General features: G+C 43.3%; 1 protein-coding gene across 3 annotated transcripts; it reads left to right on the forward strand.

The window, feature by feature from the left end:
- The first annotated feature begins 92,853 nt into the window (after positions 1-92,853).
- On the forward strand, positions 92,854-224,863 carry NCK2 (NCK adaptor protein 2). 3 transcript variants are annotated; one of them, XM_090021107.1, is made up of 6 exons: positions 92,854-93,070; positions 131,234-131,356; positions 144,592-144,664; positions 183,868-184,114; positions 209,076-209,797; positions 223,824-224,863. In XM_090021107.1, exons 4-6 carry the CDS (start codon positions 183,889-183,891, stop codon positions 224,016-224,018), a joined length of 1,143 nt encoding a protein of 380 aa, XP_089877233.1. In that variant the 5' UTR covers positions 92,854-93,070; positions 131,234-131,356; positions 144,592-144,664; positions 183,868-183,888; the 3' UTR covers positions 224,019-224,863. The 3 variants fall into 3 exon arrangements, with proteins under 3 accessions (XP_089877233.1, XP_089877225.1, XP_089877242.1); XM_090021099.1 differs by lacking the exon at positions 131,234-131,356 and having other exon boundaries at positions 92,855-93,070; XM_090021116.1 differs by lacking the exons at positions 92,854-93,070; positions 131,234-131,356 and adding an exon at positions 97,725-97,764.
- The last annotated feature ends 63,495 nt before the right edge of the window (positions 224,864-288,358 follow it).

A 288,358-nucleotide genomic window follows, 5' to 3' on the forward strand; every position in this document is an offset into this window, starting at 1 on the left:
AACCAACCTAAACAAGTCCTTCTCTAACTTACTACTAAAACTACACAAATCACCATTGTCACACAATGACAAGGCATAGCACTCTACCCAGCCCAGGTAAAGCAGAGGAACAACAGTGATCAGTGTCCTGCTGCTGCAAGCGTTGTTAAAAGATGTTTGAGAGATCCAAGAAAGAGGGCCTCACCCCCTGCTACACAGAAAGGCAACCCCCACAGTTGTCCTAGATCAACTACAGTTTTCTTATTTAAAACTGGCGCGGCTCTATGAGCACTCGTGGTGCTCTGGCGAGGTGCCGGAGGACTGGAAGAGGGCCAATGTGGTCCCTATCTTCAAAAAGGGAAAAAAAGAGGACCCGGGAAATTACAGGCCAGTTAGTCTTACCTCAATCCCGGGTAAGCTCGTTGAAAAAATTATCCTGGCACACATCCAGGAGGGCCTTGCGGGGGAATGCATGCTCAGGGGCAACCAACATTGGTTCATCAGTGGCAGGTCTTGTCAGACCAACCTGGTGGCCTTTTACGATCAGGTCACCAAATCATTAGACGCAGGGGTTGCTGTGGATGTAGTCTTTCTGGACTTCTGGAAGGCTTTCGACACTGTCTCTCACCCTGTCCTCATCAAAAAGCTGGGAGACTGTGGTGTCGATGCCCACACGGTCAAATGGGTCGCCAACTGGTTGGAGGGCCGCACCCAGAGGGTGGTAGTGGATGGGTTCTTCTCGACCTGGAAGGACGTGGGCAGTGGGGTTCCGCAGGGCTCGGTCCTCGGGCCCGCACTGTTCAACATCTTCATCAGTGACTTGGATGACGGGGTAGAAAGCACCCTGTTCAAGTTTGCTGATGACACTAAGATGTGGGGGGATGTGGGTGCACTAGAAGGGTGCAATAGGCTACAAGCTGACCTTGACAGGTTGCAACGGTGGGCGGATGAGAATAGGATGGGGTTTAACACTGATAAGTGCAAGGTGTTGCACATGGGGAGGAAGAACCGGCACCACACTTACAGGTTGGGGAACTCCCCTCTTGCCAGCACGGAGACGGAAAAGGATCTTGGAGTCGTCATTGACTCCACGATGAACATGGGCCGGCAGTGTGGGGAGGCAGTCAAGAAGGCCAACCGTACCCTGTCATGCATCCACAGATGCATCTCGAGCAGGTCCAGGGAGGTGATCCTCCCCCTCTATGCGGCACTGGTCAGGCCGCAGCTGGAGTACTGCGTCCAGTTCTGGGCGCCACACTTCAAGAGGGACGTGGACGATATGGAAAGAGTTCAGAGGAGGGCCACTCGTATGATCAAGGGTCAGCAGGGCAGGCCTTATGAGGAGAGGCTACGGGACCTGAACCTGTTTAGCCTCCACAAGAGAAGGTTAAGGGGGGACCTTGTGGCCTGCTACAAACTGGTCAGGGGGGATCAGCAGGTATTGGGGGAGTCCCTGTTCCCCCGTGCGCTGCCAGGAGTGACCAGGAATAATGGTCACAAGCTGGCGGAGGGTAAGTTTAGATTAGATATTAGGAGGCGCTACTTCACAGTCAGGGCGGCTAGGGCCTGGAACCAGCTTCCAGGGGAAGTGGTGCAGGCTCCTAGCCTGGGGATTTTTAAAAGGAAGTTAGATGAGCACCTTGCCGGGGTCATCTGACCCCGGTGCTCTTTCCTGCCAGGGCAGGGGGTCGGACTAGATGATCTACCTAGGTCCCTTCCGACTCTAGCTACTATGAAACTATGAAACAGTCTGCAATCTGGCCATGTAGTAAAATTCCTTCCTGACCCCAAATGTGGTGAATGGGCTGATCCTGAGCAGAGGAGAAAGATCCTTTAGCCAGGAACCTCTGGTTTTTAGTCCAGAAGAAGGAGCATTGGACATTCCAGTCAAAATCCCCAGCCTTGGCTATAACGAATACTCACTGCTTCTGATGAAGGTGACACTCCTCCCTGGCCCCCCCCCCGATACAACAGGAGGAGGAAAAAATCCTCCTCAGACCCAGGTAGTAACCAGCAAAGCCCAAAAACATGGGAAATATGCATAGGCAAACTACTCCTAGAAGATCCCTAACCAATGCAAGGTAGGTGCTAGCTGATAGCTTTCAGAGAGAAAGGCCATTTCCACTTACTGTGCTCGATCTAACATCTACTCCACCTATGCCATGTAAACAGTCTGTAAGCTTTTGATTATGTCCACACTGCTTCCCCACCACTCCTAGGAGTGCTACTTTTAAGCACAGCCCACTCACCTGAGGGAGACCTACAAAATGCCCAGTTCCTTGGTAGCCAGGGCACCTTAGGAAGTGCAAGTTGTGGGTTCAAATTCCATCAAGCAGTGGAGAGAAATGAGCTGAGGTCTTTCACACTTCTTGGGGGTGGGCTTTAATAACTTGGCAAAGTAAGTCATTACCATCTCTACCTTCTTGGCTTTCTGAGTAGTGCTTATATCAAGTACTTCACTTCAGTTGTTTGCTTTTCTTCAAGGTGCCTCAACTGGGATTTAATTTATCTTTTATTTCTGCAACAGAAAACAAAAATAAAATCATTTTGTTTGAGAATGATCCAATTTCTTTTCTAAATTTTGATTTGGGGGCCAAACTAAAAAACAACAACAGCCCATTTATACAGCTTTAATTTCATAGAATCAGAGAATCAGAGAACTGGAAGGGATCTGTAAGGTCATCAAGTCTGGTCTCCTGCCATGGGCATGAAGTTATTGGGCTCAGACAAGCTCAACAAGATGCCTGTCCAGCCTCCTCTTAAACATCTCCAAGGATGTTGCCAGATTCTGGCAACCCTTACAGAGACCCTTTTAGAGCCTTAATTTATTTTTCTGTCCAATATAACATCTACTGTTAATTTCCTGAAACCTTGTCAGATTTGTCAAACAATGTCCTTGCAAGATTAGATTCAATAAAAACACTTAACAGGGCCTTCAGTGTTCAAAACCAGGATAGTTTGATCAGTTCAATTAACTGGTGATATCTTCAGATAATCCTGCTGTACAAATTCACAGCACTCATTATTTCAAAGCTACTAAAGAAGAGTTATTGAACCTAATCTTTGTTCTTTAAGTCAGAAAGAGAAACAACCGAACAAAACATCAGTAGCTAAAACCACAATTGACGCTTGTTTAAAGGATTTGTCTTACACTGCTGAAAAGCAAAACAGACAACAGCATGTGGGTCTGAGATCATGTCAGCACAAAAGGTACAAATGGAAATATAATCAAGCACCTACATCCAGACATTTTGGCCTTTCACTTATATACAATTGCTTCATATTGGGTTTCTACTGTATTAGGATAAAAGCTAATTCCTTCCACTCATGGGAATCCATCCACATGAGGGATTATGGTGGAAAAATCTAAGACGATAATTTCATAAACTTCAAGGAACTTCTTCACTCTCATAGGAGAATGTTGAACAGGTATAGATTTTATAGCTATACTCCTATCCAATATAATGAATGCCTGGCTGTTTTCGTGAAAAGAGAATCCTTCCTTAGGGAAACAGGCACTCATTGGAGGGAAAGCCCTTCACTTGGTTTACTATCTCTGGCAAAACAGATATAGTATAATTGGTTGTGTTTGGATCTTCTCCTGAAAGTGGGCAGTGGGACAACAGAGAGATGACCTAGCTCCAAGCTTATTTTACCTGTTTCACACATTTCTATGAAAAATCCTGATCTTGGCACAGAAAAGTGGTGTGGAATACAGCACGTATCCTATTGTTCCTCCTCTTGCATCCATCCTGCTCCTCTGTTCCACACAAATCCATGTGCATGGAGCTCCAACAGGCCATCTGTGCACAGTTGCAGGGAGCCAGGACAGTGATGGCATGATAAGGTACTGCCTACTTATTGCACAGGTTGGGGGAAATTATGAAGGATAATTGTAAGATAGATGACTAAATAACTCTGACTTGGACCTTATAATAATCACTGGTTTCAATAAACATACACAATAAATACAATAAATGAAAAGAAGTAAACAGCAAACTCTATTGCGGGGAAGCAAGGCAACCTCTGCAGAACCTTTGTCTTCTACAACTAACTTCCGTAGCTGAAGGATCATCTCCCAGTTCCTAATATGACAGAAGATAGAGAGCTGATGTGCACTGAGATTACTACCCAAAGGAAGAAAGAGAAAGGAAGCATTGAAAACTCAACTTATTATGAGGCAAAGGAAGCTAATAGAGAACAACAAGATAAGGGGCTCAACTAAAATAACGACTGTAAAATTAAAAACAACTGCTATTTGGAAAATAAATCTTATTAAGGTAACCTGGTATATTACAAAGAGCATGGGGCAAGAAACATCATTTTATACACTAAAATTCTGTAGAAGTTACAGACTTATTAACAATACAAGTATTAAATAATATTGGGCTAGATAAAATTGCATGTGTACAGAATTGTGGAAAAATGAAAAACCAGATCAGTTTATTATCCTTTGTCTAGCAAACGCCTTGCTCTGTGGAATTTACAATTTAGTCCTCATACCAACAGTACTGTTGTGAATCTATATTAAATATCAAATACAGGCTGATGAAGAAGAATGAAGATTGTGTACTTGTCTTAGTCCTTTTGAGGTTATAGAAAGTGGGAATATTAATGAACACAGGACAAGAGCATGACAACCAATAAGTCCAGGAGGAGATTTGATATAAATATTAGATAGGAATAAACAGGAGGAAAAGAATGATTACAATAGATGAGTAGGAAGTTTATATAATATAAAGCTAGCTTGTGTTCATTATACTTTGGGTTATTTTCAATAGAAAATTTGAAATTTGAATATAGGAACTGAAAACATATTCATGAATGACAGCAAATGAATTCCAGGTTCACTTAATGGTAGAATCTGAATGTGAGCCAAATGAGAATTACATCTCTCAAATATTTCTTTTTAAGGCCCATCCATTGATTTAGTCACTGTAATATCTGTGATACATGGATTTTACAAAGCACAGGAGACTTTTAATTAACTCTAAAAATGCTACTAATGTTATACAGTAGAACCAGAGAGAGAGAGAGAGAGCGAGCGAGCAAGATGGCTTACTTGTGTATGTGGCCAACTGTCTGATCTTACTTGCTGCTTTTTCCTATCCTTTCCTACCATCTACTCTGGGTAACTGGTATATTCCAAAGTTCCTACTATCCCTTTTTTTTCTTTAGCTCTGTTTTGTATTCTTAGGCCCACATCCTATTTTTAGGTCACAAACTAGCACTTAGCTGCCTAAAGGTAGAATTGTATTTGAGTCATAAATGTCTAAGTACCATTTATATACCTAAGAGGTATAATAGGATCTGACCTTTAATATCTGTATCTATCAGGTTTTCTTTTTCCTCTACATTTAGGGATGGTGATAGGAGTATCAGTATCAACATTTTCCTTTGTATTTTAACTGGCTGTTTAAGAATCAATAGGTTCAGTATAGGTTCAATCAATTCAATTTGGTATTTTTTATATTTCTCATTTGGATATTGACACAGGTCCACTTTGTTCCTTCTCTTCATTTCTCCCTTGTACAATTCTCTAAATGCTCATGAGATCTTTTCTGTTTTTTCCGCAAACATTTCTTAGCTCCACAGTGTTGGAAGAGTGTGGGGGCAAATTACTTGTTCACAATTCAATGTCCTTGTCGCGGGGCACTCCCGCGCCCCGCTCCTAAGGAGATGCCCCAGGAAGAGGAGAGGCCTGGAGCAACACAGATGGGGGTTGCTAGGGCAACCAGGCAGGTCATGTGGCCAGGAGGGGGCAGGGCCAGGCCCTTATAAACAGCTAGGCCAAAGCCTAGCTAGCAGTACCCTTCTGGATGCCACAGGAGCAGGAGCTTTGTGGCTGAGCTGAGCGGCCAGAGTCGGGGGTTGCAGCCTTATCCTACTGACCGGCTGCAATGATGCTAGGGACGAGGACACCCTGATAAGAGGTAGGGCTGAGGGCCCGAGAGGGGCTGAGAGTTGGCTTTACAAGCGGGTAGGCTCTTTGTTGGTTTTGTTACAGCCGTTCGGGCTTGGCTTTGAGTTACGGTTTACACTGGAGGACCGGGTGAGGCTGTAGGGGAGCGAGGAGGCCTCAGCGGGGCTCCCCAGCAGTTTGGGGGCTCCGGGTGCCCAGTAGGGGCACAGTGCCAGGGGGGCACAACGGTTTGTGCCGGAGTGGCACGGAGCACGGGGTTGGGCCCCGGCCCGGAAGGGCGGCACTTTGCCCAGTGGGGCAAAAGACCCAAGAAAGGGTCAAGGGGGCCAGGCACGGCTACGGCCACCTGAGCCCCAAGCGCGGAGAGCGCGGTACAGGCCCCGGAGAGGGCGCAGCGCGGAGAGCGCGGTACAGGCCCCGGAGAGGGCGCAGCGCGGAGAGCGCGGTACAGGCCCCGGAGAGGGCGCAGCGCGGAGAGGGCGCAGCGCCGAGAGCGCGATACAAGCCCAGAGAGGGCAAGGCCCAGAGAGGGCGCAGAACAGAAACGACCCAGGAAAGGGTCAAGGGGGCCAGGCACGGCTACGGCCACCTGAGCCCCAAACACGGGAAATCCGCAAGCGCGGAGGACGCAGCGGAGACCCCGAGAGGGGTGAGAGGAGCTAGGGAGACCCAAGGGCGTCAGGAATAGGCCGGTGGGTGAGAGCCCGGCCCAGGGGCGCCAGGTGGGTGACGAGCCCAGGGCGCCAGAGGGAGAGCACCCAAGGGGCAGGGGACCAGACAACGTCCCCCGGGACAGCTGCGAGGCTTGGGGCGTGCTAAAGGGGAGGTTTTGGAGGCACGCATTTGCCCATAAGGCTGGGGTGAGAGTACCCCACTTTGGAATGGAGGGGATACCATCGAGGTGCCGTTAGGCGTAAGTAGGCAGCCTCCCATTCTGAACCTTAACAGCAAAGACGTGGCGGGCGAGTAGAGGGTGTCAGACCACCCTAATTGGCACGGCGAGGGGGCGCTCGCGGGCTCACGGCCGCTCGCGGGGCCATCCGTGACAGTCCTTTTGTGACGAACACAGTTTCTCTAGTCTCCAGGTGAGATAATGATTTTGCATACTTGTCAAAGAAAATAATTTTGCTTTGTTTGTTTCCATTTTAGGCTAATTTGTCTCCTTATATTGTTGAAATAGCTGTTTAACCTGTTTTTTAGACATCTTCCCATGACCAGTGGAGCAAGTGACTTTGTGTCTTGTAAGTGAGCTCTTACAATCCAACAAGCTATTTGCTGTCCAACCTAGATTTTTTTAAAGATTCCCTTTTACAGTTTGAACTCCTCTCGTCCATTCTATTTAATTGTGGGAAAACTGGACCTGATGTTTTATAAATAAAGCCCCATTGGTTTGCAAATACGTCAAAGTCTCTGGAACAAAATGGCAATCCATTGTCACTAAGGCTAAGGACAGACATAAACCAGTTTAAGAGCTCAGAAACTGGGTTAAACTCATAAAAGAACAGCTGTTCAGTGCACATAAGCCAGTTTCAAAACCTGTCCAAAACCTGTTTGAGATAAATGTGGTTGAATGTAGTATCAGACTTAACTGATTTGGCACAAACCAGTTTATGCAATGTTTGTCCCAGGCCCCTTCCTGGTTTAAGTTAAACCACACTCCCCCAGCATTTGGACATGCTCCCCAGGCTGGACTCTCTGCTCCAGTCCAGCTGGACGGGCCCCACCTCTCTGCTCCCCAGCCAGACCACTGGCAGGTAGGGGTGGGGGTCTGGGCAGGGAGGAGTTTAATTCCCCCCTCCCTGTCCCACCAGCAGAGACCCAAGCTGGGTCTGGCAGGTGCTTCCCCATTGCTGCTGCTGCAGCAGGGCACCATGGCTCCTGAGGCAGAGGGAGGTGGGGAGGGTGTTAGTTCCCCTTTACATCACTGGCAGCCAGCTCTGCCCACCATCTCTGCTGTGCTTGCTTCCTGCAGGGGAATAAGCCCCCCGCTGTCCCCTTCACTGGATGCTGGAAGGAGGGGAAAAAACTCCTGTCCCTGCTCCCCGCAAGGGGCCCTGTGGGCTGGTGTCTGGCTGTGCCCCAGCCCGGGAGCTGCAGTGGGAGGGGCAGGGTCCTTCGTGGGGCAGCAGCCCCTGTCATAATGTCGGGGAGCGCAAGCCCCTTCCTGGAGCGGGGGGCCCACTGCAGGGTTGGCAGAGCTTTGGCAGGCTGCACATGGCAGCACCAGGGTCCAGAGCAGGCCAGAGCCACCTCCCACGCGCACTGCCACTGCTGTGGCTCACAGCAGCTTTCCTCACTCTGCAGTGAGGTCCCCTGCTGCCAGAAAGAGGTTTGCACCCCTTGCCACTCCAGCAATTGGGCAGGAGGCACAGCCAGATGCTGCCAGCAGAGTGGATTTGGCCCACAGAAGAGCTTTGTCTGGTCCCTGGCAGATCCTTCAGTCCTGCCAGGCTGAGGTACCACTCCCTGAGCACGCAACTGGATTGGGGCTGCTCTGTGGTGGGACTGCCTTTCTTGGCAGCCTGGCTCCAGAAGGTCCTTTGCTGCTGCCACTGGCCCCAGCCTTGTGGTACAGGCAGGGACTAGCACGCACAGCCCTGACCCCACATGCCCCATGCTAGCTCCAGGCTCATCTGTCCAGGCTGAGCAGCAGCGGTGGGGGAGAGAAACTGCTGCTCAGCACAAGGCAAAAGCAGGCCCTCCCCTTCCTTCTGCTGGTGCTTCCAGGTGCAGCTGCCTGGAGCCTGCATCTCTGCAGCATCACCGCCTCTGGGAGAGGTCTGCCAGCATCTCTGGGCTACCCCACGGGGCAGCAATGATACAGCAGAGACACAGGGCAGCCTGGTGTTGGCTCCAGGCAGCTGCACCTGGAAACGCTGGCAGCAGGAGGGCCACTTTTGCCCCATGCTGAGCAGCAGTTTTTCTGTCCTGCCACTGCTCCTCAGCCTGGATGGGAGAGCTTGAAGCCAGCGCAGGGCATGCAGGGTCAGGGCTGCACGCACTGGTCCCTCCCTGTACCATGGGGCTGGGGCCAGCAGCAACAGAAAAGGAGCTACTGGGGCCAGGCTGCCGAGAAAGACAGTTCAGCCACAGAGCAGCCCCAGCCAAGCTGCGTGCCTGAGGAGTGGCGCCTCAGCCCAGCAGGACTGAGGGACCTGCTGGAGGCCAGACAGAAGCCCCTTTGCAGGCTGGATCCACCCAGCCGGTAGCGTCTGGCCATGCCTTTGCCCCACCACTGGAGTAGTGAAGGCAGAGTTTCCCTGAGTGTGAGCCTCTTCCCTCCGGGGGTGAGGGGTGAGGGACGTGCTGCGGGGCAAGGAAAGTGGCTAGTGTCCCCAGCTCCTGGCCTGAACAACTGCAGGCATGTGCCTGCATGTCTGTTCTGTTACTGACCGGTTCAACCTAGGCAGTTTAGACTAACCTGCAAAGGTTGAATTAATTTAGGCTCCAGCTTTTTGAATGTCTGTCCCCAGCCTAATACTTTCTTCAAGCATGCTATGCCTCACAAATATAGATTTTCAGAGTCTGCTGTCAGATGTGGTATCAGAAGCAAGCATACTTCTGTACATTTTGCAGAATAGTTAACCCAAACAAAATAAATTGCCCTTTGAAAATTCATATAGGTCTATGTCCAATTTCTGCCAATGTCTGCTAGAGGCTTCATGTGGTAGCACTGTTCTTTAGATTCTTTTTCTGTCGGCTTGACATGCCTTGCCAGATGGTATTGTGTTTGACTACATGTACCCAGCCAATAAACAGCAGCTCACGCTCTTCATTTATAAAACTCTATTCCCAGGGGACTCTCATGAATAATAGCTGAGATCTCTTTTCTAAGGCTTTCTGGTACCATCATTCTGTCACTTTTAAATACTGCTCATTTTCACATGCTTGGGTGGAATTCTATTCCCCACTGTGTACCTAAATGGCACTACCCAGCCAAAGTGCATCCTGTTACCTTTGTAGTGCTGACATGTAAGCATACATGTGCATACTGAGCATATGCAGTAGGGAAGTGTGTGTGCATGTGTGTATGTGCACATGCATGAGCACATATACATAGCTTTGTACAAGAGCAAAGGTCCTGGAAAAAGAGCCCTCCCATATCTTAGCCCTAATAACTGAATGATTGGGCATATGCCTGGGAAGCTGATATTGCATAGAGATGGTTCAAACTGGCACTGGTCTGACTTTGTATTGTGCTCTAGCTACCAGACCAGAGTTTAGGCATTATCCTTCCCTAGAGCTTCTTTTGAAGCTGAGCCACTGCATCTTGTATTTAATAGTCAATGGATGTCACTTTTGTAGTTTAGTGGGAGCAGGGATTCCAGCTAAAACTCAGGGCTCTTTCCCTTCCAGGGTATAGCCTTCATTTTCACATACTCAGTATATGTTCATACATTTACATGTTTGGATGTTTGGTCAGCTTTTACCTACATGTAATTAGGGGACAAAGAAGAGCTCCCCCTTTAATTGATTTCTCCACCATTTCTATGAAAAAGTGCAGCTGGAAATCAAAGACTTTCCTGGTCTGCCTGTGTTGGTACAATGTGTTACCCTTTGAGTAGATTTCAGTTAGTTTTTAAAAAGGAAGACTCATGTCTGATCTCCTGGTTTGACAGTCTACTGCAGGGATATCAAAGAAACAGCTTTCAGGGCAGCTCCAGAATCTAGAGTTGTATCATCTGGCTCTTGAGACCAGATCTGGAGCACAGAACTGTATCAAATGACCCATGGGGTCAGAAATGTGCTGACAGGACTAGCACTGCCAAATTTCCAGCTCCATGGGCTACCGCGAGCCAGATGGCACAGCTCTTTACTCTGGATCTGACTCATGGACTAGCTTCACACTCCAGATTCAGCTTTGAAGCAGCCCTACAGAGGTATTCAGGTGTCAGTAACGCAATATAGGACTTCCACAAAATGGTACTGCACTTCATCATCACTTGGAGTGGCTGTGGGAAAGAGCAGTAGCCACCATTAAGTTAAATATTGATATAGGCTATGTAGAAAGGGGGAGGAAATCTACCACACCTTTCCGTTTTTCTATAAACAAAAAGGTCCTTTACCCTAGATCATTGAAATTGTTTTCCTTTCGTTAGAGCAGGTAACATGAGCTACCAGCTACTTTGACAGTCCTCCTTTGAATAAAATGCAAATTATAAAAAGGATTTATCTGTGCCATGTAGTAGGTGGATTTTGACTGGGTGGATTTTTGCATTTTACATTTGTAGAAAGAATAATTCAGTGTTGGAGGGAAAACCTACACCTGAAGCTCTAGCAAACTTCTGAAGAGTTTAATGCCTCACTTACCAAACACAGTACTAACCCTCCTATCAGATGTTCAACAGATTTTCATGCAGCATTTCTCTGGCTACTTAAATATGCCTTCTTCTTTCAGGTTGCTATGCTTCACTGATTCAATAACCTGATATTCTACCAGATTGTGGTGCTCTTGTAAACAGTAACATGAACTGTACTCTGAGGCTGATATTAATAATCATTTTGAATTGTGTACTGACCACAATATTTGGGTATAAATATTAATCAGGCCTGAATACATTGACTGTGGCATTTTTCTCTTCTAAAGAAATGGCTTTTGTTGACATTAAAAACAAACAGTAGGGATTAGAACAAACAAGTCTATTGTAGGAGTTCCAAAAATTAGGCTAAAGGGCTACTGACTCACTGTTAGGATATTAAACAGAGCAAGATAAATGTGTGTGCAAAGCAAGGGACATCTCGTATCTGATTGGGATACTGATTGATTTGGAATTAATTTAAGCAGAAGACAGGTGTTGATGGGGGTGAGAGCACAGTCAGAGGAAACACAGAGGACTCAGCTCAGCAGGTAGTGTTGATAAGCTAAAGAAGAATTGGTAAAATGTAGAAGAGGCAGTGCTGTAGCAGCTAAGTTTGGCCTGCAGCGGCAGCCTGCCCTTGCCTCACACACAGACCCAGGGGGCATGCTTGCCTGGGAGCGCATGCAGTGGCAGAAGCTGCCCTCCACCCATTCCTGTGCCTCCCCAAAACAAGCCACTTGCAGCTCCATCCCACACCCCACCCCGGCTGGGAAGCACCTGTTGGTACCCCTTCACTTCAGTACCCAGGGTGGTTGCCCACTGCCCTCCCTCCCCCCCCCTGCACTGAGAAGAGGAATGAAGAAGAGCAGCTTTGTGGAAGCCCTGGGCTAGCAGGTAAAGGAAACATGCAAACAAATGAGGCCAAGCTAGTCAGCATCTACCTCCATTCTAAGTATTATAAAAATGTCAAGACCAATGGGTGCCGTGTGATACAAGAGAACTAGAGTGCAGTGGTCAGGCAAGAACAGGCATCTATTTGCTATGGGCATATAGCTACTGAGAGAGGTTCTCCACATGGCTCTGATCAGACACTTAATGCCAGTAGTCTTGGTAATGCAAAGGTATTACAATAGTAGATGAGGCACATAAATACATAGATAGTATCATTTGCTGTTTTATATATGTACAGCAAATGATACTATCTGTACTATAAATATACAAATATAAATACTATACTATAAATACATAAATATATAAACAGCAAATGATACTATCTATACTATATACATGGCAAAAAATGTATAATTGGCATAATTACAATTAGCAGTGGGAAAGACTGACTTGCTTCACCATTGTCAGTTTTTGTAAAATTGCTACATACAATGCAGAAATACAGTAGAGGAGTACAAGGTTAAGATAATCCTGGTTATTTACCACACGTCTCCCAAATATTGATATAAGACCCGTTTATCAATGTAACTCTTATTTTTCACGCTACCAACTAGCTTTAATATTGGTTTGAAATATAGATAAATACACTGAGTATATAGATTTTTCTCTGTCCCTGTAATAGTACATGCATCTCCGGCCTGGATCTCTGGCTTTTCACACTAGTAGTACGTCTTGCATATTGATTTAGGAAGCAGATACATAGCACACACAATATGGATTTCTTTCTGACTTTGCAGAATCTCTGCTCTTATGGAATGTAGATAATTTGTAAGAGCTAATTTGTCTTATAAAAAGCTTTCTTAGAGCATGTGGAATGAAAAATATAATAAGTAATTTCCAATGTACTAATAATTTCTCTCTCCCTTTAACTCCTCCTCAGCCTCACAGCTCTACTGCTAACAGTGGCAGTAAATTAACATTACAGAACACTTTTCTATTGAGATATACTATCTGCCTTCCTTTCTCATGGTGTTTTAAATGCCCACTGATTTAAATAAGAAAGGCAAGGATTTTTGTGGGTGATATCTTTCATTGGATCAACTAGATGGCTGTGTTAAACTTAGACAAGATTTCACCTGCAAGGCAATCTTCATCTGGTCTCCTCATGCATCATTGCTTAAATACTAATATCTGAGGCTTCATATAGTTTCATAGTTTCATAGTAGCTAGAGTCGGAAGGGACCTAGGTAGATCATCTAGTCCGACTCCCTGCCTTAGCAGGAAAGAGCACCGGGGTCAGATGACCCCGGCAAGGTGCTCATCTAACTTCCTTTTAAAAATCCCCAGGCTAGGAGCCTGCACCACTTCCCCTGGAAGCTGGTTCCAGGCCCTAGCTGCCCTGACTGTGAAGTAGCGCCTCCTAATATCTAATCTAAACTTACCCTCCGCCAGCTTGTGACCGTTATTCCTGGTCACTCCTGGCAGCGCACGGGGGAACAGGGACTCCCCCAATACCTGCTGATCCCCCCTGACCAGTCTGTAGCAGGCCACAAGGTCCCCCCTTAACCTTCTCTTGTGGAGGCTAAACAGGTTCAGGTCCCGTAGCCTCTCCTCATAAGGCCTGCCCTGCTGACCCCTGATCATACGAGTGGCCCTCCTCTGAACTCTTTCCATGTTGTCCACGTCCCTCTTGAAGTGTGGCGCCCAGAACTGGACGCAGTACTCCAGCTGCGGCCTGACCAGTGCCGCATAGAGGGGGAGGATCACCTCCCTGGACCTGCTCGAGATGCATCTGTGGATGCATGACAGGGTACGGTTGGCCTTCTTGACTGCCTCCCCACACTGCCGGCCCATGTTCATCGTGGAGTCAATGACGACTCCAAGATCCTTTTCCGTCTCCGTGCTGGCAAGAGGGGAGTTCCCCAACCTGTAAGTGTGGTGCCGGTTCTTCCTCCCCATGTGCAACACCTTGCACTTATCAGTGTTAAACCCCATCCTATTCTCATCCGCCCACCGTTGCAACCTGTCAAGGTCAGCTTGTAGCCTATTGCACCCTTCTAGTGCACCCACATCCCCCCACATCTTAGTGTCATCAGCAAACTTGAACAGGGTGCTTTCTACCCCTGCGTCATCCAAGTCACTGATGAAGATGTTGAACAGTGCGGGCCCGAGGACCGAGCCCTGCGGAACCCCACTGCCCACATCCTTCCAGGTCGAGAAGAACCCATCCACTACCACCCTCTGGGTACGGCCCTCCAACCAGTTGGCGACCCATTTGACCGTGTGGGCATCGACACCACAGTCTCCCAGCTTTTTGATGAGGACAGGGTGAGAGACAGTGTCGAAAGCCTTCCGGAAGTCCAGAAAGACTACATCCACAGCAACCCCTGCGTCTAATGATTTGGTGACCTGATCGTAAAAGGCCACCAGGTTGGTCTGACAAGACCTGCCACTGATGAACCCATGTTGGTTGCCCCTGAGCATGCATTCCCCCGCAAGGCCCTCCTGGATGTGTGCCAGGATAATTTTCTCAAAGAGCTTACCCGAGGATGCTAAACTGAGGATGCTGAAAAACAACAGACTTCTAATTCCTTTGATGTTTTGGATTTTGCTTTTTACTTCAAGCATATGTTAACTGAGAAATTTTGAGGAGTATTGAGTTTCAAGCAACTACTGCAAATTATATGTTCCCTGAAAAACCTTAAAAGAGATTACTTGTTTTGCCATCATTGTAAAGCAATCTAAAGAAGTACACAAATGTGCAAAAACAGGCTGGGAATAAGTAACTAGGCTTCAGTACTGCAGAAAAAAACTGAGGGTTACAGTGGACTATCAACTGAATATGAGCCCACAGTGTGCTCTTGCTGCAAAAAAAGCCAGCAGTATACTGGGCTTTATTAATAGAAAACTCACTTGCAAATCAATCTATTTGGAAATGGTGAGACCTCCCCTGGAGCAATGTTGAACATTGAGCACCACAATTCAAGGAAGACATGGGTGAATTAGAGTCCAGCAGAGAGCATCAAAATGATGAGAAGTGTGAGAAACAGAACTTATGATGAGGAAAGCTAGGAAGAACTAATATCATTTAGTCTACAGAAGAAAGGACTCCGTGGTATTTGATAACAGTCTTTAAGTACCTGAAGGGAAGTTACAGAGGGGACAATGATAAACTTTTCTCTTTGGCTGCAGAGGACAGGATAAAAAGTAACGGTCTTAAATTGCAACCAAAATTAGGTTAGATAATAGGAAGAACTTTCTTACTATGAGGGACTTGTTACATGGTAATTTTGAGTGGTACCTGGAGCCCTTAACCCAGGGGCGGGGCAATTTTTTTGGACAGAGGGCCGCTTACCCAGTTTTGGCAGGCTGTTGAGGGCCGCATGGGTAGCCCCGCACCTTGACAGGAGCCCCGCCCCCTGGTCACCATCTTGGGACCAATGTCCCAATGTCTTGGGCCAGCACCGGAGGGGCCCAGAGCAGGGTTCAGGTTGTCAGAGGTCTGTGGAGCCAGGCTGGGGTGCACCAGCAGGGAGGGGGAAGCTGGCTCAGCTCCATAGAGCTCCTGCCAGCTGGGACCCTGCGCTCCAGCCACCCTGCTCTGGGCCCTGCTGGCACTGGCCCCAGGACACCAGTGCAAGCCCCGTGCTTCTGCTGACTGCCCACCCACTCACACCCAGTGCCCCCCAGCCCTGCGGTACAGGTGGGGGGCAGCACACAGCCCCAACCCCCTCCTCACCAGCAGGGAAGAGCTGGTGCTGAGCACAGGGAAAAGTGGCAACTTGCCCACTGCATGGCTGGCACTGCCTGCTGTAGCCACTCACAGCCCACATGGGGGTGCCTGGAGCAGGCACAGACAGCCCCATGCAGGCTGCAAGCAGCTACAGCACAGGGTACCGGCCATGGGGTGAGCAAGGGGCTGCTCTTCCCAGCTGGTAACCCACGCCGGAGCTGGGTTACAAGGTGGTGCTGAATGCAGGGGGAGAAAGCAGCCCCTCCCAGCCCCATGCCCAGTGCCGCATGCTGCAGCCGCAGGCGAGGGGTCACTTTCCTTGATGCCAGGAAGGAGCAGAGAAGGAGCCCAGGGAAAAGATGAGCACAGGGGGAAAAGAGGCCCCTCACCCACCCCGTGCCCAGCACCCCCTGCTGCAGGTGCTCGCAGCCTATGCTGGGCTGTCTGGAGCAGACACAGGCAGCCCCAGGCAGGCTGCAAGCAGCTGCAACATGAGGTGCTGGGCACGGGGCGGGGAAGGGGCTGCTTCCCCCCCCCCCCCCCCCCCCCCCCATGTTCCTTACCTGCCCGGGGTCTCCCCCTGCCCTTGTCCCCACCCCCCTTACCTGTGGTTCCAGTGCAGGGCAACCACGTGGTCCCAGGCCAGAAGCCCCAGCTGGGGTTTCCAGCTGGGCAGGCAGGGCTGGGTAGGTCCTGCTGTTGTGGGAGCCCGCTGGGCTTCCCTTGGGTCCTACTGGCCTTTGTTCCTGTCATTTTTGACAGGAACCAAAGGCAGAAAAATATTAATTTTCTACATTTTTAGGGGCCCTGTGGGCCAGATAGAATGGCCTTGTGGGCTGCATCCAGCCCACGGTATTTTGCCCACCCCGTCTTAACCACTTGACAGCCCACACATTCATATCTTAAAGTGGTTTTAAGCACTCATTATACTACTCAAAGTTACTCCACTCCAGGGCAGGATTATTTCTGATCCGTACTACCTAGCTGCTGTCCCATTAAGGTGTACCCACTCCCCATAGACATGCTGCCCAAGCTTAAGTCCTCCAGTATCCCAGGTTCTCTTACAGTCTCACCTGTAGAGCTGGGATGGAAGCCTGCCATAGCTCACCAGGCCTTTACCGGTGAGTCAGAGCTGTGCAGGTAGGGAACAGTCAGAGAAGGTTTCAAACTCCAAGTTAGCAATAACACCAATTGACATTTGTGCAGCTCACACCATAAGGTATAACAGGACCCCTGGGTGGTTAAGCATTGCACTTCATTACCTAGAAAAGTTGTAGTCTCTACCCCGGGATGTTTTTAAAAGCAGGTTAGACAAACCCTTGAGTGGAGTTGTTTAAACAGGGTTAACCCCGCCTTGAGCAGGGGGCTGAACTTCATGAGGCTCCTTTCAGTCCTGCTATTCATGATGACCTCTTGAGGCTCCTTCCAGCCCTATTATTCTATAATTCTAAGACAAGGGCCTTAAACCATCAGTGCTTAATTTTTAGACCCTTTTGACTTGCATGACTAAACTGCATTGCTAGATTGGATCCTAGGCCCTTAATCCTCCTGAGTTGCCACATTTGTAAAATAAAGCTAATCATTCTTTACTACAGAGGGACATTGTGAGCATTAATTAGTGAATGTGTGTGAAGTGCTTTGGAGCTATAAAGGCTATACAGATGTTAATTTATGCAGATATCCAAAGATGGTAAAGGGAAATAATTATTATCTCTTACCTGTGCATAATATTAGAAAAGCATTCATTCATTCACCCACTAAAGAACAGGAAACAGCACTGAGAGAAGCCCACACTTTAAGAGAGAGAGAGCACTCTTATCAGATTTACCACTCTTTTCCATTTAAGGGAATGCAATCAGCTCTGTTGTATTTCCCTTGCAAATGAGCTTAGCTAACTCCATCTAGTTAGCTTTGCAGTAGCTGCTTCTCATTTCTCAGTACCGCTTTCATCTACAGTGTATCTATATTTAATTATGAGTCTCTAATGTTGGTGATTAGTGGAGTCTCACATGTTCCTGTTTTAGAACATAGAATTTAGGCCACATGAGATTTGCCTCAAATGAATACTTATGCTTAGATCTATAGATAGATAAATGAAGTGCGTAAAAGGAATCGTTTAATCTCACTGCATTCTAAAATGCAATCTGTTAATGAAAGATTTGTGTTCTCACAAATACTATAAAATGGCTTGGATAAAGCCTATAATGTAATTGGCTTAAAAGGACTGAAATAGCAAAATAAATTTGTTTCAGAACTATAGAGCTTCAACATCAAGCAGACCATTGGCCCACATGACACAAAAATGGCACAATATAAATCAGTGGGTGAGATATCCATCCTGTTAGGGAAAATAGAAAGAGAAAACTTTCTGTACAGTTCTGTTTGTGAAATTTCCCTCAGATCACTCAGTGGGGGTTTTGTAACTTCTGCTTCTGTAGAATAAGCAAGAAGTTCAGTCCCTAATGATGCTGTGACCAAACAAATAGGAAGTCATATACTGAAGCCATAGAAACTGTTTCTTTCCCACAGCTCACCCTCTGACTTTACCCTTTTATAGTCCCAGAAACTGTCCTAAAAGGGGTTTTCATTGCATATAGAAAATCAGCTGAAAATGTGAGGTAATCAGATGCAGCACTTTTCTATGCATGTCCTCACAATGAGTTTCTCTATAGATCCAAGGAAAGCAGAAATGATTGTAAAGAGAAGGTAATGAAAGCCATAAGAACTTTAGACCTACCTACACTGAGCACCCCAGGTCATGCAGTCATATGAGATGAATATTAGTATTACTATTATTATTACTATTATTATTGTTATTATTAATTATGATAATGTTGTTATCATTAATGATAATAATAATAATGCATTCTGGTCCTTATACATGTAAAGAAAAGTTTGGACATTTATCTGTCTGTAAATGACTTGAAACAGGACATTTAGGAGATACGAACTGTCTTATTTCTTTTAAGTGAAAGTAGCTGCTATGGGGGTACCATATGAATTACAGTTTGGGTCCTGAAATGCCTGAATTCAACCATGGCTTTATGAGGGGCACTCGGGTACATACAGGCATTCAATGAGGTTAGTGAGAGGTTAGATCATGTTACAAATGACTACCCAATCTAACTTAGTTTGCCCAGGTGCAGACCTTACACTGATCCCTAGTTAGGTTGATCTAAGTGCAAACTGTACAGAAGGTCAGGAAAGTGAGATAAGTCTAAAAATAGCAGACACAATCTTAGTTAACTATACCTTGGAGGCAGTCTAACTTAGATCAGGTCCAGTGAGACTAATCAAACTGAACTTCTGAAGAAGTTCTCAATGCAGTCCCGGAGCTAGGAAAGCCCAGCGGCTGGCCCTAACCCTGCAGCTATACCTTTCCTACACACCCCCTCCACTCCCATCACCAGGTTATTTTTAGCCTCCTGACCCCTCACCCCATCCCCAAATGGACAACCCCACCTATGGACCAGCCAAGCCCTTCCCCCACCCTTCCCCTCACCCCATTCTGCAAGATGCCTTTGGTGCTGGTTTTACTGGCATTCACCAGTGGGAACCAAGGAAATAAGTTGGGGAGGGGAGGGTTGTTTCACTGGGTGGGAGGAGGATTGTTCAAGGGTCTAAAAACAGCTCCTGGTCCTGTGGGGGAGAGAGCCTCCAAACCTTCCCTCATGGATCCTGCTTGCTCCTCTGTTCCTGTCAAATCCTCCCAGACCCCATCAACCCCCACTGTGGACCATGCTTGCCCTCCAATCCCCAGTGCCCCTCACAGACCCTGCTTGGCCCCCCACTACCCTCCCCTCCCAACTTACCTTAGATCAGGTGGTCATTTTTAACTCAATCTAGCCTCCCCCTAACCTCTCTGAATGAATATATATAACTCACTCATCTCACAGGCACTGAGAGGTCAAATGTGTGGGAGAGTATTGGGTGGGAAACAGTCTGTAACTGTGAGTAACGCTGATAGATGGATGGGCAGCTTTGTGTATACCCATATGTTGCTATACTACTGCAGCTCTTTTAACCTTTTTCAATCAGAACTTTCTGGAACAAAAAAGTAATTGCCTGTCAAATGCTGCATCCTAAAGATAGTATGTAACATCTCTGCAACAGATATAATTATGCTTACCCTTTCTTTACATGTCTTTCTTGTCCTCATGAACTTTCATTAAAATAAAAATTATATTACTATTAAGTTGGATTAGCATCCAGATGGCAGGAAGCAAACTTTTCCGGTATACCATCTAGAATCTACTGGCAGTATGTTTTTGTACAGTTCTTCTAGGTGACCCAGATGCAGCTTTAATTTGTATTCATTCCTGAAGTGAATTGGAAGCCATCAGTGACTAGGATGAGGGGGTAAAAAGCACCCTGTTCAAATTTGCAGATGACACTAAGATGTGTGGGCATGTGGGCATGCTAGAAGGGAGGCATAAGCTGCAATCAGACCTAGACAGGTGTCAGGGGTGGGCGGATGAGAATAGGATGGGATTCAACACTGACAAGTGCAAGGTGCTACACCTGGGCAGGAAGAGCCAGCACCATACCTACAGGCTGGGGAACTCCCTTCTCGTCAGTGCAGAGGCAGAAAAGGATCTTGGAGTCATCATTGTTGCCAAAATGAACATGGGCCAGCAGTTTGGGGATGCAGTCAAGAAGGCCAACCGCACCTTGTCATGCATCCACAGATACACCTTGTGCAGGTCCAAGGGGGTGATCCTCCCCCTCTATGCGGCACTGGTCAGGCCACAGCTGGAGTACTGCATCCAGTTCTGGGCGCCGCACTTCAAGAGGGATGTGGACAGCACTGAGAGGGTCCAGAGGAGGGCCACTTGCACGATCAGGGGGCAGCAGGGCAGGCCCTATGAGGAGAGGCTACGGGACCTGAACCTGTTCAGCCTCCAAAAGAGAAGGCTGAGGAGGGATCTTGTGGCCTGTTATAAACTAGTCGGGGGGATCAGCAAGCATTGGGGGAGCCCCTGTTCCCCCGAGCACTACCAGGAATGACTAGGAATAACGGTCACAAGCTGGCAGAGGGTAGATTCAGACTGGACATCAGGAAGCGCTACTTCACTGTCAGGGCAGCTAGGATCTGGAACCAACTTCCAGGAGAAGTGGTGCTGGCTCCTACCCTGGGGGTCTTTAAGAGGAGGCTGGATGAACACCTTGCTGGGGTCGTTTGACCCCAGTAATCTTTCCTGCCATAGCAGGGGGTTGGACTTGATGATCTCCTCAGATCCCTTCGACCCCATCAACTATGAAACTATGAATTATGGTGCTCTAAAGAAAAGACTTTCAGTCCAAAAAGTGGGTCAATCCACTGATGGTCATGCCATTACTTTATAGAAAGTAGTTACTTGTCGATACAGAAAAATCAGTGTTGAGATAATTTAAGATTGGCTCATGGAGAAAACAGCCATGTGCCAATGATGACTGCTTGCACCAGAATTAAATTTACAGAACACTGTAATTACTGGGCACATTTACACATACACCCCACCACGCAGTTGGTCGTGCGTGCAGTAATTTCCCTGCTGGTACTGTGCAGTCCCAGCAGGGCACAGGTCGTTTTCAATCCTATTGCAGAGTAGGGCTGTGCAAAGCTTCAGTAGCTGATTTGATTCGGAGGAGACCCACTAATCTCTGAATCGATTCAGAGAGATTCAGAAAGATTCAGCGATTTGGCCATAGACTGTACTAGGTAGTGCCAGTGGGAGCAGCTGGGGGAGTAGCCGGATGAGCCTTGGCTTGAGCTGGCAGCCCCAGGAAAAGCCATAGCTCATCCATCTGCTCATCTGGCTGCCTCCCTGCTGAGGCAAGGCAAGCAGTGCTGGCAGCCGGGACCTGGGGAACTGAACTGGGAGCTAGAGGGAAGCCACTGTTTGTTCCCCCAGCCCTGGATCATTCCCACCATTTCCTGGTTCAATCCCGCAGCTCCTGTGGCTTCTCCCAGGGCTGCCAGTACTGTATAATCTATGGCCAAATAAGATTCAGGGCTGAATATCTTTGGATTTGGCCAAATCAAATTAGGACAGTGATTCAAATCACTGAATTGAATCACTGTCCCACCAAATCCGAAGTGAATACTTTCCGCTTTGCACAGGCATACTGTGCAATAGCAGTGCTGTCCCAGTGCCTGCTGATGCTACATGGCCATAGTGACAAGCTACATCACCATAACTCATCGCTATGGTGATGTAGCATCTTGTGTAGATGCACCCACTGTTAGCCAAACTGAGATTGCTGCAGCAGAGACTACAGTGATTTCACAGGGGACTACAAAGGAAGTCTGCAGAACTACACCATTAAAGGTTTGTAATATAAAATCAATACAGAAACTCACAGGGCTTTAGAAAAAAGGGAGGGATTGGTCCTGCCTATATTTAAAACACTGGTTCAAAAGAAACAACATATTTTTTACAAATCGGTGTTGAGCACAGCTAACCATCCCCTTTAGAAGATGGTTGTTGTACTGTAACTTCTTATGGTAACACCTAGAAACCATAAAAAACATTGTTCTCTCTGTACAATCATGTACAATCACATAAAATCATAGTTCATCCTCTAAAGAGTTTACAATATGAATAGATAAAATAGGCAAATAAAAAATAGAGAAAGAGGAACTAATACAAAATGGGATTCTGTTGTAAAACTAATGACCCCTGGTACAGAAAGATTGAGTGAATTTGGCCTAAGTTACAAAAATTTCAAACACATTGAGGAAGCAGGGCCATATCTCCATCTCAGTCCAAGACCTTAGCAAGGCAGTCCTTCCAACTTTTTGTATCCTCTTCCCTTTTTCATATTCAGAAAATAGTTTAGCTGTGTATCTGCTGGCCCACATAATCCCTCCCACTACTAACCAAGTTATAAACCTTAAGAATTCCCCTACCTCTGTATGGGCTCTATGAAACAAAGTGTAGCTATGTTAGAGAGATGGATGTTTGTTCTCCCTTGTGCTGCCATCTGTGAGCAAAATATTGGTTTTGTATCTAGGCAACACGAAGGCTGGTTTGATAATATGGCTATTCAGCTTCTGCCGAACCACAAGTGGAGCCACCTTGCCCACACTCAGTTGCCAGCAAGTTGGCTTGCAGGAGATCTGTCAGAAGGCAGGGTAGAGATACATCTTTACAGACTGACTAAATGAGATATAGATAGTAAAACACAAGCTTTCGTGACCCCAAGTCCAATGAAGTAGACTTTTAACTGTATAGCTAAATTAACTATAGAGGTGGTTTCTGCATCCACAGATAACAATTTAGACTGAAACACTGACAGTACATTATATTTTGCTAATGCACATATTCTATATTTCAGAATTGTTCTTTTACAAGTAAATTATGTGAGACTTATCAAACAAAACTTGTATCGATGCCAAGTTTCAAGCTCATGTTTAAGCCATTCGCTTTCTACCTGAAGGGTAACGTGTACAAAATTTTTCATGTGGGGAAAAGTGGTTTGTTTTGTTTTTTCACTCTGTTTTAGCTCAGAAACAGAATAATGATTTTTGTTCAAATTTTCAAAACCCAAATTCACCTTCAGATGAAATCTTTTAGGTCAGAGTAGAGAATTTTTCTGAAAGTGTATGCATGTCTAATGGGAATCATAATAGAAACTTTTGCAAGTTTGCTTATAGCATTCACTCATAAGCAAGGTTAAGTGAGATATATTTAGCAATAGCAATTGGGTTAGGAGTCCAAATTTTGATGGTGGTTGAACTGTAGCAGCAGGAGGCATCACAGTAGCACAATAATATGGCTGATGGAACTGGAAGCATACTTTTTCAATTTATTGTCCTTATGTCCTGGATAGTAATAATAAATGGGAGACCAGGAAGGGATTATCCTGACCTGACAAACTGGAAATTAAATGTTCTTCATGTTTAATGACATAATGATAGTGTTGAGTAAAGAGTATAATATATGCTCTAACCTCATTTTGTCTTGCCAGTAAACAAACTTTATGTTAATGCTTAAAAGGACAGACTTGAGAGAGCAGAGCTAGAAAAAAGGAAGAACATTGCTCTTTGTTTCCAGCACAGCAGGCTAGATTTTACACCTTCACAGTTTGGGGTATTAGATTGTAGGTTTTCCTTCTTTTTTCCGAGATGGAACAGAAACATTTAAAACAACTAAAAGACATGACCTGCCTTAAAAGAAAATATGATGAAAAAAAGGAGAGGAAATTCCCAAGGGAGAGAGCCTGTTGCCCTTGGGTTTGTTTTATTCTATAACTCCTTCAAGTATCAGTAGAGCAAATGTGTGTGGCGGGGGAAGGGGGGGGAATACTTTTTTAAGTGAATTGGGTCCAGCACTGTAGCCAAACTGACACAGGCCAGATTCTGTCACCTTGACTGGTGCTGAGTTAGTGTTTTACTGTGTGAGTAGCTTCATTAGCTATTTCTGATGTAACTTTAGCAACGGCATCAGATTCAGTGAGTGGAATCTTACTTCCCAGACCTTTGTTAGTGTGTTTAAACATAAGCTTTATAGTGTGACTGGAATTAAGGCTATGCCTTCTTTTGGAAAAGAAAAGTTGACAAAAACAGACACATTCATGAATGACTGGTACCTCTCAAGACTGAGGGGGCACAATGTCTGGGTGGTAGTGTCAGTGGCAGGGTGGTGAGCAGTGACTGCCTGAAGAAGCCAGCGGGGGCTGAGGGGGGGAAGGGTAGTGAGCGGTGACCACCTGCAGTGGCTAATCTCAGTGGGGTACATGCCCCCCCATGAGTTGCTTATGGACACATTCATAGCATTGGTTTTTCTATCATAACAAAAATTGATACTCTGATGCTAGAATATCCAGTTAGCATCAGTGATCATCACATGGAAGATCCCCAGTCTTCCATTGACTAGTATACAACATGCAACAGTCATCAGTGCATATAAGCTTACCCCTGATGCAGATAACAAAACAAAGGAAGAATTCCATTCTAAACTCAACCAAGTCCTCTCATATGTCCCCAAAGAAGATAAAATAATTCTTTTTGGCAATTTCAGTGCTATAGAGTGGGCAGGGACTCTGAGCCATAGAAAGGAGCACTTAGAAAGGATGTGGTAGAGAAAGTCAGTTGAAATGAAATTCTCCTCCTGAGCAAGTGTTCAGAACATGATCTCTTCAACTTCCCTATTCCATCAAAACAACAAATGGAAGACATCACTGGTGCACTCCCATTCAAAACACTGGCACCTGACTGACTAATCATAGTGTGTGCCTGGATCATTGTGATGTCCATTTCACCAGAGCTATGACTAGCGCTGATGATCTTGACACCCCGATCACTGGGAGAGCCTCAAGAAAGGATTCTGTGATGCTTCTCCACAAAGAAACATCGGAACTGGTTTGATAAGACTGATAAGGAAATTCAAGCTCTAATTGACAGAAAAAGAAGAGCCCTCAAAGTCTGGCAGAGTGACATCAACTCCAAACAGAAGCAAGATATTCATCACCACGTTAAAGCAAAGACGCAGAGGAAAATTTGAGAGCAAAGGAACAAGTGGTAGGAGGACAAAGCAAGAGATCCAAAAGTATCCTGATAGCCATGATATGTGTAGTTTCTTGAGTCCAACCAAAGCTATCTATCTCACCAACTACATGCCATTCTTCTGAATATCTGGAAACATGAACAGATTTCTAGTGACTTGAGAGGTGCCAGAATTGTAACCACATTCAAGAAATAAAACAGATTTCAGCAATTACTATGACATTTCTTAAAAGATCCTTGCCCACATTCTCTTCAGTTGACTCAATCCCCTTGCTGAGGAGATTCTACCTGTGTCCCAATGTGGTTTAACTCCATTCAGAGGTATAATACATACAATATTTTTTGCTAGACAGCTGCAGGAGAAGTTCCATGAGCAACACAGAGAGCTTTACATGGTCTTCAGTGATGTGACTAAGGCCTTTGATTAAATCAACAGAGAGGGCCTATTAATTATCTTAATAACATCTGGATGCCCGCCAAAATTTGTTACTATCATCAGACTTCTTCATGATGACATGACAGCAACTAAGTAATGGTTCAGAAACAGACCCCTTCAAAATTAGAACTAGAATCAAGCAAAGATGCATGATTATACCAACATTTTTTTCCCATCTGCATTACAGCTATTTTTCATCTCATGACTGATAGACTTCCATCTGGAATCAGCATCCAGTATTGCATGGACAGGAATCTCTTTAACATCAAACAATTATGTTCCAAATCCAAGATAACCAACACCTCCATTACTGGTCTTCAGTATACTGATGATTGTGTCATGTATTCCTGTTCAATAGAAGAGCTCCAGGACACTCTCAATTGCTTATGTGAAGCATATGAAATGCTTGGACTCACTGCCAGCTTCATGAAACCAAGATACTTTACCAGCCTACCACAAAGCAACCAGCTGCTCCTTTATATATTACAAGTAGAGGGCAGTCCTTGCAGAATGTTGAGTATTTCTTCTACCTGGGTAGTCATCTTTCCCAAAAAGGAAACATTGATGACTGTGGCAGAGCACGACTAGGGTGCTCACCACTTAAGGGCTGTTGCAGATTCTGAGTGCGTCTGCTTTGTGAGCAGCAGGGAAAAAGCCTCCCCTCAGGCACCAATTTTAAGGGGGAAGGTGGAAGGCAAACTGTCAGTATCCGTGTCTGCCACTTTAAAGAGGACAGCAGGCAGCAGACAGGTGCTAATTGCCCAGCCACCATTCAGATGAGGGTCACAGGAGAGGCCCAAAAGGCTGCACCAGGGCTGGTCAGGGAGTGCAGAGTCAAGCCTGATGGCCCTCCAGCGTTGCTCAAGGGAGCAGGGCGTGGTGAATGTGGCCCAGGCTGTGGTGCATGTGGCCAGGGGCATGAGCAAAAGAGGCCTGGTGAGAGAGGGTGGAGTGAGAGAGGCACCAGTGACAGGGGGGCGGTATGATTTGAGGCCCTCGAACAGGGCAGTATGAGAGAGGCCTAACACTGCACTGGGAGGCCTAATACTGCACTGAGTTGGGCCCAGCCTCAAGTTGGAGCATAGTGCAACGTACGGGAACATCAATGATGGGGCACAATAGGGGTAGGTAGGAGTTGTCTGTTTACAGCCTGGGAACAGCAGGGTGCTTAAAGGGCAGCCTCCTGCCTAATTAATATCTTAAGTATTTAACAACAAGGCATGGCAGGTGAGAAAGGCAGATGGCTTGCCCAAAGACAGGTGGGTGGGCTGGTACTTTGACCAAATTATATATATGCTTGTCAGAATGCTGATATTGAAGCAGAAGAGGAAGCAGAAAGCAGAGCAGCAGAGCAGCCCTGGACTGTAGAGCAGGAAGCAGAAAGCAGAGCAGTAGGCAGGGAGGGGAAGGTATCAGAGTGGCATTTTCCTGCCAAAAAGTTTGGCCCCTACCAAATAAATACATGTAGTGGCCACAAAAAGTTCTCTCACATGCTAAGGAATGTGTCAATGCTGGTGGCAATGTCCTTTTCTGTGGGGCTCAGGGACATGTAGTGCAGCCACAAGTAGCCCTCCAGGCAGCAGTGGAAGTTGCAGGGCAGCCCAGGTTTGCACCCCTCACTGTCGAACCTCAGGGTCCCATGCCAGGTGTTCAGGTTTATCTGGGGCACCATGGCAATCAGCAGCAGGGCATAGTGGATTGTGCACCTGTCAGTCCACACAAACAGCTCCTCGCGCAGTGCCCAGGACACACAGCAGGGGCATAGTCGAGGTGCACAGGGGGCCCAGGGGCACAGCCACCCATGGATCCCCCACCTTCCCCCATCCTCCCCAACAAACCAACCTCCCCTCCCATCTCCACCCAACAACAGAGCCCATCCACCACCCACCAACAATAAAACAACCTATTTCCCATGCAAACTATTTACAAGGTTGTGTATGTGCTGTCCCACGGTGGGGGGCCATGGGGTGGAGGCGCCTAGGGGGCAGAGCCCAGGGACAGGTGGCCAGCACCTCAGCCTCTGGCCATCCCTTTGTGGGTGTGTTTGCTGTGGTGAGCTGGGTGGAGGGGTAGGTGGGAGTAGAGCAGGGGCGATGGCAACTGATGATCCCCCCAGTGCAGGTGGCTCCTACTCTGGCAGCCAGCACCCAGGGGCAGCAGGGCCAGCATGCAGCCCTGGCCCCACTGCAGGCAGCTCCAGCTCTGTGCCCATGCTCAGAGACCATGTTAAGTCAGCTGGACAGGCCTGGGCCCAGGCCCAGGCAGATTCCAGTTGAGCCCCCCATCCCCACTCATTCAGCAGGGGCAGGTGGGCTGCTGGGTGCTGGCTGCAGGCAGCCTCCTTCCCCTGCCCCCTTCCCACACCAAGACAGGCCAGGCTGCTGCTGCCATGGATCCAGATCCTGCTGCCCCTCCCTTTTCTCCTGCAGTACAGCTGCTCTCCTGTGCTGCCATCAAGCCCATGGCACCTGGGATCAGAGGGTGCAGGGCTCCTGGACAACTGGGATGAGGAGCTGCCTGCGCCCCTGCCCTCCCTGCATGGGACCTCTCCAGGGAGGCACCCCAGGGCCAGTCCCCACCCCTGCACCAGCACCGCGCCCCAAGCATGTTCCTGCTGTGTGTGTCCTGGGTGCTGTGCGAGGAGCTGTTTGTGTGAACTGAGGGGTGCATAACCCACTATGCCCTGCTGCTGCTGATTGCCATGGTGCCCCAGATGAACCTGAACACTTGGCATGGGACCCTAAGCTTTGACAGTGAAGGGGGCAAGCCTGAGCTGCCCTGCAACTTCCATTGGTGCCTGGAGGACTACTTGTGGCTGCACTACATGTCTCTTCCCCCTGCAGCCAAGGAGGATATCACCGCTAGCATTGATGCATTCCTTAGCATATGAGAGGCCTGAGCCTGCCTAGCTGTGAGGCGTAGGCTGCTCAATAAAGTTTTTCACTGTCTCCCATCTGCCTGGATGCTGTGGGGGAGGGAACCCAGGGGGCAGAGGAGTGTGGCTGGATTGGGCAGGAGCAGGGGCTGGGGGCCAGTGGGGGCCCTCCCACCAGTGCAGGACTTACCATGTAGCTGGAGCTAGCATGTCTGGCAGCTATGCTCAGTCTTGGCTTGTGGAGATGGTGTGCAGCTCTGGGTGGACTCTTCAGACACTGGGGGCACAGCATGCAGGCACCCAGGTAGCAACCCCCTCAGGAGGAGCAGGTGCTGCTGGCAGCCAACAATGGTATGGCTGGCTGCACCTCATGGCTGGGGCTGAAGCTGCAGAGCTGTGGGAACAGATGTTGGCCTGGGCTCCCTGAGCTGTTGGTGGAGTCTAGGGGCAGGGAGCTCAATGGGACAAGCTGCTGCCACCCTGAGGGGCCACAGTGCCACAAAGTTGCTAATCTCACTGGACCATTTGGGGCCTGGGTGGTAGGCACTGGCATTGGTGAGGCCATCAGGGATCCCCCGCCAGCTCTCCGGGCCTCTGCACGGCTGTCCCTGTGCTGCCAGGCCTGGGCAGCTGCCCAGCACAGTGTGGGACTGGCAGCCACACAGCACCTGCAGACTCTGGGCAGATTGCTAGTGGTAGGCTGTGGGCAGCTGGAGCTGGTCCTGGTGGCCATGAGCTGCCTGCAGCTGGGGATAGGTGCTGGCAGGCCTGGCAGGAGCCTGCAGCACCCCACTGTGCCAGGCAGTGGCACTGGGGTGCAGGCAGGCTGGTGCAGCTGCTCTGTAGCCTGTACAGGGGGACACAAGGGCCTTGAGTGGCCTTAGACTGCCTGCTCATGCCCCAGAGCTCAAAATGCCTGCAGGATTTTAAGGGCCTGAGGCTGACATAGAGCCTTCCCAGCCCTGAGTCTAGCCTCAGGCTGGCTCCCTAGTGACAGGGCTGACTGGGAGCTAATTTGCCCAGTTTGCATCTACACGTACATTACTGCAGTTACTACTCACAAGTAAATTTGCTACTTGCATTTGCAGGTAGCAAATTTACTCATGAGTAGTATCATTTACTGCTTAGTAAGCATGTGCACATGTAGATGCGCACACTTACTACACAGTAAACTATGCTACTGCACAGGAAAGTATCTCATAAAAACATACTCGGCGTCAACCACTTTGAGCAAATTTGCCTCGCTATGGAGGTGAATAGGCAAGAGAAACAAAGGGAAAGAGCTGTGACCTGACTTCACCAGGAGCCACTGTTTCCTTCTGGAACTGTACGCCACATCTACAGTTGAATATGCAGATCTTGGATTGGCTTCTTCAGTCACCTCTGGGTTCACCTATCTACTCTAAGGCCATCATTCTCATATTGAGGAACTGCTGCTGCCACCACCCCTGGAAATACTACCCAATGTGAGCAGACTCCCTGTTTACAAGTATCCTTTTTGTTTTACTTTTAAGAGCTTGATATAGAGCCAAAATTTCTGTAGCTATGGAATTAATCAAATTTCATCCTGAGCAGGATTATTAATTTACAGAACTTTTCCCTGAGATGTAATTGGCCATTAAAATATAATGTCTCCTACTGTACTACTTCAGAGACCACACACACTTAAGAGCATATTATATTGGTCTTTAATTCACAGGTGTCTAGTATCAGTGACTTAGAGATAAATTAGTCTACTCATTGAGAATGTAATCCACTGTGGTTTCAACTGATAAACCTAGGGAAAAACCACAAGCCTTGATATTGTACACCTCCAGCCAAAACTTACTAAACTTCCAGTACCAGGGAAGCAGAGCTCTGGGCCAGGAGCCAAGAGCAAGTAGAAAAGCAAATAAATAGCACAGAATACTAACCTGCACCTTAACAAAAAGGAAATTTTAAAGGTGTGTCTGAGCCTAAGTGGCTGCACAGGTTAGTTTCTATAGCCGCCTGCATCATATTTGGCTGCCTTTGACACCCCATCCTGAAGGACCAAGTACCCATTTACATCTGGGTCAGCTGGGGCCAATCTTTCACCTCAAGTTCCTGGAGCTTTAGCACAGATGCTCTGAGTATTTTGCCACTCTGTTCCCTTCACCCTAACTCCAATTCTGAAACTTTCATCCCCTAGAAATGAAGTGACCAAACAAAACTGGTCAGGTGCTAGCAGTCAAGACAGAAGACAATCTAAATCATTTTAGAATATCACTCATCACTTCTTTTCCACCAAATGCAAAGATTTTGAGCATTAATTCTTGTCACATTAACCATTTCTCAGAATACTTCTATCACTTGTGTATACTGAAGCATTCTCTGGCAGTAAACTGATACAGTTCAACTAATGAATGCCAAATGAATAAGTTATTAACAGTATTAACATGCAGGGAAGAACTTAGACATACATTTAGACACTTTGTCATTACATAGTTTTCTTGTCAATTGATCTGTCTTGTGTAGTTTAGCCTTTTAGATCCATCAATTGCTAGTAACAAAGTGAGAGCAGGTCTTAATCAGGTAAGTGAGAAAGATTGCTTGACAGCTCCCTTTGGGGTGGCAGTCATCTGGGGCCTGACTACCGAGCAGGGATTAACAACATCAAGTACTAGAAAGTTGACTTTAAGCAAAGGTCAGTGGAAGATTACTGTAAGCAAGAGCAGCCTAAGGCTTCCTATGTTCCTCTTCTGTAGGTTGTATAAGCCATATTTCTCCTGTGATTTTCACTGAGCCTTCCAGCAGCTGGAGCATTTCCAAGTGCACAGCCTTTGCTCTTTATATTTATTTTGACTGTCACACATTTTGTGACTTGCACTGCTCAGCCCCCTTTTCCAAACATCACTAGCTGTTTTGGTTCTCTGTGTTGTGCAGCCACTGCCTTGCTTATCACCTCTTGAAGAAGCAGCTACACCTGGGTGTTTGCCATTAGTGCAGTGAGGTGGAAGCACATTATTTTCATGCGCTGAGATGAAATGATCCCTTTTCTGAGGAAAGATCGAACAGCTCCTGTGCAAGGCAGAGATGATGTTTCCAAAGTGTAAAAAATATGCTTTCATCTGGAGGTTCTGCCATCAGGCACCTGAGATACAATTGTAGCTTTAAAGTGTGTATACTTGAGGGTATGTTTGGCATAATGTGTATTTACCAGGAGTTTCTAGTCTATGTAACATGATCTGTGTGTTTTCTCTTCTCCCCAGCCTAAATCATTGGCTTTCACAATGTATAGATTTCCTCTTAGTCAGCTGTACCCCAGCCATGTTCTGGTCATCCTTTCTTCAAAAAACCCAACCTGGTGATCCCACAAATTATAATCCTCATATAGATTGCATCCAAGAGTAATGACGTCCTAGACCCACCATCTTCCTGCACAAGAGACCAGTGCAGCCAACACCACATCTGGCTCCATGTTGCAACACAGCTAAGAGACAGCCGGTAGGGCAAGTCTAAAGCAGAGCTTGAACTCATACCCCTGTGGCCCCAGCAAGACACTTTAAGGACTCTGCCATTTCAGAGCTCCAGCACCAGGCCCATCCAGGGACAAATCCAGGATTTGGCAGGGGTGGCTGCATTCCTGATCCCAGTGTCCTCCTTGGCAAACCACCTATGTGAGCAGACCTCATTGCAAGAACCTCTGGGGACATTTTTAAGTCCCCAAAGTAGGTAACAATCCTCTCTGTGCTCAAAGCCACATCCTCTCCTCGTCCCCTCTCTCCCCTTGTCTGCCCTGGCTGCTGTCACAGAGGGTTGGGCAAGCTTCAAAGCCATTTCTGCCCACTCCAGTCAGGCTGGATGGGGTCTGGACCCAGCAACAGTAGCAGCGGTGGTGATAGGTTCCCTCCATCCTGTACAGTCTCCTTGGAGTAGGTGTGGGTAGCAGAAACTAACCCTGCCCCACCATCACCACTCCCACTATTGCTGTTCCCATGCATCCTGGCTGTAGTGAGCAGGAGTGGCTTTGAAGATCCCTCCATCCCTGGAACAGCAGGGAAAGCAGCCAAGACAAGCAGGGAAGCAGGGGAAAGGGAAGGGATGTGCCTTTGAGCACAAAGGAGAAGTGGGGGAGATTCGTACCTGCTTTGGAGGCTTTTAAAAAAAGTCTCCAGAGGCTCCCAAAGGGCAGTCCAAGCTGCAAAGGGAGTACAGCTGTGCCACTGCTCCCCATCTGGATCTATCTCTGGGTTATAAGGGATAGCCAGCATGGGTTTGTTGCGGTTAGGTCTTGCTTGACCAATCTCGTTTCCTTCTACGACCAGGTGACCTATCACCTGGACAAGGGAGAAGAGATTGATGTCATATATCTTGACTTCAAAAAAGTCTTCAATCTGGTATCCCATGATCACCTCTTGGCGAAACTGGCCAATTGTGGCCTTGGGTCCACCACGATCTGCTGGCTGGGAAATCGGCTCCGTGATCGGACCCAGAGGGTAGTAATTGATGGAAGTCACTCATCATGGTGTCCTGTGACCAGTGGGGTCCCCCAAGGCTCTGTCCTTGGACCTATATTGTTCAACATCTTCATTAATGATGTGGACATTGGAGTCAGGAGTGGACTGGCCAAGTTTGCCGATGACACCAAACTTTGGGACAAAGGATCCACGCCAGAAGACAGGCGGGTGATCCAGGCTGACCTGATGGGCGGATGAAAACCTGATGGTGTTTAACGCTGAAAAATGCAAGGTTCTCCACCTTGGGAAGAAAAACCTGCAGCATCCTTATAGGCTTGGCAGTGCTACGCTGGCTGGCACTATGGAAGAAAGAGACTTGGGTGTCATCATTGACCACAAGATGAACATGAGCCTGCAATGCGATGCTGCGGCTACTAAAGCAAACAAAATGCTGGCTTGCATTTTTAGATGCTTCTCAAGCAAATCCCAGGACATCATTCTGCCCTTGTACTCGGCCTAGGTGAGGCCACAGTTGGAGTACTGCGTCCAGTTTTGGGCTCCACAATTCAAAGAGGATGTGGAGAAGCTTGAGAGAATCCAGAGAAGAGCCACGCGCATGATCAGAGGTCAGGAAAACAGACCTTACAATGACAGGCTGAGAGCCATGAGGCTTTTTAGCCTGGAAAAGCACAGGCTCAGGGGTGATCTGATGGCCACCTATAAGTTTATCAGGGGTGACCACCAGGATCTGGGGGAACGTTTGTTCACCAGAGCGCCCCAAGGGATGACGAGGTCGAATGGTCATAAACTGCTGCGAGACCGTTTCAGGCTGGACCTAAGGAAGAATTTCTTTACTGTCCGAGCCCCCAAGGTCTGGAACAGCCTGCCATCGGAGGTGGTTCAAGCACCTACATTGAACACCTTCAAGACTAAGTTGGATGCCTATCTTGCTGGGATCCTATGACCCCAGCAGAGTTCCTGCTGTTTGGGCGGGGGGCTGGACTCGATGATCTTCCAAGGTCCCTTCCAGCCCTAATGTCTATGAAATCTATGAAATCTTATTTTTACAGAACAACCAAACTCTTACCTGACTTTCATACCCTTTACGTATCTAACAAGTCATTTGGACTGTCAGCAACCCAGTTCCTAAATCAGGGTGATACCTTCTACCCTAGCAAATGATTTACAGCTAGGAGCACTAGGAGTTATGCTTCTGATTTCTGCTGATGACTGCTAATATTTCTGGACACTTCACAGTGCTTATTGATCAAGGTCACATGTCTGTACCCAAGAAAATAGGCCACTAGAATTTGCTCAATTTACAAATAAAGTGATTGGCGAGGTTGTGTGAATTAGAAAAGATTTACAGTCTCTTCCCTATTCTTGGCCAAGATTCTGGTTCAGCATGTCCCAGAAAGAGCACTTACATAATGATGCACGGGTGGCCAGGCAGCAGCAAGCATACTACAATTAGCACAGAAAGCTTCTGTGCATGGCATGCAGCAGATCAAGGTGGAGACAAGGAGCACAGTGACAGATATGGCAAGAAGCAGAAAGCAAAGTAGTAGTCAGCCAGGGAGTGTAGAGCAGGAAGAGAAAGCAGAGCAGTAAGCAAGGAAGGGAATGGATCAGAGTGGCATTTGCCTGCCAAAATTATTGGCCTCCACCAAATAAATATATGCACTGGCCACAAAAAACATGAAGTGCTATATACGTGTTAGTAGGGTGGTTAAATGCACAAATATGTGCAGTGACATAACTAACCCCACAGCTTCACAAAGATCAATAAATGTCATATATAAGGACACTGAATACTGAAAATGATTGCATTTCTTCAAAGGTAGGAATTGATGAAAAAAATCAGCTGGAGATCATAAATATTCTGACAGTGTAAGACTGGAAAGATATAATATGTGACCCCCACAATTAATTTTATCTTCAATCAAGCAACATAGAATGAGTTGAGTACTTATTCAAAAAAATCAATTTGGTGGCTAAAGTTCATTTGTCTAGCTTTCTTTTTCATATTTACAATATTATGATTAATTCACCAGGAAAATCAGAGATGTAGAAATTAGTATATAAATTAAGTGAGTTTTATTTAATGTAAAATTCTAGGAACCATAAATGTAATCAAACAACATAGAAAGCAAGTGCTGATGTGCAGATTATAAATTAGATGGGTTATAAAAGTTCCATTTTCTGATCTCTTCCATAAATGAAAGTACCATAAATCACGCAAGTAAATATTTTTGACCATTGATTAGAACATTTAACCAAGAAAGGCTTTGCTTTATAATGCAAAGTGTAGGTAGAGACGGAAAAAAATGTAAAGACTCACGTTGAAATAAACCAGTCAGGAATACAAAATATACTGTTGCAATCATCCCATTAAATCACTGTAAGTACTTCAGAATAGGAGGGGCAATCCTTTTGTGACATTTCTACAGTGACTAACACAATGGGGCTCTGATGCCTGGCCAGGGCATGATGCATAAATGTTCATGCTAACAATTCTGGTTATTGAAATGGATTCACCTCATGTGCACACCTTGGCTTGCTCCTGTAGCACATACGTGATCCTTTCCAGAACCTAGAAGAACTAGATGAGTATTTTGGAAATCCTCTCCTTTGTATTAGAAGGAACCAGAAGGAGTGCATCTATTCTTTGGGCACTAAATGGTAGTGATTTTGAATGATGTCCTTTAGTTTATTCAGTTTGTTTGGTGGTATTTTGTGTTTGAAAGCCAGGAAGCTTAACATCCAGTATTTTCCTCTACCATTTTATTTATGTGGACAGTGCCATTAACTCCGCTGTTTTAAAAAGACTGGCCATCTCTGAGTAGTGCTTGTGTTTTGTCTCCGACTAGGAGCAAACCCCAAAGTTTAGATACGCCCGTCCTGAGTACTTTTGTTGTGCTTTGCATGAAGGAACTGGGAAAAGATGTCTTCATTTTTAACTTCCACAATGTCCTGGAAGGGAGGATTTTCTTTTATTTATAAAATGTACATATGTTTATTATAAGGTAAAAATAAGACTTTTAGTATCTTTCATAAATAAGAGAGCAGGATTAGGGACACAGGTTTTTCAGATCTCCAAATTGTTTTAGTATTATACAATCACAATTGGAGTTTGTAAAGGGCATATAGATCTCAGAGGAGAATGGAGGGGGAAGGCACTTCAATGCAAGTTGTCCATGTGCTCATGTCTTGAGAAGACTGACATTAAGAAATTGACATCCTCAGTAGGGAGAAGTGATTGGAATGCATTTGCCTGGAAAAAACCCAAACCATTTGTACCACCATTTCTGCTTTGTTGGAATTAGAGTTTAGCATCTGAGTAAGGGACAAGTTGCTATATTTTCATGTATGGAAATAAATCTGTGCACAAAACAAGTCAAAATTCAACACCTTGTTAAGGAGAACCTTGATTGAAGCACAGTGTGCCTCAAAACAACAATAGGGGGATTATAAATACTATATTCTTGACAAAGGGCTCTGAGGTAGACTTAGTAAAAGAATCAGAAATGGAAATATTTCTGTCCTTCATTTCAATGTGAAATAATTGTCTGAATGCATACAAAGGAATCTCTGCATGTAATTGCATCAGTAGAGATATATAACAGAATCTGCTCTACTTTAGCCAGAGATGCAGTAACTTAACCTTCTTTTTGTTGTTTCCTGCAGTAAAAAGTCCTGATTTTTTTCCAAGATATAACAGTAGCGTATTTTAGGACATGATGAGCAAAGAAATTGGTTGTTTTTGCTTGAGCCTCTGTGGGACTTTTGCTAGCTGAAGAGTCTGTCAGCAATTTAAGTGACTTTATACCCACTCTGTTGTTGTTGCTGCAAGTCTGCATGTAAGACACTACTTTTAAAAACTGCATGTAAAGCAGAGCCTAGTCCTTTACACTTAGAAGAATTTGAAGATATACACTGCTTACAGAAATTGCAAAAAATGTTTCTGTAAGCAGTTTCTGTATGATGAGACCCCTGAAAGAGCTCTACAGCCGTAACATAACAAACATGCATGACTATATTGTATCTCAGAATTCTAGCTGAGATACAATATAGTGTGTCTAGATACCTGTGCATTCAAATTACTTTAACAAAAACATCTGTTAATCTTTGTTAAAAAGAGAACCCAAGATGTCAGTGTTTTCACTTCTTACTTTCCTTTTCCTTTTTTCTTGTTTTATTTTATTTAGCTTTCTTTTCTTTCTCCTTCCTCCTCTCATTTCTTTCCTTTCTCTTCCCTTCTTGTCTACATTTGTTGGAATATTAGATGGCTATTAAAATGACTTGTAAATTATTGTTATAAACCTTTTTATGTTTTTTATGTGGGCTTATTCTTGGAAATAAAAACATTCTGAATTGTAACTTTTAATGAATGTATCTGAAGCTGTATATTGTTTTACCATAGTAATATCAATAGTTTTAATGCCATAGCTGTGCAGTTCATTGCATGAAGATCAAAATTAATCTCCATAAAGCATCATGCTACTGTAGGCAGCTTTTTTAGATTTAGCTTGGGTATCTCTATATGGCATTAGGTAATGCATATACACCCTATACTGTATGCACTTACATATAAATATATGGTTAAAATACATATTCTAAAATCACCTAAAGCATTTATTAAATACACAATTACAATTATAATATAATAAAAGCCTTAGTCTGTCTGTATGTCTGTCCATAATGCTTTTTTCACACTCTGATTGATTGTCCCAGCAGCCAATCAAAATGCTGACTGAAACAACCAATCAGAGTGCTCCAAGAGCTTTCTAGACAGGAGGTGGCCATGCAGCAGAGTGCCTCCATGATGGTGGGGATGGAGCAGGGGGGTGAGGCCAGCTACACTGGTCCCCTCCCCTCCAGCCCTGCTCCCTGGTTGTGGCGGTGGCACAGGGTGCTGGCTGAGGGGGCGGAGGGGGCAGTGGGGTAAGCTTCCCCCCACCCTGCTCCTAGAGGTGGCAGTGGTGTGGGGTGGTGGGTGGCAGCACTCCGTCCCCACCTACCCCCTCCCCATCATTCCTGATGGGCAATTGGCTAGTTAGTTTATATAGAACATAGGTGTATATATACACGTTTTTGTGTGAATATGCACATACTCATATAAAACATATGCAACATATATGCCTGTGTGCATATGCAAGTATCCCTCTAAGAGTGTGTATGTGAAAATAGGGAATATGCATATGTATTTTAATAAAATGGATAGAGACTAAAGCTGAAAGCAGGGAGGCTATTATACAGTCTATTTTTAAAAAGTCACCATTAGTCCAAATGTTGCTTCATCAAGCTTTTATTACAGCTGATTAATTATGTAGAATGAATTATGATTATTCTTCCTCCTGTCTTCAGCTTCCACCAAGTATGAGAAATGTAGCCATTTTGCTCTGGGTCATTCCCAAATAAGTCTTTAAGCCAGGGGACAAAATAATAAATACCACAATATATGTTGTGCTCTGGCCACCTATTAAAAGCTACAGAGAGCTGCAGTATCTCTCCTTTCATATGAGATTATTGATCTCTGTGACACTGATGACAGATGAAAAGTGTAATTTTTAAGAGGGAACAGTAGGGATCCCCAGTTCTAACAACAATTCTTGTAGGTAATTTGTGCCTTGTCTTTTGAGACTCTCTCAACTCTCTTAAAGGGCAGTATTGATTTATCTGAGGAAACTCCTGCTTTCATATATTTTTAGTTTTTACAGTAGCTTCTGATCTTTCAGTACTTTGGGAGCAAACCACTCATAGCTTTGTTAGCACAGAAAACAAAGATGGGAAGGAAAATGGCTACTACTATGTACTAAACCAATGCAATGCAACTGAATAATAAAAAAAGCAACAGAAAAATGTGTGGGATGAGGATACTTTAAATAGGACAGACAAATGGTAAACTACAGAAGGCGTCTGTTACTGAGCCAAAAGACTGGCATGGAGTAAACCTGAAGAATTTGTAGGACTGAGCATGGAAGAGCTTGAAAGCAAAGAAATCATAAGGGAATTTACTAGGACATTTGTGGAACAAGATGTCTGTCACTATAACCAAGTTTCTGAGTTACAGACGTAACAACATTATGATCCATTATAATAAAAAAGCCAGTGTTGCCATTTCTCATGACTTTATTGTGAGTATCAATAAACTTAAAGACCCAGCTCCTGTAGTTAGACTATCACATGAAAAATTTCAGTTTTCATCCTTAGACCAGAGAAAAGCTTGAAAATACAACCCAGTGAGGGTTAAAAAAAAAAAGCCAGAAGGAAAATGAAATAGAACCAAAAAAAAAAAAATCCTTTCATTATAATCTGTTGGGTACTTTTTTTTAGAAAATACATATATATTCATGATTCACATGAATTTTGAATATTCAGTTTTGGTGATGCAAGAGATCATTCTGAGAAGATGTTATCCTTGAGGTACTAGTTCAAAATAGAGGAAATGAGGTATGTGGGAGTAATAGGAAAGTTTGATGCTAGTGCCTACAATGATGAATTAAACAAAGCAAACCATAGCCAGAAAGCAGTATAGTTAGGATTGCCATTGACTGCAGTGACCTTCGGATCAGTTCCATAGTAAAGAATATGAATTCAGTTATTTAAATAAATACATAGTAAAATACAAAACAAAAACCTAATGAGTGCTGTAACAGAAGAGAAATAGTTAACAAGCAAACAAACATGAGTTTGTAAGAAAGCTGGAGCATCCAAAGAGAAACCACAATTACCATGTATCTAACCACAGTTCCCCTGAGAGAGAAAATGACACAGAAAAAGAAATGACCACTGTGGCTTTACAAAGACTGTGTGTCAGGCTCAGTTAAGGTCCTCAGGAAAAAGATAAGGACAGAAAAAAAACCTGTCAAAAACAAAAGTAGTTAATGTTAGCTAGAAGAACTATGGGGAGTAAGGAATATCATATTAGAAAGTTAGGCAGTTCTTTTTATGAGGCAACCAAATGCTATTTAAATTGTTTTTCAGAAACAAAAGGGATGTGGGCAACTAGGACTGAACAGCAACACGGTGGTTGTTGGATTTAAAAAAACAAGACACCGAAAGAAAATACATCAATGTATGTAAATCAGCAGGGCCTGCTAATATATATCTCAACATGCTGAAAAATAATATCCATATTTTCAAGTTTTGGAGGAAGCACCTTCAGAGAGGGAAATGTAAATGTACTCATTTTTTTTAATATTGATTTTTACTTGCAATGCAAGAAACAGAAATATGTTGATATCAACTACAAACATATCAATCCATGCTGTTTACAAACAATAAGCAATAAAGAGGAAAAGAAAGAATAAAGGTAGGAAGAAATAAAGATAGAAGAGGAAAATAAAAGTATGTGGGAAGTAATAATTGAGTTGCCAAAATATTACAAGAAGTCTTTCCAAATTGTACAGTGTAACAGAGCACCTTTCGGGGGTGCTTGCCATTTGAGGGCTCTCACAGGCTCTGACGGGAGCCTGCTTTGGAGAAGCAGCAGGGGAAACCTCTCCTAGGTACCATTTTAAGGTGGAAGGTCTGTGTCAGGGCACTGTTGGTGCCTGCCACTTTAAGACCAGAGCCAAGCAGCCATCAGATGCTTGATTGTGGCAGCCATTTTAGATCTCTGGCCACCCATATAAACAGGGCAGTTCGCTGCTGGCTGGGCAGGCAGTAACATTGCCTAGCAGCAAGGCTTTACATATCATCCTTGGAGGTAAAGGCAGAAGCTGTAGGGGGATGGTTAGGAGGCTCCTGGTCCTGGGTATGACACAAAACTGCATTCTGCTGGGAGTGGGTGACCTAGTGGGGCTCTCAGTGGTACGGGAGCCCCCAGGAAATGCCAGGCCAGTTATCACCCCAGTGGAAGGTGGGTAGGGGCACCTTCACCCTAGCCCTCACCTCCGGGTGGGTCTGGTCACATTGGAGGTAGTGGGGCCAAGCACAGCTACAGCCACCTGAGCCTTGTGCGGTGGAAGACCCTGAGGAGGGAGAGTGGGGACCAGGCATGGCTGTGGCCACCTGAGCCCTGTGGGGTGCAAAACCCTGACAAAGGGTAGTTGGGGCCAGGCTGTCACAGGGCGGGGACGCAGGAGCGGCCGTGATCTCTCCTGGTGCCCCTACCATGCCAAGTTAGCTATCCAGTGCCCTCGTTCTCACCCGCCTCATCTTTGATGACACAAGTATTGTAAGGGAGGCTGCCTTTTGTCCCCTTGGACATGGTGCTCTTATTTCTCCAGGCCCCTGTTCTGCTTTGGTTGAATTGGTGCACCCAGCCTCATGGGCTATGCATGGCTTCTACCACCCCTAATACCACGCCCCAAGCCTCTCAGATGTCCCGGACGTTGTTTAGTCTACTCTTGTTACGTTCACCCTCTCCGGGGCTTCTCACAGTGTGCTTGCCCTCTCCGGGGCTTCATGCCAGCACCCTCAGGGCTTCCTACTAGTGCCCACACCGGTGCTTCTCACGACTGGGGATCAGGTGGCCTTAGCTGTGCCTGGTGCCCCCCAAACGCGCTTCTCGGGTCTATGACTTCTGTCCGGCTCAGGTGGCCTCAGCCTCACCTGGCCCTAAATCCTGATGGCTGTGCCCTCTCTGGCACATGACCAGTGTGCCCTCTCTGGGCCTTCTTATTCCTTCTCACCCTCCCTGGGGCTCAACACGATACCCGCAATTGAGGCTCAGGTGGCCGCAGCCGTGCCTGGCCCCCAGACCCCTTTCTCGGGTCCTACGCCCTACTGGGGCTTCTTGCCTGTGCTCACACTGGGCTCCTCCCAACATTGCCCACACTGGGGTCAGGGTCAGGACACTCCAAAATGCAGCACCTTCTCCGGTGCCAGGAACACCCCCCCCCCACTACTGGGGAGCTCCCATGAGGCCTTCTCCAAGCCCTTATAGCCTCACCCAGTCCTCTGGTCTTATACCACAACAAAACAGGAAACTCACACTCCTCGTTGCAACATAAAATTCCAAGCCAGACTGACTAACCTTCATCCATAACCCTGCTAGGGTTTCCTCCACCCAGTATCTGCATGCAAAACTGCTCAGGCCATCCAGCTTCTCTGCTATGCCTACTCCCAGCAGAGCTCCCTCCTCCTTGGCTGCCAGAGGGGAACTGCCTGCTTGGCCTCAGCCTAGGCTGTTTATATAGGCCAGGCCCTGCCCCCTTCTGGTCAGCTGACCTCTGTGGTTGCCCCGGCAACCCACACCTGTCCTTTTTAGGAGCAGGCATTTCAGTGCCCTGCGATGCAGGCATAGCTATGGTCACCTGAGCCCACCAGGGAGGGAAGCCTCATGGCCCCAAGTGAGGGGGTGGTGTGGAGCCCCAAGTGAGAGGAGTAGGCCAAGGTATGTCTCCAGATGCCTGAGGCTGTAGTTTGGGCCATAGGCTGAGTAAAAGGGGGCTCAGGCCGAGAGTGAGGGGCAAGTCCTCCACCATTGGGAGGTCGAGGGTGGGTTGAAATCAAGACCTATAGAGCAAAATGACCTGCTGCTCTTGGGGGTGGGCGGGGAGTGAGAGCCACATGAGACCCTGGAACACCAGTCCTGGTGTGAGTTACCCCAGCTCCCACAACTGGGTGGGTTAACCGCTAGTAGGTCTGGAAGGCAGACCCAGGAGTGAGAGTGGGGCTAGAGGCTCAGTGGCCCGATGTAGAGTACCCTTGACTAGTCAATGCTGGGGCCACGACCAGAATGGTCAAAAGGGCCAGGGGCCAACCATGCAGGACACCCAGAGCTGGAGACCTGGAGTTCCAACTAGCCTTGGAGCGAGGCCAGGGCCTGTGTGGCCAAAGGTCCTGGGCAGGACCACGTCCAAGAGGGGAAATAGTTTCAGGGAGTTAGGCAGCCCTGAATGAGGGTGGGATAGGCCACCTGGATGGAGGGATCTTAGAGGGGTCCTCATAGGAGGATTTTGGGACACAGTGTGGGGCCAATGAGAGTAACATCTGTGGATGCCATCTGTGAGGCTTGGGCTGTGGTGTAGGGGAGGATTGGAGCCACAGATAGTGCCCCCTGGCATCGTGGCAAGAATGGGCAGCCTCCCGCCTTAATTAACATTGTAATTAATTAAGAACAAGGCATAGCAGGAGAGTCAGGTGGGTGGCGTGTCCAAAGGCAAGTGGGAAAACTAGCACTGTGGCTAGTCAGGGGGCCCCACTTTGCCACACACAGAACTTTTCAAAGCATTTTTGCCTACAGCACATTACGCTCTCAGCATACCATGTTTGACCTTTGGAAATGTCTTGCTTTTGCAATCCTGTGTGTCACTAACAAGGCCTGCTGTAGGAATACAATCTGGGAAAGATTCAAAGATTTTACCTCCTTAGGTATATACCTATGTACAAAAATATAGATATTTGTCTAAGGTATCAGTGCTGTGTTCAAGACTGTATTCCTTCTAGTTATAATTTCTTTCCAAAAAGAATTGATAATGGGTAACAATAGGTCATGACCAAAATATGTGACGGAGCAATGCCTGCATTTCATTGTATCTCCAATATGTATCTTTTGGCAGTATACTTAATTTCTAAAGTTTAGAAGGAGCCCAGCAATATAAAACATTATCCTTTATTATATAAGATGCTAAGATTGATTGTAATTGCTTGAAGATTTTGAACTGCTGATATCCTCTGTGATTCTGTTATCTGAATACCTAAATCTTCATTCCATTTAATCCTAAATAATCTGTATCAGGTCTGTTATGTGATATTATATATTCATAGAGTGATGGCACAGAATGGGGAAGAGACTTGGAAGAGAATGGGAAAGAATATTTCAAAGGAAAAAATTGTATATTTAGAGCATTTGGTATACCTTAAGCCTTGGGTCCAAACTGATTTTCTGAGAGTTGATACAACTGTATATATTGCCATTAAGCTGTTTTCAAAAGGTCAACCTCTTCACATATGTCACAGAAAGATTTAATATGATTTCCTACTAGAATCTGTTCTACATGTACAATACCTGTATCCACCCACTTTGTCCACATCCATTTGTGGAGCCATACTTTAAACAGGGATTGCCCCAAATAGAACTGCTACATTGTAATGAAGGATGAAACTCCAGCAAGTTTGCGAAATTATCCCAAGCTGGTCAGCCAGTACATAGCCTCACTTTCTAAGAAGACATTGTGATATCATTGACAGTTTGAAAGATGAAGTCCACCCATTTCAACTAGTAGTTTCATTTTATAATGAAAGTCAAGAACTTTTATTCTTTTCCCACAGAAACCATTTGAACATTCAGTTGATTTAGTCAAAATAGGTTTGAGGGATCTTGTGTTCATGATTCTGCCAGCTACCATCTGGTACATCCAACCTCAGCCCTTGCTAAAACTAGGGAACCAATATTAAGGTAAAATTTCTTTCTGTCATTACAAATGATCAGAAACAAGAACAATAATGAGTTAATATAAAACAATGACAATAAAAAAACCCCATAGCAGCCAGGACTCAGCCTTCTACAGAGAGAGGCCATAGGCAACATATGTCCATATCCAAATATGTGCTCACTCTGCTTACCATGGAATAGGGTCTCCCAGGCCAGTGCACGTGGGTAATTTTGAAGACAACAGTAGGTCTAGGCCAGGGAGTGGTCACTAGATCCATGTTTATACACAAGTGATCTACAGCTGCCATTATATCCACACCTTGGCCTCTTGTTACAGGGGTATTTCATATCCTCAGCCACCTACTTTCTGTTGGGTAGAGTTTGAAATTATTTGATCTTATGCTGAATAAGCCAGTTTTCTTCATATGAATCTAAATGTGTTGGAAGAAATCCAGTGTTTCTCTATATCCCATGCCCTCCACTATGAAGAGTGCTCATAATCCAATACATCCTGCCCACCTGCTCCTCACAGTCACCAAACTTGAAAATGCAGTGAGAAAGTCCCTTCAAGGCAACCCCACACAGCTACTCTGAAGCATACTGTAGACTGAGATTTGACAGCAGACCTGGGGAGCACCCCCAGAATCCCTTATCTTCATATTTCTGGGCATGGCATGTATGAACAGAAGCAGTTGGACTGGACCTGGTTAAGAGCGGGTCCTTCCAGCAGTATTGGTGTAGACACTCCATTTAAAAAAAAAAAAGCAATTACTATGGGGCTGGAAAATACTGTTCCTAAAGAGATGCTCAAAGTGTTAAGGGGCAAATATCGACAGAATAGACTTGTCTATGCTAGGCTGCCGCTGGCTGCCAGAATTTCAGGCAATGGACAGCAGTTGCTACTGCCAGGCTGATAGAGCATGTGTGTTCCCAGTATTCACTTCAGGTTCCTCAGTGTGGCTTCAGTACAACAGTTGGGCTTCCAGAGGGCAAAGCTCCCTCTCATAAGACACCAAATGAATGGACCACAGCAGCTGGCTGGAGGTGTGGGAGTGTCTACAAGCAGCAGACATTTTGCTCCACTTGGTAGAGGTGCTAACTTTGCCAATAGAGTGGAAGGGTCTGCAAACACAAATGGACTTTTTCATGCCACAAACTAGATAAGCAGTGGCAGGTCAGTCGATGGGCCAGATCCAGTTCATGTGCCCAACCTGGTGCACAATACTGGCCCAGCTGGAGCCCAATCCAGCTATGTAGGAACAACACAGCTGCAGCCCAATTCAGCTGAGCGAGGCAGTGGTCCAATCCAGCCATGCAGCAACAGCCTAGTTGGTTCCCTAGGTAGCCATGCAGAGCTTGGAAATTTGGTGTTGGGGGAGCGGTGGCAATATTAATTGCCATTGCTCCCCTGCTGCCAAATTTCCAGACTCATGGGGAGACGTGGCTTCATAGGCCAGATCTGGTCTTCAGGCCAGGGGTTGAAAACCCCCAGTGTAGTTTGGTATCTTATTTCCATAAAGGTTTCAGAGAAGGAGGGGTGTGATTATAACTGCACTTAGTTTCTTTCAACTGAGGGCATGAATGTACTTACAAATATGTACTTATAATTCCTATAGTATGGTAAGGTACTCTTAGGATGCATCTATACAAGATGCTTTAAGGCGCACTAACCTAAGTTGGGGTGGGCAATTATTTCGGGCAGAGGGCCGCTTACCAAGTTTTGGCAAGCTGTCAAGGGCTGCATGGGTAGCCCCACCCCTTGACAGGTGCCCCACCTTCTGGTTGCCATCTTGGGACAAGAAGTCCCACCCCCTAACCCCTGAACTTTGCCACCAGAAGTCCCTCCCCTTGCCCCCGAAAATACTCCTTTCAGCAGGGGTTTTGCCATCTCAGAACAAGAAAAATAACAAATCATATTCTAAAAATCAAACATCTACAACATTCATTAATTTGATTTAATAAAACATTTTTGTCCTGATTTACATGTGTTTGTGTAGTGTGCACAGAGGTGATCGCACAATAGCTTAAAATGAAGTCTTACTGTTATATACTGTGGGGGGTGAGGGGATGGGGGTGGGTATAGGTTTGTGGGGGCCGTGGGTGTATTGCATGTGGGGTGTGGGGAGGATGTGGATGTGTAGCGGGGGCTTTGTGGGGGTGGATAGGTATGTGATGTGTGGGTGTGGGGTGGAACATATGGGTGTGTGTGGGGATATGTGGGGTGTGGGTGGGTATAGGGTCTGTGGGGGGTTGTGTGTTGGGGAGGGTGGATGGGGTGTGTGGCAGGGGGTGGGGGTCTGCGTGTATGGCAGTACGAGGGGGGTGCATGTGTGTGGTGAGGTGTGCTTGTGGGACTTGCCCTATAAACACACACACACACACACACACACACACTTTCTCTCCCTCTCTCTCACACACGCTCTCTCCTTCCCTCATTGCTCTCTCTCCCCTGCTACTCATTGCACGCACACACACACACACACACACACATACACACACACACACACACACCCTCCCACTACTGGCCCCAGGGTACTGGTGTTGGCCCTGTGCTCACGCAGTCTGGTGATGCAGCCAAGGGCGACATGGTGCTGGAGCTGTTGGCCAGTGTGTAGGGAAGTAGTGAAAGCAGCTGCAGGCAGAGGCTTCTGTTGGGGGGACAGGGGTAGGAGAAGGGGGATCTTGCCCATGGTTTGTATTTTGCCCACCCCTAAACTAAGTTAATGTGCAGCATGGGCACACCTGCAAATGCAGGTATCAAATTTAGTCGTGATTAGTTAATGCACAGTAATGCATGTATAGATGCAGCTTTAGTGCCGTGTCTGCCCTGTCACTAGGGGGCCAACCTAAACCCAACCCCAGGGCTCCTAGCTAGCTGCCTCTCCTGCTCCAAGGCTGGCAGCCCCTAGCTGCAGGGTATAAAAGCCTGCAGCCATCTTATGCCTTGGGGCACACACACCAGGAGTCTGGACAAGCCTTTTTTTGTGTACAGGAGTCCAGCAGGCCCTGTGGGCTCCCCTGGACAGGGCACAGGCTGCCTTTGCCTGGCCTGTCTCCCTCCAGAGCTGGTGCTTGGCCACAGCTGAGTGTTACAAAGGGCTGCAGCTTGCTGCACCCCTTGCCCAGTCCTGAGATCCCCCCAGGGCTGCTGGCTGGCTGACTGGCTCTGGCAGCAGGGCCAGCACCTGCTCCCTGCTGCTGCTCACTCCCAGCAGTGTCTCTTTGCAGGTGCTATTGTGAAGTGCCTCTACTGCATGGCTCCCAATCCCTGGCTGTGCCCCTGTCCTGAGTAGTTCTGGCAGCCGTCTGGGGCCAGCCATGCAGGGGCAGCCATGCAAGGGTCCAGACAGTCAGTGTAAGACAACCATGTCAGGCTCATCCTCTTCCCTGTTAAGCCCCAGCCCCACCCACGTGCACACACCTGTCCCAGGCTGCCAACCAGCCCTGGGAGGAGGTTGCTGACCTAATGTTGGTCATGGGCCATGCCGACATGCAGGGGCAGTTCACCCAGGGTGGGTGCTTGAATACCCACATTTATGAGGTCCTATCAGGTGGGATGCAGGAGCAAGCGCACTTCCGCTCGGTCTGGCAGTGCTGCATAAAGGTCAAGGCCTTGCAGGCACAGTGAATGGCCATGACTGACTTCAATCATTGGTCTGGTCATGCCCCAAAGTCCATGGCCTTTATGGAGGAACTGACTTGCATTTTGGCACCCTGGGAGCTAGGCCACACCCCTATGAGTGGCATCATCAGGGGTGGCCTGCCTAAGCCCCTTCCCTGCCCTAATGCCTCCAGTGACGTGTCACTGAAAGAGGGGATCTAGGGCCTTCAGCACCCTGCCGTGTCCTCTTCCGCAGCTGCTGCACCCATTGCAGCTCAGAGAGCCCTGTCCAGCAGCTGCCTCACCTCGGCACAGCCACACACCCCACCATGAGGACTGACCAGCAATGATACTGTCAGCCATCAGCAGCATGAGCTCCTCCCTGGGGGGTATGTCTTGGCCAGGCACTGTCCCACCAGACACCACAGGCCATGGACATTGGGTGCAGCCAGTTCCACTTGCTGACAGAGAGACTCATGCCGAGCCATCAGCCTTGCCAGCCCCAGACCTGTGGTAAGTCCCACACTGGGGAAGGGCTTTCCCAGTTCCCACCCCTGCCCCTGTCCTCAGCCCCAGCCCATGCCCCTGGCTCTGGCCTCTGCTCCCATTCCCTGCTTGGCCTGCTCACACTCCCCTGTCCCCAGGTTCCCTACCCCCACAGCACACAGACAGGTAGAACACAGTTCAGAACTTTATTCAGTATCCCATGTCCCTGCAGCTGGGTGGGCATGGGCCTCTAAGACATCAAGAAAGGTGTTGATGCTGGTGGTCATGTCCTCCTCGGCAGTGGGGGGCAAGGATATTAACGCTGCTACAGGTAGTCCTCCAGGTAGCAGAAGAGGTTGCAGGGCAGCCCGGGCTTGCCTTCTGTGCCATTATAGCTCAGAGTCCCAAACCAGGAGTGCAGGTGTGCCTAGGGCACCAGGAGGATCCACAGCAGCAGGGCGTAGTGGCTTGGGCACCCCTCTGCCTATACAAATGGTTTATCATGCCTGCCCAGGGTGCACACAGCAGGAGCACACTTGAGGCACAGCAGCAGCATGGGGGTGAGGGGGCCAGCCCTGTGACACCTCTCTGAAGAGGCCCCCTGTGTGGAGGGTGGGGGCATGGCCAGCCCCTCACCCCAGTTGTCTTGGAGTCATGTGCCCCAAGCCCAGGTGTCATGGGCTAGGCAGCAGTGTGGCAAAGCAACTGGCCTGCAGGGAGAAAAGGTGGGGAGTGGAGTCTAGAGCTATGGCAGCAGGTGCTTCCAACAGCCTGGCCTGTTCCTCCCTGGGAAGCAGGTGGGGGAAACAGGCTGCCAGTGGCCAGCACCCAGTGGTCTGCTGGCCCCAGGGGAGTGCATGGGGATGAGGGGCTTGGGCAGCAGCTGCCTGGGCCCAGGCTTGCCTAGCCAGCTTACCATGGTACCTGAGCACCTGTGCATAGCTGACCCCCAATCTGAGGCCATGCAGCACACAGCCCCTGGTAAAGACCATTCTATTTCTGAAATGTTACAAACTCACAAAAGCCTCCTGTATCTTGCCTCTGCAGGGCCAACCTCTGGATACAGGGAAGAGGCCACCACTGGGTCTCTGCCACCTACCACTGGAGCCACTTGGCTGTGTTGGCTGCACCAGCAGTGCACCTGGGACTGGACACTCCTGCTCCAGTGGCTGGTGGTGGAGGAGCAGGAGGTGCAGGAGCAGGTGCAGGAGGTCTGGAAACAGGCCTGGCAGGTGGAGGATATCACCTGGGTGGAGGTGCAGGATGAAGTGCAGTGGGACCACTGGGCCTGCATGGAGGCTCTGGAGCAGGAGTGCCTGGAGCAACTCCAGCAGCAGGGGGACACTGACTGCCAGGCCATAGACACTCTCCTAGCTTTGGCAGCTGCTTACATGTTCCTCACTGCCTGGCTTCCCCCCATGGCCCCACAGGGAACCTGAGTCCCACCCACCACCTGCAGCAGGCCCCTGCCTGACCCTGGGAAGAGGTCCTTGGGCACCTCCTGCCTGCCAGACCCCCTGGCAAAGCCCCCACCCCAGACCTGATGCAACCCATCTGGAACTGCCACTCTCCCCTACACCACATGGCTGAAGACCTGGCTATGCATGAGGCCACCAACCACTGGGGTGGCCACAGCCTCTGGGCCCACAGGGGAACATCCATGGGTTGGAGTGCTGGGCACCTTCCTCAGGGCTCTGTTGTGTAGCCCCCTCCCCCCCCATGACCCACCACTCTGGGCTTAAACACCCAAATTACTGTAAATAATTTTCTATATGTACATAGTTTCATACCTGCATACACTTTTATATAGTTGTAAGCAGATTTTTTATTGTTGGTAGGTGGGGAGGGTGGTGGAGGGTCACTGTTGGCTGTCAGGGAGGGGGAAGGGGGTTCTGCTTGTTGACGGGCAAGTGGGGAGGGATGGGGGTGGGCGTTGTGAGGGTAATAGTGTGGGGGGGTTTTGTTTGTTTCAAACATGTGCCTGGCCTGACAGTAGTGCTTGGGGTGGGCAGGGGGTAGGTGGTGTGTGGACAGTGGGGCAGGTGGGCTGAAGTGGGGAGTGCAGAAGAGGAGTCAGTCAGGGCCTCCCACACCCAGTGCCCTGGCCCCACTTGCATAGGCAGAGGCTGGAGCCACCCTGGCATGGGGAGGCAGGCTGCGCAAGGAGGGAGCTGGCATATGCTGCCCCTTTACTGGGAATGCGGCTCCTGGTCAGGGAAGGGGCTGGCCAGGGATCAGAGTTTCCAAGATGGCTGCCAGCTCCTGGCAGCTGGGTCTGACTTCAGCAAGGCTACTGAGTGCTGGCAGCCATGTGGCCGGAGGCTGGAGCTCCCCCCGGTGGCCACAGGGGCACATGGAAGGACTGGAGGGATTTGGGACTAACATTAGTTCCAAGTTTCTACACGTGTAGACACCTGCCAAAAATTGCTTAATGCACATAATGTGCATTAAATTTAGTCACACTTATTTGCACATGTAGACACACACCTATAGTAGTTCCAATAGTTAGTTAGGAACTAAGAGCAAGTTAATGCTACAGATGAAGAAATTGAGGCAGGAAACAATTAACTGAGCCAGTCAGGATCTCATACCAAGTCAGTCTTTAAGTGAAGTATGGAATCTAAGATAGGCGTCCTAACTCACATTCCAACACTATATACTCAGTCCCTTCCCTGAACTGGTTCAACAGGTCACTTACCCTCTCTTCATTCAGATCTCCTACGGAGATTCCCTTCTCATGAGACGCCCAGAGGAAATGAGTCAACCAATTAATTCTCATTCTCAGAGATACTGGTTTGGTTTATCATGTACACACATTTTTATTAAAGAGCTAAATGCATTCTGTGTACATGCCTTTGTTTAGTAATGACAGAATTTTAATGATGTGGCCCTTGCCTGTCCTCTCTATCACTGTTTTGTTTTCTGCTATGCAAAATTAGTAAGATTTTTTTGTTCTTGGGCCACTGTGTAGGGCTTGGCACACTTTTGGGATGTCTGTTATATAATAAATAACCTAGGGATGAATTGCCACCAAAAGTGAAACTTACAGAAGGAAACTGGGAATAAAATAGATTCTGGGGCCTACTCCTGAACTAGGGAGATCACCATAGATTCATAGGAGACAAGGACTATCCCATAGAGGCCTCCAGAGCTTTTTGATCTCATTAGCTCAGCAACTCCCTTGGTCATGGTTGTGCCTTGGTGTCATGGTAGCAAGGCACTCTGGGGTTATTCTATGAAAAAGCTAATATAGTTTTATACTATTTCATAGATTTTATAGACATTAGGGCTGGAAGGGATCTCGGAAGATCATTGAGTCCAGCCCCCTGCCCAAAGGACAGGAAGTAAGCAGAGGTCATAGGATCCTAGCAAGATAGACATCCAAATGTCTCTTGAAGGCGTTCAAGGTAGGTACTTGAACTACCCCCAGCAGCAGTCTATTCCAAACCATGGGGGCTTGGACAGTAAAAAAGTTCTTCCTTATGTCCAAATTGAAACGGTCACGGAGGAGTTTGTTCTTGTCATCCCTTGGGGCGCTCTGGTGAACAGATGTTTCCCTGGATCCTGGTGAGCACCCCTGATAACTTATAGGTGGCCACCAGATCACCCCTGAGCCTGCACTTTTCCAGGCTGAAGAGTCCCATAGCTCTCAGCTTCTCATTGTAAGGTCTGTTTTCCTGACCTCTTATCATGTGCGTGACTCTCCTCTGGACTCTCTCAAGCTTTTCCACATCTTTTTTGCATTGTGGAGCCTAAAACTGGATGCAGTACTCCAGCTGCGGCCTCACTAGGGCCGAGTACGATGGGAGAATGACATCCTGGGATTTGCTTGAGAAGCATCTATGGATGCAAGCCAGCATTTTGCTTGCTTTACTGTGTTATCAATTCATACCAATCGCTAAAGTGGCCAAAGGAGAGGGAGACAATGTGCATTTCCAAATCTTGCCTACCTCTAACCTCAGAGTAGCTAGTCTCTCACCTCTCCCCTAGCCTGGTCTTAGTTGGAAAGACTTTTGGGAGCCTGAAGAGTGGTTCTGCAGAGGTAGATTCCCTTCTTCATATGGGAAAGAGAAATCAGTACCTGGAAAATAGTTTCCTCATACAAATCTGGGGTGGGCAGTCACACCTCATAAAAAGACATGGCTTCTTGACCACTGACACCTATGAAATACCAAAGTGACAGAGGGAATTCACCAAAGTGGTTATAAGGGACATAAGTTAGAGTACTGGGAGGAAATTGAATTAGGAAAAAAAAATGAACATTAGGGAAAAAATTCCAAACAGATGACATCTATGCAATTATAGACAGGTTTTAGAAAAGCTCACTCTTCGAGTAATTGAAAGCTGAACTGCACAGAGCACTGAAGAATAGAATATAGGGAACAATTGGTGCATTGTCAGGTAGGTGGCCTCTACTAGGTAATTTCTGTGCTTCAGTGATTCAGTGTTCACAATGTGTTCTTATGTGCATCCTAGGACGTAAAACCCATATAAGATTGGGTTTTATGACTGACAAATACACGTCTTGTAAGGTTCCATAAAGTATAGGTGGTTTTCTCCTTACATATAAGACTTGTTACTGACCTAATTTGTACATGTTTCTTTAATATAGGATTAAAAGTGAATTCACGAGGCATTGCTTCCTTATCTGTGATAGCAGATATCTGGTAATGTTGATCTAAATTTCAAACTTTATTTAAGTTTGAGGAAAATTTCAGTTTAATTATTTTCTTCATCCTGTAAATGAAATGCATGAATAACACTTGTCAGTAAGCATAACTTTATTTTCAAATGCTGTTGAATACAGCATGATACCCTTTAAAAACACTTGAGAATTCCAGTAGCTTATTTTATAACTAACATGGACTAGGGTTAAGAATGTGCCCATCACTAGCTTCCATTACAGTTTCAGTACATATATTTTTAGAAAAACCTATTTTAGTCTGAATGCATTCAGTAGTGTTGCAAGTAATTTTTCTCTGGGTATCCATTTTTTCCCAAAAGGCACTACCATGTACTATATACATGTTTGTTGTTTTGGGAAAGAGGAGTGCTTTCAGTTTCTCACCTGTTTTAATTTAACAAGATAGGACATAGTAGGACATAGTAGTTACATTAAATTTACATCTGGGCATTTGCATGGTCAATTACCAAAGCTGAACACTTAATTGTAGTTCCACAAGCAAATTAGGCATGGGACTGTACATGCCTAGTTTTAGAATTGGGCTGAGTGTGTATGTTTAAATATGTTTCAAGGTGAACAATGACTTTGGTATACTTAGGTTATTTATAGCTAGGTTATTTGTCCTTTGGAATCTATATTTTTGCAAGATCTCAGAAAAGCATGAAAAGCAGTTCAGCTTTGATTCCTCTTTTTTAAGATTGTGCAAAAACTATTTCATTTGTTTTATTGCCCCTGAAGTGTTTTTTCTTGCCTGTAAAAGTATGGACACTGAACAGGTCTTCAACCTTTAGAGAATAGAAAAATAAAATATCATTTATTTTATTGATAAAAATTAACTCAAGAACATCACTGTGGGAGTCCAGATTACACTGTTAAAAATGATTATCACAAAAAATACCATATGTGGTTAGGGTACATACGAACTGTTTCGCAGGCGACTCACAGAGGGGTATGGGGGGCACATGCCTCCCCAGATTTCTGTGCTGACGGTGGGGTTCAGGGCTGCAGCCTGGCCAGAGCAAGGACAAGCAGCAGTGGGGGCAGCAGCGGTGGCACAAAATTTCTGCACTAATGGCAGGGCACCAGGCTGCAGCCTGGGTGAAGCCAGTGCCCAGCAACAGTGGGGTCAGTGGCAGCGGTGCAGTTGTACACACCTCCGCTGTCACCACTTATGCATTGGCTGTGAGCTGCTTCATTCCTTCATTATCTCAGAGGCCAATAATGATATTAATCATAGACAAGGCTAAAAACACAGAAAGACTTAGGCATTGCAGTGCTCGGCGTTCCTATATTTAATGCTCAGGTGCCTGGGCCCAGATCTACAGGAAAAGTAATTGCCTTAAGTATGATGTAGGGGGAAATCTAGGCACTTAAATCCAAGGAGGTGATTATCTCACTTCACTCTTCCTAACGTTTAGAAAGCACAGTGATCTCCTGTCGCCCAGTGCTGAGGGGAGACCCAAGATCATTTAAGCATTTTATCCAATGACTGCTTAACTCAAACAATCCTGGGAATGAAAACTGGCACTCAGGACTCCCCTCTTCCCAGGAAGTGTCTACCTCACTAGACTCCATGTAGAATCATATTTTCAATTCAATGAACCTTGCTAGGCTTTCCACAAATTGACAGAGCTTCAACAGGTGGAATGGAGAGTAACCACATCGAGCCTAGTTGATACCACAGTGGGTAGGGTATGCTGCTGAGAAGTGAGAGATGCAGGTTTGAACTGCAGAGGAAAGGAACTGAAGCCAGGTCTCATATGTCCGGCTTAAGTGCTGTAACCAATGGACTGTTATGTGTTTGGTGGGCAGTACTACCACTGGACATATTTTTAAATGCTATGTTTGGGGCTGAACTCGGAGCTGTTGATACATAATTGGGTATTCTCAGAACACACCTACAGGATTGACTGCTCAGGGAGCTTAAGAGGAAAAAACACAAACTGATTTATGGAAAGATAAGTGCAGCCTTGTTGATATAGCTGCACTTCTGGCCACACAGAGTAGAAGGCTAAGTGCCTGGGAAACTTTTCCTAGTGGTTACTTCATCCCCCTACAGACTTGCAGGTGTTTTGTAGATAGAACTCTTGAAGTTCAGGGCCTAAATTCTGCTTACGGCCCACTTTAAATCTCTGTAGATGTGGACCATAAGTTCTTATATATGACTTTTCAGCTATAGATTTCTAAGGACTTTACAGAAGAAGCAAGTCTCATTGCTGTCACTTTACAGGTGACACAGAGCCATTAAACAAGCTGTCTGTCATTAAATATGATAGGTGAGCGACTCAGCTATAAATACATTCCTTGAGTCTGCATCCCAATCTACTGTCCCATCCACTGACTTATACCAGAGGCTCTCAAATTGTGTTCTGGCGAACCCTGGGACTCTGTGATATAAGTCATCATGGGTTCTGCAAAAAGATTAGGGGTATTGGCGGAGCTGGCTGAGAGGCAGTGCACCACCATTACAGGCCTGGATCTCCTGGCTCTACCTCAGTTTTTGGATAGGAGTAGGAGTTCTGCAGGAGACGAAGTGATAAAAAGGGTCCCATGACTTTAGAAAATCTAACAACCACTGACTTGTACCAATAGACATAAGTTATTTTATAGTTACAAACAGCTGGCTTAGTCTTACTGTTTTAGAACCTAGTAAACATTTCTCAGATGTATCCTGTTACCTTAATGCTTTAAAACATCCGTGTTCTGTTCTACTAGCTGGTCACGCTCTATCCAAGAAGTTTTTCAGTAGACCTATATGAGGAAGATTCCCTTCTACCAAATGGAATAATTTCATAAGTTTATCAGTTTGCAATGTTCTTGTTTTTAATGGATGAAGGCTTGAAATGATGTAATGATCTACAACAGAGAAGAGAGGCTATACTTTAGCTTCAGTGACCGGGGCCTGTGGTTTGGGAAAAGAAGGCAGTGAATTTTACTTGCTCATGTTGTTTCAACTTTGTTGGAGAGACAGTGGATATAATGGGAACAAGGGAACAATGTAAAATGAAACAGAACTGTGTAATAACAAAGTATTTTTTATAGCAGGTCTCTGTTAAGTAGTATTGTTCATAACAATTTTTTTTTACAGACAACCACATTCAGACAGGTTTTTTTCTGTTGTTCTTTGCACGCATCATTATGCATAATTTTTTCTGTCTCTTTATTTTTAATTGATGACTCTCTTTATTTGTGAGTCATGTAACTTACAAGAGGTATCCCTGAATAGCTGAGTAGAAAATATCTCTTTTAAGTCACACCTAGGTTTGTGTGTGTGTGTGTGTGTGTGTGTGTGTGTGTGTGTATGCATGTAAGAGAGAGATGCCTCTAGTTCTCTCTCTCGGCTTCATCTTTCTCATGTCTTATGTATTTTGTTGTAGAAAGACATTTGGGTGAGGCAGCGGTATCCAAATTATCTGGATGAATAGTGTGGAGACAGTCCACAAGCCAAATCCAGAGTGTTGAGCTGATCCATGGTCTGTATTATCTGGCCTGGGCCAGATGACACATCTCTGTACTCTGGACCCAGCCCTAAGGGCTCTGCAGGGATCTGGAATGTTTTTAGCAGGAAAGCAGTAGCAGTGTTAATTGTGTGACATTGCTCCCCATGGGCTGTATCTCGGGGTTCAAGTGAAACTTCTCTGTGTTAATCTATAAGTTTAAACTAATTTAATTTCTTTTTCTCTTTTTTTTTCCCCAAGTCCCCTTTATATGATATATTATTTAAAGTTTGGTGTACAGCAGAGGTGAGCAAAACATAGCCCGTGGAGCCATTGGATCTGACCTGCAGAGCTGGGGCATCAGCAGCATTCAGTGGCAGGGGCTTTCCTTGTGTCATGCCTCTGTGTAACCAGGCAGCTGGGCAGTGGGGAACTGACCCATGCCATACCACAGCCAGGGTAGTAGGGAGAAGCGGAGGTAGGGAGAAGCAGCAGTGGTGGCTGGGTCCTCACCCTGGCCTGCCTTGGAACCGAGCTGGGCCATTTTGGCTGGCTGATGGAAAAGGTTGCTGACCACTGGTATAGAGGTTTGAGCCTTTCTTTGTGGGATACTTTGTATCATGGATCTTAGTGCCACTGGGATGACCCCCAAAGTCTCTTCCCTCTGATTTTATGATCCCTTGTCAAGTTAAGAAACTCACTAAAAAGCTCAGGGTCATTACATTTCTATATGAATCTGCTCGTGGAAATGCCGCAACATTTTCTGGTTGTTAGTCCTGGGGACAGCTTTGCTCCACAGGGCATATGCCATCTTGCTGATTATACATTATCTGTGGGAGGTAGGAATCATCCTAGTGATGGCCATGCACCTCAGTACCTCTAGTTCTCCAATTTTCCAACTCCTTGGCAGTGTAGCTTCACTAGAGCTGTACTAACAGAGAAAGTTGATAAGGTTTCCAGGCTGTATTCTCTTTTCTATATATTCCCCAAGGGGAAGCTGAGCATTACCGTTTTCATCTCAGCAGGGGTTGCCCCTGCAACGCCCTCCTTCCACCGTTGCCCACGGACTTGCCTTATGGACTTGCATTTTCTGGACACCCTCTGTGAGGCCCAGAGGAAGAGGCTGAGCACTCTGTGTGTGGGAAGAGTGAGATGAATGCTGAGAAGATCCCCTTCATTTACAGAGCTCAGTAGGATGATCTGAGCCAAGAGTATTTAGAAACTGTGTTTTTTTTTCCACTGATAAACAAACAGTGAGTCACTGGCTGTCACGTGAGACAACATGAGATTACAAAGAATTTATAAGTAAATAAATTCACTGAGTTCAGATATGGCAGTGACTCACTATTTCCATCCAGTCCAACATATGTTTTATTCCATATCCATCTATTGGAATATCACTGCTCTTGAACTTCACATAAACACATTAGTAGAGAGCTAATACTGTACTGTATAGATTTTCAAAACACAATGAACACATTTTAGGATGCAGTCAAAGAACTGGTCTTTGGGATTTTGTTTGACAGCTTCAGATACTTTCAACAAGGTAATTCTCACCCCTCCCCCCTAACTAGAGCTGCCCAGGCTTGCAGTCTGAAACCATGGCTCTCCAGGGATAGCTCTATTTAAAAACATGTCCTCTGTTCTAATCCCTTTCCATTACATCTGTGTTTTAGAATGGTGTCACAGTAAATGTATAATATTCTTTCTATTTTCTGCTGTTACTGCATCTATCCAACCCTCATGGGTTATTACTCCCTTTTTTCCATTCCATTCTTTCTGAAGATGACATTTTGAGGTGGTAACCTTAGCCTAATGTGTACTGATTTTTTTTTTTCTAAAAATGACAAATGTTTTCTAATTTCTTACATCTGTTTTAACACCTGTAACTTCCATCCATAACAGATAAACACAAATTGTATTTGAGGAAATCTTTGGAATTTAATTCCGATTGGAATCTATTGCAATACAGTCTCAGCGATAGGACACTGTCTTCTCTAGATATTCAGCTCTTTTGCTAAAGTTGTGAGGAGAGCAGAGATCCATTTCAAATAACTAAAGTATTTGGTATTGCTGATGTATGCAGTTTTTCCCCCAAATCATCCTTTTGTTCTCTCTGTAGGTAACATATTTCATAAATGAAAGTTATAAAATCATTTCAATTGTTTGCTATAAAGAAAACCTTTATAAAACCAGCAAACACATTTCCTTCTTATGAATACTACTTCCTTATATGAATTTAACATCTATTCTTTGTATTACTGTGTATACCCCATCTAATTTTATAAATCATTCAATGTTATTCTAACTTGTGATGTTGATTTTGCTGGTAATGAAGACCAGAAAAATATGCATGCAGTCAGAAACAATTATTATAAATCTCAAACTGGCTAGTTTACATTTGTATTAATTTTGAAGTTACTAGGTTAATTCTGCTGTAGCTTAAATGGATCCAAGTTGGACTGAATATTTCTTTGATATATAGTTTCCTTCCCTTATAAAGACGTTTCAGAGCATGGTAAAATATTAGCTTACCTATCAACCTGCCAAGGCCCTTCTGTGGGGCAGAATATTTAATTAAGTGACTCATTCACTCAGGAAACATAAAATGCTATATGATTTGTTCCTTTTGGATAAGTAACTCCTTAAATTATAATGTTAGATCCTTGATTGTTAGTTTTTGACAAAAAAAGAAAAATTATTTTTAATAATACTAGTGAGGGAAGAGCAATACATTGTTAAACATAACTGGGAGGCCAAAATAAAGTTAGTTCTTCAAAATTAGGGATATTTGAGAAGTATAGGTACAACTGATAGATGTTATGTGTTTATTTATATCTTCTTTTTAAACACATTTGTTAGAGAAATCTTTTATCAACATTCTTCAGTGAAACACAAACTTGTATAACATATATATAGCTACAGTGTCTAATTAGGATTTTCTTAATACAAAGGGCATTTCTGAGTGCATTCAAACAGCAGCATCACGTGGAGTTCTTCCTGGGTTATTGTACCTGCTACACAGGAAATACAGCAAAACAGCCTACAGCAAAGAAACTCTACATTGCTGTAAACTAATAATGGTTCTTGATCATCTTGACAAGGAGGTAAGTAATTTATCAGTAGCCAAGTTCAGATTCCAAGATATTGTAGGAGTCATTCTGAATAGGGCTAAAGGTTAAATCCTGGAAACATAAGGTGTTGGATTAAATCAAGTTTTTATAGTACCTGTGGCATAAGAACTTGAACTTTGCCTTCTACTCTTTCTCCTCGCCCAACCAGAGGAAGCCAAAATAGTGTTTAATAGAAAACTAACATTAAAAACATCAAGCCCCGAAAGATGGATTCTAAGAAAAGAACAAAAGAAGATTTTTCCCCCCAATCCCTATTCATTTACAAATGACTGATAATCTTAGTAACTCTGCCACTAGGGAGAATGCAGGCAGGGGCCAGTACTTGTGGGGGAAACTAAAGTATTATAGATTTAAGATCAATTTTGACTGTTTAATTCTGGCTAGGGAGAGAAGTTTGGTGCTTAATATGTTGTTCTGTATTGATTTTTTTTTTAAATATAACAAAAGTATTTAGAGCTAGACACTCTAATTCTTGTTTAGCAACTGTAAATATGTATGTTTAAATATTGAGACAGTGGGCGGGAGTATAAAAGAGTCAGTAGCATAACCAAGAACGAGTGACTACAGCACAAGTCCCAGTGGTTCAGTAGAGAGGGGCATTGTAAGGGAATCCGGGGGCTCAAGGCTCCAGTTGAATGGAGTGGAGTGGGAGAGGGGTACCTTCATCAGCATTACCCTTTGTCCCCATGGGAGGTGGGAGATGTCACTGCTGTGATAGGAGGTGTCACTGCCAACAGTCAGGTTAACCCTTTCTTGCCCCACAGGCTCCTGAATTAAGGGCTTTGCACCATTGCTTGCCATATAAATCTTTGGCTGTGGTCAGCGACCCTGCTCCACTCTGGACAGCCAGAGCCTCCATTCCAGTGCCCTTAGGCACAAACCCTAGCAGGTATGAGCCTGCTGCCCAGGGCACAAACTCTGAGTCATGTATCTGGGAGATGTGCTATATAGGTCGAAGCATTGTCAGCTAATTGAAGCATGGGTCTAAGCACTGTCGGCTAGTTGAAACATGAAGCATAGAACTAAGGTGTCAAAATTATGTTCTCAGTGACTGGTGTTTGACCATGGCCCTCACATTTTTGCCTGTAAATGTAAATTTAAATTGCTACCAGCCTCCTGGGATATTGGAAGAAACTCTATACATTAAACATATATTACTGCATATAGTCCTTAACTAAGCATTTTTATTTACATTTTGACATTCTAGTACTTAAACTGTTTGCCAAGTGTTATCTTTTTTCCATAATTACAACATGCAGAGGTGATTAGACAGAGAGTGAGACAGAAGGAGAGGCGTCTGGTGCCTATTTAAAACTTTCTTATTTCTTTATTTCTTTATTCCATATATTTAAGTTTAATAGCATTCAGGCATATGATTTTTTTAAAACACTTTGATATTTTGGGAATGTTTAGCAGGGTTTGGTACTTTCTAGCTTTTGCTTGGTTCAAGAAAGCAGGCAATGGGTAAATGTAAGGTATTTTGCTAAGATTCTTGGACAGTCATGATGGCAGTAAATGTTACCATGAGAGTTTCACTGAAAATGTAGAACCCTTTGTGCCTTAGAGTATTTGTTTAAATGAGGAAAGTTTACACAGTTTATAGAGGAATTATTTTGTGCAGAAATTCAATTTCTGTAGCTTTTCTATTTCATTTCCTTAGATACCATCTCATCTCTTGAGTTCTACTCTTTCTTCAAGAGCCAAAGCATAAGGAGAGGAAAATGTATTGAACTGAATAGCTGGCTTGGAAAATCCTTCTAAAATTGGACCAGTGCTTTTCAACATCTTTGTCAATGATCTGGATATGGGTGTGAAAAGTACAATGGCAACTTTGCCAATGACAGTAAGCTGTGGGGAAGTGCAGCCACACCTCAGGGTAGGCCAACGATCCAGGAGGATTATTTAGATGGGCGGACCAGAACCAGATGCTGTTCAACACTGAGAAGTGTAAAGTGCTTCACCTGAGAAGGAAAAATTTGCAACAAACTTACAGGTTTGGTGGTGCTACGCTACCTAGCACCATGTCTGAAAGGGACCTGGATGTCATAATTGACCATAAAATGAATATGAGCCACCACTGTGATGCTACAGTTAGCAGATCAAACAATATGCTGGCATGCATCAACCGATACATCTCAAGCAAAACTAAGGAAGTTATTCTCCCACTCTACTCAGCATTGGTGAGACAGCAGCTGGAGTTCTGGGCACTGCACTTCAAGAAAGATGTGAAGAAGCTTGAGAGAGTCCAGAGAAGAGCCACTCGTATGATTAGACGCCTGAAGAGCAAGCCATACGAATAAAGGCTGACAGATATGGGATTGTTCAACTTAGAAAAGAGAAGACTTTGAGGGATTTGGTGGTAGCTTACAAATATAGCAGGGACGAGGATGAGGGCCTAGGTGAACAGCTATTCACCAAAGCACCCCAGGGGAAACCAGGTCCAACGGTCATAAATTCCTAGAAGAAAGCTTCAGACTGGATATAAGGAAAAATTTCTTCACTGTTCGTGTGATCAGACTCTAGAATAAACTCCTAGCAGGGGTGGTGCAGGCACCTACCCTGGAGATTTTCAAAAGGAGACTGGGCACACACCTTCCTGGGGTTATTTGACCCCAACAGTCTTTCCTGCCAGAGCAGGGGGGCTGGACCTAATGATCTCATAGGGTCTCTTTCAGCCCTAAACTTTTGTGTATCTGTGAGTTTGCTGGCATGATACTGCAATGTTAAACCTATTTTTTTTTTCTTTTGTACTTTGGTGTTTTCGGACAGCACCCTCGATAATGTGCGGACCACAGTTCTGTGGAAAGGGAGAAGGAATGTACTGTGCACTGACTACTGTGAGATGAGGCCACAGTGCCCTAATGTCTGTCCCAGAAGTGAGTTTTGAAACTACTCTGAAAATTCTGGTGCAGTGTTACGGAGTGTAATGAGTGACGGGCATGAAAGCAGGAACAGGAACCTCTACAGAGAGTTCAGTGTTGCATACAGTGTTCTGCGTGTGTGGCTTGAAGGGTGGATTCCATTGCCTAAGTTATGCACGGGTCCCACACAAGCCCTGTTCTTTCCAGCTTTATGCAAGGAGGGATAAAGTTCATTCATTGTGGTTCTGGAGGAATAATGCTGTTCAAACAGAAAGAAATTCACCAATGGCACAGAGGGCCAATACAAGACCCTCACAGCACTTCAGCCCACAATAGGAGCTGTGTGGAGGGACTGCAGCTTTCCATGGGAGCATTCATGCCCTAGTGTGATGTCCAAAAGGGCCTCTATCCTGGAGCCATATCAATTTGTGTATAATTGTTGCTTTTTTAAATGATATGCCCCACCTCAGCCACAACTTATGGGCTTGATGCAATTATTAGAATTGAGATTCTATGGCCCAAGTTACACAGGGGGACAGACTTGATCATATTAATCCCCTCTAGCCTTAAAATCTATGACTGTGACGATCCACATGATGAAGCCAGTGGTGTGCCAGGGGAGTGGTCAGACCACCTCACAGAACTAGTATAAAATGACTACAGGTGTTTTAGCCACCCCTGGGCTGGAATAAAGGCTGTATAGTAGCACTGTGTTTGGCCCCTGTGTATTGAAGGATTGCATATTAGCACTCCAACTGTAGAAATCCTAGCTCTCCTGGATTTATGCAAGTTCAGCGGATTTTTCCGTTGTATTATCTTTCTTCAAAGAGAGCTTGAATGCAAGGGAAAAAACATTTGTTACATGGAAAACATATTACCTAAGCAGCTGTGATTATTGATGTTTATATACTGCCATAATTTGCAAAAAAGAGGCTTCTGTGTCAAGGGGCTTCTGTTGTAAAGGTATCCACATTTTCATATGCAGCAAACAGTTCCACTGTATACTAAAAGGTATTTTGTTTCTTCAGATACCAAGAGATACATGTACATGGGCATGAATCCTAATCAACATAGCTCCACAGCAGAATTGTACCAGTTTACTCCAACTGAGGTGTCACCAGCTGTTTTTAAGAGATCTCTTTGCATTAATTAGTACAGGACTTTAAAACCTTTTAAACCTCTGTGGGGGGAGGGGGGAGCACATGTCCTGGGACCATACCAGAGGGGACAGCATGGTATGAGCCAGTTTGCTGCCTACCATATGGACACTTCTGCTACTTCCTTTCTACTTTTGTGCCAGGAGCTCCACAATTTAACCCCTTGTGGGCTGCACGTGGCTCATGGGCTGCCAGTCGGACAGCCCTGAATTAGTATATCTAATTCATTATACCATGCTTATCATCATAGTATCTGAGATAATAAGTCCTTGGCCCTTAAATCTGATTCATATCTTCCTTTTGCATGAATAAGATGAAGTAGGCTTTAGCCCTAAATATATATGCTGCTTTCCATAAATCTAGATACTTCTTGTTGAAACATAGGTCAAGCAAGGACTGCTGTATATCTCCTCATTATATATGTGGGTGTCTTTTACGCCCTCTCTGCACATTTTCACCCACAGCTAGCAGTTCCAAAGGTATACCAAAGATATTTTATTTCTTCAAATTCCAAGAAAATGAATGCAGAATGGTGGTCAGTCCTTCACTGGTCATTTCTAATTTGAGTGACAGCACTCGATCATCTGTAACAGAAGCTAAAATACTTAAAGTACCAACAAAATAAACTGCTTTTTGGACAAATGCTTTTTCTTCCAATTTTTTCCTGGTCCAAATTCATTTTTCCTTCATTGGCTATACTGAGTGCATTGTTCATTTAGCAAGGGGGGGAACTCTCAGAAGTAGTAAATGAATGGGAGTTTTATTAAAATCATTTGTTCAATCTGAGCACTTATATTTGAATACAGCCAGGTAGCTGAAAAAATGAATGCTAGGAAAAGCACTTAAACAAAGATAAGAGCACAAGCTCTCCGGCATAGTTAAATCTTTAAGGCAGACTAGAATACTATCCAAGACATTCTACAACTGTCTGAACAAGCAAAGGCCTGCAGGTCAGAACAAGCCATGGATTTTAGATCTCTGGGTCAATGAAATCACTGAGAGTGAAGCAAGCTGCAAGTCTGCAGAGTGCTTCCTTTCATCATCAATATTAGGGTCAGCTGTATTCTGCTGGTTTATTTGGAAGAGGGGAGTTAGAGAGAGCCAGTTGCTTGGCTCCCCCACCCCAACTCTGTGTTCTCTTTCTGTAATCCTGCTGTAAGTTTCTCACTAGGGAATTCACCCCTCCTCCACCGCCTTTGTCGCTGGTATTATAATTTTCCAAATAACAAAATGCCATTTCCTGAGATTCCAGTTTGGAGACCTTTGCATCCACATCAAACCCACTCCTACCAAAAAGGGACACATTGAAATTGTTCTCAGAGGCATATGTTGTTTAGATCTCAAAATCTGACAAATAAATCACTGGCATGGGATCTCATTTTTTGGTTTCCAACTTTAGTTTGAAGAGATTAGCAGAGCTGGTCAAATAATATTCAGCACACCAAATATTCCAGGATGTTGTGTTTTTTTTGGCTTTCATATAACATGTAAACCTTTCATAACTTCTGTACATGTATACTGTATGTTATTCTCAAATTGCAATACATCATATAAATACCTTATTTTCAAATTGTTGTGGATAATTTTCCAAAAGTTTACTACTGCTATTCAATATTTGCAGTGTGTCATGTAATTAGTCACATGCCATTGCTTCTGCTCCCTTTATTTTACATGACAAAAGTAATGAATACCTACCTAAGCACTTCAGACTAAGTCCAGTAAAGATCTTAAGTGACTCAGGAGCCAGAAGCAAGGAGGAGAGGAGGGATCCAGGCACGCGTGTGTCCTGCATGCATGTGTGCCCCCTTACCTGACCCGAGGCGGAGGTAGATGCGGCAGCAGTGGAGCCAGCAGTGGGGGCAGCATCAGCTGATCCCCCTAAGGTAAGCTGTGTCCAGTCCCTCTGCCTAAGGTAAGTGGGCACAGGGACTGGACACAGCTGAGCCGGATCAGGAGGGGAAGCCCCCCGGGTCCCTCTTAGCTGAGCCAGTAGGAAGCCGCGCAAACAGAGCGGACAAACAGCTGCGCTAACAGGTGCACTCTGTAAGAGCCCGCCAGCGTTTGCGTCAGCGTTTGCGCCGGCGGGCAAGCAGGAAGGGCCGGGAGGGAGACTCCTGCTAGGGCAGGGTGAAGGCACTGCACTAAGCCAGAAATAAGCAGCAACTCCTACGATGGTGTCGACGTGGAGTGCTGCCAGGGCCCCTGCACGGGGGGTGCAGCCTACCTGGGGCTTATCTGAGGCCTCCACCCAGACAGAGCTCATGGCGGGGCTGGCATCCCCCTGCCCCCTGGCCTGCAAGGGTTGCCCAGCAAGGCCCAGGGGGGCAGGAATTTGGGACCCTCACACCTGTCCTGCAGGCACCCGCCTTAGGGCCCTGGAGGCACAGGTAAGGGAGCTCCAGGAGGAGGTTAGCAGGCTGAGGGAAATAAGGGAGGCAGAGGAAGAAATTGACAGCTATTTCCTTTCCCTGCAGGGCCACACACCCAAAGAAGAAGCACCCCGGGAAGTGCCCTCCACTGCAGAGTGGCAGACGGTCACCTCCAGAAGATCCCTCCTCTCCTCCTTGCTTCTGGCTCCTGAGTCACCTCCAGAAGCAGGGCTGCTCATAACACAGCAGTACCAGTTCCTCCAGTCCAGCTGGAGAACAGGTACAAGGCCCTGGCAACTTTGGAGGAGAAGGAAGGAGAGGAGGCAACTCCACACTCTCCATGATCCGAGCAGGCCGAAGGAGCTAAGCAGTCCTGGAGGAAAAAGCGTCGAGTGATTGTCATAGGTGACTCCATCCTGAGAGGTACAGAGGGCCCCATCTGTCGCCAGGACCCCTTGACTCATGAGGTCTACTGCCTACCTGGAGCAAAGATTCAGGACGTGAAGGGGATGATCCAGGCCATGATCCAGCCCACCAATTACTACCCCGTGGTCCTAATCCATGTGGGAACTAATAATGCGGCCAGGGGAAGCCTTGATCACCTGATGGCAGACTACCACGCTCTGGGGGGCATGCTGAAGGAGGTAGGTGCACAGGGGGTTTTCTTTTCTGTCCTACCAGTGAGCGGATGGGGAAAACAGCATGCAACGTGCATCACAGAGAACAACTGGTGGCTTTGGGAATGGTGTCTTGAGGCGGGCTTTGGCTTTCTCGACAATGACCCGTACATCATGACAAGAGACATGCTCGGATGGGATGGGCTTCACCTTTCCCTTAAAGATAAGTGTGTGTTCTCTTCTAGGTTGGCAGATCTCCTCCAGCAGGCTTTAAACTAGGCTTGTTGGGGAAGGGGAAGATGAGGGTGGAAGAAGCTGCCAAACCAAGCAGCACCCACAAGTACAGCCCAGCCTAGACTGACAAGCGGAACATATACACAGGTAAGCAACAGGGGCCAGGGCAATGCTGAGAGTAGGGGGCCAGTGCACACATCCTCAGGAGGTCTCAAATGTCTCTACACAAACGCTCATAGTATGGGAAACAAGCAAGAGGAACTTACTCTCCTGCTAGCTGACACCAACCCAGACACAGTGGGGCTCACTGAAACATGGTGGGACCCAACACATGACTGGGCGGTGAATATCAAGGGCTATAGGCTGTGCAGGAGGGATCGAACAGGGAGGAAAGGTGGGGATGTGGCGCTGTACGTCAAGGAGAAATACACATCCTCAGTGAGTAGCAGTGGGTCAGAGGAGGGGCACACTGAAGTGCTCTGGGTTAGAATACAAGGAAGTCGAGGGGAAAGGGACTTAACAGTGGGGGTCTACTACAGACCACCCAACCAAGGGGAAGAGCTAAAGTAGGAATTCTTAAGTCAGCTCACGGAGGTAGTTAGGTCAAAGGACATGGTCATCATGGGTGACCTGAACTTTCCAGACATTTGCTGGGAAGAGCAGCCAGCCAGGTCTGACCGCTCATGTAGGTTTCTAGCCAAAATGCAGGACCTCCATCTAACCCAGGAGGTGCACAGCCCCACCAGGGGAGACGCCTTGTTGGACCTGGTGCTGGCCACCGGCGACGACCTGGTGAGGAGGCTGTGGGTGCTCGACCACCTGGGCAACAGTGATCATTGCCTGCTGGAATTCACCATCCAGCGCAAGATGGCAAAGGCCTACAGCAAGGCAGCAGCCCTAGATTTCAGGAGGGCAGACTTCAATAAGCTAAGGAGAAAAGTCAGGGAAGCACTGAGGTCCCGGAGGGGAGGGGAGTCAGGTGTCCAAGAAGAGTGGTTGCTCCTTAAGTAGACAATCCTCCAAGCCCAAAGGGAAGTAATCCCAAGACAGATCAAAGGGAGCAGGAGGGCACAAAGGCCCCCATGCTCACCAAAAGCATCCGGAAATGTCTCCTAGCTAAAAGGGAGACGCACACCCAATGGAAGGGAGGGGCCATCACCAAGGAGGACTATAATGCGGTTGCTTGGGGATGCAGGGGGGCAGTCAGGAAGGCCAGGGCGCAGATGGAACTGGGACTAGCTTCCTGGATCAAGGACAACAGGAAGTCCTTTTTTAAATACATGGGGGCAAAAAGAAGGTTCTGGGTAACGTGGGGTCCCTGCAAGACACACTGGGAAATTTGGTTGTCACACCAGACGACAAAGCTAACTTATTTAATGACTTCTTTGCCTCCATCTTCCTAAGCAGGGACCAGAACAGCAACCCCCCCCCCGGACCCCCTTATACCCCAGGGGAGGCGCACCTAGGCCAAGGGTTAGTGAGGAATGAGTTAAGGAACTTCTGGAGGGACTGGATGTATTCAAATCAGCTGGTCCAGATGATCTCCACCCCAGAGTACTGAGGGAATTGGCTGAAGGTCATTACGGGACCCCTGGCACAGCTTTACGAACATTTATGGTGCTCTGGTGCAGTGCCAGAGTACTGGAAGAGGGCCAATGTGGTTCCCATCTTCAAAAAGGGGAGGAAGGAGAACCTGGGAAACTATAGGCCAGTTAGTCTTACCTCAATCCTGGGTAAGCTTTTTAAGAGAATTATTCTGGCACATGTCCACAAGGGGCCAGCAGGGGAGATTATGCTTAGGGGCAACCAACATGGGTTCATTAGAGGCAGGTCTTGGCCAACCTGGTGGCCTTCTATGACCAGGTCACCAAATCCTTAGATGCAGGGGTAGCAGTGGACATAGTCTTCCTGGACTTTTGTAAGGCCTTCAACACTGCCTCTCACCCCATTCTCATTAAAAAACTGGGGGACTATGATGTTGACACCTACACAGTCAAACGGGTTGCTAACTGGCTAGAGGGGCACACCAAGAGAGTGGTGGTAGATGGGTCATTTTCGACCTGGAGGTATGTGGGCAGTGGGGTTCCGCAGGGCTCGGTCCTCAGGCCCGCACTGTTCGACATCTTCATCAGTGATTTGGACGAGGGGGTAAAAAGCACCCTGTTCAAATTTGCTGATGACACTAAGATGTAGGGGGATGTGGGCATGCTAGAAGGAAGGAACAGGCTACAATTGGACCCAGACAGGTTACAGCAGTGGGCGGATGGGAATAGGATGGGATTCAACACCGACAAGTGCAAGGTGATGCACCTGGGGAGGAAGAACGAGCACCACATGTACAGGCTGGGGAACTCCCTTCTCATCAGTACAGAGGCAGAAAAGGATCTTGGAGTCATCATTGATGCCAAGATGAACATGGGCTGGCAGTGTGGGGATGTAGTCAGGAAGGCCAACCACACTTTGTCTTGCATCCACAGATGCATCTTGAGCGGGTCCAAGGAGGTGATCCTCCCCTTCTATGTGACACTGGTCAGGCTGCAGCTAGAGTACTGCATCCAGTTCTGGACGCCGCACTTCAAAAGGGATGTGGCTAACCTTGAAAGGGTCCAGAGGAGGGCCACTTGCATGGTCAGGGGGCAGCAGGGCAGGCCCTATGAGGAGAGACTATGGGACCTGAACCTATTCAGCTTCCACAAGAGAAGGCTGAGGGGGGATTTAGTGGCCTGTTACAAACTAGTCAGAGGGGACCAGCAGGCACTGGGGGAGTTCCTGTTCCCCTGAGCACTACCAGGAGTGACTAGGAATAACAGTCACAAGCTGGCAGAGGGTAGATTTAGGATAGATATCAGATGGCACTACTTCACTGTCAGGGCGGCTAGGATCTGGAACCAACTTCCAAGAGAACTGGTGCTGGCTCCTACCCTGAGGGTCTTTAAGAGGAGGCTGGATGTACACCTTGCTGGGACCGTTTGACCCCAGTACTCTTTCCTGCCATGGCAGGGGGATGGACTTGATGATCTGCTCAAGTCCCTTCCGACCCTACTAACTACAAAACTAGGAAACTAAATTAGATGGGAGTTAAACTTAGGTGTCTAAGTCCAAAATTCACACCCAGATAGTCCCTGTAAGCCATTACTTAAACCAGGAAACTCCTAAACTCAATAAGCACAGCACTGTTTGACTTTAAAGTTCTCTAGGTGCATAAAGTTCTGCTTCTATGCTTGCTCAGAGCTGCCCAGCCTGAACAGCTAAGGGCCTATCTTCTCCTTAAGTTTGACTGGGAGCTAGTTTAAGTTCCCTGTTGAACTGGATCAGGTAGGGAGCATCCAGATGAGTGTGCATATTTGTGTCACTGCTATTTTCCCCCAGCAAACGCCCCTGCACACATGCTGTGGCATGCAGCAAATTGCCCTGGGTGGGCTAGGGAAAGCTGGGGCCAGCACCTGGGTTGGCCCCAAAAGCCTTAACTGAGGGTCTCCCAGGGTTTCAGTGGTGGTAATCCAGGCACACAAGCCTGGCTGGAAGCTGGAGTGTGGTGCTGGCCAGTCAGGTTCCAGTTTTGGGCAGTGAACGCTACTGCCACATGTACTGCTCCACCTTTTTTCGGTGTGCTTTTTTTTTTTTTAATATTGGGATTTATCAGTATCTAAACTTGGGTCTGTGCTACAAATACGCTGTGCAAAGAACCAAATCATATGCATGAGATGAATTTTGGTTTTTGAGGCACTGCAAAATGCACATGTGTGCTTGTGTGGACATGCCTATAGTGTTTTAAGAGCATACCTAAATCTTAGACACTGGATCAGGCCCTCATACAATACAGTGGCAGGAATGCCTATCTTCTGATATGTCAGATATCTAGGTTGTAGCCATATTGGTCTAGAGGAAAAGGCAATCAGGACTCATAGTAGAGATGATATTTTTTATTAGACCAACAAGATTTTTGCAAAAAATTCTTTAATTGCAAGCTTTTGGGCACAAACACCTTTCATCAGGCATCGGAGAGAAGATTGTAAAAGGTTCTCCTGGGTAGAAATGAAAGTTCATATTTCATAGGATTTCACAGAGGAGTCGTTACATGGAAAACTCCTCTGGGCATTCATTTCATAGCTGGTATGGACAGTGGTGATGCATAGGGGCTGCACAGGGGTGCACGTGCAGCCCCTGAGAGCGCCACTGCACCCCCGATGGCCGCACTCGCTGCTTAGGCAGTGGGCGGGGGGGGCAGATGGGAAGGCCAGTGCCACCCTGCAAGTTCTGGCCAGTTGCTGCGCTTGCTGCAGCCACTTTCGGGAGTGACTGTTGCGACTTCTGGAAGCAGCTGCAGTGGTCAGCTGGCGCTTGCTCCCAAAAGCAGCTGCAGCTACTCCCAGAAGCAGCTGCAGCAAGCGCAGTGATTGGCCGTTGTGACATCACCTAGAAGACCCCTACCACCAGACTGCAGGATCGTCCTCAGGGGACCCCACCCCTCCAGACCACAGGTCGGCAGGACTGGTCACAGGGGGGCACATGCCACCGCCCCGACTAAGGCAGCACCAGTCACCCATGGGTATGGAGCCTCTCACCTCCTTTGAGGATTTGTGATGATGCAAGTTACGTAGTAGTTTAGTGGTTAGAGCAGTTGCTGAAGAAGTAAAATCCTGGGTTCAGAGCCCTTAGCCTGAGGGGGTTTGAACCCATATCTCCCAATTCTCAGGAGAGCACTCTGACTAATGGATTAGTCTTGACTGGGAAATGGCTCTCTTCACCCCTCCTAATGCAGATGAGAAATTTTGCAGCAAAGAATGCAGGATTCATGGGCCCAAAAGAAGGACCCGAAGAGGAAATCTAGCTTTGTGCCAAGCACTTAAAGCCTTCATCTTGGAAGGGAGAATCAGTTTTGGTCCCTGTTCGAAAAGAACATTCTTTGGATAAAATGCATAAGAAGTCCTGGGATCAGGTACCAGAACCCAGGATTTCCCTTTCCTGGTAGAACTACAACCAAAGACTACCATGTCTTGCTTCTTTCTAGCTCCACGAACACTGCATTCATTGTTCGGTAATGACTCTACCTGACCAGGAGGGGTGGAGGACACCTCCATCTCATCCTGCCAGTAGGCTTGTATTATGACATTCCCCTGGAAGGGGGAAGAGGTGGCTTAAAACTGTCAGGCTGAGGAAAGCACTGAACCAAGACTCCTACTTCCTAAGCAAGTCTACACTAGAGTGGCAGCCTTGTTGTAACTTCCGTCAACTGGTTTCCCAGGACACACACATTTATGATTTACCCTAGGGATTGACCCTGCCTAAACTGCAAATGTCTGGACTAATTCACAGTCACTCTAGTTAACTATCAATTATTGTTAGTTGGTGTGGGGGGATGGGGTATGTCACCCGGTTGTGCGTCGCCCACAATCCCCGAATGGCCCCTGGAGAGGAGGGGGTATGCGTCGGGCCGCTTGTGCCCCGTCAATCTCGCCTGCCACGTCTTGATGAAAAAAAAGGGGTTCACCCAAAGTGGGGCGCTGACGGACCAACGCAAGGGGGTACCCCGGCTCCAAAGTCCGGGGGTCCTGAGGGCTCCTCGCTCCCCTACACCCTCGCCCGAGCCTCCGATACGGATTTTGTCCAACCCTCAAGGGCCGGTGTCCCTAGACCCGGGGGGGCTACTAAGTCCGCCTCCCAGCCCGCGGGTCTTCTTCCGTGGCCAGCTGGCCACCAGTCTTCGGAGAAAGTCCCCTCCGGTTGAGGCTCCCCTCCCGGGTTCTCCCGGTGGGACTGCCTCCGATCCCTTCGGTACCTGTGCCACGTCGGGAGGCCGCGCTGCTCCTGGTTCTACCGCAGGCAACTCAGCTCCGGCCGGCTTCCACCGCGTGGCTCCCGGCTCCGACGTGCTCGGCCCCGCTATCACTGGCCCTGTGGCTCTCGGCCTATCGCTTACCGGCTCTGCGCCTCCCGGTTGGGCCGCCGCTGGTGTCTGTGGCCCCGATCCCGGCACCGCCGTTACCGGTACCGCCGCTGCCGGAGATTCTGCTGCTGGCTCCCCACGCGCCGTTCCTGGCCCTGCCGCTTCCGGCGTTCGTTGCTTCGTGTCCGGCTCCGCTCGTTCCTGGTCCCACTTCGGCCGGAGCTTCCTCCCTCCACTAGCCAGGGTAGGGGTGCTGCTTTTATTACCCCGGGCCGGTCTCACCCCGGCCCGGTTCACGTTCCGGGACACTTTAACTCCCCGGCCAGACTTCCGGGTCTGATCCCGGAAGTTGGACGGCCCTCCGGGCTTTCTCGCGCGGGCCGGGTCCCCTGGGGTCCTGGCCCCCTCACAGTTGGCAATCTGTTAATTAGAAGGTTGTTTGTTTTTGTTTTTTTAAACGGACCTCAAAATTTTATCTCAACAATAAGCCATGAAGGCCAGCTGCACAGTTGTGCTGCCCTTGGGCCAAACTGTGGCTGTGAATTCCCCTTGTAGCACCTTTACTCCCTATGCCAAGCACAAATTGTTTCAGCCTCTCTGTGGGCACAGCCGAAGGGGACAAATGTAGGAAAAAAGAAATAGCCACTGAGAATCCTTTCTCCATCATACTGTGACACCCCCCCCACCCACTATGGTGATCTGATCAGGGACAAAGGGAGTGCCTAGTGAGGGCATGTGAAGCAACTTATAATCTCCCCCAGAGATATCTAACTCTACAAATAGTAGGATCTCTCATGGGCAATTGATCTGCAAATATAATCACAACTGTTTTCTTCTCTACTGTTATGGCACTCCCAGTTCTGTGCTATCTGACTACCCCTCAGTCTGCTTTTTCATTATTCACTCAGCACTAGTAAAAACATAAGTAAGTAGAAAATGCCTTTGAAATTACAATTGGAAAGGCAGAGGGATTTGCTGTAGATATAATCTTGAACGTCAATTCAAAAGACAGGTAGGCCTGTTTTTAGATATGAACTTTTTTCTCTTGAAATCAAGATCTTGTAATATTAAAAGAGAAAAGGGCTTGTTGAGAGTTAATTCTACTACCATTTCCCTCTGTTCTTGAGCTGGCACTCGCCATGATAGCATTTCCATTATATGCTGTCTCTGGTGTATTGCTATCAAAGCACGCAGAAATTTTCCATTGAGTGGAAAATTGGCAAGGCTTTCTTGTTTACGACTGCAAAGGTAGCAATTTTGATAAAGTACTGTTCTATAATTATACTACTTTTAGACAAACTGTAGAAAAAATACTTACTATTCAGTTTACCTGGCCAGTATACCAGAGTGTAAACATTATCCATAAAACCAGGGCACATTTTGTTTTTCGTAGGCATCTCCATTCAGACAGGGCTGTCTCAGTTTCTTGACTTCCTGGTATCAGCAAATAAGAAAAGGTTAAAGAGTTTTCACTACAAGTTCAGTTTAAGAATTTTTCATTCTGTGCTTTCAGTAGGCTCAACTTCGGTGGGTTAGTCTTTCTCTTCATCCAACAGGTTGGAGGCAGAGAATGACAAGGTCCATCAGTCACAAACTCCTCCAGGACCATTTTAGGCTGGACAAAGGAAAAATTTCTTTATTGATCGAGCCCCCAAGGCCTGGAATAGACTCCCTCTAGAGGTGGTACAAGCACCTACACTGGACTTTTTTAAGAAACATTTGGATGCTTATCTTGCTAGGATTCTTAGACCCTAGCTGACTTCCTGCCCCTGACTCGATGATCTTTTGAGGTCCCTTCCAGCCCTAATGTCTATGAATCTATGAATGAAACTATGTGATAGAAGGTAATCAGACAGTTGTAACGTTCTTAAAAGGCTCCCACAAGAGTCCATTCTGGCATCACTTTGTGTGCATTCTATTAATCAATAGCTTCTGAAAGGTTTCAGTGAATTTTGAGCTGAAATATAAACAGATGCTGTTCTGTTATTGAAGACCATGTTATCTCTGATGGAAGATTCATATCCACACCAATTTAGTGCCAGACTAGTTAAAAAAAATAAATGTTGAATACAGCTGAGAAATAAATGTAGGCAGTTTACAGCTGAGAAATAAACTTAGGCAAAATAAAATAATAAACTAGAATTATGAGAATAATATTTTTCATTTCTGTCTGAGGATCTCAGAGTGCTTTACAAATATTAACTAAGCCTTGCAACCTCCTTGTGAAGCTGGATATTAAAACAACATTCATTTTCTAATTTGGCCAACAGAGGTACATACTTTAAGGGCAGCTTTTTCAGAGGCATCAACTGATTATGGGCAACTCAATTTCTGGGTGGCACCTGGGATTTTTGTAAAGACTTAATACCTGGGATTGCAAAACACCAAGCAGTTCAAGTCCTAAGTCACTCCTCTGAATATCATGATTTAAAGAGAGGCAAATAAACAAACACAGGGTTATTTTTATTTGCCTTCTGGTAGTGAAGCGTTTAGGATTCACATTTTAAGCTTTTTCTCTGCTGACTTGAGGGACAGACACTTCTTTTTTTAAATAAGAACTGAGATGGCTGGAATAACTAGATTCCTATAATTGGATTTTTAAGAAAAAACACAAAATACTGACAGACTCACAATGAAATTGTAAGGACTGCCAACCCTGAGTACCTACAATTTCATCTGAGGTCAATGAGTAATGAGAAATTTTAGTTCTTCTAAAAACGACTTCTAAGTATTCCAGGTTAGGCACCTAAAAAGGAATGGATACTTTTGAATATAGCGAGTGACTTGTGTGATTAATTTGCCACCAAATTAGTGACATAGGATTATATCCCTAGTCACCACAAGTCAGTCTAGAAGTATAGCATCACCCTGCTTTCTTGCCCTTTTACTGATTCTGGTCGTATGGATGTTTCTGAAGATGATGTTGCAGGGGCTGTAGGATTTGGTACAAGAATGAGGAGCATGTAGCCACACTTCTGATCTTTTTCCAATCTGCCTCACCGAACGTAAGGGCGTTTCTGTCGTGTGGAACCTTTCTCCTCCCCTCTGTTTTCACAGAGAGTTACACAGTCAGCACTAGGCAAGGGCAGCCTTATCAAGCTTGGTACCATTATGACAGGAGACTAGGTTGGGAAGCAGAGGGGCACAGGACCATCATAGAAAAAACCGCAGCAGATTTCTGTGACCCACATTTTTCAGGGGAACTTCTCGCTTATGGCACAGCACCTCCTTTTCCCTGATGGAATGAACTGTGAAAGAACTATGAAGATACAAATATTAATATAAGGTGTTTGGGATGCAATTCGGAACTGTTTACGCAACTTAGGAGGTTCATTTGGGACCTCACCATGCAGACCTAATTTACCAAGGGAGCATTTGGGCACTGTATGATGAGCAGTAGAGAAAACCCTGCAATAGAGAAAGTAGATCACTATGTCAAAAGCTTATGACAAACTAATCAGCTTATGTATATTTAAATATGTTATGTATAGAGGTTGTGTATGTCTATGTGTATGTATTTGACTGTATAACATACAACTTAAACTCAGGAATATCTATAATAATAATAGGCTTAATCGGTCTGTCTGAAGCACTCTGATTGGTTGTTTTGGCAGCCAATCACAATGATTACTGAAACAACCAATCAGAGTGCTTCAGACAGACAGACTAAACATATTATGCTAGAACCTGAGGCCCTTCAAACAGATGTGCAAGGAAGCCAGAGCCAGAATGAAGCACCGGGGCTCACCGATGCAGAGCGGGTAGGCTCCACTGAAGGGGGAGAAAGAAAAATGGTGTGGGCAGGCTCCGGGCCCCTCCTTTCGCGTAGCCAGGAGTGGGCTGCCAGTGGGCCCTGAGCTGTGGGGGGGGGAATCCCTAGTGCTTCCCTTTGTGGTGGTGGCATGCCCTGGGACTGCCTGGGTTGGGTGCCAGTGATGGGGTGCTGCCACTGTGGATGGAAGCACCAGAGTCCCCCACAGCTCGGGGGCTGTGCGACCTACCGGCAGCTTGTTCCTTGGCCATGGGAGACACAGGCAGGCTTCAGGAGGAAGAAAAAAAGATCAGGTCCCTCACCAGTTTTTTTACTTTTCCTCAGTGCAGCCTGCCTGCATGAGCTGCCACCAGGTTGCACAGCCCCTGAGTTGTGGAGGGGTGGTGGTGGGGGGTCCCATGGGGGCAGTGGGTGCTAGCTATGCAGGAGCAGCCCCAGCTCGCAGGCAGCACTTGCTGGATCCAGTGGTTCATGGGGAGCTGGAATCCTGAGTGTGCTCAGGGAAGCTTGGGTTTGGCAGGCTTCCAGCACCCCATGCACCATCCCCATCCTGACACCTGGGACCTCCTGGGAATGGGCTGGCTGCCCCAGGAAGGTGGCAAGAGGGCAGCTGGGTGTGCTGGCAGCCAGAGAAGATGGCAGGGACAGTGCATGGGGCACTGGAAGACTGCCAAGCCCAAGCTTCCTCGAGCATGCCCAAGCTTCCAGCACCCCATGCATTATTCCTGCTGCCTTCTCCAGATAGGGCCCTTATACACGTAAGGAATTTTGCTGTAATTTGTTATGTAGCAAACTAAAATACATGGGATGTGTCTTAGTTTGCTACATAAAAAAGTCATTTAAATTGAAAAATGCCGCTGAATGTGCACACTTTTATGCAATTAAATCATTAAAGAGGGCAATTAAACCACAAAAGGGGCAATTTTCTCATGTGTACAAGGGCCCTTAGTCACGTGTACAAGGGCCCTCTTATTCTACGACTATAAACAAGTCACAAGGTCAGACTTTTGACAGAAATATGTATTTATATTCCTAAGCCTGTATTTACACATGGACAGCTTTCTATAGCCTTTTGAAAGGTGAAAAGTTCTGATTCTGTTAAAGTATTCAGTCAAAGGAAAACTAAAAGTCTGGATTTAAAGAAATACTTTTGCAGTAAAAAATTAACCTCCAATATTTTGTGGGTCTCAGCCTGTAATTTATTATTAGTACTGAGTCATACACTCTATTAATGCAATAGACAATGAGACTTTATTTACAGTCTGTTGCATATCACAGCTGAAGTGAGTGTAGTTGTCTATTTCTGGGCCCTGTTGTCACCATCCCAGAATTGTCACACTTTGCTACTGTTAGCATTCTCTGCTCAAGGGAGCTTTGGCACTGGAACAGCTGTGATATTTCAAATCAGGAATTTGCAGAACTATGTGGGACATTTGTGTGGAACAGTCTATTTCTTGCTTATAGTATCATTTGTTCTAACACTATCAGTTTCTTTTTCTCATGTGGAATATGTGGGACCCTACTGAATTCATGGGCTAAATGGACTGTGCAGCAGCTTCTTTAATCTTTCAGGTTCTCGAGACCATGTGCCCCTCTCCCCAGTCCTGTTGCCAGTTGGCTGAGGTACACTCGTGACCGTGCTGCTTGGTTCTGACCAACCAGGTGGCAAAAATGGTGCCATATTTAAAACCATGGGGATGCAAGGGAACCTGCAAAATTAAAGGAGCTGCCATGCAGCCCACTTCTGCCTTGAATTCAGTAGGGCCCTGGGAATATGGGACTGATTAGGGGAAGAGGCCTGATTCATCTTCCCCTGCTTACTGCTGCCTAACTCTGCTGACTTAGTGGAATTTCTCTTGATTTACACTGGTGAGCGAAGAACCAGGACTAATGAATGTAAAACATATCAATTCAAGAAATCCATCAATTAAAAGTTTTGAAAAAATAGCAGTTAACATTATTTCTGCTGAGAACTCAAGTTTTGCAACTGCATCTAAATTGGCTTGAGAATCATAAAGCTATAATACATCAAGCACATTATACCTTTCATCTGAGGATCTCAGTGCTTAACAGCCACAAATTAGTCTTACAGAGTCCCTGTGAAGTATTATTGTAACCATTTAGCAGAAAGAATTAAGCAGCAAAAAAGCTTAAATGACATATCCCACACTGAGTGCATCTACACGTGCAATTAATATGAAGCAATAAATTTCAGAGCCCATTGCTCCATGCACCCAGGGCTGCAGCACATTGAGCTGGGTTGGAGCAACTCCAGCTGGCAGAAGGCCCTGGGGATCAGCCAGCCAGCCTGGGGCTGAACCTGCGCCTCTCCTCGGGGTTCAACATGCTGTGGAAGACTAGCTGAGGTATGAGGGTGCTCTAGTGTGGGGCTGGCTGACAGGTAGCCCCTGGACAAAAGCACCTTTGTGTCGCAGCCAACTGCATTAGCATCTACATGTATGCTGCTGCAGAGTAAAAAACTCTGCAGCAATATAGTACTTGTAAATTCTTGTAATACAAGTACTATCCTGTTACAGAGTTAATTAGATTACTCCAACCTAATTGCCCTGCATGTGTAGATGCCTAAATATTTACGGTGGAGCTAATTCGTCAATGCCACAGTAATTATCTGTGATGGTGTGGGGTACCCAGGGATGGCCATGATACCCTTAGGACTCCATGACTGTATCAGTCTTGCCCAATGGGCATCTTTTTTTCACCTGCCATGTCTTGCTGGTAATTATAATAAATAGGGAGGCTGCCCTCAAATTTATGTTTGGGCGTGGTCCTGATGGACCCCAGGTGGGTTCTTGGACCCCTTTTTGGATCCCGCTCAAAATGATGCCTTGTGGGACACCCTCAGCCTTACAGGCTAGATGCGTGGCTCCAAAACCACCCGTTTACCATGCCCCATGCCTCACAGATGGTATTCAAATGTTGTCTCTCTGAGACCTTGATATAGCTTACCCTCTCCTTTGTCACTGGGCTCTCCGCAGCCCTGTCTCAGCACCCACACTGGTGCTGGGGATCTCTGCAGCCCTGTCTTGGTGCTCACACTAGCGCTGTGCCTGCTGGCACTGGGGTCTCCATACTGTAGTCTGCCCCACTGAGGCCTCCTCCTCCCCAGTAGCCTCGGTCCAGTCTGCCAGTTTATAAACAACAACCAAACTATGAGCCCCTGGGCTATAACATAATACAACCAGTTCAGGGTGTGCTCTGTCACTTTTAAAAGAGTTGAACTTCCCCCCAAGTATTGAGTGCCTTGTAGTCCAGGGTACCTGGTGAGCTGCTGGAGCCCCATTAGTCTTACAGGCAGCATATCAGTGCTGGCTACAGTGTCTCTGGGCAATTCTTCTCTGCAGGCTCCTTCCCCTGGCTGCTGCCAGAGAACTAACCCCTACTGGCCTCAGCCCTGGGGTTTATGTGCTCCCAGGGCCCTGCCTTCTTCCAGTCAGCTGACCAGGTGCAGGTGCAGGCTAATTCTCTTGTTAGCCCACTGCCATAGTAACCTACACCTGTGGGGTTCCTGCCTGGCTCCTAGGGCCCTCTCCCTAGGCAGTTTCTGCTCGTAAAGGAGCAGGCACTTTAGTGCCCTGCGACAACATCTTATGTAGATGTGCCCACTGCATATTAACCTAGTACAGTACCAGAAATAAAAACCTGAGGTTGTGTCCAGACAAGCACACACATATGGTTTGTGGTACTGCAAGCCCATCTGTGGTCCTGCAAACCACATACACCACACATGCAGAAATTTACCATGCTGCTAATTTGCAATGCACTGGATTTTTTGACACAGGGAGATGCCGGTATCAAAAAAACCCATACCAGAAAAAAGTGGGGTGGCGCACATAGCAGCAATGTGTGTTGCCCAAAACTGGTGCCTGGCCAGTCACAGCCACACTCTGGCTGCTGGCAAAGCTCTACATGCCAAGATCATCACTACTGGAGGCCCCAGGAGGCCCCCAGGCTCCAGTGTCACCACTGCTGGCCCCAGCCTCCCCTTCCCCACCCGGGGCAATGCTATGGGTCACATGTTCCCATTCATGGGGACATGCCCTGAGAGTCCAGACTTCTGGGTCACTTTGACTATTAGGCACATTGTAATAAGGAACAGCTAAAAGAATGGTGATTTTAGTGGAGCACAATGTTTGCTAAAGCTGTTTTGAAACAAATCATTATAAAACTCTAAAAATCAATTCTGCTACCGTATTGTACAACTTGATTGTCAGAGAAGAGAAGAAATGAATAAAACAACTAAAATTAAATTCACCCAATAAAATTGTAATGATTTGAATCTACAAAAGAGAACTCCATGTAAAGAACTACAGGTTTCCCTTGATTTTTGTGGGTTCTTATGTGATGAGCATATTTAGATGCACACTTCATTATATGAAAGGTAAATTCACTCTTATGCGATCAGCATAGATGCCCCTCTGCCTAAGCAGGTAAGTCTGTGGGAGGAGGGGAAAGGGCCGTGGCCCCACTCACCCCAGCCCCGGCTGCAGCAGCTCTGGGAGCGGCTAGCACCGGCTGCCTGCAGCTGCTGTGCTGCACCATGCTCCACCTGTCCCCTCATGGCTGGGCTCACCCCAGCTCCTGGGCTGCACTGTGCCATAGTGCAGGCAGCTGGTGTTGGCTGCTCCCGGGGCTGCTTCAGTATGGGCTGGGGTGAGTGTGGACAAGTGGAGCCCCAGGTGGTGTGGGGCACAGCACTCACTCCAGCCCCACCTGCAGCAGCCCCAGGAGCAGCCAATACCAGCTGTCTGCATCAGAGCATGGCACAGCCCAGGAGCAGAGGTAAGTGGGGATGGGCAGAGCACGGTGCAGCCCAATGGCTGCAGGCAGCTACCGCTGGCCATTCCCAGGGCTGCTGCAGCTCGGGCTGGGGTGAGTGCCACTCTGTTCTTTCTGATTTGCTGCCCTGTGCAGCCCCGGGAGGGGCACCCCTCCCCTCGCCTCTTCCCTAGTCCCAGCCTCACTCCCACCCTCCCTCACTGCCATGGGAACCTATCCCTGTTTGTTACATTGTAAAGTGGGTTTCCTTTACGCAAATTCGATTTATGCACTATTCTCCAGGAACGCATGTACAGCATAAATTGAGGGAAACCTGTATTAACTTTTGAGATAATTCTCACTTTATTTGGATTTCAGTTAATGATTTACACAAGATCTTTTTATACATTTATTCAGTAAACAGGTTCCTAGCATCTGACTTTACAATCAATGAATATTTCCATTGGGATCAGTAGTTTTATATATTTCTCTTTTACTGTGATTATCCATTTTATGAGGCAGTTTGGCAATATTAATTATAATTGATGAAGTTAGGACAATCTCAATTTCAGGCATATTTTTTCTTATGGACTATTTTTTCTTTCACTTAATTCAAGTTAATTTTAATTAGTTGCAGCAGTAATTGATTATACTGGTGCTCTATTCAATTAATTCCACAATGGTGACCAAGGTTATTTACTGAACGACAGCAAAATACGATAGTGCACAATATTTTTGTAGTCATTAGTGTTAGATCTATAGAAAACAATGACTGATCACATTGTACACATGAATGGTTAATTATTACACTTAATCCTAGTTAATTTACACTGAATGTTTGCACTACCTCACAAAACTGTTTTAACAGAATCCTCACAGGAGAGATTATTGTGAATATTGTCCTTCCACTCTATTTCCCCTGTGACCAAAGGAGAAAAAAAAAGCTAATTTACACAGTGGTATTTTTATACTATTTTATGTTAAATTAAAAATGACCTTGTGAAAGTTCTTGAAATTAGATTCTTCATCATGAATATATGGCAGATTCAATTCTGATCTCCCTGCAGCATTGCACATCAGCAGAAGAAAGGCAAGAGGAAAAACTGGTTTCCGTGACTGCTGTTCAGACTTTGATCATACTTACCTTTAATTTCTTTTGAATTTAACATGTTCTGAGTTGGACAAAACAGATGTGCATATGGACCATGTAGAAAATGGGTTAATGTCTGATTTATTAATTGTTAACGGTCTGAAACATTTATTTTAATTTGAAGTGTTGCTAGCTATGAAACCAAACATAGCCACAAAAGTGAAATTTAATAGTGGCAGACTACTTAGAATATCCTGCTTCATTCAGAGTTTCTACCCCTAAACATTCAGAATTTGCGCCAAAACCACAGTTACCATGATCCTAGCTTAATATCACAGTTCACCATTTTAAAAAATGTAACTACTTTTATTTGGCTGCTGGTTTCTAAGTTTTTCTCTGTAACCATGAGGATAAGAAATATTTTTTAAAGCTGAGATTCTCCTATGATAATGCAATTCCACGTGATGGTAATTTAAGAAAAACGAAATATCATGAGATTCTTTAAAACTCACAATACTGTTTCATAAAAGAAATATATGTAAAGGTTTATAATTAAGCATTTTTTTACAGAAGATGCAAAGCCTAATGAGTATATGTTCACTTTTGAATTTCTGTCTTACCCCTTAACATCAGCTAAAATTAATCAGGGTAAAATCAATCCATCTACACAAACCTGAGTATTTACAGTCTGTGCAGGTAACACAGGGCAGGCGCAATTCACCCAACTCTAACTAATTGCAGCAGCATTTCAATCTGTGAGTTGGAATAATTGTCACAGCTGCCCCATATTGTGTTTACACGATCCTGGGGCTAGAGGATCCATATAAACATGAAACTACACCTGGTCCTCTAGTTCTACCATTGTATCAACTTGTGACAGGCTAGGATGAATTTTTTTCAGTAGCTGGTTAAAAGCACGCTGATACAGCTACTCTGCTGGCGAGTCCTGTATGTAAGCTTAAGCAGTGCAAAAGTCTACCAGGGTGATTTTACCCACTCCCAGTAAAAAGCTCTCTTACAGTTGAAGAAATCACATGCTTCCGAGCATTAGTAACTCAGGACACAATTTCTCTGTAGTCAGAATACTGCTGATCTCTTTAAGTTACTGAAAAGTCACCTGCTGCATTCTCTTTTCTAGGGGAAAAACTGTAGTATGCTCCCCTTCCTCCCCATTGGGGCAGACAGAGGCATGGGTGAACCAGGCAGCTGCCTGGGGCCTGGACAGAAAGGGGTCCCAAAAGTGGTAATATTTTTTCCGTTGTCTGATTATTATTATCATTATTTCTGATGAAGGCGGGGCCAATACTAAAAGTTCACCTGTGGCCACCAGGAGTCTAGATACAGCACTGCTCCCCACCCTCTGTCCTCAAACACACACTAATAAGGACATTAGCTTGAAATCCTGAGAAAGTGTGAAGAATTCATCTAACTTTCCTCTGCAACTGGATTCTAGATTCTTCTCTTTTTGCCCTAAGGGCATGTGTAGTGTTGCAGTGCTCTAGACAGCTGTGTTCTAGTATTGTGGCGGCTGTACTTCCATGCTGACAATTTTAAAATCTTTATAGCTTGCAAAATCTATTAGGATCCTTGTGGTTGGAAGGCGTTTTCTATATGTAAGACAATTATAGTTAGTAACTATAGTCGCTATGAGTCATATTAGCAACAACATGAATATTAGTTATAACCTTTGAGCAAAGTTCAAAAGGCATACTTCCATGGGCTATTACCTTCAGATAAATAGGTGAGTCAATGGCTTTGACATTTCTAAAACCCGGAAGACAGGAATGATTTCCTTTCAGAAATGGGATGAATCTTAGCACCTGTCCGGAAAAGATAATGACAAAATTTATCATAATAAAGTGTGATTTGCTGAAGAGTTAACACACCATATTACAGCACCTTTGTATTGTTTGGTCCACTGAATAAAATATTTTGGCTGTGTTTCTAGCTTTAAGGGCACTGTTACCCCCATGTTTTTTGTAAATGTCATTGAAGATACAGCATTCATGCAGCATGTGGGAAAAGCAGCTGTGTTACTGTCAGGCTAGATTAGAATCAGTGTGCAAGTATACCGAAAGTGACTCAGCAGTAACTAATTGAGTATTTGGGATATGTTCTCCATTTGCAGTGGTCATGTAAGTCCCTGACAGTTAGGGGAATTAAATATATATATAATGGGGAACTATATGCCATTTCAATCAATATTTGGTAACTTACATGCTTTTAGGTCCAGATGTTCCTTTTGTTAGGGAAAGAAAGAAGAGAGATTTTTAGTGGGGTTTTTAAAGTTAATTTAATGGGTGATTAAGAGATTTTCTGAGAAAAAGTATTACAACTGATTTTGATTTGATATTAGAGCTAAAAATAACTTTAATATTCTTTTCACAGTGTGTAACATTTTTTTCCTTCTCAGCTCAACAAAATATTCCATCATAATATTTTAAAGATATGTAGTTTGCAACATTGGCTATGTAAAAGGTGGTTTTCAAGGAAAGGAATAAATTGTTTAAGACAATGACATTATTTGGAACCTAGATGCAATTTTCTGTCAGTGCTGGTAGACTTAAATCCGGCATAGGCACAGAACATATTTGCATCTGGTCTCTGAATTGGACAAGGTTTATTTTTCATGATTGAAAAGAAAGTGTAGGATCTGATAAAATGAATTGCATTTTATACCAAAATAGGAGGCATAGACCAGCCCATTTTCCAGACAGCATGGCTGATGAATAGAGCTTAAGTAAGTAGACAAAGATAAAGCAAGCGATTTATGGCAGAGAATGGAGGAAATCTCATACTAGAAACAATACATATGTTTTATCCACCATTATGTATAAAGAAATTACTATCTCTTTTATCTTGAAGATTATAACTGTATGGTAGAGACTATAGGCAGATGTAAGATTTCAGAAAGTGAGGTGTAACCCAACACTGCAAGGGTGGCTGCTGCATCCCTGGTCCCAGCCTCCCACTCTGCCAGTGGTTAGATTGTGCTGTAGCAGCAACTGCTGGGGATTTTCTGAGTCCTAGAAGAAGGCCTCTGCACTCACCAGCCCCTCGCGAACTGTACTCAATGACACAGACCCGTCTCTCCTCACTCTCCAAGAGGATTTGTCCAGGGCACAAACCCTCCTACTAGTTATGACTCCGGGCACAGGAAGAAGGAGGAACTGTCCCCCATGCCCAGTGTCCCTGGCTGACCCTGGGGCAGGAAGCCCCAGATGATGGGGCTCCTGTCCCACTTCAGCCTGGTGCTGTGGGGAGTGACTGTGTAGGTTACCGTATTTCCAGTTTCAAAAATGAGGACACTTGTCAGGGAATTGTGTGGCGGGGAGGAGTAATATAATTGGGGGGCAGTGATATGCCCATGCCCTGCCCCTGCCCCTCATTCCCAAGCCACAGCCCCTTCAGCCCTGATGCTGCCCCTCACTTTTGACCTGCAGCTCCTGCTCCCCTCAACCTTACAACATCTCCTGGCTGCTCCGTCCCTGTGAGCACAGGCACTGGTGGTGCTGCTGGCCTGGCCATGCAGCTCCCTGCTGCAGCCCCAGCACTGTGTGTGCCTTGCCTCCAATTGCCCTCCCCTCCCTACTCCCCCCAGCATCAAGTTGCTCCTTGCAACTTTAATGCTGAGCAGTGATGGTGGTGGGTGGGTTCCCCCTTCCTGTGCCTGCTCCCTGCCTGTTCCTACTGGTGCCCTCTATGGATCTGGGGCTGCAGCATCACCTCAGATCCTGCAGGGCACTCAGGTGTCTAAGGATGTGGGGAATTGATACCACCAGCATGTGAGCTACCCATTGAAGGGGGTGAGTGATTATGGAACTGCACTCCCTCTAGATCCATCCCTGGTAGAGAGCATACATTGGCTTTTTTTTTTTTTTTTTTTTTAGAAAGGTAGTGTATTCTAGGCACTCTACACATAATAAGAAATAGTAGGATTATATATGAGACAGAAGATGGGGAGAGCTAAAAATAATAATAAATAAAAGAGGAGGAGAAGGGGGCGGGGGGAGGGAATACCATTGAATATATTTTGCGGTACAGCTTGAGATGAATTTACTGCCTTCGCATAGGGAAAATGCCCAAACATCACGCACTCTTTGGGCTTGTCTAAATATAACTCTCTTGTATTTTATTCCCAATAGTCAATTCACTGAACAAAGATGGAGATAGACTCTTCAGTGCCTAACCATTTTATCTTTTATTCTTACCACATAGGAATAGCCCTAGGCTAGAAGGAGTAATTATGCCCTTCTCTCTGTGTTTATTTCTTAATGATAGCACATGTGAAAGTACATGTTTTGTGTAGGTATTTTCTTCATCCAGTGGTGTAGTTATCCTTTTAAGTTGGAATTCCCAAGCTTTCTAAATGGTTGACCACTGTCTAGACTGAGTTTCATGAATTCTAATTCTAACTATGAGCGAGCAAAAATATTTAACAATGGACACTCCAAATACAGCACCTATATTTCCAAAAATAAACTTTAAACTGCTCCATCTATTTACAAATTAAATACAGTTAAATATGGCAGCTTAGCCTTTATTGCAGGAAGACATATCATTGAAGTAGGAGTGTTTTCTGTGGACAGGCAGTTAGAAACATCTTCTTTTCCTCCTAACCATCTGTGACAGACAGAAGGATGAAATGGGATGAGAACTTTTAAACTTCTGCAGCTAACGCCGTATACCTTTTCTTCAGAGGTCAAGAAAATAAAGTGCATGTATTGACTGCTAAATTTTACATTTTCACCCATTCTACAATCCTTTCAGGATTTCTTGGTCATAACCCATCATCTGGAAAAACTGCTTTAAAGGATCACTCCTTAAATATACTATATTAAATATCTGTATGACTTAAAATCCTTAATTTAGCCCCTTGCATTTAGACAGTATATCCATTGAAATACTTCTCTAAAATACTCTTTTGTGGCAAATCCTATTAACATTAATCCACCAAAGCAAGTTGTGCTTTACAAAATTGTCTTTTTTAAGATGGTACCTCTTACTCTTTGGGATTGAACCACCCTCTGGTGTATTATATATGTGAACTGTGTTTGTTTATTTGATTTAGATTTTGCTGAGCAAGGTGTACTGTCCTTTGTACAAACCCCAGAAGCCTTAAAAAGAGATAATGTAAAAGGTTATTTTATGTGGGGAATCTAGCAGGTTATGATGGGGAAGGTCAAAAGAGGGTTCAGTGAGCTTTAGTCTCAACTAGAGGGGGGTGATTTATCTCTCCATTATTACTCCAGCAGCATGTTTTATCCTGACAAAATAAAATAAGACTTACTTTTGAAAGTTCTTAAGCAAACAATCTAATTGAAATTAATAAGGTTTGTAGGATTAAGCCCTGGAAAAAAATGCTGATTGGGCTATTGTGGGGACCACATGTTCTGTTCAGTTTTCGGTAACCGTAAGACTCATCTCAGGTTAGGATCCAGCAGACTGGCTGCTAATTAGAAAGGCAGGCAGCTCTGCTAATCAAATTCAGGTATGTGGATAGAGTAACCTGTCATGCTTGCTCCCCCTGCTACGTCTGTGCAGAGCCATTTTTGAAAGAAACAAGGAGTTAAGTTTGTTTTTCAGGTACCTTTAGTAGAACTGCATCAAGGAGGAATTAGGCCCAAAGTGTTCAGGAAGTATAAAATAAAAATAGTTGAACTAGGTAGCATCAGGAAAGAAATTCAAAGAAAGTAATGGGAATTATCCACATACTTCGGGAATGTACAGGTGAGTTTGAGACTCAATTAAAAAAGCCTCATATTCCAAAGCTTGTCTAACTTCATCTCAACCATACAGTTGATCCAATAGACGGTATAACTGATATCACTCCAAAAAGTCCTTTCCTTTTATACAGGAAAATGATGTCACTTAAGAAGTTAAAAGATCCTGAGAAAAGTGATGATTTTGAAAAATGAGTATGCTTAAGAGGTGGAAAGCCTCTGTGGCTGCATCTACACGAGCAGTGGACTGTGCAGTTGTTACTGCGTAGTCCTGTTGCCACGTGGTATTTTTCAGACACTTCTGCACAGTAGCATTGCATCACGGTTAATGCCCGTCAATGCTATTGTGCAGTAGCAATGAGATACTGTGCAGTAGCCCGTTGCTACTGCACAGTAGCATCTTGCGTAGATGTGCTCTGTACGGTGGATACGTACAAAGATTCCTCCACTTTTCCCCCACTTATCAGGCAACATTTATGGTGTTTTTTCATCATTCCCTGAACTTAAGTTTGGAATACACAGCAGTATTGTGCATCATTGCCTCCAGAACTTGGAAAAATTAATGGATCAGGCTGAGTCAGTGTTGGTCAGGGAAAACCTCTTTTTCCCAAGGGAAAGCAAAAAAAATTAAAGTTGTTGTTAAATGGTTGCAACTTATTAAAGTTTTAAAGTAACTTCCTTCTTCCATAACTTTAATATTACTTGCTGAAGTCCCGCTATTGCGCCCTCACCTAAACCCACCTAAACTCTACTCACCCAAACCCCCAATGATTAAAAAAAATAATTAGTGGGCTCTATGTGGGCAGAGGGGTCTGCTTCCATAAATTATGGCAAAATTGGGTCCCAAATAGTAACTTTTTAAAGAGGAAATTCTACTTTTAGGCTGAATTTTTCCATGCTTGGTTTCAGCCAGAATGTATGCACATCTTGGATTGTATTAACATACACCAAATATGTACTTATGCACAAGGTCCTGTATTGTCTTCCAACTCTACCAAGTCATGTAATAACTATACTTTTTAACATTTTCTAATAAGGTTTTTTTCTTTTAAACAGGTTTTGTGAGAAAATCCTTTCATCATTTTTAAGTTTCTAATAAAAAAATAAAAATAATGTGTTGTCTTGATATCTTAACAAAGGAAAGCATTGCCTACATCTGCAATACATGGTGCTACCTCCCCGAAGGCATTCCTGATTCCATACAGGTTTGCAAAGCAGGAAAACAGTACATCTTTTATTTTAAACTCAGGACATAGGTTGACAAAACGCACATACTGTGTCTCATGTGGAAAGCAAAACAACTCATTTTCCTGAGGCAGAGCTACGTTCTGTCGTGATATGCATGTTGTGGGTTTTTTCTGAAGAAGTTTTTATTTAAGAAAAAAGCAGTCAACTGACTTCAGAAGCATTCCTGGCTTGCATACAGACTTATTTTTTCTTGTTAGGGGTGGCAAATATGGACAGATCTAGGATTTTGAAAAGGTGGGGATGCAGATGTGTGGCACATCATCACATATAGTACAACACATTTTTCTCCAGTTAAAGAGAAACTAGATGCTTTACTCATATACTAGGGGCCTAGCACTATATTACCCAGTTTAAGATCAAAGCAAAAGCCAATATAATTATTGGAATGTGCACTAATTTGCTAGATTATATATACAGTTTAAAAATATATAAGAAGCATGGCAAAAAGAATCTAAAGATAGAATCATAAAATCAGAGCAAATGAGGGTTGGAAGTGACCTCAGAAGGTCATCTAGTCCAACGCCCTGCTCAAAGCAGGACCATGCCCAACTAAATCATCCCAGTCAAAGCTTAGTCTAGCCAGGTTTTAAAAACCTCCAAGGATGGAGCTTCAACAACATGTTTGTTTCAGTGCTGTACTTCTGTCCTGGTGAGAGTTTTTCCTAATATCTAACTTAAACTTCCCTCGCTGCAACTTGAAACCATTTCTCCCAGTTCTGTCATCTGCCACCACTGAGAGCAGTCTAGCTTCATCCTCTTTGGAACCTCCCTTCAGGTAGCTAAACCCTGCTATTCAATCCCGTCTCAATCTTTTCTTCTCCAGACGAAATAAGCCGAGTTCCCTCAGCCTCTCCTCATAAGTCCTGTTCTCCAGCCCCCAAGCCATTCTCGTTGCCCTCCTCTGGACTCTCTCCAATTTGTCTGTATCCTTTCTGTAGGGGGTCGGGGGGGGGGGGTGTGCGCAAAACTGGGCACAGTACTTGAGATGTGAGCTCACCAGTGCTAAATATTGAGGGAAATGGTTATTCCCTCTTCTTCTGGCAGCACTCCTATTAATGGAGTCCAGTATTCTGTTAGCTGTCTTGGCAACAAGGGCACACTGGTGGCTCATATCCAGCTTATTGTCCACTGTAACCCCCAGGTCCTTTTGTGTCATTAGTCCCATGGTAATTTTAGTTCAATGTGTGTCTCTCATTCAGATTTGTAACCCAAACTCTCCCCATGCCTGAAGAAGGGTGTTTGTGCCCAAAAGCTTGCAAAGAATAATTTCCCCAACTATTTAGTTGGTCTAATAAAAGATACAATATCTACCCAAAGAACCTTTCCTGCCTAACACAAAATCTAGCCTTCTTGAGTGTCTGGACAGTGCCTCTGATACTTCATTGTCACAACCTGAGTTAATTTTATTATACCTGAGTTAAGTTTTTTAGCTAGAGCTAAAATGTCTGTAGGGTTGTGAAATGGAAGTGGGGTATTTCTTGGAATAGTTTAGAGACATTACAACATTGCAACAGCAAGGATAGTTTGAAGAGTGGAACATCAAGACCATTGGAAAGGGGAGGATGTCCTTAACACCTGTAGGGGAGGAGAGATTATTTTTCTTGGAAAAATTTTTGTATTCCAGGCTGAATTAGTCAAATCAGTTCTGAATCCTCTCGATTAAGCAACACTCAGTTGTTCAAATACTATATGTGGCGCTACAACTGGCAAGTATCTTCCACCCCCGACTTTTCAGCCTGGGGCTTCAGATATTCCCAAATCCATTGGTGGGCATCCTACATGCAGGCCCAAGCCTAGAGGGCTTAGGGTTTGCATGCCCCTGAGTCTCACTTGCCCTTAGCCAATGAACACAGGAGCATAGTTGGGAGGAGTCCCCCATTTCCATAAAGTAGGTGTGTAGCCAAGATCCTCCCACTAGAAGCTGGGCACTGGGAAGCTAATTACAAGACCCTCAGAGGGCATCCTGTCCTCAGTGCATTGGACAGGGGTACACCCTCCACTACATAATGCCATTTAAATCCCTCTAGGTCTGGGCAACAAACCAGTGCAGCGGCTACACTTGATCTTAGCCCACAAGATAAGCCATGAAGTCAGTTGGCTCCATCTAGCAATGCTGCCATCATTGCCAGGCAGTTGGTTTTAAACTTTGGATGGAGGGTATAGCTGCACCATGGCACCTGCACCCTTGGATCTGCCCTGGGCATGGGGGTGGGAGTAACCCTAGCAAACGCGTTTAAATGCAAAGGCTGCAAGTTGACAACGGAACAAGTCAGGAGAGGCCAAGCTGCTGGGATCTGACAATGCCAATCTGATGAGCAGGGATCCCGGTTTTCTCTGCTTGAAAAAAAAAACAAAAACCCCGATTTTGCAATTATAAGAATGACCCAAATCCACATGTTCCGTGATTAAAATGAAACAACACTTTATCTATGTATATATTAGTGCTTTTTCATATTTGGGGTTTATATATATATAATTTGGGTTAATATCTATAGTATATAGTTACTATATATGCTACGCTATACTATAGATAGATATGGGTAACTATATATAGTTGGTTACTATAGGTACTGTATAGTATATATATATATATTTGGGTTACTATATATATAGTGATGTTTCATTTTAATCACAGAAAAATGTGGATTTGGGTTACTGTTTTTAATGCCAAAATTGGGGCTTTCTTTTTAAATCAGAGAAAACCAGGATCCCTGCTAATGACGTGACCCTGGTTTCACCACACTCTCGCCCTCCCAGCCTATTCCGCCCGCTGAGGCGAGCTCCCACAGGGCCCAGCTCGCCCCACCCCGCGAGACGGCCCCGCCCCCTCGCAGCTGGCATTCACCCTTAGGTCCCGGGCCGCCTCTAGGGGGTGGGGCTCCCGCGGATGACGTCACGGGGAAGGCCTAATGGGGCAGTGCCAGGCGTGTCTGCGTGGGGGCGGGAGACCTTAGAACGGGCGTCCCTCCCCCGCATGCCCTTTGCATCCTTCATGAGGCGGGGTTCCCAGGATGACGTCACACAGGAAGCGCCAATGGGCGGGTCTGGAGGGGGCGGGGAGCTCTGGACTATTTATAGTTCGGGCTGCAGTTGAATTGGACAAACGGTTTCGGGCCGCATGTGTGAAGCGTGGAGTTAGGGGCTTTGTGCGGCCCCATGTTGCTTTCCCCCCCCACCCCCCGTGAAGGGGCGGGGCTTTAACCCCCGAGTGCCCGGTTCTGGGGGGCGGTGCGTGTGCGAGGCCTAGGAGGGACTGGGCGTCTCCATGGCGGGGGCGGAGCGGGAGCCCGGCCGAGGGAGGGAGGGCTCAGGGGCCGCCCCCTTCCCCCGCCCTACGGATCCCGACAGCTGCCGCGGCAGGAAGGGAAGGGAAGGGGCAGGCGCGGGGGAGGGGCTGATGCTGCTGCCGCCGCCGCCGCCGCCGCCACGGGGCTGAGCGAGGCAGCAGCCGGGGCCTGGGGCAGCGCGTCCGGCCGGGAGGGGCGGGCGGGGGGCGGCCCCGCGGAAAGGAGGAGGCGGCTGCTACCGCTGCCGCTGCTGCATCCGCCGCCGACGGGAGGGGGAGCGGGACCCGCCGAGACAAAGAGCGGAGCCCGCCGGGGAGACGCCGCCGCTGCCCCCAGGTAGGCGCGGCCTCGCCCCCGCCCGCGGACGGGGCGGGAAGGGAAGGGAGGCCCCGGCCGGGCTCACCTGCGGGTGTGGGGGCGCTGCTCCCGCCACGTCCCGCCCGCGGCGGCCTGGGGCGAGGGTCACGGGCCGGGGCGGGGCGCAGCCGGGGCCTGGGAAACTTGGTGGGGGGGAGGGGCCGCGGGGTGCAGGTGTGCGGGCGCAGAGCCCCGTCCTCTGCCTCCTGCGAGGGGTCCGCCCGCTTCCCTCGGGCTGCATCCGGGTGGGAGCCGAGACGGGGGCTCTGTTGCCCTCCTCTCTGCCACCTCCTGCCTTTCGGCCGCAGCTGTGTCCCGTTTCGGCCCCTGCTCCTTTTCTCGGGCCCAATCCGTGTGGTCTCTGGTGGCTTTAGCTTTAAAGACACGGGTGTCCCTTCAAGAGACCCGCGCTTCGGGCGGGACTCGGCTTCTTGTGCTCTCAGTGAAGCGGCTTCATAGGGTTTAACGTGTTCAGTATCTGCGAGCTTGTTATCTCCCCTGCTTACTCCCCCCCGCCCTTTTTTTTTAAGCTCAGTGCCATTGCCTTTGAGCAGTTGTGTGGCCCCATACTTGTCACCGCTGTTCTTCAGCAACCGCTCAGGAACAAACGCAGCTGTGTCAGCACAGGTTTGGGTTAAACACAGCTCTGGGTGCTTAACTTGGTAACAAAGGCAATTGGACTTGAAGTGACTCGATTGTTTCAGAAAGGTAGCATCATGGTGGTTGAAACTTAAAATGCTTGGGGGTGCCCCGAGCAGTGGTATCAGCAACAAGGGGCTGGCACTTCAGCCTTCATAGTTACTTCTCACTCAACTTTAGCCAGGATGGCAGCTGCTGACAGCTCTGGGCAGGGATGGAGGGAGATTGGCAGTGTGTCCCCCGTGCAATACATAAGTCGTGAGAGGTTTTGTTTGTTGTGGCTGGGCTGCTGTTAACTGCATCTGAATCCGCTGCCCAGAAGTGACAAATATGTGCTCAATTTCTTGAGTGATCTCCAAGATTTCACTCCCCTGCAAAAGAAATGCAAAGATTATGTAGTCATTTATCTTCTGCCTGGTTCCCTACCTTGGTCTCTGCCGAGTAAGTGTCTGAAAAACTGAAATTCCAGCTCCCTCTTAGCTTTCTTTCTCTGTCTCTTCTGTTCCACCCCTTCATTTCCTTTTAAAGTTTCCTGGCTGGTTGCATGGGAGGGGGAGGGGATCGCCTTTACCAGTTTATTCCTTTTATCATCTCTTGGCTTTTGCAGGGGAAGGATAAGGAACACTCTTACTTCTGCTTCTTCCCTCATTGGACCCAGTGCTCCACCAGCAAAACAGCTTCTGTCCTGAAGAGACAGGCCCTGCAAAAGAGCAGGGTTGTTCTGTGGAAAGCTGCCTTTTGACTGCTATTAAATGCAAATGGAAGTTAAAGGCAATGCCCTTTTTTACCATGTTTTCAATGTGCAGAAATGCTACAGTCTGCAGCTTGTAAACTGAACTCTCTTCAGATCTCGAAAGTTAGGTAGGGTAGGCTTCCGTCACTTTTCATACAGAAGACCTCCAAAGAAATCTTGAGTTTATACGGGTAATTTAATAAGAGCCCCTGTTTGTTCTTTTAAATCAGTCAAAACTAAGTGTACGGTGATGTTATTGGGCACTGTGTTGTTTGTTTGTGGTGCTGAAAACTTGATGACTTGGGACCGTTTAAGGATCTGTAATACTTGTATGTGTGGGTATTGATTGAGGTTTTCCAAGACAGACACCATTTTTGATCCTTACAGATTTATTTGGGGAATTCCTTCTTCCCATCTTTCTTTGTTTTGATACATTAGCTACATTAGTTGTCTTGTAAGAAATTAGACTGATTACATTTCAGTAGTGGGTGAAGCAATTCTTCAGAGCTGATTAGGGATTTGTTATTGCACAAAACCCTGCTATATAAATGTAAGATTTAATTTTTAGTCCATAAATAATAGTACAAAGAATACAATTTAACGTTTGAAAGCATGAAATAGTTAAGAAAACTTACTTTTTAGAATAGATCAGTGAATTGTGTTCTACAAAAGAAATGAACATGCTTTCATTGTTAATAAAGCAGAGGTTCCTAAATGTTAAACCTATGATTAAAGTACTTTTTGTGTAGTTACCTGGTTCAGCAGGATGCAGAATTTTAAGATGGAGTAGTCTGTTACAAGTTCATACATTCAAGTGAGGAAGATGACATCTTGACTAGAGAATACCAAAACTGTTAATTAAAAACCATTTCAGAAGCAGTAAAGTAGGGTGATCCAATTGCTTGTAGTAACATTTCAGAAATATTTATTTCGTATCATGAAAACTTCTGTTTAATTGGAACTCAAAATTGTGACATTTGCCAGAATGTCTTTCCCCCTACCCACATCCCAGAGTGACAGAAAAACTGAGATTTCCTTTCTTTCTTCTTTTTTTTTTTTTTTAGTGGATGGAAGTCAGTGTAAAAATAATATAGGTAGTCATATGGTGATATGTGACTGATACTCTTGCTGTAGAGTAGGTAGAATTCGAGAGGGCCACGTGTAAGAGAAAACGTTGTAGGTTCTCCAAAGAATGCTGCTATATGCAGTAAATGTAAGTTTGTTTTGTATTAGTTTAATGTCTGGGTTGAAAAAACTTAAATGCACTTAAAATGGGAGGGTGGGGGGTGGTTATAAGGTATTAATGGTTAGTACTATGTTCTAGCAAATAGCCAGGATATCTTGGTTGGCCAACATTTTAGTAGAAGGGGATGGTGATAACCCTCATCAGAAAAAAAAAATAGTTCCATGTTTAATGTTTTGGGGATGTAGAGAATCTGCTGTGTATTTTTTTTTTCCAGTGGTGAAAGGACTACATATTTCGGAATATTTGTGAATGGATGAAACTGAGGGCTGGGTTCAGTATAGCAGATGAACTAAATCCCGTCCTCTTTTGTAGCATGTGGGGAGGTATTTTCCATTTTCTCAGCTGCTAGCAGCTTCTCCCACAGGATGGAGTTAGCTACTCTCCTAATCAATAGCATCAGTCTCTTCTTACAGGTGGCTTTGTGTCAGTCTGACATGTGCATGGGTAGTCATTCCAAGTTAGTTACGTCTAAGGCAAGATGAAGGGAGCTAATGAGATGTTTCTTGCTGCTTATATTGTAGTAAGAAACTGATGTCTGTTAGCATTTTACTGCTGAAAGGTACCAACTATGGCAGTCCTTGAAAAAAGAAAAAAACCTGCAGAAATTGAATTTTCAGCTTGTACCATCTTTTAATGATTCCTAAAAGTGGCTATTAATGGGAGATAAGCAACCCTTCTTGATTAGGAAAGGAGGAAGATTTTTAAAATCAGGTGTAATCTTTTATATAGAACTGAAAAATCATGACTTTAATAATAATATAAAATGAATATATTCCTATAAAGTAGTGGATTTCTTGGCTGTTATTTTTTAGGCCTTCATTCCATGTGGTTCCAAAGCACTTAAAAATTATGTAAAGCATGACTTCACACTTCCCTAAAGCTTTATCCACTGATAAAATACAGCAGTTGTTTTGATATGACACTACTGTTGTAAAAGTAGAGCGGCTCAGGACAGGAAGCTAACATTATATCCAGTAAAAAATGGTGGAGTAAATTTGGCATACATTAATTTTCCATATTTCTAATAATTTATTTTGAAATTCCATAGTACCTTTTGTTGGGGATTATCTAAGCATTTCAAGAGTTACCAATGAAGTGAGTTGTTGAATCAATGAGGCTACTTTCTTGGGGAAAATCCACATGCTAAACAAGTGCTGGTCACCTTTCATTTTGCTGAGATGATGTCTCCTCTTCCTATTCTTCTGAGAGTGGCGTGTTCTGCGGAGAAGTTTTCTTTGTTTCACCTTCTGTATATGTCTTGTTAGTATCCAGTGCCAGTCTAAATTAATGCTGTTCTAAAGAAATTCAGTGCTTAGGTGAAATGCTGATGCTATTTTGTATGGTGATGAGTGAAGAATCTTTCAGCCTTTCAGTGGAAAAGGCAGGACACGTGGCTGTACACTACATTCTGGAACTGCACTTTGTTAAGCTGTCATGATGACAAACCACATGTTCATTTTCCTGGGTGTATGCTGTACCTCCAAACATACTATAAGGGTTATTACATTTCACAACTACTGAATGATGATGTGCCAAGCATTCTGGAATCTGGAGTGGAAACGCAGACACTTAAAAGTTACCATTGCCACACAATTTGGTAAAATTTACTATAGAATTCTCTTGGCTCAAAGATGGGAAAAGAAGACCTTTCATAAAAATTTAATTCAGCATTTTTCCAAAATTCATTTGTAAAATTAATTTGAAAAAATGAGAGTACAGTAGAGCAAAGATTTTGGAGGAAGATTTGTGTTTCCAGTTACATTTTACTTTTAAGACTCTTTTTTATTTCCAAATAGTGCTTAGATTCATATAGTATTGCGAATGCATTCAGTACCTCTAAATCTGTCTTCTAACAAAACTGTATGAAGAAGCAAATATTTTAACATTTAATGTTTGATGTGACCATTTCCTTACTACTTTTTTTTTTTTTTTTAATGTTTATACATCAGGACTAGCGCAATTGAGAAGGAAAAAGTAAGAAGTTAGACTCAGATGAAAAAAATCCACCAGTGATTTGTGCGCGCACATGCACGCATTTATCAGTGAGTTTGGAAGGTAGGCAGTGTTTTGGTTTATCCCAAGCTACTAAGTTTTTTATAAACTTGTGTAAAGATCTGTATGTACTGACTTTAGAAAGTGCACATGGTACAGATGCGTAACTTTGGTCTGTAGTACTTCACAACATAGTATTGTAAGGCAGTGAACTGCCATACAGTAGTAAGTACATTTTATTTTAGCGTTTCACATTCTTTATTAGTTAAAAGTGTTGTCTTCCTATGCTGTCTAATTTAGAGCTACAGATTGTTGGATGCTAGTTGCAGTTTTCCTTTTTTCATTTGTTTTACAGTTTGAAGTTTTAGGCTGCCTTTAGTCATTCTGCTTTGCACAGATTCCCTCAAATCATGGTAACTTTGTCAGACACATTTCTTTAACGATATAGTTTCTCTATAAATATTGGCAAGGGTATGTGCAGTTGCATGGCATTTTTATACAGGTTGATGGTATAAATGTTTTTTGTCTCAGTTAATGGAGAAATGGGATATAGCATAACGGCTGTTAATGGAAAATAGTGAGATTTTTTTTTTAAGCATCAGTGTTGAATACCAGAGTATCTACGTTGTGTTTTTAGATGTAACAGTTTATTGTGAGATCTTTATACTGAAAGGGATGTACACTAAAAGTGCAAACTTACTGAATGCTGCCTGTATATTGTGCTCAGTGTTTATGCTGTCAGGTTTTGTAGACACTCTGAATTTGTTAACACTGATGAACATAGAAATATTTGTATTGGGGATGTTTCATGTTACATTTTGAATTTCACTTAATGTCAGTACAGAAGGAAACTAACATCAATATACCTAATAATTAATGTTATAATAAAGGATGTGTCCTCCATTTGACACTGAATGACTTGCTGCATTACATTAAAAGGCTTAAATTTCCAGTATTGAGGGCTCTGAGTGACCTAATTTAAGAATGGTGTAATGAGATGTCTGTAGAAGGGCTGTGAGTTGTATTTTTTTAAAAGTGAGCTGTAGTAAAGCTTGTGTTTAGCACAAGCATCGGAAGATGACCAATCTTTCTGTCTCTCTCAGGCTCTTAAGGAATTCATATGGAATCATAATGATAAATCATATAATCATACTCTAAAGGAACACTTTTGTCTGTTGGGGCAAGTATAAGCATTTGTTTAAAAAAAAAAAAAAAAAGTCTTTGGGCTTTTTACCTTTACTGTTGTATTTATCCCCAAATCCAAGATGACTGAATGTACGGCAACCTCGCAGTAGACTTTATACGTGGAAAACTATACATTTGTTATGAATTTTAAATTTTTCTATGTTCATAGTATGGAGGGTTATTTTAATTCATTGCCTGTCCCTCCTTCATTCCACGCCCCCAGCCTTCCTTGTCCTGATACCACATATCCTATGTGGTGGCTCTGGTGCTACCCCCTCTCACTGTGCAGTCTCTCCTATGGTTCCCCAGCTGCCACGCTAGCCATCCTGGCACAGGCAGCAGTGGTGGCAACAGCCCTGGCCTCGGGCAGGCTCCGGCTCTGAGCCACAGCTGCTACCTACCCTGAGCTGGTGCTTGAATGTAAGATGAGGATTCCACGCCCCCCTCCCCAAACCCTCTCCCCCACCTCCCATGTTGAATGGGGAAAAAGCTTGGTCTTGGATTCAACTAAATATGGTACTGTCCTATTTCTGTTGTTCTTATCTTTTTTTTTTGTTGTTGTTGATCTTTCATACTTCTTTTCTGAAAGCTTGGATATTTATTTTGTCCAAGTTTTCCTGTTTTCTCCTTCCCTTAAAGTTTAAGAAGCTGGATGATTGTTACCATGGTTGAATTTATTTTATCAAGGACATTGTTCTTTTTTTCTTTATTGTTTCTATCCTAATGAGAAAGCAACAAACTTGTTCCTGCAAAGGCTTAAGCTTATGTTTAACTTTATGCCCTGTAATAGTGAATTTTTTTTTTTACAAAATGTAAAAATAAGTGTACCTATGTTTTTGCAGGATTAAGGTCTAAACCTTCTAGGTTGTATTCTTTTTTTTTTTTTTTTTTTTTTTTTTTTTAGTTAATGCTTTTTTAACTTGTAAAGACATGCATGTCAAATTGTATGTTAACCTATTTCTACCTAAAGTTCAAGTAGCTAACTTGTATTCAGCTAGGTTCTGTATCATTTGTAAATTATGCCATTCTAAAGCTGTTCCATTAAATCAGTGAGACTGCTTGCAGAGTTGGATACTTAATGAATATGCGCACATGGTAATTAAAAAAAAAAAAATAAAACTAGTTGTTCTTCATACAGGGTCTAATAAAAAATGTCTGACATTTTTTTTTTTTCCAAAACTGCATTTAGCCATTGTTCATGACCATAAAAACAGCACAGGTTTCAGTAGGTTGTACTATTATTGCAAGGTAAGAATGAGGTTACATAGTTTTGGTAAAGTTCAGCCACTCTAGAGTCTCAGGTTGGTGTAATTCTAATGTAAGTAACTTGGTAGAAATACCTAGGTATGGACTGGGCTCTGTTTTCTTTCTTTTTCTTTTTTCCTTCCCTGCAAAAACACTCAAACGTGGGGCTTCTATACATGCTACTGTTGCATGTTTGATTTCGATGAGAGAGGAGGAGCATTTTTTGAGCCAGTTTCCATTTTTCAGTTACTGTACAACCCAGGTTGGTTCATTAGTCTCAGATAATGGCTTTAAATGTAAAGAGTTTGCATTTGTCATAGTTGTTTGAATTGTATTCTAAGCAGGATCTGATAAATGTTGATGGCTGATGTTAAGCTAACTTCCTAGACTCTGCTTTAATTGTTAAATTTGGTAAACTATTGTTCTCAGCCAGAGGGTTATAAAGAACCCAAGGAGATTGTGATCATCCTCCTTTTCATTATAGCTGGATGGGAAAGCCTTCCTGAAGCTTCCCCATTTCTAAAATGCGGTCTTAAGAAACACATCATGTTCTTTTTTTCCCTCAGGACTGTTGCTTATTTACTTTCAAATATTCACACTTTTTCCTAATATGAACTGAAACTGACAGATCACTGAATGTGTGTTCATTTCTGCTGGGGAATTAAAGGGATGCTGCCAGTTACCATTCTTTTTTTTAACTAGGCTAATTTCCAGTAGTATTTATCTCATTATCCTAAAGTAAGTTCTTCAGATATTTTAAAAAATAGAATCTTTCTGTGAGCACCCACACACTTTCTGCTTTTTTACTTTTATAATTGTGCTGTTTCTGATGCCCTACATCTTGAAGGGTTTTTTGGGGGAGAGGGGAACTTTCCTCTATGGATCTTTAGGAACAATACATGAGTGATGGTAGTGTTTAAATGCAGGTATCATGTACTAGATATAGCTGCCCATCAACACCTGGGAAACCTGACTTTGTAAAGTATTAACAAATACCAAAATAAACAAATTGGGGAAAAAAAGAGATGTTTACCCATTTAATCTCATTCACTTTCAGCTATGTTAAGTGGGGACTTTTTATCTACTACAGTTGAGAACTTTTTAGGTGGCAGCATTAATTTCCAACTTGCCAGGGTCTCTTTCACATGTAATGGGTATGCCTTGCAAATTGTGGGCATATCTACACGAGATGCCTACTGCACAGTAGCTGAATAATATTGCGCACTGGTACATCACAGCACAGACCATGTTAATAGTCTGCTGTGCAGTATTATTAGGCTACTGCACAGTAGCATCACTTAAGACATTCGCCGGAACTGGTTACTGTGCATTTATTTGGGACTTGCTTATACAGGTATTAATAAATGCATAGTAATCATTTTGCCGTAGTGTTTTATGTAGATATGCCCTAAACTTACCTGAGAGTGGATGTTGGCGTTCTTAATATATCATCACATGAGATTTATAATATGTACTAAGATAAGACCTAATGGCACAAACAAGAAATTGTGCAGGAATCAAAGTACCAGTTTAAGTACCAATTTTCAAGCATTGCTGTATTTCAGGAGGCCACTCATTGGAAAAATTACAAGGTTTCAGTTATTTTGGTACACTGAATGCAGCTTATGCTGTGAAGGAGAGGAAAAAAAAGTGAGCTGTGTGATAATTTACTAAGTCGAATACTAGCTATGGGTTTTTTTTGTGTTGGCACAGAACTGAGATTCAGCAATTTTGCAATACTGATTCAACTTTATGTAGTGAAAATTAATCTGATATCTTATTATAGATGAAAATGTTATGAGTTGTCCTTCAAGATGCCCGCACTAGATGTGGGATAACTTTTGTATAATGGTTAGTATGCATATAAAGTTTACATTTAGTACAAAAAATGTAAAAGGAAAAGAAAAAAAGGGGGCATACAAGAATTTTTATTCAAAGGCTAAGCTGTCAAGAGGCTGATTCTTCAAATATGAAAATTAGTGAAAAAATTTGATGTTGGGTAGTGGTAAGTAGGGAGACTAAGGGAAAAACTGCCTGAAACATTAAAACAATCACTTTGTTTTAGTTATGGTCTCTATTGACGTGTTAGCAGGGATCCATATGTAAATTATGGAAGAAATCTGATGTGGTTTTAGTATGCTGTAGTCAGTGTTTCAGTTGCATTTCATCTTGCTCTTTAATAGATGTATATACATTGATAACTTTAACATTTTAAAATTAAGAGCAATTGCTTAGTACTGTAAGCTATGTATTGTCGAATGTATTTAATGATATTCCTTTATTTGCTAAAATTTTGGAAAAGTAATTGAGTTGCATATGTTAAGAATATTCCTAATATTTCTATAATTTTCAATAATATGTTGTTTTAAAACATTGTTTAAGGTAAATCACTAAGCATTCAACTTTGTCAGACTTCTACAAATTGATCATCAGAATCATTTTTAGATATTCTTCAGCTAAAGTGTGGTTACAATTGTAAATCTATATAAAATATTGTTACTGTACTTGACAGTTCCTATATCTCTGAATGATGTGCTTAGTATAAAGTTGGAACTGGTTTTACAGCTGAAAGTCAGTCTTTCTGGACAAATTAACAACACACCATGTTTTTTCTCTCACAACATGCCTTCAAATAAGATGCACACCTTGTTTTGGGGAGGCAGAGCAAAGAGAAAAAGATATTTTCCATAGTTCTGGTTGAATTCTGGCTGCATTGAGCATGGATAGATTCTGCTCACCAGTATCTCTTACTCTGTTTCCTGCCAATTCAGCAGCAGCCAGGTGAGCTACACCTCCAGTTTTTGGCTAGGAAGGAGTCTTTAGCTGTTCTGCTAAAAGCTGCTGCATTTTGGTAGCAGCTGAAATAGGGTTAAATCTCTAGCATTTGGCTGAGCAGCAAATGCCCCTCCTCCATGAAGATGGGATGGGGGGAAGCCCCAGCCCCAAGCAGTGTCCCCATGCATCCACTCCAGTGTGGAAATCAGCCTCCTTGCTTGAAACACATACCCCAATTTTGGCTGGCTAATTTTTTGGGGGAAAAGATGCGTATGGGCGTATCTACACTGCTGTATGATGACATTGCTACGGCACAGTGCCATAGCACTTTCTTTTCTACAAGCGGTTACTGCCCTGTGCATAAGGTACATGGTTAAATTTCACTGTTACGGTGACATAGCTGGTGATCACGTGTAGACACATGATTGTAGACGCATGTGATCACTACGTCACCATGGCACGCCATATAGTGAAGTAGCACATTGCTATGTCGCCATAGGGTGACACGTAGACATGCCTTTATTTTGTGTCAGTAAATATGATAACTTATCTAACTTTTAGTTGGTAAATCATTCTTGCTCTTAGTTATGATGTCTAAATAACACAGCTTGATATTCAGGTAGAGTTTATAGTAGTGCCACCTACAATCTTTTGTCATGTAAAAACTGAGTTTAATAGAGGTGTTTGGAGGAATCAATTTAGAATCTCACAGTGCTGCTTCTAGATCCTGTGTGTCCTAAAGATAGCAAGTAGGTGTCCATGACAGTTTCAAGCATCTGTTTCACTGGGGCTTTTAATTTGTTGGCATGGATTGTATCAATACAAAATGTTGTTCAAGTCAGCATACTATTGAAGTTGCTTTGGCAAACTAAATTTAATTTTCAGAACTCTGTAATGTAATGGACCATACCAGCTACAGCCCCTGCAAAGCCAGATATTTAAGTGAGTGATTCTCTTTCTTCTTTGTGATTTCCCCCTCCCCATATCCTGTCAGTCTAAAACATTCATTGAATATTGGTTTGGGCTGTGAGAGGTCATCTTAAGGGTTTTTTGTTTTTTTAACCCTTTTACTCTTTAAATGGTTTTAAATTATACTCTTGTTCAATGATTCTCTCTAGCATATACCTATTGAATCTTCATTCCTAGTCCCTCCATATTTACTTACATGGTATTGCAACTTTTGCCAAAAAGTGGTAGAAGGGAACTTGTCCTTGAAAAGAAGTACACTTGTCTGTCTTGAGGCAGAGAAAATGTGGGCTGTTGGTTGTTGTTGTTTTTTTTTGGGGGGGTGGGGGTGTGTGCATTTGTTTGTTTTTTTTTACCACCACCAACTACTATGACCAGTGGGAATTCTGTGGGGATTTTTTTCTTTATTGTCCTCCTCTTTCTCTCCAAACCTTTATTTCCTGATTCTTCTACATGGAGATCTTGTGGTAAGATTACAATCAATTTGTAAACACTTGGAGGATGACAAAGTAATAAGGAACAGTCTTACAGATTTGTCAAGAGCAAGTCAGGCCTAAGTGTGATGTGTTTTGGATTGGGGAGGTGGGGGATGGGCAGTAAATGTGAGTATTTCAAGTTTTTAGTAAGGCATCTGACACTGTTTCTAGAGGTGCACCAATATGTTGGCCTGATAGCAGATTGTTGTCGATATAAATAAAATTAGCTGTATTGGAAATTGGTCTGATGCAGCTGATAATTTGGTCAATAAATGCCAGCGCGTGCATGCAGTCACAGTGCAGCACTTAGGCAGTGAGGAGCAGCTGGCAGCATTGAGAGCTGCCTCCAGCTGGTAGGTCCATTGTGGTGGAAGGGGAAGAGGGAGAAGGGGCGTGGGGTGGGGTAGAGACAGGCGCTGCTCAGTCAGGGCGGGTCGGGTTGGATTGGGTCGCAGGACAGAGCCATGGCTTGGGGAGGGGGGTTGTGGGCTCCCACTGCGGCTTGTACCTTGGGAGAGTATGGGGGTGGCGGGGAGGGGAAGGGGAGTGGAGTGTGTGGCCCTGGATCTGTGCGGGGTGGGGTGGGGCAGGGTGCAGCTGTGGGGTGGAGCCGGGGCTGCTCTGTGCTCTTCTCGCTGGGGGCTGGGCTTGGGACGGGGGCTGCAGCCACCCGAGACTTTGCCATAGCTCCCTCCCTAGTACCACTGTGTGCCCAGTGCAGCCCCGGTTCTTCCTGGCGTGTGGGTGGAGGCAGGGTGTTGAGCAGGGAAGAGCTGGGGCTGCATTGGGGACATGGTGGCGGCACCCCTGGAAGGGAGCTATGGTAAAATTTGGGGTGGCTGCAGCCCCCTCCGTGTCCCTGCCCTGAGCCTGGTGCAGCTGCAGCCCACCTGTGCTGCCCTGTGCAGATCCAGGGGCACATGCCCCCCTCTGTGCCCTGCTGAGGTGCCAGCAGTGGAGGGAGCTACCCCCCCATGAGCCGTGACTGTTCTGCGCCACACCCTGCCCCAGCTGGGCAGCGCCTGCCCCTGCTTCTGGCCCTTCCTTCAGGGGGAGGGCAGGGGGATTGATCTGCCCTCCCCTGTCCCCTTACACTGCAACGGAGTTACCAGCTGGAGGCAGCTGTCCATGCTATGTCGGAAATTGGATCGGTATAGACCAATATACCTCCTTAAAAATCAGATATCGGTATTGGTCCCAAAAATCTCTATTGGTGCACCCCTAAGCCTGTTTATTTCCATAACATTTGCATAAGTAAGTTAATGAAATATGGTTTAGATGAAACTATCATCAGGCAGATTTATAACTGGTTGGAAAATCATGCTAAAAAAGTCTAAATTCCAGTCTAACTGGCAGGAAGTATCAGTTGGGGTTCCCCAGGTGCTTGTTCTGTGTACCGTACTGTTTGGTATCTTCATTAAAACTTGAAGGATGAAGTAAAGTGTATACCTAGTAAAAATGTAGAGAGTTTGGTAATGTGCCTGTGGTTTACTTGTATTCCCTTGTCCCATTGCTGTTGCCATTTGTCCTTTCTTCTTCACTGATTATATAGTCTGTTATTTCAGCCCACTTTTTTTAAAGCATTATGTCCCATCCTTTTTTTCCCTTCTCTCAACCCTTTGTCATCTCCCTTTTCTCTGCTTTAACATGAGTGACTTGAGGCTGACAGTAGGTTGGCAATGTAAGTTAGCTTTGAATGAGATGTTCTAAGTAAGCCACTTGTGAAAGTTGTATTGTGGCTGAAGGCAGTTGAATGAGGTCCTTCTGGGAAGCCACTAGTTAATAGGTGCACTGCAGTACCACTGAAGCAGCTATTTCTTAGAATTCTTATAGAATTGGGATGAAAAGATATTTACTTTGGATTTATAGTCTTATTTTACTAAGTGGGGTAGTGCCTCAGTAGGGAGAACCTCCGCTGATTGCTTGCTTTGTTGATTTAAAGCTGTGACCTTTGTATGGCACTTTACACACCTCTAGAGCAGTCTTTTGTAATGCTTGCTTTCTGCAGTCTTCTGTCTGTGAATATTTTCTTGCATCTGAACTAAAACTTATTAAAATCAGTGGGGCTTCTTATTGGTATAAGAAGAAATAATGCTATGTAGAATAGACTGCAGGATTGAGATCTAAATTACCTGAACACCATAGAACAGGTCTATTCAATCAGCAGACCATGGGCTGTATGTGGCCTGCAAAGAGTTATTGTGTATCCATAGGCTTCTGTCTGGCCACCACTCTTGCCCTTGCTCCTGCAGTGGCTGGTGGCTCCTTGGAGCAGGGAAATGCAACAGGAAAGGGGTCTGCTGAGCTTTCTACCCACATAGGGAGAAAAATGGGTGGGGCTTGCTTTGCCTGTATGGTAGCAAGTGTGTGGGAGAGCTTGCATTTGCTGTGCAATGGGTGAAGGGGGTTCTTGAGGAGCCCATGCAGCATGTGGGCTCTAGCAACTCAGAAATTGGACAGCCCTGTCAGAACAAAAAGAAGTTCTTTAGGGTATAGGTAGAGGTAAGGAATGTTATGGATGAAAAGGGACATCAGGAAATACAGTTGGAGAAATTACCATTGCATTAAATATAGCAATGGTGCTATATACCATTTTGTGTTGTACCATTTCAGCTGGATGGAAAACATCTAACCAGTCTCTACTTGTGATCTTTTATCTAGTAAGTGTTCAGTTCCATAACTCCTGTAAGGTATTTCCCTCACTTAAGCCCTTGCTGTTATGTACAATCTCTGCTCTTTTTTTTGTGCTCAGTCAAGTATGCCCTGGAGGGTTTTTTTAGCTTCAGCTACAGTTGTTGATTGTGAGGGCTGTGTGTGTCAGGTTGAACCTTTCAGCTGCAATTGACTGAGCAGAAAATGGAAGGCAAGTTGGAGAGCAGGCATCCTGACTGAATCTATCGTAAGAAGCTGAGAGTTGAGTACGTTTGCATTCCTCATTTCCAGATGCCTCTGTGTGGTTATTAAGTGTGGATCTGACTAAGGTGTCTTTTTTTTTTTTTTAAAGTAGTCTTGTTGTCTTCATCCTGTTTCTGATTGCTGAGTCATTGGTTCTTCCCATCAACCATTTTCCTGTCTTCAATTTCTTTGGCTTCATACCAAAAAGCACAGGAAAAGTCATTTTGTATAAAAAAAAAAAAAAAAAAATCTGTGGGTAAATAAACTCGCTTCTGAAGGAAGGGCTTTAATTTTCCTTTGGTATGTCTAATTCTTTATCATTATGTGTGGACTTTTAGAATGTGCTCGGCTAAGATTGATCACTGATGTGTGAAATGATCAAATTATAACAATGGAGAGTTTTCTGAGGTGAGTAATACATTTTCATGTGTAGTGTTCACCAGTGTTTTTAGTATATGAAGATCACATTTTCTGTGCTTCTGTATTGAAATTTAGTGGGCTGATCACTTTGCTTTGCTTCAATCCAAAGCTTTATTTGGAATGTGTCCAAGCAAAAAAAGCACCAAAGCGAAGTAATAGTAATTTTTTTTAACTATGACTTCGAAATATCTATAAATATAAAATAAAATATATGCAGGACTTAAAAATGTATGTAATACCTTGTACTTGTTACATAGTAAGGAAACAATATAATGTTGCTACCACACATTTTTAGAACTATACACATTGAAATTTAAAAAAATAAAAGTAGCTGCTTACTTTCTTTACAGCAGAACATAGTAACATAACAATCCATTTAACATATTTTAAAATGCAACTTCCACATCTTTCACTGGGTACAGAATACCTACTACATTAAAAGCTCTGTTATCCGGCATCCCCTGGGAATGGGGGACGGTGGATAACAAAAAATGTCGGTTAATTGAGCGGCCCCGGCTGCCACTTCTGCTGCATCTGGGGCGTCCTTCTGTCTCTCCCGTGGTATTGCTGCCCATCCCACGGGCCCTGTGGGCTCCGCGGGACAGGGAGGCAGGCCGTACACAGCCCTGCATAGCCTGTTATGCCCCCAGGCCATGGGGGCTTGGCAGCGCAGGCTTCTTTGCCACTGGCCATGGGGGCTCGGAGAAACCGGAAGTGCCGTGGTGGGCACTTCTGGTTTCACTTTATCTTGCAGGCCAACATGCCAGTTAGTATAGCACACTGGGTTGTAAGATGCCAGATAGTGCAGCTTTTACTATATTCTTTTCCTATATGTATATCTGTCTCCAGCAGGAATCTTTCATTACAGTGATACTTGTATAGGGCAGGGTTATCCAGCTGACAGCCTGTGGGCCTTAGGGGCTGTTTTGCCCACTTCTGCATAGCAATGAACAGCCCACGGTACCACCTGTGCAGCCCACATGGTTGGGGGGTTAGTGGGCTGTGTGCTGCTATAACTCAGGATCTTGGGGTACCTGCATGACAATCCTACTGCCCATGTGGGATGTGCAGGCTGCTGCAACCTCAGCCAGTGTAGTGGGGGAAATTTTTTGGGGGGGCTGCCAGGCACAGGCACCATGTTTGGCCCTCAGCCACTCCAGAGTCAGGTAGCCCTAGTCATAGGGGATGGTAGTTACTTTAAGAGTGTACTACCGCTGTTATGTGCGTGGGACTGGTATGTAGGTCTGGGTCAACTCGGAATTACCAGTGGAATTCTCCAGCTGTTCCACAAAGTAAGTTTAAAATATGGATCAAGGTAAACATACGTGTGAATCCTCTTAGACAAGTCCTCTTAGAATTGGATGTAATGCTGTAGTCAGAAAAATATTCCCTCCTTAAGGTGGTAAAGAAAAAAATAAAGTAAAAGCACTTACAGCTGAGAATCAGGTCCATCTTTTGATAGTCCTGACAACCCAGGGATTGCCATTGTAGATCAGGCCAGTGGTCTAGCTAACGCACCACGCTGTTGGAGAGAGGTCCTATTATTTGCTTTAGAGGAAGATAAAAGATACCCTGCAGCAGGCAGACACAGAATAACCTTCCCCAGGGAAATACAGTTTTTAACTTCTGTTATGTCCTGAAGCATGATGATACTTTCGGCACTCTAAAAATAAAAAAAGTTAACCTCACACCACTTCTCTAACTCCAAAAGTTTGTCTTGCTATTGCTGTTCTGTCAGTGGTGTAGGCAAGGCATGCACCTTGTACCATTGTGATTTGCTTTAAGCAGAGTTAGATGACTCCATAGTGAAAGTAATTTGTTATGCTGACTTTCTCAATTTTAGTTTCTGGTGAGACGGTATTCTTGGTAAGGCAGCACTAAGATGGAAAGATAAAATTTTGAGTAGGAGTAACTTCTAGCCACACGTTTTTTCCCTTTGCAGAAGCAAACTTGCAGGTTGATGGGCCTTGAAGTACAAACTATATAAATATCAGTGCTGCCTTCCTGTAACAGAAGCTAAAGGGGAAAAGAGATGTCCTGACTATCTATTTCATTACTGCTAAGATACATTTTCTTTAATTTGAGCATGACACTTTTACAGCAGAATTTTCCTTTCTCTTGTAGTAGGTCTAGATCTGTCAAACACCAAAGCAGGTCTGGGTCACTGTTTATGAAACCTACTGGCAACAACAGCTAGTGGTTTCCAGACCTACTGCTTCCCAAACTAGGGTGCTTATAGAACACCTTACAAACTGCCAGTTCAGTCCCAGCCTTTTACTTTGTTTCTGTCCTTCCTTGAAAGGAAACTTAAATGTTAGATTTTTTCAGGGCTTTTAGCTTCCAAGGGAAACTTTGCTTACAGTAGCCTTTCCTTCCAACCCTAAGCTCCGCATGTTTGAAAAGCATAGTTCTGAGAGAAGGTGGCTGCTCTGTTCCCCAAATCTAGGGGTGTACAGATAGAGAATTTTTGGGCCAGTACTGATGGCTTTTTTTTTTTTTAAAAGAGCCATATCCGCCGATACTGATCCGATTCTGAAACGCGACCGGGCAGCTTGGAGAGTTAGGTCTAGCTGGTAAGTCTGTAGTGGGTGAAGGGGGGAGGGGAATATTGTGGCTCCCCCTCGGCAAGGGAGGGAGTGGGGCTGGGGCAGGGGCAGGGACTGCACAGTCAGATCGGAGCAGAGGACGGAGCCACAAGCAGCTTGTCTGGAGGGTGCAGGGGTGGGGAGGATGCAGTTCCTGCTGCTGCATGAACCCCAGGATGGCATGGGGGCATGTGTCCCTGGATCTGTGCGTGGGGTGGGCTGGGGCAGTGCTAGGCTCTTCCCAGTGGGGATTTGGTCTGGAGCTGTGCTCAGGGTGAGCGGCAGCAGTGCTATGGCAGCAGGGGGCTATGGCAGGGGCTGCAGCCACCCCAAAACTTGCTGTAGTCCCCCAGGGCCCCCTTCCCAGTGTCGCTGGTGCCTGCCGCAAGCACAGCTCTGGCCCAACCCCCCTTGCTGGGAAGAGCCTGGCACTACCCCAGCCTGTCCTGCGTGCAGATCCAGGGGCATTCCTCCCTGCCATGCCCTTCTGGAGTGTGTGCAGTGGTGGGAGCTGCTGGCTTCCCCCACCACCTGGATAAGCCCCTTGTGACTCTGTCCCGCGCCCCACCCCACTATGCAGCGCCTGCCTCTGCCCTAGTCCCAGCCCCACTCCCTCCCTCACTGCAGGGGCCTCAATCTGCACCCCCCACACCCCTTCCCTCACAACAGACTTACCAGCCAGGTCTCACCACCTGTGTGCTGTGCTGTGGCTACACGCATGTACTGGGCATTTATTGGTGGCGTTATCGGCCACATCGGCCTAAAAAAGCCAATTGCCAATACAGTCACCTTTCCTTATATCGGTGCTGATTGGATATGGGACCAATGGATTGGTGCACCTCTGCCCAAATCCTAGGAGTCAGGGCAGTGTTCTTTTTGTTTGTGTGTTTGTTTATTTGTTTTAATTTGTGGGATTTTCTGTCTGATTTGATGATCATGCTTCTACATATTGCCACTACCTTTACCACATTTTTCTCAGAGAACAGCACCCCTGGACCAAACAGCATGCTGCAGATCATGCCTGAGGACAAAGAATGCTGGCTTTCTTAAACAGGTGCTCCTAGTGGCAGTACAAAATGAACAGAAATACCAGCATCATGGAGAGATTAAGGGAGCAGCTCTTCACTTGGCTTTTTACTGGATTGGCTGGTATACTCCAAAAGAATTTGAGACTACTACATTTTCTTTATTTAGAGAGAAACCTGGGAAGGTAGTTTAAAGAAAAACTCCACAGAAGTCTTTGCTGTGCATTCTCTTAGCTTTAAATTTATTTAAGTTAACTAACTGTGGATCAAGATGTCAGAGTTAGAGACTAAGAATTACCTTAGGGTAAATCCTCCCTCACCTTTCTTTTTTTCTTTTTCTTTTGCTGCCTCTTTGAATGGTAGGCTGAGGACAAGAGTTATTACTTGCTCTGATTGACAATAGTTCCTCTGGAAAGGGTGCTGGTAAATTTTGACGTACTCCCTTCTGGGAAGAGCTTATGTATGGAGAGACGGAGAGGAAATACTTGAGATGTCTAGGGCCTTAAGCTTCCAATGGATAAGTAAATGGGGCAACAGATGATTTTTATCTGGGTAAGTATCAGGAGCAAGCTTGGTTTACAAACATGATCTGTTTGTTATCTCTTCAAAGTGGAGCAGTAGCTGGAAAGACTGAAATGCGAAACTGTAGATGGATGCACTGTCACCTGCTGGAAGTCACCAGATGATAGCTCTAGGACTTTCATGCACTGAACAGTAAGGTGAGGAAACTAAAGAGTACCATAGGAAAAAGCAGGAATACTGAAGGACCCTGTTGTCAGCAGAAATGCACTCATCCACTGGAACCACCCCTCTCATGTTTGCCTGCAAAAGAAGATACTGCAGGTATCAGGAAACAGTTGGGAGCCTGTCAAAGTTGAGATCCATTTAGGTGCTGGACCTGCTGTCTCTACATCAAAGGAGCATGGATAGTATTGTGCTATATAGGTTGTCAGTAGATAGAATAGGATCATCTTGACATTAGAATTGTAAGTAGCTGGGAAATGAGTAGTGTGGTATATGGGCTTAACGAGGAGTACCTGAAAGCACACAGCTTTCTGTCGCTTTACGCGTGTTCTATATGCGTGAATTTGCTGTTATGATGACTCTTTTTATACCAAAAATTTGTTATATGGAGGTAAATTCACTCATGTATGAAAGTACTATGAAACTATGTGATTGGGTGTGGTGGAAGCCCACAGTCAGCTGCTTTGTACAGTACATTGTGAGATTGATGGACACCAAAATATAGTCTTCTGTGTGGATCTGTGCTCCTCGCTCGTCTGTGACCTGTGTTTCTGTAGTTGCCATTCCCATTATGCCCTGTGCTTGTATATATTGTCTGCTGCTGGTGAGTACCAAAATTGTCTTGTAAAAGTGGTAGAAATCGCTCTGGGGGTCAGTACAGTCGAGGTCTTGTAACGTATCCCTATTTGTTACATTGTAAAGTCCGTTCCTTTTATGCATATTTGAGTTAAGTGCCGTTTTCCAGGAATGCATGTACAGCATGTGAGGGAAAACTGTATTCCTAAATGGCATCTGGTGTATAAGGATTGAAGGGGTTTTAAAATGTTGCAGATGTGTTGTTCTGATATGTGGGATAAGCTCAGTGCTTGACAGGACAGGAGATGTTCTTTACAAGTTGAAAGCAGAGTGGTAGTATGTGCATCACTGGTCTGTAGTGCATATGAACTAGGGATGTAAATACTGTTAAAAATTAGCTGTTTTAAACTGTTTTAATTATGCTGGTTAACCAGTAACACAAATTCGCAACAGTTAAATATCTACTTCACTTAACTTTGTCATGTTTTACAGTACCAACAACAAAAATAGACCGGCTTAAGTGTATACATTTTTTCAATCCATTTCAGCTTCATCACGTTGAAAACACTGATACATTCCTTTCAGCTTTACAAAGTATTTAAACCAATGTACTCACCAAAGATTAGGGTGACCAATCTGTCCTCTTTTTCCCAGGATAGTCCCAGATTTTGGAGGCTTGTCTGAGGCGAAGGGTGCAGTCTGGTGGGGAAGGGAAGCAATGTGGTGCCCCAGGAAAGTGGCTGGGTGGGCACTGTGGCTGCCCCACCTGCCTGTCACAGTATGCCGCTATTTCTCTCTCTGCACTGGCACCATGTGCACTGGTTTGGGAGGAGAGAAGAGGGAGGGATCTTCTATTTTTGTGAAATGATTTCACATGTGGTTTCTTTCCAACCATTTCCCATCCTGTCTTTAACCTATGGGTACTAGCCCCATCCCTGCTTCCCAAGTCAGTGGTGCCAGGGAGAGGCACAGGTAGAGCCAGCATGCTGAGACAGACAAGCAGGGCAGCTGGGGTGCCTGTCCAGCTGCCTTCCTTGGTGCGCTGTGTTGCTTCCCTTTGCTGGATTATGCCCTGTGCTAAGTATTATCTTAATGCATTAACAGTATAAATATAGCTTAACTATTTAACCGTTCATATCCCTAATACGAACTCTTTTCTAGTTTTCAAAGTCTGTTTTGCTGAGCTCTGTTATGGAAAGGCATGAAATATCTCTGAGCAGTCTTAACTCTGTTTAATGAAGTTTTTTCACTGAAATTTGCTCACCAATTTTGATGATGATAGGATTGGTTGTAGTCATCATTGGCCAACACTTTGTTACATACATCCTTATGGATGTACGAAGCCAGGGCATGTTTAGGATGGTATCATGAAGCGACTAGCATATAATCAGAGATCTTAGTACAGGGTTTGGGAGCTGCTGTATGGGTTTTCTGTAATGTCAAGATGGCGATGTTGTTTGTTTTGAGAAGTCTACACATTACTTTGTTCTTTCCAGTAGATTGTTCCTTGATGTTGAGTTGCATAATCCACAGTGAGGGCCCAATGTAATGATTTATTTGGTCTTGAAGAGAGATGTGTATGTTGTCATTACTTTTGTGGCCATGAGTTTAAAGATTGAAGTTTGGCCTCTGGAGTGATGGTATATTATTTGTTGTGTTATTGCACTTAACAGAGAAGACCGTGGGTACGTTTTCATCATCTTCCCCTCACCAAGATGTAGGCTTAAGTCAGGGTTTCTGGTTATACATGCTTCAACTTTCATTGAACAGTCTGGATGCTAAGAGCTGCTTGTGTGAAATGTGGTCTGCAGCAGCAGCATACAACGGAAGTTTGGTCATAGTTTTGACCAGTTAGCTTCTGGGTTTCCACCTGCAATGTAAATATTGGATCATGTTGAACCACATTCATATGGGACATAGAAAATGTGCCTGTTGAACAAATGGAGCATCAAGGACTTGCCAAACTGTGTATGCTGTGAGGTGCAGTCATTGAGCCGCATTGCAAACTCCTGCCCTGAATTTGCATATCATGGAGGGATTGAAGCAGTCCACTTATCCAAATGGATGTCATCCACTGGCTATTAAACCTCAACATGCAACTTTAATTAACGTCCACCTTCTCTGCCGTTGTTTGCCCTCGCCATAAAAAAGAAGACTGAAATTTGCTGTGTAAAACAGAAAGGAAGAAAGAATTTTAGAATCATAGAAAAGTAGGTTTGGCAGGGGCCTCCAGGAGTCATCTAGTTCAATTCCCTGCTCAAAGCAGGACCATCCCCAAGTGGATCATCCCAGCCAAGGCTTTGTCAAGCTGGTCCTTGTGGGAGAGTTTTTCCTAATATCCAACTTAAACCTCCCTTGCTGCAACTTGAGACCATTGCTCCTTGTTGTGTTGTCTGTCACCACTGAGAGCAGTCTAGCTCCATCCTCTTTGGAACTGCCCTTCAGATAAAGGCTATTATCAAATCCCCCCTCTGTCTCTTCTTCTGCAGACTATATAAACCCAGTTCCCTCAGCCTCTTCTCAGAAGTCATGTGCCCCACCCTCAAACCATTTTCATTGCACTCCACTGGTTTCTGTCCAGCTTGTCCACATCCTTTCTGTAGTGGGGGGCCCAAAACTGGACATGGTATTCCAGATGTGGCCTCAGCAGCACAGAATAGAGCAGAATAATTACTTCCCTTGGATGCTTCTAGGATTCTTTCTCATAAGAGTTAGTGATCAAATATGTCAGGGTGTACAAGTTCTAATCATCTGGGGGGTGCATCAGCAGGGGCCTCAGTAGTGTGAGCCCTGGGCCCACTGGTGGTGATACGGTGCGGGCAGCCCCCTCCTCCTCCCCTCTGTGAATGGGCAGGTCCCCCACACTGCTACCCTGGACTGTGCAGACAGTGTTCTCTCAGCTTACTGGCTGTGGGCTCTGTACTTCACCATCCCATGGGCATTTCCAGCACCATTGTATGACAGTACACCCTTTCCTGCCATGAGGGCAGGAAACAGGACGTAGAGGTGTCTCAGGGACCTTGATTGTAGCGATAGCCAGAGTGATGGGAGAGTGGTGACCTGATGAATCCTGGGGCTGCAGATTAACCCCTTGTAGGTTGCAGGTGACCTGTGGGTTACCAGCTGGACAGCCTTGAAGTATGCAGTTACAGTAGTGACTGTCAAGGTGCTGAGGCACCCTGCGGTGCAATGAGAGTGCTGCAGAGTAATGCACAATATTAGCTCTGTTAGCACTGTATGCAAACACCTACGCAGTTCTCAGCATAAACCAAGAGATTTCAAATAGTAATCCACAGTATCAAAACCACTCTGACCTGTTGCCAGTCAGAAAGACCACAACAAAAAAACTGTTCTTTTTTTCCATAGTCAAAAAATGAATTAAAGCTAAGAGCATTTTCTGAGCAGTGCCTTGAGAATGAGGAAGCTGAAAATCCCTGAGTTATGTAATTTTACAGCTGAGATGCAGCTGTGACTGCATAAAGCTAACGAAATGATTCTCAATCTTTTTCGAGTCAGGGTATGCTTCCACAACTTTGAATTTGGCAACCCCCTGGTTGAGAACCAATGTCTTAACTTACCAGGTAACTCCTTATTTACTAAGGAGTTTATCAGACTCTTCACTTTGTCTTTTTCCTACAGCCATGAGTGTAAACAGGTCCTGTTTACACTCATATTTAAACAACTCCCTTCCACCTCCCCCCCCGCAGAAAACCCAAACAAAAAAACAACCCAGCCTCTCCGATTCCCCGCAGCGTGTTTGATATATATATATTTTTTTGTCATTTAAACAAGAAATTAATTCTCAATTAATTGCAGTGGAATTACTCATGATTTATTCCACATTAAATGAGATGGGAATGAAGCCTGGACCACAAGATAAAATTAAGTGCTATTCTGCTTTTCCTCCTTTAGTACCTCCTGTTAATATGAATGGTATTGTTGTGAGCAGAATAAAATTAAAATAATTCATTAAATGAATTCATATTGACCTGATTTATCCTAGTTTATGTAACACATTTGTCATCTCTTGGATTTACAGAAAGTAAGCATTTTTGAACTCTTGAAAAAGGCACACTGTCTGAGTAGGAACAGGACTTGCTACAATTAACATTTTTTTCCACAGAACTTAAAACATCATGTGTGCTGTCAGTGTTTCAGTGAGTTCTCCTGTCCTTAGGGCAGTGGCTCTCAACTGGAAGGCTGCTGCTGGAGCTGCTGCGCCTTATACCTCCTGCAGAGCCAGATTGGGAAGTGGCTCTGGCAGAAGCACCAGCTGTTACTGCAGCACTTCCTGGTCTGACCTCACATGCTTCTCCTGGAAATGGAGGCAAGGTGGGACAGTTCCACCTGCTCAGTGTGCCTCTGTTTCCAGGCACCACTGTGTGGGGTTGGCATGGGAGAGGCTTGGGTAAGAGTGGGTGTGTCTGTCACGGCTGCTTCCTGGTCTGACTCTGAAGGAGGTGTGTGGCATGGTTCCACCTGACTAGTGGTGTCTGAGCTATGGCATCTCTGAAAGGATCTTGTGGATCCCTGGTTAAAAGCCACTGAGCTAAGGGATGCGAAGTAATACTCTCTGCTGTTCTTTCTGCACACGTTATTACAGTGGAATGGGGTAAATTATGTTGTGCTTTGATACGTCTCAAGTGTGCAGTCACTAAGAGGACTAGTAAGAGAAATTGCAGATATGGTTTATGTCCCCAAATCCTAAAAGTATTGTTATTACTGAAACTACTATGTAGAGACTAGGCAGATGTGCCCCTTGTTCTCAAACATCACTGTAATATGTAGCCCTCTTGCCATCTTGTTCCTCCTCCTTTTCCAAAGCCATTAGCATTGTGGGAACACAGTAGCATTTTATAAGTTGCTTTTGATTCTGTTGGTGCCCCCTGCTATAGCATGCAAAGTCAGGGCTTGCAACAGCTTTACTAAAGGGTTACAGGTTTCCTTGTTATGTAGTATGGAAACTATGCTGATGCTGCCTGCCTTTGTGCTTATGGTATGACCCAGTACTGCAGTTTCCCTCTATGCCAACTCCTTGTCCCTCCTTCTGGCTAGTACCTTGACATGCCTTGTTATCAGAGGGTTAAATAGAGGGGCTACTTACTTTTGGAGATCTTAGGTTCTGGTTCCCATAGTGGAGGCAAGGAAGGAGGCTGACAAAATTTCAGAATATGAATTCTCTCAAGGATCCTGATTCCCACATGCAGAGAAAATGACTTCATGAAGATACAGTGTCTTCCAGATCCCAGCACACATAGGAAGGCAAGGAGAAGTGCTCAATCCCCAGAAAGCTAGGCGCTTATGTGTAGAACAGTGGTGCCCAACTTTTGGCTTATGAATAGGGACCTACTCAATTTGCAGTTTTGCGGAAATGGCAAAATCAGGCATTGTCCACCAAATCTATGGGAGGAAAAAAACCTTACAGAAAATAAAATGCTGGCTTCCCGTTGTCGGGGTGTTTTTTGGGTTTTTTGTTGGGGGGGGGGGGCTTTGAAAGCTGTTTAATACTACTTCCCTAAACAAGACTAAAATATGTTTGTTTCATGTATTTAACAAGTAAGTTTGATTTACTAGATTTTGTGTGTCAACCCTTCCTAGGCCACTTATTCTTTCATAGTATCTTCCCTAAAAGGCTTAGCATTGATTTTTAGATGTCTTGGGTAGTGCTTTAGCTTTTATCAGTCAGTGAACAGCTAGAAACATTAGGGGAAATATATGTACCAGAAAATTTTTTTTCTTTTGCCTGGGAACAACTAGTGTGACTTTTTTTTTCTCTGATTGTAGTATTATTCATGTCATTTATTAAATATGAGCTTGTTGTCTAAACATCTCAAATCATTGCAAGGGACAAAGCAGTAACATAACTCTTCATTAGGTGCAATCCTGCAGCTTCATATAGAGGCTTTTCTATATGGGATTTCTTTTTTTCAAATCAGTTCACCTTCTTTAACCATATGGTCTTTTATATCTAAAAAAAAAAAAAAAAATTCAAAATCAAACTTCAAGATAAAGCAATAAATTTTGATTTTCGTGAAGTGCATTATAATTGAATAATTAATATTTTATTTTCCAAGTTGAGTTTTGTTAGCTGATAGAATTTGTTAAAGTTATTGTCAACTTCCTGTAGCAATCAGAGGCACCTTGCTGGGAAACTGACATTTTATTAGATCGCATTGCAAATTTAGGAAACAACTGATAAAGTAGTTGTACATGTTTCAAGATCTGCCATTTAGAATCAAGGCCTTTTCTGCTCTCGCCAAATTTGTATGAGGTCCAAGGTCTCTAAGATTTTTTCAGTTTGCTTAGTGTTCTGGTTGGAACAACTATCACCTCAGTTTACACAATGAACTGTCTGCTTGTTGGCTTTTTTTCAACTTCAGAAGTTGGTAATTGATATAAAATCTGTGAATTCCTGGGAATTTTCAAGAGGTGAATGGGCCTATGTAAATGTAAAATATTCTTTTAATATAGTGCTTGTGAGTAGAGCTCAGATATTTTCTGATTTTTTTTTTCTTTAGAAATTTTTAATTTCATAGAAACATAGAAAATTAGGTTGAAAGGGACCTCAGGAGGTCATCTAGTCCAACTCCCTGCTCAAAGCAGGACCGTCCCCAACTAGATCATCCCAGCCAAAGCTTTGTCTAGTCAGGTCTTGAAAACCTCCAAGGATGGAGCTTTTACCACCTCTGGGTAACCTGCTCTAGTGCTGTATTGCCGCCTTAGTGAGAAAATTCTTCCTAGTATGTAACCTAAACTCCCCTTGCTCTAATTTGAGATCATTGCTCCTTGTTCTATCATCTGCCACCATTGAGAACAATCTAGCTCCATTCTTTTTGGACTGCCCCTGCCTCACCCCCTCTTCAGGTAGTTGAAGGCTGCTATTAGATCTCCTCTGTCTTCTCTTTAGATTAAATAAGCCAAGTTCCCCAAGTATTTCTCCTAAGTCATGTATCCCAGCCCCCTCACCATTTGTGTTGCCCTCTGCTGGCCTCCCTCCAATATGTCCACATCCTTTCTGTAGTGGGGGGCCCAAAACTGAACACAGTAGTCCAGATGTGGCCTCATCAGTGCTGAATAGAGGGGAATAATCACTTTCCTTGACTTACTGGCAACACACCTACCAGTGCTGCCCAGTATGCCAATAGCCTTCTTGGCAACAAGGGCATGCTGCTGGCTCATATTCAGTTTATTGTTGACTGTAACCCCCAATTTGTTGAATCCAAAACTTTGGAGTATGCAGTATGAAAAATCTAGTGAAAATCAGAGAGAAAATGAGAGCCAACCCTCATCCATCTTAGAATGGCCAGTAGCGGTGTGGCTTGGGAAGTGTTTCTCAACCTCATTAGGCTCAAGGCCATCTTTGGAAAATTCCAGCTCTTAGTTTTGACTACAGAAAAGTAATAGAGCAATTCTTTTGCTGCAAAAAACTCAGAAGGACCATGACAGGGCAGAATGTTTGAACACTACTGGTTTCTATTTTGAAGTCTTTGGGTTTATCTTGTGAATCATGCTGCAGCACCCTGAGTGAGGATCACTGGGCTAGGGCATTTACTTGGGCTGTGTGAGACTGATATCCAAGTCTCATGTCTTCTCGGTGATTATTTTAACCTCTGTACAGTTACCTATTCTGGAGTGGTGTGGTGTGCTCACAAGAGTTCTTCCCCTACAAAATAATCTTTGTTTTGTCTGGATGTAGAACAAGAAATTTTTTTTGAATTGCCAAGCACTTTTTCAAGACAGGAAAGCCTTTTCCTTTCTGGCTGTAATTATAAAAAGACCTAATTTCTGATTAAATCTTTCCAGAAATGATCTTGTCTTCCTTTAGGTGAAGAATTTTTTTTTTTTTAAATAACCAAAGATGAGGCTTTCCCCCCAGCATGGGGAGAAAACAGCTTTGTCTTGGATTTGAGTAGCTGAGGTACTCAATAGTAGCTGAGGCGGCTGTTATGGTGAGCCAGGCCCAGAGCTGCATCTGCTGCCTGTAGTGGGGCTGGGACAGCATCAGAGCTGCTCAAAAGCGGGATCTCAGCTCCAAAGCCTGACAGATCTTGGTGTAAAGTTGCTTTAGATAGAATGTTTTAGTCCACAGCTTGAAACATTCATGTGGAATTTATTAGGTCAGTCTGACTGCTTGCAGACATTAACAAAAAAACCCAAAGTGCTTTACGGAAGAAGCGGTGCATTAGTTAAACCTGGCTCTGCAGCTTTTCTATAGATAGGGCACTTCAGTGGGGCTTTCTGGCCTTTTATCTAATAGCTGATTGACTTGGGTTTAGCTAAAAAGTGCCCAAAAAGTCCCACTAAAGTGCCCAATCTTTACAAACAGGAAGCCAGGTCCAGCTAAGGCATTGCCGCTTCTGGGCATATGCTGGGCTTGACGTGGGAGCATGCTGAGTTTAAAGTAAAGCACTGTTTTTTTTTCACATCCGCATGCAACCTCTGAGTTCAATCTCTTAACATAGGCGTAAAAATCTTTCTCCACCTTTTAAAGGAATAAAAAGCTTCTTTCGTTTACTAAATGTAACGTAATCTAGTCTTCCATTTTAATTAACAATATTGAATATGCATTGCATTCCTTGTGCTTGTTGCACTTTTTTTCTCTGAATACATTTTTTTTTCCTACTGCAGTTTGTAGCTACTTTTTCATTCATTCTTTATTAGTGTCTGTTTTCTTCCCCCTACATTATATTCACTGCTATCTCCTGTCTCATTTTTTTTTCTTTTGGACTCCTGGTACCAGTCTGAGATTATCACATTGATCTCTTTACTATACTTTAAATTACAAAACATCTTTTAATGTGGTGGCGAAAACTGCTGTGTAAACTTATTTGAAAAATGGGGGTGGGGACAGTGAAATAAGAGGATGTCAGCAGAATGAAAGTGGTACTTAATCTAGTCAGCATGGACAAAGGTAGCACTGAAGACATGATAGTATTGGCCTCAGCATGTGCTAGGCACCAGGAAGTTGCACATGTGGTCCTCACAAGGCTTGTAGTATAGCTTTTACTTTTGTATACTCTGAGGAGCAAAAACAGAACTTGTATGTCTTCTTATGTTTACACTTGGTTCAGGTCTGGAAGATTTTAATTATAACTACATGGGTCTGAAGCATTTTTTAAAATGAAGGCTGATGAAGTAGGAGTCGGTGGCACTTATTAATGGAAGTTTCATATTTAAGTCTTATGATTAAATCTTCCCCTCTTCAAATTTATGGAAAATTGCAATAGATTTCAGTCTGGTTGGGGTTTTGTCTTTGGTACAGTAGTTTCAGTAGTTATTGTAATCTTGCATGTATTTGGTAAGTATTTTATATCATACTTACTGTATTTACTCAAATATAAGGCAATCCTGAATATAAGATGACCACCCAATAATTAGATTCTATATATGGAAAATTTTTTCCATAATTTTCCAGGTTTAGGATCCAGTTATCAGGGAGTTGTCTTGAATTTGTCCCCTCCCGCTGCTACAGTAGAGAAAATAGTGACTGCAGGGGATAAGGGTGTCCCCTCCTGTCTGCAGCCTTCCTGCCCCTTCCCCAGACCCTGCTCAGGCTGTTCCCTCCCTGAACACAATGTGGGTGACAATAAGGGGAGAAAAGGGACAAAGGGGAGGGCAGAAGCTGCAAAGAGGGCAGAAGACTGCTGCAGGTCTGACTCTGACTCTGGCCCTGAGTCTGGATCAGGACCAGAACCACAGCAAGTGCTTGTCACGCCCCTCCCTCTCCCCCTTTTCCCTTGTTAGTTTGAAATGCAAGGGACCAAAACAGCACCGATTTTTGAAATAAACACATCATAATAATTTGCATATATTCAAATCATATGGTTATCTAAAGCAGTGGTCTCCAAACTTTTTTGATTGTGCACCCCTATCAGTAAAAAAATGTTTCAGCACGTGCCCCCAATATATGTATATTTATATAAATATAAATAGAAGTTCTAATATTTTCTTCCCGCACCCCAGTGGATTGTCTTGCACACTCCACTTTGGAGACCACTGATCTAAAGACCTGGTTTATTCAGATCAATACACTTTAACTTGTTGTAAACTGCTGGAAGTTTCAGGACGGGTGCTCCATAAAACACACTTTTGGGCAACACTTTTATGCCTACTTGTATACAGTACAAATGATATGATATCATTCCAAAGCCAGAAGGTACATGACTTATCTCATAGTTCAGTGGGCTGGGCCCCAGCAGAATTGATAGCATTTCAAGCCATAACCCCACAGCCCAGTACTGGTGTGTGTGAAGAAACAGGAATAATTGGAACTGGAAAAGAAAGACACTACTGAGTTGTGGGAGTAAAGAGGAAGCTGAAATGTATTCGATGTAGTGGTTCACCATAACTTGAAAAAGAGTTGGACCTGAGGGGGACTGAGCACAGTGGGCACCATATCTTATTCAGAAAGGCTGCGCTCACCTAGCTGTGTGGTAGGTTCCCGTTAGTGTGTTTGCCCAATATGGGCCAGGTGTTCTATGGGTATGCTCAGCATGGACAATGTTCAGTCAGCTTCATAGTTGGTTTCCATGACAGAGTACATGCTGCTTCTAGCAGCAGTTTAATGACAGACCATGTATTTAATGGGGAGGTTTGCTGGTATGTGAATATAAGACAAGGGGTGCTTTTTTTTATGTTGATTGGGTGAGGGGGACGACCTCTTATGTTCTAGTAAGTACAGTGTTTAGTCTGACTTTTCTTTCAGTATATGTTGATTATACATGCCAAGCTATTTACAACCAGTACCCCTGAAATTATTTACTTGGCAGAATATGGCCCAAGAAACTAATAATCACAACTGATCTTAAAAAGTGATGTGTAATGTTCACTTGGATATTTAAAACTTGTGTTTTGGCAGTAGCCAACATCTGTGCTTTTTCAGCAGCTTTGCAGAAAGTCTTCCCACCAGTGAAACTCTTGGGAGCACTTCTGAGAATTAAAATATCCTTCCTGAAAACTAAACAGTTTGAAATGGTTTTCGTCCCTTAGTTCAGGAGATCCTCCAGTGAGATGCTCAAACTTGTTGGTTTCCCATTGTCTTCAAGCAGAAAAAAGTTCCACTGTGTCGGGTTTGTGGAATTTAGCCCTCTGGCTGTACATGCATGTTTGTAGCTGTGAGTAGGTTATTTTGCAGAATGGAAGTTCATATTGCTGGGCTTAAAAGATTTTTCTTTAAAATGTATAGCTTTCTCTTTATACATGGAAAAGTAAAATTCATCACAGAAAAATAGATATGTATTTTAGGTTTCTGATTTTAGCTTTCTGCTGTGTGTGCATACATAGTGCTATCTATCTTTATATTAATAGTTGATCACAGGGGCATAAAATTAATCATCAAGATAATTTTGTGTTGAAATATTTTAATGGATCATCGAGACAAGTAGAAATCTAATATGGATGAATATGGCCTGACTACTGAAGATAAGTCTATCACTCTGTGCCAGATGCTTTGAAATACTGAACATTTCAGTAACATTTCAGAAAATACCATTAATGCATGTAGTGATTAAGGAGGATAAGAGATTTTAGTTTAAATGGTAGTTTGTATACTTAAACTTACTAGACATTAGCATTTTAGTCTATATTTTGTTGTAGGATGTTGCATTATAATTGTTGTCAGTAGTTGAATGAAAATTAAAGGTGTGCCAAACAGAGGTAGAACTGATCCTTTTGATAATTCATTGTGCCTCTGTTTTTCTTATTTTGGGCCTTAATCAGGTCTTGAAAACACATTTCTTCCACAGCCATCACACGTGCAGGTATCTTCTCTGGCTGACTTTCTTAATAACTAGAGAGCAAAAATGCTGACTACTTGGACTCTCTAATGGGGCATGTTCAACGCCTCTGAAAATCAGGTCATTCTTATTTCAAGACCCAATACAGGCACTCAGATTTGAAAATTTAAAATAGTGATAGCCACTCATTTTTGTAATGCCACAAGTGATTCTATATTAATAATTAGTTGGTTGATTGCATCATCATTTTATATTTGTTGGTTTATAACCAATTGTGTGTGTATGTGTGCACACTCAGGCCACCTTTCCTTTAAATAACCCTGAAGTTGAAAGGCTAGTCAGTTTTGAGGTTGCTAACGACCCAGCAGCATTGATATGAACTAATAAGATTATTCATCCATCACACATACTGGCAGTTTTCTCATGAAATGAGCTTCAGCTCAGGAAAGCTTATGCTACATCACTCGCACATACACATGTGCCTATGTGATGTAGCATAAATTCACTTGACAACTGCCCAGTATGTGGGATAGATAATCTTAAATCCGTCTCAGTCTTGCTGCATTGTTAGCAACCTTGAAAATTACTAGGGCCTTTCAACTTCAAGACTGCGAGTTAGAGGAAAGGTGGATTGAGTAACATCGTAATGAGCTGTGAATGGTAGGCAGAGACCAATACTTCACAAATAAGCCAATTAAGTGTTCTGATTAAAACCTTTTAATACTGAAATCTAAAGGTTTTGGGAAGTACCTGGTTCTATTTGCCTGACTCAAATAACTGCCTGACTTACCTGGTAATGAGTACATGGGGGACAAAACGTCTTAAAATGTTTTGTTTGAAAACTAAGACTAACTGGTGGTTGATGTAGTTATTTAAAGTCAGTTTTTAAAATCACTGCTTGAATATAGAATACAATGTGACTAGTGCCATTTAATTGTTTTTTTTAAAGCAAATAGATGAGAACCACCAAGTGCTATACTTTGGTTATATTGGGTATGGCTCATTCCTCCCACCTCCAGCAGCTCCTCTTTCTGCAGCCTCTGCTGCGCCACTCTGGGGGGGGCAGCTCCAGCTCTGAGTTGCTTTCTACCCACTCTTCCCACTTGGTGTGATTTTAAACAGCCAAGTGGGTGGAGCGTGGCTTGGAGCTGGAGCCCCATGTGCTGCAGCAGAAGCTGCTTGGCTGAAGCTTCCTCCCTACCTGTAGTGGTGCAGCAGGACCGCTGGAGGCTGGTGGAGCTGAGATGTACCCCTGTAGCTGCAGTAGCAGCAGCAAGAGCAACCCTGCCAGGAAGCTGTGCATGCTGGCTGGGGCTGGTGGGCATGGGCAGGGCTCAGTCTCATGCGGAGTGCCATGAGGGCAGCCATGGGTCATCTAGAAGAGCTGCAGCATACCCTATGCCCCCCGGCAAGCTCCCAGGATTTAGCATGCTGGCAGCCCCCCACACGCATACACACTCCCTGCATACTCGGCCCACTCCCTCATACCTCTCCTCACACAGTATACAAGAGTAAGACTTTATTTTGGGTTGTTATGCCTCTATATATGCTACTCAGAAAAACAAATCAAGACTATCTTTTTAAATAAAATATGGTATAGTATAGATGTTTGATTTTTAGTGTATACACTTTGTTTTAATCTATAAATTGCTAAAATGATACCTTGTAAAAGATTCTGTGTGTGCAGCCCTCAACAGCTCACCAAAAGTGGTCCTCCAGGCAAAATAATTGCCCACCCCTGCTCTACCACATCCTGTGGCAGTGAATTCCACAAATTAACTATATGTTGCATTAAAAAAAATACTTTCACTTGTTAGTTTTAAGCCTGTCACCTACTAATTTATGTGGGTGCCCCCTAGTTCTAGTGTTGTGGGACTTGGTAAACAAACAGTTCTCTGTTCACTTTGTCTATACCCTTCATAATTATATGGACCTCTATCACATTCTCCCATGTGTCTCCTAACTGTTTTGAGATTCAGGTAGTCATGTATAATGTATGCAAATATCCATGTGCCATCATGCTTTCCAGCTCTTGCAAGAAGGATAATTTACACAGGTCAGGCACATGGATGCAACTAGTGAATGAGCTCCTTATTCCCCAGATGGAAACTTTTTGAAATTGAGTAAATGTTAGCTTTAGCAGCTGGTGATTCTGTTGAAGACTTTTTGGCTTTATGAAGAAGGGGAAGAACTGAAGAAGTCTACAGAATGAGTTTGAAAATGAGTAAGTAGAGGTGGTACGTTACTGTATTATGATATATAATAAACTCTGGCAACATAGCAATGTGTTCTGTTCAGCATCACTTGGAATGCTGCTAATTTGATAGTAGCATATTTCTTCATGTAGTTAAGTTGAAAATGTACTGAAAATGACTTTCCCCCTATTTTAATAATACTAAGATTCGTGTGGTGTTTCTAATGAAAACTTTATAGTATAATTTTAAAAGAGGAAGAAAGTAGTAGTCATCATTTGAAGCTGTCTTGTATCAAAGCAGTAGGTTATCCTTACCCATTGAGTACAAACAGAAGCAGTGACATGTTTGAGATAAAAATCCTGAACTTGCAGACTTTCTGAAATGAAGAAACCTGTTTGGCATTGCTGTATAAGCTTACATGATGCAAGGGGGAAAAATTTTAACATTTTAAAGAAAGCTGACATGAGGTAGTAACAGTTTATTTGAAGAGAACAGAATCCTTTAGTCTGTCATGAGTTTAGGAAGCCAAACAGAATTCAGCATTACTTTAGCTAGGAGTGAAGTTTTTATTAGTTCATGATTTTTTGCCTATAGTGTGCTATACAGATGGATTAAAAATGTGTTGAGACTCATTTTGTTCAGATTATTATCATGCCATATGGGATGTAAGTGAGACCTAATAGGGTAGTAATTGGATTTGCAATGCATTTGTGACACAAAACAGGATTCATGATGCTGCTGCCCTGTGTGCATATATCTAGTGAACAGATGCAAAAATGAAATCTTTCATAGCAGTCAACAACTGGAACAAATGACATTCTTAAGAATATTGTTGTGGTTTTTAAAAATCTGAAGCTTTCAGACGTGTGTGTTTTATCTTAACCCATATAGCTCAAATGTTTTTTGAAACATTTTTTTCAAAATTGTTTGAATGTTTTCAACATTCATAATGTTTTTGAGCTTACCACTTTTTAAAACAGTTTAATTCTGCAAGCTGCTTTTAAAGTAAAATATTTGCCAATATGGTCTTAGCTCTGCTGTAACCAGAAATTTTCATCTGTGGCTGATTCAAATTTGGTCTCGCCCGATGTCCATGGTTATGTCAATATGCAGCAGGTGCCTCAGAGAGACTGCTAGAGCATGTCCCCACCTGTGTGGCTTCTGGTGGCTCAGCACAGTTCTGCTGCTGTGGCTTTGTTAGTAGGGTGCACAGTGCACCTGGCAGGCACCAGCTGTTAAAGGGTCTGTAGCAATCGGCAGGAAATGTGTGTGTGTGTGACAGACTATACTTGCTTTCTGGTGGCTTCTCTGCAGCAGCAGAAGCCTTTTGTCATTTGGACAGCTTGTGTTGCTTTGCTGGCTTAAATACACCCCAGGGAATTGTGTGCAAAAAAAATTAAACTTTATGCAACATTAATTACATTTATTTTTACAAATCAAACTAAATATAACACCATTTGAACCTTCTTTAGAAATATATGCAGGTACATGTGTGTTGGGGGGGTTGGTGAAGGTGTTAAGGGATGTGGGTGTGTATGGAATTTGTGGGAGAGTGTGTTGGGTTTGTGGGTGGGTGTGAGCTCCCCTGCCACACATCCATTCCCATGCCTCCCCCACCCGGTGAACAGCCCCTGCCACCACATGCCCTCCATGCACAGCCTGAAACAACCAATCTGAGTGCTCCAACAGTGTTCCAGACAAGAGGCAGTGTTGGTGGCACAGGGTGCTGGCTGAGGGGGACAGCGGGTCAAGGTCCTCTCCCCCCCCATCCCCTGGGAGGTGGCGGCAGCACGGGGTGGTGGGTCGCAGTGCTCCATCCCCCCCCACCCCCCACAGCCTCATTCCTGAATTTTGTTAAATATTGTTGTGACTGCCCCTGTATGCTTGGTGAATTTAAATGGAGCAGACTAGTATTTTCTCTTAGATAAGTTGTTATATTAATTTCTACTCCCAATTTAAGTAATTAACAAGAGCAGTTGTACATGGCATACTCCTACATAGTATATTCCTAATCTACCATGATCAGAATTGTTCTATTGGTGCTCCTTACCAGATCACCTTTTTACATTTTTGATTTTGTCTTTAGAATATTGTGATATGATTGTTCGAAAAATGTTGGATTATAATGTTTGAACTTGTCTAATTCAGTTGTTACTTGATAGAATAAAATAGTAAATGTAAAACACTAAAGAAAGCAGAGCTCTGTAGTGCAGAGCATAAGTTAAAGGCTTATTTAAAAAATATTGTACTTTGAGAAGTGTACCTAATGATAACTATATAAGAGGACAAGTTTGGAGAAGGTAATTGATTTTTGACTATTTGTTAGATATCTGCCAAAAATTTTTTTTGTGGGTGGGGGGGTTGTTTTCCCCCTCTTTTACATCCAAATAAAAGGCTGCAGATGTTGTATCTTTAAGTATCCCTGTTCTAATTTCGCTTCTGAAACTGTTTATGTAGCTAATCTGCACTTTACAATTATTTCTACTTCTAACCCTGGCAGGACTCTCTCTCTTTTGGGGTATTCAGACAGAAATGACACAATTGGATTTGTGCCCAGACACTGTATACAGATAGCTTTGGGGATGTCATTAATTTGACAGCTGCCATAGGAAATCTTGTGTTTTGGAGTATTGTAACAGGGCCTGAAATATTTCTTTCTAGTTTTTGCCACTGACCTAGTATGATAATTCTCAAAATGAAATCTTACCAAACTGCATTGAGTCAAATGTATGCAAGCAAAATCAAGGAGATAAAATTGATGGTGACAAAATTAGACTCTAAGCTGTCAGTACATTGTTCAGTCACAGCGTTTTTATTATAAGTATTGTACAATCTTTGAATATCAGGTCATAGGAGAGGGGATGATAGCAGTGCCTGCAGCAAAAGTTGCTACTGGGATCACAAGCTTCTGAAACATTTTTGAAAGCAGTAGAGGTTTTGTGCTTTATCTTGGACTGGAGATGCATAAATAAAGAGCATTATGGCCTGCAGGTTCAGGATGCTGACCTAAGAACTGGCACGTGGCACTTGATATCAGTGGCTACTCATTTTCATTTATTTGGCAGCAAGACCAGCGGTTCTCTTTGTAAAGACAAGCTTAGTTCAAGGTGCTATCCGTCAGACAATCTACAGTTCTGAGGGTGTTTATGAAGTTCCTGTATCACTTGTATACCCAAAACAATGGGAATCTGTGCCTTTTTACTGCAAGAACTGGTCTGTCAAATTAAAATCCAGCCAAGAAATCACAGAAGCCATAAACCTGACATGTCATCTTCCACAAAAGGTAATTTATATAGTAGTAGTAGTACAAGATTCCATTGTAGATGCCTTTAATAACAAACATTTTCACCCCTGCACCCTACTCTTTATAGTAGGTTGGTAAATCAGGCTAGGAATCACTGCCAGGGCCCCTTCTAAATCTTTCTGCCATCTCTGCAAAGCCAGATGTTTCAGGTACTTGCTGACAACACTACAGGTAGTTACTTCCTGAACAAGCAGGGCAAGTTTGCAGTGCCGAAAACATTGTGTTTACTCACTAGATGTGTATCTGGTAAGTTGCAAAAATATGAAACCACATTTTCTCAACAAAAGGGCTGAGGGCGACCATGAGCAGCATCTATAGCTGTAATTGATCACATACTTTATAGCATGCAGGGAGGGTTAGCACACCTTGCATCCAGAGAGCATAGGAGCTTTCTTATCTACTGACAGCATAAGTAGTGCTATACTTGGTCAGATGAATGGTTTATATAGCCTAGTAACTTATCTCTGATAGTTGGAAGTAGTAGGGGAATTCCTTCATCTTTAACTTCCTGTGGCAATGAGTTCCATAAGGTAGCTATGTGCTGTCTTTAAAAAACTAACTAAATAAAAAAAGTACTTCTCTTGTTAGTCTTAAACTTGTTTCCTGATGTTTTTAGTGCATGTTCCCTAATTCTTGTATTCTTGGGCTTAGTGAATAAGTCTCCTATTCACTTTATGCGCCCCCTTTCTAAGCTACTATTAAAGGCAAGGTGCTTTAAGTAACAGGGTAACAAGTTGTGAATAGCCAGAAGAAGTTGATCCCTCACAATAAGACGATTTAAATGTGCTGGCTACAGTGGTGCCTTTTAATACTGAGGTCAGTGGAATTTGACAAATGGTTAGTGATATCTGCATGATTTAGATGCCTGCCTGGCTTACCCAGGGCTTTCTTAAGGCTTTGTATTGTATACTGTTTTGTCTTGAGCAAAGATCTACTGAGTATATTTTCTCCTTTGCCTGCTGGTTCAGAAAATAACCTTTAGTCCCCATCAGTTCCAACCAAACCAACATTAGAAGACCGTTTCCAAGAGTCTCTTTGTTTCCTGAATTACGGTCCAGGAAACCATTCTTTCTTACAAATCTTTTCCATTTTGGTAAGATATATCTTAACCAGAACAGAATATCTTTATCACCTAACTGCAGCTTCTAGAAAAGCAGAAAGGGGCTATAACAAAGTATTGTCTTACCTTGGGTCTCTTCTATCGCATGAGACTTGTTGACCCACATCACACTGTCAGTCAGAATGAATGCATCAGATCCATATACTTGGTGTTTTCTGTCTGATTCTTGCACATGTTCCTTCAAAGCCAAGAGTAGATCCTAAGATTCTTGACTCCCAAATATTCCTGTAGACAGTAGAGTTGTGTAAACCATTAGCCAAGTGTGTGTGTCGTGTCTTTCTGATAGGTGGTCCAGCTGAAGAATAATGGCCTGCAGCTGCTATCATTTCATACTTCATCCTAAATGGCTCAGATTATGAACTGGATTTAACTGTCTTGGAATTTAACTGTGCTGTTGATCCCTGGAGAGGTTGGTATAGTTGAGCATACTGGAATGATATATTTATTTTCAGTGTTCTTTTTTTTAAAATGTAACTGAGAATTAATTTTAGAATGTTGTTAAACTTTTAAGCTAAAATCAACTGGGGAAATTGCATCAAAATTAAGCTGTTAATATTAAACCAAAATAGGAATAAAAACTATCAAATATGAAGCAAATTTAAGTTCAGGTTAAGCAAGTTAGTTTCCATAGTTTCAATATTAAATTGAATTTAAATAATTAAATCAATAGAGGAAAAAAAGGAAGCCTTTCTTAAATTCTGAGGAATCTAAAAGATTTATTTTGATCATAAATCCAAACCCAAAGATGTTTTAGTCAACCAGTTGATAATTTTTTAATGATTTAAGTATCCTAATACTGAAACCAAGTTATCAACTAGAGCAGGGGTAGGCAACATTTTTTGGCTGGAGTGCTGAAAACTCCCTACAATGCCTACCTTAGAAGGTGCTGGAGTGCCTGCATGCCAGAAAAACAAAATGAGGGCAGGGGGTACATGGCAGAATGCCCTGCTTGTGCCCTTTGCCCCCCAGCCCTGCTGCCTCTGCCCCCCAGCCCAGGCTATGTGGCTGTCAGCAGCTACCCAGAACCTGGGCCAGAGAGATTTAAAATGAGCCCGCTAAGGGTCCCCTGCAATAGATCGGCTGTCCCTGAAGTTCAGGTGATCGTGTGTCTCCCTTAAATCCTATTAGCTGCTGAAGAGCCAGGAGGCAGGTGGTGGCTACTGTGTGTGCAGTGCATGAAGCCACCGGCAATTGTCGGGCTCAGACCAGTACATCAGGGCAAGTGGGACTTGCCAGTTTTCAAGCCTGAAGCTTGGCCGGGCCGGACTGGGAAACCACTCTGCCGCGGCGGTCACCAGACCAGAAAGGGGCAAACACCAGCCTGAGCCCCATGTGGGAAGGAGGGCTAGGGCCTCCTGAGCTCGTTTCTCCCAGGAAGCAGGACATCAGTGAGGCCGCTGCGTCGCAGTGCTTGCCCTAATGTCACAGAGGCTGCAGCTTGCCTTGCCTGCAGGCCAGTGCCCCTGTCCCCACTAGCTGCCTGGTGTGGGCTTTGTGGAGCAAGTGGGGGCAGGAGGAGCCCCTACCTCCCGGCTGCCCTGCGCTGGCAGCCACACGTGATCGGGAGCAAGAGTTATCTGTGCTCAGCATTGACACCTCCAACTCTTCCTGGCCTAGGGGCCAGCCCTGCAACCTAGATCCAGCCTCCAGAGTTCGGATACAGCCCCTCCCTCCCACCAAACTTTAAATACATCTTTTTCAATCCCGGATCCAGCCCCCCAAACTTCAAATCCAGCTCCCTAAAGCTTGGATCCAGCCCCTCTAAACCCCAGATCCAGTCCCTAAACCCCGGATCCATCCCTTTCAATCCCGGACCAGCTCCCCTGTTAACTTCAAATGCAGCTCTTCAAGTCCCCGGTCCAGCCCACAAAGCTCAGATCCAGCCCCTCACACATCAAACCTAGGCCCCCAAACTCTGGCTCCAGATGCTGCCCCCCTGGGCATTTGGCAGTGGGGCAGGATCTGGGGAGCCCATCGGGCTGCCCCCTGTCCCATTGTGCTGCAGCCAGGGGATGGGAATGTGGGGCTGGAGCCAGCCCCCGCAGCTGCAAGTGCAGAGGGGCCAGCAAGGACTGCGCCAGCCAGGAAGCAACGGGTCAGCGGCTGGCACTGTGCTGAGGATCCCCGGGCCCTGTGGGGGGTTCCCCGTCCTCATGGAGCAGCAGTGCTGGGGGGGGCACCCACCGGGGGCTGGAGCCAGCCCCCCCCCTCAGCTGACCTGGGCCGCCCACGCGCACCTCAGGATGGGCTGTGCTGCCCTGCTGTCTACCCTGAGGTGTGCACGCAGTTGCCACCAGCATGGAGCTGATGCCAGAGCTGTGGAGCCCGGTGCTGCTGTTTGCAGCCTGCCTGCTGCTTTCTGCAGCTGCCCGGAGCCTAGGCTGGCTACAAACAGCTGTGCTAGGCTCTGGAGCCCACACATCAGTTCTGTGCCAGGAGCTGGGGAGAGACTGGGGTTGTGGTGCCTCAGGCCCCTCTCCTACTGCCCACTCCGGGGCATGCCTGCACATGCCGGTACAGAGCTGATGGCTGGGCTCTAGAGCCTGGTACAGCTGTTTGCAGCCTCCTGGCTGCAGCCAGCCCCAGCTCTTGGTAGCTGCGGCCAGCCGGGAGCCCGGCCTGCTCCCAGCAGGCAGCTGAGATGCTGCAAGCCCTGCTGGGAGCACCCTGGGCTCCTGGCTGGCAGCAGCTACCTAAAGCTGGGGCTGGCCATGGCATGCCGAGCAAAATGGCCTCGCGTGCCTGGGGTTGCCAACCCCTGAACTATAGACTGAATCATAATCTCGAAACAATTTATAACTCTTCCTTCTTAATCACTACGTTGAACTTTTAACACTTCTCCTAAAAGATATAATCTTGTTTAGAAAAGCCAGGGGGAAAAGGAGGAGGTGTTGCCCTATGTTTAGGGGAGATACACATGTGTTTAAAGGTGCAGTGCGAGGTGGAAGGTAGGCCTCTTGAAAGACTCTGGGTAAAAGTCAAATGGAGAGCAGGGGAGGATGTCTTAGTGGGTGTTTGCTGTGTGCCTCAAACCAAGAGGTTGTGGACAAGGCTTCATTTAAACAAGTGATAGAAGTTTTGAAATACCAGGACTTGATTCTCATGGGGGTCTTTAATTATCTGGGATGGAAACATGGTGCGCAAGCAGTCTAGCAAGTTCTTGGAATGTATTGAGAGAACTTTTTTGAATCAGATGTTAGAGACCATCAGGGGGGAAAGCTGTTCTTGACTTAACTGCTCATGAACAGGGAGGAATTGGTTGAGAATGGAATGGTGAAAGGTAGCTTGGGTTACCCTGACCATGAAATAATAAGACTTCAAGATCCTAAGAGGTAGAAGGAAGGAGATCACCAAAATAAGGATTCTGGACTTCAGAAAAGCAAGCTTTAATAAACTCCAGGACCTGGTGGGCAGGATTCCTTGGCAGACGAGTCTGAAGAAGAAAGGAGACTAGGAGACCTGGCTATACTTTAAGGAGAACCTTTTAAGAGCCTATCCCCATGAGAAAAAAGAATGAGAAGTAGAATAAAAGACCAGTCTGGCTAGACAGCAGTCTCTTCCAGGAGTTAAAACTATAGGAAAGGAATCCTATCAAAAGCTGAAACTTGGTCAGAGTACTAGGGAAAAGTGTAAGAGTATTATACAGGCATGCAGGGGGAAAATTAGGAAGGCCAAAGCACAGTTTGAAATGTAGCTGGCTAGGGATGTAAAAGGCAATGAAAAGGGATTCCATAGGTATGTCAAAAGTAAGAGGAAGATAAGAGATTCTATAGGTCCCTTATGTAAATGCAGAGTGTAGTCTAGTTGCAGTTGATTCAGAGAAGACAAATATTTAATGCTTTTTTTTACTTCTGTTTTCACAGTGACATAGGGAAGAAAAACACCCTAGAGTAATGGCAGTCCAGATTAGGGTATACTTGGAGAAGGCTGATGATTTCAAGTCTTCAGGAGTAGCTGATCATCCATCTCGTGCCCCTCCCCCCCTTTTTAAATTGTGATATAAAATGGAGTTTGAACTCTTCAGCTTTTACAGTCTTTTCTGTCTCCTACAAATAGATGCTTGGTTTGCTTTCAAGGAACTAGACAGGGCTATTTTGCTGGCTTTTGTTGGCCTCCCTCAGGTGCAGGGAGATGCTAATAAAAAAAAAAAATTAGTGTCCCGCTGTTGTCCTAACTTCCTGTCCCCGGTGATCAATTGTAGGGTGCAGATGTTGCCCCTGTGCCACCATAAAAATGTTTATGGTGGCGCAAGTTGTGAGCAAAGAGATGTTTTGGTTCTTTGTTGTACTCCAAGTGCCCCCCAAAAGTTGCTGCAACCAAAGGTAGTTACAGTTCATGATGCCTTAAATGGGTGGGTGTTTGTTTTCTTATTGTATGCCACAGGAATCTCACTGCAGGGGATTTCTGCAGCCTGTGTATCAGGCTGCTGTACCCTGAGTTGGGGCAGCCTCTAGGATGAGCACCTGAGCAGGGCAGCTTGATATGTGCTGTAGGGCTCCCCTGCATGGGATAACTTGGTCATTTAGTTTTGGGGTTTGGATACTGAAATAAGTCAAAGATATATATATATATATATATATATATATATAGAGAGAGAGAGAGACATTTTTTACTAAAACTTCTTTAGGTTATGTCTATAAATGAAAGAGCAGCCTTTTTAGACCCATGTGAAGCAGATGGGTGCCCTGCCCAGGTTGGTATACCTCAGGACTGGTTCCTTGAAGCCTCAGGACTGGCAGTGGCCCAAGCAACATCTGTAGATGACAGTGAAGCAGATCAGCAGTGCCGGGACACAGATGTCCAAAGCTGACATTTGTTTGTAGCTTTAGAAACTCTAGAACTTTGATTTTTGTCTTCAGCTTTTTGACCTGAAAGAAAAGGTTTATTCAGTCGTATGGTTTTTAAATTTTGCTTACTTCACCATAAGCACCCCCAGCCAAGGCCACCTTGGAGCTTTCAGTCCGATCAAATTTGAATTAGATCACTATTAGTAAACATCAACTTCAGTGTAAGCCAGCAATTTAGTTTTTCCTACATTGTTGACACTATATAACAACTATGTTAACACTATATAACAACTATAGGGATTAAAAAGAAAAAAATCACAGACTATTTTCAAGAAAGCTGGCAAGGTTTTATCTGTGTTAAGGACTGAAGACATTATGTGACTGGTTTATGGAAAATTCAGTGTAGTAACCCTATAAAATATGTGGGCAAAATCTAGCAGAACAAAACCTGTCACTTAATTCATCTGTCAGCAAAATAAAAATAGTCATAATTTTAGTTATTTTCATCATCTCCTCTTCTCTGTTAACCTAACCAAGCAGTTATAGCCATGATTATTTATTCCAGAACTGGATTTTCAATCTGACAGCATATATTTAGACTCATGAAATGGGCACACAAGAACCTGATGGTGTTCAACACCAAAAAATGCAAGGTTCTCCACCTTGGGAGGAAAAACCTGCTTACAGGCTCAGTAGTGCTACACTGCTTAGCACTGCAGATGAAAGGGACTTGGGGATCATGGTTGACCACAAGATGAACATGAGCCTTCAGTGTGATGTGGCGGCTAGTAAAGTGAGCAAAACGCTGGCTTGCATCCATAGATGCTTCTCAAGCAGATCCCGGGACATCATTCTCCCGCTGTACTTGGCCTTGGTGAGGCCACAGCTGGAGTACTGCATCCAGTTTTGGGCTCCGCAATTCAAAAAGGATGTGGAGAAGCTTGAGAGGGTGCAGAGGAGAGCTACGTGCATGATCAGAGGTCAGGAAAACAGACCTTACGACGACAGGCTGAGAGCTATGGGGCTGTTTAGCTTGAAAAAGTGCAGGCTCAGGGGTGATCCGGTGGCTACCTATAAGCTTATTGGGGTGCTTATCAGGATCTGGGGGACCGACTGTTCACCAGAGCCCCCCAAGGGATGACAAGATCGAATGGTCACAAACTCCACTGTGATTGGTTCAGGCTGGACATAAGAAAGAACTTCTTCACTGTCGGAGCCCCCAAGGTTTGGAACAGACTGCCACCTGAGGCAGTTCAAGTGCCTACTTTGAACTCCTTCAAAATGCATTTGGATGAGTGTCTTGCTGGGATCTTATGACCCCAGCTGACTTCCTGCCCCTGGGGCAGGGGGCTGGACTCGATCTTCTGAGGTCCCTTCCAGCCCTAATGTCTATGAAATCTATGAAGTTCTGAAATTTATCTCTTGGTGGAGAAGTGTTTAAAGTGAATCAGTAAATGCCTGTATATACCCCAAAAACTTTTTCATGTGGCACCATAAATGCTAAATAAAGTACTCTGATGTGCTAAAACCATGGTGAAGTCATCTAGTGCATTGATCCTTACCAGAATCTATTTTACTAATAATCCTGAAATTTTGGAATAGGTTTCTTCTGTTTTCCTTGCTACAGAAGCCTACACTAGTGGAATTTTAGCCTGCGTTTGTTTGTTTGTTTGTTTTTGGGGGGGTGGGGTTGTAGGGAGGATTATAATTCCCCTGTCTCTCACTTATTTTACAAAGGAAATGATTTTAAGTGGGTAGACTCTTTTAAAAAGCACATTTGAAAAGACCAAGTGATGGAAATTGTCCTTTTTTGCCATGCTACTAGGGATGCAAGGGAAGAATCATGTCTTACGTGACTAAGAATAGCAATTTTTTAAATTTATAGCTTATATTACGAGGAGGTTGAGAAGCTAATGGTCACAGTGCACTGCATTAATTTTGTTAAAGAAGAAGTGGTTGATATCACTACTGCTCGACAGAGTGGCCTACAAGTTTTCTGGTAAAATTTTTTCACATCACAACTTGGCTCTTATTTAGTGCGGTCATTTGTAGAACAACTATGCAATTGTTTCCTGTTTAAGCAAACTCTAGAACTAGGAGTAGCAGGAGAGTTGCAGACTGGGATTTGATATACATTGGGAGGAGCGGTCTATGAAGAAGCTTATACAGTGCCAGTGCTTATTATGTTTTGTACAGGAAATGGAATGATTCTTAAATATACTTGAAATATTGCTAGTTTCAACTTTACTAGTATATGATAATCAGTACAATCAGAGTCTGATTTCCCAGCAATATAAGTGATGTATTTATTATCTTCCATATACATTTCCTTGTGCTGTGCTAAAAGAATAGATTCTAACATACTAATGGGTCTACATGTAAAGGCAGAATAAGCTTTTACTATGATCTTTGATTCTTTCATTTTTAATCAGGACTTCAGCATTTGTTATAGAATTTTTTTAAAAGAAAGCAATTAAATAGATTTTGTAGAATGTACAGAACATAGATTTTCAAATTGTTTCTTCAGAGTGTTATGCAGGGTAGATATTTTGATAATCTCTCTGCCTTAATATAAAAAATAAACATAAAGAATGTAAATCTTTTAAATTGTAAATTTGCTTCCTGAAGTTTGTAATTTAAGGGAGGAGTCTGTCAGCTTTTAAAGATAGCATTCAGTGAATACATTCCTTTTCCCTCTCTCATATGCTCATTTGCCTGAGACAGTAAAGATACATTGTATAGATAGCTTCATAGAACTTACATTTCAATATGAAATATGTAGAAGATGTTAGTGTCTTGAGTAAACTTTGTTTTTAAAACAAGAAAACAAGCAAAAATATGCCCAGCCCCTTTTCTTTCCACTAGTCAAATTGCAGGCTTTCTTTTAACCTCCTGACTGACTACTGTTTGTCTGTCTTATAAATTTTAGGGATGTTAGTTATGCTTGTTATGAGTGAATAACTATTGTATCTAGATATTAGATGCTAAAATAGTTAAATAATTTGAAATGTATGGCTAATGTTTCAATCATCTTGAAGGTTTTAAGAACACCAAACTAGGTAGAGGCATTTGGTATAATTCATTTCAGTATGTTACAAAAGAAGATAATGTTTAATACAAGAAATAGTAACCTGATATAGTAATGAACTGACAAACTGTCAACATGATCATCACTACAGAAAATGTTTTTGGTAAAGTGATGCTTTTCAGTTGCTGCCTAGAAGCTGATTGGTAATATGTCAACTCTTGACATTGACTGTAATTATCAGAGTCCCTTGACTTAATTATCCTTTGAGTGACATTTCCTGTACTTTGGAATATAGGTTTATGGGTAAATTATTGTTTCTTTATACTAATGTGGGGCAAAGAGATTATTTTGGCTACTTCACGTCAGAAAGATTAAACAGGAGATGCTTGAGAATTGGGGCAGCTTAGAGGTGGTGATTAAATAGTGCAAAAGTGAGCCTGGGTTTTAGCGGGATAGTAACACTTTTTGAGCTGTTACTTACTTGTTTTTTGCTATATTTTTGCAAGTTGTATTTTCCTGTGTCATCACAAGAAGCAGAAATATATATATGTATACCTTTAAACATTTAATTTTACAGTACTTACCTTCTTACAGAGGGTGCAGGAACCAGGCAGGAATGAGTTTGAACCTGCAGTTCTCTCTCCACATCTCCAGGCACTCTTCAAAAGAACTCGTGGCACTCTGGTTTAGAATCACTGGCCTAGATCTGGGAATTGCAGAGTCAGTTCAGATAAAGCACTAAAATTCCTAAAGTTCAACTTGTAAACTAAGTACAAGAGGGCAAACCTCACCTAACTCTTTAGACCTCTGACAAACTGTAGGCACTTAACTTGCCTGTGAAATTTCTTGGGTAACAACCTGTGTTATTAAATACAGTGTCTTGGTTGAGTTTAGTAGTGTGATGCCTAAACCAGATTAGGATTCATAAACTGGGTGTTGCTGAGCCTAATCCCCTTAGTAGATATGCTCTAATACACACTAAGAACAGTGTAGTATTGAATTAAGCCAAAGCATAGAAGACATAGTGTCAGTCCCTGTATTTTCTGTAATGGTCTTGTGGATAGAGCACTTACTAAGGAAATGGAAACCCCAGGTTAGAGAATTGAAATCCTACATTTTCCAGGAGAGTGCTATAATCCCAGGTTAGAAGCAGGTCTAGAATTAGGCCACTCTCCACTTGAACCCAGGGCACCACTTTTGTAGTATTTATTCATTTTGGGTTTGGGAATCTGGTCAGTTGACTAGTCAGATGGTATCAGTTGACCAAGCTAGTCTTTGACTGTAGTCATTTTCTTTCTAATATTCTGTGAAATCAAGAATACCCTCATGTGGGTTGTGCCCAACTTTTTTATTACACCATAATGTCACCTGTTAGCAAGGGCGGGAGGACTGCATGCCTTGTCCCTCATTCCTGTAGAAGTCGATCACTGGCTATCTCCAAATGCAGGGATCTCCAAGTGCAAACAACAAAATGCTTAAGAATTGGCCTGTGACCTACTTAGAATACCGGCATTTTAAAATCTGACTTTGTCTTGTATAGTTGCTGTGTGCCTTTTTTTAAAATTTCTATAATTTTGTAACTGTTTGGGCTGACCCTGGGATTTTGGGATAAAAGCCAAGGGCAAGAAGAACTGTTCAGTCTTGAATATCATTCAGATTTTCACTTACCTAAAACTGATATAGGAATTCATTACAGTTTATTTTAAAATCTGATATGTTTCACAATAAGCTGCTGTATTTATGTGAATCCAAGTGACTTCACATTTAAGATGTAAAATTGTAAACATGTTATAATTTTCCATGTATAGAATCTAATTTATGGAATGTTGTCTTAAATTTGTCCCCCCACTGCTGTGGCAGAAGTCAGGAGCAGAGGGCAGGGGACCAGACTTCTGCCCCTTGCATTCCCTGCCTGCCCCCCTCTATCCCTTGTAGCCCTCCCTGCCCCTCTCCTCCCTGCATCCCATGCCTGACACTTATTCCCTCCCTCACTTCATCTACTGCTTACCTTTTGCTGTAGCTTTGCTCTGACCCAAGCCCAGCCCAGCTGAGGGGAAGAGATGGCAACTTTTGGCTGGGCTGAGTTGGGCCTAGAGGGACTAGAGTGGAAGGAGAAGGTAAGGAGGAAGGGAGCAACTGTGGGTTGGGGGGGCTGTGCAGTCTCCCCCATGCTCTATCCAAGCAACCCATAAGGTTCTTCCGTGTTTCCCCCTTTCCAACCAACACAGCCTCCCGTGGCTGTGAGCCCCTTGCACCACCAAATGAGCCATTCCAGCTCAGTGCAGGCAACAGCTAATCTCTGACTTCTGTCCAGAGCTTGGGGCCAATGCCAGAGTTGCATTCCTGCCTGCCCTAGTCAGTACTCAGATCCAAGATGGTGCTTTTTCCCCCCTGTGTTGATTGGGTTTGGGGGCTTGTCTTGGATTTGAGTAAACAGGGTAACTGGGAGTTTTTTGTAATTAGCATAAAAATCTCTCTTGCTGGAGGTTTGCAGTCTCATTTCATTTTTCTAATAACGTTTCAGAAATGTGGCTATTTGATTATCTTTGACTAGTCTGTTGACCAACTATTCCTAATTCTTTTCTGTAATGTTCTTGTAATAACACTTTTTAAAACTAATAAATAGCATGAAAGAGTCCTAGCTTCCAGTCCATAGAACTGTAGTTTGGAGAGAACTTTTGAATGCAAAATTTATAAACAGTCAGCTAAATTGTCAGCTAAGACAATTCTAGGATCAGGGACAGGTACCCAAAACCCTTCTCTTTTGTGTAAATTCTGTAATCTCTGGGCTACAGAGCATCTCCTCTTGCGTAATCTTTCTCTAGCTGCATTATTTTCTGAAACAGTGGCACAGTTTGGACAGAAGGGGTAAAAGGTAAATGAGAATGAGTTGATAAAGGATAACTTTATCATTTAAAATCATTTATGTGTTTGATGTCTCAGAATATCACGCAATTCTGTCGTACAACTACTTAAAACACTGATTCTCAGCCAGGGTGTCTTTTAAGGATGCCACACAATGTTAGCACTCTTAAGTGTGCAAATAGGATTCACGTGCTAATAAACGTAGAGATTTCAGCAAGGAATCCAAGTGTCAAAACTATTTTGATCTGTTGTGGGCTTTTTGAATTTTTTGTAACAGGAGAATTGCATAGGTATTGTCCTGTAGTCAGAAAAAACAAATGTGTAGCAGAGCAGTAGAGTGCTCGCTACTAATAATAGTAATAGGGATGGCTGCCAATCAACAGGGCAGCACAGGTGAGGGTTGCTGGGGCAACTAAAGTTGATCAGCTGGCTAGAAGGGGGCAGGGCCTGGCCTTTATAAGCAACCAGGCTGAGGCCAGAGCCAGTTCCTTTCTGGCAGCCGCAGGAGCTCTGCAGAAGAGCCCAGCAGAGCAGAGACGAGCGGTGCAGCCTGAGCACCTAAGGGGCCGCAGCATGGTGAGGGCAGAAAAAATCCTGGCGGAGATGCCTTTGCAAGAGGGCCAGTTTGGGCCTGGACCCTTATGTTATAGCCGGTAGGCCTATTTTGAGTTAGAGCCGGTTGGCTAGTAGTTTGCTTTGCGGTAGGGCTGTTTGTGCAAAAACCGGAGGACCGGGTGAGGCTATAGGGGTGCGAGGAGGCCTCACGGGTGCTCCCCAATAATTTGGGGGGTCCTGGTGCCCAGTAAGGGCACAGCAAGCGGGGCGGCACAGTGATTGGTGCTAGAGCTGGCACTACGGGTGAGCGCCAGGGAGAGGCGTGACGTTGTGGGGTGTTGTGACCCTGGCCCTGTAAGGAGCCAGTATTCTGCCCAGTGGGGTATACGACCCAGAAGAAGGGTCAGGGGCCAGGCATGGCTACGGGCCACCTGAGCCCCAAGCGTGGGAAGCACACGAGCTAGGCCTGAGAAGGCGGGTCTGGGGGCCAGGTAAGGCTATGGCCACCTGAGCCCCAACCACGGGAAGCCCCGAGTGCGGGCAAGGAGCGCGGGCAGCGCGGTATAGGCTCCAGAGAGGGTGAGAAGCACGGGCAGCGCGGTATAGGCCCCAGAGAAGGGAGGCATATGGGAACAGGAAGCCTGGGCGAGCGTGCGGTAAGAGTCCGGGAGAGAGGCTGGCACGCGAGAATAAGCCTGGCAGGCAGGTTAAAATAAGAGGCTCCAGGGTGAGCGACTTGCACCCTACTGACACTAAGTCCCGGAGAAGGGCGAGCGTGGTAGAAGTCCCGGAGGGGGGCAGCCGCGCGAGAGTAAGCCTGGAGAGGGGTGGACGTGCGGATAGGGGCCTGATCGATAGGAGCTCAACAGAGGCCTGGAAAGGGCGAGAGAGTGGGCAGAAGCCCGGGAGGGGCAAGTATATTAGGCGCACGTACGGAGAAACCCCAGAGAGAGGGAGTGCGTGTATCGAGAGACCCCAGGTAGGGGTGAGCATATGACACGAGAATGTCTGGTACAGCTGCGAGACTTGGGGCGTGCTAAGGGGAAGGTTGGAGGCACACATGGCCCTTAAGGCTGGGGTGCACCAAGTCACCCCATATGGAATGGGGAATAGTTTCAGCATAACACTGTGTACTAGGGGATCAAAGGCAGCCTCCCATATAGAACCAGATATCATCAAAGACGTGGCGGGCGAGATAAGAGGGTGCTGGATCGCCTACTTGGCACAGTAGAGGGGCGCTAGAGGGATCACAGCTGCCCCTGTGCCCTGCCCCGTGACAAAATGAAAACTAGGTGCTGGCATTTTTCAAGGGTACCTCAAGTCTAAAAAGGTTGAGAACTGTTGAGTTAAAGGAAAGAAGTCCCAGTCTTGCTGTTGAACCTACCTATTTAAGCTGCTTATGTCAGTATGGAAACAGATAACCTGTGTTTCCTTCCTGGTAATGCAGTGAATTATCAGATGAGCTGATATACCTATTGTGATTGAATTCTTCATGAGCACGAGTGAATAATTTGAGGCAGTTTAGAAAAACTCATTGCAAATACAGATGATGGACAGCATCAGGATAAGTAAAAGTGAATGCATCTTACATGTGTGCTTTGCTGTGGAGTTGACTAATTAGCTCTCCAGTAAAGCATTATATTGTGCTGGTATTACAGTGCAGTAAATTAACTTTGCTGTTAGATACAGTCAGTTTCACCATAATTTTCATGACTAAAAATTATATCACAAAAAGCTCCCGAAAAATCTCTCTGTTTCCCTCTCTCCTTCTGCCTCCCCCTTTCTCCTTCACCTCCTCTTCCCCCTCTTTTCCTTTTTGTTCAATAATAAAGTGGTCTAGATATTGCTTTGGGTTTGTTTTAGCATTTGTAAGTGATGGAACTAATATATCTGCATTGAGTCAAGTGTCAGACATCTGTGAGGTCAAGAATGTAATTAAATATGGTACATTCCTTTTTAAAATTACAGTCCTTTCTAAAATATTGCTCTAAGTTATTTATTCAGGTATAATCAACACTGCTTATTATATAGCAGTCTAAATATGGAAAGTAGATGCATACTATTGTAAACATGAAAATTCAGTAATTGTCCTTTTGTCAAATCGTTCTGTCAGATCTGGTCGTCTTTTTTTATTGTGTTGTATTATTGCAACAGATTGCCTGTAACGGCGTGTTACTTTTATGATTTGGATGGCAAAGAAGTTATCTCAATCTCTCTCCTATATGCATCTCTTCCTGGTGAATGTAACAATTTTTACTTGCTATTGATTGCCGTTACCAAGGCTAACTAATAGTAGATTGACTTACTATGTGGCGAAAATTAAGCTTCTCTTATGAGCTTGCCTAGTTAAAGATCCTTTGCTAAATTTAGTGGTAAAATTGAAATATATATGCACCTTTGCTATTTCAGATACTTCCTGTGAACATACCTTCGCTGAGAGTTTTGTCTTCTACTGCCTGGATCCCTAACACTGTGCTCAGAGGTGAGTGATTTTTATAACTAAAGTTGATAGGGCATTTTTTGGAAGAAAGTTTTGTTTCTTTTCCTGATTTCGGTATTGCAGTGCTTTTAATTATTTTTAAGCTGCTACAATGATTGTTAGATACCAAGCTTTTTCCTCCCCTGACTTGAGCCAAATAAATTTTAGTTCTCATTTTCTAAATAGACAAGATCAGATTTAAAGAATTGGATGTTGTTGTTGTTGTTGTTGTTGTTGGCTTTTAACCAGTATTCCCTGTTGTTCTGAGTTAGGATTTTTTTTTTTGCAGTGCTTAGAGGGAAAATAAAATCAGCTGTTTTTAACAGTGTTCAGCATTGATTTTCTTTTTTTAAATGTGTTTTCTAAAAAATAGGAAAACAAATGGTATTCTGTCTAAATCGGTGTTGTATATCACATGGATGCCTTTTTTCCACAAGGTGGAAAAAATGTAGTTAATATTTTTCAAGTGTATTTTTGGGGCAGTTTAAAGAAATTAATTTGGTTGTTAGAGGGTTTGGTGTACAAAAGAATCTTGCTAATTCCTATTGTGTTAGTTCACACACCCTACCATGTATACATAGTCACTGTAGACTGCCCCCGTGGGAGAGCTGTGATTTGTAATGGTTTTCTCTTATAAAAAAATCATAAATTCTGATTTTAAAAACCCCCAAATCCATGATTAAAAGAAAACACCACTGTCTATATCTACGGATCAGCTGAACACAATGTTTTATTGATATATTTACAATTTTAAAGCACTTTGGAAGCCTACCAGTGCCTTAATCACCTGGCCCTGCTGGTGTCCCTTGCCCCACAGCCCTGCTGGAGGGGCCCCAGCTGTCAGGATTACAGGGTCAGGGGGACCTGGGTCTGCAGCCTTCTGCCCCTGCAGCAGTGCCTGAACTCTGGGTGCCACCTTTGGGAGGCAGCAGCTGCTGCAGCATAGTAGAGTATGGATCCTGGATTCCCTTCTGCAATGGGCAGCACAGCCAGAGGGGAGGCTGTGGCGGGGCAGGTACAGGCTGCCTGCTGCAAGCTCGGGTGGGGGGTGGCTCCCCACCATCACATGCATTCCTGAGGGGTCAGAGGGGGGAGCAGTCCTGGGGGTGGGGTGAACATGGGAACCCATTGTGGCTTTGGGCTCTCCACCCTGATGCCTTTCCCCCTGATGCCTCTGCAGCCCAGTGGGTGGGACCCTGCACAGCTGGACAGAGCAGGGCCAGGTGGGGAAGCTCCTTGCTGCCGCAAGCTCCATGCTGCCTTGGTGATTCACCCTCTGCCTGCCCTGACAGCAGTGAGAGGCACAACCCTGCGCTGCTGCCTCCAGTGCTGGTGGGCAGGGGGTGCTTCATCAGGGTGAAGGGCTTGCAGCGGCAAGCAGCTTTCCCCACTTGGCCGTGCTCTGCCCTGCCGTACCAGGTTCTGCCCACTGGGCTGTGAGGACTCAGGGGAGGGCAGCCGAGCAGAGAGCCCAAGCCTGCAGTGGGCAGCCTGCACCTGCCCCCACCCCATGTACAGATCGGGGGGGAGGTGGTACACACAGATCTGGGGGTAGGGTACACCCCTAGGAGTGCACACAGTGGCAGGGAGCTGACCCCACCTCCCAGATGAGCTGCCCAGGTCCCATCCTGGGCCCCAATCCCCACTCCTCATCCAGCTGGGCAGACGGCCCAGCCCTACCCAACTCCTGTCCTCCCTCCCTCTCCATAGGGGCCTCAATCTCCGCTTCCCCTGCCACCAAACTTACTGACAGGAGCTGCTCTCCTGGTGGCCACATGCATATACATGCACGTGGCACCCCCTACCTGACTGCCTTCTTCCTGCTCCCTGCAGCCCCTTGCAGGCTGGAACTCTGCCAGCCTGCAGAGAGCTCTTTGCAAAAGTGCAAAATTTGCACGTTTCTCTGTTTAAAATGAGAAATTCACATTTTTCTTGGGTGAAGGGGGAAATCCATGTCTTTCTGTGGGGAAACAGAATTTGGAACTTGATCAGAGTTCTGTTTGGGGCTCTACTGTATGCATCTGATAACAGTAAGGAGAAACCAGTAAATCTTTTTTTAGTTTCACTTTATGTAATGAATGTTTACCTTTTGAAAAAGGATGTTGTAAGACTTGATGAAAATGTATAAAATATTTGAAGTTATCAGATGGATGTTCTGTCAAGAGCCTTTCTTACGGGTGATGGCAAGTAAACTTCACTTGCTTAAAAAAATGCATTTATCTACTTAATGATGAATTAGTCTTAGTTTTTTGATGAATAACTGTTCCCACAAAGGTCTTTCCTTGTGGCACCTTTTGGGAACCTGACATGAGTACCTGAAATTGGCCTGTGTTTGCTCTTTATTCTAATCTAAAGGACTCATTTAAAACCCTGACCTCTCATGAGATCAGAATCTAGCAGTGAAATGTTTTGTACATAAGTCTAATAATAGGTTGTCTTACCTGTTGCATTTGCTTTAGCAGTTTATATGCAGTAGGGTAAGAATACCATGATTCACTGAGCATTTTCTTTTTTTTTTCTTTGTCACTTATAACATTATTTTTCATAAAGCTTTTATCTTCTGTGTAATGAGAAGGTAGTATTAAAAGCTTTCTATATATGCAACACTGATAAAAGTGAGGGTGGCTTCTAAGTGACAAGTTACATGCTTATAATTAGCCTTGTATTTTGCTGAATGGATGCAGAGTTTATACTTACTTGATTTTTACTGGGAATCCTAAATTTGAATTAATTTTGTGGTTCATATAGTTTTATTTTTTTGTAGCTACACATGGCTTATTCCTTAGTGTTCTTTAGCTACTGAACGTAGAGACAGCATATTTTAGAACATCCAATTTAATATTTAAGATAGTTGTTCATAATGTGGTTGCAAGTTAAGCATAACTGTGGTCAGCCTTATTTGCTGCATTAAATTTTGATAAGCCATGTTAAAAGATGTGATGGCTTTAAGCCTTTTTACATAATTTCATAGACATTGGGGTAGAAGGGACCTCATAAGATTTGACTATCACTTTTTATTTCAGTGAAAACATAGCAAAAACTTAAATTGTACCTGCTATATAATGCTATACTTCCTTGTCCCTTTTAGTAGAATGTTGTACAGAACTCCAGTGGGGCATTTTTAACTTAATAGGGGGTCAGTGCTGAACACTCTGGCCCATATTCAACAAGGAATTTAATTAAGTTTTAAGCAAGGGAGTAAACTCATTAAAATCAGTGCTTGAATGTTTTGCTGTGTCACAACCAGAGTGCCTAATGGCTTGTAGAATAGAGTCCTGTAGGAAGAAAATGATTGGTCGCAGAGCAACTACTGTATTTTTTCACAAACGTTTGAAATAATGTACACATTGTTTTGAAAGGCAGAATAAAGAAAAAAAAATCTGTCCTTTTTAGCATGTAACTGAGATGCAGCAGCTAGGACAGGGAGCCTGCTCTCTATTTTGCTCCCTGTGGATTGCTAAATATTCTACCTGTACAAAAACCATTCTTACCATATTTTTCACCTATAATGCACACTTCAGTTTACGATGTCTGTTTTAAAAGGTGTGCGTGATTATATAAGAAGCAGGGGTGCATTGATGAAGATTTTTCTTGACTGATACCGATAGCTGATTTGTTCACCAGGCATATCAGCCAATACTGATCCAATAACTGATTTACAGGAATGCAGCTGGATAGCGTGGAGAGCCATGCCCTGCAGGTAAATCTGTGGAGGGGAAGGGCATGGGGGAGCAGATCGAGGATCCCATAATGAGGGAAGGAATGGGGCAGGGCCAAGGCAGTGAATGGGATCCCAGGGCCAGGACAAGGAGCAGGACAGCCGTGGGTGGCTTGTCCGGGAGATCAGCATCCCAGCACTTAAATCTGGAGGTGGGAACACTTGAAGTAAAGCTCATCAAATGACCTTCAGTTCAAACACTGCCATCACTCTTTTTAAGTGCTGGGATGTTTTTAACTAGAGTGGAGCTGAGTAGGTCGAGGGTGGAGGCAGACTGCCCGTTGTGGGCTCAGGGCAAAGGCACTGGGGCAAAGAGCCTCTGCCCTTGCCCCACTCGGCTCCACTCTGGTTAAAACCATTCTGGTGCTTTTAAAATGGTGGCCTCAGTGCTTCAGCTAAAGCTCATTTGATGAGCTGTAGTTCAAGCACCCCTGCTACTACTTCTAAGGTCTGGGACACTGATCCCCTGGACAAGCTGCCTGTGGCTCCGTCACTCTCCGCCCCAGCCCCCGACCCTGCCCCATTCTCTCCCTCCATTGTGGAGGCCTCAATCTGCTCCCTTTCCCTCCACAGACTTACCTGCAGGGTGCTGTTTTCCACGCTGCCCAGCTGCATTCTTGCTGGTGCATGCATGCGACTGTTGGCATGCACGCGGTATCTGGGGGAATTTTGCTATGAACAAGTGCAAAGTAATGCACATTGTTGTGGGGAGGGAATAATCTCAACTATGTACTGGGTTCTGAACTAGCTGTTAATACTCAGGAAAGAGACCTGGGATTTGGCATGCATAGTTCTCTAAAAGCATCAGCTGAATGTGGGCTGTATCCTGAAAAGCCAGTAAAATGTTGGGCATCATTAAGAATGGAATTAAAAACAAAATGGAAAACATTTTCATGCCACTGTACAAATTCACAGTGCATCCACATCTTGATAGGTCCATTAATAATGACTAAACAATACAGTTAGGGCTGCATCCTGTAAATTAATCCCTAAATTAATTATAGTAAATGGCAGAGAGGGTATGGTAAGGGATAGATCACTCTAGATCTCCTTGATCCATACTGTCTTGCTCTAAAGAATCTACTGTGACCACTGTTGGGAGACTGAATACTGGACGTAGATGGGCCATGGTTTACCCACTGTGGCACTACTTAAGTTCTTATGTTCTTAAAGGACTTGTAGTAATATTCATTTATATGCAGTACATGTGTAATACTTGATAGTACTTACTTTTTGGTTAACAGTTAAAGAAAAGTGAGTATACTGGTATAGTAAGTATTATAAAACATCTTTTAAAGTAGCTGCTTCCATGTAACTCTTACATACAGCACATGCTGATTTAGGTCATTCAGTGATATACATGTGTACAGTGGATACAAAAGGGAGATAAAGTTGGCAAAATTAACGTAGACAGGTACAAATTAAAACTGTTTGGTCTTTGAATACTTATCAAAGCGAGGTCATGTTGGGCCCTGATCTTCAACAATTGTGATTTTGCTGTTGTGTATGGTCCAGTTGGTAAAAGTGCAGACATTCCTGGAAACAGGTTTTTTTATATAGAGTTAAGACCTTAAAGAAAAAATAGTAAGCATTCTTGTAATCAGTGCACTTTGCTATAATATGAAGTTATGAGTATTTAAGAAGATAAGGGGTATGCACTAAAGAAGTACCAGGGCACCTCTTTTTAAAGGAAAGATTTAGATAATTACATTAGACATGAAGATTATTTCTGTGTACATCTACAGTCCTTTAACATGGTTCTCAATTTATTTAGATTTAAACATGTACATTTTGATGCATCTTTATTGAACTTCAGTTTATTGGGAGAAGTTACAGAATAGTGCGCACTCAATCCATTCGTAGTAACAGACTTTATAAACCATGGATGGACACACTGTGGCATGGTCAGCCTCTCTGTCTTGTGGGAGATCCGAGAGTGGACTGGCAGCACAGTGGTGGATAGAGTAGGAGCAGAAAGCAGAACATCAGACTTCCCAGGGGGAGGAGCATTTGGGGAGGGCACTGGGCTTAATTTGTGGCATGCCTGCCAAAAATTTGGCCCCCACTGCTTAAATTAATGTTTTAGATAATAGAAGGGTAGTGCCTAATTAACACTTACAGAAGTAGCTTGGTACTGTGTTGCTTCTGTGTTTTCTTGATTGGACCACTTACCATTTTAAACTTTTTTTTCTTTTTGCAACAATTAGAATTTACTAGGTGGAAATGAGTCTTTTGAGTGGCATCAATGTATTACTTGTTCATCTGCTTGTAACATTTGTTAGTCCTCATTCAGTTAGTTTTTGCACACATTGTAGAAGCATAACATTTCCTGTCATTCCTTATCAGAACTTACTCCAGAAGTGTAGAACTTAATAGCTCTTGGAAATTGATTTTAGAGCCTTTCCATTATAGATAACAATTTCAAATGCAGCCTAGATCTGTACTGACAAACAGTATCCTATGTGACTGGTAAGAAGCCTCTGTAATGCACATGATGATTTCAATTCAAGTTGTTGTCAATGTATTCTAAACTGAAAGAGGTAGAGGTATATGACCATGTTTTCCCTGGTGAGTATTTTGCAGTTTAATAGCACTGTATACCTTGTACTTTTTTCTAGTTCTGAGATGCACAGAAATGGAGTGCTTGATGGGGTAAGGAATGTAGCAGAGTACTTAAGCATGTAATTAACTTTATCTATCCTTAAAAGAAAAGTCCAGGATTTTGTGAGGGAAGGGATTGTCACAGTGCTCAGCATTCTGGAGAGGCAGACTTAAATGACTTAAACCAGTTACATGGGACCCCATGGCAGATCTGGGAGTTGAACCCAGGTATCCTAACTCACTGAACGTGAAAAGGGAGAATAATCTTGAAGCTAAGGAACTACAGTTCTTTGAGCTTAATTCACAAAGTTTCTACAGACTGACAGAATCTACTATGGGTACTTTTGGGAGACAGGATGCTGGACTTTGATGGCCCATGGCCTGACCCACTATGGCACTATTTATGTTCTTGCATTCTTAAAGTACTTGTAGTAATATTGATTTATATGCAGTATGCAAGTAATATGTGATGGTTCTTACTTTTTGGTTAATACTTACTTAATATACTAGTACACACATTTTATCATAAGAAGTCTTTTGTTTTGAAGTAGGTACTTTCATATAACTTGTACAGTATATGATGAATAGATATACATTGATATACATGTGTGGTATACACGTGTGACTTCCTGTGTGATTCTGGGCAAGTTATGTTGTCTGGGCATCAATTCTTTCATCTCTTTGTATAATTAAAATAACATTTCTCCATGCTTTTGTGCATATCTTATTCAAATTGTAATCTTCAGTATAATAGCATTCATATTGTTTAATGTAATTGGGATCTAATTTTGAATGGAGCTTCTGTGATGCAAATAAATAATGATAAATGGCTTGCTTACTTGATTAATAATGATGATCTAATGCACCAAACTGTAATGTAGCTCCTTTTTTAAGGTGGCAATAGAGGCCACTAGTTGGAACAACCCAGCATTAAACTAATCTCTTTTTACCAGGGGTGCTTAATCCCCAACCTGCATGCCAGATATAGCCCCTGGCACCTTGATGTCTGGTCAACAGGGCTCTCCATGGATCTGTGGGTAGCTTTGTGGACCGTGGTCCTGTATGCTAGATTCAGGGTGCTGGGCAGCACATGGGGCCAGGTGGAGGCCCTGGAGCCAAGTCCTAGTATGCGGGTCAAAAGTTGAGCACCAATGCCCTTTATAGCCTGCAGCTTCCTAGTAGGGATGTAAATATTGTTTTAAAAAAAAAAAATCTTGTTTAACTTCCTCTAATTATACTGCTAAATGGTTAATCGATAACACGGGAGCTTCAGTGCAGCTGCTGTGGAAGCCACTTGCTGGACTCTGACAGGGGCATGAAGGGGAGCCATGGGAAGCCATGGGCTGGGGTGGAGGGAGCCATGTGAAGCCATGGGCTGGGGTGGAGGGAACACCTGTGAACCAGCAGCTAATTGCTTAATTACTGAATCATTAGGCCACCTGCTTTTTTTCTCTTTAACCTCATAGACTATAAGTACTATTTCTCCCTCCCCCCCCCACCTCCTTCCCCCAACCAACCTTCCAGTCCTCCTCTCTCTCTCCCAGCCTGCTGCCTTCTGATTCCTGCTGGGGCATTGCACACACTAAACAATAACCAATAATATAACCGGTTATTTCTGGGTTTGTTAACCTTTCACATCCCTACTTCCTTGCATGTTTTGTAATGATGTCATTGCATAGCGGTATTGATAGAAAGAAGGTCATACAAATAGCTAGTGCCACCATAAGTTCTGATGTTTGTTGCCTCAGAGGTATTTTGTGATAACATCACCAAAACTTTAAGTACTGTTGGATTTTATGAAACAGAAAACATTTAAAGGTTACTTATTATACACTGTCAGTGGGATTTCATTTTTAATAGCTTTGTTAAGTAAGGAATTTTTTTGCTGGTTATGGCAACAATGTTTGAATTGTGTTGGGAGGAGGATGACTATGGAAATGAGGCTGTTCGCTTAACTATTTTATTTAAACCAGTACACAGATGGAAAACTTGCATGTGTATGTATCATATGTTCTATTTTGAATTCCCTAGCTTTAGAAGATAATTCTCAATCTAAATTTGAAACACCATGGGCTGCTTGATCTCCTTCATTTTCACCCAGAAGCTGCCTTTGTATCATCCTCTCATGACCCTTTATATCAGGGACTTTCTGCAAATCCCTCCTCCATACCCAGGAGCTTAGTCTCTTCATGTTTTTTTTCCCTCTGTTGTCCTGTCTGCAACCCCCCCCCCCATACAAGGCTGTTTTGTTTCCTGTGCTTTGACCTACTCAAAAACAGAAGCAGAAGTACCTTTATTTCTTTGAGAGGTTGCCATCTGTAGTCTGTAATCTGAGAAATGTCAGTCTCAAAAGGATGCTCAGATGGCTGTGGAAGCAAGGACCTAGAGTAGGAGGAGAATTTTTTTTTTTTTCAAAGGAAAAATACTATCAATTCCAAAGTTATGTTACAGATGAAGAAATGCCAGTCAAGTGTTAGACTTTATTTGTCCAATGAGCACTCTTTCCATAGCTTGGTCTTTAATAATCAGATTAAGTGTTGATTTTGTTGCATTTAAGGCCACTTGAAGTTTATTCAGTGACATTTTCTGTCATCCTTGGAGAAAGCTAGCTTGATGAGTCAGTTTATTTGAAAGAAAAAGCAGTTGACTTGTTAGTAAGTGTGTGTATTGAGCTATTCAAATTTTATAGCACTTCCTTGAAACTAGTTTACAAATTTACTTGAGAGGCAAACAGTGGACACTTCAGTTAGCAACTCAAATATGAATATAATCCAAAGCAATGGCGTTCCTTACATTATAGTTCAGTGGCATGACAGTATACTGCGGAGTCCTGAAAAGGTGACATAACAAAAATGACGCGAGTGGGCTTTATAATAGATTGGAGTACAGTATTTCTTTATTTTTTCCTTAGTAGTAAAAAACCCCAAGTTCTGGCCTCCAGCTATTGCAAGTAAAGTGTTTACTTCAAAAGAAATCCATGTTGTAACCAACTTGCACACCATGGAAGCTAGAATAAACCTTTTGGTAATGATCTAGTTGCTGACCCTTTTTCTGGGTTGATTTAATCTTCAGTGAGAAGTTTCATTACATGAAGAGAGAAACTAACATTGGGTAATAATCACCTGAACCTTGCAAGCTCCTGCTGTCTGGGATAAGAGGCCACCCTTTTCCCCTTTTGTTACTCTTCCTGGTTACTGTAAAAGGAGGAATTGACATTAACGTATCTCTATAACCCAGATATCCCTTATCTGGTTTCTCTTCTACAAGGTTCAGGAAACCTTGTAGCTGGCCTTTTTGTAAGTTATGTTTCTTTCAAGAGGTGTAAAGCCATAGCAGTCACGTTGGGGCAGGCACCTGCGCTTCAAAGCCCAGTAACCTGTTACATGTGTGTATTGAAGTGAATGTTGTGCCCATGAAAGTACAGAATTGACAATATTTCTGGCACATCTCAACAATTTGTAAGGTCTTCTTTTCACAGGATGAAAAGGTGCCTGTTTTAGCAGAGAGGCCACAGATTGGACTGCTGATAATAGTAGTTGTGTTGATGTGACACTAGCTTGTCTTCTGGGGTTTTTTGGGACTAAGGCTCTAAAATGTCTGTCACTGTCGGTGTAGGCCAGATACGAATCAGGACTAATGCTGTCTTTCACGTTGATGTCTGTTGGAACATTCGATTCTTCATTAATATTCAGCTGAAAGGATGGAGAAGTAGTTGGGCTGTGCACTAATTACTAATTACTTTCCACTAATCTAAGTTCTAATATTGGTATCAGTCACCATAGTATCAAGTTCTGGATATTGAGAGAGATGGCAATTTCCCTTTCCTTCTCTATAGGTGGTAATAAAATGTGGATAAAATGTGTGTGTAGTCTTCAGTGGTAAGACTAGCAAAACAGAATGAAAGGAGGTGGAGCATATAGTGGCAGCTGTCAGACGCATACTTTTGGTCTTCAGCTGCTTACACCTGCCAGATTTTAAGGCAACTTCCAGAAAAGCATGCTGTGATGAGTATCTTGTAAAAGGGGGTCCTTCAGTAACTGTTGCTAATGGGTGTCTTTTACATCCATTTAAGGGTGTAGGAGCAGTTGGAGAGTCATCTCAAGTTTTATATAAGAAACAGCTCCATGTGCAGAGGGTGCAGGATTGGTGATACTTCCATGTTAGAAATGGAAAATCAATTTTGACCTCAACTGCTTGTGTAGAAATACTTAGTACTTCTTATGAAGAAGACCCTAGTGCTCACAGTTTAGTTCTGTTAAAATTTTGTCATTCACCAGTGTCCCATGTTGGCCAGTAGTTTAATTGTCCAGGAAAATGTCGTGGCAGATGATGATTGTGGAGTGAACTCCAGTGGCCTTTTCCATCATGACTTACTTTACAGTATCTAGATATACCCAGTCATTGAGTCATTAGTTGTCACCTGTCACAATGGGTATAGTTTGCAGATTACTAGTAAATTAAAAATATTCAGCTATGGGTTTCATCTCTTGCATTACATTTTTTTTTCCTTTTAAAGAGCAGCTCTGCATCTTAAGCTGAGGACTTTAGCACTGGCAACTATATATGTAAGAATTTTAATCATCCAGTATGAAGGATTTTGAAAGAAAAGCCTTTATGTTGTTTAACTGACCAGTTGATTAGAAGCTAATCTCAAATTGAAAGTTCAGATTAGAAAGATGTGAATTTTAAAATACAGTACATATCCCTGAACAGCTCCATGTAAAGACAGCCCTTTAAAAAAATCAGGAATGTCTTAACAAGATACTGTCATTAGTACTGTTTGAACTCAAGGCTGTACACTGCAGTGACTAACATAGCAAAGACCTATTTTAAACTAACTCGGATACTAATGAACAATATGCAGCTCAATGTGGGCTACCTTGTCCTGTTTTTGGTACCAGAATCTGCTCCTTTGTATTACTACTACAGGGGTAAATGCCATTTAAAAATATTCATATAACCACTAATTAGATCGGTTAAACACTTAACTTATAACACAGCAGCCCCAATGTGAAGCCCTGTGCCGGGGGAGAGGGAGCACCTGTGAAGGAGCAACAGTTTGCTTAATTGATGAGTCATTAGGCTGCCTGCTGTTTTCTTCTTAGGCTATGGGTACTAGTCCCCCCTTGTCTTTGCTCTTTACTCCCTCCCTCTTGGCTGCACTGCTGCCTTCTGGTTTCTGTCAGGGCACCATGTGGCTTCCCTCCTCTCCCCACCCCCACCAGACTGCACCCGCCTGAACTAAACCGTAACTGGTCAACCAACTGGTTATTGCTGGGCTTATCGGTTAAATGATTAATTTGTTTAATTTTTCACATCCCTAGTTACTATATATCTATATTTTTAATAGGGATGCTTTTAAAAATATTTTTCAAATAATTCCAGCATAAGAATTATTTACAGAAATGTCACTTAGTGTGGGAGGACATTTAATATTAAACATTTGGTCTTGTTTCTCAAACTCGCACCTGGTCTCTTCCACGCCATCCCTGCTGAAACTGTTTTCTACAGGTCTGTATTATAATTTTCACACTCTTAAATAAGAGTTGGTATCATGCTGGCTGTAATCAACAGTGTTTCTGTGGTGTATCAATGACCACACGATTTGCTGCAGAATTTGTCACTTGCTGCAGAGTTGTGTTCTGGAGCCTGAGGTTGGTTGGTTGGTTGGTTTGTTTGTTTATTTAGTTCAAATAAATTATTAGGGTTGTGGTGATTACCTTAAAACCAAAAGGATATTTTTAATTCAATTATTTTTTCCTTAAATAGTTGGTGGCAACAGCATGGTGTAGACATACTAGGTATATACATAGAACTGGCAGTGTGACACTATACAAACTATACAGTTTGGCAGGTGATATTCTCCAGGTTGGTAGGAGCTAGTTATGCTACTGTGGAGGCTAGCATGGGCTGTCTGACTCTGACTTGAGGTCTGTGTTACCACATCTGTATTGCTACCAATATCTGAGCTAGCCTTATTTAAAGTAGTTTGGAGGTCTTTTGTGTGACCAGAGGATAAATACACAATTAGTTCTGTCCATGAGAGAGTCTTGTGGGTATTTGACTGGTTTTCATGATTTTATTTCTATTTCCTTTGTGCAGTTTCCTTTGTTAAGTCTATAATAAAAGCATAAGGGTTCCTACCTGGAGCTTAAATGTAATTTTTAGCTATCTCTGTGCATTTTGCTCAGTGAGACAATAGCTGTATTTTTTTGCAACATTTTTTCTCTTGCCTGAGAGCATATGTACACTGCACACTTGCTTTGAATTCTTTCAAAAGAATGTCTAGCACTCTGTTTCATTTTTTTGAATATGGGATTTTTCAGTGAGTTCTTTTCCTGCATCTTGATCGATAGAAAAAGTATAAAATTCTAGGTGAAGGAAAAAACTGAAGGATCCTTTTAACACAGGGGTGTCAAACATCTGGCCTGTAGAGCTGCTCTATCCCTTGTGCTTCCATCCCTCCTCCACAGACCTCCAGAAGTTGGGGGGTGTGGCCTGCTGCAGAAATCAGAGACCTGTTGGCCCTTCAGCAAGCTTGGCTCACCACTAGCGCCCCTGGACACCTCCCTTGGCCTCACTGCTGCTGCCAGGCCACTCCGCCAGTGGTGGACCCCACCCCTCTCATGGGATAGGGACAGGAGTTGCACATAAATTGGTTTAAGTGATCAGAAACTGATTTAAACCAGTAACGGAAGAGAAGCTCAGTGCATATAAACCAGTTTCAAAATGGCTGAAACTGGTTTAAGGTAAACCTGGTAGGATGTATTATCAAACTTAACTGATTTGGGTGAAACTGAGTTATGAAACTGCTGTCCTAGACCCCTTTCTGGTGCAAGTTGAACCAGAGTCCTTCAGCATCCCAGTAGGCTTTCCAGCCCTGGGGTGGGCTGGGATGTCTGTGCCTGCAGAGAAGGATTGAGGCAGGGGAAACGGGTTAAACCCTACTTCCCCCAAGTATAGAGCTGCCCTGCTGCTAAACTTACTGAAGCTTACTGCTGGCTGTGACTGGTGCCTACAAATCCCAGAGGCACCTGGAAGCAGGAAGAAGTGCTGAGCAATCCTGGACAGTTCTGTTGCTGTGATTGTGGCTGGCAAATCCCAGAAACCTCAGGGGCAGCAGGAAGGGGAAGAAAACCTGCAGTGGCTCAAGCCAGAAGCCAGGGGGCCTGAGCTCTAGTGCCCCCTGGCTTCTGGCTTGAGCCACTGCAGGCATGTGAATCAAAGGAAGCATCTGTCCAGTTTTTTAGTTTATTTTTTCCAGTTTAGACTGACCTGCAAAGACTGAATTAATTCACCCTTAGGCTTTTTGACTGGCTGTCCTTAGTCATGGTCACCAGACACTCTTTTGCCATAGTGGTGATGGGCAGGTGCTCTTGGGCTTTCTGCTGGATTCAGCATCCAAGGAGCCCTGCAATTTGAATTTGCACAGGATCCCAAGTGAGTTTGACATGTCTACTCTAACTATTCTTTATCTGAATGGGGGCCAGCCTTTTTGGCAGGCAAGCCACAAATTAGCCCTGCACCCTCCTTGAGTGACACTCAGATCTCCTTCCCTGCCTGCTGCTGTGACACCTGTTACCTCCCCAGTCTGTCATGTGCTCACACAGAGGCTGCCTTACGGTATGTATGTCGCAGGCTGGCTTCCCATGCCTTATGTTATGGAAGAAGTTCAAGAAGAAATTTGTTACTCTTTTTCTCTTGAGTTTTAAACCTGGAAAAGGTGCTGAAATTAGTCTTGGATACGAAAGTGTTGAATTCACTATCTGCTAAATAGTGGAAGTGGTGGTACCTAGACCAAACTTTTTGTATACTCCTGCCAAACAGCTTCTGTTCATCGGGAACCATCTAGTGAATGAGAATGTAATTTGGATTCCTATGTCCATTTAGTCCTTGCCCTCACTGTAGAGACTGCTAAAGCAAGGATTCCAAGTAATTTAGATCATGATGTGAACTGTTGTCTTCCAATTGCCACAGCTGTTTGGGAAAATGAGCAGGAGACGCGAACTGATTTGATTGGCAAGTATTAACTGCAAAAGCATGTATAGCAATACAGAGCTTCTATATTTAGAAAATGTTTATTAGGTATTATTGGAATGAACACTAAAACCACTACATGAGTGTTCGTGATTACCAGCTGGTGGTTATAATGCCAGTTGACTTTTGCACACTTTTTGAATATGATAGCAATGAATGAACTCGTTTGTTTTCTGTTATTCGTAATGCTTTATGAAGTTTAAGTTTCAACCTAAATCCTGTTTAGTTTAATTTGTATTAGTAAAATTTACTATGGTGCACACTGCTTATAGTTTTTCCTTATGATTATTGTTTTCCTAGTGATGGCTTTTAATCTTGTTTATTGTAATGTGGTCACCATTAATAAGTCAGGTTAGCACAATAACAGGCATAGTGGAATGATCGAATTCCCATTCGAAATGTAGGGAAACAGAGCATTTCAGGTATTGTTTTCAGGTATGGTGTGGTAACTATAAGTGTTAACTGAAGAGAAATTGAAGTCAAATTGGATGGTAAAATGTTAGGTTATATTCTATCCAAGTAATCGGCAATCTAAAAATTTTAATGTATATTTCTTTGATCTTCAAATTTTTATATAAAAAGTAGTTTATGAAAGTATATGAAGAGTGATTGGTTGTGTGTTTGTTACAGCTTTATAATAGTTTCCAGCTTTTTTTCTAAGTTAGAAGATTCATAGATTGAAATTGCTTAAGACCTTAAAATTTATCAGCAATCATTTATGTTGCATTATTACACCTAACTATAATTCATGCAGATTCTTAATAATTAGTTAGTTAAATATTTTAATTCACCACATATTGGCTTGTAAAACATACAAGTACTGTAGATTGATGAGCTCATTTTAAAATACCGTTGTGGCTTTATTTAGGGTAAGTTCATTAGTTAAAAAGTTAGTGCTTTAAAAAGATTAATAAGCACTTAGGGAAAGACATAATTTTTCTGTTTTCAGTTTTTGTAGTAACTCACTTGGGAAATGCTAATGATGTAATAAAAAATGTTCAACTGATTGGGGAAATCCAAAACAAAAATCCAAAACAAGTATGCAAAGACTGCTATAGTTGGAATGAAATGAGGCTTCTAATAGGAGTAGTAGGAGCAGGAAATGAAATGGGTTTTAAGAGAATTATTTTGTAAATTTATCAAGGTCTTGTTGATCAGACCTTTCCCTGGGATGGCATGAGAAACAGTGTTATAGACAAGCCATTGAGAAGGAGACTGTTTTTAGCTTCTCTTGCCTTCTTGGAAAAAAACCAAAACTATTATTACTTTATTAATATAAAGTAAAGATGAAGTGATACCTGGTAGTGAAGTTCCTACTCGGTTTCAGTTTTATCCTGATAAATCTCTTCTGGCCAAGAGGGCTGTCACCAAGAATTCATTCTAATGCAGTATCTCTCTGAATCTGAAGAGGAAAGTGGGGGGTTTGGCTTGTCTAAAAACTTAGTTACTATCAGAAAGGTACACAGACTTAAGGAGATTAGTTTAGTTTATTGCAAGGGAGAATTTTCATGACAATCTGAAAATAACTAATGAAGGGGTGTTATAACATAGAGCTGTGTTGGTTCCCTCTTCCTCCTCCCCCCGCCCCATTCTTAATGTAGAGACAGTCAAGGGGGATGATACTTTGCCTCTGTTAGCTATTTAACTGCTCTTTTGAAGTCCTTGCCACTATCACTAGGAAAGTGAGTTTTAAATTAAAAAACAAACAAACAACAACCTTCCTTCCATGTTCCACCCATCACTTTCCCTTACTGATATTAGAGATGAGTATTGGATCAGGGACTTGCAAGGCAAGCCATACAAGGAAAGGCTGAGGGACCTGGGCCTCTTCAGCCTAAAAAAGAGAAGGCTGAGAGGGGAGTTGGTAGCAGCTTACTGCTACATCAGGGGCGTATGTCAAGGGTACCTTGGGGGGGTGGAACCAGGAGTAATGGCCACAGACTCCTGGAAGACTAGAATAAGCTCCTTCCAGAGGTGGTGCAGTCGCCTACCCTGGAAATCTTCAAGGGGAGACTGGGCAGTCACTTGACTCTGAGTTATCTTTGCTGCTTGGTGCGGGGGGGGCTGGATCTTGCGAGGTCTCTTCCAGCCCCTTACAATCTTCCAGCCCCTTACAATCTAAGAATCTATTATTAAATAACATTCAATTGAGGTATAAATCAATGTGCGATTTGGTATTATGACATAGTAGAAAATTTCTGCCCAGCTTTCTGTTCCCCATCTCTTCTTGGGGCAGACTGAAGGGGGAAAGACTTTCTGAATGTTTGAAATAATTCTGAGTTGGGAAATAAATGCATCTAGTTTTATGGCTTAAATTTATTCTCAGAATACTGAATAATATTGTAATGAACCAAAAAAGGAAGAATTGCATAGAGTAATGTTTCACAATTTCTTACGCTACTCTAGTGTTATGGAAATCGTGACCTAGCAGAGCAAGAGTGATAAATGATTTAATTTCACTAATCCAAACAGTTGCTTAGAGAAACAAGGAATGGGAAAAATTTAAAAAAAATTTCCAGAGGTGCTTATTTAATCTTTTCATCTGCATTATTCTACTTGGAAAAATCTTACTGTTTGTGTAATATTGGGGAACAGGGGTCAACAGTTTAACTTAGTGGTCAGCATTTTATGGACAGTATAAAGTAAAATCCCCTGAAAAATGGGTGATAGTGTTCCAAGGGATTAACAATATAATATAGCAATTGTATGGCAGAGCTGCACCCTTCCACGTTAGATCAAGGTTAAAAACGTAAATGTAAAGTCTGTGTTCTGTGTTTTTACAATCAGTAAATAACACTATTGCATCTAGCAAAATTGAATTAAGAATGAAGAAATGAACTGAGGAAAATTAGATTGGAATCAGATGATTTTAAAAAAGTGGAAACTGCTAGGTTGCGTCCACATGAGTGTGGACATATGTTACTTTGGGGACAGCTAGCAGCAGGACATCTTGTGCTGTTGCTCCTTGTCCCCAGGGAATGCCTGTGGCATGCGGCAGGTTACCCTGTGTGAGGTAGGGGAGGCTGGAGCCTGCACTGGGCTGGCCCTAGCAGCTTTCATGGGCTGCAGCAGTGGCGATCCTGCCACTTGGAGCCTGGCTGGCAGCCAGAATGTGGCTTTGGCTAGCCAGGCTCCGGCTTTGGGTGATGCGCACTGTCCCTGTGTGCGCTTCCCCTTTTTCGGGTTTATTTTTTTGGGTGTGTTTTTTTGACCCATGGGATGTCCTGGGGGTCAAAAAAAAAACCCACCCCTCACACTCCTACCTTGAAGTGCAGAGAACACCTGAATATGCAGCATGTGGCACCGAAGGCATGTGTGATGCCACATATCACGTGGCTGCGCTCATCTGGACACAGCCTTAGTGTTTAATAAAATCTTTACTAGTAAGGGAAGGGCTCTTGAACACTTCATAGAATTTACCATATGCTGTCTTATAACTGTCTTCTAAATTAGTTTCTAGATTATTTTACTACTTCAGTTTTTGAATTTAAGATGAACAGAAACATTGTTCTTCATGTCGGTTAATAGTGTTACTGTAGGTGACATCAGCATACAAGCAGCAGTAAGTCTGGTGTTTATATTCCAGCAAATTCGTTCTCTCAAAACATGTTTAACATTTTTTCCCTTCTAATTTTTTCAACTTGGTTTTGTATAGCTCATGTTTTATAATATTTTTATCTGCTTTCATATCCCTATTCTAGTCTTTTCTCCTTTCTTGTTAGGAGCTACACAAATCTTCATACATCTAATGCTAAACCTTTCAGCTTACATGTCTAGTTTCTTTTTGCTTTTAATGCTTTTCCTGAACTCCCCCTGCCTTCTCGCTACTTGTTTAATTTTCATACATTTTATAAATTGATGCATATATGCTGTCAGCACTGAAAAATGTAGTAGTAGAGTGGAATGGAGTGGGGGTTATCTCAAACACCTAGCTTGCCCTCGTCTATCACAAAGAGGAAACGGTAACCATATTGATTGCTGGTTCTTGAATGAATATTGCCATGTTGAGGCTCTTCTGTAGATGAAGAGTTTTGTATAGAGACAGCCAGAAAAGATCATATTGCTTTTTTGTGGTGTGTGTTGTCAATAACAATAACTTCTGGCAAAAAGGATACCTAAACTTAACAAGTTTTATATAATAAAGTTTTATATAATAAAACCATATTTTATTATATGGCTGGACTCGATGATCTCCTGAGGTCCCTTCCAGCCCTGATGTCTGTGAAATCTATGAAATCATATGACTGCAAAAATTCCTCCCTATAGCTTAGTACTTGCTGCTTGCTCTTGTGATGTTATCGTTCTTTGGCCTCCAGGGTGTCTACCAAGGTGGAGAGAATCTGAAATGCTAATGTAAAGGGAAAAGTAAAAACATCCCCTCCTACTTACAGTGATCCTGTATTGCACTTGTATCTATCCTGACCAGATCTTGGTAAACTTTCTTTTCCCATTTACACAAGTGACCAGTCTACTTTCAGCCTCAAGCTGGGGGCTGTTTTAACAACGTTTTAGTTGCAAATAATTTTCCCAGCATAGACACGTATTGCTTTTAATGTGTGTCAATAAACTTAAAATCTTAATTTATAATAATACCTGATGATTTCTGTAGAATATTATTTGTAACAGTTCAAATATAATTATATGACAAGACAAGAAAGAAGATTGTTTGCTTTATAATACATGGGAATATCCTTTCTTTTGGAGTAAGACATCAGAAGACTTTAAAAGTCTCACCTTACAGAAATAACTGAGTCCTTATTCAATAAATTAGGGGAGGGAATACTTCATGTTTTGTATTTTAAAGGATGTCATATCCAGTAAACATTGGCATTTTGAAAAGCCTTTACCAAGAAACTTTTTGTCATAGAGGTACTGCTTATGTCCATAAAAATGAAGTTTTAAGTTTGGGAGGTAAGCACATTTGAAGGTCACATCATTGATGAAAGTAATTCCACCAGTTGTAAATCAGTTTTTTTCACAGGCTGCTGTAATAAACCACTATCATTCAGGGTGGATCTTACCGCTTGGGAGGCTCCTGAGAAACCCCTTCTGCGCAAAATGGTCAGTTCCCAAGAATGACAGATCCTCAGGAGTGAGATTTTTTTTTGAAGGGGTTTTCAGTAGACGAGTCTTAAGTATCTTATCTATTGCTATGATTTTTTTTAAAGTAACCTTAAAATGGTAGTGGTGCATTCCATTGTTTTTAGCATTCACTTTGCATCTGGTCGAGATTTAAATTTTATTGTATTTTATTTTTCCTGCCAATGCTGTAAAAACAGCTTGCGAATTGGAAGACAAGCTGTGTTCTTTTTAGCTTACACTTCATTAAAATTTTGCTGGTATATACTGTATGTAGTATATATTTTTTAACCCTTGTCTGATGATTACAGTTTGCACCCATGACTGTGTGATCTGATAATTTTCCAAAGTTTTAGATTGGAAATCTACAATTGGGGGTTGTTGGAATGGTCCATCCTACAGTCCCAGAGGCAGTTAATCAGTTAAAAACAAAACAACTCCTTTAGTTTCACTGTCTTCAAAAACAAATAGTTGTTTTTGTTTTTTCTGATAAGTTCTAACATCTTGGTGCTGTTGCTGTTGAAAGCCGTTTCAGTTTCTTTCACCATCTTCACCCTTGAGACTGGCAACTTCATAGTGTCAAAAGAATGGCTTTTGAAGGTCATTGTCACCAGCATGCCTGATCTAGCATGTTAAAGGTCAGTTCCTTACAGGATCTTGAGGTTCAGGACCGTGACCTTAAAGTTATTTAGTTTTCAGTGGGGAGATAGTGAGTAGAGCACAGTGGATATGTGCTCTCAGTGGCTGATATTGAAAAGAAAGTAAGCCCATTGCATTTTGGAATAAATTAGTCTTCCAGAGTTGGGTGTACTCATCCTTGAATAAAGTGATGATCACTAAAGTATAATCTTCTAGTCTAGGGCTATCCAAGTTCTTAGTTGGGGGTTGTGTGCCAGTGTGGGCCACAGCTGTAGTGGGGGGACTAGCATTTCCTTCCCTGCCCCTTGCCTTATTGTGTGCATGGTTACTTTTCTGCATCACATTGCACTTTGGGTACTGTCCCTTCTTCAGTTCTCTCAGCCATACCATGGGCTTCCCTGGCACAACAGGCTGGAGGGCCACGTAATAATTGCCCACACCTGATTATTGACTCATTGGGCACTTCTACACATGCTCCAGGGCTGGTGGGGTGGCATTTTAATTAAAACTGCTCCAAGAGCTGCTTTACTTAAAGCACTCTTACATCTCCTGTATCAGCATCCCTGCACTTAAAAATGGTGGCAGGGGCACTTGACTAAAGCTCATTTGATGAGCTGTAGTTCAAGTGTCCCTGCTACTGTTTTTAAGTGTGGTGGCACCAGTTCATAAGATGCAGGAGGTTACTGAACCATGGCGATTAATTGAGTCTGATCTGATGCACTGGAATTCCAGCCTCTGTGTTTGTGTATAGGCACTCATTTACACTGAGAGCTTTTTTTTTTATGATGACCCTAAATTCTTTCTGGAGAAGAACACAAGTAGCATCTCCTTTTTTTTTCCCCTTTCCTTTTCTTTTTCTTTTAATCTTGGCCAGACATTAAGTTAGTTGGAAATAATAGATATAGATGAAAAGTAGAACTGGATTTTGTTTGCATACTACTGACATTTTAGATCACGGTGTGTCACGATTCCAATTTTGGCATTAATTTAGGTGATGTGCAAGACAGAAGAGAATCTAGCTTGGTTTCCCCTTACTAAGTTCTCTTTGTGGTGGCAACAGCAGTAGTAATACTTTATTTTTGTCACTAAAGTTGGCAGATAGACTTATAAAACTCCTAAATATAAATAATCAGTTGAGTAATAGTGGCATTTTACACAATAAGTTTTCAAGTCAAAGTTGCATTTGAAATAGGAGAAAAAAGCTGCATATGTGTATAGATGACAGTGGCAGATTAGATTATATGACAAGTTCTATATAGAATATAATTATGCAATCCATCAAAATTCATCAATTATTTTTTGTTTTTTAAAAACTGGGAACAAAAAGAAATTTCCAGTCATTATGGTCATAATCTTAAGTGTGGACAAAGCATCACAGGTAAAGTGACACCTGCCATTTTACCCTGAGACAGCTTTGTGAGATGCTCTTACATGTAATGTGTAATGAAGTACACATGATAGAGTAGTTTGTCTGTTTCAATCTGAAGTCTGTTCAGTGAATGAGATTTTGTTTGTAATGTTCTGTGCCTTTGCTTTTTGGTTTATTGGACCATGGCATCTAGGTGGTGTTAGTAGAGACTGTGTTGGACTTTAATAGGGGTATAGGTTGCAGCCGTGTTGGTCTAAGGGCATAGGCAGACAAGGTTCTTTGGGTAAATCTGGTATCTTTTATTAGATCAACTCAAAGCATTGGAAAGATTCTTCTTTGCAAGCTTTTGGGCATAAATCCCAGGCTGAGGAAGCATCTGCAGTTGGTGTGTGCTCTTCCTGGATGGAACGAATAGTAAATAGTAAAGACTAGAAGAGAATAACAATAAATAATAGAATAGTAAAGAAGCCAGAGGCGCATGCATAGCATACCAGCCTCTGGCTTCTTTACTCAGCTGCTTTCTTTTGAAGAAAGATCAAGTTAATATCATCTGTTGTGGTAAAAAGTATGGCAGATATTGGGAAAGGATTCAGTGAGGTAGTGAGTTTCTGCCTTGTTGCTAGATGGAAGCTGCAATTCCTTCCCTTTTCTCATGTCATTTTAAATGCTTCCTTACCTGAAAACTACCTCCCTTAAAAAAAATAAAGGTCTCTGCTGCCTCCTGTATGCCAAAAATGTAGCCCATGTGCATCTGAGTGTCAAAAGCCCAAGCTATACACTACTTGCCTGTTAAACTATTGCTAACAGTTTATGAAATACAGACAGAGATTGCAGTGCAAAAATCTGATGCTGACATTTTGTGGACCATGTGAATTAACTGAATCTAGTATAAAATTAAGTAGCATGATGGGTTTCATGGTAATGATGCTGGGGGAAAATGACTTTAGGAGTAGGACTGCAGGATTATATAGGACCATAGGGACAATTTATGTGTAGCATTTCACATGGATATTTTATATGTATAAATGAAAAAATTAAGTTGGGGAATGCAGAAGGACTGTGGTCAACTTTTTAAAAAGAAACTGCACTTTCATAAATTAGCACAATAGGGAGAGTTCTGCTTTTCTGTCTTGCTCTTCCTTCTCTCTCTCTCTCTCTCTCTCTCTCTCTCTCTCTTTTTAAAAACCATATTTAGTGCACAAAACAATCTAAAAACTTTTCTGTGCTCTAATGGAGCCACACAGAAATACGTTACTTTAGAAGTAGAGTTGAGGTTTCCTGTTTGCAGTTGTTATGTTAGCACAGGATGCAAGTGCTATAGCGTGGTTGTAGTTGTACCCGAGATGTTGGTGTCAGATATATTGAAGCGCTGAAGAAAGAAGCAGACATTGGTTAAAAATTGCTGTAAAGCATCTGTTTAAAAAAAACAAAAATTTAAACCCCTTCTGCAACAATACTATTAAACAATGGAAAACTGTCACAGGAGGGAAAATACCTCTGCAGCGTGTGTTTTCTCCTGGCACTTAAGCAGCAGAATCTCTTTAGATAGTGTAGACTTAGATGATTAGCTATTATAGTGACAAATTCAAAGCAGAAGAGTGAAAATTCTATCATAATTTAGTAGCAGTCATACTAGAAAGAACATTTTTAAGTGCTTTTTGGTATTAAAGCGAAGCAACTACAAAGGGATGAAACATCTCTTCTATAACATTAAGCTCACTAACGGAACAGACGTGGCAGGGTTGCATCTTAGACTAATGGTTCAGAGGCATAAGCTTTTGTAGGCTACACTCTGCTTGGTCAGAGTCTATCAGTGGGGTATGTCTGCTGTACAGGAGGGTATGGCAGAGGCTCACCCGTTATGTGGCATGCAGCCCAGGGGGAACGTGTGGCTGCTCAGAAGTTGGAAAGCCCTGGGCTAGGTGATATTGATTGCAGCCTTTTGTGCCTTTAAAAATCTATGAATAACACATAGTAATTATGTTCATTACATGACAGTTTACAAAAGTTGAAAACCAGTAATAGTAGAGTGTGGTAGTGAGCCTGATTTGCCTGAAGTCAAGCAGCAGACGAATAATATCTAGTCAATATGGATTACATTAGGGTTTTTTTAATAATTTTATTGTTTTTATTAGAACGTCTTTTAGGAGCAAGTCAAATGTCCTACAGGAGTCTATTCACCTTTATCAATCAAACTTTTGATCCAATCAAAAAATACCCAGTTTTTCTGATCTGTCCTCCATAAACAAATTTGAAAAAGCATGCTGCTAGTTGTTAATTCTTCAGTGAATTGTGTCCCAATGAAGTTTTTCCATCATTTTGCATGAAATCAGTGTCAGGCTTACAGTCTACCAGTTAACAAGGATATCCCATTATCTTTTTTGAGATATCGGTATATCACTGGGTCTTCCTCAGTCCTCTAGAAATTCCCTAGGATTTCAACTTGTGTTAAAAATAGTATAAAAAATGTAGAGAGCTCTTTGGCTAATGATTTTTAAAAATGTTTTTAGGTGAGTGTTTAAAAGGTCTTACAGCTTTAGAAAAGGTTTAATTGGTGTTTACCATCCTTCATTTGTTACCCATGGACAGTAAAATATTTTAGCACTACAAGGTCCAAGCCTGTGGGCCCCCATGCAGCTGCTGTTCTCTTCATCACTCTGGCTGTAGCAGCTGGGGATCTAGGCTGTCTTTCTCCCCCCTCCCCCCCACCCATTCAGCTTCCTCTTCCTGCCCCCACCCCAGGTGGTAGGGTGGTGCAGCCCCTGGTTCCAGGGGTGCTGGCAGTTTGGAGAGCCTGTGAAGTGCAGTACAGCAAGTGAGTCTGCAGCTAGGGAGCTGAGTGTGAGGCAGGGTGCCTGCCCACATGTGGAGGCTGGGGATGTTGCCCATGCCACATGCAACCTGGGGAGCCCATGGGTCACACGAGTCTTGGTCCTGATGTTAGGGCCTTTGAGGCTTGGAGTCCTTACCCAATTAAAGTTGGACACCCCTGCTGTAAGTCATCTTGTTATTTCCAAATACAAGGACAGAAATGTTTATTAACACTTCCATCTTCTTGGCATCATGCTTGACGAATTTAACATTCTCTCTCTCTCGCATTGGACCTGTTCTATTGTTAAGATTTTATTTGTTCTTGATACAGATAAAGCATTCCTTCTGACTTTTTCTTTGCTATCTTCACGCTTCCTTTCCAGTTTTTTATATTCCTTTATTGCTGATCTGTACTCCTTGCTATTACCTTTCATCCCCTCTCCATGAATAGGATAGCTATTTTAGCCTCCTTTTGTAATTGCAGAATTATGTGGCTGTCATAAATCTAGTAGATCATTTTTAAGTCCAAATTAATATTTTTATTTCTGCTTAGTTTCATTTTGTGCCAAGTTTTGGGAAGCTGTCCTGTACATGCACATCATTTTGTATGACTGGTGTGGGTCTATTCCATTTGCACCCGCTGAGTCACCATTTTTTGGTTCAACAGTCAATTCTTTATCTAGTTAAGTAAGACCCAATACAAAATTACCCCAAGTTTGTTGCAAACCTACTTGTTGTAGAAATAGATCTATAATTCTGGGGAACTCCAGGATTTTTTTTATTCATCTTGGCATGTCCTCTACCATGTACACCTGAGAGATTTCCAACGACAACAACATTTTTGGTTTTGTGTGTTACAGATAATATTCAAAGAGATGTTAATCCAGGGTTCTTGATGTGACTTCTTAGCCTATAACTGTTTCCTAGTAGGCTATATTTTATGTCGTTTATCAATTATGCTGCTTCATAGGCATTCTGGGTCCTGTTTTCTGAATTGTCAGTGACTGAATTATGTAGTGACATCTTTGAAGTTAAAGTCTAAACTTCAAACCCCTTTGTCCTAGACTGGGTAGAACAGGTGCTCTTACTTTGCAGTCATGTGAATGTTCTTAAATATTCACAGCTCCAACTTCAGAGCTTAAAGTTTGTCTTAAGATTTCTGAGCTGACTGCCCTAAATTTGACTCTTTCATTGCCTTTTGTTTGAGCATGTTTCTAATTTGGCCCTTAAGGATATCTTTCTATTCCTTCAAGAACTGAGGTGGGAGTCGGTGGGAAAGGAAGGAATTTTAATTAATTATAATTATTCAGCTGGAATGTTGATGCATCTTGATGGGGGGGGGTGTATATATTTTTCTTTAGAAGATGACCAAAAATGATAACTGTTAGTCTTAAATAACAATCTTTTCTCTTTTCAGTATTGGGTTTATTAGTAACTACTTTGGTAAAATACCATTCTGCTTATGTAGGAGAAAATATTTTGGAACAAACCTCAGTTGTAGTAGTATGCTGCAGGAATCCGTAAATTTATTCATAAAGCAGGTTACCTTTGCAGTTGCACGTTGTCTCTGTGACAAGTGTATCAACTGTTTACACTTGTTTTGTAGGAACAGGACCGTAAGAATTGCCATATAAAGTTTTGCCTGTTATCCCTCCATTCAGCAATGGCTCATATTTGGGATTTCAGAGGAAGATGCAGAATCCCAATAATAGAATATGAAGCAGTGCTTGCTAGTAGGGAAGTTAATTAAAAAACCGTCCATGTTAGTGATTGATTTATGTCCTGGAGCGCACACATTTTTAACCTATCTTGTGTAGCCGTAGGTATCCTGTTGAGTGCCCTTGTGCCAAGTACTGAGCAGTTTGATTTCAGTTCAGAAGAGTATTTTAACGCATTTAATTAATGTGAGTATTCCCATTATTAGTGGGACAGTGCACTACTTAAATTTTCATTGAACCGTTTCCTTGAGATGGACAGAATGTTCAGCACCTTCTAGTTTGAGCTCATTATTGAAGAAGTAATATGAGGAGGTAAATTAGAGCACTTAACTAAGGCATGAAATAGTTACGGAGAATGTAAGTCATGTTTTTGTTTGTCTGCCATTGAAACTAAACAGTCTTAATTTTTTCAGTGGGCTCTATTTAGGTTGTTGGGGTTTTTTTTTTTAGATGAAATGATCAAGACTATATGCAGTTATAAAGTTCAGGGCACACTGTCATTCTTTTATGAGCAAATGTAATATTTTTCAGTAATTGTTTGATGCAAAACTGTTTTTTTTTGAGGTGCATTTAAAAACATTCTTTCATTTTTCTCTACGTTTCATGCAGTCTGCTTGCAGTGAAGTAGAACTCAGTGTGTATGATGTGTAGTTTTCATTTTTTATAGTTCTGTATTTTCGGTACATTTTATGATCATCCTTCACAGTCTTTTGTAATCATAACTAATCTAAATAATTTTAAGATGTTCTGTGATTTTTGTTGGCTTGTGGAAGAAATTAAGTTGCAGTTTTGTAATGAAGAATTTTGAAATATTCTCCTTTTGATTATGTATAGTGTATAGTATATGTATAGTGACCCATCTCCTGCCTATTTGACTACCTACAAGCAGTTCACATGCTACAGTTTGGGAGGTGTTTGTCTTCACTTTTAAACCAAATAAGTGTCAGAAGTTCTGGGTTTTGTCACTGAGACTATACCCTGAACAAGTCATTTACCCCAGGTTAGATGACATTGTACACAAACCAGAATAAGTGATTGGAAACTCGTCTATACCCATAACCAATAGAAGTTCAGCACACAAAATCAGTGTATACCTGTAACAGAACAGAAGTTTGGTGCACAGAGACTGGTTTAAAAATGGCCCTCCTACCTCCCCACCACCAAAGGATGAATGTATGTTCTGCTTGCTGCTGATCTAAACTATACCACTTACAGAAAACCATATAACTTAGATCGATTTCATGTGAGCCTTTTTGAATGTCTGTACCTAGCTTTAATGTCTCTCAAACTGTTTCACATCTGTAAACTTGAGTTGTTTATTATGCAGATGTGTCTTGACTGATTTTCCACACATTAGTGTTCTCTGAATTCTTTAGTTGCCATACAAGTATGCTGTTTTCTTCAGGTCTCACAGTTGTCAGCTTGTTTTGATTTGTGCAGGGGAGGGCTAAAATAGCTGTTTTCTTTTGTGGCAATTACTTTGGAGGGGGCTATTGTGTGCCTATGACAAGAACCTCTGGTACTATGTGCTTAATTGAAATAATTAGAGTTGTTCATAAGGTGCATTCCCCTGCCCTGGCCAGATTTTCATAAGAATAATAAAGTTCCTGTTCACAGGGGTTTTTTATCCCTTGAGTTTCATTTTGAGTTTGATGCTCAGATAAACCCAGAACAAACTCACTCATTTACAGAATTTCCCTGATTTATTTATTTATTTTACCTCATCTTGCATCTAAACCATAAATCTGCTGAAACTGAGTTTCAAATGTATAAAAAGGCAAAACAGAACAACCACCTCCTCCCCCCCAGTTGCAAGTGAATTTCTAAATGGAAGTGACATATCTCCATACAAACAAGGTTTCAGACCTCAAAGAAGGAGTTTCAGGTAATAAACCAGCTATATAAATAACTCTCTTAATGGTAGCAAAATTGCACCATGAGCATGGTTGCTTAAAATTAAAATGTGTGGTGTAGGGGGAGAATAATTATTTGAATTCAACATTTCCAGAAGGATCCCTCCTGTGGGACTTGAAAAATTAATCAAATGGATGCCAGCCATGTTTATATTAAGATCTCTTAACAGCACATGATGCAGTTGCAGGAACATTACTGGCTTAATTTTCCTGGAGGTTAGATGCTTGGGACAAAATTTCTCCACATTGTTTTTCCATTTCTCAAGAACCTGATTTTCTAAGCATAACTGCATAATAAGTTACACATTGTGAACATACAATTATAGGTATATGTGTGTATATATAGTTACATATGTTACGTGCATTATATAACATTTTAATAATTTTATACAGTTAGTGAACGAAGACATGTATATGCACACATGTGCACGCACACACATAATTGGCACATATACTGATATTGTGGGTACTGTATCTGACTGATACGGAGGGTTTAAAGGTTTTGTGTGTGTGTGTGTGTATGTGATATATCACGCACACATGCATAACTTAAAACCTTCCATATCGGTCAGATGCAGTACCTGCAGTATTAGTGTGTGTACATACACACGTGAAAACTTGAGACCCTCCACATCAGTTACATGTACAGAATCTGTTAGTACAGACCCCTCACCCCCACCCGCTACTACCCTGAGCCACTGCAGGTATGTGTCTGCATTTCTGCAGTCCAGAGGGGATATGTATACAGTTACAAACTGGTTTAGCCTAGCCAGGTTAAACTAACCTGCAAAGATTTGAATCGGTTCAGGTTTTTTGTATGTTTGTCCCTAGCCTAACAGAGATGGTTTTCTTCTTCCCAGTGGCTAAATGTGCTAAGTTAGCTAAAGAAGCAACCATCCTGAGTTCAGAACACCTACTGGAGTGGCTTCAAAGTTGCTGTTACTGAGTTTAAGGTTTTAAAATCACTGTTCATAGAAAAGCAGTATCAGCATTCAAGAAATTAAGCTATAGCTCCTCCTACACTATACAGAGAAGAGAAAAATGGGTCTTTTTTGTAGCAGTGTAGAATGTATACTTTAGTTTGTCAGCTATACATGGAACTTATTTAAAATGCTTATAAAATGCATGAAAATGTCTTCGGCTGTTTTACTATCTTTATATTGTCTTCACTTGTTTCTCATTTATTTGGATAATGAACCAGCTACATAAATACTTTCCAAAATGGTATCAAGACTGTACCAAGAGTATAGCTGCTTCGTATGAAAGTGAGGTGATTTAACTTTCAGTGATAACTTTTTGAAAATGTAGTAATATCATCACATACCATATAGTTCCAATTGAAATTTGACCCTGCACATAAAGTTGACCCCATGTTTTTATGTTCAATTTTAGCAAAAACAGGCTTTTTACTGGATGTCAGTAATTACAGATGAAGACCTGGAAGTGCTATTAGCCTTTCAAAATCCTACAAGAAAATCAAATAATAAAGAATAAATTCAAAATGTTAAATGCATGAAAGAATAAGAAAAACTTAAATGTAAAAAAAATCTGATTTGAGATTCTTACTGCATGTACAAAATACTGCAAGTTAAGGGTGTTGAGGGGCCCAGTTACAGGTTTCCCATGTGTATAAATTGAATGTTACTTTTGTGGCTTGGGGTTGGAGAAATCATGGCTTGTAATCTGAACAGTATGAGCTAGGTTTGTTGTTGTTTTTTTTAATTAAGTTGAATTATTTCTCCAAAATGTACTGCTTCTAAGCAAACTGGCTGGCAATCTTTTTACAGAAAGGAATAACTGGATTATAAATATTTTAAAAGAATTCATGAGGAGACGTATATGGAGTCAGTATAAGAGACTTGGTGCGTGTGTGTGTAAGAGAGACAGACACCTGTGTGTCAGTACACAGAATATATAGCTCCTTATCCTAGCACTGTAGGTTTCAAATTAAATACAAAACAATGTGAACAGTCTTTTTTTCTTACAGCATTCAATCAGAAAAGGTTCCATTGATCTATTTTTCAACTGCTCTTTAAATTATTATCCTTTGCCCTTTTTTTCTTCTATTTAATGGCTCTCTAAAACACCTAAGCAACCTACAGCCCATAGGGCAGATCTGGCTGACATCTGCATTTAAAGACACGCTAGAAGGAAGGTGGGAAATGGTAGCCCACAGTGCTGTCCAGGTTGCAAGCTGCGGCCTGTGTTTGCAAAACATTGCTGACCTTTGCTCTAAAAGATTTCTTTTTCCTTTGCAAAACAGTATGGTATGAACAGATCCCTATTTCATTCTATATTAATACACAGTTAGCACTTCTATAAGTCTGATATTCCAAAGCCAGTTAAATTTCTTCAAATTAACCATATAATTTGTGTTTGTATAGTAGTGAGAATATATTTTCAACATTAATTTCAAATATGTTAGATCAGTTTGTATCATTTACATTTCAGTGTTTTCCTCTGTAAATGAAAATGAAGTGTTTAAAATACTGTCCTGATTTTGAAATTTGTATAGTGGTCGTATCTTACCATGGAAAGTCTGTCAGAAGGCTTAATTATTCATGATCCTAGTAATACTGCAGCTGTATTTACCTTTTCTCTAGACAAATGTTGAAGAGGAAAAATATCCCTTTGGTTTCTGTTTGTACAGAATCTGTAGATTATTGAAGAATCAGAAGTAGCTCTACTATTTGAATAAGTGATAGTCTTCCTTTGTAACATTTGTTCAGTGAATACCCTTTTTTTGGATTCTAAAATCATTAAGAACTAGAAATCTTGAAGACTTTTCTTGTGTAGAAGTAAAGACATTAGAAATGTTGTACCTCTTTTGTACCTATAGCACTGTTGCAGCTGAGTCATCCTAATACAAGTAGATAAATGCCAGTGCAGCTTGGGCCTCCAATTCTATCACGAAAACTTGGAGCAGGAGGTCTGAGTCAGGGCTGTTCAACTGGCAGTCTGCATTCAGCACCCCAGGAGTTAACCTGTGACCCTCAGGCTCCTTGTCCAGGCACTGAACTCCTCCACTGCTCCAGCTGTTGCTGCAGAAGTCTCTGGGCTCCCCCTCCTTCCTTCATCTTCCACGTCTTACTCTGCCCCTGGGGACAGGATAGCACACTCACAATACCAAGGAGGCCCATGGGATCCAGAGACTCTGAGTGATGTAGCAAGGGGGACTGTCTACATCAGGGATGGGCAAAATGCAGCCCACCAGAGCATTCTATCAGGCCTGTGGGACCCCTAAAAAAATTTTGAAAATTAATATTAATCTCTCTTGGGCTGCCTGTCATGCGGCCCTCGACGGCTTGCCGAAACTGAGTAAGCGGCCCTCTGCCCAAAATAATTGCCCACCCCTGGCCTACTTGATGGGATGGTGCTGTGGGGAGTGGAGGTAGGGTGGTTCCTGCTGGCAAGCTTTGTGGTCCATTCATTGTATGGGTGGGAGGGCCCCTGGCCCCTCAGAAGTTGGGCAACCTTGGTCTAAGCCAGGGGTGGGCAAAATGCAGCCTGGAGACCAGATCCAGCCTGCCAATTGATTGTATCCAGCCTGCAGCTACCCCTGCAGCACTCTGCATGGGGTGAAGCCCCACCCTGTGCACTTGCCCTGCATCCACTGACAGCACCACCCCAGTTCTGGCTGGCAACCACAGCTTCCTGGCAGGGCTGCTCTGGCTGCTGCTGCTGCAGCCACATGGGTACTGCTCAGCTCTCCTTGTCTCCAGTGGCTCCTCTTCCTCCTCTGTTGCTTTGGATGGCAGGTAGCATGGAGAACTGGTGGCTGGACACCACATGCCCAGCCAGGTGGGGGGAATCTTCAACTGGGTGGTTCCTGCCTGGGTGTGTAGCACTCCAGCTCCACCTGTCTTTCACCCACTCTGTCCATGTAGTGCAATGTGCCGCCACGTGCGGGAAGCCGAATGGAGGAATGGTGGAAAGTGGCTTGAGCTGTGCAAAAAGGGAGGAAGAATTGCTGGAGGTGAGTGGAGCCAAGTGGTACCTAGGGAGCAGTGGGAACAGCCTCTCCGAGAAGCTGTATGGATTGGGGTTGTGCTATCAGCAGATGCAGGCAGGAGTATGGTGCCGGCTGCTCTGGGTGGGAACATTATGGGGAAGCCGCAGGCTGAAATAGGTGGGGAGAGACAGTGGACTGCACCTGCATCTTGCCTCCTGCATGCATTCCCTGGCCCACTCCCAAGACATGCACCCCCCCCCCCAACACACGCGCGTGCGTGCACATACGCACTACCCAACCATTCCAAACCGCCCCCCAACCCACACAATATACAAGAGTAAGACTTTATTTTAAGCTATTATGCAGTCACCTCTATATACACTAAAAAAACATAAATCAGGGTAAATTATTTTTTGAAATAAGATTAAAGTATATTACAGTAGATGTTTGACTTTCAGTATGTGATTTGTTTCTATCAATAATTTTTTTAAATTTTTATTTTCTGAAAGACTGTCTGCAGCCCTTGACAGCTCACCAAAACTTGTTAAGTGGTAGGGCTGTGCAAGATTTCGCCGGGTGTTTTATTTTGCCATTGTTTCGACTCATTTCAAGCTCGAAACGGCGAAATTGAAATGAAACAAAAGATGGGGGAAGGACTGCTCTGATATCGGCTGTGTAGCTGGCCAGTGACTGTCATCCTTCCCTGAGGTTGCTTCCAACCCCAGTGCTCTGAAACCCCAGAAAAACAGCTGCATCTTAACGCACACACAGTTATACATCATGAGTTTTGTTTGTCAGCAGCTTATGGTGTAGTTTCCCAGAAACCCCTGCACCTATCTCCTTGAAACTTGGCAGGCTTCATGGCCACAGAAGGGGCCATAAATCTGTTTTCCAGGTCTGCTGTTTTCATTCAAATCAGGCAAGAAATGACAAAGTTATAGGCAGTTTCATGATTCTCCATTGTCGCCTATGGATGAAACGTCAAAACAGCATTGAAACAGTGAAGCCGTTTCAATGGAATGGAACAGTGCTTCAAAATGAAATGAAACATGGTCCCATCAAACGGTGAAATGGAAGTCTAAACAAAACGGTGCTGTTTCGCACAGGCCTATTAAGTGGCACTTCATTTGAAATAAATGCCCACCCCTGGTCTAACCCATGGCAAGATGGCTTTAAATGTTCTAATACTTCTGCTGTCTTGCTCATGTAGCTGCTGTTTTGCTGGAAAATATTTGTGAAACATCTGTTTTAAAGATCAAAGTGAATTTACTGGCTTCTAGTGTCTTATATTTGAGAGAAGTTTTACCTCCTTATGACAGGTCTTCACTTCCCTAAAACCAAGATAGTGTCATACAAGTTCAATCAAAATGTCTGCCTAAAGGTGGGTTTGGACTTCTAGTTATATCATTTAGAGCATCTTACTAAACATTTTCCTTTGAACCATGTGAGGTTTGGAGAGTATTTGTGCTCTTCAACTTTTTACTAAAAAGCTACTTTTTATATAAAAAAATTTTTAAAAAAATCCTTTCAGAAAGTTGGCTTAAACTGTTTCTGTTTGGAAACAATACCAGTGTAGAAAATCTGCTTTAAGTCTTTGACCATCTATGTGGACCACATAGACTGAGGCTGTGGTAGGAAGATACTATATGACCTCCAGACTCAGAATAACAAAATATTGAAAGCTTGTGCAGTTGCTGGTGACATTAAAGTATGGTAGTTTGACAAAACCTTTCTTCAGGATTGTTCTCTCAGCATGATAACCAGGTTAGACTTTCTTTACTCACGCAGTCTTTCATTCACTTTCATAGTTTTATAGATGTTAGGGGCTGGAAGAGACCTTAAAGATCATCATTAACAGACCCACTGCACTTTAACAGGAAAGACTGCTGAGGTCAGATGACCCCAGCAAGATTGATTTCATTCATTTATTTTTAGACTGCTGATTAATGTAGCTAGAGACACAAATGGAGCATGGCATTGTGGAATAGATTTGAATAGCATCAGCTTTTGAGAACGGCAATTCTAAGGCCTCTATTTACTTTTGTATAATCTGATTAAAGGGACCCAGTTAATCTTGGTTAATGCATATGCTCTTCATTTACTGTAGTCAGAATATGACCATATTTCAGTTATTAGGCTGAAAACTTGAACTGCTGAAGGTTTTTACAATTATTAGGACAGACCCCGTTATGTGTTTGATCTCAGGCTAGTTGAAAGTTGTAGTGCAGAGAAGTGGGGTAAGTGTTCTTTTGATTTCATCATGGATTTGACTGAGAGGGGACCTAATGAAGCACAAAAATGCTCTTACTTTTAGAAAGGGTGTGATGTGTGACTTATTTACTAAGATTGTAATTAGAGATGTATGAGCTTCAAAAATCCTTCCTGCTAAACAAGTTCACGTGTGTGTGTGGATCTGAGAGGCCAGTGACTGTTTTGTTTTTACTATATACAGTGATAGACTCCAAATCCTTGCAAAAGAAATGAAATAGAAAACTATAAAATTGCAACAAAACGCAGTAGCAATAAAAACAAACTTAGAGACCAATGTTAGCATTCTAGGAAAAGCTGGTGGGAGGCCGATCCCTCACGTAACTATTATGTGGACTGCCTGCAGAGAAGTAAACATTTTGTGGAAAGTGCACTTATGCTATTACAAGTAAAACAAATAACCAGCCACTAACTAAACCAGTAAAGCTGAATGAAAACAAAACTGTACCTATATGGTAAAGTAAAGCAGCATCCTTATTATTGTGGGCAGTGCTGAAAAATTGTCAACCTCTGTGGATAGGTTCTTGGTTGTGTTTGTGGTTATTTTTATTTTTTAGTTAAATACTCATTTATGAGTTTTCTTCTGATGTCTGTCTTTTAAAATATGACCTTATTTTAAACTAACTGTGTGGGGACCAGATTCTTTACTTTGACCCAGCCCCTTTTGTACTGCTTTCACAGGGTAGAGAGGCCAGAGGGCAGCCAGTTTCTGGTGTGAGGGAGTCGTATTAAAATTGCTGTTGGAAATCTCTTGCACTTGACTATGGTTTCTAATAGTGCAAGCTAAAAGCTGCACTGATAGATTTTTTTAAATGTAATATACGTAGTGAATCTTCAAAAGCTATTCTGATACTCCGGGAATGACATCTACTCTCGTGAAAACTTGCTTAAGTTTTCCCCTCGCTTATTTAATTTATTTATGACATTCAGCACCATATTACATTAGCATCTTATACATTGTCATCATTCTCCACTCCCTTCCAAAATGCAAATAATACAAATACCTATTTTGGGGCCTGATTTCACCCTGAGAGTTTGAAACTTTCTTCACGGAGTTTGTCTTTCTCAAAGTCCGTCTGTTGCCAGTATAATGAACATGCATCTCTTTGTTCCCATAACCACAAAGTATCCTTTTATTAGCTTTATCTCATTCTTATCTCCCAATCATTTTCTTAGCAGTTAAACTCTCAAATGTATAAGTGTCACTATCCTTTTACCCTTTCCAAAGAGTGCAGGTCCACTCTTACTCCAAAACAGTGATTCTCTCTCTTCCTTTTTGATACCTCCTTCCTCAAATCACACTTTTGTGGATTATTGTGTTGTGTGTGTGTGTGTGCACGCGCGCTCTCTCCCATGTATTTCTTTGTCATGTGAGTGATTCCAATTCAAGAAGTTTTTAACCACTTTCCAACTTTAAGTACCAGCTAGTTCTATTGACTTTAACAAGACCGTTTAGACCCAGGCTTTAAAAACCTAACTGGATTTGGTCTTGCATGAACAACTCATTAGATTGGTCATAAGATCTCTTTCTGTACTGCTCTCTAAAAATCATGTAATATAGGGGTTTCCCCCATGTAAGTAAAGTCACTTTTGACTCCTACATTGGGATACTACCACATTTCCCCCTTTTTCTTTTTTTAGACTTTGTGTCTCCTGACAGCACAAAGGGGAAATTAACTGCCCTAATGTAGGTGCTGGGGATTTCTTAACAGAGGGAAATTCCAAAGAATATAAAGTTGACGTTGTCAACTCTGAATGTTTCCTCCTCCAATGTGGCCAGCGGCAAGATGGGATTTGCAGCCAGTGTAATCTAAGGTCAGCCCTAGGCTGCAAAATTTTACTGGGAACAATTCAGTCCTCCAATTCAGAGGAATAAAAATAGTTCAGCATCATCCTCTACTATCGACTTCTACTCCTCCAGTTGCTGTACTGAACAGTGTTCACTTAGACTCAGGGATCTGGCTCCTAGCATCAAATAGGACAGATCACTGCTCCATCTCAAAAGCAAGTCCAGTACTGGAAACAGTTGTCTACTGCATGAACAAGTAAAACACCAGGAGGCAAAATGTGTTTAATAAAGCAGGAATCACAGTTATTTCTGTTGCAATAGTTCATCACTGCAGGGGCAGGACTACTTTTCTTGACACTCCACGTCAAATATAGCAGGTCTTAGTATAGCATGGTCTTTGTCTTAGGAAATTTTTATTTGGGGGAGAGGTGGATTAATGTTTTCCATGCATTTGCAAGAATAAAAATGTGAACCTTTAATGTGAGCTTGAGCACTACCAAAAAACTAAAATTGGTAATTGCTGCTCTCCTCACAGCCTTATCCTTTAACCTCATTGTCATGTCCCTAGTAGCTTTCTCCAGGGTGTGCATGTCCAAAAGACCAGTGAGAATTGACCATTTTATTTCAGTTGCTGAGATGAAATAAGCCAGTCTAAACTGGAGGGAGATTATATTGACAGCATCAACATCTAGAACAATTTCAACTACAGTTTCCCTCTGGCTACATCATCCTGTTGATCCTCAGTTTTATTTGTCTGGCTTATATGAATTGATGACAAGGATGCAAATGTGTTTGTAGTGGGATTTGGCAAGTTTATAGCTTTCTTGCTATTAGGAGGGAATGTTATTTTGAGAATGCAATTGTACCCTACTCTTCTAGGAGAATCCATGTATTTTCTGCAATTAATTATCAGAACCTCCCCATCTTCTGTTGTGACCTCAGTGCCAGTTAAAAACTGTTGTTATTGCACAACAATAGATGGGTCAGTTGACAAATTCAGTTTTCTTTTAACTGGAAGAATGGATTGGCTGTACCAAATAGTCAAACACTGAGGGTGTCTATATATGTGCAGCAAGGCTGCTGTGATGTGCTGTAATTGCAGCATGTCGGAGCAGTCTCGATTAATCGAGTCTCTCAGAGCATGGTAATTGTTGCTCTCTAGCAGACTCCAGCGTATTGTGCATCAGCGTTCATGTGCTGAAAAATGGTAGCAGGGGGCGCTTTAACTAAAGCTGGTCAAACGACCTTTAGTTAAAGCACCTCCACTGCCATTTTTCAGCACAGGGACGCAGATACATGAGATGCTGTGGGTGCTTTAAATTAGAGCGGTGCTCAGAGCCGCCTCTCATAGAGCACATGTATAAATGCCCCTAGAAGCCTTTAACCCTAGCGTACTAACACTGTGATTGTGATAAAGGCATCCTAATGTTTGTGGTCTCTGTTTATGTTACTTAAGGTTTAAAGATGCATTTGATTTTTCGTATCCCTCCCACGGTATTACAGCCTCTTGCAGGTGTATCTAGTTCTGAGTTTGCACGGCCTGCACTGTAGAGGGAGAAATATGTAGTTCAATAAATTTAATTTGGAAATGCAAACCACCATAAGCAACCCCCCCCCCCCAATGCTACTTACAGTCACTTTCTCTAGTATAAACTCATTTTAAACAGCATAATTCTCAAATAATGGTTGTATTACCTTTCAACCATATATAACTCAATCATGTTTAAGAAAATTTTAGCACACTATAGCTGAAATGAGATCCTGTTCATGAGGTAATGATATTGAAATTACATATATATGGAAAAGGTTGGAGTTGTTGGAATTAAAATCTTTTAAAAACTGTTTCTTCAAGGTGGTTACAAGTGGAGATCTGACTTCAAGTTTTCAAAAATCAGTTACTGAATGTAACTGTAAAGGCTTTAAAAAAGAGCAGTAATCTGAAGCTGTTTAGTTTAGAAAAGTCCTTTATGATGTCAGTGAAATATTTTCAAAGAATTAAGAGGATATAACAAGATAGTCTTTCAATAGTTGTTTGAATGTTACTAATCTCTTCAGTATAATAGTTATGTAAAAGCCACGATGGTTCAGAAATTATGCAAGAGATGGATTTTTTTGAGCGATATCTTGTTTTAGACCATGTAGTTAGACAAGCTTTCAAATACAAGACATTCTGCTTAGGTCTCTCTAAAAATGTAGATTTTGCAGTTAGATTTAAAAAAAAAAACAAAACTAAAAAAGCCAAAAAAGAAGTCTGTGTTTACAATTCTAAGATGAATCCTAAAAAGGCTCATGGGATAGCAGTTTATTTCAGAACATTGCAAAGTGTGTGAGAATGTTTGTCCTTGGATTATATCATTGAATTAGTGGCAGAAAAGTGGTGGTATGTTCAGCCTCTCATTAAACCCTGATTAGAAGGATGATGTATGATCATGCCAATCCTGGGACATTTCTGTTCCAGGGGCCAACACATATGCAACTTATTCAAAGACAGATGCAACATTTGCCCCTAGTATTACTTATACAGCCTTATCTGAACTCTGATTTAAATGAGCAGAAGGATGGGAAGTTGAAGGAGCTATGGTTGTAGTCTCCTATATAGTTAACTGACCCACATCTACTGATGGACTACAGTAAGCTATTCGCTCCTTGCACTCCAGAGAGTAGAAGGGAAGAAGGGTTTATCCTAGTGTGGTATAATTTTTATGCTGTGCTTTATGCAAGGTGTTGAGCAAAGGCTCTGTAAAGTAGCACAGTTTTTTATGGAGACAGACTCAGCATAACTAGTTGTAATTCCATTAGTAAAAAAGCCAAAAATATGTCAGATTTTCCACTTAAAAAAAATACTCTGCTTTTTAACCAAAAGACTTTGGATGTTGTAAAGCATGTGGTAGAATAAAGGTGATTATAAGGGGATGTACTTCAGAGCATATAAGGGTGAAGAGGAAACACCTTTTTTGGAATGCACTATCTTTTTTCAGTGTGTATATACTGAATTAGTCATATATGTTAAGCTAAACACTTCACATTGGTATTTCCTTTGGTCCAGTAATGCTTTTTTTTTATTAATCCACATAACTGAACACCATTTTAGGACTAGAATTTGGTACTGAGATGCCATAACTTGGTCATAAAATAATATAGTAGCTTTTTCTTGAGAGGTCAGTTGTAGCATTTTGTTTCTTGATACTATTTATTTCATTCTGTAGGATTTTTACTTCATAGAGCTACTAGAAGATTAATTTTAAGTCTTTTTGCTGAAAAAAATAGGGGCAGTTATATAATATGTTAATGAATGTTTCCAATTTTTTGTAGGAGAGGGGGACTCCATGAAAGATGACAGAAGAAGTTATTGTTATAGCAAAGTGGGATTACACTGCACAACAGGATCAGGAACTTGACATCAAAAAGAATGAACGTCTCTGGCTGCTGGATGATTCCAAAACATGGTGGAGGGTAAGAAACGCAGCCAACAAAACAGGATATGTGCCATCAAACTATGTGGAGCGAAAAAACAGCTTGAAGAAAGGCTCCCTGGTTAAAAATCTGAAAGACACATTGGGTAAGTCCTGTTGTACTTTTGTCCAGTAAAGCTGATAACTTTCAAATTACACTTCTAAAGTGTATGTAGTGGGGTATATGCTGATGATTCTGAAAAAATTGTGTTCAAGTCATGTATAGTAAAAGATGTGTTAACCAGCATTTAAGTAACTGGAACACTAACTGGAATTTCTGGTCGGGGTGGCAGGGGGAGCTCGTACGCAGTGGGGAAAGCTTGCTGCTGCTGTCGTCCACCCTGCGCTTCCGCCACTCCTCATCCAGCCGAAAACCCCCTGCCCTCAGGTTACTGGAATTTTTATATAACTGGTACCCCCCAATTCCCTACTTATGCCAGATAACAGAGTTATTACTGTAATTGCTAAAGATTTCCCTTGCATCTCTGCAAATATGAATGCTTTGTCAATTAGAGTTCATATATGTGCACTGGTACATGTTTTGATTCTTTTAAGTTAATGAAATGCTAACTCTTCTGCTTTCAAAGCAAACTCCTGATGTGATTATTCATTTCCAGGTTCCTGTTAGAATGGTCACACTGGCATAATCACTTTATGAAAATGATTATGGCTAGGGACAGAAGTTGCACATAAACCGGTCTAAGTGATCAGAACTGGTTTAAACTTGTAACAGAACAGAAATCCAGTGCACATAAACCACTTTCAAAATGGCTGAAATTGATCTGAGATAAACCTGGTTGAATGTAGTAACAAACTTAACTGATTTAGGTCAAGCTGGTTTATGGAACTTCTGTCCCAGACCCCTTCCTGGTTTAAGTTAACATGCAGTCCTCCAGCATCCCAGGATGCTTTGCAGCCCTGGGCTGGGCTGTCTACTTCAGCAGAGCAGGTTTGGTCCCATCCCTCTCCTCCCTTTCCTCATTGCTCTGGCTGGCTGAAGTGGGGGTGGGAAACCCTGCTCCAGCCACAGGAGCGGAGGGGCATGTCGAGATGCCAGTAGCCTGTGGGGGGGGGGGGGTCATCCTCCATCCCCATCTGCCTGGCTCTCTCCACCCCCCACTTGCCACTGGAGCAGCAAGAGCGGGGGCATCGCCAGACCCCTACCCCAGGCCTGAGGCAAAGGTGGGGGGGAATTGCAGAAAGGCAGGGTTGGCAGGGACCACCTGAGGTCCTCTAATGTCTATTCCAGCCCCTGCCTGAGCTCTCGCCAGGCCCTCCTGTACAAGCAGTAGAATCTAAAGAACAGAGGGTTTGCTGGGGGAAAAAAGTCACCAAGCCCTTCCTGCAGTTGGTTCCCCCTGTCCCACAGCAGGGCGCAGCACTGCACCCCTCCCACCCTGAACCCCAAAGGCAGTGTTGCACAGAACCCTCCCCCCTGGCTCCACAGAGAGTGAGGTGGGGGGGGGGTAGCCCTGTCCTCCACAGCAGCTCTGTGACAGCTCTGGGTGCAGGGAGGCAGGAGGAGTCTGGGCGTGCAGCTCCCACAGCCCCAGCCCAAGCTGCAGCTGGCTGAGAAGAACCCTGCCTGGCCCCGCCATTCACCTCACCCAGGGCTGGGACTGGGATGGCTGCAGGGACAGAGCTCTTCTGGCTGTGACTCAGGCTGGAGCTGCAGAGGCTGTGAAATTTGTCCTGGGTTGGCCTGACCTGCAGCCCGAGCCTCAGCTGGGGGCTGGGCCAGGCTGGGTTGTGGGGTCAGGGCCTTTCTCAGCAGGCTGTGACTTGGGGTAGGGCTATGGGAGCTGTGCGCCCAGATTGTTCCCGGCTCCCTGCACCCAGGCCTAAAATTACCCTTGTAGTGTTGGATTTCTCTAATGTAGTCTTGTCATCTTATGTATAACATGTGCATGTTTTTCCAAATGTTTCTTGTGGACTAATTTGGGGTGATTCAGTGTATTTGTAGAACTTGAATTGCTCTTCACTGAGCACACTTCTATCTTCTGGACATTTTAAAAGGTTTTTCTTATTCACTAAAAGCTTTCCAGGTATGAATCCTAACGGGTTCTCTTTCAACCTCTTTATTTCCATCCTCCTCCCACAAAAATCTTATATCAAGAGTTTCTCCACCTAAACATGTCAGTGATTTGTATTGGGCAGTACAGGTGGTGCTTTGACATGTTTGCCTTTTGTTCTGGCTACACATTTTATACCTCCTCTCTTGATACAGTCTTAGATTTTAAGCACAGAAAATATACAGTGTTATACTAGATTATATATGTTACAAACCATTAAATTTTACCCTGTATTGAGCCTGAAACCCTTTTTCTTAGAGAAAGAATGCACATACTTAAGTTTGGATTCTAATGTAGGTGTGAGATGGGATTTTTCTTGATTATCAGCATCCATCAAGCATCAGTTGTACCTTTTTATGCTCTTTTATCACAGTGCAGTCACAACTCCCCCTTAGTTCTCAATTCCTGACTTTGACAGCAAGAGCAGTCACTTGTTTTACTGTTTTGACTGCTGTACACTTCTCTGTGACTGGACTGAAACATCTGAGACTTCCTCTTGCCACCTTCTCAGGCAACCCCATACAGGCTCTTGTTACGTCAGACACAGAACCCATGTGGATTCCACTTCTTTTATATGACAGCCCCATCCATGCAAGATCTGATTCTTTTGGCCAACTGTTTGTATTGAAGACACATGTATAGCTTCATGCCCATGCAGGAACTTACACAAGGGTTTAAAGGGGTGAATGTGTCTGGCAGTCTTTTTTTTTTAACTGCATGTGACGGTGAAAGAGAACAGTAATAGTGTGGCTTTATTGATTTGTGTGTGTGTGTATGTGTGTGTATATGTGTGTATATATATACAGGGCAAGTGAGCACTGATAATATTACTTAGTAAAGAAGGAGCTCTTGATCTCTCTCCTCAAGCAATCTTCACAGGAGCCCAGAAAAGCAATTCTATTCTCTATCCAGTCATCTAAGGAGCCACAGGAAAGGGAGCTTATTCATATAGGTAATATAAGCCTAGATCAGTCTCCTTGAACCAGAGGATATGCTGCACAGCCCAGTGCTGGTAGGTTGTGGCCCAGATTACCACATGATATTATGATAAACTGAGTCACCTGAGCACAATTCAGGTGAAAGGCTGCACTGCACTGTGCTTGGCGTCAACTAACTTATTGGTACAGGCCAGTGTTATCTGATGCAGTGATGAAGCACCTGCAGAACACATTCTCTTGGTATCGATTCCCTTTGTACCAAAGCCATTTTTTAGTGATGACTTATGACCTACAGCTTGCAGGGTGCTCTGTCCAATGCTAACGATACCAGTTGCCTCTTCATGACTCCGTTGCTTGGAAGCAACTCAGTCCTAGTGCATTCTTCCCCTAATTATGAACACAAGATGGAGCAGAGCTGGGTGCGAATAGGTTTTTGTATACTGCAGAAAATTTTGCTATTTTGAAATTCTTTTTCTAGTACCACATTGGGAGTGAAACAAAGACCTTTGACATGAAAAAACAAAGATCTTGCAGAACATGGTTTGAGCCTTTATCGCGTGCTCCCTGAGCACCCAACCTATGAAGCTATTTATAGCGTAGGAGGAAAGGGACTCTTGCTTGCTTACATTTTTACGAGAGATGCCATTTTCAGCAAATGTTGCATTCTCAGTCAAAAAAATTTTCAGTGAAAAAAAACTCAATTGGGTCACTATTTTAAGAAGGTACTCCAGCCCCTCAGCTTTGTTCCTGCTCAGAAAGCCCTACAGGCTAGAAAGGGAATTCACTGCCACTGTGGACCTGTGGGATATTGGGAAGAATATTGGAACCCCAGTCTTTTTTACTTACAACATGCAAACCTTATTTTGAACTCTTTGTAGGAGATAATCAACAAGGAAATTTATTGCCACAGCCCTTTCTAGCATTCAGATTCTCTTTATAAATACTCAGGAGTTAACTTGACAGAGACATCTGGCACAGAAATTCACTATATGATAGGAAGAACATATAATATAATCTTTCTTTTTCATGTATGGAAAAATGCATAATAGCAGCAGTGACCCTTTTTTCCTCAGTAGATAGGGCCATAGCTCTCTCTCTGCTTCCACTCAACCTGATGATTTTAAAACACTTCAGGAATTTTTGCTCTGTAGCAGAAACATTGGAAATCCCTGTGGGAGTAGTGCAGGAGAGATGGCATAATCTTCTATATGTTCTATGCACCTCCCTAGCTATGGGGCATGCCATTCTATAAGGAATCTATGAGTAGGAGGCTGGACTAGAAAGTAACTGGAATTTTTTTATCATAACTTTGAAAAAAAGCCGAGAGATGTAATCAAGTCCCTGGGCATAATTTGAGTATTTTTACATATCCATAAGAGGTCCAGAAAGCAAGAACTCCAAAAATTACTCTTGAGGATGAGAAACCAACCAAAGAATATACAAAATTCAGACAAATGTACTTTATTCATTATCAAGTCCACAGATGCACATTGTAAATTAAAATATGAGTTTTACCTTAGTTGGGAAATAGGGGAATGGAGAAAAACTGAAGTCTGCTGCAGATGATGGATGATTGGTAGTTTGTACTTTTGCCTATAGGCAGTATTAGATATTTCAGACCACATGGCATGATGAATAGCTATCACTCTGCAAAGCCCATCACATTTAGTTTGCAAAAGTGAGGAAACAGTTCAAGGAGATGTAACCTTATTCAATCCAAGAATCATTCCATTGATTCACTTTGCAAGAGTCAAGAACCATATTCTGATCCTCTGCAGTATACCTGACAAACCCTAAGAGAAAGGAAGCCAAATAGAGGCCCTTCACCTATTGTTTTAACCCACAGAGATCATCAGTCACAAAGGAAGAAGCAGATGTTTCCTTGCAAGAGTCCTCTCTGCCTCTTCCTTTGTAACTGTACAGAGGCATGGAGCAGCTATATCTCCTCCCCCTTTCTTCAGCTGCCTCTTTCCTCTAATGTGATTTCAGACCACCTATAAATTAGTCCACTGTTTTTTGGGTTTTTAGGGGTCATTGATGTTTGGTATTCCAGTAAACTTTTGTCGCTTCCTACCCTGTTTCCTAGTTCCTCTTTGGGAACACTTTTAATTAAATACTGTTATAACTAACAGTTGGTGCAATCTCAGTTTTGCAGTAAAGTGAACGGTTCCTGGATTTCATAGGGAGGAGGGTTTTACTCATTATTTTGTAGACCTAAAGAAGTGGGGTTGATGTTCTATTTTAGATTTGAGATATTTTAACAAATTCATCCTTTTTTTTTTTCCAAAGATAGGTTGAAAAACTTGGCTTCTGTAATCCCATTCTTGCTGACAGCTCCAGACTTGTAAAGAGACATGCTTTTACATGTCAGTTAACCCAGAACATAGAATAATGGCAATGATCAAGTAGAGAAATTGCCATTTATAGCATAGTTCTGCCTTTTCATCTTCACAGCACCAAGAGTATTTGCCAACTGCTTTACAATTGGGTACTCACTTGAAGAATTCAAGGAGTCTTGAGGTAAACTGTACCTCACTTATTACTTAATTCAAAGAAGGTCACTACAGCAGGTGAACATTTCCATTAATCTAATCTTCCGCTGGGGCTCAGGATTAATTTAAAAATAAAAAAGTATCACAGTTGGCCCAAAGAATACAGTTCACGAGGCCATTATTAAATTCCCCACATCAGCAGTGGCTTATGTGCCATAGAAGAGATTCAGCCACTGACTTACCCTTAAACATCTGAAAAAGTATGCATTAGACTCCTGAATACCATGCCTCTGACATCCAGTAATGACAGACTTCACTTATACTCCATGGTGGTGTGGCTGAAATCTGTGGGTCTACTTATATAATCTTGAGGGTGCAATTCTCTGGAGGACTCTTCCCATTATTAAACTAATGGGAAGGATGTTTTCCAAGTATGCAAAAATGTTGTTTTTTGCTTCTTTGCCTATAAAGGTAGCAAATGCATCTATAGACCCAGATTTTGGACTCCAAAAGAGACATGGCTTTCCAGTGTTTTTTAACTTGGAGTGATTCATTTAGCCTACACCACACTTATTACGCTGCACAGGTTAACAGTCTTGTAATGATACACAGCAGTGCTTTACATGAACATATAAAAGGTAAGATCCTGCAGAAGCTGCTTTTTATGGGTCAGGTGCACTTTGTACCAGATGAGACCAGTAGCTTTGTATCTAACAGACCAGTGCAATGGGCAGTTCATAGAGGGACCCTAATTGGAGTGGTAAGCATTTGATCCTGCTGAGTGTCTCCTGCAAATAAAATTATCTAACCAAGTAGTCCTGTCCAGTGTGGACTGGAACAAAAAAAATGCTGGAGGGGTGTCTGAACCCTGGTTTCCTGATTGATTTTTTTTTTTTCTCCTTGTGTAGATTCTTGAATTAACATATACCTATCCACTAGTACCAAGTATCTGAAGTGAGCTGTGATAGGTGTTCAGCAGCAATAATCATGTTAGCTCCATTTTGGCTTAAAGAGCTCTGTTGTTGGCATGTGGACATAATGATTTTTATCAGCGAAGCTCCCAGTAATGTTGTCCTTTTTTACCCAAATTCTGTTTCCCAGACTGGCCTTCAGGCTTAGTATATTTTACACCATAGGTGCTGACTGATTTAATTTCCCCTGGAAGTAGAGGTGCATCAATACATCGGTCCAATATTGTATCGGCACTGATATAAAGAAAATTGACTGTATTGGAAATCATCCTGATGTGGCTGATAATTTGGCCGATAAATGACCTGTGTATGCACATAGCTGCAGCATAGCACATAAGTGGCGAGGAACGCAGCTTGGAGAGCTGGTAAGTCTGTTGTTGTGGAAGGGGAGGGGGGAGGTAAGGGGCGTGGAGGAGCAGGTCATGGTCCCCGCAGGTGAGGGAGGGAGTGGGGCCGGGGCAGGCTCTGCCCTGGTGGGGTAGGCATGGGACAGAGCCACGGCTTGTTCATGCGGGTGTAGGGGAGGGGGCAGCTCCTGCCACTGTGCAAACCCTTGGCGGGGCATATGCCCCTGGAATTGCACAGGGTGGGGCGGGCTTGTGCCAGGGCAGTGCCAGGCTTTTCCCAGCAGGGGCTGGGGTGGGGAGCAGTGGGGCTGCCCTCGGCTGTTCTGAACGCAGTATGGCTCAGCCCATTCTGGGAAGAGCCCAGAGCAGCCCTGGCCTGAGCTACAGCCTGCAGAGGCAGCCAGCCCACTACCTGCAGATCTGGAGGGCACAGGGCCCACCCCCACATCATCCTAGTGTGCATGCAGTGGCAGGAACAGCTCCCCCATGCCCCCTGGACGAGTCAGTTGCAGCTCTGTCCTGTGCCAGTCCTTCCCTCACTGCCCCAGTCCCTCCCTCATTTGGGGGCCTCAATCTCCCTCCCTACACCCTTCCCCTCCCCCCCTCCCGATTCCACCACAGCAGACTTACCAGCTGGACACTGCTCTTCAAGCTGATCAGCTGGTATTGGAAATCAAATCGGTATCGGCTAATATGCCTCCTTAAAAATCGTCTATCAATATTGGCCCCCAAAATCTCTATTAGTGCACCCCTACCTGAAATTATTTTTTTTGCAGTGATGTTCAAAGTATAGTAGCACATAGCGGGAATGATTGTTAGACTTCAGTGTGCTATCAAGTAGAAGACTTTCTGTTTTAGCATCAGAATGTCACTTTTCTTCCTTAGGAGACCCAATTCCTGTTTTTTTGGGTTATCTGCTACCCCTAAAATGATCATCCGTCACCTCCATAGGTATAAGTTTAGCTGCAACATCAGCTCCCATTGTCCGGTTCAGGGTCATGCCATATTTATTGCCATATGGTTAAGTTCTTCAATGTCTTCATTCGTATTTCCCGCAATCCTAGAGTCCCATGTTTTTGGCATCTTACTATAGTTCTAGCTAAAGTAATGGGGGCCTCCTTCTGAGCCTGTAAGTAACATGTGCTCTCTGGGTGACACTGGGATGTGTGACACTGGGATAAATTCATGTCAGTTTGTGAACCCCTTTCATGTACTGTGCTGAGCAACATGAGCAATCCATTGTAACTTATTCCAGACAGTTGCCCTAATCAGGAAAGGTGTTTAGCACCTTGCTGAATGGCTCACACTGAGGAGTTGTCATGGTTGCAATCTAGGATTGTCAACATTATCTCTGAATTACCTATCATAGTGGCACAATTAATTTTTAGCACAGGTTCAACATGGGATTCCCAGATTAAGAATATGGCATAACAAAAATCCTGCATAAGGGAAGGGTCTGCTGTGTACAGGGGAGACTGGTCATTGTCACGTATACAGAGGATTATGGGAGAATGGGCAGGAGAGACTCTGTCCAGCTTGATATGCTGACAAACCTCATATATACAGGAAGAATAATATCAGATATGGGAGGGTAGGCCTGGTTTTGTTTTACTTAATCCTGTGTTGCATGCTTTTCTTGATACAGTGTTCCTGAAGAAGCAGCCCCCAGAGCTCCTCCAGCGTAGGAAGAGCTCTGGGAAAATCAGCATAAGCAATTGGGAAAGTTTAGAACCTCTCTGATGCTGGCTTGGGGTGTTGTGGTGCAGTGCTATGCATCCTAATGAATGGTGGTGCCTTAATGAAGAAGTCTGAGTTTGAGATGGATCTGAGGCACTGTCTTCAGAAATATATGTAGCTGTCATCTTAAAGAATCAGTTACACTATGTTTTCTTCTGCCAGCATGGCAATTGTAGTGTTTGGTCAATAATTAAGAAAATGGTCTATCCCTGAACCTGTGATGCCATGGCTAGATTACTTACAGTACCCAAGTTAGCAAGCTGAAAGCTAGTTTGAGAGAATCTGTATTACGTTGCAACGTGTAGTTGAGGACCTATTTTGACATTTCCACAATGCGTTAAGTATAGTGTGTATAATACTGCCTAGAGGTTGTGTCATCTTTTGTTATACCATAAAACGTCCATCTGGAAGGAACAAACTCTATAATGAGTTATTTTCTATGTAAGCAAAGAATTTCCAAAAAAAATATTTTCATCTTTGGAAAACAGCATAGGAGCAATCCAGTTCCTTTCATACTTCCATGCCAGAGGTTAATGAATATGTTTTATTTATAATGATCAATAACTGGAGCATTGTGCTGTTGCTCCCTATGAATTCATGATTGTGTGAATTCATATCTACCTTTTTTGCCTTATAGTCAGTACTGCATCTAAATCATTCCTTTACAGGAGTACAGTACTACTCTGTTTCTTCTTCAGGATTTATCTCACTCTAGGACCTTTTCTGTGTGGAGAATTTTCAGTAAAAGACCTGTAAAAATTCATTTAGATACAGCCTAAATGAAAACAGAAAAAGTAGAGGAAAAGAGAAAAAATAAAGGGACAAATGTATGATAAGAAAGAAAAGAAACATATTAGGACAGTATTGCCCTGTGAGCAACTGATCTGGTGCTCAGGCCCAGAAATTTGGCAACGGGATGAGCAGCAATTAATGATACCATCTATACCAGAAGGTTCTGCCAAGGTAGGTTAGGTAAAATGACTGCAGCCTTGTAATATAGACGAGTATGAAACTTAACTCAAGTTGACATTTTTAAGTGCCTACAGAGCTGGGTTAAAAAGTTGCATCTCATTTTTAAGGGGAGTGGGGGGATTTCCCAAAGTGCTCAACCTTGGTGTAACTGTACCCATTGAAATCAATAGTTAAATCTCCCTGGACAGTTTTTTAACAGAATGTGTTGGCAGGGAAAAAGTTCCTGAATTCTGGGTGCCACTTTGTCATTCCTGTATATCTTATCTAGTCAGAAATTGTCAGAGTTGATAGGAAGCTAACAATTTACTTGCTATTGGTAGAGCATATTTCTTTCTTTCTGAGGGATGAAGAGAGGTTTAACTTCAAGCTATACTGTCATTTTTAAGTGGTATGCAAACTAAGAATTGGAACTCCTGTATATGTATATGGAAAGTCATATAATAAAAATAATTATAATATTAAATATTTGTATTAAGTAAAGACTCTTGCTGGGTTTGCTAGAATTCTGATCAGAGGCGGGTAATTATTTTGGGCGGAGGGCCACTTACTGAGTTTTAACAAGCCATTGAGGGTTGCATGATAGGCAACCGGGGCAGATGAATGTTAATTTTCTAAATTTTTTTTTAGAGGCCCCACAGGCCAGATAGAATAGCCTGGCAGGCCACATCTGGACCACAGGCTGCATTTTACCTATCCCTGATTGAGATATTAAGCGTTATTTAGAACGCTTGTTTGATCTAACTGTTGTACTGTAAATAAGAACTGTAAAAAGATAACAGCAGACATTTCTATCTTGGCAAATATCACTGTAGTATAAAATGTTTCCTAGTGGAATCCATAGAGGTATGAAGCAGTTACCCTTCTTAGGTCTGAGAGTTTTTGTTTAAAGGATGCTTCATACTGTGTGATAGTAAATATGTTGTCAGTGTATTAGCTTTCATATACATCAATGGAATTTCATATTGTCATCCATATTTTTCCCAGTACCTCATTCTGGTTACAAAGAGAACGCTTTACTCTCTAGGGTTGGTGACAGATGTGACAAAATAAAACAAAAATGCTTTACCAAAAGAAGCAGTACTTTAGTTTGATTTGGCTGTGCAGTGTCTGTATAGATCAGGCACTTAAGCATGGCTTTCTAGAGCTTTTATCTAAAGCTGATTCAGTCAGCCTTTAGATACAAGTGCCAAAAAAGCCCCACTAAAGCGCCCAATCTATGCAGATGTTGGGTGAGCCAGGTTCAACCAGTGCAATGCAATGCCTCTTGGGCACGCGTTTAAAGTAAAGCACTGTTTTGTTTTTGTTTTGATTTTACATCTGTAAACAGCCTAGGTGTCACAGGAGCCTTGGATCCCTCTTTGGTATAGAACAAAACTTTTAAAACAATCCTCAAGATTATTTGTCATCTCTATTTAGAGAAAAAAAATAGTTTCTAGGGATACAGGTTGTAGCCATGTTGGTTTGCATGCAGAAATAATCAGAACTCTTAGGGAGGTGATATCTATTATTAATCAGTCTAGTTGGTCTAATAAAAGATATCAGTTCCCCAAGAGTTCTGAACATGGTTTCTGTGCAAAGACTGCAAATCTTGGGTTGCATGTGTTTGTCAGAACTTCTCTAATGATCAGTCTCCTGACAGCGTTAAAGCCCACTCAGTCACAGCCCAGGCGGCCGCAGTGGCTTCCTTTGGAAATATTCCTGTTGATAAATAAAATAGCAGATATGAATGCTTTTTTTATAATAATCAGCCCATTTCAAATTGACTACCCAATTCAGCACTGGAGCCTGCATATTAAGGATGCATCTATCAGTTGGTAAATGAATGCAGATATGCTACTTTCTGAAACCTGGGTTTTGAATGTGGGCTCCAGTTCATATGAAATTTATGTGGATGACTTGGATCTTATGAGTTGGTTAATTCATTGTAGAAGTAGGATAATGTTTCTAAATACGCCATAAATAGTTAAGAGCCAATGAAAGCAAAAAAGACGTCTTTACTAGGTGGTTCGTTCAATAAAATAAAAATCTTTTTGACTGCCTGTACTTGACTGGAGACTGACATGGCTAACTACCTCTCTGCTGATGGAAAAAGTTATACGTTTACTTGTGGTTAGAGTGGACTGATTTCAATTGCCAATTTTAATCATGATTTAAAGCAACATCCTTGATGGAAATAGTCATTTAAATCTTGTTTTTCATTTGCTCTTTAAAATTATTTTCCTAAGGAAGGAATGATTTTCTTCTCATATAACGTTGTAGTGGTACAGTTTTTATTATATAATGAACCGAGAAGATCTATATCAGTACATATTTCTTTAGGCAGCTTAACATACTTATTCAAATTCTTAATTTTTACATTTTACTATGTTAAATGTCAATGATGAATGAGGTGTTCCTTGTTTATCAGCTGATTATTTATTTATTTATTATTTGTGTCAAGCTGCATTTCAAGGGAAATTGGTGTTCCATTAAATTACACCGAAGTAGTTTTTTATTAGTAACACAACATTGAAGCTAGTTTCATTTCTCCAAAGTAAGAAAAAGTAAGTATCAAAATGTGCTTTGCATTTTAAATTTAACCAAGTAATTAAACAAAAGATTTAATATTTGTAGCTAGGGATCTGGGCTGGTTTCTAGTTACCACATTATTTCTTCAAGCTTTCAGAAGGTATTGTAGATATCACACCTCACTTTTATTCAAGATTGGAGAAGTAAAACAAGATTTCATGCCTCTTCAATTCCCAGCTGTTTTCTTAACTTTGAATAAATTAGTCACTAAACTGAAATGAAGAAAATATTCCTGCACCTAAAGGAGAGCCTACAGGTATCAAAAACAAGTTTAGTAGTTGAACAAGCTCCAGGGGCCTTTGTACGTGCCACATTTTTTGCCCTCTTTTTGCACTGCAATGGCATGTTGTTTGCACAAGCAAGTTTTCCAGACCCTTTAAAAGTCTTTCTGGTGCATTAAAATAAAACTCCTTGGATGTAGTTTAGTTTTGGCTCACCATAAATTGGTGTTGTGTCCATGGATTCATTGCATGCAAATATGGAGGCACTCCAAGATGTGTAATGACTGTCTTTGTTCATCAGATAGTGTCTCAACTTTTTTGTAGTTCACCCATTTGAATTGCTTCTTTGTTTTTTTCCTTGTGGCATGTGCTAGCTCTGTGCTCCCGCAGCTACGTGGCAAAGTACAGGTTGGGGGGTCCTGGGCTGGAAGCTCTGTGCTGAACCATCTTGCTCTCTGGCAGCACTGGCTGGAGACTGGGCTTAATTCATTCAAAAACCAAGTGCATGCAAACACTGGTGTGATGTTCCAAGGCTTAATTAAATTGAAAGCCTAGTGCAAGTAAACACTGATGCAGTGCTCCAAAATAAACAAGTTTAAACTTTAAAACCTATTTAATTTAATTAGGATTAAACCCTGTGATGTGTACAGGTGCCCCAGGTGCTTTAATCAGTGACTTCCAATAGAGTATTGGCTTGACTTCTTTCAAAATTTCTATAGAAACATGTTGCTTGAATATTTTAATTTAAATTATAAGTTTAGACAGGTTTATTTAAAAAAAAATAGTCTTCATTCTAAAGACTAATTTTTCTAAAAAAATAACTGTTTTGCACCTTGCCTGTGGTTCATAGTGTAAACAATTTTTAGAAACAAAATAGAAAATATTATTGAAAATAGAGTTTTTACTTGGAGAATATACAGAAATTACCATAAATGAAAACAACATTGAAAACGTTAATTCATTTTAGCAGAAATATATTCCATTCTATGATGAATGGAGGCCCTGATGAATAATTGAGCACTCCCTGTCCAAAATAACTGAATGTCTTTGTTTTGCCCTGTGGCTACCTAGTCCCCATCCAACCTTTATGAAGGTTATTTTGGTTTTCAGAAATGCCTTAATATATTGTGTGTATTGTGTGATTTTGAATATCTGTATTCAAAATTTTGAAATTAAACTTTTTTGTGGTGGACTTTCTTGCTGAGTACAAATAAGAAAGTAATTATAATTATTAAAAGTATAGGTGTAGAAGCCACCTTATTGAATTTATATGGTTTAAAAAATATTGGGTATTTTATAAAAAAAAAAAAAAAATTCTTGCTGTTTTTTCCAAAATTGAATTGTTGGTAAATCCCTATATCAGAGTTTTCTAGGGTCAACAGTTTACTGTTTTTTTTTATTGAGTCTTCTGCATGTATGAAACTCCCACTCGACAAAAAGGGAACCTAATCATTATAAAATGAAAAAAATGTTATTCTAAGTAGTTGTAGCAATAATGTTTTAAAAGTTAATGAATATTTTAGTTAGGTGCATCTTTTTAAGACTGTCCAGTATCTAGTGACGGCTTCCTGTTTTTCAATTATTTCCAAGTTTAAATTTAATTTTCAAAGTAATTGCCACTTTTATGCTGTGGAAACTAAATTTTCACAGCATAATTTTGGTGTTTTTTCTAACTTAATTTGTGCCAGGGTGGGGTTGATTTAAATCAAATTGATATTCTTGTGCAGGGACCGGAACTTCCCCGCTGTAATGCTAGGTGGACTTGAGGGGAACACCTCCAGACCTCAGGTTGGGGAGGACTGGGTTAGAGAGCTTTTGGAGGGGCTGAACCTGTTCAAGTCAGTGGGTCCAGATGCTCTCCACCCCAGGGTGTTGAGGGAGCTGGCTGGGGTTATTGCAGGGCCCTTGGCACGGCTTTACGAGTGCTCGTGGTGCTCAGGCCAGGTGCCGGATGACTGGAAGATAGCTAATGTGGTCCCCATCTTCAAAAAAGGGAAGAGAGAGGACCCAGGCAACTATAGGCCCGTCAGTCTTACCTCTATCCTTGGGAAACTCTTTGAGAAGATCCTCAAAGAGCACATCTGTGATGGGCCAGCTTCAGGGAAGATGCTCAAGGGCAACCCAGCATGGTTTCATTAGGGGCAGGTCATGTCAGACCAACCTGATTGCCTTTTATGATCAGGTCACAAAGGCAATGGATATGCAGGTATTGCCATGGACGTAGTCTTTCTAGACTTCAGCAAGGCCTTTGACACCGTCTCCCACCTCTTCCTCATTAAAAAACTAGGTGACTGGCATTGATGCCTACACAGTCAGATGGATTGCAGATTGGCTCAAGGGTCATACTCAGAGGGTGGTGGTGGATGGGTCATATTCGACCTGGGGGGAAGTGGGCAGCGGAGTCCCCCAGGGCTCGGTCCTGGGGCCTGGGCTGTTCAATTTCTTCAGCAATTTGGATGACGGGGGGGTGGGGGGAATGCAACCTGTTTAAATTTGCTGATGATACCAAAATTTGGGGTGAGGTGAGCACGCTAGTAGGGAGGGGAAGACTGCAGCAAGACCTGGATAGGTTACAGGAGTGGGCTGACATATAAACAGGATGCATTTTAATACTGACAAGTGCAGGGTGCTGCACTTAGGCAGTAGAAACCAGCAGCACACTTATAGAATGGGAAACTCCCTTCTTGAGAGCACGGAAGCAGAAAGGGATCTTGGAGTCATTATTGACTCCAGGATGAACATGGGCTGACAATGCGAGGTCACGGTTGGCAGGGCTAACCAGACCTTGTTGTGCATCCACAGGTGCATCTCAAGTAGAGCCAGGGAGGTGATCCTCCCCCTCTGTGTGATGCTGGTCAGGCCACAGCTGGAGTACTGCATCCAGTTCTGTGCGCCCTATGTCAGGAGGGATGTGGACAACATTGAAAGGGTCCAGAGGAGGGCCACCCGCATGATCTGGGGACAACAGGGCAGACCCTACATTGAAAAACTGCAGGATCTAAACCTGCTCAGCCTTCACAAAAGAAGGCTGAGGGGGGACCTGGTGACTGTCTATAAACTCACTAGGGGGGACCAGAAGGGTTTAGGGGAGACACTGTTTCCCCTAGCGCCCCCTGGCATGATGAGGAACAATGGACACAAATTATTAGAAAGTAGATTTAGATCAGACATCTGCAAGAACTACTTCACAGTTAGGGCGGCTGGGACCTGGAACCAACATCCTAGGGTACCCTGGGGATCTTTAAGAAGAGGCTTGATGACTACCTGGCTGGACTCATTTGAGTCCAGTCTTTTCTCCCGCCCAGGTGGGGGTCAGACTTGGAGATCTACAAGTCCCTTCCAATGCTACTTCTATGATTCTATGATTTAAATCACTGGTCAGGAAGCCTCAGTTTAATCATTGTTTTCTACAAAAGTGCATTCTTGTTTGATATCCTTTATTTATTTAGCTTCTTGAAACTTTGCTGTTTTAGGGAAAGGTAAAGTTGACTGAGCATATGCAAACTTGCAAAGAGACAATAGGGCTGATGGGGGTGGGTAATTGGGTCTGTTATCTCTCATTTCCAAATGCTGCTGTTAACAAGGTTGTTATCTTTGGAGACAACAAACTCTGCCTGAAGAAGGGCGTTTGTGCCCGAAAGCTTGCAAAGAACATTTTTTCCAACTATTTAGTTGGTCTAATAAAAGATATCACATCTACCCAAAGAACCTTGTCTACCTGTTTTCTCTGGAGACTCATATCCACACTTTGAGAACTAAAACCAAGCATCACAGAGATGCTTAATGGGATCTAGACTGAGCACTGAGACCCATTGGGTAGAGTGGTTGTCTTTAATTTAATTTTTACTAATCTATAGAGGAGCCTGTGGGAACACCATAAGATTGGGTCACCATAAGATTAGGTCCATAGCCCATTGTGACCTATTTATAGAATTTCTAAAAAGAGTACATGAATATATTGTCTCATATAGTATATAATTAGAAGTTATAATCCCTATTCCATGATGATGTCTTTGAGCTTTAACATAACTTAAATTAAAACTATATATGTTTAATTTTTGTTTAAAAAAATCTTATAATAAAAAAAATTAAATAGAAAAAATCATTGGTTTTTATCCACCCTAACTTGTGCCCTTTTTTACTTAGAGATTTTTAGCATTCTTTAGCCATCCAGATATTTCTCATGTTATATCTATTTCCTCCTTTTAACCCAAAAGGTTCTAATCCTTTTTCTTGAAATCAATTTGATACACAAGCAATCTGTACAAACAATCATTTACTACACTTTAAGCAGGTCACGTTTTGGACAGAGACTGTAATCTAAGAATTTACTGAAGTTACTGGCCATAATTATACATTATTAAGAAGTTTGCTTTTGATAGATAAAGGATAGTGATTTTACAAGGGAAAACTTTGTGTTTGACAAACATAGCAGTTATTTAAATTTTGAAACTATTCCACATTAGTTAACAGAGAGTTGTGAGGAACTGAAGAGGAACCTGAAAGAGCAAGATGAATGGACTGTAACATGTAAATGGAATTCATTGTTGAATAATACAAGGTAATGCACATCTGAAAGAATAGTTTTAGTTGAGCTAATAAGGCTATATGTAAATAGTTTAACATTAGGGACAGAAAATGTTTGAATTTTCTGTACCATGTATAAGAATAAGATTTCCATACTCAGTGGAAGTTTTGAATGCGTGTGAGGGAGTTAAAGATAACTTTAATTTTAGAAGACTAAATCAGGATTCAGCAAATTATGCAGGCCAGATCCAGCCTGCGGGACATAGCCATTGGACCCAGCCCACAGAGCTGACAGGCATTGGTGGCATTCCAGTGTCATGGGGCTTCGCCTGCCATAGTCAGACAGCAGGAAGGAGCAGTGTGGTCAGGTCAGAAGCACTGGCTTGCATCAGACCCACGCTGGGCTATTTCAACCTGTTGCCATCTAAGTGGCAAAGTGATAGTCTTCTGTCAACATCAAACAAACTGAGTCCTGGAGGAGACAATAGCTTTATTGTATTTATTTGAAACTAGTCTAGATCAAATGCTCAAGAATATTATTTAGGGACAATTCTGAATTTTCAGGAACGTAGACAAGATGGCTATAGGTCTCTTTCCTTTTGTGTCTACTATGCATTTTAATTAACCTAATGCTAAACAGAAAAAAGAGAACTGATTAAATAAATATGCTTTTGATGAGCAAAGGGGAGCTGTATATCAGAGGCATATTTGTTCTTTTATCTTCTTTCACCTATCTGGATGAGTAGAAAGAGTCAAAATATAAAAATGACAGCTCATCAAAACCAACAATGAATGCCAACATGCAGGAGCATGCAAAGATTTAGTAAGTACAGGCTTGCTTTGTAAATGCATTTCTCTGGCAAAAAATACTAGCTATTACAAACAGTAATTGGTAAATGGAACATAAACCTTCATAAATGTGTCTGCTGCTAGGATAGAACTGCTGGGTACATACAAAGTGAAAATTATTGGTCTTCACTGAATGTGACTGAAGGTGTATGCCTACCCAAGAAACTTCTTTTTTTTTTTTTTTTTTTTTTTTAATAATATTTTTGGACACTGCCATGTGTGCTTCAGGCTGTACTTAGTTTGGCCTTGAGCAGCATAATAACCCCCCCCAGCCTGGACTTTAAAGATGCAACTAATGCATCCTAACACATCCCTAACTAACTGTCTTTCTAGATGCAACATCGTAGAAGCTTTCCCTCCTTTGTGGTTGAGATAGTGGGAAAAGTTAATTGTAATATGTTCTTGTTGATTCAGTTACCGTATTTTTCGGACCATAAGACGCACTGGACCATAAGACGCACCCCTCCTGGAGCCTCAGTCTCCGCGGCAGCGAGTCCCTCCTTCGGACTCCTGCCCCGTCTGTTCTGGCCGGCCATTTTTATTGCCGGCTCCCGGCCACCGGCACGGGCGCCGGCTTCCGGTCTAAACAAGCGGCGGGTGTCCCGCTCGGGCTCCGCCGCCTCCGCGGGCAAGCTCCACCCCGTCTCCCCGGGACACACACCTTCGGACCATAAGACGCACCCTCGTTTTCCCCCCACTTTTGGGGGGAAAAAAGTGCGTCTTATGGTCCGAAAAATACGGTAATACTTACCATCTAGTATTTTTATGCTTTGTTTATAAGTCAAGATTTAATAAGTTAATATCAAGAGATTGATAAGTCTAACCATCAGGGCTAAGGACAGACATTACACACAAACCAGTTTAAGTGGTTAGAAATTGGTTTAAACCTGTAACGGAACAGACGTTCAGCGCACATAAACCAGTTTGAGATGATCATGTTTGAAGGTAGTATCAGACTTAACTGATTTGGGTCAGACTGGTTTATGCAATGTCTGTCCCAGACCCCTTCCTGGTTTAACTGAAACGAGAGCCCCCTAGCATCCCAGATGCTTTGTAGCCCTGGGTGGGGCTGTCTGCTCCAGAGCAGGGCTGGCTTCGCCCCTCTGCTCCCTGGCTAGAGCTCCAGCAGAGACTGCAGGTACTGCAGCATCTGTGTGGCTTCCCCTTGTTCCAGCTTTACCCCCACCCTCCCCAAGCAAGGATTCCTCCTCCCCAGAGCATGGACCATAGCCAGTATGTGATATGCTAGCTAATGCTGAGAGGTGTCTGTGTAAGGCAGACAGGACAGTGCCCACTTAAGGCTTTTTGGAGCTAATCAGCAGGTCATCTGGTAATGTCCCTCCATTCCTTCCTTGGAAAATGTTGTTTGAGAAGACCTTGAACTAATGAGAGAGACCTTTGTTTTCTTGGTGGGGTGCTAAATGCTGTGTTACTCCCTGCTGGCTCCCTCCCTAGTCAGGAGTAGCAAGGGAGGGAACCCCTCCCTAATCAGAGCATCCTGCTGGGGCCTGGCCATGCCCCCTACCCCTTAGCTCAGCATTGTGGAAGGGAAAAGAGGGCTGCTGTAGCACCCCCCACCGCCCCCCGGCTTCTAGCCCAAGCCACTGCAGGCATACGCCAGCATTTCCTCAGTCCAGAAGGAATGCTTGTACAGGTCAGCCTAGCCAGGTTAGACTAAACTGCAAAGATTGAACCAATTCAGGCTCCAGCTTTTTGAATGTCTGTCTTCAGCCTAAGGGAAAAGTAACATAAAGCAAGTTTTTAGGATGTATCTTCTTAAAGAAGGCCTACATTCAAATACACTTTTCTAAAGAACAGAGTATGTGACTGTGAAGACCTACCCTGGTGCAAGGGCCTGCTGAATTTTTGCAGGCAGACAGGAGTCCGCTTCAAAAGAAGAGGTCCTATAAATATTTGCTTCCACAGGCACTAGAAGCATTTTGGGGTCTAGGCCTTTTAGAGTTTGGGGAGTTACTGGTCTGGTTCCAGAGGCTCCAAAAAATTAAGTGATGCTTGCAGGCAAGAACATAGGGTAAAGATGCACCTTATAGACCAAGAGTCTGCAGCCGATAGCCTGTGGGTGAGATCTGGCTTATGCACATGGGGTTTTGGTGGTGTTCAGCAGCAGGACATTATGGGGGGCTTGGCTGCAGGCACTTTTCCCTGTGTCCCATGGGAAGAAATACAGGGTGCACCACCTCTGGGGTTGGCCAGCACACAGGATCCAAGGCTCTGAATGAGCCTAGAAGACACGGCACCCTGAGCTGGGGTTTGAACACGCTGACTTAGCCTATAAGGTGTATCCCTGCTCTGCGTTTTGCCTTACTTCAGACTAACATAGCTAACTACCTGTATGCTCCTGGGAGGAAGGAGTCTAAGTTTCAGCTGCTTGGGTCTTCTGCCACAGACTTTGTTTTAAGGCAAAGGCCTCTGGATTCAGGTGGTTTAGTTCAGGCCTGTTAGATTGTTGTATAACGTCTGAGTTTTCCCAGACATGTCCTCCAATCTCAATCCAGGTGGCTTTTTAAAACATGATCAAATGTCTAGGATTTTGCTCTGTTCATGACTTTACCCAGCAAGGAGCTGCTTGGGGCTGGGGTTAAGGCAGTTGGAGGCAGGGCACATGCACATGTGGCTGGCATGTAGCCAGGCAAGGGGTGGGAGGAGCCTGGCAGCTGCATGCAGGTAAGTCTTGAAGGGTGGGGGTTGTGTGTGACCACATATGTGGTGGTGGGGAGGGTGGGAGGTGAGGTCTAGGGCTGTAGCAGGCAGGGCAGCCCACAGTTTTTTGGGGCCCCCTGCAAGAAGCAGGGGGCTGTGTCAGGAGTGAGGGGCACCGGCAGGGCTTGGGGGCCTGTGGCTTCTGAGTGAGGGGCACCACTGGGGCTGGGCAGGTGCCTATGCTTGCAGGAGCAGGGCGGGGGGGAAGTGGGGGGCTGTGTATCAGGAGTGAGGGGCACCGGCAGGGCTTGGGGGCCTGTGGCTTCTGAATGAGGGGCACCAGGGGGAGCAAGAGAGCACTTGACTGTTGTGCATGTTGTGTTTTCAAGTCATTCCAGAGCCAATTCCACTCCAGGGGAATTTGGTTTGGTGATAAAATTAGTCCATTGTTGATCCTTCCGTGAATGCTCCTTTTTCAATGGTGCTAGGTGACTATTCTGCCTCAACCTTGTCTCTGCCTGTACTTTAATCTGCTGACGCTTCCTGAGGAAATTATTTTAAAAAATTTGAATGATTTAGCTGAACTTGTCTTAAATTATGCCGTGTGTACAACATTTTTTTTTTCTAGACAGAGTTGCATTAAACTCTTTGTTACTTAGCATTTTGTCTGCTCCCACTGCTTTTTCTTCACTTGAAACCTAATCCGCTCTTTGTGATTTAATGTGTTCTCTGAACAACTACTTGTTATGTTACAAAGGATTATGACTTTGAGCGAGGAATAAACAAGAGTGTATGGAACTCCAAAACAAAGTTGCCTTTTTCATGCAAATACAGCTGTTATTGAGATTAGGAAAAGGAAAATGCAAAAAAAACAAACAAAAAGTATCAGTAACAATTATTGATGAACAATGAATATGAATCTTCTAAGAAATTGGCTCATGAAATAAGTTAGTACTTTACATTCCAAGAAACAAATGCAAAGGAGTTTGCTCTTTCAGGGCATAGGAGTAGTGATATCCTGATGCAAATCAGTAAAGATCAAACATTTTCATAGCACCAGCCTTGTTGTAACATTTAGGTTTAGTCTCACTAAGATTTTTATGGTATTTGAGCCAGGCAAAAGGTACATGCACATACTTCTTCAGGGACCTGTGATTGCATTTTATCATCACAGGTACATAAAGTTTGATGCTGTCATAACTTGTTATTAAATAGCGATCCCTATACTGCTAATTTTCCTTTTTTTTTTTTTTTCTTTTCAGTTACAGATGATATTGCTAATGCTTTCCACTCTACCAGGTACAAGCAGTCTTCTGAGCAGTTTAGTTTTTCTTCAGCCAGTAACGTTTACATTCCAGATTTGCCCATCACTCTGGCATTTTGATTGTCAATCACTGTCATGTTGTCCCAATTCCATTACAGGCATACGCCCAAAAAGAAAAACAGAATCTTACTTTGATCTTTGACCTATTTTTCTAGACATAACAAAAAAGTTTGTGAGAATTTTAGCCTGACCTGAATTTTTCCAGCACAAAAGCTTTTGGGTAATCTTTGACTAAGCATTTGAGGCTTTTGTAAGCTTTTATAGTAATTTTTCTGGCATCTTTAAAAAAAAAAATCATTCTTTTAAATTGGAGCTCTTTCTCAGCATGTAGTTAGCTGTCACAACAGAAATAAGTCAGCACTTTTGTTTATGGGGTACTCTCCTCACAGTTCAGCTCCACCTGTTCTAATTGCCTCTGATTTTAAGCCATCATTTTCTTTTTTAAGTGTTAGGACATCATCTTTCATGAATTTTTTATCCACGCATGATCACTTTCTTGAATGTATGGTTACAGCTGTGAACTTTTGGTGGTTGTAAATGCTTAAATTTTTGTTTTAATTTTTTTGCGATTTCTTAGTTTTGTGATTTCTTAGTTGGTCTAATAAAAGGTATATAGTCTCTGAACCAAGAGTTCTAGAGTTTTGCATAAATTTTGTTAGCTTTTCTGTAGCCTTCTGCCATAGAGCAGGGGGTCCAAGAAATTAGCTTGTCCATAAATGAGCTACATCAAGAATTCAAGTGTCTGATTTCAAAGGTTTAATGTAGTTTATCGAATAGTAGTCACTGTGTGTTTGCATCCCTTCGGCGTACAGTTGTAGCAATAGTGGACTTTGGTATTAGAAGCAAAGGGTTTCTGACATGGAAAGGATTAAATATTTTGAAATACCAATTTCCAGTTTGGAAAGATTGAATCATGTCTTTTTTTTTAAGATAAATCAGACATTAGTTGTGCATGAAGTATAGTAATGAGAAAATTAATTTCTTATTTACATTTTATCTGGCTTTTTTACACAATCAACAACTTTTTGTTTGTGCATACCTCCCTAATTAATAACACTTAGCTCCTGTATTCACGCCAGACTTTTGGTTGCTGTCATAACTAAATTGTGGAGACTGTTTTGTTTGTTTGTTTTTCATCAAAGATCAGACTTCAGCCAACTTCCAACTGGAGCTTACTCAGAGTTAGATGCCCTGTTTTCCTGCAGTTGTCTCACATAACACACAGTAAGCTGGCCTCTGAGTTCTCTCATCTTCCCCTCCGCATGGATATGCATTCTTAGCTGAAACGGTATAGATACAAAAGTATTAGCTGGGTGTGAAAGTTGAACAAGCATGCTCTATCAGGGAATGGGTAATCACTTGAAACAGGTCAGAGAAACATTTTTGGATTCTTGGAATTTTCTGTAGTTGGAGTTCATTACATTCATTAAGTCAGCTTAAGCTGTTAATTCCTTCACTTTTTTTGCAGCTGCGTGGATATTTTTAAATTTTACCAGGCATGTTTACATATGTTGTTCAAATAAAACCTGTAAGGAAATCCCAAATAGTTTCAATTGCACTAGACAAGCCCTTTTGCTAAATTACCATATGTATAATTAAGTAGTCATGTGGTCAAACAAAATTATATGTAATAAGAGTTAAATTACATGTATGGGTACTTTTGATGAGACAATTATCTTCTTAAAAGATTGCCATGTTTTTACTTTTTGTTCCATTTTTCATAATCAGTTTGTATTTTTTTTAATTTTGGGTAAATTGTCCCTGCTGGCTGAGTAACGTTTATTATAGGATCCTGGAATATTGGGTGTGGGGGGGAGTTTAAAAAAAAAAAAATGTTGGATTCAGCATCACCTTTTGTTTTCTGCCTTTTGTGTTTGGTTTGGGTTTTTTTTGCTGGTTTATGCCGTATTTAGATTTCCTCTATAAATAACACTAGAATTAAATCTAATTTCTTGAAATTCACAAAAGCAAGATATATATCCATATAATGATCTGTTGATATATTTGAGTAGTCTTTGATACAAATGTTTGAAAACTAAAATGTTTGCAGAACTCTGGAATTAAGATTCTGAGAAGCCACACATGTCCAGTTCACATAAGCGTATATAGATTTCCCTTTTTTCTATTTTACATTTACTAGCACTTTTAAGATAGCGTTGAATACACATTTATTAAAAATTACAGATCCTAACTGTCACATAAGGATATTCTACTACTTTGCCACAAACCTCACAATACCATTTAGCATCAGGTGATCCCTTGGTTTGGTGTTTGTGCTCTATACTTCTAACATGGGAAAATTTGAGTTATAGAATTCAAAAGAAAGCTACTCAGTTGGAAACAGTTGCAACTGGAGTTGATTGACGATTTAACTGAAAAAATGAAATGGAACAGGATGTTGTTTAAAAAAAAAAAAAAAGTCCCTTCTGTCTGTGCTCACTTGCTTATGTTTCTGCTTAGATTTCTGTTGTTGGTTTTTGCTTTTCTCTAGTCCAATTAAAGTCATAGTTAAAATTAAAAGGCATGATTGGCTGAGTGGATTTTTAGGAGATAGAACATCTATGTATGCTGTCCCCAGAGCAACTAATTGTTAACATAAATGTGTTTCCTTTGCCACCCTGACTGCTTTTTTTTTTTTTTTTTAAATTGTGCATTGAAATGCCAACGTTTGTGGAGAGACCAAAATTAAAGAATAAATTAAAAATTTTATCTCGTGGTTCAGCTGCTAAATATAAGGCAATTTCTTAAAATGTTAAGATATTGGTATCCTGATGGTTGAGATATAGTGCTGTAGTGGCTAGGGACAGAAGTTATGCATAAACCAGTATAAGTGATCAGAACCCATTCAAATCTGTAATGCAACAGAAGTTCCGTGCATATAAATAGTATTCGAAATGGCCAAAACTGGTTTAAGATAAACATGGATGGATGTACTATCAGACTTAAGTGATTTAAGTTAAAACAGTTTGTTGAATTTCTGTCCCAGACTCCCTCCAGATTCAAGTTAACTCACAGTTTCCCAGCATCCCAGGATGCTTTGCACCTCCCCAACAGCACCCTGAGAGGACAGGATTTGTAACATCTCCTGGCTTCTGGCCTGGACTGCTGCATTTCTGTGGCTGCGTTTCTGGAATCATAAGTGCATGTCTGTCCACTTGTGTATCGGTTCAATCTACACAGTTTAAACTAACCTGCAAAGATTGGATCTATTCAACCTCAGACGTTTTGACTGTCTGTACTTAATTATAACTTTTATATGACTAGCATTTCTGTTGAAGTGAGACTATGTGCTTGGCTAAATTCCACTTGTACAATATGGGAAGTAAATGGATTGATAAAAATATGTACACCCTGAATGTTTATTTCAATTTTCTCTCTTTATTAAACAGGTTTGGGAAAAACAAAAAGGAAGACAAGTGCAAGAGATGCCTCACCCACTCCTAGTACAGATGCTGAATACCCATCCAATGGTAGCAGTGCAGACCGGATTTATGACCTTAACATTCCAGCCTATGTTAAATTTGCATATGTGGCAGAGAGGGAGGATGAACTGTCCCTTGTAAAAGGGTCCCGGGTCATTGTTATGGAGAAGTGCAGTGATGGCTGGTGGAGAGGTAGCTACAATGGACAGATTGGCTGGTTTCCTTCGAACTATGTGGTGGAGGAAGTTGAAGAAGCAACAGCAGATTCCCCAAGTTTTCTAAGTTTAAGGAAAGGCGCATCCATGAGTAATGGCCAGGGCACGAAAGTACTTCATGTTGTTCAGACACTGTATCCATTCAGCTCTGTCACAGAGGAGGAGCTCAATTTCGAAAAGGGGGAAACGATGGAAGTCATTGAAAAGCCGGAAAATGATCCAGAATGGTGGAAATGTAAAAATTCTCGAGGGCAAATTGGCCTCGTTCCTAAAAACTATGTAGTAATCCTAAATGATGGTCCTACTATTAATCCTTCCCATCCACCTCAGATAAACTACACAGGGCCATCTTCTACAGGACGATTTGCTGGAAGAGAGTGGTATTATGGGAACGTTACCAGACACCAGGCAGAATGCGCCCTAAATGAGAGGGGAGTGGAAGGAGACTTCCTTGTTAGAGATAGTGAATCTTCGGTAAGTGATGTTCAACCCATGAATTTTGACACTGTTTGATATAACTAAACATAGTTACCACATATCACTTGTCATTTGAAATAACTGTCACGATAGTGAATGATTATGTTATATTAGTTGTAGTACAATGTCTTTCATACCTAAAGAGCTTATATATTGCAAATATGCAGGGGTCTCTTTATCCTTTGCTGAAATGCAAGCACATTTGAATTGAAACAGCTGTTGTAAACTAGTTTGTGTTCTTATTTTGGAATCAATTGCAGCAGTTCTGTACGAGATTTGAATTTGGGTTTGAAACTAAATCAAGGCGTATCATTATCTAACTTGTATCACTTACTGTAAGATTATAAAATGAATTTTCTGGGAACTTAAAAGTACTGTATATCCATTAATAAGTTTGAGTTTAAAATTCCCTTAAAATTGGGTCTTTAAAAAAGAACTTGTGTGACCATTCTTTTCTTTATTTTCATTGATCTGAGTAATGATGAATGATAAGCTTTTCATTTTTAATTGTAGTTTTAAGATTTATTGAAACGTGCTTAATGACATTTTAGTTTATAATAAGGTGAATTTATAAAGATTGTGTTTGTTTGTTGTGATTTTACTGTGCTGCAGAGCTTCAGACAGCAGCTCAGGTAACTGCTCAAGTAACCTCCTAAATTGAGGTATGGCGATACTAGAGGGGTGTTATATAATTATGCCAGCACAAGTTGGCAGAATTATGTCAGACTAAACATTGGCAATTTAGGAAATTAATATTACACTGAAAAGCAGTCAATGTACACTGAGGTGTAGAAAGTACATGGTTAAAGCAGTCCATGAATCTTAACTCTGCTGTTTGATATCACATGAAGAAAAAACATTTTACAAATCTCCTGATGCGTCTTTAAAAATTGTTTGGTTATAATCTGGGATATTTATTTATGTATTTATTTACTTATTTGCCAGATGAGCACAGTATAGATTGATGGTATTTGCAGGAGGTTGTTCTTCAGTGACTTATAGAATTGGGATGGGACAGAAAAAGTGGTCCCTCAGTATGCAGAAGTCAGGACCCAGAACCAGCACCTTAAACTGAGTTTAGAACGATATTGGAAATTATCATTGGCCAGTATAACCCACCAAGAGCTGATACACCTATGGAAGACAAGCTCCCATAATATTGTGCAGGTTGCTCTTTGTTGCTTCCCATTTGCCAAAAAGTAAACACTCTGGCTGAACATACCAACAGAGCTGGCATTATAAAAGTTTATTATTTTGGAGAGTTCAAAAAGTTTGTTTTGTGCAATTAAAAAGAAGATTAATTATCCTTATCTTTGCAATTTAGCATTGGCTGAGGAAGTAACATGCATCTGTTGTTCAAATGATACTGCAAAATGCCTTAATCATGAGTTTATGGCTATTGATATAGCTAAATTAAGGTATAATCCATACCAGTTAAACTGATATAAAGGTGCCTTAATACAATACAGGTGCCCTACATTTATGGGAATAAGCTATACCAGTATACAGCACTTCTTTTATACCAAGTATACCTGTCTGCAGTAAAGGATTATCAATGTAACCATGCTAAAAATCAAGTTAATGTTGTTATACAAAACAACGTACAGAGAGGCTTTAACATGTCTCTTTTTAAGAGCATATATGTTAAATGAGCCTGAATAACACTCTGCTTTTATATATAATTTCTACTCAGTGTTTCTAATATAAGCGTATTTTTCATTTTGTCAGCAATGCGGAGGAAATGTTCCTATATTTGTATAAATTGTGTAGTAGTGCTGCTATAAGTGCATGTTGGTAAAGAATGAATTTCAGTAAAACAGTAAAAACTAAATTTCACTGAACTATAGAAATGTAGAATAAGTTCAGTTCCAAATGTTTCTTTTGCAGCATATTTTTGTATTTTGTTCTTGGTATTTCTCTTTATTTGGTCATCACTAATGGCCCATGAAAAGGTTGGTTTGATTCCAGCTCCAAAAATGGAATCAAAAGGCAAAATCAGATTCATGCAGGTTGGTTAGTTGGGATACAGTTGTGGTGGCCAACCTGCAATGTGTGTACCATGAGTAGCCCAGGCAGTCTGTGTCGGGGTGGGCAACATGGTGACAGATAGGGTAGGGAGAAGAACGCAGAGGAGTGAGTAGGGCGGGGAAGAGGAAATGGAGGGCACTGAGGGAGGATAGACAGCTAATTTGTAGCATTTCTGCCAAAAAGGTTGACCTCTACTGGTATTACAAAATCTTTCGGGTCCTTCCACATGATTTTTGCTAAGGGAACATTTCCAGGGTTGGCAGAATCAGCCTATATTTAGTTGGTCTGTTTGTTAAATTTACTGAAGCTTGTTTAAAATGCAAAAAATAACATTTAAATATTTTTTAAAAACTATTTTCTTGTCTTTAAATAGTTATTTCTTTGGCATTGAGGATTGCTGCACATCTTATTGCCAAGAATGAGATGTGCTAACAAAACTTAGCTTATACCCGTGAGCAAAAGAAACCAAACTCACAATATATTGATTTGTGTATTTCTGAAAGGTTTGTTATTTTATTCTCAGTGAAATCAGATTGAGCAAGGACTGATTTTGTAAATCAGTAAAATTCGCTGTAATTCTGGGTTTATGAAAAATAATATTCATGACAAGTTTATAATTCGAAATATCCCAAGATAGGTTTTGCATATTTAATATTGCCTGACTAGATTTAAGGCCTCTCGCTTCTAAGGCTCTTTCCCTGTGGAATGCATCCCATTACTGCTTCTCTGCTTCTTAACTCTGCTTCTCTATTACTTCAGGTTCTGTTTCTATTCCCAGATCTGCCAGAAATGACTTTGCAATCTCTGTTATTTTACTTGCAAAATGGAGACAAATGGGAAAGTATCCAGAGAAGAAGAAGAATGATAAGAGGTTTAGAAAACTTGACCTATGAGAAAAGGTTGAAGGAATTGGGTTTGTTTAGTCTGGAGAAGGGAAAACTAAGAGCGGTGAGAAGCATAATAGTCTTATATTATGAAAATGATTCTTACAAAGAGGACAGTGATCAATTGTTCTGTATCCTCTGAGAGTTGGATAGGAAGAAAACAGCTTAATTTGCAGAAAAGAGGATTTAGGTTACAGAGTTTTCCTAGTATCTAACCATGAGCATAGTTGTGCACTTAAACAGGTTACATACAGAATTTGTGGAACCTCTTTTCTGGGGGAGCAGGGTTAAGAACCTGTTAGGGTCCTGAACATACTTACCCTTTCTTACTACAAGAGGATAGACCAAATTATTTTTGAGGTTTCTTTTAGCCTTACATCTTTATGCTTACTGGAGGAATGATAGATGCCTCTGGTCAGAATACAAAGTCTTAATTACTGTTGCCAGCTATAAAAAGAACAGAAACGGCAGTCACTGAAAGAGGAGAGAAACCACGGTATTTGGCTTCCCAGAATACTTCAGGTTAATGGGTATACTTCAGGTTAACGAGTATACTGTGGATCTTAATTCTATTTTGCGTGAATTCTGCACAAAAAATACAAATGAGTGTTTAAGACCTCTTTTCCCCCTCCTTTAAATAGCTTTGTTGTAAAGACTGGATGTCACTTTTTTTTACTAGAGCACTTCACCGCAAACTTATTGCAAGCCCCAACCTAGCATGCCTGTCATTCTTCAGGCTAATCTGACTATGCATGTGGATTTTAGAGCAGCCTGAAAATTTAGCTGTATAAAAGCACTGTTTCAACCCTAATGACTATGCAGATAAGCCACCCCATCATGACCCCTATGGCCTCTACACATTGCAGTCTTTGTGAAATTAACTGAGACTAGCTAGATGTGCAAAGTACCTATCTCACAATAAAAAGTTCCAACCAGCTATGAAGTTAGACCTTGAAAATGTGTACTCACTTTATAGTTGGTTGCTATCTAGCTTTAACTTGCACATGTAGCAAGGAATGTGATAGCAATCTGCTGGTCCTCTGGCATCTCAGGGTGCATTGCTCCGTCTCCAGTGTAAACTTCTCTGAACAAGAACAAGGAGGAAAATCTTGCCCCAGCATAGTTCTGAACCCTAGGTTCATTCTTTCTACCCAGAGGCACCCAGCAAGAGAAATGTACCCCCCCCCAACTATGTGAGCACAGAACAAATGAGCAGGGATGCCAAGCCATGCTGAAGTGTCCCAGGCAGCACCAACTGAGGGGGAGGGGGAAGAGGAATCTCTCCACTTGTGCGTGGAGCTGGGGACACCCAGCCTGGCTGGAGCAGAGTCCAGGTCTCCCAGATAGCAGCAAGCTGTTAGTGGGGGGTACCCCCTTCACCCTTTTGTGTGCAAGCAGCCAGGGACATCCTGCATGGTCACAGGCAGCCCTGGTCTCCTGAGTGACAGCAAGCATTGGGAAAGGGGGGTGGGGAATTCCCCAGCTGATCATGTGCAGCAGTGCAAGGTGTTATTTCTTTTTCCCTCCTCCTGACAGTCTGTCCTATGCTGGTCCAGCCAGGCGCATGGTACAATGTTTTCATCATGCAAGGAAAGTAGTGCTATGACTGGAATAATGTCTAGAGGCACTGTATGTTACAGCTGTGTTTTCACTATGTAGCTCTAAAAAGGCTTTTTGACTTCTGTCTGGAATTAACTAACTCATTTAAAAAAACTTTCATATTTAATATGGCATCATTATAATAAAAAGATTTGTATGCGGAGTAGTTTCTGAAGAGCTATGTTTAATTCATTTGACTGTTTCTCTCTAGTAGGATTGGCAATAATGGAGCATACCAAAGACTCATTCAGAATGTAGTTGTGTTGCTCACTTGCGAGTCAGTGTCACCACAAAGACTTACGGGGCTAACCGGTGGAATTTGCTTAGGTTTTAAACAAAACACTGCACACAACTCATTGATTGACTGCTCCTGAATTGAGGGCTCCAGTTGCTTTTTAATCAAGACATTGGGTTTTGGCCTTGCAAATACACTGTATTTGATCCCTCTAAACAGGGGGATACAATGAAAAATGCACTTTGTAGTTAGACCTGGAGTATGGGAGGCTCCAGAATTTTGCAAAGGGGAGTGCAGGAACAGTGACTTGAGTTGTGGGTAGCTGCCCCATCAGCAGCAACAGGAGGCTTTATCCCTCAACAAGGTAAAAATATTCTTTTCTCCCTCCTTTCCCCTTTGCTCGGTGGCATATCCCTTCCCCTCCCATTGCCCCCCGCCACCTCCTTTTTTGGCTGCTGCTGCCACTGTTCCCAGCTGGACCCCGGGGGGGGGGGGGGAGGAGGATGGTGGTGAGGGCTTCAAAGGTGTTCCATCCCTGTTTCACCTGGGCTACGTGTGGAGCCAGGCATGGCTGGCAGCTGCAGGGAGACTCGCTTTCCTTGCACCTGCCTGCTCCTGTACTGATGGGGGCACACTGTGGGGACTGAACTGTGAGGAGAAACCTGTCTGCTGCTGCTGCTGTCCCTGGCAGAGCCCAGCTGGAGTAGGCAGGAGCAAAGTCCCTGCCTGCTTCTCCCCTGGTATGTTAGACTGAAAGGGAGTGTTGCCATGCCACTGCACCCCCTGGATCCTCTCTGCCTGTGAGCATCTGGTTTTGGCTTATTATTGCTTAGAAAATTTAGTTCTGTTAAATCTATTAAATTTAAAAGGACATTTTTTATGTTATAGCAACATTTATCTTCCTTCCTTTTTTTTTCTCATGCAGCCCTTATAATTCTTTTATGTTCTTTTTCTCTCTCTTTTTCTCTTTCAAACATTCTTATTTAATGTTTAAAAAACAAAAAGCAGTCACCATATAGTATACATGTATGCATAGATGATGACAAAAGGAGGGAGAAATAGATAAAGAAGCATGTTTCAAGCTTTCAAGGATTTACTGTAGAACAGCGTGGCAGTAAGGTAGTTTTAAAAAAAATCTTGGCCGGTGACTTTTTTCAGGAATATCTTTTGTTCTCGTCATTTCTTCATGCTGCTAAAAGCCTCTATTATACTGTTTTATTATTCCATCTATTGGAGAAGCCTCTCTTCAGGCTGTAAACTGACATTGTCCTGTTTGATGGCATAAGTATGAATTATCTTTTCTGTAGTTTGTCTCACAGCCTTTTGACCTCTGTGTCTCAGGTTATTGTGTGGCTGCCTGTTGCTGTAATATCAAAGTGTCTTCCATGTAAAGAAGCATTTCTTGGACTATTAACTCCTTTTGGCTTGTCCTTATGACTGAGCTATATAAAGCTTTAAAATAGGTTGAGATTTGGGAGATTTTCAAAGGTGGTGTGCATGGTTGATAATCTGATTATTGACCTGTTTACTCTTTCAGTGCTTTATCCAGTAGGGAAGGGTTTGCAGCATTTCTTGAAGACTGAATTTGTTTAATTTCCTCTGGAAGTTTGTTCCACAGCTGGATGTCTTCAGCTGAGACTGTCCTTAGTTTTCACGCACTTGCTCCAAGTTGTTTTGAGGAGTGCAGCATGCTGATGATTTAGATGGTGGGATGGATGTGTATTGACTCATAGGTGAGAGCTGGGTGAATTAGTTTTATCGTGATCTAGTTTTACCAGAACTAGAAAACATTGCCTGTTGTTTCTTTGATCAACGGAAGACTGCAATGTCTGGTCACAACTGTTTACCATTACAGAAACTTGCTTGGTAAATTTTTCACAATGTGTGTTTGTCCTGGCTAATTTCACCTGCATTCTTTTTGTAACCTAAGGGAAGGCTGGAACTTCAGTGGATGTTTCTTTGTAGAGAAGTTACTTTGCTTCATTCTAGCACAGGATCATGGTGTGCCTGAAACTAGTGCAGACCATTCTTGTCTTATAGCTTCCTCCTATCTGTACTAATAGTACACTGTACTGTTGGGCTTACCTGCTGTCTCTGTTTACGGTTAGTGCTTTGGTGCATGGATTTTGTTCTGTATCTGAACAGAAGTTAACACAAGGGAATCCTAGGCCATGAGAGGGGCTCCTAGTTACTATAGTTACACAAATGATGAATAATATTGCAAACAGTCCAACCTGTAACACCATCAGAGTATGTTGGGTGGGTGATTTTCCCTGCTTCCATTTCATGAATCTGTTTTTTTCAATACAAACAAAAGAAAGTGGCATGATTCAGAAAGATGATTCTTTTTTACTTGAGTTTGCTTCACAGAGTGCCTCTGCTAGTGCCTAATCTGTATCTGACAGGAAGCAATAGAAGTTCTGAGTTGAGCTGAGCAGCCATTTTCTAGCATTCTTTTCCTTGTCTAGTAATGCAAGGAGGAAGAGCCACGTGTTTTTCCTCCTAGCTTTTGTCACTACATCTTTGCTGCTGCACAAGTAAATAGGCTTTCGAGAGAGCTTCTACCTTTTGCAATTGGCCACTTTTGGAATAGATGCCAAACCAGGTGCGTTTTGACTTGCAGGCATATCTCAAAGCAGTAGATGGTTTCATGTTAGATTGAAGAGGACAACTGGCTTCTTTTCCTATCTGTTCCATTCAGCATGCATAACTGGTCATTCCAGCTAGTCATTAGGAAGTTATAGTCCTAACACCTTAAAAGTAATGCTGGGGTTTCTGATCCTATTATAGATGCCAGGTACAGCAACTGGTAATATTGAAAGATCTAACATGTTGCTTTGCCACCAGAGCAGAGGACTCCTGGTGTGACTAGAACTGCTTCAGCCCCTGGAAACTGCAGCACATTTGATTACTGCATGCATTCCTATGCAACACATAGAGCAGAGGTAGGAGGTACAGTAAAAGGACTTCAGGCTCCTGAGGAGCTAATTCTACAGAATATGGGTTTTGTCTTGGACTACTTCAGCTTCAGAACTTCACAGGTCTGATGGAGGCAATTAAAAATTGCAAATGATTGATGCCTGTCAAGTTGGGCATCCCACCAGAAGTGATGTATTACAATGGATTTTAATTATATTTTTAATTATAAAAATTAATTATGTAATTATAAAAATAATTAAGGCTGTTTTATTAAAGAGCCTGTTTTCTTTCAAAACAAAGAAGGGGGGGGACACCCTACATGTGCAACTTGAGGGTCTATAGAGCTAATTCACATTGGCTCCATCCTCAGTGATGGAACATGCAGCTCATGGCAAAAGTTCACTTTTCTCAGAATCTTTTCTTGAGTCTGCTTCTTCAGATTAAGCTATATTAACAGGGGTTTCTGACCAGGCTGTGGGATAGTGTTACATGCTTCAGACCCTGCTTGATGGGTAGCTATGAGAGGAGTAGGGAAAAGTTTTTAAAGTGCAAGGGTTTATTGCATGTCAAAAAGGAAATGGAGTTGTTTTTGTCCTGGGGTTATCAGGCTGGAAATACCCAGATCTGAGGAGGTGTTTTTATGCTGTGGGTTGGTTTTCAATGCAGGAGAATTTTTGTTGGCTATGTTTTATTTTTCTGAGAAGGTTAAGTGGGGGTATGTTGAGCTAAAAGTGTTGGTTGAGCTGCTTAGCTGGATTAGCAGGGCTGAGTGCAGGAGACAATATAATCATCTCATGAATGAGGTTATGGGGGAATTGGTGAGGCTTGCACAACTTGAAAAAAGGTGGTAGACCAGAAAGGAGACATTAGGAATTGGGTTCTCCAGTATAAGGGGATTTCAGAAGCACAATTATTTTTCTCACCTAAACAAAGTGTGTCCCACTTCATTTTGAACAGGGAAAATGGGGGGAGAGGATTTCCCTGTTTTTATTCTTACTTCTCCAAATCTTCCCTGTTACCTTGTTTCCTTCAGCAATGCCAGTTAAGACCTCCATATGTTTTCCTTTGAAAAGATTAATCTGCATGGGGGATCAGTGGGAATGGTAAAGCAGGGTTCTGCCTCCAGTTTAACTACTTACTGTGGGCACCAGCTCTCCACTACCCCACTCCCAGAGGTAAGTAGCAGTTAAAACTACAGGAATCCGGTCTAGTTTTAAGAAATAGTGCATCTGGACTGGAGAGCTGCAGATGTGTGTAGCTAATCAGCAGTTTTTCTTTTTAGTATTTTAGAGAGAGCTTTGGATTTAATCCCCCCAATCATAATGGAAAATAAACAGCAGCTCCCTGCCATGACACTATTCTGTGTATTTATGGTTCTGCAGTGGAATTAAACTTATCAGTTGTAGGGACTAAAATTTACTTTTAATATCCCTTGGGGTGCTGGTTGTAACTTTGGAGGTTTTCATGCACAGAACTGTTGCATGCAAGCTTCTAGATATAGCAGTTAATACAAGTGGGGTGAAAGGGCGAAAATCATCTTCCAGCAGATGAAAAATAATCGCTTAAAAAACAGTAAAGAAAAAGCAATAAAACCAATAAACATACTTGAAACAAATCCAAGGAGGACAGCAGGGAACCAATTCAAGCCACATTCAACCAACACACTGTGGAATGGTAACACTTAAGTTGAAAGAGCTATAGTTTTATCTGGAGATTTTTTTTTTGTAGTCTTTAAACATTTTATTTGTATATTTGCATGGGAAAAGCAAAATAAAAATAATTACAAGTCCAATTACTTTTACTATTTCCTCTTGTATCCTGTGTAATTTACTAATCTGAGGCCAGTAAAGGGTTTTAGTTTGGTTTTGCCATGACTGATCATTCTCTTCTGTCTCTGTACTAGCTGATGGTTGTCAGAAAGGAACTAGATAGGTCTGTTCACATTTTTTGGATTAAGTGAATTCATCAAAGAAGGAAATTTTGTAGCATGTTACACACAGAAACAAGCAATTAAATTCTTTTATTTATACACAAATGTAACCAACAAACTTTAGGACTGGAAAAAGTGTTGAGACACTGACGGATAAAATAAATTTTAAGTAACAGGGATAGCATAAGATGTGGCAATACCACATTAACATACTGGAATTTAAACACTGCCTATCTCATAGGAAATAAGTGTGGGACAGGACTGGATGGCAGAGGGTACAGGTTTTAGTCGCTCTACCTCTACCTGACTCCCTGTTCTCTTTTCTTTGTCTGTCTTATCTCTGATAAAATTATAATAATACTTACTAACCTGTACAAAGAATTGTGACGTACATAGTCGGAAATCATGCTCTGGGGACATGACAGCAACACTGCTTCTCATCAGAGGACAAATAAAATTTCATGTGGCACACAGACATTAGTTTGGCTGTATTTAATGTGCTTTTCTAAAACCTTTTCCTACTTCTAAAAACACTTTCATTCCAGATTCTGCCTTTCCATTTATGGAAATTTAAAAAACAAATTTAATATTTAAAAAAAAATTATTTTAGCATAGGAGTTTGTCACAGAATTAAAGCAGGACTTAATATTAAATGTGTGATCTTGTCTCTCAAATACACACACAGCCTCTCTCACCAGTCCTACTAAAATGTTTCACCTGGCCAGTAGTGTAATTCTTGTATTCAAAGCAGAGTTTGTAGGAAAATAGGGCTGGAAGGGACTTCACAAGGTCATCTAGCAGTTCAGCCACCTGCTAAAGGCAGGATCATCTCAGCCAAGTGCCTGCCTAACCTGCTTTTGAAGGTTTCCAAGGACAGAGATTCCACAATTTCTCTAGGTAGCCTGTTCCAATGCTTGACCATCCTCATAGTCACGAAGTTCCTGCTAATCTCCACCCTAAATTGCCCGTGCTGCTGCTTGAGGCTGTTGCATGCTCTCTTTTGACACTGCCCTGTGGCAGTTCTGTGATTCCACAGCTGCACAATTTGCTGCAGTACTGACTGTGCTCCAGAGTCTCTGCTTCAATTTCTTCTTTTTTAATGAATGTAATGTTTCTGTCCTGAGGGCTGCAAAGATCACCTTGAAATTAAGAACAGATTTTAAACCAATACAGCGATGGCTGCCTCAGGGTTGGCAGTAATGCCAATGTGGTGCCGACTAGTCAAATCAGCTGTAAACTGGATAGGTTGCATAGTGGTAGCAGTTTAACCCTGGTTGCAGAGAACTCAGTTCAGGCTTATTTATCATGGTTCTTTAGTAGTTTCTGCAGCTTTGTTGAGCTTTTCACTGCCATGTGCATTGCCAATACGCACACCTGTGAGCTTTAAAATAACCTAGGCAAGTCTACTTCATTAGTGCAGTAACAGCAATTGACTGGAGAATAAACTTGTCCTTAATGCAGGGTGCCTGCAGTAGTAACTCCATGATGTATGAACTCTGCCCTATTAGTCTCAGGCAGGGTCTGCAGAATCTGCTGTTCTACAGCCACAAAATCTGGCAGTTTGCTGTAACCAGGTTTCTGACCTATTTATATCTAGTTTCTTACTGGCTAGGACTTGTTTGCAGCTGCATCTTGTTTTCTAGTTTTTCTCACTGGGGGAGTTAATTGGATTGCAAGGTCTTTTCGCTGTTGGAAGCAGGCAGCATGGATCACAAAGCCATAGCTGGAGTCTAGTTTGGGAGTGGTAGGGAAAGGTAGCAGTGTGGATTTTTCCAGGCTGTGTAGAGAACATCCGTTTCACTGGAGTTTGTTGATTTGTCTTCATCTGAGTTTGCAGAAATGGTTCAACTTCAGTGAAGTTCTGATGGACCCAGGCAGGATTCATTCCTGTCTAGGCATCTTACGAAATCTTCTGGACTTTCTGGAAAGCCCTTAAGGTTGGGGAACTCGGGGCTTTCCCCTGTTCCACAGCTCTAGGCCAGGCTGTCATGTGAACTGTCTTGCTCCTGGGGACCACATGGATTTTGAAGTCTGGTTGCTGGGTGAACAATCAGGCAAACCACCGTGGAGGCAGGGCTCTCATTTCTTTTCACAGAGGATTTTACAATTTTGGTGGGGGATTGTTTTGAATATGGACGAATTAAGAATTTTGATGCATTTAAAATGAAGGATTTTTGTGTGTAGAGCAATGGTGAGGCTGGTTTGACTGCTGTGAAGTAGTTGGAAGCTTTTGGATCCAGGGACAAAAGACACTGAAGCCAAATACAAGTATCCCTTTGCTGCTTTGTCACATGGACCCATCTGCTTGGTCAGCAGGAAATGTCAAGGCTGTAGTAGGGCTGTCTGGATAGCCTAATGAAAAAACCCTTCCACAGATGTAGTCACAGATGTAATCCTTGATAAATTTCATGCTACCGAATCATGCTATTTGTGTCATATAATTGCTGTGTTGTCGCAGGCCTGTGTCTTCCATTGGCTCACCTGGGTGTAGAGGGTGATGATAAACAATGTATTAATAATAAAGAAATAAAAAATTGAGGGCCTTTTACAGCTTGCAGTGTGAGCCACACAAATGTTGATGATGGGTGTTAGTGCTAGCTCACGTTTAGAGCAGCCGTACTACAGGCAGCAGGGTCTTGGAGGACCAAATGATGATAACCTCTCTTCCCCGCCCTCCCATTCTGGGCTCTTCCCCCTGCCCGTCTGGTTGCTTCCTGCCTCCCCTTGCCCCTGGGGTCTTGCTGAGTTGTGGTTGTCCACACTGTATCCTAGGGGAGCAGGCAAGGGAGGGTTAACCTGGCTGTACTGTTGCCTGGCAGGATATGGGATGTTTGGGGGGGGAGGGGCAGTGGGCCCGTTTGGGACCAGTGAGGAAGGGTCAGCAGGTAGGGTGTTTACACGAAGGTGTAGCCTAGCCTGGCTGCATATCACTGTAACAGGAGCTGGGTACCAGGGATCAGAGAGAACCCTGCCTTGGAGTGGCATAATTTTGAGCCACATAACAAGCGCTTAAAACTAGTTTCAGATGTTAATGTGTGGACAGTCCAGGGGTTAAGAGCTCCAGTAGCCACCCCAAATTACCATGTAACAAGGCCCTAAGCCTGTTGTGGGATCTAGGAGTGGTTGGCATGGGATCTGGTACAAATGTCTTTCCAAACCTGCAGACCCCTGATCATAATAGCTTGGTTTCACAGTGGTACTTGTGTTTCTTACCCATGAGAGCAGGGGGTGTTAAAAAATGACTGTATACGGGAGATATGGATAGAAAAATAAATGTGTAGTTATGCATTAGTGGACATTCAGGCCCACTCTACAAGTTATATTTATGTTGCAATGAACGTGTTAATTGTAGCATAAATAGGAAGGGTGCTACGTATGCACTCTATTTCAGGTACCCTACATGCAAAATTTGTCTGTCTGGGGCCTCACTTAGACAAGTTTTGCTTTATGTTAGTGGCATTGTAATTAAGCATTTATGTTACAGTAGTGCCCAAGATGGCCTCTTGTGTTCTGACCTTCTGGACAAATTTTAAACTGAGATTTAGGGATAGGAATTCATGTCAAGTGAAATGAAGATAAAGATTACAAATTGGAAGTTGGTCCTTTAATTAGAAATATTAACTGCTAGTCAAAATAGACAAGAATAGAGCAAAGGATTACTTATGCCCAGTATGAGCGCAAGGGGAATATTTGCAAAACACTTGCCAGCAGTAAAGGTTCACATTAGTGGTATGTGGTAAAGCAGACAAAAAGTTGCTAGGTATCAAAAATAGCACATGTACTTGATTTAGCAGAAGAAATACAGTATTTGAATTTCACCCGATGTGGGTAGTGATTTGTTTGTATTGTAGAGTTTCATTCCACATCCTGTTCTGTTTTGTTTCATTTTTTAATTAAGAATTATTTCTCATAAACGTGGTAATAAAGTTGAAGGATGAAAGGTTTTCTCTTTTGCAACACAAAGCAAAAAAGGCCCTCTAGTGGCCATGGTTTGTTTTAAAAAATCATGTGGGAATTTTCTTTCCTATTCCTTGTCCCACCCAAGCAATATGGCAAAAATTATTTTTTCAGCAGAACGTTATTCATCAGAGTAATCAGAAATGAGAAGAGACAGTCTTTTCTCCTGGACATTCTTATGCTACTAGCTTGAGCCAGTAATTTCTGATTTGCAGTTTAGTCATTTAACTTGCAATTTTTGTCTGGGGAGCATTTACCTAACTGATTTAACTGTACACATTAATGCTAGGTACAATTTATTGAATAGTAGATAATTATGTTAGGTAGCTAAAGCAGTAAACTGTGGAATGAAGATACGGTAGCAGATATGAAGATAGAGTAGATTACTGTCTTGAGTTTGCTCCTTAAGCCACAAATCGGTTTTCTTTTTGACAACTATGTATAATTTTTTTTCCTCCCCTCTTTCAACAGCCCAGTGACTTCTCGGTATCTCTAAAGGCATCTGGGAAGAACAAACATTTCAAGGTGCAGCTCGTGGACAATGTCTATTGTATTGGGCAGCGTCGATTTAATACTATGGATGAATTGGTGGAACACTACAAAAAGGCTCCCATCTTCACCAGTGAACACGGGGAAAAGTTATATCTTGTGAAAGCACTTCAGTGACATTGAAGATGGACTTGGCCATCTAGGCCTCTTACAACTTACAAGCCTTAGGTCCTAAATTCACTTTTATAGAGCAGAGCAATTTACTACCTGAAGCAGGCTTAAAGGATGGGCTCTTTCTAAAGTATTTGCTCTGTTGGTTGTTATTGTCCTTTTTCTGTTTGCCTATTTTGTTGTTTCGGTTCTGTTAATCTCAGATCACCTCCCCTCAGGTTGAGAATTTCACTTATGTGGCCATTGTAAGCACTCACCTTCATGCCTGAGTTCTAAACTCCCCTCTCCTGTGTACGTTTACATAGTTAGCTCAGATAAACGAGGGGTGTTTTCAATTCAAAACAGTGTTAATCTGTTCAAATTGCTCACGCTGACAGAACTCTTCATTAAGAGAGATCAGGCACAGTTTGAATGCACTGAAGCTGCAGCTAATTAAATGAGATATAGTAGACATAACAGTTGTGGCTATGAGTTCTGTAGCTATTTTGCTTACCAAGTAGTATATTACAAAATTTCCTAGTTCCTAGAAGCACTCTTTACACTGTACTCTGCTATTACATTGCCTCTTCAACTCTTTGTAAAGAGTACACTAATTAAAGCATTTTGTAATAGTACTTCTTAAACTACTATGGTAAGATTGTAGTAAAAGAAACCTATCTAGTGTATTTTGGTCTGTAATTGCAACAAAGAGAAATTTTCTTTGAGAGTTGATTACTAGAGAAAGATTCATTAAATTGTAAAGACTGAATGTTTTGGTAATCTACAACCAAATGTGCCATCCACATCATGCTTTTCCTCTTGCCCTTCTGCTTGTTTGAATTAAACAATTATGTATTTAATTCTCAAAGTAATATGTATCTGTAGCTGATTGTTGACACTAATACAGAAGATTAATAAAAACTGATCTTGGGGTAGGGTGGGGGGTTACCAACACTAATATATATATATATTTGCTTTACAGAAAGAAAGCTTCAGGGTTTACAGAAGATGGTATGATCAGTAGTAGGAGACACAGAATGTTTATCAAGAAAATGCATTTTCTCTTTTCTTTACATTTAAGCTCCTTTATGGTTTAAATACACAGTCTTTAGATGGCACATTCCTGAGACTGAAGAAGGGATCTTGAGATCTCAAAATCTTGCATACTCAGTTTTTTGGATATTGTAATAAAAAAGGTATTATGTCAAGATGGAGTATTGGATTTATCCTTGGTTAGTAGTCCTGGTGTTGATTTACCAAGGTGAAATGGAATAAATACTACATTTGTGTAGTGTAAGAAGAAAAGATTTGGAGCTCCAGATTAGAGCATCTGTTGTTATCCACCATATTCTCTGCCAGTCCATAAAGTACTTCAGTGAAACTTGAAGTGAGAGCCATTTCCTGGTGCATCACCTCTTAATTTCATTTATTTCAGCTTCCTTTTAAATTTGATTTCTTGTCTACACTGGTATTTCAACCACAAATATAGCTGTCCTCATGTAAACCCTACATGAGTGTAGCGTGAATTGCATGTTTGCTGAAGGGGGGAATTTATCTACATTTGTGACTGAAACTCAATTATAGGCTAGGCCTGGCAAGCAGATAGAGTTAAAAGTTGTGTTAATCTATTGTTTTACCTTCTCTTGGCTTTTTCTCTTTTTGGGTTGCATCCTTTTTTTCCCCCCCAGAATAGAATCTGCTATTTAATAGAATCTGCTATTAAAAATCAGACAGCAGCGCTTCTACTTGGCTTTCCATTACACAGCTTTCTGGTGGTAGTATTGATTGAGAGACGGATCAATTTTGTCCCTGTAGGATGGTGATCTGTTGTACTCTCAGGCAGTGGTATATTTATTGCCACATATTAGGAATATAAATACAGGTTTCCCTCACTTTTATGTTGTATGTACATTCCTGGAAAACAGCACATTACTTGAATACCCATAAAGGGACCTCACTGTACAGGGTAACAAATAAGGATATGTTCCAAGAACTCGACTGTACTGACCCCCAGACCCATTTCTACCACTTTTACAAGACAATTTTGGTAGTCACCAACAGTACACACAATCACAGGGCACTGTCATAATGGGGATGGCAACTACAGAAACGCATATCGCAGACAACAAGCAAGGAGCACAGATCCACTTAGGAAACTATATTTTGGTGCACATCACTCCCACAATGCACCGCACAAAGCAGCTGACTGTGGGCTTCCAACACACCAATTGCATAAGAATGAATTTACCTCCATATAACAAATGTTTGGTATAAAAAGGGTCATCGCTTAAGATTGAATTCATGCATATGGAACCCGCATAAAGTGAGGGAAACCTGTTGTAAAACTAGCCGGTATGTCTGTTCATATAATGCGTCTGGATGATTAAGATGAAGGTGAAGGGGAAAGTCCCACAGTAGATAATTGCAGACTAACTTGTTTACTAGAAAAGTTTCTTCCTAACCTCCATTAGTGATTGGCTTTCACACAGATATAAGATGGGATGAAATTATTATGCAACTATGGATGTTTTCTTCTCCCATATGAATTGCTAATCCTCTTTAAAATGCTACTGGGTATTTGACCTTGGTGTAGCAATGAAGTTCAAAAGGGTAATTATACATTGTATAAAAATATATCTATTCTTCATCATTTCTTAAATTCATTGCCCTTAGCTTCATTAAATATCCTTTATTGTATTTTTAGAGAAGAACTTCATTTTTTAAGTAAACATATTTAGTTGCTTCCATGGTGTCCCCTATTATTCATCTTTCTTCACATATTATTCATCTTTCTTAACAAAATAGGAAGTACTAGGTCAGCGTCAGGAGGCTTTCTGGGACCCTTGCTGTTTTCCTCATGAGCTTTTGGACATCTTCTCATAGAAATCACATGGAATGCACTGCTGTATGTGAGTATATACCCTAAGTTTATAGACTGCTGTTACAATCTGCGTATCGCTTCCTGTCCTCTTTTTGACTGTTGCTGTGCTTTGAGCTGCAGTTTTCATTGAGCTATCCACAGAGACACAGCCCTCTCTTCCTGAGTGGTTTTCCTGGGCACTGAATTAAATCATTCTGCCCATTAAGCAAGCTTTGTTTGGTCTCTAAAGTTCCTTATAAAGTGGCAAAAATTCAGCAGTTACAAGACCCCAGGATTTGTCTTTTCTTTTAATCACTAATGACCCTGAAAATGGGGTAAGCAATGAGGTGGCAATGCTTACAGAAGACACAAAATTATTTAAATACTTGCAGAAAACACAACACTTCAAATTTTAATAATTTTGTGTCTTCTGCAAGCATTGCCACCTCATTGCTTACGCAAAGAAAAATCCTGGGGTCTTGTATGGCTGATTTTTTTGCCACTTCATTCTTATTTCATCTTTCACCCAGTTTCTAATCATGACAGCTTTGTCCATCAGTCAACAACAGCTTAATTTTCTTTGCAGCTTCTTGTCCAAGATTAGGGTTTATTTTTATAAAGTCTAAAAATACATTCATTTATTTTTTCATCTGCTGTTTTTGATAAAAGATCATCAAAATTCTATTAGATTAGAGATGAGATTAGAAATTCTATTAGGCAGGATTTTTCTTTAAGAAAATGAATTCTGATGTCCCATCCCGTGTCCCCCCACCCCAGTGCATTACAGTTTGGATTCTTCTAGGTTCATTTATTTTTTCTAAGATGACTGAAAGCTATATTGATTAGTTGGAAAATAAACAACTTTAAATAATAATTGTTTTAAGTCCCAGTGCCAGCTATGCTTTTCCATGTTATTCTGCTTCCTTTTTAAAAATTCAGGAGCATGCATGCCTTTCCTGACTTTTGAAGTAACAACTCTTTTACCTTCCGTGCAAAAATAGTCTAAGAAATTCTGATTTCCAAACTTTTAACTCTAAGGTCTCACTAACTGTCATCTTTTTGTTATTAATGATGGATAGTTTGTTTGTTTGTTGGCAGTAGCATGTAGGGATCATTGTAGAGGGTTTCATTGTACTAGATATTCTGCAAAGGAAACAAAAAGGTTATCAAATACTCCTTTTTCTGAAGCTATGCATCAGTCTTTCTGCGTGATTCCTTTCCTGAATATTTTATATTGTGATCTTTTTTTTTTTTTTTTTTTTGGATCAAACTGCAGTTACTACTTGAACTAATTCTTGTGGTATTTAGGGCTCAAATGAAAATAGTCACTCTCCTGTTTACCTATCTATTCCAAGAAGCTGTTGTTTGAAGTGTAAAGAAACTGCTTGTTTAAATTGTCCCAATCTAGCATCTGACCAGTTTGTATGCAGGTGATGAAACCACCCTTGTTTTACTAGTCTTAGTTGTCTCCTTGCTTTCCCCTGAGATTTTTCATAAAATTTCAGTTTCTTAATTAGGAGCCAACTAGTATAAGCCTACCTGTATATCAGTTTCCCATGACTTGGAATTTGTATTGCTAGTGATTCTAGGGAACGATTTTCCACTCATAAATATTCTGTCTCAAGTTTCTATCACTTTCTTTTATTTGTGGCAGGGCACAGTATAGATTTCCCATAGTTGTAGGTAGCTTATTCACAGAACAAGCTGGAGAAATCCTGGTGATTGTGGGCTATTTTAGTATTGGCAGAAACCAGCAACTTGCTTAATCAAAGGCTAGGTAATAGGTCTGGGTAATGATTTTTGATCATTTCTGATTTCTGAGGTGACAGACTTCTGTAATTTTTAAATCCCTGGGCCCATCCCATTTTCTCCATTTGTCACATTTGTATGTGGGAGGAGAGGAGAGAAATGCTTTAGTTTACCATGAAATGTAAGTGACTACCATCCACTGAATCTCTGTCACGTTCTCAGCCTAGTGAAATAGCTGACTGCTTTTTGAAAGGCAAGGTAGTTATTTCACAGTGTTGATTTATAGGTAAAATTTTATAAGATGACCGAGAGGGGTATTACTTTGCTGGAAATAATGCATAGCTCTTAGCTATAATAGAAACTGTGAATTCTATAAACAGGGTTTTTTCTTTCAGTTTAATAGCTTACAAGAAGTGAGAAATGCCATATAAAAAAGGAGGGTTCTCTCCTCTCCTAAGCATGCATAGTACTTAGTACTAATGCAGCTGACCTGTTCCTTCACAAAAAACTAAAAAGGCTTTGGGAGGCCCTGGGGTGGGGGGTGAGGGGTGCAAAACTGTTCACTGTAGTTCTATTTGTTAGTGACTATTAGGTGGAGTAGACTTTTTGGTAATAAAGAACTGTGCATTGATCACTTAAAAATATATATTGCAACTCAGCCTGCAGTGTTTACATTCTTAGAGATACTCTGTGCAGTACATTTTTGACGTGTCTACTGCCATGTGAAATGAGCATATATAGCAAGAGCAGTAGGTTAATGACCTTGTTACTAACTAATAGACTGAGGTAGTGAATAGGACTGGACCTATGACTATAAATGGCTTAAAATACAACTTCATGGACTCAAAGGCTCAACATGAAATCTATTCAATATAGTTTTTAAAAAAAGGTAATTTAGTTTCCAGTACTACAGCAGTCCCCCCTGTATCCCCTGCAATTTTTTATAATTTTAAATTCACATTGTCCTTTGCTTTTCAGAATGGGTTTTATCTCCCCTGTTTCTTTGTGAAACATCCACACAACTAAAACAGGAAGCTGACTACTGAAGAATGGTAAATCTTAACTAATTTTTCCATAAATTGGAAGAAAAAAAATTTTGGTCTTTGGTTTATGATTATACTAGGAATCATAGAAGCTAATAGGAAGTTAGAAATTTTAGAAAAATTATCATTTTTTAAATTGACAGGCAAATTATCCCCAGTTGTTAGCATCCATAATAGTGGGTGTTTCTGTTGGGGGCGGGGTAAGATAAACTTTTCAAGCAAATAGAGAGGAGGAAGTCTTGTATGGACTTTATTTTGACATTTGACCTTGTGGTGATATTTGCTGTTTCAGAAAGTGGCTCAAAACTTAAGCTGTCAGAATCTAAACCTTAATTCACCTGTGCAAGCTTCTGTCAGTGAAGAAATTAGGCTTCAGGTCTGCCTTTCAAATGATTTCATTCTGTTGTTCCATACCCAGTCCAAAAATGTCTCCCAGCTTCATTCCCTAGATTTAAGTGTTCCAGGCCTCAGGAAATGATGGTATAAAACTGCTCATGATGAGATCACACTCAAGGGAATGGTAGTAGTTCTCAGAAGAAGAGAGAAGCAGAAATATTTGGGTCTTGCTCCAGGCAGGAGATTGAGCCAACTTTTGCTTCTTATAACAGCCAGAAACTCTTTCCCAGCAAAGCATCTTTTTGGAAATTAGCCAGTTCTCAGATAACATGTAGTTGGAATTTAGCTTCAGTTACAGTTAGGAGGCTGTGATGAAAAATAATGGACCTTGTTAATGCAATGTGTTTCAATTTTATCTTGTATCAAACACTTACGCTTACAAAAGTAAGATTTAGAGGGAAGAGGATTTACCTATATAGTCCATTAGCTCAGAAAGAGTTTCCAGGTATAAGCTGCTGAATGAGAGAAACCAGCCACAGAGTAGCATCTTTAATAAGAAAAGGCACACTAGTGTAAGGCAAACCTTTGTAGATGCATCTCCTCAGCGGTGTTACTAGCAATGAGTGAAGGGAGCACAAGCCCTGGGTGTTGACTGACCAGGATGCCAGAACAGAGGAGGGGGATGGGGAACAAGATTTTTTGGCAGCTCATGGCCTCTGGTAGCATGGAGCCAAGTGCAAATGGTCAGGAGGTAGCAGCCAGGAGGTAGAAACAGGGCAGCTTAAGGCTTTGGAGTGGGTATGGCAGGGTGGGAACTGGATGGGGTGAGAAGACTGCATTCCAAGGGTTAATCCTGCCATTGATTTTGGCATTTTATATTGTTGCTTAGGATGGCTTTGGTAGTACCCTTAAGCCTTGCTGGCTGCTGGGTTCTGGCCACTTGCTGTCTCTGCCTGCCAGCAGAGACCACAACTGCTGAAGCCTGTGTTTGCTTGCCTTTGTTCCAGCACCAGAACAGGGGAAAAGTTAATCAACTAAGAGTACAGAAAGAACAGGTTATAAGAGATTTACCTAAATGAGCTGGATATTTTTAAATCTTCAGAACCAAACAAGATTCATTCTAGAGTACTCAAGGAATTGGCTGAGACAAAGGTAGCTCTACCATTCAGAACTCATGAAGGTTGGATAGTTTCATAGTTTGTAGGGTCAGAAGGGACCTGAGCAGATCATCTAGTCTGACCCCCTGCCATGGCAGGAAAGAATACTGAGGTCAAATGACCCCAGCAAGATGTTCATCTAACCTCCTCTTAAACACCCCCAGGGTAGGAGCCTGCACCACTTCTCTTGGACGCTGGTTCCAGACCCTAGCCGCCCTGACTGTGAAGTAGCGCCTCCTGATATCTAACCTAAATCTACCCTCTGCCAGCTTGTGACCATTATTCCTGGTCACTCCTGGCGGTGCTTGGGGAAACAGTGACTTCCCCAATGCCTGCTGATCCCCCCTGACTAGTTTGTAACAGGCCACTAGATCCCCCCTCAGCCTTCTCTTGTGGAGGCTGAACAGGTTCAGGTCCTGCAGCCTCTCCTCATAAGGCCTGCCCTGCTGTCGCCTGACCATATGAGTGGCCCTCCTCTGGACCCTCTCCATGCTGTCGACATCCCACTTGAAGTGCGGCGCCCAGAATTGGACACAGTACTCCAGCTGCGGCCTGACCAGTGCCGCATAGAGGGGGAGGATCACCTCCTTGGACCTGTTCGAGATGCATCTGTGGATGCATGCCAAGGTGCGGTTGGCCTTCCTGACTGCCTCTCCACACTGCTGGCCCATGTTCATCTTGGAGTCAGTGATGACCCCCAGATCCCTTTCCGCCTCCGTGCTGATAAGAGGGGAGTTCCCCAACCTGTAGGTATGGTGCTAGTTGTTCCTCCCGAGGTGCATCACCTTGCACTTGTCTGTGTTGAAACCCATCCTATTCTCGTCTGCCCACCCTTGTAACCTGTCGAGGTCTGATTGCAGCCTGTTGCATCCTTCCAGTGTACCCACGTCCCCCCACATCTTAGTGTCATCAGCATATTTGAACAGGGAGCTTTTTACCCCCTCATCCAAATCACTGATGAAGGTGTTGAACAGTGCGGGCCCGAGGACCGAGCCCTGCGGAACCCCACTGCCCACGTCCTTCCAGGTTGAGAAGGACCCATCCACTACCACCCTCTGGGTGCGGCCCTCCAGCCAGTTGGCGACCCATTTGACTGCGTGGGTATCTACACCACAGTCCCACAGTTTCTTAATGAGAACGGGGTGAGAGAGAGTGTCAAAAGCCTTTCGGAAGTCCAGGGAGATTATATCCACTGCAACCCCTGTGTTTAACGATCTGGTGATCTGATCGTAAAAGGCCACCATGTTGGTCTGACAGGACCTTCCACTGATGAGGTACTGTAGGACTGAAAAAGTGCAAATCTAATGCCTATCATAAAAGTGGGAGAGGAGAAGATTTGGGTGAGGGAGGGGGTCGGGGGAGAGTTGCAAACCAATCAGTTTGACCTTGCTACCCAGGAAGATTATGGAATCATCAAGGAGATTCCTAATTATCTAGAAGATAACAGGATCAGTAATAGCCACCTTGGATTTGTCAATAGCAAGTCATGCCTAACCAACCTGATTTCCTTTTATGATAAGGTTATGGCAAGTCTTTTGGAAGGGGGAGATCAGTAGATGTAATATACCCTGACTTAGACAATGCTTTCAGTGTCTGACATGACATTCTCATTACGAAGTTAAGGAAATATACTCCAAATGAAAATACTATCAGGTGAGTATAGAAGTAGATATATACTACAAATTGGATCATTTTTCTCAGAGTAGTCGTCAATGTCTGAGTGTGAGGAATGGGTCATTTACTGTTCAGTATCTTCATGAAAGATTTGGAGGATGACATTGAGGGCACAGTTATAAAATCTGTAGGTGACAACAAGCTGGATGGAGTTGTAGACGCTTTGAAATACAGGATTTCCCAGTTATCAAAAATGACATAACTTTGAAAATGTTCTGAAATTAATCAGATAAAATACCATACTAGGTCAGACTAGTGGTCCATTTGCCCAGCATCTGGTCTCCAGTAGGCCTAGGGTGAATGCCACTCTTAGGGCATTTTTGCATGTGCTGCTGCATGCAGCATGGGCACTTTAATTAGCAAGCCGTGCTAATTAAAAGTGCCCATGCATCACACGTCAGCGTTGCCACACGTCCCCACACTGAAAAAATGGTGGGGTGCTTTGAACTAAAGCTTATCAAATGTATTTTATTTCAAAGTGCCCCACTACCATTTTTTCAGCATGGAGATGTGCTGCAATGCTGATGGACATAATGCGGAAGGCTGCCAGAACATGCCAGTTTCCATGCTCCAGCAAACTCAGTCCAGTCTGCTTGATGTGCTGGATTTCCAGCATGTTGGTGCAGGCTCCACCATGTATGTAGGAGCCCTTGGAGAGGGAACACTGAGTTGGATATATCTAGAGTGATCTATCCCCTATTCATTACCCTCCCTAGCATCCACCTTTATTGGTTTAGAGATGCCAGAGAAAACACCTCAAACAAAATAGACAAATGCATTTGCATGCACAAATACAGACTAGGGAAGGACTGAGTAGGTTGCAGTACTGCCCTGCTTCAGGTATGGGAAAGAAGCAGACACAGGCTTAAGCTAAACAACAGAAAAAAGAATGGCTTCCATTTAATTCCATGAAACTAAGTTGAATCCAATTTTCAAAAACAGGGACTGTGCGCTCTAGTCTACACCTACAGTTTGAACCAAAATAGTGTTGGGCTAGGTACCCAAAACAGCAGCCATCAACATTTATAAGCTGTATTTGAAAATTGAAAACCTGGTGATTGTAGGATTTGCACTTGTTTTTGGTTCTGTTTTAAATTGGCAGGTGCTAACAGTCAGTGTTGAGGCAAAGCAGAAAAGCAGCCTCCAGGGAAGTGTGGTTTAGCAGTTGTCAGGAAGAGGTCTGTTTTTTGCTTCTAGTGAATTGGTGCAAAGTTAGTCCAACAAAATGGAGGCATTGTACAGTTATATAAATAACTTTAAACCCATGGTGTTGCTGTAAAACGCTGATACACACACTGCAGAGGGATTATTATAATTATGGTGTCTTCTAATGCACAAAAAAATAAATCTCCGTTCAACAGCCTTTAATAACCACCAAAAACAAAACCCCTTAATTAAAGATAGAAAAAATCAACCTGTATACAAAAGGAAAGAACAACTCAAACTGAGAAGATAAGCACAAAATAATTGCTAGGTACCATGCAGCAGGAATGATGAGCAGACAATGAAATGCCTGAAATGAAGTAGTGTTCTGAAGGGACCAGAGACAGATGCTTTTAGAATGGAGCATTTGTTAACTGGGCTGGTTTCTGATCCACTTGTAGGGGAATCTCCAGTTTCTTGTGGAGACCTCTGTAGCCTTTTTCCTTGCAATACTTTGGCATGCAAAAGCTGGATATATAAATAGTACAGGTTTGACAGATCAAGCAGGCATCCCCAGCTGCTGGCTAAAACATGTCATCTGCTCCCATATATTGGTGTAGTCACAGTGGGACAGAATACTTTAGTGTTCACAGACCTGCCCCAAATTTTAGAAGATGACTTTTGAGATATAGTTTTAGTCTCTTTGAAGCAAAAACTAAGGAACTGCAACTCATGCAGGTAGCTACTCTGTCGCATTTGTGCTCAAGGTTGCAGTGGAGCTGCTGTGGGTGGATGCCTCTCCCCTCCTACAATCCCCCACTGGAACACATAATGGAGGCCCTCATATAGTCCCATCATTTTATGTTCTGGTAGCTGCTGTAGGAGGGCATGAAGAAGAGGAAGGAATGTTGAATCATAGCCCTGCTATGCTGAGTACACATCCAGTATGTGTCCAGTAGCTCCTGCAGTTAGCATCTCACCAGTGATAGTTGCCCAGCCTCTCTTCCACCTCCAGTCCCAAGTCTGAGGTTCTTGAAAGAATGTGGGTCCCACCATTTTATGTATATCAGGCTTTTCTGAGCATAACCCAGCACACCATTGAAGAAAACCTGCTTTCTAACAGTTTCCTCAGCTCTTCACCCAACAGCCCAAGTTACAAATTATCTCCTGCTTCAACTTGCATGGAAATAGGCTCTGGGCAGTTATTTACAGATACGCTGCTTGAATGACACCTCATATTAGCTCCAGCACACCATGTTCCTGTGGCTCAATGGAGCTGGACTGTGTTGTTCGAGCAGGAAGAGGAGGGAGCCAACCCAGCTCCATAGAGCCCCTAGCAGCCCAGGCCTTGCACTCCTGCTTCCCCACTCTGGGCCTCACTGGCGCTGGCCCTGGTGCACTGGTGCAGGCCCCATGCTCCTGCCTGGCTGTCGCTGCTCTCCATGCGCCCACTCACTGCTGCTGACATTTCCCCATTTCCCCCTCCTGCCAGCCAACACAACATGGTTCCCAGTTGCAGTACCAGGACTGCAGGAGCCCACCAGGCCAGCCCCGAGGACTGGGGCGATTGCCCATGGTCCTCCCCTGCCTCCCTCCCACTCTTCTTATCTGTATTTCCCTTAGTGCAGGGAGGCAGGAACAGCCCCAGGCCAGAAGCCTTCAGCAGGCCATGCTGGACAGAGGCATCTGGCTGGGGCTGGAGGGAGGGATGAGGCTAGGCCAGACTTTGTGACAGCTGTTTAGTTCTGCTGCCAGCTTCCCCTGGGTCCTACTGCCTCTGGCTCCTGTCATTTTTGACGGGCAGCCAGGGGCAGATAAATATTAATTTTCTAAATTTCTTAGAACCCCACAGGCCAGATAGAATGGCCTAGTGGGCCGGATTTGGCCTGCAGACCATATTTTGCCCACCTCTGAGCTAGTGGCTAGAACTTGTATCTGTGGCCATTTTATATAAGAGGTGCTGTAGATTTATATCCTTCGACTTATAACTTATATAGCACTTTTATAATGTGGCAATATTTAAGTAGGCAGAGTTCACATATAGAAAAAGAGGTTATTTTATCACAGACTTTACAAAGGCTCTTGAGTTGCTTCCTCCTAATGGAGGAAGGTATTAATATTTCTTTTGCATGTTGATAGAGTTATACTGGCTTCAACAAGTTTTGGATCATACTCTAATACAGCGTTCCATGTCCAGCTGACTTTTGTTTGACATTTGAAAATGTTTTGGGAGTATAAAGGGCCTGACTTCAGAGGGAGTAGGGTTAAACCTCTGTCCTGCTGGAAAAAGCTGTATTACAGAGTTTGGGAACTGTAAATATTACAAGGGGCATTTCTGCATCTTTGTAGAAGAATAAAAATCAAATTCTTTGTGGCCACAACTTTGCAAGGAATGTGTCATCTCAAAGCTGATTTTTGTGGCTACTGTGGCATTAACTATTTCATTGTTTTTAAATCAGCATGACTTTACTGATTCTGGAATCCTGTGCCTTTTCCCATACCATACAATTATTAAATCTTTCCTTCTCCAAGATGATTCTTAATTCATCAATATTATTTCCCCTAGCAAAGCCTTTTTTAGATGCAGTACTCCAAATATTATAAAATATGTATTTGTTGGACAGAGACCTCCACTATGAAGGGTTTTTTTAACGAATAGTAAATCTACTCTGCATCTCAAGCCTCAGATTGGGCAAGCACAAGATATTGTGGTATTTCCTATTTTCTTTGATTCTTACTGGCTGTCAGATGTGACTCCAGCTGCCCAAGAATGTTACAATAGTGCTGTGTCTAAACTTGAGGATCTTGCACTACTTCCTGTAGGCATTTTGCATGGCTTACCATCTACAATGAGCCAGCTTTAAAAAAAAACAAAAAACTCTCTAGTGGTTATGGAATCATTGATTCAATTATAACTTAGGTTGGCTTCCTCTGATTGATGCACCAGCATGACACAGCCACAGTTACCCTGAAACGTCATGGAAGATTTTAATACCTGATCTTGCTGGGACCTTAGAAAAGAGCCATGAATTCTTATGTAGGACTTGTGTTCTGAAAACTGGGTACTCAAGGGTTTAGTTACTTTAGGCCTATTTGATCTGTCACAATTTGTTCTGTAGTTTCTAAACTTAGTTCACGCTTTCCCTGTGTTCTTCAGGCTCTTCTCCAGACTCTGCAATATTCTGTTAATTTTCTTCACCACTGACATCCATGAGGATTGCAAGAGGTGATTGATTGATTGATTTAATGATATTTCTTGGGTAACCCAAGTTTTCTTTGTTACCGGCTTCCAGTTTGGGGCCAGTGTAAAGTGTTTGTCTATTCAGGGCACAGTGTGAATTGCGGGTGTTTGAGGAAGAGTCCAGTTCAGCATTTTAAAATAATCTAGAGCAGGCTTGGGCTAAATGTGGCTCATGGGTCAGATCTGACCTGCTAAGGAATTTTGTCCAGCCCATGGCTTGTCCCTCATTCCTATGCAGCCTGGGCACATGGGACAGCATGAGCTGTGACACGTGTGTCCGATCCCACCAATGGCCAGGCTCACTTCCTGGTAGGCCTGGTGGTGGCAGCTCATTCCACCTGCCACTGCCACCAGACCTGGGCCTCTGCCTGAGCACTCCAGCCCATCCATCCTGAGCTTGCCGCTGGGGGCAGGACCTGTATGGGCAGGGAATGTAACCAGGTGAATGGAATGGGGTCAGAACTGGGCAGGGAGCGATATTCAGGAGTAGGACAGGTGGGAATGCTGGGATCATGAGCTGGGATCTTAGGGCAATGAGAGCACGGGCCCAGGGCTGCAATCTACTCCCCGCGCGCCCCTGCAGTGGGCGCAGGTTCCGCAGGCAGGGGCATGCGGGGAGTGGAACGTGTCTCTGCCCCAGCCATGTGCTGTCACCACCCCAAGATCCTAGATTTCATAGACGTTAGGGCTGGAAGGAACCTTATGAGATCATTGGGTCCAGTTCTGCTGCCCAAGGGGGAGGAAGTCAGCTGGGGTCTGGTCACCCCAGCAAGATAAGCATCCAGGCGTTTTTTAAAGATATCCAGAGTAGGTGTTTGCACCACTTCTGGGGAGAGTCTATTGCAGACTCTGGAGACACAGACGGTAAAGAAGTTTTTCCTTATGTCCAATCTAAAATGGTCTTCCAGCAGTTTGTGACTATTAGACCTTGTCAGCCCTTGGGATGCCCTGGTGAATAGATGTTTTCCCAGTTCCTGACGCACACCCTTATATACTTATAGGCTGCCACTAAGTCACCCCTGACCCTTCACTTCAGGCTGAAAGGTCCCATGCTGCTCAGCCTCTCCTCATAAGGCCTGCTCTCTTGACCTCTAATCATGCATGTGTGCCCCACCATGGCCACGTGCCCTGCTCTCATGTGCCCTTCCCTAGGATCTCAAGGCAGTGATAATGTGGGGCTGGGGCTTGGGGCAGACCCGTGATCCACTCCACATGCCTCTGCCTGCAGAATTGGCACCATCGCAGGGGTGTGCAGGCTGCGTATCACAGCTCTGTTCCGTGCTCAACTGGGATGGGGTCAGGGCTGTGATCTTGGGGAGTGGCATCTGGGAACAGGACAGGCAGATGGCACCAAAGCTGGGATCATGAGGTGGTGATAGTATGGGGCTGGAGTCCTGCAATCCCAGCCCTGGTCCCATCTGCGTGTCCTGCCCCTGGATGTCACTCCCCTGGATCCCAACCGCAGAGCAGAGCTGCGATCTGCCTGACACCCCTGCAGTAGGCACTGGTTCTGTGGGCAGGGGCATGTGGGGAGCGGATCACAGCTCTCCCCTGGGCCCCAGTTCCACTCTGTGACTGCCCCCTGATCCTGGGATTTCCACAGAGATCAGCCATGTACAGTGTATGGCCAGAATGGGCCCAGCCTATACTAGCACACCAGAACTCCCTATGTGGCTTGCAGGCCCAAATAATTAGGATGCTCAAAGAAATTGACAGTTCATGAAATGGGAAACCAAAAATGTGAATTACCAGTATTTTTCTGGTGCTATCAGTAGAAGCCCTATTAGGTGCATCATCTCACACTGAGGCAGGACCTAGCTTTTTTTGCGACAGTACCAGTTAATGGTTGATTGCTAACTGTCCAACTTAAAGGCCTTAGCTGTAAGTAGAATCTCAGTCCAGTGTATGCACAGATGTCTGAAAACTTTTTGTGCAGACCCATGGTTTCATATGCCTTTTCTATTGCCATTTTTACTGTGTGCCTCACTTTGGTTTTGTTTTCACTCACAAGCCTTTAAGTTGTCAGGCAGGTCTTCAACAGATTTAAGACTGGGCAATCTGGGCTTGTTCATGGAATACCATAGCAAACATGTATGCATTTTCCCCTGAGTCCTGGGTTATGACTTTTGCCCTGTAAATAAGGCAAGTCTTCATTCTTTGCTTATGAAAATAAAAGCAGCTAGGAATATCACCAGATCATTCCCACACTTGTCTAATTTGTATGTACTTTGTAGATTAAAACAAAGGGAATGGGAACTTAGCAAATCAGTGGCTACTGCTGTTTTTGCCACTGCCTCAGGAGCCTTCATTTTTCTTCCGCTTTTTCCTCACAGTATGGCATTGCATGAATGTACCTCATCTCATCTCACTGTCCAGCCAGCAGACAAAGGAGGATAGTTTGAAGCCCTGAAGATCTCCAGGCTTTTCAGCTCTATTGAACTGGAAAAGAGGGCTGCTATTGCTAGCAGAAAGTTGTTAAAAGTATATCTAGAGGCTTCAAAGAAATACTGAATAGTGAACCTTTGTACATTTAATAAAACTTATTGGAAACCCAGGACAAAGCCAAGAAACATTCTGCCCTTGTGTGGTGTTGTAGTTTGCCTTCTAGCATTATTGCTGATCTGCTCCTGCCAGATCTCCCAAGTCTCTTTTGCTGTGTTTCCTCCATTTTTTTTCTTTCAGGTTTAAGTTTGGAATGAACTTGTTGTCGCTGAAAGGTGCCAGAATGATGGTCTAATAAGCACAGCAGCAAGCAGTAGTGGCAATTCAAGTTTATTCACCTGTCCTGCCGTTCTATCTCAGCCTTATTGTAGACTGGCTCCATAGGCTAAAAGGTCACTTTACAACCCCTTCTCTGGTTTGTTTATTTCCTGAAGTTGCCTCCAAAGTTGCCAGATGTGCTGGTGGTTTCTACAATGTAAATATTTGTCCCTTTACAAACTATTGAGACCAGCAACTCTCTTCATATAGAGCAGGGATGTTCAACTTTCTGAGCAGCAGGTGGCCATGTGCTGGGTGGTCCCTATGCTCCCCAGGTTGCCTTGTCCCACCCTGCTTCCAGATTCTGCTTCCTGGCCCTGGTCTTGGAGGGGAGGGGAGGGCTGGGAACCTAGAGACCCTGGCAGCTGCAGCAGGAGAGGGATGGAGAGAACAGCACCTGAATTGGGAACCAGAGGCCAAGAGAGAAAGGCTTGCAGGACACATACAGCCTGCAGGCCACCTGGGACAGCCCTGAAAGACCACTGAGCCGTTGTCACTTAGAGCGCAGACAGAAGTGACAATTTGCACCTGAGCTGGCCACAAAAAGCGGTTTATAGCCATGACCAAACACAATTGTGTGGCTGCAGGTTATTTAAAAAAATGTCCAGTCAGGTGGAAATCTGAGCCCTCATTGTATGGGAGCAGTGGGTGTTCAGTCTGGACGATTTTCAGCCCACGCTGGAGGGTGGAGTAGGTGTATTGGTTCCCCACCTCATGGAGGGGCCTCGGGTATACTCATTCCACCCTCCAGCACTGGCTGGGGAACCCCTAGAATGAGCTCCCTCTGCTCCCTTTACCCCTCCCATTCTGAAACAAAGCAGGCTAGGAGAGTGGGGAGGGGGCGTTACTAGGGAAAACTGACTCCAGGCTGGCAGCCCGTGTCTAGATTCCCCTCCCCCCAGAAACAGCAGTGAACATCTGTTTGTTCCAGGGGTGGTTGCAACAGACACTTCCTGCAAAGCATTCTCAGTTACAGAAGGGAGCTGCACTTCTGTCTGTGCCCTTAGATCTGGGCCAGATTGGAACATAAAAGCTGATCTGGGCCACATTGCAACTAGTCACAAAATGCAAAGATCCTTATTATAATCTCCTGATTCATAAAGTCATCTTCTTGTGTGTATTCCAAACAGGGAAGTGGACTGCTTTCTTTCAGTCAGGGTAGAAGACTTTCCTCCTTGAGTGAAGAAGTAGCTAGCTGTGTTGCAAATGGGACTTTAGTAGCAGGTTAGAAACTTGAGTTAACAGTTTGCATGGATTCAGTGCATGTCAGTTGAGCCTAATAGCTTTCTCCTTGAGGACTGAAATATGCTGTTTACTGATGAAATATTACCAATTTAGGCTGTAGGAGGTTCTTTAATTAAAACAGAGTAGGTAGCACATAGTACATCAAACATTTATTTTAACTCTGAAAACTTGGGAAATTAAAACTAATAGATTCATGCAGAAATGTTCTTACAGGGGATTAATGACTTTTGTTAAGCTGGTGATTATTCATTTTCATTTGAATGCATTACTCTAAGACTACATTCTGAATGGGGGGAAAAAAAGGCAACTAAGAAAATTGGGAAAAAGGAAAATACATTGAATTGCTTTTTTCTTTCTTGGCTGAAGCTTCAGATCCGATTATGATCATCATTATGGCCCTATGCTTAGAAGCCAGCAGACTCTCACCTAGAGATTTATGCTCCCTCATAGATATGTCATAGTACAGGGAAAAGGTCTCAGAGAGGACAGTAAAAACAATGGGCATCTAATACCAGGAAAAGCAGTGTAGTATTTAGAAGATGGACAAGGAGCATGATTTGAGGTATGTGTAGAGCTCTGAGACGTGTTGAGCCCAAGGCAACATCCACTGACGTAAATGGAAAGACTCTTCAGGACTTTAGTGGGAATGCATCAGACCCTACCTGTGGTCAAGTTTTTTTTAAGGACAAAAGTACCCTTGTTACATACTGCCTTTCCAATCAGAAACAAAGCTTCCCCTCCTTTTAGGGCTTGGTTTCAAAGCCAAGGAAAAGCAGTACAATATCCCAGGTGTTGGTCAGAAGGAAAGGTACTTGACTTGGTGAGCGTTCACTGTAGCAATGGGATAAAAAGAAAAGTAAGGGGAAAGAGTTAAAGCAGAGGAATGTGAGAGAGGCACCTGACTCAGACTAAAAGCAATTGCATTAGAAGAGCCCTGAGGGTTGGCATGAACACAGAGGTAACACTGGACTTGCATAGCTCACAGGCATCTGTGTCAAGGTGTTTGGCTAATGGCAGACTGTGCATAGGCAGATACAGGTTTGAGGCCATAGTTGTATCTTTTCTTTTTTCCAGAAGTCCTGTTAAAATTCAGCAGACATCAGTCAGTGTCTCTCACACATCAAGGGAAGAATGATTGCAAAGAAAACAGAGTGGATTGAAAGTGACAGGTGCTGTGTTCCCTCCCCTCCACACACCCTCCTGCCAAATTATATTTTTGAAAGCTAACAAGATCAAAATGGGTGGAGGAAATGCAAATCAGAAAAGAAAGAGTTAGAGACAATGCCCACCATTCAAGAGCCCTGCCTGGGAGAAACTGGACTGCTTTTTTTTTCTCCATTCCAGTAAAATGTTTCCAATTATTAAGCATCTCTCTTGGCTTCATTAAAGACAGCAGGAGCTTTCCCATTAACTGAAAGGGGAACTGGATCAGCCTGGAATCCTGTGGGTCTTATAGTCAGATACTAGCAGAGATAATTTCATGACAGGCATCTGAAGAGCATCATCTGGCCCCAAACTTCCCTCTACTCAGTTAAATTTGGAGTTTTCCCCAAGACTTGGCATGCCCTTGAAAGCAGCCCAGAGAAGCAGGATATAGCTGATGACAAGGGCACCCAGTGTGTTGCATCTCTGGCTGGAGCGTCTGAGCATACAGCGCTTTTGCTGCTAAAATTGTGTGGTACCTGTCCTGTTCATATGCAAGCCAGCCTAAGCTTGCTAAGCATGTCAACAGATGCTCACATTACACAGGGAGAAACTCTCCAGCAGTACTTGATACAAAACATGTTTCCCAAACTACTCCCCCTCTGGAATTTTCTGACTGTATCTGACCTGCAAAACCAAGGGTTACCCTTGGGTTGAAACACTTGGTTCAGCTGAGCCCTGCACTCCCACCAGCATACTACGCCCAGGCTATCTTGAGTTGTGACACATGGAGGAAAGTATGAGGCAAGTGGTAAAATATAAAAACAGTTAATGGAGCCACTCCCACCTGCTCATCCCATCTGAAGGAAAATGAAATGTTTTAAGGAGGCGACAAAAATGTGTTGTGCCTGTGAGAGTATAAATCTGGAGAGCCTGGAAATGATAGCAAAAGTACTGAAATGCGTCCTGCATACAATAATTTGCACAGCACCAGATATGCAGGCTCCTTCACATTGCACCTATTGATGTGGTCAGATAAAATCAAATGGAAGGTGTATATGAGGGGGAAAGACAATCAGGCAGTTGCTTGGATATCTAATGTATGATTTTCTAAAAGGTCGTTTTAAGCAGGTTCAAGTTTGACACTAATATTTGAGGCACCTAGATTTTCCAGTTGCTTTAAAACAGTCCTGGTTGGATAGGTCTCTTTTTCCTAATTTCTTACTCCTTGTCTGGCCTCCTTCAATGTGCAGCTACTAAGAGATCCTCTGCATTTCTCTTGTATCCTTTCTGACCAGGTAACCTAATAAAAATGACTAGAGTCATTCTGTCTACAACCTTCCTCAACAGGGGTCAGGTTGCACAGCTAAGCAAGAGGTCAAATGTCATTGGACCATCAGGAACTGTATGTAAAGTAAAGGCCCCACCCTCTTTGATACTAACCTGCTCAAAAACACTGATGATTTTGCCAGTCACAGAAATCCATTGCGTGAGCCTGGTCCTAATTCTGGAATGACTTGATTAATTTCTTCTGTGAGCTGGAGAGGGTAGCTGGTATCTGCAGAGCTGGATATAGCCTGGACTCTTGAGTCTTTCACATTTTGAACAGTTTAGCCCTCTCAAACATAAATGTATTGATCACTCCAGGCACATTCATGCATTCAGTTATTTACAGGAAAATGTGGCTTTTTTTTTTTTTTGGTAATACTGAATCCCCATTTTTTATTCTTCTTTTCATGCTGCATCCAGAATGTATGACTTCATCTGCTTTATTAACTTGGATCTTGGGAATGCTGGCTTTGTCTCAGTAACCACTAAAATGTGCTGAGCAAACATCAGTCCTAGTCAGATTATATCAGGGCTTAGATTTTAAGTCGTCCTATATGTATGTAAGCCTCCCAGAAGCCACACTTTTATGAGATCATCTTTAATGATATGGGGTTGTCTTATTTGGTTAACTGGATTGAGCATGTAGGGCAACATTAAGGCCAAATAAAAGGTCTCTTGTTTCAAAGAATTTTGTAAATTTTTAGGATTACGTTTATCACTAAGAGAACCATTTATTTTCATCTTTAAGTTGTGGCTTCATAAACTTCTCCCTTGACAGTGGTAGTTCCTGTCCTTGGAAATCATTCAACTGAGGACTACAATTAATTTAGAAGCATTTTTTTCTGGCAGAGAATAAACAGCTGCCTCTTTTGCCAACGCATCCCTTTTTCATGGACAGAACTGCAGTTTCATTTAACCCATGCTTTCCATAGGTCGTCATCATTCCTGTATATCAAGTGTATGTGCTGAAGTAATGAAGATGGAAACTTATTTTAAATAAGCATCGTACATGAGCAATTCACAAGGATTTCAGAGCATTGTGATACAAAGATATGATCAGCATACAGAAAAGCCAAAGCATTCTTTAGGCCTTAGTTATTGCTTTGCACAGTCTTCTGAAAGATGGGCTAATTTAAAGATTCTCATTTAAAGATAATAAAGACGTAAGAAAGAAACTATGGCAGATTAATATATTGTACCAGTCATTTAAGGGACATTGGGTAAGGGCATTATGAGACTACATTTATTGATAACATCAAAAACAAACAAAAACAGTACAATCCTTCTTGTGAACTAACATCACCACCTGGTGACCATATCAGGCACCTGATAATGCAGGCTGTTCAAAACTGCAGGGTCAAGGCCACAGGTTGCAATATCATGATGTTTAGGTACTCAGCATTAAAGGGTTTTGAATGACTAGAAAGCAGTAGCACACACTGAGGTTCAAGATGGCCAAAGTTTGCATTCTCAAACATTTGAATAATTTGCTTTCATCCATTATTGCATCAAGCTACAGAACAGAATGAATGTAGGATGCCAGTTAAGTAAAAAAATAAAATAGTGCTGAAGTCTATGTGAGATACCAATTAGCGTACCAGGAAATATGTTTTTCTCCCAATAGCTTTAGACCAGTGATCCCCAAACTGTGGTCTGTGAACTACCAATACTCCATAAGATTGTGGTAAGTGGCCTATCTATTAAGAATGTGATGGTGAGACTTGTGGTGTTTGAGAAATTTTAAAGATTGACAGTGGCTAGTTAGCCAAAAAAATGTTTGGGAGCCTCTGCAAGAGACTAGAAGTGGGATTTACGGTCCTGGTATCCCCAAATAGTGTGGCTTGTCTTTAATGGGATAAACACTTATGTCTTGAATTTAATGCTTAAAGTGTTTCCAGCACCCTAGACACTGTTATTTGGAGATATTAATGGCAGGCTGTTTTCCAAGTCTTAGTCAAGCATGTGCTCAATAGTCTAAATGGGGTCAAGATCCCATCTTTTCATGCTTTCATACACTGACACCCCTGCAGTTTTAGGAACCACCACTATATTATTGTGATGTTTACTGTTCTGTCATTATTTGGTTCTGTGTGTGTGTAAAGCTGAGCTGTGTTTTGACATGGCAGTTGCCACAATCCCTGCCAATGCAACTTTTTGGAATGGATGAACCTGTGTGGGCAAATTAGAAATTGATCTAAGGTCTTGCCCACAACTCAAAAACAAACATTTCTGAGCTATGAAGAAAGTTTTGCTCTCTTTGGCACAGAAGCTCTGTGCTTTCTTCTGGTGTGTTTTGCAAGTATCAAAGAAACTGTTGTAGCCCAGCCAGAAAGAACAGGTAAACAGGGTGTTATAAAAGAGGCTCTTCTTACAGAGCTAGAAGATCTTGCTGAGTCAAATCACCATCCAACCTCTGGACGCTGTTCAAATGGCAACTCTAAATGCCGAACCTTGATGTTTGAACCACTTGCCTCCCTTGAGATGCAGGCAAAGCCAGAGAATTAGCTGCTACAAATCAGTGTAGTACCCTTGAAGTCAATGCTGGCATACACAACTTGGGGATCATAACAAGGCTTTAAAAAAAATAAAAGTCTGACACAGTAGATTAGCTGATTCTTTCCACCTAGATAGTGAGAAGAATTAAGCCAAAGCCCATCTGCAAATTAGATACTCCAAATTATATTTAGATTCAAATATTCTGACATTCTCAAATGTTTTGTTCCCTGATTTAAAAAAAAAAAAAAAAAAATCCCTGCAGTGCATGGCTAGTAGTATTTCTTGGCTTGTTTTATAGCTCTCCAAAATTACATTATGTTCTATAGTTCTATATGCATAATAATCTGTTTCTTCAAGAAGAAGAATTGCAATGTTCCTGGTTGATCCAATGTTGTATAGCATTATCATAACAAGTGAAATCTCTAATGCAAACACTGGGTAAAGATTGATAAATGACTCTTGACATGACACAAAATAAAGGTCATCAAACTGAAGGTCATTCTTATGGTCTGCAACTAATATGCCATATTTTCTTTCCTGCCTGAAGCCAAATGAAGTATAAGCTAGTGCCTGCTCTGAGAGAAAAACACTGGTGATTTGAGAGGATGAGTACTGGACTATAGAACATCAGTGACTATTTGGAGAACAAGATTCAGGAACCAATACTATCCCAGAATTATGGAAGAAAGGAACTGGCAACCAAAGAAAGAGAGGGGAAATCAGAGAGAAGACTAGGCAATTTGTAACCAACAGAGGGAAGATAACAAGGCAACATCATATATGCCTGGAGGCAGAGATGAATGTCCAGGATTTGACTAATAGTGTATAAATAGATAGCTGATTTGCTTCACTGGGAGAAATGAAATCACCTATTCTGCCCACTGATCCTCCAGAACAACAAGCAGCATGTTTCCCCCTTGCAGATATATGCCTTAGGGAATCTCCAGGGTATGTAAGCAGGGAAAAACCCAGGGCGCTCTGCCTACAGAAATGTGCCCTGGGGAATCTCTGTAAGCAGTGAAAGCCAGTTCCAGTACAATCCTGGATTGGTAATCTCAGTCCCGGTACTACATCAATGTGTCAGGGGGTGCCCAGGCCAAGCAATCCTGGGGCTTCAGTAGGTTGATCCTGTGCACCCCAGGAATTCCTGTTCCTGGGATACACAGGACTGGGCCTCTGGGAGTGCCTGCCCAGAGCAACTGGAATGTGATGGCAGACATCTGCCAGGGTTAAGCGGCATAAATTGATACCATTTATGTTGCGGCTACAAATTTGAGGCATTTGTGGTGCAGCAAGGGGCATGGACATCTGTTTGCTTGGTCTTTCTGCCACAATAAACTTACTTATGGTGGCACAAAGGCAACATCTGCTTCCATCCACGTAGAGCAGGAGGAATTCTACACAGTGAGTGGTTTCCAAACGTTACAGCTCAGCATGGAAGCTGTGAAGAGTACCTTCTGAAGATCTCACTGGTTGAATGGAGCAGAGAGGTGTACAAGACATGCCTGGAATGGCTGTGTTCACCCCTACTAGTCAGAGCAAATGCATTCACAAAGAAACTTTCCATGGCAGCAGGGAGACTGGCTGGCCATCCCTCTGGGGAGAATTCTTTACTAAGAAGAATGGGAGAAAAAACATTCTGCAAAGGACAGGCAGATGACATGATGATGGTCTTCCCAGACCCAAGTTATGACATGCTGCTCTGAAATTGGATAGGCTTCCAAAGGACAAGGTGAGACAAGGACTTACTTGGGATAGTGGTGTCACACAAATGACCTAGGGTACTTCACACAGTATATGTGATCCGAGAGAACTGGAAAGGCTGTTGATGGACAGGATTATACAGGTCATCCATCACTCTGAGTTTCTTGTCCCACAACCAAAGGAGGATAGAAGATAGGAGATTCTTGAATTGAACCACTAGCTAGGTAAGCGGTTTAAGTAAAGGGCTTTTATTTTTGTGGAGGACTTGTCCACGTTTTATGAATTGCCCCTCTCTCTCAGTGGAAGAGGAACCAGCCTATCAGGGGACAGGCTGCCTATACTCATTAGCAGGCTAGACTCATTAGCAGGGGGTTAAACTAATAACAGAAGAGGGAAGTGAAGAGCAGGTACAAATAAGCACTCATTTACCACAAAATCACAGTGTTGAGAGAGACACTAATCAAGGTAGTGAAGGATGTGAAGAGAAGAAAGTATTTAATTGCATATATCCCAGTGGGTTTGTTCATGTGGAAGGGAAGGGGCTATCAGCAAAGAGGAATATACCTCTACTGCTTGGGTCTGTAGGAGGGCTGTTAGGAAAGCTAAGGCAGATACAGAACTAGGGCTAGCATCAAGGATAATAAAAAGTCCATTTTTTTTAAATACATAGGGAGCATGAAGAAGGCCCCAGATAATGTGGGGCCCCTGCAGAATACGCTTGGCAATCTGGTGGTTGCACCAGAGGAGAAAGCAGACCTCTTTAACAATTTCTTTGCCTCCATTTTCTTGTGCAGGGACTGGGACTCCCCTACCGAGATTCAGGATGGACTCAGAAGAGACTCCACCAGGCCTAGGGTCAGGGAGGACCGAGTTAGAGAACTTCTGGAGGGGCTGGATGTGTTCAAATCAGCAGGTCCAGATGCTCTCCACCCCAGGGTGTTGAGGAAATTGGCAAGGGTTATCGCGGCTTTATGAGCACTCATGGTGCTCTGGCCAGGTGTCAGACAAGTGGAAGAAGACCAATGTGATCCCCATCTTTAAAAAAGGGAAGAGGGAGGACCTGGGCAACTATAGGCCCGTTGGTCTTACTTCAATCCTGGGGAAGCTCTTTGAGAAGATTATCAAAGAGCACATCTGTGATGGGCCAGCAGCGGGGATGATGCTCAAGGGCAACCAGCATGGTTTCATTAGGGGCAGGTCCTGTCAGACCAACCTGATTGCCTTCTATGATCAGGTCACAAAATCATTGGACACAGCTGCTGCGGTGGATGTAGTCTTTCTGGACTTCAGGAAGGCCTTTGACACCGTCTCCCACCCCTTCCTCATTAAAACACTAGGCAACTGTGGCATTGATGCCTACACAGTCAGATGGATTGCAGATTGGCTGAGGGGTTGTATTCAGAGGGTGGTGGTGGATGGGTGATATTCAACCTGGAGGAAAATGGGCGGTGGAGTCTCCGAGGGCTAAGTCCTTGGGCCCGCACTGTTCAGTTTCTTTATTAGTGACCTGAATGACAAGGTGAAAAGCACCCTGTTTAAACTGGCAGACACCAAGATATGGGGTGAGGTGGGCACACTAGAAGGGAAGGATGGATTACAGCGGGACCTGGACAGGTTGAAATGAAAATAGGATGGGATTCAATACTGACAAGTGCAGGTTGCTGTACTTGGGCAGTAGGAACCAGCGGCATACCTATAGGCTGGGAAACTCCCTTCTCAAAAGCACAGTGGCAGAAAGAGATCTTGGAGTCATTATTGACTCCAAGATGAACATGGGCTGACAATATGAGGTCACAGTCAGTAGGGCTAACCGTACCTTGTCCTGCATCCTCAGATGCATCGCAAGCAGATCCAAGGAGGTGATCCCCCCCCCCCATGCAGCGCTGGTCAGGCTGCAGCTGGAGTACTGCGTCCAGTTCTGGGCGCTGCACTTCAGGAAGGATGTGGACAGCACTGAGAGGGTCCAGAGGAGGGCCACCTGCATGATCAGGGGGCAGCAGAGCAGACCCTATGAGGAGAGTCTATGGGACCTGTTCAGCCTTTGCAAGAGAAGGCTATGGGGGGACCTGGGGGCCGTCTATAAATTTACTAGGGGGGGACCAGCGGGGATTGGGAGAGACCTTGTTCCCTTGAGCACTTCCCAGAGTAACAAGGAATAATGGCCATAAGTTGTTAGAGAGTAGGTTCAGACTAGATATCAGGAGGTACTACTTCACAGTTAGGGCGGCTAGGATCTGGAACCAACTTCCTAGCGAAGTGGTGCTGGCTTCTACCCCAGGGGTCTTTAAGAAGAGGCCTGACATTTACCTGGCTGGGGTCATTTGAGCCCAGTTTTCTCACCTGCCCAGGGCACTGGCTTGGACTAGAAGATCTACAAGGTCTCTTCTGACCCTACATCTACGAATCTATCTCTGGCCATGAATTTGACTTAACTGGTATTACTGTCACCATTACTTAAATATTAAAATCATTAGTTATACTTTCATTTGGGAGGACTGAATGAGGAAGAAAGGGAGAGAAAATAGCACTCTGTCACAAATGGTAATGCTTGTTTCAAACCTCACTTAACTACATAGCTCATTATACTGTACCTAATTCCTTCTAAACTCTTTATTCCACAGATGTTAACAACCTTCTTTTCTGATGTTCCTTCAGTCAACCTATCCTTTGTTCTGAAAGTATGCTGTCCACTTGCTGCTTCTGGTAACTCATTCCAGTGAAGTTATATTAGTTTTTGCTTCAATCTTGAACTGAATAATATAGCCCCAGGCCCCTAGCGTATTAGTAAAGCTTAGTTTCATAGTTAGTAAGGTCGGAAGGGACCTGAACAGATCATCAAGTCTGACCCCCTGCCATGGCAGGAAAGAGTACTGAGGTCAAATGACCCCAGCAAGGTGATTGTCAAGCCTCCTCTTAAAGACCCCCAGGGTAGGAGCCAGCACCACCTCGCTTGGAAGTTGGTTCCAGATCCTAGCTGCCCTGACAGTGAAGTAGCACCTCCTGATGTCCAGTCTGAATCTACCTTCTGCCAGCTTGTGACCGTTATTTCTAGTCACTCCTGGTAGTGCTCGGGGGAACAGGGACACCCCCGGGGCCTGCTGGTCCCCTCTGACTAGTTTGTAACAGGCCACTAGATCCCCCCTCAGCCTTCTCTTGTGGAGGCTGAACAGGTTCAGGTCCTGTAGCCTCTCTTTGTAGGGCCTGCCCTGCTGCCCCCTGATCATGCAAGTTGCCCTCCTCTGGACCCTCTCCATGTTGTCCACATCCCTCTTGAAGTGCGGCGCCCAGAGCTGGACTCAGTACTCCAGTTGTGGCCGGACCAGTGTCGCATAGAGGGGGAGGATCACCTCCTTGGACCTGCTTGAGATGCATCTGTGGATACATGACAAGGTGCGGTTGGCCTTCCTGACTGCCTCTCCACACTGCTGGCCCATGTTCATCTTGGCATCAATGATGACTCCAAGATCCTTTTCTGCCTCTGCACCAACAAGAAGGGAGTTTCCCAGCCTGTAGGTATGGTGCCAGTTGTTCTCATCCGCCCACCCTTGTAACCTGTCTAGGTCCGATTGCAGCCTATTCCTCCCTTCGAATGTGCCCTCTTCCCCCCACATCTTAGTGTCATCAGCAGATTTGAACAGGGTGATTTTTACCCCCTCGTCCAAGTCGCTCATGATGTTGAACAGTGTGGACCCCACTGCCCACATCCCCCCAGGTTGAAAATGACTTATCAACCACCACCCTCTGGGTGCGGCCCTCCAGCCAACTAGTGACCCATTTGACTGTGTAGGTGTTGACACCACAGTCCCCTAGTTTTTTAATGAGCATGGGGTGAGAGACAGTGTCGAAGGCCTTCCTAAAGTCCAGTAAGACTATGTCCACTGCTGCACCTGTGCCTAAGGATTTTGTGATCTCGTCACAGAAGGCCACCAGGTTGGTCTGACAGGACCTGCCTCTAATGAACCCGTGTTGGTTGCCCCTAAGCATAACCTCCCCTGCTGGCCCCTCGCGGACATACACCAGGTAAGACTAACTGGCCTATAGTTTCCTGGGTCCTCCTTCCTCCCTTTTTTGAAAATGGGAACCATGTTGGCCCTCTTTCAGTCCTCTGTCACCACACCAGAGCACCACGAGTGCTTGTAAAGCTGTGCCAGGGGTCCTGCAATGACCTCAGCTAATTCCCTGAGCCCTCTGGGGTGGAGATTGTCCGGACCAGCTGATTTAAATACATCCAGTCCCTCCAGAAGTTCCCTGACTAGATCCTCACTGACCCTAGGCCTGGGTGCGCCTCCTCTAGGGCCTACGGGGGTTTACTTTTAACTGGAGACAAATGTGTTGTTATACGTGATGATGCAACTCACCATCTGCATCCCCAGTTTCAAAATTCTAGCTCCGACCATGTTCTCTCCATGACTGAGTTGAGGAGCAGAAGAAAAAGCTCCAACATTATGCGATTCAGGGTAAGAAGAGACTGGGACTGGCATTGTGACCCAAACCTGCCCAGGAGGATTGGTGGGGCTTCAGAAGCTGGTTAGGATACGCAGGTAGACCAAGTCTACTGTGAGCAGGACAGTCTGCCTCTTGCAGCCAGAGATGGGGTTTAGCTAGATTGAATTTACCACAGCTGGCAAGAAAGCCAGCAAAATGTCCAGGTCTTTTCTTATTGGCATGCTTTGTTCCTTTTGGGGGAAATGAGCTACCAGTGCACTGCTTTGAAATGCCTTTTTTTCTGAGTTGCTTGAATCACCTCACTGGTCCCAGATCCCTGGAATGAAGGGTCACATCTGTTCCTTTGATATGGCTAAAGAAAGAGAAGGGGGCTGCAGCCAGGGGTCCAATAATGGATCATGTGAGTTCATCCAGAGGGGAGCGCAGGCACACAAACCACTCCTTCACGGGTATACCAAAGAGGGACTAAAAAGACTGCAAGGCATAATTTATATGAAACTATAATTGGTGGAATGCAGCAGCTAGCCTTCAATATTACTACAAATCCTGCCAAAATAGGGCAGTATTGCTGAACTGCAAACTATATGCTTTTCCAGACAAAAAAAATATGATAACAGACGAGAATCTCTGGATAAAACGAGGGAAACAAGCAAATTCAGCACAGGTGGAAGTAGTTGGATTGCCAAAAGTCATTGCATTTGGGGTGAAATTTGCCCCAGTACAGAGGAACTGTCTGAGTAATGTTGAAGAATTTAACAGCCAGATGTGCTGGCTTTCTGCCTGGGAGTGGGGAGGAGGGGGAAGGTTCATCCTCTAGGAGTGGGCATGTAATTGGTAACAGCATGCAGCCTTCCTCTGCCATCTTGCTCGCAAACTTTTAAGTAAATGGAAAATTATTTCTAATAAAATTGACATTTATCTTGCTTTACCCTTCATTGACATTTTTAGTTTCTTCCTTTATTTGCCTCTGCACGCTCATTTCTGTTTAAAATAATTTGCACTAATTCATTGCTCATTCAGTATAGCAACAGGAACAGCTAACAGTGAAGGGGAGGACGTACCACATACATTTATTTCTTTAATGAATTACCAAAATTGGTACAACTCTGGCATTTAATTTAGAGATGTTTTAGGGACAGATTGTGACACCCTTGCACATAATGTTATTCCATAAATAACTGCCTTATGGGAGGTGAGTTAGATGCCACACTCTGGCCTTAGTAATTATTGCTTAGAGACAAAAGGGTCATTTCTGTTGAGCCAAGAAAGAACCATTCTGAGTTCTTCTTGCATGGCAGAGCATTTATATCTATCATGGAAGAAGTACAATGCAATGATTATTCTGACACTCTGCAGTAAGGTGAGATGCATGCACATGATTAGCAAGTGATTACTATCTAAACCTTTCAAGAGTCCACTTTATCCAGCATCCGATGTACTGCACTGTATATGCACAACTGAGGAAGACTCACGTCTTTCGGTCATTGGTATTGATCCTTTCCAAGGTGAGATCCAGCTTGCCTGCATCTCATTGAACTACAAAACACCTTCCCCCTTTACCAGCCTCTGAATTGCCTTTCAGTACTTAGTAAGGCTGCAATCACACCAGGGAAAACAGTCTGTCATGTCAAGTCCTAATAACAGGCATGAAAGTCATTCCTTGAGCATGGTGTTGAAGTATAAACAGACCCAATGAGGTTGATGTCTCTCTCCTGTCTTATTTTTGATAAGCAAGTACCCTTGGAAAGCTTCTGGAAAACTGCATGGAGTGGAGAAATAACAGCATTGTAATCATGTTTGTTGGTATGAACCTTTCAAAAGAGTGCAGAATGTGCATATGCTTGCACAGTCAGAAAGTGCTTTGGTTGTGTTTTGTTTGTACAGTGCACCTTCTAGCCTAGTTACCATCAAATATGGGGCCAAATCTTTCTTAGGAAAAAGTCTGTTTGTGGTTGGGTCTGGCACTGCTGAGCAGGAATTTCAGAGATCAATGCTCAGCATACAGATCATGCCTCATCATGAAAAGACTTTCTCCTGACCTGCAGACTGTCATGGTATGCTACACTAGGTGGTGCCTACTTTAGCTGAAGTCTGCTATGCCAAATGGAGTTGATATAATGCAGGAGCTGTGCAAACCAGTGCATAGAAATTGTAAATCCCTTGCCTCTCCTGGAATTCCCAGGTGTTCTTTAAGTCACAAGAACATTTCCTTGCATGTGTAATATTTCTGCTGCTAAAGGCAAGCATGAGAAAAGCTCCTCAGTTTTACCTGTGGGCATGGTGACTCCATCCTAGTTAAGCCGTTCTGTTGCACACAAGCTCCATTCCCTATTAGGGAGATCTCCGTTTCTACATTTTACCAGGGGAATAACTCATGTAAATATTGAAAATGCAAATTATACAATTCATTTAATTTGTTGGGAACAGGTGACAGTGAGAAACAGGTGGACAGGAAGCTTTGTAAAAGTTTCTAGACCTGATTATGTTTAACTTGAATACAATGAAAAAACATGAATTTCCCTATCTCCATTTTCTCTTCCTAAAACTCAGGAGAGTGTTTGGGTTTAAGGTAGAGTCCTCTGAGGAACTCAGGATCCCTCTCTTTTACAAATGGCTTTTCCTCCAAGATTACAGGGGCCCAAATCCCCTGTGTTATGGTTAACTTCAGTTGCATAAAAAGTATAAAGGGGGCTGATGTGATTGTAGAGCCACTGGCCATTATTGTTGAAAATACATGTTTATCAGGGGGAGGTCCCAGATGATTGGAAAAGGGCAAATATAGTGCCCATATTTAAGAAAGGGAAGATGGAGGATCTAAGGAACTACAAACCAGTCAACCTCACCTCAGTCCCCGGAAAAATCATGGAGCAGGTCCTCAAAGAATCTATTTCTAAGTGCTTGGAGGAGAAGATAATGATTAGGAACAGTCAGCATGGATTCAGCAAGAGCAAGTCACGCCTGACCAACCTGATTGCCTTCTATGATGAGATGACTGGTTCTGTGGATGCTGGGAAAGCAGTGCATATAATATATCTTGACTTTAGCAAGGCTTTAGATAATGTCTCCCATAGCATTGTTGCAAACAAACTTAGGAAGTATGGGTTGGATGAATGGACTGTAAAGTGGATAGAAAGCTGGCTGAACTGTTGGGTTCAACAAGTAGTACTCAATGGTTCGATGTCTAGATAGCAGCCAGTATCAAGTGGAGTGCTCCAGGGGTTGGTCCTGGGGCTGGTTATGTTCGATATCTTCATTAATGATCTGGAAGATGAGAGGAATTGCTCCTCTGCAAATCTGTGGATGACACCAAGCTGTGTGGTGTAGTAGATACACTGGAGGGTAGGGATAGGATTCAGAGTGGCCTAGACAAATTGGAGGATTGGGCCAAAAGAAATCTCCTCAGGTTCAACAAGGACAAGTCCAAAGTCCTTCACTTAGGACAGAAGAACCTATGAACCGCTATAGCCTGGGGACTGACTGGCTAAGCAACAACTCTGCAGAAAAGGACCTGGGGGTTAGTGGACTATAAGATGGATATGAGTCGGTAGTGTGCCCTTGTTGTCAAGAAGGCTAACAGTATGTTGGGCTGCATTAGCAGGAGCCAGCCGATTAAGGGAAGTAATTATTCTGCTTTATTCTGTGCTGGTGAAGCCACATCTGGAGTACTATGTCCAGTTTTGAGCCCCACACTACAGAAAGGATGTGGACAAGTTGAAGAGAGTCCAGTGGAGAGCAACGAAAATGGTTTGGGGCACATGACTTCTGAGGAGAGGCTGAGGGAACTCAGTTTATTTTGTCTGCAGAGGAGAAGAGTGAGAGAGGATTTGATAGCAGCCTTTAACTCCCTGAAGGGCAATTCCAAAGAGGATAGAGGTAGACTGCTCTCAGTGGTGGCAGATGACAGAACAAGAAGCAATGGTCTCAAGTTGCAGCAAGGGAGGTTTAGGTTAGATATTAGGAAAAACTTTCTCACCAGGAGGGTGGTAAAGCACCGGAACAGGTTACCTGCAGAGGTGGTGGAATCTCCATCCTTGGATGTTTTTAAGGCCTGGCTTGACAGAGCCCTGGCTGGCATGATCTAGGTGGGGATGGTCCTGCTTTGAGCAGGGGATTGAACTAGATGACCTCCTGAGGTCCCTTCCAACCCTAATTTTCTTTTATTCTATTTCAGGCCAAAACCACAGATTTTAGCTCCTACTTTCCTGGAAAGTCACATAACTCTGTTGTAATGTTGTTGGATTGGTGTAGCTGTGATGGTCCAGGAAACAATGTGAGAGGCAAGGATTTTTTGCAGTAATACCTTCTGTTGGACTAAGTATATAGTTGGGAGAGATTTTTGATGAGCTTTCAATCCTAAGATTGTAGGAGCTTTCAGTCCTAAGATAGTGGAGGATACCATGTGCCCCCAAATTGCCTAAGATCTCTTGCAACTATGTGGTGTTTCCAATAAAAGAAAGGGCATCCCACCTTTTAGCCCAATAACCTAGTGGTCAAGCCACTTGCCTAAGCAGCAGGAGAGCTAGGTTTCCCTTTCCTCAATGGTGTTTCTGCATATGGCATTAAATAGTCATCGGAGACAATGGATAGATAGCAATGGATAGATGGATGGCTAACTTCTGCTTTGTTGGGGGTGGGAGTAGGGACAGGCCAGATGCTGGCTACAGTAAATTGTGTAAGTGCTATTTCACTATTTAAAAGGGAGTTGAATTTGGGTCAAAATGGTCTCTCCCTCCTTCCTGCTTTGTGCTGGCTTCCCTTGACCTTAGCTGGTCCCACAGTTAAACAAACAAAAAAAAGCCTCTGATCTTTTTTCCTGTCCTCTGAGTTGAGTTTGTGTTGCAGTAGCACCACCACGCTATTTCCTGTGTTCTGCTTCTGTGGATTTTCCATGCTCTGCTTCCTCTCTCCTGGCAGAGACGTTCTCCTGTCTTCAGCTAATCCATTGTCCCTGTTCAGATAGGTGATCATTAAGGCTTCACAAGCCTCAGACCCTGTCAGCAAATGGTGGATTCCACATAAAGTGCAGCATTTGATGATACAAGAGCTTCAAAATATCAATTGGAATTTGTAAGTTTTCCATAAACTGAATCTGCAAGTTGTCATGCAGCTCAGCAGGGAGGATCTCACTGAAGGCTGAATAAGGAACCACCTAGCCAAATATATTTGCTACAGATCAGATTACTTCAATGTTTTTTATTTTATCTGGAAAGCAACTAATATGTCTCCATTAACACCTAAGGAACCAGAAAAAGACGATGAAAAGGATGTTTTCAGTCCATTTTCTGGAGTCGTTCTATAGTTCTGTAAACAGCAAGAAAAGCAACCCTTTGGGCAGTTTTAGTCAAATGTTACAAACGTTTGCATGTTTGTGTTTGTGAAGAGCAGTGCAGAGCTCCAGAATTCTTCCCAAAATTGTTTCCCTGATGTTTCTAAACGGATTTGTTATTGCTGAAAGGTTTTATATGAGCAGGTCTGGGCACTTGGCTGTTTGTTACACTACAGTGTTTGTTCAACAGTGTAAGCTTTGCCTGTTGTGCTTCACCGATGTGCCTCTCGTCTGACCCAGAGAAGCCCCATCCCATTCTTGGTCCCACTGCAGAGGCTGCCATCAGGTGTTGTACCAGCATAGGGGATGGGTTTTGAGATGTGGAAAGTTATGGAACTGGAGTGAGATCTAGTGATTTCCAAGGCCATACCAAACAGCCAGGAGAGAATTTTTTGTTTATCATGGTCCAGGTCTGGATCTCTATAACTTTTGCCACTTATTTGTACCTTGCTAATTTGTAATTTCCTGAGCTCTCTTGTCTCTCCCTGTAGTATCATCACTGCCAAGTTACAGTCCCTCTCTTGTTCTTATTTTTATACCAGCTTCCTGTCCCCCTCCACACACTAGCATATTCTTTTCTGTTTCCTTTGTAAACAGGCCGCACTTGATGCAGTCCTACCTGAGAGACTAGAAAAAAGTAGTCCCTTTAGAATTATTTATGGTGTAGTGGTTACAATATAAATGTACTACTTGTGCTACTTGGTTGTGTCAAGTAGCATGGTGTACTTGTAATTTACAAAATATTTCCAGACCGAAGAATAAATTTGTAGCAAGTAATTGTGCTTCCAGTTCTAGACTTTTCCCCGCAGATAACTCTCACCCTCCCTCTCCTTCCTAACTTGGGTGTGAATCTTCAGAGGGTGGTCCAGGCAGCATGCTACAACTTCAGGGGCTAAGTGGAAGCCAGATCTCTCCCCAAAGCTAGGGCTCCTAGATTAGAATTGAGTTTTGGCTAAACCTATTAGAGAAGTAGACTTTAGTCATGAAGCTGAGATCTGGAAGCTTTTCCAAACGAAGGGGTGTTTGGATCTGGTATTCTGCCTTGGGCTTCTTTCTGCTATAAGCTTGTGGTAGTAGGCTTCTTTTTTGGAAGCAGAATGGGAAATGTTTAAATTTCTTACAACTCATTTCAGACAATGACAGCTAAAAACCATTTAAAAAATCGTGCACTCCCATGTGCTGTTGTTTGCCTGGCCTCTTGGAATTCAGCTCCTTGCTTTGTTGCACACGGGGAGCAGTTGCTAGCAGATCGTATTCACAAGAGGCCAACACTGGTCTCACTGAGGTCAATAGAAAAATATTTACTTTCTTTTTCCTGACCTTAAGGGAGTTTGGCAGCAGGCCCAGGGCTGCCCAGGTTGACTAGTTGAGGCAGGCACACTACTGGGAGCACAGAGTGGTAGGCAAATGTGACCCTTCTGTTTGTACCTTGACCAGCTGACAAATCTCTGGGAGTTATGAAGTAGGCATCTGCCCACTCGATTGACAGCAATATGGTTGAAGTCAAGTATGTGATTCCTCAGAGAGAAGTGACAATGGTTTATGAAGAAAATCATTTCTTTGATGAGACTAGATCGCAAATATGCTTTGTTTCAGTGTAACTGAAAGCCAAGTTAATGGGTACACTTGAAGCCCAGGGTGTAGGGAAGCAAATTAATTCTGCTTCCAGGCCTCTGAGGGGTTCCTTTCTCCTCGCAGCATATAATGCCTCACATATGTATTTAATACATGTAAGGTATCCATTTCAGAATACACAGCACTTCAGATGGAATCGCTTCTCTCATTATGGTTAACCTGATTGCAGCTCCCTTCCCCTGGACCCAGTAACACATTTGGTCGCCCATCATTAAAAGGCAGTTTTTTAAGGAAGTAGGTTACACCACTGGCATATGAATTAGTTAGCTGTTTCACTGAGATTTCCTCTCATGAAGAAATGTGGATTAAAACAAAAAAGAGCAAGATTTGCAGCTCTTTAATATTGTAGTCAGTGGAGCCATGGTGCTCTATACCAGTGGTTCTCAACTCTTTTTGTACCAGGACCCATTTGTAAACATCGATGGCCAGTCCTGGCCTAGTGCCCATCACAACCCACTGCCTCCTGCCCCCAGGCCCCAACTCCCCCAGTGTCTGTGTGTGTGTGTGTGGGGGGGGATACATAGGGGCCCCAAAGCAGCCCCTTGCAGGCCAGAGCTCTGCCAGTCTTCAAGGGAAAAGCCATGATTTCCTACATTTTTCTCCTTTAAAGGAGAATCCATTTTTAAAGTTTGTTGATACTTTTTTTAAGTTTGTTCATGGCCCTTTCATATGTTCTTGCAACCCACTTTTAGGTCATGACCCACAGGTTGAGAAACGCTGTTCTATACTAGTTGATAGTACAGGCAACCCCTGCTCAGTGCTCTTAATTGGTTCCTGAAAAAAACAAGCATTCAGTGAAATGAGCGTTAAGCAAAACCAAAAGTATTTGATGACCCAAGATGGCGACCACAATTGTTTTAATGACCCAAGGTGACAACCATGAGCATTATAATGAAACTCACTGAGCACTAAATAAAATCAATTTAAAATGAGCGTTATAGCAAAATAGCGCTAAGCAAGGGTTCCCAGTATGGCCCAGTGTGATTGAGTTTGATGCAAGTAATACTGTCACTTTTTTAATATAAATATCTGCCCAAAATAAAATGTGACTGTTAGCCCTAAAAGCAGCAATGACTTTCAGCTCCTCAGCTGATGTAAATCAGAACTGAATTCGATATAAGTTCATCTATATAAACCACCTGAAGACGTGGCCCAGAGCATATATACAGTCCCACTGCTGTCTGCAGGACTGAGTGCTATTCTGTGTAAATTGTAGCTCTACTTACATAGATTCATAGATGCTAGGGTTGGAAAGGACCCCAATAGATCATTGAGTCCAACCCCCTGCACAGACAGGAAAGAGTGCTGGGGTCAGATGACCCCAGCCAGATGCCCATCCAACCTCCTCTTGAAGACCCCCAGGGTAGGGGAGAGCACCACCTCCCTTGGAAGCCCATTCCAGATTTGTAAATTTGGATGAATTAAACTCAAGTGCTGTGGAGAAACCTTACCATTTAGTATTTCAGCCTGTTAACAAATAGAAGATTTATAACCGCACTCTTCATGGTGGAATACTGTCCTCTACTGAAGTGTCAATGGTATGGATTTACATCTGTACTCAGAGCTGACTTAAACTTGTTGCTCATTAAAATCATGGGCATTTTACTGCTGATTGCAGTGGGGCCCGGGACTGGATGATTCTGAAATATTTTTGAAAATTCTACCAAAGGGCCTGTGAGGATTATGTGCTTTTTTGGGATTTTGAGGTAAGAAGCCAGGGAGAGGGTGAAATTTTGACTTAATGTAGCTGATGCGTGTTTTGCTGTTGACTTCAGTGGGGCTAGACTCTGATCTTGACTCTGTATGCTCAGTTCTCCTAAATCATACCGAAGAAGTGGGTGGAGAACAGGTTCAACTCTCCAGTACACCAAATGCTAGTGCTGCGTAATGTCAAACTAATACACATCCTGGTAGTTCTGTTGCCTACTCTCACACATGCCCTTAGTCATCTTCTAAAACAAGCCTGTTCTTCCACACCTGTATGACCACTGACACGTTGAACATAGCTAGTGATAGTAACATAGCAATGGGTTAAAAAGTCCTTAATAGCTCATCACCAAGATTGTCAATCACCAGCAAAGCTGCCAAGTTTCTCTAAATGCGAGCCTAGAAGGCTATTACTTCCAAGACTACCCTTAAATATAAATGTTCTGAACCTCAATAAGTGCTTTATCTGAAGCATATTGAAGGCCAGGAGGAATATACTTGAGAATGATTCCTACTATGAGGCGACTGGACCTCCCAAGAAAGGTAAGTGAACCAGGGCTGTCTATGTGTTTGGTTTTCTGAGTGTTTGTTTGGTGGACTGTGCATTTGGGCATGTGCCCCAAGTAGCTGGGGGTGCTGCTAGCTGGGAGATTGCTACCTGTGTCTAACAAAAGTCCTAACAAGGGGGTGGAGCCAGTCCAGGACCAGGAGGTATAAAAGAAGACTCCCCGAGTGAATAGGGGCAGCAAAGAAGGCAAGTACTTTCCATGTCAGTTTGCTGCCCCCCCTCTTTGAAGGAGAGCACTTAAGGTAAGCTCTTCCTTTAATTAAAAGCAACTAACCTACATATATTTTGTGTAAGAACTTAAAACTGAGCAATTAGACCAATAATTAAGCCCCTTGTTTCGCTAATGTCTAGAGTGAGGGAGAGTTTGCTAGGGAATTTGCCTGGAAACTCTCACTTTCCTTCATTGTAAGCCTGACGAGAAGAAGCAAGTTAGCAAGGAGAAAGGAACCTCTTGGGATCAAGGAGCAGTGAGCAGCCCAGTTTATAGGCGAATTTGCTAGGGAAGGTCTGCTTGGAAAGAGAGGCAGCAAAGGTGTGGCGGCAGATTAAGAGACCAAAAGAAATGGCTGGAGAATGTTGGAATGCCAGAGCCACTGCCACTGCCAGCTCTTCCTCTGCTTGCATCTGTGAGGTGTCTGTCCAGGCAGGACCACTCATTGCCCAGGCTTCCACCCAGGTCCTGCTTTGGTACTGTGGAGATTGCAGCTTGCAACCTTCCTTCCAGTGACAGCCAGATGGAGAAATGCTTGCAATGTGAGTGGTGGCCTCCTGGTGGTGTCCCTCAGGAAGCAGGCAAGAGAGCTAAAGGAGGAGGTGGCAAGGCTCTGAAGACTTCTTCTATTTGATGCTGGAGGAGACCTTTAGAACTGCAGAAGATGACCTGCTAGAGGCAGCACTAGAGAAGGAAGAGGACATGGATTCTCAGGAAGGCAGAAGCTGGAGGCTTGTGACCTTGGCAGCAAGCGGAAGTTTTTATCCCCGCCTGCAGCTGTTTGCCTGAAGAACAGGTATGGAGCCCTAGCAAGAGAGGAGGAGCATGAGCACGTTCCATTGGTGCAAGAGGCCAGGCCAGGCCTCCCCAAGGTTGGCAGGATAGAGACCACTGCTACCAAAAGGAAGCAACAGGTGGTGGAGCTCTCATGGGGGATGGAGGCATCCATCTGCCCACCTGATCTGTTGTCTTGGGAGGGATGATGCTTTTCTGAAGCCCAGATTCAAGAAGTCATGGAAGGATTACTGATCACTTCTGGCTCTCTGACTACTACCACATGCTGCCCATCCATGTGGGCACCAATGATACTGCCAGAGGGAGGACCCTGAGCAGATCAAAAGTGATTTCACGGCTCTGTGTGCAAGGCTGAAGGTGACAGAGGCTCACATGGTGTTCCCCTTGATCTTACTGGTCAAAGGGAAGGGCCCCGGGCAGAAGTGGATGCATCCTGCAGATCAATGCACAGACAGTGTCACCAGCAGGGCTTTGGCTGCTTCAACCATAGGATGTTCCAAGAAGAAGGATTTCTAGGAAGAGATGGGACCCACCTGTCAGAGAGAGGGAAGAGCTTATTTGCAGACAGGCCTGTCTAACCTTGGAGGGCTTTAAACTAGGCTCACAGAGGGATGGAGACCAAAGCCAGAGGTAAGTGGGGGAAGTGGGTGATCTGAAGGAAGCACAAGAAGGAGTGGGGAACAGGGAAAACCTCCTCATTCTTCCTGAAAAAGTAGGGCAATTGATTAGTTACTACAGGTGTCTGTAAATAGACGCACAGAGCCTGGGAAGCAAACAGGAAGAACTGGAAGTCTTCACACAGTCACAAAACAGTGACATGAATGGAGTAACAGAAGGGAAGAAGAGAGGAGGAGTTGTGCTTTATGTAAAAGAGCCATGTGATTACTCGGAGCTCCAGTATGAATCTGGAAATAGGCCTGTTGAAAGTCCTCAGGTGTCTGTAGAGAAATGCATGGAGCCTGGGAAACAAGCAGGAAGAACTGGAAGTCTTTGCAGAGTCATGGAATATTGGAATAACAGGGACTTGGCGGGATAGCTTGCATGACTGGAGCACTGTCATAGATGGGTACAAGCTGTTCAGGGAGGGCAGGCTAGGCTGGGGAAAAGAGGAAGAAGGGTTGAACTTCATGTGAAAGAGTCATATGATTGCTCACAGCTCCAGTGTAAAACTGGAGATGCCGTTTGAAAGTCTCTGGGTTATGATCAGAGGGGCAAGCAATATGGGTGATGTGGTGGGTGCGTACTATAGATCACCAAACCATGGGGATGAGGTGAATGAAGCTTTCTTTAAACAGTGAGAGGAAGTTTCCCAATTGCAGGTCCTGGTTCTCATGACGGGCTTCGATAGCCCTGACATCTGCTGCAAGGGTAATACAGTGGTGTGCCGGCAACTCAGGAAGTTTTTGAAGGGTGTTGGGGACAACTTCCTGGTGCAAGTGCTGGAGAGGCCAACTAGGGCCTTCTTGGGCTGTTGTTCGCAAACAGGAAAGAGTTGGTGGGGAATGTAGATATGGATGGCAACTTGGGCAGCAGCAACCATGAGATGATTGAGTTCAGGATCCTGAGAAAAGAAAGGAAGAAGAGAAGCAGAGTAAAGACTGGATTTCAGGAAAGCAGATTTCAATTCACTCAGGGAACTGATGGGCAGGATCCTCTGGGAGGACAGTCTAAAAGGGAAGGGAGGGAGAGCTGGGTGTACTTTAAATACACTTTGCCAGGAATGAGCGCAGGAATGAGTCATCTTCATGCACAAGCAGACTCACAAGTATGGCAGAAGACCAACTTGGCTTAGCAGTGAGCTAAAACAATGAACTGCAGTGAGCTAAAACCCCAAAAGGAAGCTTTCAATAAATGGAAACTTGGACAGATGACTAGGGAGGACTATAAGTGTATTGCTCAGGCACACAGGGATGAAGTGCCATCGGAGGTGGTTCAAGCACCTACTCTGAACACCTTCAAGAGCAAATTGGATGCTTATCTTGCTGGGATCCTATGACCCCAGCTGACTTCCTGCCCTTTGGGCAGGGGGCTGGACTCGATGATCTCCCGAGGTCCCTTCCAGCCCTGATGTCTATGAAATCTATGAAGTCAGGAAGTCCAAAGTGCAACTGGAGTTCCAGCTAGCAAGGGATGTGAAGGGTAACAAAAAGGGTTTCTAGAAATATGTCAGCAACATAAGAAAGATGAGAGAAAGTGGGGGTCCATTACTGAGTGGAGGAGGCAACTAGTGACAGATGATCTTTACAGGCAAGGTCAGCTCCCAGAGTACTGCACGTGGCAGCACAGTTGTGGGGAAAAGGTGAGTAGCTGACAGTGGGTAAAAAACAGGTTAGGGACTGTTTAGAAAAGCTGAATGTCCATGAGGCCAGACATGGTGCACCTGAGGATGCTGAGGGAGTTGGCTTATGTAACTGCAGAGCTACTGGCCATTATTTTTGAAAACTCATGGCAACTAGGAGAGGTTCTGAATGATAAGAAAAGTGCAAATATAGCATCCATCTTTAAGAAAAGGAAGAAGGAGGATCCAGGGAACTACAGACCAGTCATGCTCACCTCAGTCCCTGGAAAGATCATGGATCATCTCCTCAAGGAATCCATTTCTAAGCACTTGGAGGAAAAGGTGTTTAGGAACAGTCAACATGGATTCAGCAAGGGCAAGCCATGCCTGACCAACCTGATTGCTTTCTATGATGAGATGACTGGCTCTGTGGATACAGGGAAAGCAGTGGACATAATATACTTTGACTTTAGCAAGGGTTTTGATAGTCTCCCACAGAATTCTTGCAAGCAAACTTAGGAAGTATGGGTTGGAAGAATGCACTATAAGGTTGACAGAAAACTAGCTGGGCTAAAAGGGTAGTAATCAATGGCTCAATGTTAAGTTGGTAGCTGCTATCAAGTGGAGTACCCCAGGGGTCAGGCACTCAATATCTTCAGCAACAATTTGGAAGATGGGATGGAGTGCACCCACAGCAAGTTTGCAAATGACACGAAGCTGGGAGGAGTAGTAGATAAACTTTAGAGTAGTTCTATGATTCAGAGACCTCAACATGACTTCTGAGAAGAGGCTGAGGGAACTGGTCTTATTTAATTTGGAAAAGCAAAGACTGGAGGAAGGGGGATTTAATAACAGCCTTCAACTGCCCGAATGGTAGTTACAGAGAGGACGGAGCTAGACTGTTCTCAGTGGCGGCAGATGAGAGAACAAAGAGCAACAGTTTCAAGTTGCAGAAAGCGAAGTTTGGGTTCGATATTAGGAAAAACTTTCCTGCTAGGAGGGTAGCAACAGGTAACAGTAACTGGAACATGTTACCCAGAGAAGTCGTGTAGTCTCTATCCTTGGAGGTTTTTTAAGATCTGGCTAAACAAAGCCTTGGCTGGGATGACATGGGGTTTGAACTAGATGATCTCCTGAGGTCCCTTCCCATAAGCGCTGACTCCATGGGTCTTCCAGAGCTCAAGCACCCATGGAAAAAAATCAGCAGATGTTCAGCAGGTGTTGAAGTAATGGGCTGCCTTTTCTGAGAATGCGCAAGTCTCAATGTGGGAACGTTAAACAAAAACAAAAAGAAGCAACCACCGGTGAAAATCAAAGTCAGCACCTATGTCCCTTCCAACCCTGATTTTCTATGGTTTTATGATCCAGAAAAGACAGTCAGCTGATGGTGTTTCTCGAGCAAAGCTTTAGTCTATGATACAGTGCTCTTGGGAACAGAAAGAGAATAAGAAATCCCCAGGGTTTGGAGACTGTGAAAACAGCTTGAGAATAAATGAAAGGAAATATGCACAAAGCTGAATCCTATTTAAGGAAATGGATAGTTGCTTGTGAGTAGTAGGTGTTGTATTTCTGGGTATAAAAATAGGGAGATTAAATATTTCTTAGAGGAAAAAAAGAGGGGATGGTGATCCTTGACAACCGTTGCATACTAGCTTGAAGTAAATTTGTCTATCAAATACTGTCCAGAAATATGAGATTCTGTAATGGGAATATTGACACGCCATCATCCCTTAAAGATTACAATGGAGGAGCTTCCGGGTACCATGGATTAATCTTCAGCTATCAACCAGCAAATTGAAGTTTTCACTTTAGAATCAACTAGCAATCAAATAAAGAAGTAACATTTCTCAACACCTCTTTTGGGCACTTATTTCCACTGTGCTGCACAGGGCCAGAATGGCTGTCAGAAACGCACTGATGCTAAAAGCCTGGAAATTATTGTACAAAGAGGGATTGTTTAGGCCTCCTAATTTAGCAGCACTGAAATATGTTGCCAATAGGAAGGGGAAAAGTGGAGGCTCAGCTGTGTTTACAAAAGCAAGAAAAATTTTCCTGATGCAAGGCCAACTCTGATATGAGCTGTTAACTCATCTGGATGTTGTGAGGCTAATTCTGAATGGGGTTTGAATGTCATATTTTGAGCAATGACAAAAACTGCTTATTTTATTTCATGTCCAAGTTGCATAGTCTTGTCTTGAAAGCTGGTATCCAGTGCTTAGTTTCTGTTAATCCTGTAAAGTTGATAAGATTCCAAGTAGCTTATTTCTGGTGAGATTTCATTCAATGTACATAGCCAATGCACAGTAGATCAGAACCATTGAGCAATGCTACCATACAGGTTTGTTGAAAATAGAAAACTGTGTTACTTCCAAAGCAATGTGATACGAAAAAATGTAATTAGCTCAGCATATATATTTCTTGTTATAATTGCTATTGGTGCCAAGCGGGTTTTCAGTTGGTGAATATATATTTTTCCCCACACAAGAAAGTTTTCCTAAGGTTCCTGAGTAAGCAAAATACTTAAGCATGTGCCAAACTTTCAGCACATGCTGGCACAGCTAGTGTGCATTACGGACATGCTGAATCACCTAAAATATTATTAAAGTACATATAAAAAATTGTTCATAAAATATTATTTTAATCATATCAGATTGGTGTTTTGGCTATAAAAGTTATAAAAGAAATAATCATAGAATCATATAAGTAGCGTTGGAAGGGACCTTGTAGATCTTCAAGTCCAACCCCTCGCCTGGGCAGGAGAAAAACTGGGCTCAGATGACTCCAGGCAGGTAGGCATCAAGCCTCTTCTTAAAGACCCCCAGGGTAGGAGCCAGCACCACTTCCCTAGGAAGTTGGTTCCAGATCCTAGCCGCCCTGACTGTGAAGTTGTTCTTACGGATGTCTAATCTAAACCTACTCTCCAACAACTTGTGGCCGTTATTCCTTGTTATGCCAGGGGGCGCTAGGGGAAACAAGGTCTCTCCCAAACCCTCGTGGTCCCCCCTAGTGAGTTTATAGACAGTCACCAGGTCCCCCCTCAGCCTTCTCTTGTGAAGGCTGAACAGGTTAAGGTCCCGCAGTCTCTCACTGTAGGGTCTGCCCTGATGTCCCCGGATCATGCGGGTGGCCCTCCTCTGGACCCTCTCAATGTTGTCCACATCCCTCCTGAAGTGGGCTGCACAGAACTGGGCACAGTACTCCAGCTATGGCCTGACCAATGTCACACGGAGGGGGAGGATTACCTCCTTGGCCCTGCTTGAGATGCATCTGTGGATGCACAACAAGGTCTGGTTAGCCCTGCCAACCGTGACCTCACATTGTTGGCCCAAGTTCATCTTGGAGTCAATAATGACTCCAAGATCCCTTTCTGCCTCTGTGCTCTCGAGAAGGGAGTTGCCCATCTTATAAGTGTGCTGCTGGTTACTACTGCCCAAGTGCAGCACCCTGCTCTTGTCAGTATTGAAATGCATCCTGTTTTTGTTAGCCCACTCCTGTAACCTATCCAGGTCTTGCTGCAGTCTTCCCCTCCCTACTAGAGGCATAGAAGCATGCTCACCTCACCCCAAATTTTGGTATCATCAGCAAATTTAAACAGGGTGCTTTTCACCCCATCGTCCAAATCCCTGATAAAGAAATTGAACAGCGTGGGCCCAAGGACCGAGCCCTGGGAGACTCCGCTGCCCACTTCCCCCCAGGTTGAATATGACCCATCCACCACCACCCTCTGAGTACGACCCTTGAGCCAATCTGCAATCCATCTGACTGTGTAGGCATCAATGCCACAGTCACCTAGTTTTTTAATGAGGATGGAGTGGGAGACGGTGTCAAAGGCCTTGCTGAAGTCCAGAAAGACTATGTCCATGGCATCACCTGCATCCAATGCTTTTGTGACCTGATCATGAAAGGCAATCAGGTTGGTCTGACATGACCTACCCCTAATGAAACCATGCTGGTTGCCCTTGAGCATCATCCCCGAAGCCGGCCCATTGCAGATGTGCTCCTTGTTGATCTTGTCAAAGAGTTTCCCTAGGATTGAAGTAAGACTGACGGGCCTATAGTTGCTCAGGTCCTCCCTTTTTTAAAGATGGGGACCACGTTGGCTATATTCCAATCATCTGGCACCTGGCCTGAGCACCACGAGTGCTCGTAAAGCCGTGCCAAGGGCCCTGCAATAACCCCCGCTAGCTCCCTCAACACCCTGGGGTGGAGAGCATCTGGACCTGCTGATTTGAACACGCCCAGCCCCTCCAGAAGCTCTCTAACCCGATCCTCCTCAACCTGAGGTCTGGACGCGTTTCCCTCGAGTCCATCTTGCATCACAGTGGGTAAGTCTTGGTCCCTGTACAAGAAAACGGAGGTGAAAGAGGTTAAAGAGGTCTGCTTTCTCCTCTGGCACAACCACCAGATTGCCCAGAGGATTTTGCAGGGGCCCCACATTTCCCGGTGCTTTCTTCATCCTCCCTATATATTTGAAAAAGGACTTTTTATTATCTTTGATCTTGGATGCTAGTCCTAGCTCTGTCTGCCTTAGCTTTCCTGACAGCCCCCCTACAGGCCTGAGCAGAGGAGGTATACTCCTCTTTGGAGATACACCCAGTGGAAGGGGGGTGCTAAGCTGCCTTTTTGGCAACCAGGCATTCCCGGACGCCCTTGGTGAATAAATAATGAAATGCTATAACGAAATGACAAAAACTTAATGCCTCATTAAGATTTCCTAGTGGTGTTTTGTGCCCTTCCAGAACATCAAGTTCTGGAAGGTTTGAACTTCTGAAAACACAGAATCGTAGAAAATTAGGGTAGAAAGTGACCTCAAGAGGTCATGTAGTCCAATCCCCTGCTCAAAGCAGGACCAACCCCAACTAGATCATCCCAGCCATGGCTTTGTTTAGCCTGGTCTTAAAAACCTCCAAGGATAGAGATTCAACAGCCTCTCTGAGTAACTTGTTCCAATGCTTTATTTCCAGAGACAGGCAGGTGCTCCTAGGTTTTGCGAGACCTGATCCTGCATAGGAATTCCCAGGGTGCACAGGACCAAGCCCCTTGATCCCCAGAGAAACATGCCACCTGTTGTCCTGCAGCATCAATGGGTGAGATAATGGGTGATGTGTGCTTCACCCAATTGAAGCAGATCAGCTGATATGTCCCAGCACAGCTGATCTGCTTCATTTGGCAATGTCTATTGCTACACTGTGTGAGGTGTAGTTATACTGAAAGTGAAGGGCTTGACAAGATCAGGGTGGGCAAAATGGCCGATCCAGCCAGCAGCCAGACTCCATTTTGCAGGAGCCCCTGCCCACATGGCTGGGGCCGGTCTCCATGAAGATCCCAGCCGCATCTGCACTGTGAAAGCTCAAGGCTGCGATCCCGTGCAGTCATGGGATCTCAGCTATGCATTGGCAACTTTGCAGTGGTGACAGCCTGGTCTGGAGCAGGGGCCCAGCCATGATCCCCTGCTTTTGTGCTTCTGCCCAGAGTGTGCAGGCTACAGATTGCGGCTCTGCCCTGGCTCCAGAGCAAGCTGCCCCCATTGCAAGATCTCAGCGACTCTAGAGCAGCCCCTTGCTCTGCTCTGCTCTGTCCCTGCCCTGCCAGCACAGCTGGGGCTGGTCTCCATGGCAATCCCAGCCTGGAGCTTTCACAGGGTGGGTGCAGCTGGGGTCGCCGTGGAGACCAACCCCAGCCATGCACAGGGGTGGCTGGGAAATGGAGTCTACTGCTGACCGGATCTGGCCCGTGGACTGGACTTTGCCCATCCCTGGCTTAGATGGAGCAACTTGGAAGTCTGCTATTTGAGGTGATCTGTGGAAGACTTACACCATTTTGAAGGGGGTGAGCTGCTTTGCCCCTGTGTAGTATTTGCCCCTTGCTTTAGTATTGTGTTGTGTAGTTTGCATCAGGAACAGGCCACAGCAGATTTATTCACCCTGGAGGCTGCGCATGATGAGGAGTGTGCTCTGTGAGATTCATTCTGAGCAAGTGAGTGTATCGTGTTAGACAGCACCATGCACAGGAGGGTGAAGGGGGTTGTAAATCATAGCGGGTGTGATGTCCTGTCCATGGGTCATGCCAACTGTGTGACTAGGGCAGGTCATTCAGTACAGTTTAAAGGCAGAGGATGGGCATTTCTTGAAAAAGGCAGAGCAGATGTTGCAGTTTCCTCAAATTTGAGTTTGGATGAATTTTTGATTCTTCATATCCTGTTTTTTTTCAGGAAAGTTTGAGTTTTGATGAAGTCAGCATTCTGGAAGGCCAAGAGATCCCACTGGACAAACTTCCTTCTGAATTGACATGAGATTTGCTGGTGGATTTCCTAACCCAGAGACTCTGCTTAAACGAGAGGCAATTTTTCTGGGAGCCAGTGCTCACTTATGCAGTTGCTATTGCTTTGTAGGTCTGCACTGGGACACTTACCCCTCAGCAAAGGATGTTGATCCCTGATAAAGGATTCCAAAGCATCCTTCCCCACTCCTGTGCACCTCATTATGTAGAATGGAGATTATGACCCCATTTAAAAAGTCTAGAGCATGTAGATGCTATCTTGACTGCTGGGAAAAATCATAAAATCTTGGCAGTCTTATTCTATGGTGTTTACACTAATTAAGCTTGTGAAAAAAAGAGTAATATGTCTGGCTCCATGGCCAGCCACATTCCCCTAAACCTCTGCAACTTATAGCTCACCCAGTACCATTTTCAGCTTACCTTTCCTTTCTCATCCTATTAAGACATTCACACTTTAAAATGGACACAGTTGTTCCCTGCTATCTGGCACTGCATGTTGCTGCCTACATTTGTAGCCAGCAGGCATTTACTGAAGAGTCTTCTGTTATGGAGCCTAAACTGTATGCAGAGCCAAGACTTGCACATATAAAACCTTCTGCTGCAGCCATGCCTTGGCTAACTGTTCTGTCCATGCTGACCCTCTCTCCTTCCTCCCTCTCTCCCACTCTGGCTTGCTCTCTAAGCTACACAGGGTTAATATGCACCTAAACTTCATAATTTCAGGTTTTCAAAGGTCCAAATTTCAATTAATTTCAGGGACATCTTCCAGATCATGGCTCACCTGGCAGGGATGTCTCAGATTGTACTAGGGAGAAGGGGTCTTCATCAATCCCCTATATCATGGGGCAGAGGGAGGGGCTTGGACTCTCCCAGACAAGAAAGCCCCTGCCAATGCCATGTATGGGGATTATGAGGAGGACCTAGACCCCATCCACAAGGTTATCCTTCCCCAGATCCCAGTACACACAAATTAACTGAAAATGTGGACCTGATGGACAACGCTTTCCCCAGCTCTCCCCCTTGCTCTACTCCTATACCCATGGTATCCTTCCTCTTCTCCAATCCACAACCTTCCTCCTAACCTGAGTCCTCAGCCTTCTCCCTTCCTCAGTTTGTCTCTTTTCTGCAAGCATCTTCAATCTCTCACTGATTCCAACAGGCATTTGCATGATTAATTGGTTTTCTTTTTCCAAAATTGTTTAAGCACTGTCTACTTTAAGTAAGAAAACCCCCTTTAATACCATTTTTTTTTCTTCATTCCTGTGAAAGGTCAGGTTCAAACGGACACTTTCTGGGTGTTACTTAGGTTCAGTGGTTACTACACAATCCCTTTGAGCCTCCCATCTCATGCGAAAACTGGCAAGCTACAAACTCTTTCAGGTGAGCAGTATGAACACACTTGTGACCAGAGTCCATTATCCTTATGAAAGTTAGATTTGTGACTGCCTAAAAAATCCAGCTCTTAAGAATACTGTATTTGATACTGCTTCCCCCTGGATGTAATGAGTACTAGGCCCTACTGGGGATAAAAGTCAAATGAAGGATGCTATTTTGCATATCTTCAAAGCCAGGATTTTGTGGGGCTATGCAAAAATGTTAGTAACAATCTTTCAGCTTTAAGAAAAGTTGTCTTTCTGGGCAGTAGTATTGTGGGAACCCTTGCTCAAATGACCCCACATGACATCTAAGCCTGGCCCTACATGACAATAAGTGCATCAAATTTTAGAGTAATCTGAATAGGAAAGCTGATTTTAAAGTACAGAAAAGGGATCTCCACCTAAACTATTGCAAAGCAGCTACTCTTCTATAACACAGTTTATCTAGAACAAGTTGTCTGACTTCTCCTTTAGCTTATCCAAGGGAGAATACACACACACACCGGAGTTACCCAGCTCCTGCAAGCATGGGTTTCTGAGATCCTGGGGTATGTCCACACTGCAACCTGCATCGTGGTGTGGAGATACTCAAGCTGGTTTAAACCAGCTACCTCAAAGGCCAGTAGCAATCTAGCCACAGCAGCCTGGAGCTCAGTACAGACTAATATTTCTGTACTGTAGCATGGTTCTGTACAGCTTAGATTGTACTGGGCTGCTTTTGGTACTCAGTCTAGTTCAAAGTTAGCTCTGGGCATGTCTGCATTACACTGCAGTCTGTGGCATAGCTCTTGCTCTGAAAAATGTCTTCTTTGATGACATTGGATACGTCATTTAATCCTCCCGCCTCAATCTTCTAATCTATAAATGGGTCTAATGATATTTGCCAATCTCAGGCATTAGAAGGACAAAAGAGGAAGCACCAAATACTGGGGGCATGTTGCTCAGTTAGGTACTGCACAATTTTACCTTAATGTTTGAGTAACACCTTGAAAATAAAACACAGTATAAACAGATCTAACCCAACTCCCTTTGAAGTCAACACAGCTTTTCTATCAGGCTGTAAAACCATTACATTTTAAGGTTTAATATATTAAAGTATCAAGCAGTGGAGAAGTCTGCTTAATGGCTGAAGTGTTTAGAAATATGAACGTAATTTTCCAAGGTTGCTAGGATGTAATTTTAGGTCTCCCAGAAAGCAATTACAATAAAAAAATTAAGGTAATATTTTGCTGAAAGAGTGCATTGACACACTCTGACAGGTGTGTAGAAGCAGACACTAGGATTTCAGAGAAAATGATACTGGGGACTGTTTAAACCAGTGGGGACCAACGTTTTTTGGCACCTATGCCACTTATTAGCCCCGCACCCTCCCTGAGTGCCACTCTGATCCTCTTCTCAACCTGCTGCTCTGCTTTCTGCTCCCTGCACTACCTGCCACTGCTGCCTGTCCCCCTGCCTTGTGGGCCACAGAGGCAGCCTATCCTGTTTGTGGCATATGTGTTACAGGTTGACCAACTGGGGCTTAAATAAAGAATTACCCCAGAAGAATCAGCTGGAGTGATAAGAGGCCAGTAACTTTTGTAGTTTATACTGGCCTCCCCCATACACTGTAGGGAAAGGTCACACTAGCCAGGGCATACATACGCTATGCCTGACGAATAATAAGGCTGGATTCTGAATTGGGAAAATATTTTACAGTAGGCCAGGTTTGAGAGTTACAGGCTGTTTGTAAGAGAGGAGCTGAGTTATAGAAGTACAGTCACCTTGCAACTGCAGAAATATCGTGGGCTGTCTATGCTTACTGTAGATGAAATTTTCAAAAGCACTTGGTGTTTGCGGTGGCTCCCGTTGAAGTTAAAGGTTTTCGTGGGAGCATGGAGGGCACCATAAGGAACAACACCCTTTGTTTATAATGATTTCTTGGCTGACTGAGTTCCAAGACCTCTGGTCCTGGTGATTCTTTTACATTAGCCCGACTGCATCTAAAGTCACAGAAGAAATCTCCTGACAAACATACTCCCAAGATGCTGAGACTGTTTTGGGTAAATACTCAGGCAAAACTGAAAGCTGAACTTACTGCTAAATATATGTCTTCATGAAATGAGGTGCTTCTGTCAGCCAGTATGTGTGCACTATTAGAGATTGGTATCACTTGGATGAAGTGATGGTAAAGTGCCCTTTAAGTATCAAATAACTGACTTTAAAAGTCTTTGCTATTTCTTGCAAGGTTAAAATATAACAAGGCCAAGTTCTGTGCCCATTTTATAACCCAGGCAGCCCCACTGGGATGAACGGGTTGAACGGTTGCCAGAACAAAATATTGTCATTGTATTCTGGTTATTTGACCCTGGGAAGTCACCCTTTTACAGCTTATAGCTGTGCAGATACAGAACCAGGTTTCAAATGCACTGACACCACAGGAAATTCAGTGTGGCCCCAGGGAAATCAGGAGAGTTTCATTTCCTTTACACCAAGCGACATCAGAGTTTACCCCACAGCATGTTAAAGAGTCTTTAACTTTTGACTTGTTTAAAGGTCTGCCTCTTCTCTCTGCTCAGCATTGGCTCAGCAAGACTTCAAAGGAGTGGTGCTGCTGGCTGTGGTCCACCATGCTGATCAGAGGGGAGCTTTTGAAGTTCTGCTCTCAACAGTCAGCTGACTGGCAAAACACTGGCAGCACACATCCTCTTTTGAAGACCCACTCCTGGCAATTAGCTGGGTGGATTGGTGCCAGCCCATGCTCCCTCTTCTTTTATGTCCTGCTCTGATTGCAGTTGCCAATCAGCTGAGAGGAAGAAGGAGTGTTTGTTTTCTCCCAGTACCTCCCACCCGTCAGCTGGAGGAAATGATGGCTCTCAGCCACCTGACTCTTGATGCCAACTTCTCTTTCCACCTCTTCCAGCTCCCCCCTTCTCCAGGGAGCGGTGGTTGGAAGGCAACTTAACAAAGTCCTCAAAGATTTAAAATCAATAGATATTTTCTTTCATCTTAGTACAAATTGTTCTAATGTGGTGATTTGATGGCAGCGAGGTTTTTCCAGCTCATGGATTGAAATTCTTTCCAGCTAATTAAAACAGCTTTGTTCCAAACGTTTTCCCCACCGCAGCCCACAACTCCCTTCTCCTGCCCAGCAGTGTCATCATTTCAATCCTTGTTGGCCTGCCCATGTAATTGAATGTCTCAGATCACCCCAGAAACCTTTTGCCTGGAAGGTTTGCCCATTCAAGGGGTCATGGGCGACTGATGCTGCCTTAATCAGGGGGAGCATTTGCCCCACCCTGTGACCAGTCCTGCCAACTGGGGGGGGGATGGCTGATCCTGCCAATCACTGCAGTTGATCACTGCAGCCACTTCTGGGAGTGGCTGCAGCGATCAGCCGGTGCTTGTGGTGGGGGGCACCAGCGCTCCTGGGGGCCTGCCCCCATGCCTATCACCTAAGCTGTGAGTGAAGACAGTTAGGGGATGCACTGGTGCTCTCAGGGGGTACGTGTGCACCCCCCTGCCCCCTGTATGAATTGCCACTGTAAGGGGCTTTAAGGAGTGTGGTAGGACAGTCAGGTTGAGGCACCCAGAGGGAATGGGCAGAGAGAGAAGCAAGAGGCAGAGACATGGGAAGATGAGTGAGGTGCCTATACAGGGAAATGAATGGAACATTTTAACATGCTGTCTCACTTTAGCCATGGTCCCCTAAACAGTCCCAGTGGATATTATTCGAGATGCCCAGGTCCTCAAATGAGTCTCGTTTCCTCGTCCTCAAATCCTTAGCAAAATAAGTGTTTCTGGCCTTGAGACCACAGGTGTCATATTTCAGCCAGAGAGGCCCTAATCTCAACTGCAAACCAAAGATCTAAAATGCAGGCAGACCCTGAACTGCAGGGCTAAAGGTGGCACAGCGAGGGAGAGCTAATTCATTCTGAAAAGTGGGAGGGTTCAAACCCATGGGATGTGGGTGAATGTTTTAACAAAATCAGGCAGATGGGAAATGCAAAGGCACATCAAAGAGAAAGAAAATGCTGCCATACTTGAGAAGTCACGTAAAGTAATGCCAGATGTAGCAGTGATAAAATAATGTAAGAATTGATTTGGAGATTGCTTTTGTTAGTTATGCTTGGGCAGCCTCAGGTGTCTGCATTTGGTCCCCCTTGTGGTAGGCACTAGTTGTGCACGCCTGTCTACTGAGAGAGGCAGCACAACACAGGGACCAGAGCCACAGAAGGCTCTTGCGTGGTCATGTGGAGCAAATGCCATCAGCTGGAGGTGCTGAGTATGTGGGGGCCTGAGGGCCCTGCCTCCCCTCAGGAAAATGACTGTCCCGTGAAATGCATAAAACTTTCTACATGTCCATCATCTTAGGTCCTCCAGGCAAAAATAAAAGTCAGTGTCTATGGCGTTGTGTAGACGAAACAAGGGGCATGTGTGCATGACACTTTAAAGTGGGCTAAATGCTTTTGCACCGCTTTAATGGTGTCAGTGTTTGCACGCCTTGGTGGCGTATTGTGCATTAATTCCAGCTGCTGCAGGAAACTCAGTGGCACAATGTGCCTGAAATGACTTGGGGCGCAGCAAACTAAAACTCCTCCGAGGAGCAAAGCACTGGGCTCTGTGCAGCTCCTCAGCTCTGCAGGAAGCCTTGCAACAGCCTGGCAGCAGCCCGGGAAAGCAGGCTCTGCCCAAGAAAAGTGGGGAGCCTGATCTTTTTTTTTTCCCCCCCCCCTCCCTGGATCCTGCCTGGCTCCCTGTGCTGCGTGGGGGTCTGGTGCTTCCCTCCGTGGCTGCGGTGCCCCCAGGGGTAGTCTGAGCCGGATGCCACTTGAGGAGGAGCTGCCATTGCAGTGGAGGGAAGCACCAGCCCCCTGCAGCCACTCCACCTGCCGGCAGCTCACCCTCCCCTCCCTGCTGGAGAGGCAGGTAAGTCAGCGGGGTGTGTGCACGACATGGGGGTTTAATCGATCCTAAACTGAACCAGTGTTTTTTAGCCTTCATTTCGTCTACACAAGTCCTATGCCATCAGCTGACTTGACAAGGGGGTGGCCAACTTGCAACACACATGTCACAAATGGCTTGGGTAGCATGGGTATGTGGCAGACTGGGAAGGGAGCAGGTGGCACACAAACATTTAGGGTAGGAAGCAGAAAGCAGAGCAGGTGGGGAAGGGTCTTGGAGTAGCACTCAGGGTCGGTGTGGGGCTCATTTGTGGTACACTTGCCAAAAAAGGTTGCTCTAACAACTTTTACCTTAGAGCCTTTGTATATTCTAGAGAAATTTGCACCTCTGGTGCTGCTTGTTGTACATTCACAGTGGGCCTCCTTAGCTTCAGAGTCTGCTCAGGCTCTGCTTTGTTGGTGCAGCAGCATATCTGCTTACTGATTTAGTAACAGTTTAACCAGGTATCTACATTGGGAACTGGTTTAGTTGAATCGGCATCACCCTCTAGTGGGTTTTGCTGTTGGCAAAGTACCTTATGCTGATACTGCTTATTCCTGTAAATTCACCAGAATTAGGTATACTGTTTCAAGCAATATAATAGTCACATTACCTTGTCCACACCAGTTATTATGCCTCTTTAACTCTCCTGTGGTCTGATGTCTCAATCTCTGCCATTTTCTTTCCCTTTTCTTTTTCAAAGCAATCTGTTGCTTAAGAAAATCAGCAAATATATTGTATTAGGGACTTAATGTAACTCAGATGGCTACAGAGGTCCAGGCAGGAAGGTCACTTTCAAGGAGCAGGGTCTATAAGGTCAGTCCCACTGAGAGATTTCTGGCAAATATTATCTGATGTGCAGGATGCCTCTGTGTTTCGGACTGTGCTGGTCTGAAGACTATAAAACCTAAGAAAATGGTGTTTCAAATACATCACTTGATCATTAACTTACATAACCAAATCTTTCATGAAAAAAGTCTCAGATTTTGACACCAAGATATGTGAGAGAGTGAAGCTTGAGACTACCAGATAGTGGGGAACCTGCCAGCTTGATACCAATCAGGTTGTCAAAGTCTAGATTCATCCAGGAGAATTGGGCTCAGTCTTGTTATACTCAAGATGCATGTGGCGAGCGAGTGCCTAATGAATGGATCTACAAAAGCCAGGAGGCTGAAGGGGAGGTACCGTAGCTTGCTGACAGGATGTGCTGGGGTTGTGCTGTAACTCAAGGTGCCCACTCCCCTCAATTGTGCCTGACTCTAGGCTGGAGGGAGTTGCTTTTCTCTTATTTCTCTTTCACAACTGAACCCTCTTCTGGGTGTTCAGAGCCTGTGCTATCCTATTCTCACAAAACATGGCAGGAGAAGACCCCTTTGTCATCCAATAGGTCAGGAGTACAGAGTATTCACCCACAGGATGGGAGATCTGGGTTCAATTCCTTTTTTACAAGCAAGGATTTAATCTCTTTATCTCTCACCTCCCTGGAAAGTACACCAGCCAGAAGTCTACAGGGTATTATGGGGCATGGGTGCTTTTAATCCCACCAGCAACAGCTGTTTTACTTTTTCCTGGAATAATAAAATATTAATTGGGGCAATGAGAGAGAAGGGGAGAGTGAATGACTCACTAGCTTAGTTATTACGGCATTGTTATGGCAAGTCACGAGCCCAGGGTCACAGCCCCTGCTCCACCAACTGCTTACTATAAAAAAACTGAAATATGGGGAGCTTTTCATTTTGCCAGGCTAAACAAGCCAAGCTTGCTTCAGGCTTGTTTGTATGGGGAAGTTAGCATGCCGTGAGCACAGATGTGAATGCACAATGCACTAGCTATTCCAGTTACTCCCCATGGGAACAAAAATCAGATAATTGATTCTCTCTCCCTTGAGCTCTGGGGATTTTTACAAGTTCAGGTAACAAACAACTAGATTCCCTGTGCAGCTATTTATCAGGACAAGTCCATCAACTTAATCATCTCTCTCTCTAGGTGCTCATTTGGTCTCATTATCATAGAATCTGAGCACCTTGAAAACATTAATGAGTTTTCTTTCTCCCCAGCCCTATGAGAATGAAGAGATACTGCTATCGCTGTTTTACAGACGGATGACCTGAAGCAGGAAGTCATATGGGAAGATGGTAGCAGAATCAGCAACTGAACCCAGCTCTCCCGAGTCCCACTCCAGTGCTTTAACAAGCCCCTTGTGCAATGGAAATAAAGCAGCAGGCTAACGCCTTTTTCAGAACTCCATCAAACACAGCAAAGATCATACTGGGCAATCTTTAGTATGTAAAAAGAGGGATACCTAGATTAAAGATCTTTTCAAATATAATTCATTCTAACAATGTAAGTGAAAATATACAGGAAAACGGTCCTGGGAAAGTAGATCAAAAGGTAACTGGGTCGGTGTGAATAATTTGTTTGGAACTTAATTTAATAGTTTTCAAATAAAACATTGTCCAGGCAAGAGGCTGAGCTGATGAACATAGAAGGTCCATATCACCACTGAGAGTGTGTGGCATGTCGTAACGTATTTGGGTAGCAAATGTGTGGTGTTTTCTTTCAAATCTGAGAGGTAGTTAGTCTGTATGAAGTCAGGCAGAAGGCAGGGTAGGGTGGCATCTTAATGACAAATTCAGAGAGGCACGAGCTTTCATGTAACATCTGACATGGGTTCGCTAGCCTTTTCCCAGTGGGGAGGCTGAACTGGGTTAGACAGAAAATTGGGGGTGGGGCTGCCCAGACAAAAGCAGGACATGGGCCCCACAGGTCAGGCTGGGAGCACTGTGCCCCTGCAGGCTGCAGGCAGGAGTGGGGTGGGCTCAGCTGCGTGGGGTGGGTGGTGGCAGCCCGGGGGGCAGGCGAAGGGCTTAGACAAGGGTTGCACTGGGAGGGGTGGGTACAGGGGTGCTAATGTGAATTTTGGAGTGGCTATAGCCCCTCCAAGTGCTACCACTGGCATCTGATGAAGCAGGCTGTAGCCTGTGAAAGCTTGTGCCTCTCTGAATGAGTTTGTCTCTAAGGTGTCACGGTTCCCCTGCCTTCCATCAAAAAGAAACCTGTCATAAAAGTCAGATCTTCCTTGTTGCCACTCTGAGGTCATTAAACATCAGTTGCTAATACTGACAGTTCAAAGGAGAAACCACTGAATCAAGAAACTCACCTTCCTTTCCCTCTCCTCCCCCCTCCCCCGCCAGGCTTATTAAACAAATAGCTTTATTATTGAAAATATTTGAACAAGTGGACATGTGGAATTATCTTTCTCTCAAAGGCATAAGACCAAAGCAGGAGAATTGCCCTAAGCACAAAAACGTTCTTTTTTTTTCTTGCTTAGAAATGCTTTACCTCCTTTGTGGATTGACTTCCAGTCAAGGGCAGATGAAGACCTGAGGTTTATGATCGACTATTTTCTTCTCTATTGGAACTGAAAACAAACACTTCTGATTCTTTTTGAATACCGGCTAACCTGAATCAAAACCCTGAGACCTCTGGTTGATAATGTTTACCAGCTGCAGTACCACAGAGGTATCTCCACCATATGCACCTCAATATACTTTCAGTTTGTTCCTTTGGATCTACTTTTATATTGAAAACTTTGGCTGCCTATACACATGCAGGTTGGTGTTTTAATTAGCATGCTTCAATGCCACCGCAGATTCGCATGTACTAAGCCCCCGTGCATTTTAAAATTGCTGGGGGGTGCCTTAACTAAACTTTGTTGAATGTGGTTTACAAATGTGCGGGGACTTAATGCATAATAATGATAACGAGGCATTTTAAGTAGAGTGGATGCCTGGGAACTGATCTAATTAAAATGCCCTCCCCTCCAACTCCAAGCACACGTATAGGCTTTATGGTCCAATAAGTTTGTAGGAGTTTGGCCTTTGACTGCTGCGAAAGGAAATTTAGGCACCAACTAATAGATGCAAATTCAGTGCTGATCCTTCTACCCAACCTATAATTTCAAATTCCATTTGGGTTTCCTATATGTTAAAAGGTAACATCTAGGGTAAAAGAAAAAAACTTGTAGTACAGATCTTTTATGGCTTCCACACTCAGCTTGCTCGCAGCTAAATGTCTGCTAGAAAAAAAGTTGGCCGTTTCAGGCATAGAAGAAAGAGGTCTGTGTAACAAGCAGTTTTATTTGCAAAAAAAAAAAAAAAAAAAGAGCCAAGTGAAAGAAAAGCAAAAGCAGCGCTGTGCATTTTTGCTGACAGAAGCATAAGGAAATGGAAAATGTCACCTGGGGGATTCTCAGTGACTGCTCCAGGCACTGGCAGGGTTTGGAGGAGCCGAGGAAATAGACATCTCTTTCATGTGCTGCCGAAAGAGAGAGAGAGAACTACTTACAAGATCACCAGGCCCTGAATAAAACAATGTCATGCATATACTGCTTTCTAACCAGCAATCATTTTCTTCAATGGGAAGCAGACAGCCCAGTTCTGTCTGCAGCTCTGTTAGGAAGCACTGCAGACAATAACGAGAAAGCATACGTGTCGGTGGAGTGGGATGACTGAAGTCCCCTTAGTCAGGAGAAAAGCGAACAAAGAGCTGTAAATACCAGAATTTCACGACTTAGTCTGTTATGCAAGCACTTCAGCTGAAGCTATTGTAGAGGGATGGCAAAGGGGTAATAGATTCATTCATATTTTTTTTTTTACAGACCTAGCTGCCAAAATTAAACAAAAACAAAAAACACCATTGTCCAATTGTTACAAATAATGGCAAAATCAGGCTTTCTGGACAACAGGAAAAAGCTAAGCTTTACGTGACTGGGGACATCCTATCATTATGAGAGTTGTAGTGCTGTAAGTATACCCAGCTCTTTAGGATGGATGAAGAGTGCCAAGCAAAAGAACACAGTCTGTGCTCCCAGAGCTCTTTCCATGTCCTTGAGGGGTTCATTTATGCATGCACCCCAAGGACACAAAAACACGCCAGTCAAGTAGTCGTGTCAAATATCCTAGGCTCAGGGCAATGCTCTGTCCTAGGGGATATCCACTTATTTAATAAATTGCCTTAAAGAGAAGCATCAGGGTGGAAGGAAAAAAACCCCACTGCGACATGCAGTGCTGTGTTAAAATTAGATCGACTCATTTAGCAGCCATAATAGAGAAGGAAAGCAGAAGCCAGTAAACAAAGGCTAGCACAGCTGGACTTGTGTGCTGTTATAATCCACAGCCTACCTGGGGACTGGGGTATCAGTGGGCAGATCTGTGGCACTTACAATTTAGCACAGCTGTAAGTAGCACACTGAGGGAGCATGCCTCCCTCACCAGGGAATGCATGCAAACAAACCGACCAAACCATTACTTCTCAGTGTTTTGTTTTCCCAGTTTTTTTGCTGGTTTGCTCATCGTTATACTTACTGAATGAGTGTGTTAGGATAGTGACAAGGCAGACTAGACAGTCCATCTCAACTGCTTATCTTTCTGTCTTTTTTTAAAGAAAAAATTGTATTTCTTTCTACATACACGTACAGTAGATAGAAACACAGCAGTCAGTGGCGAACAAATCCGGTTTTCCTCCCAAACTGAAGTATGCGTTGAAAGTCATCCTCAACCTATGTGTCCGTATACATCTGCCCTTTTAGGATGTTGAAAGGTTGCTGTGTAGACCTTGCTCAGGGTGACAGGATGGCTGTGGAGTAGTAGAGGTCCACTAGTAGCCGCCTCACTCCTAGCAGTATGCATACAATCACACCTATCCATAGGGCTGATCATTACTTTGATCAGTAGGTCTACCATTTCCTGAGAATTATATTGTGTTTAGTCTGTTTAGCCACAGTAATGCTCTTGCCAACTGCTCACACATATACATATCCAAAGAAGAGCTGCCATGGTTTTCTGTTAGAGATAAACTCCTTTGGCTGTTCAGGCATTTCAAGATCTAGCTGAAAATTATTCCCTTTGCTTTAAAAACCCTGCCTGAATGTACATCACTTCACACAACACACCTTCTCCTAGCTCATCTATTACTGGCCCCACAGAGGGTTGACAGGCAGAACAGGCCTTTTCTCTGCAGCTCCAACTCTCTCAGCCATCTCCCATCACTCCAACTCCTTTTTATCAACTCTCTAAATCATTGCAATGAGATGAGACCCTACTATGCCACCTCCACACTCTGGCTCTTTCCTGTCATCCGCACCCTGGTACACATCCTGCTGCAGTCAGCCTCCACATCCAAGTGCTGGGAGCTGGTTTAGCTCTGCTTACAAAATTTTATTTACTGAACCCAGTTAATTTAACGCAGAGGTGTTAAAAGGCCCATAGGCTACTGGCATAGCTAGGGGAGGCAGAGTGGTCCCAGTGGACATGGCCATCAGCGGCAGGTGGGCAAGCAAGCAAGGGCTGACACATCTTGCTGCTCACATTGCCATGACCTGTACTCCCTTGATGCCAGCCCTGCCATGTGCCCCATGCTGCAGACAGATGCACAGCTCTAGTTCCAGCATGTGGCAGGGGCTAGAGCCACCACAGCAGGCTCCAGGTCAAAGATGGAGTTGCTGCACCTGGTGCAACTTCCTTGTGTCATGGATCCACAGTCCAGATCAGGTTCACACCCTCATTAAATGACTAGGGTTGCTGTTTTGTTACCTAGCCCATAGCAAAGACAGGTCTTTGTTATACCCTCCATCCTGTATGCTCCCCAGTATGCTAGCATGTGTGTAGAGGTGTGTGTGTGCAAGTGGGTACAGACTTGACAGTATACCTATTTTTGCCCATTCACACGAGCAGGGGAGAGTAGCTGTTGTTGCTCCAAAAATTGCACTGAGGGAAATAAGCATTCTTTGTTATATTGGCTAAACTTACGCAGCATCCTAAGCTATGCTTGGTATGAAAGGCACTACATGGATACATTAACCAGTGTTTTAAGCTGTTGGCACAGAGTCACACCGGGAAAGCACTATGGCTAGTGGTTAGCACACAGGACTAGTAAACCAAGGTTCTTGCTTTCTATTCCCAGCTTTGTCATTGCCTCATTGTGTGATTTTGAGCTTGTCAGTAATGCCTTAGATGACTTGACTGTGATACCATATTTACAGGTATCAGGCAGGTGCTAAAATTTTCTATGTGAGGCTTAATGCACTAATGGGTGAAAACCACACAGTGGGTATGTCTACATGACATGTTTGCTGTGGAACTGCCTAATTAGCTCCACAGTAAATGTCTCAGTGTCTACACATGCAGTCCTATTAGGCTGCAGTAAACTAATAAACACCCCCATAGGTTAGTAATTGTAAATATAAGTACTATCGTGAAGTGGAGATTTTTAGTGGACAGAAACAGACATGTAGACACTGACCCAGCTGGCTGGGGCCCAAGGTGCAGGGGCTGCCTGCCAGCTAGCCCCACACTAGGACACCCTTGTGCCCCATCCAGCCCCTCTGCAGCACGTTGGACCAGGTCAGAGTAGCCCCGGGCTGGCAGGCTGACCCCTTGGCTCCTCTGCCAGCTAGAGCTGCTCTGGCACAGCTCAACATGCTGTGGGCCTGGACACATGTTCAAACGTAGCACCCAGGAGCCATAAACTCCTCCACAATATGTGATATGCACTGGAGTTTATTGCTGCCCGTTAATTGCACATGTAGGTGTGCCTACAGTGCTCTACTACTTGATCCTGAATGGAGGAGGTTGCATGCATGGTAGCTATGCCTGGATCCTGTTGTGCAAACAGAGTGCTGTAGAATGGGGCTCGTTGCTGGCAGCATTTATGATGATAGAAAAGGGTAGGCCTGAGTACAGTATGCAAATAATATCGTGGCCATGCTGGATCTGTTATCCCAGCTGTGATTTGGGATGACTTTTACTGAATGTCATCTGTAAAGAGCCAGATTACTTTGGCTTTATGCCTGTTAAGTGAATCCCATTCCAGAATTTATAAAGTTCTTAGAAATCCTTAGATAAGAAGGCCTGTAAAAATGCCAGGTATTACTTGTTGTTGAAATGTTCTTTGTTTCCACTCTCTTAAACAAAGATCAGCACATAGGAACACAATCCTTGATCACAGTTTAAGCAGGTCTAGAAAATGAGAAGATGCCTTTGTATTGCCACATATGGGGAAACAGGACATTTCCTTGGCCTGTTTAAATTGTCATGTATGTAGAACTGTGATTTTATATATATATATGGTCTTTAAATATTCAATATTTATAAACAGGTAGTTCAAAAATAAACTGAATAAATGATGAAAGGAAGAGCCATGTGTTTTCACTGTTGTTAAGTAGCCAGACATCTGCTTTAACAGGTATTGTTTAAAGAAAACCAGAAGTGTGCCCCTGAGAAAATCTATCAAAAGGAAATTCAGTCACGGGAGGATATTTTTTTTTCCTGGAGAAGTTCCCTGGCCATATGCTGTAGGTCTCAAAAATTCATACCTTGGTCATTTATTTTTAATGTAATCCCTTCCTTCTGTCTCACCCGTTCCATTTTCCTTGGAGGAAACAGAACAGTACCTGAAAAAATAAAATGAGCCCCGTCTCTCGTTTCCTTGCATCCCCAGTATGTTTTCATTTAGACGGCTGTTCAGAACTAACGTTTTGCCAGTCTCCCTTCATTCCTTCTGTTTCACAAGAGAAGCTCTGCTCCTCCGCACTGTGGTATGCAATGCACAGCTGCAGGCATACTTGCTTGCTGATGTAGACAATGTCACAGGCATCCCGTGCAAAGCACTAAATCAGATTCTCATTCCTTAGCCACATTTGCGTCCCAGCTTCTTCCCTCAACAGCTCAGGAAAATATCATTCCAGGCAAGAAACTCCAAGTACTCGCATAGAAACTAACAATAATTCTGTTGTGTGTCTATCACACATAAAGCGTGTTATAGTTACCATCAAAAGTCTGGGGGATTGTAATTGCTATCTTTTTTTCCTACTGGGTATTGTTCTCAGCTAACAGCTGTTTTAGAGGCTTGTTAGTACAGCGTAACATTCCCTCTAGAGGCAAAGGAAAAAAAGCCTTGTAAAACTGGTAGGGGCTTATGATACAGGGAAATATGTAACATCCTGCTGTTTTCTTCAGGCCTGTTCAAATCAAAGGATGATGGGTCTCTGGTCCCCCTGAAATCATGGGTAAAAGGCAGAATAGTCAGTCTACTAGCCCCCTTTCTATTTGATTCCCTTGTTCTATTTGTGGCTGAACATGGTATTGGACTGACTGTTTCAGGCCAGTCATGTAAGTCCATCTGAAACTGTAGATATCCTTTGTCCAAACTGTGTCCAGGAATCTCAGCCTGCTTTTGTTTCTGCTGAGCACCAGAAGTGCTGCACAAGCATAATTCATCGTTTCTAAGATCCAGTTTCTTCTGGCACTTGTTCGGCATCCTGCTCTTACTTCATACATGTCACTTTATTGGTAATTGTGCATTTTCTTCTTCTATATGCTTATTTAAAATGGACTTGGGGCTTCTGGGAGTTGCTTGTTTAGTAGCTGTGAAGAGCCAAGACAGCTTTACATTTACAAAACAGTTAAACAACAGTTAGCGCTGCAGCTGTCCCCACCTTGCTCTGCGGATTTGCCTATGCAATTCCAGTGCTAGATCATAACAATAGAGGCCTTAAACATGCCATAGACAGATGTTGCTCATTGAATTCTTTGTGCTTTATCACTCCTGTGGCTGACGTTATCATCAGGTACACTGAACAGAACGTAATACAGGCTAGATTTTGAAAGTCAAGCATGAAAAAGACACGTGCATGCAAATACTCCTGCGTTGTATGCCTAAGTGAACTGTTTATATGCATAAATTAGATGTGCTCTGACATACTTAGGCAGCCAGATATAACTTAACCCCCACCTTCCCAAGTATCCAAACACGTTGGACCATCATCCTCTTAATTTCTTTTGGGCTTAGAATTTTCTGCATATGATTTTCTAGTTTGTTTTTGGACATCCCTCTGTATAAAATAAATTGCTTACCTGGAGCCATACAGTGTCATTAACAGTTAAAACTTTTACTGAGAAGTATAACCCTGAGAAAACATTGTTCTTTTTGCATTTGACTTTGACTCCATGCATGTTCTGCTGATTGGACATTTGTACTATATTTTAAAGGCTAGCTAGTAAAGTCTGGTCAGTGTCCTTTATCTTTTGACTCTAAAGATGTTTTTTTTTCCTCCAAAACCTCCTTTTCTCTCAAATCACTTCAGTGAAAATGCTCTTTTGCATATCTTTAGTATGGCATGTAACATCTTTTTGTTCACCGTGATTTGTTTTATATATTCTCTCTATTAAAGGTGGACCATAAATTTTCTTTAATTCCATTGCAGGTATTTTTTTCATTTTTCTTTTTCATGCCATTTTTGTGGCATTTATTCCACACTAATGAAATAATATATCGGGTTGTGTGTGATCATCTCTATGAACATAAAATATGATATTCCACAACCATGATACAGACATTAAATGCATCAACTCGAGTGACAGAAGCAAATTATTCCTTGCTGTGATTTCATCAGGCATTTGGAAACTTATTTTTTTAAACTACTACTTATTTTATCCTGAAATGCAAAAAAAAAAAAAAAAGAAAGAAAGAAAGAAAAAGAAAACAAAATGTTTTAAAATATAGAGTAGGGTCAATGTCTGACTGTGGGAACTGCAGTAGTATGGTATTTAAGATCAAGCACTATTCTGTGCTGCTCAGACAGTAAGAAAGGTTCTGCAAAATTACCTATCAGGTAAGTAAAACTCCTGTGTCCTGGTAAAGTCTTTAAAACAAACCATAGTCTTCAGAGATGGTTCTAGGACTTGGAAATCACACATGACTCTTCTTCCATCCTTTTGTTGTTATGGATTTTTGCATAAAAATATACACTTTGGCCAATTGCTCTCCTGGAATCATTATTCTCTGGTTGTGACATCCAAATTGGTTGCTGTGAAAATGTGTGTGGAATGCTTTTAAATACAAACAAAAGCCCAAAAAATCTGCCTTGAGAAGGGGTGTCCCAC

Source organism: Crocodylus siamensis, chromosome 1 (assembly GCF_052110815.1).
Source record: "Crocodylus siamensis isolate JL-2025a chromosome 1, ASM5211081v1, whole genome shotgun sequence".
NCBI lineage: Eukaryota > Metazoa > Chordata > Crocodylia > Crocodylidae > Crocodylus > Crocodylus siamensis.

Excerpts from the sequence above, each read along its gene's own strand:
- NCK2 (XM_090021107.1), top strand. The coding sequence starts at position 183,889 with ATGACAGAAGAAGTTATTGTTATAGCAAAGTGGGATTACACTGCACAA. Across the intron at positions 184,115-209,075 it reads AAATCTGAAAGACACATTGG|GTTTGGGAAAAACAAAAAGG; the intron begins GTAAGTCCTGTT and ends TTTATTAAACAG. Across the intron at positions 209,798-223,823 it reads TTAGAGATAGTGAATCTTCG|CCCAGTGACTTCTCGGTATC; the intron begins GTAAGTGATGTT and ends CTCTTTCAACAG.